The sequence below is a fragment of the Macaca mulatta genome, chromosome X, assembly GCF_049350105.2.
Source record: "Macaca mulatta isolate MMU2019108-1 chromosome X, T2T-MMU8v2.0, whole genome shotgun sequence".
Classification (NCBI taxonomy): Eukaryota; Metazoa; Chordata; class Mammalia; order Primates; family Cercopithecidae; genus Macaca; species Macaca mulatta.
The window spans coordinates 9,259,717-9,507,500 of NC_133426.1; the positions used below are offsets into that span (position 1 = coordinate 9,259,717).

The window sequence follows — 247,784 nt, forward strand, 5'->3', positions numbered from 1 at the left end:
GGCCCTGAACAAAGCTCTAGCTCAGTGGGGTTGAGTGGAGACCCATGGGCCAGCTCTGGACGTGGCCCAGGAACTTGGGCTTGCATTGCAGAGTGAGGGATCCGCTCCCAGGAAGTTATTTGTTCCTTTGCGTTGGTTTGGCTAGGGACGGCCCATGGTGAGCGGCTCCACATTCCTGGGCCCGTAGGTTTTCCTCTGAATGGCTGCAGTCAGAGCCACCCTTGCTGGCCTTGGCACACACATTTCACACTCACAGACACCTATGCGTGCGTGTACTCACACCCCTCAGCCCCCTCTCCAGCATGAGTGTGAAATTAGTTAATTGTTAGGCCGGGACAGCAGGTGTCACATAGTGGGACTGTACTGGATATATGGGGCCCGAGGGAGCCCCAAGCTGGTACGCCATGTCCCCTCACTTCTCCTGGGCAGGCTGTTCCCCAGCTGAGCCTTTGCCACAGGTGGTTCTTTTATACATGCCTGTCTCGGGAGTGTCCCTGTCTCCCTTGGCTCCCGGGTACATTCATTCACCTTTATTCTGCAGGGTTTAGTCTCGTGGTCCCCAGGTGTCCTAAGTCTGCGCTTTTTGCCACCTAGCTGTGCCGATCATGAACCCCAAGCCAGGATTTTGCCTGTGCCGTGTGCGTTTGTGCCACTCAGCACTTGCCTCTCACTGTCCTTGCACATGTGTGTGTCCGCCTGTGTGTGCATTTGGGTTGCCCATCTTCCACCTGCATCAGTCCTAACCCCGCTTGAACTCCACAATAGCTGAAGGTTCACTTCTCGTATTTACCCCTCCCTCCATCTCCACTCGCCTGCAGGAGAGAAATATCTTCTAATGGGTGTGGTCACGGGGAGGAACTGTTGCACTAAAAGTACGTAAGAGGCCTGGCGTGGTGGCTCACACCTGTAATCCCAGCACTTTGGGCGGTCGAGGTGGGAGGATCGCTTGAGCCCAAGAGTTCAAGACCAGCTTGGGCAACCCCGTCTCTATAAAAATACAATAAATACATACGTACATACATAAATGGCATGGTGGTGCCTGCTTGTAGTCCCAGCTACTTCGGGGGCTGAGGCAGGAGGATTGCTTGAGCTCAAGAGGTTCATGCTGCGAGGACCTGTGATCCTGCCACTGCACTCCAGCCTGGGAGACAGAGTGATACCCTGTCTGAAAAAGAAAAGTGCATAGGAAAGTGATTTTGAAAGGCCAATTTAAAAAGTAACTGGTTTTACTGGTTTTATTTGCTGCGTTTTATGGTACGTGAATTCTTCACTTGCCTTCCTTCCTATCAGGGAAGGTTTTTTTCTTAACGAAATATGGATGAGGGTGGCTGGTGATGTGTGGTATAGGGCTGTGGTTTTATATAAATGAAAAAGGCAAAGTGAGAAAAAGAGGAAACTAGATGGCTGGTTGGGCTGTGCTCTTTGATGTCAGGGTGAAGCCGAAGACCTTCTGCAGTGACGGTGACGCACTGCTGCCCCCTGCTGGAAGGCGGCCTCATCTGCTCACAGGCCCTGATGTCTTTTTCAGACTCTCTGCTCTCTTTCAGAACGAGGTCAACGCCATCAAATGGGATCCTTCTGGAATGTTGCTGGCCTCCTGCTCAGATGACATGACATTGAAGGTAGAGTCGGCATGGCAGGGGGTGGGCTGTTTAATCCCAGACAACTCCAGGCACTTGACGCCGGTCTCACGGTCACTCTTCCATGAGGGTTATTTATTACTGACCACCCTCCCTTCCTGTGTCATCCAGTGAACTTTGATTTCTCAGTCGTGGTTCCACTGAGAATCCCAGCCTCCCCACAGCCTTTCTCGCCACTGTGCACCCCCCAGCCTGCCATGGGCCCCATGTGCGCCCCCGGGAGGAATGATTCCACATCGTTCCTGGATGCAGGGAAGACTTTTGCTCATGTTGGGGCTGCTGTATTCTGTAGATCTGGAGCATGAAACAGGAGGTGTGCATCCACGATCTTCAGGCTCACAATAAAGAGATCTACACCATCAAGTGGAGCCCCACCGGGCCCGCCACCAGCAACCCAAACTCCAACATCATGTTGGCAAGGTAAGGGCAGGCAGCACAGCCAGCACAGCTCTGTGCTACGCAAAGACAACGGGAAATTTTGCTAAAGCGTTTCCATGCCCGTGTGTTGAAGCCCTTCAGAGGAAGCGAAGTGGTAGCTCACTTTGAAGGGGCCAGGATAGAATTATCGAGTAACACCTGCCTTTGAGGTAAGGATGGTTTTGAGTCAGGCAACAGTGGCTTATGCCTATAATCTCAGCACTCTGGGAGGCCAAGGCAGGAGGATAGCTTGAGCCCAAGAGTTCCAGATCAGCCTGGGCAACATGGTGAAACCCCATCTCTACAAAAAATTAGCCAGGTGTGGTGGCGTGTGCCACCCAGCTACTCAGGAGGCTGAGGAAGGAAGATGACTTTGAGCCCAGGAGATTGAGGCTGCAGTGCGCAGTGATCACACCACTGCACTCCAGCCTGGGTGACAGAGCAAGACCATGTCTCTAAACAAAAAAAGAAGAAGAAGAGAAAAACCCACCCAACATGAAACATGACTGCAGAGCCACAGTGGAGGGGCAGCAAGCCAGGCAGCACCAACTCTTGTTGACAGTGCTCGAATTAAGGTCATCTCTTAGAGAGGACAGGATAGAATTCCTGCATCCACTGAGAGATGAAACCAAAAAAGCAACACATAGGCCATAATTCTCATATTTCAAGTAATTGTCATAAAACCCACTTAAATAACTGTAATGTAGTACTACACACGCGAGTCATTTTGTAGTGACTCAGAAGGTGCTTTTGCGTCATGTGGTACTATTAGGAACATAAATTACCCTTTTAGTCAGCAAGTATAAAAGGGGCATGCCGGTACCTAGTGGGTCCCTGCTGAAAGAAAGCCAGATAATAGCTTTGTGATAGATATTACTGTTTTAAATTTGAAAATAACTAAAATTTGCAGCTTTCAATCATGTGATTACATATGTGGGTGTGATTATATTTTAACTCCTGTTTGATTAAATCTTTTTTTTTCTTTTTAGAGACAGGGTCTCCCTATGTTACCCAGGCTGGTCTTGAACTCCTGGCTTCAAGTGATCCTCCCACCTCGGCCTCCCAAAGCACTAGGATTACAGGCATGGTCTACTGTACCTGGCCTAAAAAGTTTTTTAAATGTTTATTCACTTAATTTGCTGTTTTTCCAAATATGGCTATCTGTATTAATTTAGTTAGTAATAACAGATGTCATGTTTTAAATTGTAGGGGCATTTTAGGAAACTTGGTAAATATTCTACAAAAATATTTACCATTTATGTCTATAGAAAACATAGAAACAGGGCTGGGCGCAGTGGCATACACCTGTAATCCCAACAGTTTGGTAGGGTGAGGCAGGAGGACCTCTTGAGCCCAGAGGTTCAAGACCAGCCGGGGCAACATAGTGAAACCCCGTCTCTATAAAAAATAAAAAAATAAAAATTAGTTGGGCGTGGACCTATGGTTGCAGCTTCTCTGCTGAGGCTGAGGCGGGAGGATCGCTTGAGCCCAGGAATTCGAGGCTGGAGTGAGTCATGATCGTGCCACTGCACTCCAGCCTGGGCAACACAGTAAGACCCCATTTCAAAAAAATAAAAGGCGGAAACAAATGTAGATATCAAATTGTTTCCCTAATACGACCATTAAAGCTTTTTTCTGTTTAATGACTATGGCTTTGTTTTTAATACTTGGAAGTTATATTTTAGAAGACAAAAAGCTCCTCAGTTGATTGTCTTTTGAAACATAAAAGCTGGGAAAAACAGCTCCCAGAGATGTGATACATGTTATGGAGAACTGTTTGAAACCACCATGCGTACGTGATTTTGCTTTCTCTCCTGCCTTGCTAGTGCTTCGTTTGATTCTACGGTGCGACTGTGGGACATAGAGCGAGGCGTCTGCACCCACACGCTCACGAAGCATCAGGAGCCCGTCTACAGCGTAGCTTTCAGCCCTGATGGGAGGTACTTGGCCAGCGGATCCTTTGACAAATGCGTCCATATCTGGAATACTCAGGTAAGCTCCTGACCCCTATGCCAAATCCTTTCAGTAAGGGATGCCTAAATAGCCACAATTCCAGTGCCTTGCTTCAGAGCAGTGCCTCGGAGGGAGTTGAGCAAGCCCAGGCTCCCCGGGCAGACCCAGTGGATGCTGTCCACCGTGCACCCCACGTGGGTTGTGAGCTCTTCCCCCACCAGACACCTCCAGCAGCTCCCCTCCCTGAGGCAGGGCGTCATGTCTGCCGTAATCAGGGCTCTTGGCCATTTGATTCCAAACCCTCACCTTGGCACATGTTCTTCCTCGAAGGAGCCACTGTCTTCTGTTCACTTTCTGAGTCCATGGCATGAAACCTTCCACCTGCCTCTTCCTCTTCTTAGCAGTTATCACTGAAACGCTGCTCTCTAGATACTGAGGCTGGAGGGTGGGAGTGGGGGACCAGCTAATGGGGTCGAGGCCAGCTCCACCTCCTCTGCCCGCACCAGCTCCTGCAGCTCCCCCACGGAGCAGACCAGGGAGTGGGAAGCAATGTGCGCTTGCTGTTGTCATGGCATTTCTATTTTTCTTTTCTGTTTTGTTTTCTTGTTGTTGTTGTTGTTGTTTGTTTTGTTTTGTTTTGAAACGGAGTCTCACTCTGTTAACCAGGCTGGAGTGCAGTAGCGCGATCTTGGCTCACTGCAACCTCTGCCTCCCAGATTCAAGCGATTCTTCTGCCTCAGCCTCCCGAGTAGCTGGAATTACAGGCACCCGCCATCATATCTGGCTAAATTTTGTATTTTTAGTAGAGACAGGGTTTCACATGTTGGCCAGGATGGTCTTGAACTCCTGGCCTCAGGTGATCCGCCCACCTTGGCCTCCCAAAGCGCTGGGATTACAGGTGTGAGCCACTGCGCTCAACCTCGATTTTTCAAATCAAAGTAGGTTCTGTTTAAGGACATAAGGTATGTCAATATTGGGTTGTCCTTTTAGCAGAGATTGAAAGGACATAGGATTTAAATAAAGGTGGCTGCTGTGGGTATCTTGGGTCACACCTGAGGATAGAAGAATTCAAGCTGTAAAGTGTAGAAATGGATGGGAAGTAGCACTGCATAGCGTAAAAGATTATAGAGGGCCATCAGCACTTGATTCTATTCTAAGGGAAGACAGACAGGTGATGATACGCTAGGAGCTGTTGAAAACAATGAAGGGGTCCCTTTTGCCTCAGGAGGGAGGAATCACACAGCCTGCCCCCGTCCCCTTTCATCTGCACTGCCTTCTTGGTTCCTTTTGGCTTGGTTGACATTCAGCTGGATTTACATCCTCAAGTTCATTCCCCCTGTGGACTCATGGGTGATGAGCCCTGTTCACTGGCAAGTGGTCCACTGAGATCACAGGCTTCCCAGGGACCTCATGTGAACCACATCCTCTCAGAGAAGGAAAGGAAATGGTGGACCCTGCGTAGAGCCAACCCGATGCCAAGCCCAGCCCCACAGCCCTAGATAGCCCTCCGGGAAGCGCACATCTCAGGACTAGTGTGCAAGAGTCTCTTGTCATGAAATCCTTGCTAGAAATAGTAATGGATGGATTTGTAAAAACAACACATCAATTATCCAAAAAAAAATGACATGATCAGTTAGGTACAGCCTGTTACCAAGAACTCACTGAATTGTTTCAACCCTTTTTTATAAATCAAAGAAATCCTTAGGATTTTTCTTTTTTTTTGGATCGGAGTTTCACTCTTGTCACCCAGGCTTTAGTACAGTGGCGCCATCTTGGCTCACTGCAACCTCCGCCTCCCAGGTTTGAGCAATTCTCCTGCCTCAGCCTCCCAAGTAGCTGGGATTACAGGCGCACACTAGCACACCCGGCTAACTTTTGTATTTTTAGTACAAACGGGGTCTCACCATGTTGGTGTTGAACTCCTGACCCCAGGTGATCCACCCACCTCGGCCTCCTAAAGTGCTGGGATTACAGGCATGAGCCACCGTGCCCAGCCAAGAAATCCTTAGGATTTTTCTTAAGAGAAATCTTAAAGCCCACTTTAATCTTTCTCCAAATATAAAAATACTTATCTATAATACTGCTGACATACACCTTTCTCAGTTCATGGAACACCACGCTTTAAGGAGCCCAGTTGAGCAGAGGATTTGCAACAGCCCTCCTGGTCTCAGTCCTCAGATTTCTCCTGCCTGTCACCATTAGTGAATCATGAGTGAAGGCTTATTCGACTCTTTCTCTCTTTTTTATTTTTTAAAATTAATTTTTGTAGAGACGAAGTCTCTCTGTGTTGCCCAGGCTGGTCTTGAACTCTTGGGCTGAATCAGTCCTCCTGCCTCGGCCTCCCAAAGTGCTGGGATTACAGGGTCAGCTACCTCGCCTGGCCTTATTCAACTCTTTCAAAGGCCTCTACTTCCCCTACCTCTTAGATTTGTCACGTTAATGCTGTTTTAAACCAGAAACCAATGGTCTGTGGTGTTTTCCATTACATGTATATTATGCATTTGTTCTTTCAAATGTCCCAAAATAGGTACATTTTAACATCTTGGCGTATTAATACATGTAATCGTGAATTATAGTCAATTTCATTGCTACTGGGGTGGGGGTATTCACTACGTTGTATTCATTGAGGTCCTCCAAGGAACAGACACCAAAACAGGATGAGATGGGCAAGAGATTTATTGAGGAGCTGTGATGGAAACAGGGAGGGAGGTAGGGGGAAGGAAGAATTCAGACCATAAGGCCAGTCTGACCCTGGGAAGGAGACGGGAAGGGTAGGAAGAGTCAGGGATGGCCCTACAGGTCAGTAGAAAGTTTTGGCCATGCTGATGGAGAGTCCATGAGCCACTTATCCACCAGATGAGTCTGAGTCTCAGCAGATGACTGCCATGGTCTCCTGCCTCCGTCAGTCCTCAGCTGGGCGCAACCTCAGAATCCACGCACATGTGGTGGCAGATTCCACAGGCATAAGTAATCAGGTTTACTCCCTGTGGTGGGAAGTCCTAGAGATAACATCTCCACAGCCCCCAGAGTCCTTACTGAAAACCCTTAAATTTTACCGTGCTTGAAAATGTTCATGACCAAACACCAGGGCAGGAGGAGCACACATTGTACAACTGCATCTGTCGCAGGCGCCCCTTGCATCATTGTAAGTGACAGCTGCTTTGCTTTGCAGAGTGGAAATCTCGTCCACAGCTACCGAGGCACTGGCGGCATCTTCGAAGTGTGCTGGAACGCCCGAGGAGACAAAGTGGGCGCCAGCGCGTCCGACGGCTCTGTAAGCAACACCTCTGGTTTGCTGGAGAGTGGGGTGTTGGGGGCGGCTGATGCCGAAGTGAGCTTCGAGGGCATATGCAGCGTTCGTGTCCTGAAGGGCCTAGCCCAGTGCCAGAGGAAGCTTCTGGGCTGGATCCCATCTGAGTTGGTACCACATCTGGGAATGGCCTTCTCCTTGTCCCTTCCAGAATGTCCTTCTAGTCAACATTTTCTCAGTCAAATTGTTGGTTCTCAACCAGGGTGATTCTGCACCTCTGAGGACATTAGACAATATCTGGAGCCATTTGAGGTTGTCACTACAGTCATGTGTCGCTTAATGATGGGAACATTTTGGGAAATGTGTCATTAGGCACTTTTATCTTGGTCTGAACATCACAGAGTGACTGACACAAACCTAGATGACAATACCTGTCACACACCTAGGCTGTATGGTAGAGCCTATTGCTCCCAGGCTACAAACCTGGACGGCAGGTGGCCATACTGAATACCGTAGGCAACTAGAACACAATGGTAAGCATTTGTGCGTCTAGATCTATCTAAACATAGAAAAGGTTCAGCAGGAATAAGAGTTACAGTCTTACAGGACCACTGCTTTCTGTGCGGTGCATTGTTGCTGGAAACGTCATTATGTGGCACATGACTGTGCTTAGATGGGGATGCCACTGGCATCTCGTGGGTGGAGCTTAGCAATGCTGCTAAACCTCCTACCGTGCATAGGGTGGCCACAATTGTCACCCATGCTGCGGCTGACGAGCCCGGGCCTCTGGTGGCCATCCTGCAGGTCTCCTGGGCTCTCCTCTCCTCCCATGGGGCATCTGGATTTCTTATTTTCCCCTGGACTTGAGGTTGCCCTGACCTCTGGGGCAAGCGGCATTCTGGCTGACTGGCCAAGTGTCAGTGTAGTCCCCAAATGTCGTCAGAGGCCGTATACTTGGGCTCGTGTTGTCATCTGCCCCACGATGGTCTCTGCCACTCTGTTAATTCCTGTCATTACCCTTAACCTGGCCTTTCTGCTCTGTGCTGTTTGCTTCAGTTTGCTCGGTCCAATGTCCAGATGCCAGTCTGCTATGAGAGCTTCTCTGACCCTTCATGACGATGTTCCAATAAACTTTACTGAGAAACATCGGTGGAGGGCTAGATTGGGCATGGGGGACCGTAGCTTGCCGACTTCTCACTCTAAAGGCATCTTTGTTTTGTCTCTCGAGATGACAGGTGCTTTGTGTTTCCTTCCAGGTTTGCGTTTTGGATCTGCGGAAGTAATCACAAAATACTATCGAGAAAAGAAAAGAATTCTGATGACCAGCCATGAATGTGTAGGGTTGCAGCTCTGTTCTCCAAAACTGTACGAATTTGACTTGCGTTAGAGTATACTCTGAAACCAACTCGTCTCTGGCCGCAGGAGTCTATATGTTTTCGTAATCTTCATCAAGAGGTTTTTTAAAGGCAAGCAAAAACAGAAGCAAATCATATCACACGGGGATAGAATGGTTTCCACTGAGGATATTCAGCCTGGGAAGCAGAAAGTCACCAGCTCGAGGCGTGTGGATTGGTTTCCACCCGGAACAGGCTCTGTGATGACTGAATAGAAAGAAATGTAAAAAGCTGTGCCAAAAAAAAAAAAGCAAAATGCTGTGATAAACCAAACAGGGAAGGGGGAAAACCTCCTCCTTGAGATTTTTTTTTGTTTTCCCTAACGATTTGGACACTACAGTTGCTCTCACAAAGGATGTTCAAAGACCAGTTTGTACCGATGACGTGTAACTTTGTAATCCCAACACTTTCTATTTTCTAGAATCTTCTTTGTTCATTGGGTGGTTTTTCTATCGGCTGGAATTCTATCTTCTGGGGGCCTTCCGTCTGAGATGAAAGCTGTCTTGGGCTTGTTGTCTCTTCCCTGTGTTGCCTCTCCCCCTACCCCTGCCTTTCCACTCTGTCTGGTCAGCTCTGCTTTTTCAGTGCAGCCTCAAGAGACGCAGCCCAGTTCACATGAAGACACAGTCTCCCATGGACAGCTTTCCCCCTTCCGCCTTCTCCCACCCTCTCCTCCCCTCGCGCTCGCGCTCACGCTCGCTTTCTCACTGGCGTGCTCGCTCTCTCTCCCCCCCTCCCTCCCTCTGTACCTTTCTCATAGTTGCTTCAGATCTTAGGTCTCAAGGGCACTTTGGCGCGTAGTAAGTGCTTTATGTAAGAAGGCAGGGCAGGGGGCTTTTTACAGGAGGAAAAAAATGACTTAGAAAGAGCCTGGAGTATTTTTGGAAAAAAAAAATATTTTTATGTTAAAACAGTTTTAAAATCTTAAAATGGCCATCAGACATAGAGAGCTTTGTGTGATTCATGTTTTCAAAAGAACTGAAGAAGCCACAGGCAGGGCCTGAGGGAGCCCCTGGCTTTCCCCTCAGCCTCAGGAAAGGTGGTCAGGAGGACTCTGGCTGGACAACGGTCAGCCTTAGGGGTCAGCAGCGAGATTGCACTGCAGCCAGTGAGGGAGGTCCCAGCCATGCCGCGTGGAAGAAGAACCTTGCATCTTTTGGTGTGTACGCACCTTGGCAGCCAGCAGGAAAGCCGTGAAGAGCCGTGCGCCCTCTGGCCTCGAGGGAGCATTGGCAGAACCATAAGGTACTGCAGAAGCCGTCACAGCTCGGCTGGATTAGGCGTGTTGGCTGCGTCTTTCCCACAGCCGTATAACGGCCGATGGTCAGTTCTCGAAGAGCAGGCTTGGCAAGTCCTTGCAGAGCTGACATAGAGGCCCCCGCATGTCACTTCGTCTAACGCTGACAGAAACGAATGCAGAAGGAAGATTTTCAGTTCCGAACATGAATTATAGAGGTAGAACGTCGCTAATAATTTCTGCAATCTTAATAATTTCTTTCTCTCACAGAAGACTAGGAGAAAGATCTTTTTAAAATAATCAATCTTTTTGCTGTTTTTGAAAAATTGAGGCTTTGTGTTCCTAGAAGAGCTTCATTTCAGTGAATCTGGTGACCCATCTGCTTGCTGTCATAACCCGACACTGACTTATTTTTTTCATTAGCAAGGGGGAAAAGGCCGAAGGACAAGGGCCTCTTTTCCCATTGGTTTTCCTGTGGGCAGAAGGGCTGAGGAAGCTGGCCCGGCCCGTGGGGGCTGCTGGGTCACCAGCAGTGGGTAGGGTGCAATCTGGTGTGTGTGCCAGCAGCGAGACGGTGTTACTGAGAAGGTGGCATCCATCTGCAGAGCCAAAACCCAGCCGTCAGGGAAGGGCCAGGGCTTCCTGTGGAACTTGGAATGTGCCAGGACCACCTGCAAAAGCCAGGGTGTGTCGATCATTCTCAGATCATTGATTGGCCTCCACTTGGGTATGTGAATTATTCATGCCCCAGAAGACCAAAAAGTGCCCTGGTTCTGAGATGAGTGTCTTATTCGGGCTGTTTCTGAAACGCTTAGCAAAGAAGGTCACAGCGATGTGGAGTCGCCGCCCCCATCTTTGAAGATAGCCGGTGTCCCCGGATGAGGTGATTTCCCATCCCAAGGACTCCGTGAAGTTTAGGGTACAGTTTGTTGGGGTCCAGAAGACGCCACTACCCCACCCAAATAAAAACGCACTCATCTTTGCAGAGCATCTGCTGTCAAAGGCCAGCCTGTCGTTAGACATGGCTTGTGCTTGACAAACCAGAAACAACTGTGGGATGGTGACGGTGGGATGTGTCGCAAGCGATTCACTAGACAATCTTCACATGAATGTCGGTAGCCAGGGTCTGTCCCAAGGGATGGGTTTAGTCTTGATGAATGTAAACCACATCAGAATTGTTAGGTAGAAACCTGGGCTGGGAGGCCTCGGACCCCAGGCTCCATCCCTGGCTTCCCCAGCCTGCAGCTGCAAGCAAAACCAAGCATGAGATGCAGCTAGCAGTCACATCCATCCCCGTTCTCAGCAGGATGACACCATGGACAGCCGTTTCCGGAGCCTCCAGCATTTGCACACCACTACCTAGCCTCTCTGCTGCTGGAATGTTGGTAGAGTCATCCCTGTAATCAAGAAATGGCCTGTGGAATGTTATTGTTCAATGTTGTTTACAGCTCTTAAAACATGGTGAGGAATGCCTAAGTCTTAGTGACCAAACTTGACCTTGAAAGCAGACATAGCATGACAGACCTTCCTGGAGTCTTTGGTTGGGTTCAAAGTGACCGAGAGTCAGGTCCAGCACACACCTGGGAAAGGGATGCTGCCCCAAGGGGGACCAAAAGGGCCGGACGTTACAGGGTGAAACCCTCTGACCCCTCGCGACACCGTAGGACTTGACTTTTGTTTAGTCTTTCTAAGAAATAGATCATAGAGCCAAGTGAAGTGCACTTTGTCAAATGTAAGGGTCTGCTTTGTTCTTGTTGCTTTTCTCTTTTTTAACCTTTTGTTCCGCCATTTAAAAAAAAAAAAAAAAAAAAAAGCTTATGTTTCTTGTCAAATGCAGAAATGTTCCTTCCGCCACTCACTAAGTTTTGCATTCTGGCTTGTGCAGTTTTTATTGTCTGTGTCAGACGTACAGCCAGGTGTGTTCTCTATCGGCAATTTTCCTATTCTGTTCAGATGACATCGACCACCGTTTCATTCCCCCCGCCGCCTGTACTCACCCTCACGCTCTTTGAAGAAAAAAAAAAAAATCACCTTGCGTGTTGTAGCTCATTTGTTTCAAGAGAGAATCAACAGATCATATTCAGTGTCTTGAATAAATTGCTCTATTTTGATATTAGAGAACTTGGTGGATGTGCTTTCTTCCTCTCGCCGTGGAACTCTCGGGCCCACATTGACTGAATGACTGAAGAACTCTATTTTCTCCAGAAGGAAGTACCTTGAGTGCCTCTGTTTAGGATTGCTGTGTGAGATAGGGAGCTGGGGTAAGAATGCAGTGACATGGCGGTCACAGCAGCCACCTGCTATTCTGAAGGGTGGTTCTGTCCAGGGAGCGTGCTTTTTAGTGTGTTTCCTTTCAGGCTGGCTGTTGGAAAAAGTCAAAGCAAATGAATATTCTCTCATCAGCGGATTGATTGACCGGGAGTTTGAGTTGCCGAATTAGCCCTGAGTAATTTGCAGAACCTATCAGGATGGGGCGACTTTGGACATGGACGTCTGCATGGTGCAAACCAACATGTGGCAAACATTGATCGACATTTGCTCTGTGCATGTCTTCATTTATGCTGCTTTAATTAATAGGTGGTTAAATAATGTAATTAGTGAATGGATATTGCTATCCGCATTCTTTGAAGGAGGCTGTAGATTCCAGGAGGCGAAGAGATGGCCTTACTGTTAGTCTAAGGTTTCACTTTGCAGATGAGCGCCAGACAAAGTCACGGTGTCATTTCCCTGAAATCCTGCTTGTTCTGCACTAGGACAAAGCAGATGGCTGGGGGTGGTGTAGAGGCCTCTGTGGTGATTCCCTGGGAAAGATCCAAGCATGCCTGTGGCCTTCACTGATGATCCAGATTTTTGCAGGGACCAAATCCCAAATTCAGGTCTTGAATTGGCAACTGAAGGCTGAATATTATATGAGCAATTGTCACCTTTAGAGAAAAACCTATCCCATCTCCCGGTGTTTTCTGGGGTTCACCTGCTCATTTTCATTTTTCTCTTAGGCCCTGCCAAGTGGAGCAAGTGTGTTGCCAGGTGGTGGATTTGGGGCACGCTGGGGGGTACTGCAGAACGCTGGGACACCTTGGGAAGAACCACATGGAAACAGTGGGCAGACCACAAAGCGTGCAGCAGAGTTCCCAGGATAAATGCGTGCGTGGCGGGTGGCTTTGGTGGCTCCCCTAAGAATGCCGTATGACTAGCTCTAAATGGGTTTCTTCGTGATATAAAGGAAACTTGATTGGGACCACGATTGCCAGAATTTATATAACTTAAATCTTCAGATGGATGGAACCCTTCCCTGCAGTGAGTCTCAAAAGGTTTCCCCCATCCATTGAAGCTCCTCCTTTATTTTAGGAATCTAAGTTTCAGCTCACTAAACAGAGATCTCGCTTTTTTTTAAAATTGCCCCATCTTGGTGCTGTTTCAAAAGGGTATCAGAGAACATTCTTTGTGTTCACAGAAAGCTCTCTGTGCACAAACTCTCTCTGGAAGCTGACTGTTGATGATGGGTGTCTGGTGGAAACCCGGAAGTCCCTTGTGAAATACAGGAAAAGGGTAGGAGGGGGTGGAGAACAGATTTGTGCCCTTAAAAAAGATGACTGAGCCAGTTTTTGTGCAATGTGGGTCCTTTGTCTCTGAAGTGTCTCATCTACAGCATGGTAAGCAAGGCAAGAAGTTCCATCTGGAGAATAATGTAGAGAAGGAACGGTGGGTATGGGGAGGGAGGATGTTATCTGTAGGACCAACCTTCAGCTAGAACGTGAAACAAATACTCTGGAGAATGGAGGCTTTGGTTAGGAACAGAGTTACTATGCAAAAGGTACTTATCTTGAGACACTGTGGGAAACAAACAGCTGGGTGTATGCGTTCTTTCATAACAACACACCTGCACATGATGATATCTTACTGTGAAATGGAGCAAATTAATAGGCTACTAAAAAGTTTTTTACCCTGAGCAACATGGTGAGACCCCTATCTCTACATAAAAATTAGCTGGGCATGGTGGCGAGTGCCTGTGGTCTCAGCTACTTGGGACGCTGAAGATCGCTTGAGCCCAGAAAATCGAGGCTGCAATGAACCACGATGGCGCCACTGCACTCCAGCCTGGGTGACACAGCAAGACTCTTTTTTTTTTTTTTTTTTTTTTGAGACAGGGTCTCGCTCTGTCACCAAGCGGGGAGTGCAGTGGTGCTGTCCTGGTTCACTGTAGCGTCTGCCTCCCAGGCTCAAGCAATTCTCATGTCTCAGCCTCCTGAGTAGCTGGGATATAGGTGTGTGCCACCACGCCCAGCTAATTTTTGTATGTTTAGTAGAGATGGTTTTTTCACATGTTGGCCAGGCTAGTCTTGAACTCCTGGCCTCAAGTGATCCATCTCAGCCTCAAAGTACTAAGATTAAAGGTGTGAGCCACCACGCCCCGCCAACCCTGTCTCTTAAAAAAAAAAAAAAAAAAATTGATGGTGGAATTGATAAACTGGCCAGGAAATTAAAATCAAGTGAAAGCTATCTGATGGGAACAGTCTCCCCTTTCCACCCAAACTATGCTCCCAGCTACACCTCTGTTGTTGCCTTCTTGTCACAGGCCAACCCAAACTCCTAGCTGTAGATCCCAGTTCCTTCTCACTTCTTCAAGAACTTTCCTTCCATCATAATCATCGCTTTCTCTCCACTGGATCATTCCTGTAGCACCCCAAGGTACTTGAGCACCTGCCATCTTTAAACAGTAACAGAACAAGCACATCCCCTGCAGTAACCAGCCTTACAGGGAAGTCACTCAACCAAGGCTGGCCATCATCTCAGTTCATCATTTGTTTGCTCTGTTGTCTCCTCATTCCCTAGGTTGCCTTAATACACATCCTGATAATTTTTCTGTCCCCAGTACCTAGGCCTGGCCCAGTGCCTCACCCTCTCACTCAGCTCACTAGGTTAAAGATGACATATGCATGAATATCAGCTGGTGATGCTTGGTGCCCCATCTGGGAGTCCTCATCTTGGCTGGATACTCAGATCTCAGGGTTCTTGTTTGAGAGCTTCAAAACCTGACTCTAGCTAACGTAAGCCCACAGGAATGAATGAGCCAGATATTGGGCAGCTTTAAGAAACCAGAGAACTGGGATCAGAGGCCAAATAGGAACCGCCAAGAGCAGTCTACAGGACTAGGCTCATGAAGATGAGAGATGGAACTGGGTGCTGCCCACACCCCGATACTGGATGCTGGACTGGCCCTGGAGGCATACCCAATGCTACCTCCCAAAGTGGGCCTGCCTGCTGCCAAGGCTTCAGAAGTGTTTCTCTGCAGCCCATTCCCTGAGGCACAAGCTTCTAACATGTAAGACATGCCTGATTGGCTCTGCCAGGTCACATGCCTTGCTCTAGCTGCAAGGGAGGCTGGAAAAGCCAGCAGCTGGCCTCTTTGCTTTTTGAATGGGGTGGTAGGACTGCTTCATCAGGTAAGAGGGGATACTGAAACAGAGGAAGGGCTTCTGACCCTGGGGGAGAGGGCAGACAGAATGGCACTACTTAGATGAAGGATGCAGATTCCCCTAGAAAATCTAAAACTTCACATCTCCTTGATACCTTTGATCAAGGTCAGCGTGGCCTAGCCCAGGCTCACCCTGGGAAGGTGAAGCAATGGTTATCCAGAGAGCTGGGACAGCCCTGGGCAGGCACTACCTCATGTTGTGTTCATAATTCATCTGCAGCCTTGTGACTCCAGAAGTGCAAATGCAGAAACTTGCTGGACTCTTCTAGAAGAAAAGGAGTCCTAATCTTGATATGAAGGGAGGTGTCACATGGCAGAGCTGTCTGCAGTGTCCTGAGAAGATAGTTCTGTCTTGCTTTTCTATATACATAGTGGTGGATTATAATCCCACTGCATGCTGCAACATTTTGGGGAGGAAAAAAAAAGAGCTTCAAAAAGTTCATGGACATACATATTATGAAAAAACTACATGGATTTCAAAAACGTTTTGCATCAACATAAACTCATACTAATTTGTTATAACCTGTCTTAACAGGATCTAGTTTGAGGCACTAAAAAGGATAAGACATCAGCCTGAAAAGAGCCTCTATCAGAGCAACATAAATTGTTAAAATTGAAATGAGAGCAAGCATCAAATTTATGAAGTTTGAGTGGACAAATGGTGAAATCATTGATGCTTTATGAATAGTTTATGGAAACAGTGCCCTAAATAAATCAGTTTACAAATGGTGGATAACTCATTTTAAGAATAGATGAGATGATGTTTAAGATGAAGCCCACCGTGGCAAACCATCCACATCAAGGTGTGATGAAAAAATTTATCTTGTTCATGCCCTAATAGAAGAGGACAAGCAATTAACAGTACAGACAATAACCAACACCATAGACATCTCAACTGGTTCATCTTACACAATTCTGACTGAAACATTAAAATTGAGCAAACTTTGCACTCTATGGGTGCCAAAACTGTTGCACCCAGGTCAGCTGCAGACAAAAGCTGAGCTTTTGATGGAAATTTTAACCAAATGGGATCAAGATCCTGTAGCATTTCTTTGAAGAATTGTAACAGGAGATGAAGCATGGATTTCCCATTACCATCCTGAAGACAAAGCACAATCAAAGCAATGACTACCAGGAGGCAAAAGTGGTTCAGTCAAAGCAAAGCAGACTGGCCAAGAGCAGAGGTCAGGGCAACAGTTTTTCAGGATGCTCAGGCATTTTACTTGTTGACTTTCTGGATGGCCAAAGAACAGTAACATCTGCTTGTTATGAGAATGTTTTGAGAAAATTAGCCAAAGCTTTAGCAGAAAAATGTCCTGGAAAGCTTTGCCAGGGAGTCCTCCACCAGAGCAATGCTTCCACTCATTCCTCTCATCAAACAAGGCCAATTCTGCAAGAGTTTCGATGAGAAATCACTAGACATCCACCTTACATTCCTGATTTGCCTCCTTCTGACTTATTTTTCTTTCCTAATCTTTAAAGGGCACCCATTTTTCTTCAGTTAATAGTGTAAAAAAGACTGCACTGACGTGGTTAAATTCCCAGGACCCTCAGTTCTTTAGGGATGGACTACATGGCTGGTGTCATCACTTACAAAGTATCTTGACCTTGATGGAGCCTATGTTGAGAAATAATGTTTCTGTTTTTCATTTTCATCTTTTCATTTTTCAGTGAAAAAAATTTTTTTTTTTTTGAGACGGAGTCTCGCTCTGTCGCCCAGGCTGGAGTGCAGTGGCCGGATCTCAGCTCACTGCAAGCTCCGCCTCCCAGGTTCACGCCATTCTCCTGCCTCAGCCTCCCAAGTAGCTGGGACTACAGGCGCCCGCCACCTCGCCCGGCTAGTTTTTTGTATTTTTTTAGTAGAGACGGGGTTTCACCGGGTTAGCCAGGATGGTCTCAATCTCCTGACCTCGTGATCCGCCCGTCTTGGCCTCCCAAAGTGCTGGGATTTCAGTGAAATTTTTGAAGTTTATTGAAAACTTTTGAAGTTCCTTCATATATCTTAATGACCATGATGGAAATATGGGCATTAGTCAGGTTCTAAGTATTCCTTAGACTATGTCATTACTCAACACAGCATGAGGCTAAATTTGTGAGCAAAGTCATGCTGTCTTCTCTGCCCCCTAGTGTGTGTTAGGAGGCCAGGCTGTGCTGCTGCTCCACGGGGCCCTGGTTCCCTATTCATTCTGCTGCATCTCTACCTTGCTGCTGTTTGGCATCATCAATAAGCTTAGTCAAGAGCATTTCCTCTAGAAATCACATCTTTACTGCAACTTTTCTATGTTTAGGTATGTTTAGATACACAAATACCACTGTGTTACAGTTGTCTACAGTATTTGGTACAGTCACATGATGTTCAGGTTTGTAGTGTAGGAGCCATAGGCTCTACCGTATAGCATAAGTGTGCTGTAGCCTGTACCATCTAGGTTTGTGTAAGTATGCTCTATGGTATTCACACAACAGTGATATCACCTAACGATATATTTCTCAGAACTCATCCTCATCATTAAGCAATGCATAACTGTACATACATTTTCTTTTGCTAGAAGTGTTAAGACAGAATCCAAGTCAGGCTGGGAGCCTAGTCATAACTATTTTATTTAACTACTTTCCCAAGGACTTGGACCTTACACTTACTTTACAGCCAGCCTCAGAAAACTTCCTAGTGGCAACTAAGAGGGTAGAGAAGCTGTAGAGTGGTCTGGAGGGGGCTCTTCCATTCCCACACGCATATGCATGAATCATTTCTCCTATCCTAAAGGCTCTTCGGGAAGAAGCTCTAACTGGTGATGAGAGCAAGGTTTGGGGGCTGCTACACTTTGGCAGTGCAGTGATGGGAAGGTGAGAACACAGTTCTAAAGAACAAGAATTACAGAGTCTGAGGAATATGGGATCTGGACCCCCAGCACATCCCCTTCATAGGTCTCCATGGGTTGGGAGAGCAGGGTCAGCCTCATTTTTGTTGCAGGATTCACTTGCAGTGTGAATTTCAATTGTACTGGCATCAGAACCTGGAGAGGAAAAGACAAAAGACTGTGACAGTGTCTGCATCCTAACAGGTTTGTCATCAGCTTCAGAAAATGCTCAGTATTCAGTGCATGGAGTTTTTCATGTACCAACTTTGGTCAAAGTCCTAGCATTCATCTCATCTGCAAAAAAAAAAAAAAAAGAAAAGGAGGTGTGGAAATCTACATCAACTTTCCATCTACATTTTACTAAATCATTACAATGGATGAAACAAGCCCTACAGAATCATCTAGGCTAGTTGATAGGTGACTGCGGCACAGATGCTGCAGGTGACACAACTGATGGTTTAGGAAGGTTTCGGAGCCCCAGGACACATGCTGTTTGATTTAGGAGCAGAGCACACTCTTGTGACCACTGGTACAGCTTCTACTGAGGACGGTAACTCACACAACAGGGACCCTATGGTTGCCTGGCTACCTACACTCAATTCCAGGAAGTGCCCAAAGGGAGGGAGACCACCACTCTGTAAAACTACGCCACCTCCCAATTGTCTTTTCATGGACGATGCCATATGGTTTTAGCAAGTAGCTCCTCCCTGTCAGCATCTAACTCTACTCATGGAAAACTCATCTCTCAATGCCCAACTAAATACACAGTAGTACATGCCTGGTAACTCTGTCAAATTGGGCTCATTTGTTCTGATTGTGACCCTAGATAAGATGATAAAGTGACGAATGATATTTTTGTAAATACCAGAATGTATTTGTCCAAATATGCTTAGCATTCCCTTCATGAGAAATTGCTGGAGACATTTTTCTCAGGCCTGGATTTCAGGGCAGTTTGCTTCCATGCACAATGTTTTCTTTTAAATCATGAAGAATCTTGTAACTGGTCACATTTTTCTCTTTACTCCCCATCTTGAAAGCCCAAAGCCAAACTACTAATCCATTTTAACTATGTGGGGCTAATTCTACCTGGCTTTCTTTGATTTCATTGTTATTTCCTTTTGTCCTGTTTTCTTTCTCTATTAATCAATTTTCCCCTTTCTCCTGTCCTCCTTCCAGAATGTGACAAGATTTACAAAAAGCAAACACACTACAGAGAGGGAGAAAAATGTAGGCAGCAATCAGCAGTATGAAAGTTAACACCACTCCCATTGAAAGAGTAATCCTGGATGTCAGTCATCATTCTGATAGTGATAGGAGGCAGCCAAATGCCTAGGCAGATCTGGTTTGGGGTTTCAACCCCACCTTCAAGCCAAAAACAGCCTGAAGGCTGAAAGACTGGACTGCTGGTCCCAGATGAAACCTGCAACCCAAAGTGAGAACTTCTGTTCCTGTCCTTTCTCAATTGATTCTTTCTGAATAATGCCTTTTAACCAATTGAACATTCCCTTTTCCAATACTACCTAAGGCCTGCCCCTCCCCAATTCCGAGCCCATAAAAGCCCTGGACTCAGCCACATTAGGGAAACCTTCCTGCCTTCTGGTAGGGGGACCACTCCTGCATCCCCTCTCTGCTGAAAGCAGTTTCATTACTCAAAACTCCCTGCCTTGCTCACTCTTCTATAGTCAGTGCATCCTCATTCTTCTTGGGCATGGGACAAGAACTTGAGAACTGGTGTGCAAGCCAGACTTGGCCCAGGCGAGCCGGGTGGGCAGGCCGTCTGCTGCGACAGGTAGCATGGCCGAGCGAGGCCTGGGCGGGGCATCACCAGCCAGAGGTCCCCAGCTTGCAAAGTGACCAAGAATAAAATCCTGCATCAATTCCAGCAACACATCTTCCTTCAGAATCTGTGAGACCCTTTGGAACCAATGTCAGAATTATTCTTTCAATCCCCAAATATCCTAGAGTACTTGCTCCAGCCGCAACACAGGTTATAGGCTTTAAGTGGGGAATACAAAGGTAGAAGACACAGCAGAGGGTGGCCTTCCTAACAACAGATGGGGCAAGTGACTGCACTCCAAAAAGCCTCCAAAGCCCTCCACCCATGGGCCTTCCTGACAATCGCAGCTTAGTCTGTGTCCCTCTCAGTTCCCTCACACCCTTAAGCACACTGCCTCTCTCCCTCTCACTCCAGGCTTGGTCCTGCCACAGGACATTTGCACCTCTCTTTTTCTGCCTGTAAAGCTCTTCTGATTTTCTCATGGCTCCTACACTTCATTAAGGTCTCAATTCTAATATTACGTCATGCTCAGGGAGACTCATGATACCCTCTCTAAAACCATGCCCCTACCTCCTCCCTGGTTTTTCTTCATGGCATGTCCCACTACCTGGCTGGAATACAATGTCATTATTTGTGTTTTCCATCCTGTCTCTGCCACTAGAGCAGAGAGTCTCAGTGGACAGGGAATGTGTCTTAGTCACCATAGTGTGCCTAATGCCCCAGACAACACCTGGCATGTAGAGGATGCCCAATAAACATGGGGAATGGGTCAGTACAGTCATGTAGGTGCCTTGACAGCAACGGGATGCAGCACTAGTACCTTGGAGCACTCATTAAGACATGAGTATAAAGAAGGGCAGGAACAAGCACAATTTTAAAAGATACATGCAGAGTTTGAGAGGACATATTAAGGAACAAAAAAAAAAAAAAAAAAAAAAAGAAACATTAGACTTATATAGAAAAGAGGAAGTGAGAACTTGAGACATCAGGAGAGATGTGCTTGGAAAGGATTAGGGAAGCCTGAGCTATAGCAAGAGATGACAATATTACCAAGAAGGCAAGTGTGGGCTGGGCGCGATGGCTCCAGCTGTAACCCTAGCACTTTGGGAGGCCGAATCAGGAGGATCACTTGAGTGTGAGACCAGTCTGAGTAACACAGACCCTATCTCTTTTTTTTTTTTTTTAAAAAGGCATGATTGCATGTGCCTGTGGTCCCAGCTACTTGGGAGGCTGAGGTGGAAGGATCTCTTAAGCCCAGGAGTTTGAAGTTGCAGTGAGCTGTGATCATGCCACTGCACTCCAGCCTGGGCAACAGAGTGAGATCCCACCTCAAAAAAAAGGCAATTGCAATATGTGTCCCCCCAACACATACACATGCACCTGCCCACACACATACAAGCACTATGGGCTGTGGGAGGACATGGCACTCAGATCTTCCTCTCAGGTCTGGATTAAGATGAGTCCTGGATAATCTTGGTCTGAGTAACTCAGATCAAGTGTGATGAGCTGCTTGAAGAGCAGGTAAAGGGATTCAAGGATGTGGGGAGGATGGATCTGGCTGTAGATCGCCCAGCCAGATCCTGAGGAGAGTCTGGGTAGCCGACAAGGATGGTGGAGAGGGTGGCTTTGTTAGTGTGGTGAACCTGCTTTTCCTGGAGCCCAGACACCAGCTGGGAAAACTTCTAAAGGAGCCTTCCAGTTCCGGAGCAACATTCTTGCTGGAAGGGGGCTGGTGGCACTTCAAAAAGACTTGATTCTAACAGGGTCACACACTGTTTATGAGGACATCTGGATTCATGGGAACTCATTTGTGATTTCTGTGGTTCTTTTCAAATAGACTCTGGGCTGGGGTGTCACATGGTGGCTTGTGATCAAGGCCTGGACTGAGGACACTCCCCCGTGACCTCACACTTTGGGACATGTTCTGGGTCCTGTGGCTTTGAAGAATTTCTAGTGCTTTCATCCTCTCCCTAGGGCTCCACAGAAGAGAATATTTACGCATGACAACTTTCTTGAAGCAAATTCTGCTGGGAGGGAGCTGCCCCAGTTCAGCCTGCCTGTGCTCAGTTCAATGAGTGCTTTCCAGCAGCCTTGAATTTCCAAGGGTTTTCTCTGCTGGTCTTAAAGGTCTCTGTGAGCAGGGAACATGCTGGCTGAGCAAGTCTCTGAGAAGATAATTCAACTAGGCTGTTGGAAGATGTTGACTAATTCCCAATTGTTGCAAAATCTGTGAAGATCTAACATCCCTGCAGGAAATGCACATCCCAGTGACCTCATGGTACCCGAGGGCCAGCCCCCTTCCTCATGGCCCCTTTAATGAGCCTTGCAAGTCCAGGCAGGTTGTTTGTATTCTCTCGGCCCCATGCAGTTCTGAGATTTGGACATACAGCCATGCACCACATAATAACCTTTTGGTCAACAACATTCCACATATATGACAGTGGTCCCATAAGATTATAATACTGCATTTGTACTGTACCTTGTCTATATTTAGCCATGTTTATATATACAAGTATTACTGTGCTACAATTGCCTACAGTATTCAGTGCAGTAACATGCTTTACAGGTTTGTAGCTTAGGAGCAAGAGGCTATACCATCTAGCCCAGGTATGTAGTTGGGTATACCCTCTAGGTTTGTTTAAGTGAACTCTGCGGTGTTCACACAGCAATGAAATTGCCTAACATGCATTTCTCAGAATGTATCTTCATCGTTAAGGGATGCATGACTGTATATTGGATGTACCTTGTGCCCTCAACTGCCTTTCTCAGATCCCCTGAAAACTTTGAAGTCCTAGAACTGAAACCCCAACCAGCGGGCACTGAGCATGAACCACAGAAAACATGACACCTGGCCCAACTCCACTTCAAGGTGTTAAATTTGATCTGGCCAGCTCAACAAAGTCCAAGGCCCTAGGGTATGTTCTCTTCCACACCTTCATAGCAACTACAGTTGATGGAGATACCAGGTGTTACTTTTAGGGAGAGGGGAAGTAACAGCAGACCACTGACGGGAAAGCTGATCTCCTAGAGCCCAAGCTGAGACTTCACGTGAGCTGGGTGGGTTTTGCAGAGGAGTGGAATAATGTCCATTTCTTGGGCAGTGTCTCAGGGTGCTACTTGGAGAATAGGCTGCTGAAAAAATTCTGTGTATGCATGGTGCTAGATAAGGGGCCTTACCATTGGGAGGGGGCTGGTCTAACAGCTTACTATAAATTTTGCAAATTATGGAGGGGAAGAGAAGTCCATGCTAACATGATGGCTTTTCAGAGGCAGTGAAAAGAAGCAGCCTTGAAAGGCAGCCCACTGAGTGCCCCAAAGGCTCCTGTTTGAAGTATGACTCCTCCTGTTCCAGAAAAGGGTCTGTCCCTCACAGGTACTTCTGCCTTTCCTACCTTCCTCCACGTGCCCACATTTATCTCTACAGCTTACTTGTGGAAACAAGCTCCAACTGGTCCAAAGCACCCCACTCTCTCCCACTCACTTGTTGCTGTCAGTATTTGAATGAATCAACAGGGCTCCGTTGAAACTATGAGAAGGTAACAGGCACGCGAAGGGGAAGGGCTGGGGCTTTGGGTGTTTGCTGTCTTGAAAGAAGTGCTTTGAAAGAACACTTATTTATATTTCAAAAGCTTTTTTATTTTTTAAATTCCATATCCCAACAGACTTCTGTTTCAGTGGGTTATTAAAATCCAGGTATACACACAGAAAAGGCTAAATAACATCCAAAGGACAACAGGGAGACAGAAATTGTGAGAAAAACAAGGGACTGTGAGAGAGATAAAAGATTATGAGGGAGGATGATTGTGGGAAATAATGAGAATTCTGGGGAAAATGAGGAATTACAGGAGACAAAGTGAATTTGGGAAAGTGAATTCGGGAAGAGATGGGAGCTATGGGGGAGAATGGAGAACTGTGGAAGAGAATGGGGAACTGTTAGCAATAAGAGGAATTTTGACAATCACAAGGAATTAGGAGACACAAGGAATTGTGTGAGACTTAACGTATTGTGGGAGACGCAAGGAGTTATGGAAAATCATAAACAGGAAATAGTGGGGGAATTGAGCGAGAACTGTGGAAAAGAAGGAATTGTGGGAGAGATAGAGAATTGTGGGACAGAACAGAAAGGAGTGGGGAAATTGGAATTCTGGGGAGAATAATTTCCTTTGTGAGACACAAAGGAAATTTGGGTAAAGAGAATTTGTAGGAGAGACAAAATGTGATAGAGAAAGGAGAATCTTAGGCTGGGCGCTGTGGCTCATGCCTGTAATCCCAGCACTTTGGGAGGCCAAGGTGGGCAGATCACTTGAGGTCAGGAGTTCAAGACTAGCCTAGCCAAAATGGTGAAACCGCATCTCTACGAAAAATACAAAAAAAGTAGCTGGAACTACTAGGGAGCCTGAGGCAGGAGAATTGCTTGAGCCTGAGAGGCAGAGGTTGCAGTGAGCTGAAATCATGCTACTGCACTCCAGCCTGGGCAACAGAGCAAGAGTCTGTCTCAAAAACAAAAAAAAAACAAAAAAAACAAAAAAAAAAAAAAAGGAAGGAGAATCTTAGAAGAGAAACCATGGAGATGTACAAGAATGATGGAGAAATATGGAGGATAATGGGAAAGTGTGGAAGGGAACAGAATTTGGAGGGAGAGGAAAGAATTATGGGAAAGGACAGAATCATGGGGGAAAAAATGGTGGAAAACCGAGACTTACAAGAGAAAAAGGATTATGGGAAAGACAGGGTATTTTGGAAGAGAAAAGAAAAATGTAGAAAAAATAAGAATTTTAGTGAGAATGAGGCACTGTGAGACAGAAAGGGAATTTGGAGAGAGCCAGGGAAGTGTGAGGAATAAAAAAATCATGGGAGAAAATGGAATAGTAGGAGAGAATAGAAATTTGTGAGAGAGAGCAGAGAACAGAGAATTGTGGGAGGGAATAGGTAATTGTGGGCAATATAAGGAATTGTGGACGAAAGGAATTGTGGAAGGCAAGATATTGCAGAAAAGAGAACTGCGCCAGGCACAAAGGATTAATGGGAAAGACTAGAAAGTTATGGGAAGGTGATGAAATTGTGAGGAAAGGTCAGGAATTGTGAAGGAGAATGTTGAATTTGGGGAGAGAAATTATGGCAGAAAATGAAAAATTATAAAAGAACTGCATGTGAGACAATAGACAGCAGAATTATAGAAAAGGAGATTTGTGAAAGATAAGAATAAAAAATTGTAGGAGAAATAGAGAATCTGTGGCAAAGACAAAGATTGTTGGATAAATGGGGACTGAATGAGAGAAACAGGGAACTGTGGGAGAGACCAGAGAACCATGAGAAAGACAGGGATTGTGAGATGAACAGGGAATTATGGGAGGAAACAGAGGATTGTAGGAATGACCAAGATTGTGGGAGAAATAAGGAATTATGGGAGAGCAGGGAATTGTGTGAAGGACAGGAATTGTGGAGAACAGAGAGTTGTGGGAGAAACAAAGAAGTATGGGAAAACAAGGCATTGTGAGAAAGACAGACTTGTAGGAAACATACAGGACTATGGGTGGGAATACAGAATTGTGGGAAAGAGCTGCAATTGTGGGAAAAGCAGGAAATGGCGGGAGAGAATACTGAATCTTGGGAGAAAAGGAATTATGGTGCAGAATTAGTTGTAGGAGAAATGGAATTACAGGGCAGAGAGAATGTGGTATAGAGAGAATACAATTATAAAAGAAAGATTTCTGAAATAGAAGAATGGAGAATTGGTCAGGCACGGTGACTCACATCTATAATCCCAGCACTTTGGGAGACCAAAGTGGGCAGATCACTTGAGGTCAGGAGTTTGAAACTAGCCTGGCCAACATGGCGAAACCCCACCTCTACTAAAAATACAAAATTAGCCAGGCATGGTGGCGTGCTCCTGTAGTCCCAGCTACTCTGGAGGCTGAGGCACAAGAATCACTTGAGCCCAAGAGGTGGAGGTTGCAGTAAGCTGAGGTCGTGCCACTGTACTCACCCTGGGCAACAGAGTGAATGAGACATCATCTCAAAAAAAAAAAAAAAAAAAAAAAGAATGGCAAATTCTGAGAGAAAGAAGAGACATGTAGGAAAGAATAAATTGTTAGAGAAATATGGTACAGTGGGAGAAACAGGAAATTGCTGGAGAAAGACAAGGATTGTGGGAGACACAAGGTATTGTGGGAAACACAAGGCATTATGGAAAATTGTGAAGCTGTATTGTGGGAGAAAAAAGCAATCATGGGAAAGATGGGGGTTGTGGGAGACTCAAGGTACCATGGGAGAAACACAGAATTGTGGGAAAGACAAGGCTTGTAGGAGATTCCAGGTATTATGGGAGATTCACGGCATTATGAAAAATTGTAAAAAGGGATTGTGGGAGAAACGAGGAATTGTGGGAAAGATTAGGATTGTGGGGGACTCAAGGTATTGTGAGAAAGAGAACTGTGGGGAAAAAAAAAGATTATTGGGAAGAATGGAGAATTATGGGAAAGAGGAGGAATTGAGGGACAGGCCGGAATTGTGGTAGAGAATGGATACTGGTGGGAGAGAACAAATTAGAGTGGAGAATGGAGAACTGCAGGAGAGACAGATTGTGGTAGAAAATAGATTATAGAAGAGGCCTGATGTGGTGGCTCACGCCTGTAATTCCAAAACTTTGGGAGGCCGAGGTGGGCAGATCACAAAGTCAGGAGTTCCAGACCAGCCTGGCTAACATGGTGAAACCCTATCTCTACTAAAAATACAAAAATTAGCTGGGCGTGATGGTAGGTGCCTGTAATCCCAGCTACTCAGGAGGCTGAGGCAGGAGAATCATTTGAACCCAGGAGGCGGAGGTTGTGGTAAGCTGAGATCACGCCATTGCACTCCAGTCTGGGCAACAAGAGCAAAACTCCGTCTCAGAAAAAAAAAAAAAAAGAACGAAAAAGAAAATAGGTTATAGAAGAAAACAGATTTTCAAGAAAAAATAGAATGGAGAATTGTGGGAGAAAACAATTGTTAGGGGAATGTTGTTGTGAGAGAAATAGGGAATTATGAGAGAAAAAAGAATTGTGAGACAGACAGGTGACTGTGGGAAAGAATGCCAAATTATGGGAGAGCCATGGAACTCTGGGAGAAATACAGAATTGGGGAAAATACAGGGAGATACACGGAATTGTGGGAGAGACAGGGAATTATGAGAGAAACAGAATTGTGGGAGAGTAGGGAGGATTGAGGGTCGAACCAAGAATGGCGGGGTGGGTGTGGTATGGAATTGGGGAGATAAAAGGCATTGTGGGAGAGACAGCTATGCTCCTTTCTGGCCATGTTCCTGGGCTCTGAATGGGCCTCGCCCCACCTGTGTGGGAACATAGCACCTGTGTTCTATCCTAACCACGACCCCTCCACTCCCAACAAGCCCTAAGCCTCAGCCTCACCGGCCTGGGCTTCTCCCCAGGATGATCCCTAAATCTTGCAAGTTTGTGTACTAGCACACTCGTCTTCCAGGAAAGATCTATACTCTTGCTCCCACCAGAAATGCCCTGCCCTTAGTAGCCACATCCCTCCTGCCAGACTCTGCCCCTTCCCTCTCACCAGGCCCCACCCCAAAACACAGTCCCAGCCAGGCCCTATAAGCTCCACCCAGGCCCCACCCCTCCTGCTAGGCCATGCCCCCCTGGCTCGCTCCCTGGAGGGAAACCAGGAGGTACCAAGGGGCTGGGTCTCCTGAGAGCCAGCGCAGGTCCAGGAGCTGGGTGCCTGCACATCTAGGGAGTCAAAAGCTGTTCAGGTGCACAATCCTCCCCTAATAATGACTCTCTTCAGGATTCTCCCAGATCCAGACACCTCGACTTGATGAGCAGAGAGTGTTCAGCAACAAGGCACAATGGTGACGGGGTGTGGAACCCAGCTCCATCCAGCAGCTCTCCGCCTTCCTAAGCGGAGACACAGATCCCCTCAATGGAAACTGCTGCCACAATCACAAAACACGATGCATTACGTGTTTTCTCCCATGCCCAGGCACTGGGCTGGTCCTACAAGCAAACTGCAGTGTCTCTCCACTTAAAAACCTTAACTGGCCTTTCACTGGCCACCGGATAAAGCCCAAATGCCTTAGCAGAATCTTTATAAACCCTTCACCACTTCTCCAGCTTCCCGCAAGACCTCCGTACCACGCTGAGCCACAGTCGTCCCCAAACAAGACGTAGACTTCCTGTGCTAACTCAACACCGCGTCTTCCTCATCTGAATTTTCTGTCTCCTCTTTGCCCATGCTGTTCTATCATGTAAGACCCGGCCCGCACATCACCTGCTCCAGGAACTCACCAGTGTTCCAAAACCAACGTAGTCCTGCATTGCCTATGTTCCTTTAACTCTTCACAGGTTTTTAAAAATAAAAAATAGTATTGTGCTTACTTACTTGTGAGTTTCACAAATTACACTTCTCAGGAACACTCACCTATCCCGGCTAAAATGGTGTTGAATATTTGCTTAAGACGAAATTCAGTTAACTTGTGTGAAGTACTTAGTAAGTTCCAGACACCATATCAGATACTTAATAAAGCTCAATGCCAGCCTACTGGTCTTGTAGTGAAACCAAAAGCAGTAGGGTCTGAAGGGTATGATGAACAAGTTGAACTTTATCTCCATGGTCTACATAGGGAGAAGCCCATGGCTAACTTTTTTCTGTATCGGCCATAGTAATGATCAGGTGTAGCCAATAGGAAAGCGGCTCTGGTAAGGGGTTTTCCTTGACTTTATGCACAGAAGTAGTATTTGATGCACACTTAACTTACCCAAATTCACCTCTACTTAGTGAGGGGCTGGGGAGGTATGGCAGGGTGAGTAGGTGAGGATTTACATAGTCCCAGGGATCCTGCTGCCTGCAAGCTGGTAAAGCTCTGGTAGGAAAATCTGAATGACACCTGCGTTTCCCCCGCCACTGGCAGAAGGGAAGCACATTCTGGGGTGACAGGTAAGTGGCCCCAGAGACATACCCACCAGGAAAGATTTAGAAGGGATCCTAAAACTGTCCCCAAACAATACAATGGTGATGAGAGCCAAAAGTCAGATGTGGAAATATTAAAAAATGTGAGGTGTCCTAGGCAGCAAATTAATTTTAATTTCTGAATAAAAGCCTTTTTAATTCTTTTTAGATTAATGTATGCAAATTCCTGCATAGGGTTACCATACAAAATGGTAATGACTGCATGTTATGGGCAATTTTAAGATATTCGAAGGGTGACTAGATGCAAACTTATGACCCTAACCACCACCTCAGTACCACCACCACTTTATACTTTTTTTTTTAAGAGATGGGGTCTCACTATGTTGCCCAGTCTGGACTCCAACTCCTGGCCTCAAATGATCCTCCTTCCTCAGCCTCCTGAGTAGCTGGGAATACAGGTTCATACTACCAGGCCAGGCCACTTTATACTTTTGCAGACGTTTGTTGTTAATTTTGAAAACTCAGTCTGTGGTTCAAGCTCTGTCCTCAAAAAGCCTGACAGATGTTACCTAACAATATGTCACTTGGAGTTCTGAATTGGCAGCTGCCATTTTTACAGGAATTCTTCCCACAATTAAAAAATACTGATTGTATTTCTCGTTTTTCTCAAAAGGCTTTCCTTTTGTTCTTTCCTTTTCCTCCAATGTTTTCTCCAATTGCTATTTTCATTGATTGTTCTATTATTAGAATAGAATGATTTTTTAAAATATTTTAATTTTCTCCAATAGACTGTGAGATCCTTGAGGGCCAGGTTGGCACATCTCCAGTATCTCCACCCCACTCAGCTCCTAGCACACAGCCTGGTAGAGTTTGGGGCAGTCATAAGTCGTTATTAACAGAATTAGAATGGGCCAGGTGCAGTGGCTGAGGCCTATAATCATAGCACTTTGGGAGGCCAAGGTGGGAGGATCATTTACAGGAGTTTAAGACCAACCTGGGCAACATAGGGAGACCCCAACTCTTCAAAATAAATTTTTAAAAAACACACACATAAAGCCAAAGAAAATTAGCAGGATATGGTGGCACCTGCCTGTGGTCCTAACTACTCAGGAGGCTGAGGTGGAAAGATTGCTTGAGCCCAGGAGATCAAGGCTGCAGTGAGCCATGTTCGTTCCACTGCACTTCAGCCTGGACAACAGAGTGAGACCCTGTCTCATAAATAAGTAAGTAAATAAATAAATCAAAGAATAGGTGTATCCATACAATGAAATATTATCAATCCATAAAAAGAATGAAGTTCTGACACCTGCTACAACATGGGTGAATCTAGAAAACAGTATCCGAAGTAAAAGAAACCAGACACAACAGGACAAATATTACACAACGCCCTTTCTATGTAAGATCCAGAACAGCAAAACCATAGAGACAGAAAGGAGATTCATGGTTGCCAGGGGCTGGGGAGAAGAGATGGGAAATGGCTCCTTGGGGACACAGGGTTTCTTTCTGCAATGATGAACATGTTCTGACTTAGATAGCGGTGACGTGTGCACAACCACTGAAATGTGCCATTTAAAGGGGTGAACTTTGTGGTATGTGAATTATATCTCAAAGTTTTTAAAAAGCCAAGGGGCCGGGTGCAGTAGCTCAAGCCTATTATCCCAGCACTTTGGGAGGCTGATGCAGGAGGACCACTTGAGACTAGTCTGGGCAACATAATGGGACCTCATGTCTCCAAAAACTAAAAAATAAAATAAACTAGGCATGGTGGTGTGCACCTGTAGTCCCAGCTACTCAGGAGGCTCGGGTGGGAGGATTGCTTAAGCCCAGGAGGTGGAGGCTGCAGTAAGCCGTGTTCCTTCCACTGTGCTCTAGCCTGGGTAACAGAGGGAGACCCTGTCTCAAAAAACAAAAACAAAAGCAGGGAGCCCTCACAGACAGCAGCCTCCAGGAATGGCTGCCCTGCTTATTTTTCTATTGGATCTTTATTTGCTTTTGCTAAAACCTCTGTGTGAAAACATCCAACCTTTGAGCGGCAGATCTAGGCAACAGCTTGCTGGAGGGAGCGGAGGTAAGGAAATGCTGATGGATTTTGTTTGGTGGTGGTGATTGGGGTGGGGTGCAGGGGACTTTTACTGTTATTTCTAGTGTTTTATTTGACTGTCAAATATCTGCTCGGCCACTTTGAAACACCAGGATGGGAATACAAAGCCAAACAATTCAAGATAACATTTTTGGCTTCATTCCCCAGATGGTATCAGTAACTCTACAGACTAACAGCAGATCCAGCTGGTGGGTTCCTCATGCTTCATGAACTATTTGTACCAGATGGAAAGTCTGTAAATACAGCCTCTCTGTGTGCCTTTTAGCTTCAGCCAGAACCATCTCTTTCTCTTCGTGACTCCCAATTTCAACCAGACAATATTGTATCATGGAATCAATTCATCAGTTAGTTCATCAGCATATTTTTTGGCCTTCAAAGTAAACCAAGTTTGTCACCTGAAAGTGAACCTTCCTTCAGTGTATTTGTTTGGTTTTGTTTTTGTTTTGTTTTTTTTAGACGAGGTTTCACTCTTGTTGCCCCAGCTTGAGTGCAATGGCACGATCTCAGCTCACTGCAACCTCCTCCTCCCAGGTTCAAGTGATTCTCCTGCCTCAGCCTCCCAAGTAGCTGTGATTACAGCGTGTGCCACCACACCGGCTAATTTTGTATTTTTAGTGGAGATGGGGTTTCACCATGTTGGTCAGGCTGGTCTCGAATTTCTGACCTGAGGTGATCCGCCCACCTTGGCCTCTCAAAGTGCTGGGATTACAGGTATGAGCCACCACACCAGGCTATTTTTGTATTTTTAGTAGAGATGGGGTTTCACCATGTTGGTCAAGCTTGTCTCTAACTCCTGACCTCAAGTGATCCACCCGCCTTGGCCTCCCTTCAATGTATTTGAATAGTAGGAATGGAAAAGAAAATGGAACTCCTTAAGCCATTTCCAGACATCTTTCTACATATTATTTTTCTTACTCCAAATTTCAACATTATTTTGGTACACCGCATGACGGGATTGTGTGGTATTTGTCTTTGGTTTTGTATTTGTGTGCATTTAGCTCAGACAACATCTGGAAAAAAATCACATTTTTAGATCCAAGCCTAATTATTCTGAGACACTGGTTGTGAACTGGGGGCCAGTGTGGTCCCCCAAGAGACATGTCAATGTCTGGAAAGAGTTTTGGTTGTCACAATTGGGCGAGTGCAACTGGCAGCTAGTGAGTCCACATGAGGGGTGCTGCTAAACACCGCACCATGCACAGGGCAGCGCCTGGGACAAAGAATCCTCTAAGGCTTTCCAAGGGGAGCCCTGGGACCCCAAAGTCTACCTGCTGTGGCAAACAGGGCATTACCTTCAGACAGCATGCTCAGGGCTTCATCAGAAGTCTGCCCACCCACTCGAGACACCTTCTTGGAAGCAGGGTTTTCCTGGGGCACCCGGGAGTCCAGCGGGGATGGGTGAGCCCCATCAGCAGCCGAGGTGGTCAGTGATTCCCACTGGATCTCCTTCCTGGGAGACTGAAAACCCAGGCTACATCCTGTCCAGCCATAGAAGGCCAAAGACAAGAGAAATCCCTGGGCTGGATTCAGGATTCCCTGGAGAGAGGACAGAAAGACACATGGCAGTCAGCGCAGTGTGGCAGGAGTCAGAGCCCTGGGCTGTCACAGAGTGACACACTCCCCTCAGGATGCCCACAGGGCTGGGCTCGCTTGGAAGTGACCATGGGTTGGCTGGTGGCTGGTTGACTGGTTGGTGGGTTGGTTTGGGGCAAGATGAAGATTGGCCACAGTAGGTGCTGTACCTTCGAGGGTGCCTGAAAGTAGAGGGGGGTGGGGAAAGGAGAGGGCGGGGAGGAGCTGGAGTAGAGAAGGGAAGAGAGGGGACAGAGGATGAGAGAGAGGAGGGAAGGCAGGAGAAGGAGAAAGTGGGAGGGGAGGGTGGGGGAGGAGAAGAGGGCAGCAGTGGGAGAAGGGGAGAGGGAGTGCTGTAGCACAGGGACTGAACAGCCAGCTCCTCCTGCAGCCTGGGGGCCTCTGTTCTCCCCAGTTTGCCACCCTGTGCTGCCAACGGAGCACTTGATGTAATAAAGGTTCCTGAGGCTCAGACGGAGTCTGGGAAACATCCCTCCACTCGTGTGTGCTGAGGACACATAAAGTTCACCAGAGGAACCCAGCCAAGCTCCAAACCACATGCAGTGATGGAAGGGCCAGTGCTGGTTCCATTTGAAAGTCTTTGTGAATGAGCCTTTCCCCATTTCAAAAACAATATAAATATGGATTCTGTGTAGCACAATATGCACCTCCCTGCCAACAACACGTGTGCATTTCTTCTTATAAAGGTGAGAGAATGACAGCACTGGGGCAGCCTGCCCATGGGACTTCTACCCCATCATTCTCTTCATGTATGTCCATCCAATACGTGTATTTTTTTCTATTTCTTTTTTTTTCATTGTTTCCTCATTGAAAAAAGATAAACATGTTTTTCTTTAGTTGTAATTGGTATAATTGTATATATTTGATTTCCCAGTTAATACCAGAGATTTCATAATCATCATTTTTAACATCTGAGTAATATTCCATCAAGATGAAAGACCATAATTTACTTAACCATTTTTCTTTCTTTCTTTCTTTCTTTCTTTCTTTCTTTCTTTCTTTCTTTCTTTCTTTCTTTCTTTCTGTCTGTCTGTCTGTCTTTTTTTTGAAATCTGGGTTGCCTATAATGCTTTACAATTATGAAGGATAATGCTACCAGGAATATATCCATCTGTGTGGCTTTTTCATGGTCTGAAACATTCCTTCAAGATCCGTGCTCTGATATTGAGAGACTGCCAGGAGCTTTGATACACTGCGCCAAACTGATTGACCAGAGTTGAAGCATTTAATAAGGATCCCAACAACAAACAAAGCAGCCAGCTAGCACACTAAGGCCAGGAGCCTATTTAACTCATTCTGTATTTGAATACAATATATTGTACTTCTGACTGCTTCTTTTTCTTCTGATTTTTTTTTTCAAACAGAAAATGTTAAATCTAGATAATTAAAAAAAGAGATGGGGTCTCCCTACATTGCCCAGGGTGGTGGCATACACCTGTAGTCCCAGTTACTCAGGAGGCTGAGACGGAGGATTGTTTGAGCCCAGGAGTTTGAGGCTGCAGTGAGCTATGGTCGTGCCACTGCTTTCCAGTCTGGGTGACAGAGTGAGACCTTGTCTCTAAAACAAATACATTAATTAAAAATTAACTAATTAAAATACAATACAGATTGACCTACCATAATAAACCATGTGGTCTTGGCTGCAGTTCTGACAGGTTTCAAAGAACCTCCATTGATATCTGTTTGCATCTCAAGATAGAATAAAAGGCTTTCATTGATGATATTCGACAACCAACTATTAGAAAGAAAATGGCAACAAGTAAAGAGAACATGCAATGAAACTCGTTTTTAAATGCTGGGGAGTCAGAGAAGAATTTCTACCAAGACCTAAAAGTACTAACTCTCGGTACAGACATGGCCACTTCTGCAGTAAGAAACTAAGAGGGCCAGGTGCAATGGCCCCCTCCTGTAATCCCAGCACGTTGGGAGGCTGAAGCAGGAGGACTGCTTGAGTCCAGGAGTCCGACACCAGCCCGGGCAACATAGTGAAACTCGTCCCTACAAAAAATAAAAAATAAAATTAAACAGGTGTGGTGGTGTACACCTGTAGTCCCAGCTACTTGGGAGGCTGGGGTGGGAGGATCACTTGAGCCCCGGGAAGATCACTTGAGCTCAGGAAATCAAGCCTGCGGTGAGTTATGAATGTGCCACTGCACTCCAGCCTGGGGGACAAAGTGAGACCCTGTCTCAAAAAGAAAAAGAAAGAAATGAAACTAAGAGGAACCGGCACACTAAGAATTTAATTTAAAAAATAAATTCGTTTTCTCAGTCTAAAGCACAGATCAGCAAATCCTTCCAAGGGTAACACTCAACACCACATCATGGTGTAAGGTTCTAGCACTGTATCAAATAACCCAGAATTCATTCTTTGAAGAACAACATACAGTTTTGATGGAGATCAAAACAATTTTTTCTTGACTTATTTTAGCATTTTTCAATGTTATTTTAGGTGGCTCAGTGAAATATGAAATGTTGAACTGAGTGTATTTTTAGTAGGAGATGATTTATATATCTCCAAGAAAGGTGTCCAAACAAAGCTCATATCAGATGAATTATTATTACTATTATTTTTTAGAGACAAGGTCTTGCTCTGTCACACAGGCTGGAGAGCAGTGGCATGATCATAGCTCACTGTAACCTCGAACTCCTAGGCTCAAGTGATCCTCTTGCCTCAGCCTCCCAAGTAGCTGGGACTATAGGCATGTGCCACCATTCCTGGCTAATTGTTGTTATTGTTGAGTGGGAGGTCTCACTAAATTGCCCACAATGGTTTTGAACTCCTGACCTCAAGGAATACTCCTGCCTCCAACTATTAAAGCGTGAGCTACCACGACCAGCACAGGTGAATTTTTAACATCACAAGTACTTGCCCTGTCCTGCAAGGTACTGATTCACCACAGTGCAGCATGTTCTGATTCCAGTTTTGTTTGTTTGTTTGTTTGTTTCTGCATTGGTTACAGGTCTATTTTCAAAGTATCCACCTGAAAGGTTTGGACAGGATACCAGTGGTGGGGAAAAATGAGGAGAGACAAACTGCTCAGGCCGTTCTCCAACCTTCTTGACCAAAGACGTGTCCTTGCCCCTCTGTCAGGTACAGGAATTCTGGTGTCAGGAGTGAGGCAAATGGGTGAGTTTATAAAGCATGACCAGCTGAGTGTGGTGGCTCACGCCTGTAATCCCAACACTTTGGGAGGCCGAGGCAAGTGGATCACTTGAGGTCAGGAGTTTGAGACCAGCCTAGCCAACGTGGTGAAACCTCAACTCTACTAAAAATACAACAATTAGCTGGGTGTGGTGGCATACACCTGTAATCCCAGCTACTCGGGAGGCTGAGGCAGGAGAATCACTTGAACCTGAGAGGTGGAGGTTGCAGTGAGCTGAGATTGTGCCATTGCACTCCAGCCTGGGTGACAGAGTGAGACTACTTGGGAGGCTGAGGTGAGAAGATCACTTGAGCCCTAAAGATCAAGGTTGCAGTGAGCTGTGATTGCGCCACTGCACTCCAGCCTGGGTGACAGAGAAAGACCTTGTCTCAAAAAAAAAAAAAAAAAAAAAAAAAAAAGCATAAACAACCCCTTTGTTTTGGTTAACCCCAGCAATGCACATGGTTGGGACATTTCAAAACTAAATTTGGGTGTTTGTTTTCTAAGGGCTTTATAAATAATTTGAGTAGATTTCAATGTTTTTCCAGAAATTCATGAATTTTGGACTTGCTCCCCTGTCCTCTGTGCCTTTCCTTAAAGGGCACCTAGCACAGTCTCAAAGATTTCCTTCCCAAAGGCTCTTCCCTTTGGAACTTCCAGTCACACATGCAACATGGCAAGTTGTTTCCACAGCCCTTCCCACTGGCAATAAAAATATACATATATAGAAGAAAAGTTACCAAATAATTAAAACCAGCATTATCTTGAAAAATCGGATCTTGATCACAGCTCCCATCCTTCTCTCGTTCTCCGTGTAAATGCCTTGTCTTCCTTTAAGTAAAGAGGCCACTGTGAAGACAGAAGGAACTATGTGTGGTGTTCATTATTCATGTTTATGGAGTGACAGAGAAGGCAATGGAAGCAGGTGTGAGCCCACAAGCAAGGCCAGAGGGGGAGGAAGCAAAGCAAGTCACTGACATTCATTCCTCACAACTTCCAGGTTGGAGTCCTCATAGACCCTAACGAATATGCATATTTTTAAACTTCTGCTTTGAAATAATTTTAGATTTGCATAAAAGTTGCAAAGATGGCACAGAGAGTCCCTGTATACCCTTTACCCAGATTCCCCTCAATGTAAGCATCTTATGCAACCATGGGGATGTTCTTCACAACTATGAAATTAACACAGATACATTACTATGAACTAAACTCCCAATTTTGGCTGGGTGCAGTGGCTCACACCTGTAATCTCAGCACTTGGGAGGCCAAGGTGGGTGGATCATTTGAGGTCAGGAGTTTGAGACCAGCCTGGCCAACATGGTGAAACTCTATCTTTACTAAAAATACAAAAATTTGCCGGGCATGGTGGTATACGTCTGTAATCCCAGCTATTCGGGAGGCTGGTGCACGAGAATTCCTTGGACTCGGGAGGCAGAGATTGCAGTGAGCCAAGATCATGCCACTGCACTCCAGCCTGGGTGACAGAGCAAGACTCCGTCTCAACAAATAAATTCCCAATTTTATTTGAATGTTCCTAGTTCAGAAACTATATTTTTAAAGGCTCATTTTCTCTGTTATAAAAATAGAGGTGCAGTGGCTCACACCTGTAATCCTAGAATTTTGGGAGGCTGAGGCAGGTGGATCACCTGAGGTCAGGAGTTTGAGGCCAGCCTGGCCAACATGCTGAAACCCCATCTCTACTAAAAATACAAAAATTAGCTGGGTGTAGTGGCAGGTGCCTATAATCCCAGCTACTCGGAGGCTGAGACAGGCGAATTGCTTGAACCTGGGAGGCAGAGGTTTCAGTGAGCCGAGATCACACCACTTCATTCCAGCCTGGGCAAAAGAGCGAAACTCCATCTCAAAAAAATAAAAATAAAAATAGTGCACACTTGTTAAAATATTGAAAAAAGATTTGATTCCTTCTTATAGACAAGTTAGAAAATATTTAAAAGTTTAGAGAAGTATGAATGACCCATGGTCCCTCCACCCAGAGATAACCACTGTTAACATCTTAGTATATTTCTTTTCAGTCTTTTTTCTATAAGTCATTTCTATTTATCAGCTAAAATCACTATTTTTGATGAGATTTTGTTTAAAAATGCTATATTTAACACACTATATTTAAATGTAGATATGCACCGGGCGTGGTGGCTCATGCCTGTAATCCCAGCACTTTGGGAGGCCAAGGTGGGTGGATCACCCAAGGCCAGGAGTTCAAGACCAGCCTGGCCAACATGGCAAAACCCCATCTCTACTAAAAATACAAAAAAAATTAGCTGGGCGTGGTGGCACGTGCCCATAGTCCCAGCTACTCGGGAGGCTGAGGCATGAGAATCACTTGAACATGGGTGGCAGAGGTTGCAGTGAGCCGAGATCACACCACTGCACTCCAGCCTGTGGTGACAGAGCAAGACTCTGTCTCAATAAAAAGAAAAAAAAAAGTGTAGATATGAAGAGAATAGCCCAAAGAATCACAATAATTTTATATTACCAATGATAGAGTACTCTCAACAATGTTTTTAAAAAGTTCAACAATCAACAGGTGATCTTCAAAGGACCTCTCAGTTAAGGCAAATTTCCTTATTCCCATTCTGTCCTTGAGAGATCTCTGGCAGCCTGAGGAGGTGGGAGGCTCACTCCAGGACACACTTCCTTGAGGGGAAAGTAGGGGCTGGACTGCAGGTCTCCAGCCCCAGCCTAGAAGTCTTTCCCAGACATGTTGTCAACGACTTCATTCCTCTTATCCTTTTCTAACCATTGACCTTGACTCATTTCCTGTGCTCCACTTCCTGTTTCCTGCCCATCTGAGAAAAAATATCAGCCAAGTGCATTATGGGACTGGAGCTGCCTCAGTACATACTCAGCCCCTTCCCCCTCCCCTCTCTTCTTCTTTTCCTCTCGCACCTCCACAGTCGTCCAAGGGCACTCCTGCAGCCAACCCAGGAGAACCCCAATACAGAAGTGAAAAGTCAACTAGTCCTGGCACTGAGCTAACAAACGATGGCACAGAACTTGTGCGGGCAGAGGCCTGCACATTTTCATTTATTGAACCTGCTTACTTTCTGAAGCTGTGATCTGCTGATGTCTCCAGAGGATGACAAATGAGATCAACTGTCCTGGAGAATTCCAGGACATGTGTCACTGTCTGAGCCCGAGGCATGGGGCCGCTCACAGTGGCCGTGTACCCAGAGAGCTTCCCTAGTATTTACCTGCAGTCACTGTCTTTTGGAACAGGATGGGGTTGGCCATGAGAACCAGCAGCAGGGGCAGGTACATGGTGACATAGTGGGGGATGGCATGGTCCAGACCCCGCTCACACCTGAGAGAGGAAAACCAAAGTCATTCTTCTCAAAAGCAAAGCTTTGGCTAAAAGACATCTACTTATCTGGAAGTCAAGATAAGAGGATGAGAATGAAAAGGGAAATGCATAAATCTGCTTCTGACTGCCCAAAGGAAATGTGAGTCATTTCTCATGTCTGGAACAAGCCGTAAATTGCAGGAGAGTAAGGGAGATCAACCATGTTTCTGTCTCAGAAATGGTAGGACCCTTAAGGCATTCCACTGGAGGAAGCTTTTAAAGGTTCCTGCTGGGAAAAGATCGGAAAGAAAAACACCCTGGGATGGGGGATTCCCTGCATTGGGTCTCAAGGAAAAAACGCAATTCAAGTAGAGACAAAGGCACTCCATTAAATAGTTAGGTTTTGAGTACTTACTACCTGGTTTTGGGCAATAACATGAATAAAATCCAGTCCCTGGGCTTGAACAACTCAAAATATGCCAGCTCCATATTTCAGAGGAAATATGTTCTCATGGTTATGGATAACAATAGTTTCAGAGGTTCTTGTCAGAGAAAAGGACAAAGATTTCTACTGAGGCGTCATAGGAGTCATTGGTCACCACGGAATGTGCTGGAGGGCCTCACAAACATATGTTACCAAGGTAACAACTCGCAGCTGTGAAATGCTTAATGTGGGAGAGAAGCAAAATGGCACAGAGGAAGAGGAAACCGAAGGCAAAGAGGAGGAAGGTCTGCTCCAGCTCAGCCAAAGAGGGAGGCGGAAAAGGGACTAACCAAACAGCCTCGTGGCCACGAAAGGGGGAATGACAAAAAATAAATTAAACACCCTTAATATTGACAGAGTTGTCAAACCAGAGGGGAAAGTGGCAGAAAATGTGAAAAAAAAAAAAATCAGGTAAGAAAAATGCAATACCCGTCTCGTCTTGCCATAGGAAGAATTACTATACCACCTCTCAACACTGCCACCTTCTTTTAGCAGGCGGTTTTATCTTTAGCTAGAGGCGAAAATTCAATCTGGAAAGGCTTGAAAGGAGAAAGAGAAACAAGAGGAGAAAGAGAAGTGACTCTGATGCAAAGACAGAAATGAAATGACAAATAAGAGAGTGAGACTGTGAGCATGAAGAATGCCGAGTGCCCTGGGTCAGGCGTTGTGAAAATGAAGAGATGATTAAGGATATGATGCTTAAAACGAGCAGCTCCTAAAGACCCTGGGAGCACCTCAGGGTTCCCTGTGCACCCTGCAGCAATGGCACCCTAAAGCTCAGATGCAACTTTGCCAGGAGTCTCTGGGGTCCCACAGGCGAGGGAGAGCCACAGAAACTCCCTTTCCAACTAAGTGCATTCCGTTATAACAGCTGCTGACACTGCATCTGTTCTTTTAAAGTTCCTCAGAAAAGCAGACTGTGTGGATGGATCTACACAGAGCTCCCTGCTTGTATTCATGGTTGACAAGGCAACACCAATTTGGAGACATCCTCACTGAGTAGCTGCAAGAAGCCAGAAAAGAGGGAGATAAATTATCTATACCAATTTTTTTTTCTGTAGATTTTTTTCTGTAAAGGAACAGATAGTAAATATTTTCAGCTTCATGGGTCACACTGTGGTCTCTGAGGCAACTACTCAACTCTGATGTTGTCGTGCAAAAGCAGTCAGACAGTACATAAAGAAATGAGTGTGACTATATTCCAATAAAACTTTATTTACAAAAACGGAAGAAGGCCGGATTTGTCCTGGGGGCTACACCGTGTTGATCCCTGGTATAAAAATCACAGACAAAGACACTGTCCACTTCTGTTTTCCAGTTTTCCATTGGAAGTTAGAGTATATATCCTTGGAAAGACCTTGGCTTTGCAACTGAGGGTTGCATGGACAGGAATGTAAACTTGAGGAAATGCCTGAGACAGTTTCAGCGGCCACATCTCGCTCTGTGTGGAGGATGGAAGAGAAGTGAGAAAGGGTAGGAAGCAAAGCTAGAGAATAAGCCCTGCCCAGGCATCCTTTTGGCCTCTTCCACATTGTCCCACACTCATTCCTAGAATGTTAAGCTCACCTGCTCATCCAGAGGAAGCTTGAAGACCAAATACTTAAAAGTGGGCATGAGAAAACTGTACCAATACAGGGGCTGGGGATACACCTTACGTGGAGGGGAATATGTGGAAAGCTTTGCGTGCATGCTTGTGTGCATGGGCGCCTATGCACACAAACGAGAAAGGCAGAGCCAGGGAGAATGACTCCAGGGTCATTCTCCAAGCTATTGTAGTCAGCCTTCTGGGGCTGGGCCGTGAGCATGGCCTCATGTGGCCCTGAGACAACGGCCTAACCTCCAAGGCACCAACTCTGTTGGTCAGGGCTCATGTATTCCCTGCCAGAGAACACACAATGAGCCAAAGATGGGGCTGTCTGGGGCACTGGAGTCCCAACTTACCTGGACACGGAAGGGTAGTAGAGCATGGCGGCTCCCTCCACACAGAGCAGGGTAGCCAGGCCCCACGCCATGATGTGATACAGCAGGATGGTGCTAGGGGACAAGCACAACAGCAGCCACAGCTCAGTGGGGCACAGAGGCCTGCCTGGAACTGCCAGGCCAGCTCCTGCGCTCTGGAAAGGTCAGGAAAATGTACACAAAGGAAAGCCCCTCGGCAGAGAGTTTCCTCGTGCTGCTGAGGTTGGTTGGTTGTTTTCCATTGAGGTGAAATTCACATCACATAAAATTAACTATTTTAAAGTGAACAATTAAGTGGCATTTAGTACATTCACAGTGCTCTGCAGCCATCACCACTGTCTCCTTCCAAAATGTTTTCATCATTCCAAAAGGAGACTCCATATCCATTAATTGGTGATATGGTTAGGCTTTGTGTCCCCACCCGAATCTCATTTTGAATTGTAATCTCCATAATCCCAAGGGATAGAACAAGTTGAACTAATCATTGTTGGATGGAAGTCAATTGGTTAGGTGATTGGAGGATGGAAATGATCAGGTGGAGGTAATTCAATCATGGGGGTGGTTTCCCCCATGCTGTTCTCGTGATAGTGAGTGAGTTCTCACGAGATCTGATGGTTTTATAAGGGGATTTCCCTCCCCTCCACCCAATCGCTCGGCTGCCTTGTGAAGAAGGTGTCCTACTTCCCTTTGGCCTTCTGCCACGATTGTAAGTTTCCTGAGACCTCCCCAGCCATGCTGAACTGTGAGTTAAACCTCTTTCCTTTATAAATTACTCAGTCTCAGGCAGTTCTTCATAGCAGTGTGAGAACAGACTAATACAAGTGATCACTCCCCTTTGCCCATCCCCCAGCCCCTAGCAACCACTAATCTAGTTTCTGTCTCTGTGGATTTGCATGTTCTGGGTATTTCATGTAAATGGAAATATATGCTATGTGGCCTTTTGCACTTGGCTTCCTTCACTCAGCATAATGCTTTCCAGGTTCACTGATGTAGCATGGATCAGTTCTTCATTCCTTTGTTTCTTTTAATATTTTGTTGAGGCAGTATCTCACTAAGTTGCCCGAGCTGGTCTTGAACTCCTGACCTCAAGCAATCCTCCCACCTTAGCCTCCCAAATTGCTGGGATTATAGGCATGAGCCACTGTGTCCCTTTCTTTCCTCCTTTTCTTGGGGTTGGGGCCGGGGTCAGGGTCTTGCTCTGTCATCCAGACTGGAGTGCAGTGGTGCAATCTCGGCTCACTGCAACTGTTCCCTGAGCTCAAGCAATCCTCCCACCTCAGCCTTCTGAGTAGCTGGGACCACAGGCACACACCATCATGCCCAGCTATTTCTTTGTATTTTTTGTGGGGATGAGGTTACGCCATGTTGCCAGGCTGCTCTTGAACTCCTCAGCTCAAGTGATCCCCCCGCCTCAGCCTCCCAAAGTGCTGGGATTACAGGCGTGAGCCACCGCGGCAGCCCTTTCTTCCTTTTTCTGACTGAATACCATTCCATTATATACATGGGCCAAGACTCACCCATCAATGGACATTTAGGTTGTTTCCACTGTGAGGAGTGCTGCTATGAACACGTGTTATGTAACAGTATTTGTTTGAGGTTCTGTTTTGTTTTGAGATAGTCTCACTCTGTGGCCCAGGCTGGAGTGCAGTGGTGCAATCATAGTTCACTGCAGCCTCCAATTCCTAGGCATAAGCAATCCTCCCACCTCAGCCTCCCAAGTAGCTGGGACCACAGGCATGCACCACCATGCCCAGCTTATTTTTGATTTTTTGTAGACATTTTTTTTTTTGGTAGCGATTAGAGATTTTTTTGTGTTGCCCAGGCTGGTCTCAAACTCCTGGCCTCAAGCGATCCTGCCACCTTGGCCTCCCAAAGTGCTGGGATTACAGGCATGAGCCACTGCACCTGACTGGGTTCCTGTTTTCAGTTCTTTGGGGTGTATACGTAGGAGTGGAATTGCTGGGTCAGATTTTTTTTTTTTTTTCAAGATGGAGTCTTGCTCTGTCACCCAGGCTGGAGTGCAGTTGTTGCAATCTCGGCTCACTGCAACCTCCACCTCCCGGGTTCAAGCAATTCTCCTGCCTTAGCCTCCCGAGTAGTTGGGATTACAGGCGCCCACCACTAACCCTGCTAATTTTTGTATTTTTAGTAGAGACAGGGTTTCACCATGTTGGCCAGGCTGGTCTTAAACTCCTGACCTCAAGTGTTTCACCTGCCTTGGCTTCCCGAAGTACTGGGATTGCAGGTGTGAGCTGCCGCACCGGCCATACATTTCTGCTGTTTATAAGCTGTCGCCAGTCTGTGGTGTTTGTTATAGCAACCTAGACAAACTAAGACTGCACCTCACGGGCACAGCACTCGCCAGGTGCTCCTCCCAGCCTCCCCACTTACTCCTCTTACAGCCTCATCCCAGGAAGATGCTCCGAGGCTTAATAGGTCTGAACCAAATGCAAACACCGGGCACATTAACTAGCTGCATCACCTCCGCCAGACCCACTTCTCAGAGCCATGAGTTGCTCCTTTCAGCTGGGTGAACATGGAAACACCCTGCGGCCTTCCTGTGCCAGTACGCTAAGGGCCAGGTGGATGTCAGGCCCGGCTGCTTTCTGCTACTTATGCTGCCCTCCAAGGCAGGCTGGCCGTCCCCGCCCGCTTCCACTTTCCCACAAGGCTGGGCCTGCCCTGGATGCCCAGCTGTCTTCACTTTGAGGACAGTCAGGAGGCCCCAGCAGTGGGATTTACCAGCATCCTGTGCTCAGGGAGGTGGAGACATGTACTGGACCATCAGCGCTGTTACTCTGGGATTTCCCTTCCGGTGCACATTCTCTACAGAAGAGGGGCCGGTGATAGGAAACACTTCCCACACCCTTAACCTACAAGATGGCTGTCAGCACGTGCAAAGGTGACATCGAGTTGAAATGAATGTACTGATGCATGCTACTCCGTGGGTGAACCTCAGAAGTAATGCTGAGTGAAAAGCCAGACACAAAGGGTGCACACATTGTGTGATTCTGCAGACATGGTGGGGGCTGCTAATGGGTGCAGGGTTTCTTTTTGGGATAGTAGAAATGTTCTGGAACTAGTAGTAGTGAGGCTAACTGATATATAACCTTGCAGATGACACTAAAAGCCACTGAACTTCACACCTTTAAAAGGCGAATATTACAGTATTTAAGTTACAATTAAAAGAATCAGAGTTGTATCAGCGCAGTATGTCTCACTCAGTGTACATTGGCTGAATGTTTATTGAGCAAAGATCATGCCCTTTCTAGGCACAGGAAACAGTCCCTGCCTGCATGGGGGTGACCATCTTGAGAGGATAACATAGAAGAATCAGTGTAATGTCCCAGCCTGTGCCCCTGCTGGGGGCCAGCCCCACAGGCCACAGCTGGATGGAGAAGATTTTACATGAAGTCAGGCTCGTAACCGTGATTAATCTAAGAGATGAGACTATGTTTGTGGTGGTCGTTGTTTTAAGAGACAGGGTTTCCCCCTGTCACCCATACTGGCATGCAATGGCACAGTGATAGCTCACAGTAACTTCAAACTCCTGAGCTCAAGCCTGCCTCAGCCTCCCAAGTAGCTAGGACTACAAGCACTCACCACCACACCCAGCTAACTTTTTTATTTTTAGTAGAGATGGAGTCTTGCTATGTTGCCAGGCTGGTCTCAAACTCCTGGGCTCAAGCAATCCTCCCATCTCAGCCTCCCAAAGTGCTAGGATTACAGGCATGAGCCAACATGCCTGGCAGAGACTATGTTTATAAGTTAAAGTGGACAAACACTTGTGATAACCCAAATACATTTCCCTGAAGATGTCCCTGTCCTAATCTCTGGAACCTGTGAAAATGTTCCCTTATATGGCAAAAGAGACTTTGCAGGTGTGATGAAGTTAAGGATGTTTGAGATAAGGAGGTCATCCTGGGTTATCTGGGTTGGGCCAGTGTAATTGCCAGAATCCAGAAAAGCAGAGACTATTAGCTGCAGAGAACCCGAGAGGAGGGAATTTGAGAAGGACATAACCCACCATTGCTGGCTTTGAAGATGGAGGAAAAGGCCACAAGTAAAAGAATGTGAGCGGCAGCCTAGCCTGGAGGTACATACCTGTAGCCCCAGCTACTCAGGAGGCTGAGGCGGGAGGATTTATTGAGCCCGGGAGTTGAAGGCTGCAGTGAGCTGTGATCATGCCACTGCCCTCCAGCCTGGATGACAGAGTGAGACATGTCTCTTAAAAAAAAAAAAAAAAAAAAGGAATACAGGCTCCTTCTAGAAGCTGGGAGCTGGGTGTGGCTGGAGCAGAGAGGGTGAGAGAGGACAGAGGGAGGGCCGTGTGTTGGGGACTGGGTCACAGAAGCCTCTGTGGGCCACACAGGACCGTGTCGGTTTAGGTGTAACTCTGATCTACTGGAGAGCTCTTTTCATTTATTCAAAAAAATTTTCCAATAAGATAAACCTTAAAACTTGAAAAAGACTGGGCGCAGTGTCTCATGCCTGTAATCCCAGCACTTTGGGAGGCCAAGGTGGGTGGATCAGGACCAGCCTGGCCAACATGGTGAAACCCCATCTCTACTAAAACTACAAAAATTAGCTGGGTGTGGTGGCAGGCACCTGTAGTCCCAGCTACTCAGGAGACTGAGGCAGGAGAATCCCTTGAACCTGGGAGGCGGAGGTTGCAGTGAGCCAAGATCGCACCACTGCACTCCAGCCTGGGCGACAGAGCAAGACTCCATCTCAAAAAATAAATAAATAAAAATAAAATGGAAAAAAACAGAATCTGAAAAAAAAGAAAGTTATAAAAGATGAGGGGATAGCTTAGAGAAGAAACCAGCCAATGTCTGTGACTGCAAAGTTTTTATGGAGATGTCAGAAGGGGGGGAGGAGCTGTGCTTGGGCTTGTCTGGTTTGCTCTTTCCTACCTCATCCTCTGGCATGGAAGTGAATCCAGGTGGATCTACAGCAAACCTTGACCTGAACCTGAGGTTTCCTAACAGAAGGACACGAACCTGGGGCTCCTTCTCAGCCATGTGAGCCCTCACAGCCCCTCAGCGAGAGAGGCCTTATGCCTCCTGAACACTCAGCTCACCCAATAAGCAAGGAGCTCCTATCCCCAAGCCCTCCCGGAGTCACCTCCACACCTAATAGCCAAGTCTGAATGCTCAGTCCCACCTGGGAAGGCTGTCTCGGCAGAACCAGCAGCTACTACTACGTGCTTCCCGAAAGGAGAGCGGGGGCTTGCCTTCTGCCTCCCAGCTCCCGTTCCCTGCACAGCTGGCATTCTTGCAGTCTCTAGCTTTCATCTTTGTACTTCCATATACCCCGCCCCATTTCCCCCAGGAGCTGAGGCTGCAGCCTTCCAGATGCCTCAGGAAGACTGAAGATGGAGGCTCTGCAGAGCCGACTGGTGCTGTCCAGTCTTGGGTTTGCCTCTCCTGTCTGATGGGACAAGGTGGGGTGGGGGGCTGGGGCTCCATGGGATGAATGGCTGTCCCTCAAAACTCTACCAGATTCCCAGCAAATATCATAACCCCCACCCCATCGGGACTTTAACTTGGAAGATCAGCTGTGTAGACAAAGGGATCTGAGTGAGAAAGGACATCCTTCTACAATGAGACAAAAGAAACAAGTCCAAAGAGCTTCAGGAGGAAAAGAAACGCTTCCAGCATGCTTTGCCTCCCACACTGTGACTGGTTCCTGGTGTGGCCCTCCCATGGCCTGGCTGGGCTGGGAGCGGGTTAGGGTTGGGGGTATGTCTTAGCAACGTGGGCCAGGAACTCGAAGCTTTGTGTGAGACTCAGATAACTAACGGAGAGCCTTTCTGCAAAGGGCTGGGTGTTGGAGAGTGCAGAATCTCTGCATTCCAGACCCTGACATCAGCCTGGGCCTCTGAAACCCACACCGGGGCAGAAGTCTGAACCCCAATCCACAGCAGATCAGGAGAAGTCTGCGCCCCCCACGGGCTGAAGACCCTTGGTCCTTTACCCACACTCTAGGCAGTTTCCGTGCCCAGGTGTGCAAAGGTCTCCCCGGACCCCGTTTCCTTTCACACTTCCATTTTCTTACAGCAAAGAAGTGACTTCCATTCAAGACCTGCTCCAGGATCCCAAGTGCCTTCTGTTACTGTTTAAAACCTGTACATCCCACACCTCGAACCAGAGCAGTGGTTTAAGTTTTAACTTTAAATCTGTCTTAATGACATTTCTTAGGATTAGGATTAAAAGAAAAAATATTCCCGTGCCAAAGAAAATAGCTAAGTCCTGAAAGGATCTAGACGGGAATGTGAAGTTTAATCCAGCCATCCCTGCAAAGCTGGGCCCTCTGTCCTGGAATTTTCAGGAGGCCCCCAGGTCTACCAGCTGCAGTCTCTTAAAGGCCACTATCAGAATCAACCCCACCCACGGCTCTGGAAACAAGCTCTCTCTTAAAAGGAGAGGTACAGAATCTTTTGAAGCCACGCTCTCAGCCCTGGCTCAAACTATCCAGCGTGTCCCCTCCGAGGCCTCACAGGCAGGCTCCAGGGGGCAGGACGTCCGCCAGGTGGTAGGTGAGGGCTTGGTCTCCTGGGCTATAGCACTGTCTTATTTCTCTGACATCGGCCTGTTCCTCTTCGATGGGAGCACCAACTTCACTCTGGACAGATGCTTGTCCCAATCCTGGAAACCCGCCCTTGCTCTGGCCTTTGGGAGGCGTCTAGATGTTCCACATCCTTGGACACTCACTTTCTGGGTGATGGCAGGTCCCCGGAAGCCACATTCTGCCCAACACCCTTTAGACTCTAACACCCCCAACATCCTGCCTTCTGATCTCTGAGCTCCAAATGAACTCCCAAACACTCTCCTTGAAGTGAGGAGGGCTTCATGATTGCCTGTCCCAGTTTCTCAGGGCCCTGTCTGTCCACTGGGTCCAGATAGTTCTCAGACTGCCCCGTGGGACTCCATCCCTTTTCCCCTACATCCCCACCATGGGTGGAGGTGAAGTAATGCATCCTCCTATGGCAGCAGGGGGCATTACTCTTCTCCCAGCTTCCTTCCAGCACCCCGAGACCCTTCTACCCATAACTAGCATCTATAAGATCTACAGTTGTGTCAGACCTCCAGCCTCTCCAACACTGAGGGATGCTCAGACAGAGACATGCCAATCACGAGAGCTTCAGGGCCATGGTTTTATCACACTGCTAATTACCTACTCAAAGCCATATTTCCTTTTTCAAAACCTCAGTAACATAATCTGGATGTCATGAGGGCAGCTGCATGCTCAGCTCACAGAGTCTATTTCCTACCTCCTTTAGCAGCTAAGTGTGGCATGAAACTAAGTTTTGGCCAGGCACGGTGGCTCACGCCTGTAATCCCAACACTTTGGGAGGCCGAGGCAGGTGGATCACCTGAGGTCAGGAGTTCGAGACCAGCTTGACCAACATGGTGAAACTCCATCTCTACTAAAAATACAAAAATCAGCTGGTTGTGGTGGCAGGCACCTGTAATCCTAGCTACTTGGGAGGCTGAAGCAGGAGAATCACTTGAACCCAGGCGGTGGAGGTTGCAGTGAGCCAAGATCATGCCATTGCACTCCAGCTTGGGCAAAAAGAGTGAAACTCTATCGGGGGGTGCGGGGGGTGGGGTGGAACCTAAGAGTGAAACTCCATCTCAAGAAAAGAAAAAAAAGAAACTAAGAGTGAAACTCCATCTCAAAAAAAAAAAAAAAAAAAAAAAAACTAACTTCTGGCCAATAATATGTAACTGGCATTGTATGAAACTCCCAGGACATTACTTAAAGCTGGCTCAGGGGAACACAGGCCTCTATTGCATTGTTCTCTTCTAGCTTCCTGATGCCCAGAATGTAGGTGTGATGACTGGAGCACCAGCAGCTATATTGGGCCATGACACTTTGAGGATGGAAGTCACACAATATAATAGTGATGCAGGAAAATCCAAGGAACCTGGATCCCTGATGTCCATCACAAGCATCCTGGATTGCCTACCTCTGGACATCTTTAGCATGAAAGAAATCTCTACCAGGTTTAAGTCATTATTATTATATATATTTTATGTAGCCAAAATGAATCTTCAGTGATATACCTAATTAGCTGGCTCTGACCTTAACTATCGTCCCTGGAGAATTTTCACAACCAGGCATATCTCAGTTTGGTTCAGCTGTGTAAGAGTTTGGGAGCTAAGGTAAAAAGATGGAAGGAACAAGCATAAAAATGAAGTAAGCACTAAACTTCAGGCCAGAGAGACCAAAGTTGATGATGTGATCTATATAAGGAATGTCAATGATTTTAGAGCAGGGATCTACTGGGATTACCCAACATATTCTATAGCCTACATATGATCTCTATTTACTGATATTGGCTTTAAAAGTAAATTTATTCAATAAGTGGTGCTGGGACAACTGGATATCCACATGCAAAATAATGAAGATGGACCCATTAGTCACCTGTGCACAAAAATTAACTCTAAGTGGACCTAAATTTAAGCATTCAAACCATAAGAAAACATAGGTCTAAATCTTTGTGACCTTGGGTTAGGCAATGATTTCTTAGATATGACAAAAGCATAAGAAATCAAAGAAAGAAATAGAAAAATTGGACTTCATCAGAATGAAAAACTTTTGTGCTTTGAAAGATACCATCAAATAGGTTTAAAGACAAACCACAGAATGGGAGCAACTATTTGTGAATCATGTATGTAATATGCTACTTGTATCTAGAATAAAGAACTACAACTCAATAATAAAAAACCAAATAGCCCAATGAAATAATGGGCAAAAGAGGTGAATAGACATTTCTCTAAGAAGATACATACATGACCAATAAGCACATGAAAAGATGTTTAGCATCATTAGTCATCAGTGAAATCAAAACCATGAAGAGTTACCAATTCACACGTGCTAGGATGGCTAAAATTAAAACAGACAGATAATAACAAGTGTTGACAAGGATGTGGATAAACTGCAACCCTCACATTACTGCTAGAATGTAAAATGGTGCACCCACCTTGGAAAGCAGTTTAACAGTTTCTTACTCTTACAAGGTTACCACATATCTCAGCAATTACATACCTAGATATATACTCAGGAATATGTGATGAAAACATATGTCCACACAAACACTTGCATACAAATGTCAATTGCAGCATTATTCCTAGTAGCCAAACAATGGAAGTAGTCAAAACAATGGAAGCACACAAAATGTCCATCAACTAATAAATGGATAAACAAAATGTAGTATAGCCTTACACTGGAATATTATTTAGCAACGAAAAGGGATTGTTTGAGTCCATTCAGGCTGCTATAACAAAACATCACACACGAGGTGGCTTATAAACAACAATTATTGCTCACAGCTCTGGAAGCTGGGAGTCCAAGATCAAGGTATGGCAGATGTGGTGTCTGGTGAGGCCCCGCTTCCTGGTTCATAGATAGCACCTTCTTGCTGTGTCCCCACATGGTAGAAGAGGTGAGGGAGCTCTCTGGGGCCCCTTTTACAAGGGCACTGATCCCACTTATGACCTAATAACCTCCCAAAGGCCCCGCCTCCTAATACTATCACCTTGGGGGTTAGAATTTCAATATAGGAATTTTTGGAGGAACAGAAACATTCAGACCATAACAGGAATGAAGCACAGATACGTGACAACACAGATAAACCGTGAAGATGTTACACTGAGTTAAAAACCCAAACACAAAAGGTCATGTAGTGTATGATTCCATTGCTATGAAATGTCCAGAACATGCAGCTCCACAGAGACACAGTAGATAAGTGGTTGCTGGGGGCTGTGGGGAGGGGGTAGTGAGGAGTGACTAATAACCAGCACAGAGATGTAGAGGGGATGATTAAAATGGTATAAAATCGATGACAGTGATGGTTATGCAATTCTGTGAATACACTAAAAACCACTGGATTTTAGGCTTTAAACAGGTGACCTTTATAAAGCTGGGTTTTTTTTTTTGTTTGCATTGTTTTTTGAGATAGGGTCACACTCTGTCGCCCAGGCTGGAGTACGGTGACACGATCATGGCTCACTGTGCTTTGACTTCCTGGGCTCAAGCCATCCTCCCACCTCAACCTCCCGAGTAGCTGGGACCACCGTTGTACCCCACCATGCCTGGCTATCTTTTTTTTATTTTTTGTAGAGATGAGGTCTCACTATGTTGCCCAGGCTGGTCTCAAAACTCCTGGGCTCAAGCAATCCTCCTGCTTCAGCCTCCCAAAGTGCTGGGATTACAGGTGTGAGCCACTGTGCCTGGCCTATAAAGCTGTATTTAAACAAAACCAAGAACAAAAAAACCGGCAAGGAAGGGCTCCCTCCAAAAGGGACCTGAATCAAGTGGACCATGAACTTGGTGGGGGCAAATGCTTCCTGGATTTGGAGCCCTGCCATGCCATGTCCAGCTTCTCTGTGTCAGTTCAGCTCTATGTGTGGATGTTTCCTCAACATGTGTGCATCCCACCTACTATAACAGCTGATAGGTATCAAGAGCCTGCAACATGCCAGGACTGTTCTTAACCATACACACGGATTATCACATTTACTCTTTGCAGTAACCTTGTGTGGTAGGTACCATTTCACAGCTGAGAAAACAGAAGTCCAGAGAAGTTAAACAACTTGCCAACAGCTACACAGCTCACAAGTGACTGGGCATCAGTTCAAACACACCAGTGCTCCAGGTACTAACCACTGAATAACTCCCTGCCAAGCAGCCACCTCCAGCCCCAGCATTCTCAGGTTCCAGATTTAGCATGAAGTGTCAATATATACATCCCTTGAACCTTTACATATAATAAAAAATTGTTTATGCGGTGGCTCATGCCTGTAATCCCAGCACTTTGGGAGGCCGAGGCAGGAGGATCACTTGAAGCCAGGAGTTTGAGACCAGCCTGGGCTGCATAGCAAGACCCTATCTCTAAAAAAATAATAAAATTAGCCAGGTTTGGTGGCACATGTCTATAGTCCCAGCAACTTGGGAGGCTGAGGTGGAAGAATCACTTGAGCCTGAGAGGTTGAGGCTGCAGTGAACCACTGCACTCCAGCCTGGGTGTCAAAGTGAGACCCTGTCTCTAAAACATAAAAAATAAACAATAAAATTGTCTATATACATGCCAATTCTGTTTTCGTATTTGTCCAGTTCCAAATATTTCATTTATTGAATTACTTGCTTTCAAGGTTTTTAAAATCCTCAAGATTTTATTTTGTTATTTTGGAGATGGACTCTCACTAAGTTTCACAGGCTGGTCTCAAACTCCTGGCCTCATGCAGTCCCTCCAAGTAGCTGGGATTACAGGCACAGGCCACTGTGCCTGGCTAATATTTTAAATGTGCCTTTGGCCTCTTATGAAAATGAGCTGCCATGGATGTTTCTAGGCGGAGGCGCCAGCTGACAGATTTTGAATGACGGTGTCTGCAACACTACAAAATACTTTTAAATGCTCAGTGCCATCTCTAATCTTCCCTCTAAAATAGAACTAGGGCAGATATCCCATTTCCTCCGTGAATACCTCAGTCCCGCCGATCTCCGGATCACCAGATAAGCATCCACCGCATAGCAAAACAGCCACCAGAAGCAGGCACTGTACAACAGCTGGATCCACATCTGCAATTGGGAAGAGCCCTGCATCAAAATGTCTGGAAACAGGTACAAGAAGCCCAGCCCATCCTTGAGACAGCAGGGCAGACACCGGCTTCCTCTGACGTCAGGAAGCCGCATGTGACAGCTCTCGGGACACAAGTGGGCACAGCCCCTGAGACCAAGGAGGGTGTGGCCTGGGATGGGTGTAGGCATTTGGATTTGACTAAGGAACTCTGCCTTCTGCACCACTTGTATGCAGGGAGGATGAAGTGCCAAGATATGTCATTTAAACTGGGGTGCAGGCTCAATAGAAGCTCGATAGAAGCTCTTGTTCTGAGGAAGAATGAGTACGGGGAGGAGGGACTCAGGCAGTCCTTCCAAAGACAAGATGGAGGAAGGGGACTCCAGTGTTAGAAACGACACAAGATCAAGATGTCTCGCTACCGTGGGCTGAGACAGAGGCTCATAGATGCAGTTAGGAAGCCACTGAGGACAGGGAAGCGAGGAAACTGGCAATTCTGCTCCAGCACAGGGCAGTCAACACAGCATCAGGGAATGCGCTTCAAATCACTCACCTGAGCACCACCGTGACGGATGGAGCATAACATACATGTGTATGTGTGTCTGTGTATATATGATATCTATTTACTTATTCAATAATTTCTTTATATATAATTATGTGGTTTTATTTTTTGTCTGAAGACGGAGTTTCACTCTGTCACCCAGGCTGGAGTGCAGTGGCGCGATCTTGGCTCACTGCAACCTCCGCCTCCTGGCGGAGGAAAAGCAATTTTCCTGCCTTAGCCTCCTGAGTAGCTAGGACCACAGGCACACGCCACCACACCCAGCTAATTTTTGTATTTTTAGCAGAGATGGGGCTTCACCCTGTTGGCCGGGCTGGTCTCGAATTCCTGGCCTCAAGTGATCCACCTGCTTCGGCCTCCCAAAGTGCTGAGATTACAAGTGTGGGCTACCGTGCCCAGCTTATATGTTTTATTTAATATATTTAAGTATATATTTAAACAAAATGCATCCAATGGATTGATAACTTTTTCTGTGGCAGCTGGTTTTGCTTGTGGCCGCATTTAAGCAGAGGATGCATTTGTGAAGGGGAGGGAGAAACAACACTGGAGTGTCTGCGGCAGCATCCCCTGGAGGGTTTTGTTAAAACACAGAGAGGGCTGGGTTCCTGATCAGCAGGATGGGGCGGGACCTGAGAACCTGCATTTCTAACAGACTCCCAGGGTTTGCTGCTGCTGCGATTTGAGGAGCATAGGTAGGGAGGAGAGGGCATGCCGAGGGACTGGACTCACCGCACTCCCCACGCAGAAAGCAGCAGGCCAAATTTCCGTGCGGTTCACATCTGAGATGCTGTCAACAAAATTTGGGAATCCTAACCACACGGTGGACCGGATCACAACACCTAAGAGAGAATTGGATAATGCTTTGTATCTGATCCTAATCAAATCTAAAGCTGATTTCTTGCTTTGGAAAAATGATAGATACATAATAGAGAAGGAAGAGAGGAAGGAAGAAGGAAGGAAAGGAAGGAAGGAAGGAAGGAAGGAGGGAGAGAGGGAGGGAAAAAGACAAGAAGGAGGGAAAAGGAAAAAAGGAAGAAAAAAACATACATATTGGTGTGTGCAGAGAGAAAAAGAAGATTGAAACTCACAAAATAACGTTTTTTATTTTTTTTTAATCTTTTTTTTTTTTTTTTTTTTGAGGCGGAGTCTGACTCTGTCACCCAGGCTGGAGTACAGTGGTACAATCTCTGCTCACTGCAACTTCCGCCTCCCGGGTTTAAGTAATTCTCCTGCCTCAGCCTCCCGAGTAGCTGGGATTACAGGCACCCGCAACCACGCCCAGCTAATTTTTGTATTTTTAGTAGACAGGGTTTCACCATGTTGGCCAGGCTGGTCTCAAACTCCTGACCTCAAGTGATCCGTCTGCCTTGGTCTCCCAAAGTGTTGGGATTACAGGCATGAGCCACCACGCTTGGCCTGAAACTCAGAAAATAACTCTCATGGTAGCAAAACAAACGCAGGCACTTTAACGTAAACCATAGCTGGCCACAGTCTCATCCCTATTTTGTCTGTTTGTTTACTTGCAGTATGTGACTAGCAATCTGTATTTCTCAGCTGCATTTTCAGTGTCTATATTAGTTATTCCTCACATAAAAAAGAATTTTAAAAAAGCTCAATTTAGAAGTTCAAATATATAGTTCCTTCATTCTTTTTTTAAACACTACATTTAAAATTTTCACAAATTAGTTCTCAATAATTTGCCTTTAACATTTATTCTTTGTGAGTTTCTCTTGCTATTAGACCCAAATGTCTAACATCCTCAAAACGGTATGCACACTCATGGTACATATGATGGTTCTTTGTTAGGTAATGCAATATCCTTTGTTTAAAAGCACACTAGGGTCTGGGCACGGTGGCTCACGCCTGTAATCCCAGCACTTCGGGAGGCCAAGGCCGGCGGATCACTTGAGCCCAGGAGATGAGACCAGCCTGGTGAAACCCCATCTCTACAAAAATACAATAATTAGCTCGGGGTGGTGGCATGAGCCTGTGGTCCCAGCTACTCAGGAGGCTGAGATGGGAGAATCGCTTGAGCCCAGAAGGCGGAGGTTGCAGTGAGTCGAGATTGCACCACTGTACTCCAGCCTGGGCAATAGAGTGAGACCCTGTGTCCAAAAAAAAAAAACAAAACAAAAAACAAAAAAGAAAGAAAAAAAAAAAAAGAACCTGGCGCGGTGGCTCACGCCTGTAATCACAGCACTTTGGGAGGCTGAGGTGGATGGATCACCTGAGGTCAGGAGTTTGAGACCAGCCTGGCCAACATGGTGAAACCATGTCTCTACTAAAAATACAAAAGTTAGCCGGGCATCGTGGTGGGCGCCTATAATTCCAGCTGCTCAGGAGGCTGAGGCACAAGAATTGCTTGAACTTGTGAGGTGGAGGTTGCAGTGAGCCAAGATTGTACCACTGTACTCCAGCCTGGACGACAGAGTGAGACTCCGTCTAAAAAAAAAAAAAAAAAAAAAAGGACACTAGGTAATATAAAGGGGAGAACTGTAAACAACACCAAGCTACATGCTATGTAGTAGTGCTCACTGGTATACATGCTATACACCACTAAACACACACTATGCAATACACTACTAAAATCACATCATATACCAAACACACACCATGTGATACACTACTAAACAAATGCTATGTAATATACTACTAAACACATACCATGTAATATACCACTAAACACACACTATGTAATACACTACTAAAGGACAACTGTGAACACTAAAAAGCTCAAGACATCTTCTCATTATCAAGCCACTGCCAACAAAAACAATGCCTTTCTTCTCTACAGTGCCTTAGAATTTTCAGCATTTATCACTCCTTTGAGCTTAATAAAAGCCCTATCCCACAGGCATTCAAATTTCTTATTTTTCAGTAAGGGGTCCCGATCACCCAGCCTTTTCCTGACTTCTGCTTATTTGCTCACAACCTCATCCACTTCCCTTCTAAAGGCTAACAGATATGCAAGTGTTATTCACTAACCCTCAAAAGATGTTTGGGTACACCTTACTTTTTTAGAGACAGGGTCTTGGCTCTGTCACCCAGGCTGGATCACGGCTCACTGCAGCCTGGAATTCATGGTTTCAAGTGGTCCTCCTGCCTTAGCCTGCTGAGTAGCTGGGACCACATGTGCATGCCACCATGACAGGCTTTTTTTTTTTTTTTTTTTTGTAGAGCCTGTGTCTTGTTATGTTGCCCAGGCTAGTCTTGAACTCCTAGGTTCAAGCAATCCGTCCACCACAGCCTCCTGAGTAGTTAGGATAGTTAGGATTACAGGCGTGAGCCACCACACCTTTAGGAAGCCGAAGTAGGAGGATCGCTTGAGCCTAGAAGTTTGACCAGCCTGGGCAAGATGGTGAGATTCCAGCTCTGAAAAAACAATACAAAAATTAGCCAGTGTGGTGATGCGTGCCTGTAGTCCCAGCTACCTGGGAGGCTGAGGTAGGAGGATCCCTTGAGCCCGGAAGTTCAAGGCTGCAGTGAGCTATGATCATGCCACCACACTCCAACCTGGGCAACAGAGTGAGACCCTGTCTCAAATAAAAATAAAGTGATAATGATATTGGGGTTGCAAATGTTTAAAATTATTATGTTTTAGAGCTCTCTCTGAGATCTGAATGGGCAGGATGATGGCGCCTGAGATTTGCTTCACATTAATCTAGTGAGGAGGGTGAAGAGGGGAGCAGATGAGCCGGGTACCTGTACCCCACAAATCCCACATATAGGGATTCACTGTAAGTGTTTCTGTTATAGACTGCATTTATGCATGGTGGAAAGGTTCCAAAATAAAAAAGCTAAACAGAATGGCCAAATCTAGCTTAGAGGCCTGTATAAAGTGTCACATAATAGTTTAAAGCAGATGTTGGCAAGCTCATTCTGTAATATTTTTGGCTTTGGGAGCCATACTTTCTCTGTCCAATATTCACACTGCCCTTGTAGGGTAAAGGCAGCCATGGATAATTCACAAATGCACATGAACAACATAGCTGCATTCCCATCAAACTTTATTTGTAGACATTAACATTTAAATTTCAGTAATAGTCACATGCCAGGAAATATTTTCTAATTTTGATTTTTAAAAACATTTTAGGGCTGGGTGAGGTGGCTCACACCTGTAATCCTAACACTTTATGATGCCAAGGGTGGTGATCTCTTAATTAAGCCCAGGAGTTGGAGACCAGCCTGGGCAACATAGTGAGACCCCATCTCTAAATATATATATATAAATATATGTATATATATATTTACCCTACCATGGTGGCCTGTGGCTGTAGTCCCAGCTACTCGGGTAGCTGAGGTGGGAGGATCGCTTGAACCCAGGAGGTCGAGGCTGCAGTGAGCTGTGATCGTGACACTGCACTCAGCCTGGGCAAGAGGGTGAGACCCTGTCTCGAAAAAATCATTAATTTAAAGAAAAATAGGATGTAAAACCATTCTTAGCTCGTGGGCCCTAGAAAACAGGCAGGATTTGGTCTGAGAGCTGCAGTTTGTGCACCTGTGGTGTAAAAATCATACCCAAAAAGCCTGGATAGGGAAGGGATTTCAGCTTACAAAATACTTGAGAGAATATATAGTGCACAATAGAAAATAATTCACACACGCACATGCACGCACACACACACAGCGAGAGAGAGTGTGTTAATTGTTAGTCTCTCCCTGGTGCAGTTGGGCAAAACCGAGGAAGTCTTTTCTGGTCTGGGTTTTGCTTAACTGCGCCATCTGAAGTTTCCCTGTAACAAACACAATAAACGGATTTTTAAAACTCATCGTCCCTTGGATGGGAATTTTACCGACCACATCTGTTTGCAAAACTAACTAGTCGGCTGGGCGCAGTGGCTTATGCCTGTAATCCCAGTACTTTGGGAGGCCGAGGCGGGCGGATTACCTGAGGTCAAGAGTTCGAGAGCAACTTGGCCAACATGGTGAAAGTCCGTCTCTACTAAAAATACAAAAATTAGTTGGGCGTGGTGGCGCGTGCCTGTAATCCCAACTACTCGGGAGGCTAAGGCAGAAGAATCGCTTGAACCCGGGAGGCGGGGGTTGCAGTGAGCAGAGATTGTGCCACTGCACTTCAGCACTTCAGTCTGGGCGAAAGAGCAAGACTCCGTCTCAAACAAACAAACAAACAAACAAACAAACAAAACCCTAGTCGTCCCGTCCGGTACCTAGGGAACCGCCTCCGCTTTCTCTTTTCTCTGTGGTTCAAGTGTTCAGACGCCCGGCACAACCCGCGAGCTGTGGGTTGGGCCATCACCCGGGCACCGATCAAGTTCCAACCCGCGGGCTGTGGGTCCTCACCCGGGCATGGATCAAGTTCCAACCTGCGGGCCACGCACCCTCACCCGGGGACTGAGCAGGTCCAACCCCAGGGCCTCACGCCCTCACCCCAGCACTGAGCAGGTCTCAACCCGCGGGCCGTGCGCCCTCACCTGGACACCGATCAGGTCCCAACCCGCGGGCCTCAAGCCCTCAGCCAGGGACCCAGCAGGTCCCAACCGGCCGGCTACGCGCCCTCAGCCCTGCACCGGGCAGGTTCCAACCCGCGGGCCTCTAGTCCTCACTCCACCACCGAACAGGTCCAAATCCACAGGCCGTGCGCCCTTATCCAGGTACTAGTCGGGTCTCAACCTGCGGGCCACGCGCCCTCACCCAGGCACAGATCGGGTTCCAACCCGCGGGCCGCGCGCGCCCTTACCCAGGCAGCCTAGAAGGTCGCAGGCAGTGGCAGCGCGCAGGATGCGGACCGAGGCCGGTGGGGACGTCGCGGGGGACCCGGGGCCCGCGGGCCGGCGGCCGGGCAGCAGCTGCAGAAGGCCCAGCGCCAAGCGGAGCGCGCCGCTGCCCAGGCAGAGCGCGTGGAAGGCCCGCGGCTGGAAGCTCAGCACGAGTTGCGTGGCCGCATCCCGTGTGGGGCAGCAGAAGGTCCCTAAGCGCGGGGAGGCCATGGGCTGTGCTCACGGACGCGGCTCGGGTGTGCCAGGACCCCGCCGGCCTGCCTGGGTCATGTGCTGGGCGGGCTGGGGGCGGCATCATGCGCCCTGGGCCTCTCCCCCACCCCAACCCCCAGCGCCTGCAGTAGAGCCAGGCTCGGTGGGGGCCGAGCGCACTGGGCTGACGCCACGAGGCCTCACGAGGTGATGCTTGGGCGGGTGGAGAAGGAGGACAGAGAGAGGGAGGGCTGAGAGGAGAGAAAGAGGGAGGAGGAGGAGGGAAGTGGAAGGAGAAGCCGAAAAGTTGGGAAGGTTACCTTTCTCCCCATTTACCAAGCCTTCCTGGTGGTTTCTCTGGCACCTAGAGTGCCAAACCTGCCATCTTTACTGGTCTTCTAGAGAAACAGGCCTCGTGGACTAGATCTTTCCTATTTGGGACTCTGACATCCTGATTTTGATGCCTTTAAGGCGCTAGAACATGTTCATAAACTGTGACTGATCCCTATAACTGCATTTCTCCTAAGCAGAGATGGTTGTCCAAATAGTGCTTTTTTTATGGCCTCTATCATTCATGGAAATAACCCCACAGAGGCAGGATTTTCATTTACAATTAATGAATGAAACAACCAGATCAATGTTAAAGAAAGAGCAGTAGCTCACACCTGTAATCCCAGCACTTTGGGAGGCTGAGGTGGGCAGATCGCTTGAGCTCAAGAGTTGGAGACCAGAGTGGGCAACATGGCAAAACCCTGCCTCTACTAAAAACACAAAAATTAGCCCAGTGTGGTGGCCCAGGCCTGTGATCCAAGCTACTCGGCAGCCTAAGGCGGAAGGATCACTTGAGCCCAGGAGGTGGAGGTTACTGTGAGCCAAGATAGTGCCAACTGCACTCCAGCCTGAGCGATAGAGCCAGACCTTGTCTCAAAAAACAAAACAAAACATAACTTAGCTGGGCGTGGTGGGGCATGCTTGTAGCCCTAGCTTCTGGGGAGGTTGAGGTGGGAGGATCACTTGAACCCGAGAAGTGGAGGTTGCAGTGAGCGGAGATTACACCACTGCACTCCACCCTGAGCAATGGAGTGAAACCCTATCACACACACACACACACACACACACACACACACAAACAATTAAATTTAAAATTTAAAAACATTTAAAAAAAGGGAAAAGTGCTCAGCATAAGTATACACAGACACATTTTGCACCTTAACTTTCAGTTCTATTTATTTGGATTTTTCTTAATTGTGTTAATTTTTCTATATGTTTTCTCATACATTGAAAACTCTTGCTTTATTCTACACATGTAAGTTTCAAAATAATATCAGTGTTAATTATTACAATAAGCATACTGTGAGATTTTTTTTTTTTAAGTTCTTCAAGGTTGAAAATAGAAGTGCTCTTTCTAGATTATGGCCTTTATTTTAAAAAAAAGAAAGAAAAAAAATCCAGCTTCATCATATGTATCATCTTCAACAAACCTCATTGGCTCTTTGTGACCACACAAGAGACGCCCTTCCTCCTCTCTCCTGGTAAAATGGGCCCCTCTCTGGGTTTTTTTCAAGTAACCAAAGCTCAGGTATCCCCATTGTGTTCATGGACTCTCCTCACTTGGCCTCCCACCCCAGCAGCCCAGCTGAATTTCCCCACCAGCTTTGCGGTTTTAAGGAAGGCATGATCTGTGTCGTCTTCCTCTAGGGACAGCAGGACTGGCTTCCCTTGGGCCCCCACAGAAGGCAGGCGGGAGGCTCTACTGCCAGACAGGAAGCGGAGCCTTATTTAACAACAATGGGCTGCAAACTCCACCACTTCAAAAGAGTCCAGATCTGGCATGTCTATAAACGCAGCCAGTTCACTCCACAGCTGCCTTCCTAGAAGTCAGAACAGACTGACGTCTTCAGAAAGCTTAACAGCTCTGCTGGATTACACATTCCATTGTAAAAACAGTCGGAAGCACCAGAGAACTACTGCCCAAGCATTAATGTTTAAAAGCTTGAATTCTAATATCTAATTTGGACAATGGCTCTCTTTCCTTCTGCCTTGGTAAGCAGAGTTGCTTCTGGAGGTTGGTGTAATGGAAAGTGCTTTAAAAGATAAAAATTAAGAGTGTACATTTGCCTGAAGGATGACGGCCAGTGGGCCAGGCAAAGGGGTCCCTGCATTTGAATCTCTATTTCATGCCCCAGAAAACACACTCCACCTCTCTGCTTCCTACGTGATAACCTGGGAGCACTCTCCAGGGGGCTCTGGCCGACTCTGGTGCCCACTACTCAAGGTCAGTAGTCAGAATCTCATCAGTGAGAAAACAGATATGAACGCAGATTCCTAGGCCCATGGCACAGATGACAATGGTAAAGATGAGCCTCAGAGTAAAGGTGTAGAAGCATGCGTGTAAGACTAAATTTAAAACCCTGCCATCAAAGTGAGAGGAAACTAGAAATTGGTATGAGAGGCTGGGCCCAGTGGCTCACACCTGTAATCTCAGCACTTAGGGAGGCTGAGGCAGGAGGATCACTTGAGCCCAGGAGTTTGAGACTATCCTTGGCAACATAGTGAGATCCCATCTCTACAAAAATCCAAATTAACAGAGCATGCTGCTGTGCACCTGTAGTTGCAGCTACTGGGGAGGATGAGGTGGGAGGATCACTTGAGCCCAGGAGTTTGAGGTTGCAGTGAGCTGTGATCGCACCACTGCACTCCAGCTTGGGTGAACTGAGATGACAAACTTTTTTTTTTTTCTTTGAGACAGAGTCTTGCTCCATTGCCCAGGCTGGAGTGCAGTGGCATGATCTCAGCTCACTGCAACCTCTGCCTCCTGGGTTCAAGTGATTCTCATGCCTCAGCCTCCTGAGTAGCTGGGACCACAGGTACATGCCATCACACCCAGCTAATTTTTTGTCCTTTTAGTAGAAATGGGGTTTCGTCATGTTGGTCAAGATGGTCTCAAACTCCTGGCCTCAAGTGATTCACCCGCTTTGACCTCTCAAAGTGCTGGGATTACAGGCATGAGCCACCATGCCCGGCCTGACAAGTCTTTTCATGAAACAGTACAACTATAAATCTGAGAAAAGTGAAGCAAATACACACGCATGCACTTGGGAGGCAGAAACATCTGGAAGTTTCGTAGATATGGGAGATCCAGGGATGGCAGTGCTGAATATGAACTTTGAGGTATGTGTGCAGAAACAATCGGTCTTTGAGTACATGAAGGTACATCTGTTTTTGCATGAACCCTTCCTCCTTTTTTCCCTCCTTCCCAGTTTAACACCTGAATTCGCTCTCCATTTTCACAGTCTGGGCTGCCTGGGGCATCTGTTCCCTGGAAATGCTCCATCATCTTGGCTTTCTCTCATTCCACAATCCACCATTTACGCACCATTCCCACTTGATCAGATGTACTTGATCAACTGCTGGAAGATGGTTCCTGGGTTTCTCTCCCAGGCAGTTTATTTTTCATGGTGAGTCCCCTGGCATCGAGATGTCTCAACCAAAAGGATGGGGTTTATGGTGAGACTCAGATATCCCTTAGAATCCAGTAGAGGAGGTGGCTGGGGGCAGATGGATGGCAGAAACGGCCTAAGTAAGGAGACTGCCATTCACAATAATTTGAATTTAAATAATAAATAAGATTTATTTATTTATTTATTTATTGAAATGGAGTCTCACTATATCGTCCAGGCTAGAGTGCAGTAGTGCGATCTCAGCTCACTGCAACCTCTGCTTCCCGGGTTCAAGCGATTCTCCTGCCACAGCCTCCCAAGTAGCTGGGATTACAGGCACCTGCCACCACACCCGGCTAATTTTTGTATTTAGAGTACAGACGGGGTTTCACCAAGTTGTCCAGGCTGGTCTCGAACTCCTGACCTCAGGTGATCTGCCCGCCTCAGCTTCCCAAAGTGTGGGGATTGCAGGCATGAGTCACTGCGCACGGCCTAATAAATAATTTTTAAATAATATAACAATTTATGGAGTGTAGGCAGGCACTGTGCTTTGAATATTACATTCATTGTCTCATTTAATATTCAGAATGAGCCTTCCAAGTGGGTTTTACTGATACTTAAATTGACATAGCTAATACATGGCCAGGTGCAGTGGCTTATGTCTGTAATCCCAGTACTTTGGGAGGCCAAGGTGGGAGCATTGTTTGAGCCCAGGAGTTCAAGACCAGCCTAGGGCAACATAGGGGAGACCCTGTCCCCACCCTCCCCCGCCCCCCAAAAAAAAGCCGGGTGCGGTGGCTCACACCTGCAATCCTAGCACTTTGGGAGGCTAAGGCAGGCAGCTCACCTGAGGTCAGGAGTTCAAGACCAGCCTGGCCAACATGGTGAAACCCCATCTCTACTGAAAATACAAAAATTAGCTAGGTGTGGTGGCAGGCGCCTGTAGTCCCTGCTACTCAGGAGGCTGAGAAAGGAGAATCGCTTGAACCCAGGAGGCAAAAGTTGCAGTGAGCTGAGATCACACCACTGCTCTCCAGCCTGGGTAACAGAGGGAGATTCCTTCTTAAAAAAAAAAAAAAATAGCTCGCTTGGTGGGGCCCACTTGTCGTCCCAGCTACTCAGAAGGCTGAGGTGAGAGGATGACTTAAACCTGAGCCCGGGAGGTTAAGACTACAGTGAGCTGTGATCGCGCCACTACACTCCAGCCCAGGCGACGGAGCAAGAACAGGAGAAAGAAAGAAAGAGCAAGAAAGAAAGAAAGAGAGAGAGAGAGAGAAAGAAAGAAAGAAAACAGACCAGACAATACATAAGTCCACGGGTATGGCTGGGTGCCAATAAAACTTTATTTACAAAACAGGCAAAGGGCCATAGGCTGCAGTTCCTGTAAGTCTACCACCTGAGGCTCTGGCTTATCTAGCAGCTGCTCAAAAGGCTGGGCAAGAACCCAGAAATGGAGGAGGATTAACACTTAATGGGGCAGACAAACTTATTCCAATGAGAGAAAGGAAGCAGGAAGTCACTGGCAGATGTATTGCTCACCTTTCCTTCCTAGGGAGGTTTCTGAGGAGTGGTTTCATATGTTCCTGTGTAACCAGCTGGGTTTCTTGGGAATCTTGTGGCCAGTTCATAAATGACACTGCTCTTAATTTGCTTTCTTCCTTCCTTGCCTCACCCTGCTTTTGTGCTCACTCCTAGAGTCCTTATAGGCACACAATGTGCCTTAAACTCTGTGCTCAGCTGCTTTTCCTCAGAAGGGATTTCAGCTGCTCCAGCCACAGCCCTCTTTTGGGTCCACCAGATGACCAACAGCATCTCTGCCTTTCATTTAAGTGCAATTCAATGGGAGTTTATGAGTAACATACACAAGTTGATTGAACAATGGTATAGATTCTGTGTCCAATAAATAAGGTAGTGTCACCAAACCTTAATGAAGAAAACAGGCCAGGTGCGGTGGCTCATGCCTGTGATCCCAGCACTTGGGGAGGCCAAAGCGGGCAGATTGCCTGAGGTCAGGGGTTCGAGACCAGCTTGGCCAACATAAAGAAATCCCGTCTCTACTGAAAATACAAAAACTAGCTGGGTGTGGTAGTGCGGTCCTCCCACCTCAGCCTCCTGAGTAGCTGGGACCATAGGCATACACCATCATGTCTTGCTAATTTAAGAAAAAAATTTATAGAAATGAGGTCTTGCTATGTTGCCCAGGCTGGTCTCGAATTCCTGGTCTCAAGCCATCCTTTCACCTTGGCCTCCCAGAGTGCTGAGATTACAGGCCTGAGTCATCTTACCCAGCCCAAATTGTACATTTTGTAAAATAGGGAGACGTGAAGTGGCAGCAGGCCTGAGCATGGTATGAGTTCCACTTTACTGTGCATTCGCCTGCAGATCTTGTGGAAAGGCAGATCCTGATTCAGGGTTTCTGGGGTGGGGCCCAAGACTGCATTTCTTACAGTCTCCAAGGAGACGTGGCTGCTGCTGGCCTATGGCTCCTACTTTGAGTGCCAAGACCCTAGAGCTTGTATCTTATCCTGAAAAGCAAAGAAAACTCCCAGGCCATATTTGAATTTGTGGAGGACTTGGTTCAAAATAGATGCAGTAAAATTGATTAGCATCCAACTAAGCCATGGAGCATTCTCTCTCCTCTCTCTCTCTTTTTTTTTTTTTTTTTTTTGATGGAGTCTCGCTCTGTTGCTCAGGCTGGAGTGTAGTGGTGTGATCTTGGCTCACTGCAACCTCCGCCTCCTGGGTTCAAGCGATTCTCCTGCCTCAGCTGGGATTACAGATACGTGCCACCACCCCCAGCTAACTTTGGTATTTTTAGTAGAGATGGGGTTTCACCATGTCAGCCAGGCTGGTCTTGAACTCCTGATCTCAGGTGATCCACCCACCTCGGCCTCCCAAAGTGCTAGGATTACAGGCATGAGCCACCGCGCCCAGCTGGAGCATTCTCAATACAGTGGATGAGTCAAGGAGGGAATCATTAGTTGGAGAATGGTGAGCAACGTCCTTCCTCTTGGATTCTGATGTGTTTGGGACTAACCTGGGACAGAAGTCAGGATGCAGGGAGGAAAAGAGAGTAAAGGGAACAGGAAGACAACAGATAAGGACTGAGAGAGGCAAACACAGATTTGTGTTGAAAAATATAATGTCCTGACAATTTTCTCCTGTTGAAACTTAAAGGAGCGTTTCCATCCTGTCTGATAAAATAGGAAGCCAGTATTGTGATAAACTCCCAGGAGAAGCTCTTGCTCAAGTGGGTAGCACATTGCCCTCCCATGGACCTATCCATGGCTAAGCTCCTAACTCATCACACTCCATTTTAAATGCTTTCTCCATGAAAGTCAACTAGTCGGTTGTTAACTGTGAGAACAAGTGAAAATGGAAGGTAAAACAGGGTTTGCTTCACAGTGATTCGATTACCAATTCACAATTAAATCTGGCGGAACACGTCTATTTCGAAAAGAACTATTGAACTGGGCTCAGTGGCTTACGCCTTTGGAAGGCTGAGGTGGGAGGATCGCTTGAGCTCAGGAGTTCAAGACCAGCCTTGGGCAACATAGTGAAACCTCATCTCTACTAAAATTCAAAAAAATTAGCCAGGTGTGGTGGCATGCACCTGTGGTCCCAGCTGCTGTTGGGGGCTGAGGTAGGAGGATTGCTTGAGCCTTGAGAGTTGAGGCTGCAGTGAGCCCTGATAGTGTCACTGCACTCCAGCCTGGGTAAAAGAGCAAGATCCTGTATCAAAAAAAAATGATATTGATAACAGTCTGATGGAGTAAATATGCCAAAAGTAACCATTTTCATATAGCTCAGAGTTGAAACTGGCATTTGTGATAGAATAAACAGCACGTAGAAAGAAAAGGAAACAAGACAGATATAAAAAGCTGATTGTGGTATGAGTAGTTGATGCTATTATTTTAAATGTTTAATGACTACCACAACAGAGCCACAAAAAATGAACGAGTACGGACTATTAAAGATAGTTCAATGTTTATTTAAATTAACATCAAGTGCGGTATTTTACATGTAAATTCACATTTCATGCTTTTTCTGATGTGCAAGAAAGCATACATAATTCTACACTCCTTCATGGTGAGAATCATGTTCACATTTGCCTTCCTAAAGACATGTGTCTACATTTCTTCATGAGAATGTCAGAGTTTCAGTTCAGTTCACCTTATCCTATATGGTGACATTTGGACTTTTCAGCTCAAAAGGAGAAACAGTTTTTCCAAAAAAGGAATGTAATGATTTTGAGACCTGATGCTTAGCTATGTACTTGAGTTCAGTTGACAAACGCCCAAGGCCCATTAAAAGCAAACACTTTTATATAAATCTGCTCTCTTTGGAGTGGCTTTGAAAGTATACACACACACGCGTGCACACACACGCACACACATATACTTTTTGTCAGATCTACAAACAAAATGGACTCTTCATTGAATTTTAGAAAAATTGCCCTGGCACGGTGGTTCACACCTATAATCTCAGCACTTTGGGAGGCTGAGGCGGGTGGGTCACTTGAGCTCCGGAGTTCAAGACCAGCCTGGGAAACATGGCAAAACCCCGTCTCTACCAAAAATACAAAAGCATGGTGGTGCGCGCCTGTGGTCCCAAATACTTGGGAGGCTAAGGTGGGAGGATCGCTGTAGCCAGGGAAGTTGAAGCTGCAGTGAGCCGAGGTCGCGCCACTTCACTCCAGCCTGGGGTGACAGAATGAGACCCAGTCTCATAATAATAATAAAGAATTTTAGAAAAATTACACACACTTCATTGACAGCCAAATTGAACTTAGAAAAAAAGTTTTATTTGTGCTTTTAAGATCATGAATGATGAAAATGGTTTGTTCAATCAAAAGCCAGCAGACCCAGCCAGATGCAATGGCTCACACATCTAATCTCAGTGACTTGGGAGGCTGAGGTGGAATGATCACTTGAGGCCAGGAGTTCGAGACCAGCCTGGGCAACATGGCGAGACCCCTTCCCACACCTCCCATTTGCATCTCTTATAGAAAAAAAAAGTCAGTAAATCCATTCCAATTTGAAATGATGTCCCAAATGTATAGATGTTCTTGAATATCCTATCTCCTACTAAAGTCAGAAGACAGAAATCCCACTAGGACGCCAGCTTCTGTGTTTCCTGGCAGGATTCAGTTCCTTGTGGGCTGTCTCCAAGGCCGTGTAGTTCCTTGTCACATGGGCCTCCCTGCAGGGCAGCTCACAACAAGGCTGGTTGGTTCCTCACAGTCAGCAAGAGAGAGTCCACCACAGCTGCTCTCAGGGCCGCTGCAGTGTTCCTGTCCCACTTCTGCCGGTCAGCCAGTCCAGGCTGCCCCTGGGGGTGGACACTTCAACTCCCAGGGTTGGCTGGCTCCTCAGGATCCCTGAGTGAGTTCCTGCCACCTGAGCATGTCTTCCTACAAAGAGGGGCAAGGGCTGGCAGCTGAGAGTGAAGAAAATCTTTAATGGATGGAAGGAGAAGTCCATCCTGGGGTGACTCCAGGTAGCGTCTGCTGCCCTCCCCATCCAGAATTAAATGTGCTTAGTTTGACCTTGTGGAAAGGCCAAAAATGCTTAGGGTTGATTACACAACTTTGAGAAAGTAAAACTTGTTGCAGTGGCTTAGAGTTTGGAATTGAACCCCTTCTTCTCCTCCCCGGGGGAATTTGGCAGCTCTGCAAATATTCCACATAAGGAATTTTTTTAATTGTTTGTTTTGTGGTTTTTTTGAGACAAGGTCTCACTCTGTTGCCCAAGTTGGAGTGCAGTGGTGTGATCAGGGCTCACTGCAGCCTTAACCTCCTGGGCTCAAGCGATCCTCCCATCTTAGCCTCCTAAGTAGCAGAGATGACAGGCGTGTGCCACCATGCCCAGCTAACTTTAAAAAAATGTAAAGACAGGGTCTTACTATGTTGCCCAGGCTAGTCTGGAACTCCTGGCCTCAACCAATCCTCCCACTTTGGCCTCCCAAAGTGCTTGGATTATAGGTGTGAAAGGAATGGGTTTTGAACACAGACTTAGAATCCAGACAGCCTGATCCGTGCTGGTTGTTTGGTATTGATCTGGCTGAATGAAACATGAGAGTGTTGGACTGTGTCCATCCTCTGGAAAACAGTAGAAATTCATGAATGGAGAAATGGTGCCTAAGGGTAGAACTTCAGCTGTACAACAGGCAGATAATGATTCTGTGAGCCAGGTAGTCTCAGCATGGGAAGAGAGGTGGGTTGTGTCCTGAGAAGAGGAAAGTTCAGTGATATTATATGATTGCCTTCCATGGACCAGGAATATCAGATACGCATCGTCTTTTGTAATTCTCACCTCCACCCCTGTGGCTCCTCTGTTTTATCCCTTCTTAATGCATGAGGCACCAGAAGAGGGGAAGGAACTCGTCTAAGGTCACACATCTGGTGGAGTTGAGAATCAAACCCAGGCGGATGATGCCATGAGTACTGCCACAAGACTGGGACTGGGGATGCCCCTTGCAGTCACCAAGAGTGTCTGCAAACTAGTCAGACAAGAAAATGCATCTTCTCACCCCACCCTCTTGAAGCTGCACTTTTCTTTTCTTTTCTTTTTTTTTTTTTTTTGAGATGGAGTCTTGCTCTGTCACCCAGGCTGGAGTACAGTGGCGCGATCTCAGCTCACTGCAACCTCCACCTCCCGGGTTCAAGCAATTCTCCTGCCTCAGCCTCCCCAGTAGCTGGGATTACAGGCGCCCACCACCATGCCTGGCTAATTTTTGTATTTTTAGTAGAGACGGGGTTTCACCATGTTGGCCAGGCTGGTCTTGAACTTCTGACCTCCTGGTCCACCCACCTTGGCCTCCCAAAGTGCTGGGATTACAGGCGTGAGCCACCATGCCCGGCCGAAGCTGCACTTTTCTTGAAGTCCACTTTTCAGAAGGCTGAGGCAGGTCGCAGGTGGCCAAATTTGATGCTAAGTGCAACTGTGGTTTCAAGGAAGTGTGTGTGTGTGTGTGTGTGTGTGTGGCAGAGTGGGCTGGGGTGACGAGAACAGACATGCCTATACACATATTACATACTTAGCACATTATACTAACACATTAAAATGAGATGACTCTGGGATGACTATGTGCTTTGGAGTCCACCTTCATACAAGACTGTGAAATCTCATGAATCTAACAAAAAGGACTTAATTCCTCCTTAACCATAGACTTTGGCTAATTTTGCAATGACTGCTTCCCAGGCACTTAAATGGTCTTGAGTAGAGAATAGGAAACACACATTAACCTCAGGGGCATGGCCTGCGGTTAAAGCTGACCTGCAGGCAGACAGCACGGCTTCCCTCAACACTGCACTGCGCCCTGCGGAGACATTGTCCGTGATGCTCACTAGAACACATGTCAGGATCAGGAGCATGCAAAGGCACTAACATACACAATGTGGTCAGTTACTCCTCAGAGCAGAGCCTGATGGTTTAAGAGCAGTGGCCCTTTACCCCTAAGTCCTCGGGGTGATTGCTTTGTCCTGGTTTGAACATCTAGTGACCTAGAGTAAACGTAACGTGTGTATAACCTGAGATTCTTAAATTTGTGACATTTCTTCTTTTTAGAGACAGAGTCTTGCTCTGTTGCCCAGGCTGGAGTACAGTGGCACCATCACAGCTCACTGCAGCTCCTGGGTTCAAGCCATCCTCCTGCCCCAGCCTCCCCAGTAGCTGCAACTATAGGCACACGACACCATGCCTAGCTTTTTTTTTTTTTTTTTTTTTTGGTAGAGATGGGGACTGGCCATGTTGCCAAGGCTGGTCTTGAACTCCTGGCCTCAACTGATCCTCCTGCCTTGTCCTACCAAAATGCTGGGATTACAGGTGTGAGCCACTGTACCTGGCCCAAACTTGTGACAGTACTTAATTTTATTTTTGAGACAGGGTCTCACTCTATCGCCCAGGCTGGAGTGCAGTGGAGTAGTTATGGCTCACTGCAGCCTCCAACTCTCAGGCTCAAGCAATCCTCCCATTTCAGCCTCCCCAGTGGCTGGGACTACAGGTACACTACCATGATCGGCTAATTGTTTTCTATTTTTTGTAGAGATGGGGTTTCACCATGTTGCCCAGACTGGACGTTTCTTTATTACAGGAGTCAGAAAACTCTAAAAGATGAGCCAGATGGTAAATCCTTCAAACTTTGTAGGCCACCTGGTCTTTGTTGCAATTACCCATCTCTGCCATAAGAACCATGAAGTGTCCACAGACAGGAGGTAAAGGAATGGGCATGGCATTGTGTCAATAAAACTTGATTTGGAGGAACAGATGGACATAATTTACCAACCCCCACTGTATTGTAGCAAACTAAGTAAAACATAACAACAATAAAATAAGAAATATGCATGGGCTTTTGAAATGTGTATTTGCTGGATTTTTAAGAGTATTTTATTCCGCTTTACAAAATAAAAGAAACTCACTCAGCCAGGCGTGGTGGCACACACATGTAGTCCCAGCTACTCAGGAGACTGAGGTGGTAGGATGGCTTCAGCCTGGATTGAGCCTACAGTGAGCTATGATTGCACCACTGCACTCCAGCCTGGGCAACACAGTGAGACCCTGCTGTTAGCTTGCTGGGCAGCCATGGTGTGAACTGCATCTCTCAGGGAGAGAATGTGACACATTTCAAAATCCCATACGTATCGTATTTTATTGTTATTTTGTTTTACTTAGTTTGCTACAATAGAGCAGGGATTGGTAAATTATCTCCATCTGCTTCTCTAAATAAAGTTTTATTGACACAATTCCATATCTATTCCTTTTAGAGACCCTGTGTCTAAAAAAAGAAAAGAAAGAAAAAGAAAGAAGTCACTTCAAATTAATTATCATCATCTCTGCCTTATCATTGTACCTGAAGCATCTGGGATGTGTACCACCTAAAATTATGTACATGGCCGTTTTGTAATTCATTCCAGTCTGAGTAACATAGTGAGACTCCATCTCTTAAAAAAAAAATAAATAAATAAAAAGAGGAAAAACAGGAGACAATATGTAATGAAGCAAGTGGCTTACGAGAAATGTTGGATGCATACATTAAGTAGAGAGTATGTGAGCCATAGATAGATAGAGAGGGACGGAAGAACCAACAAGGACCCAAATATTCCTGCGGTCTTACATTGGTTAGCATTGGTGATGTCCATTCTGGCCACCCATGTCCTCTCTCTGAGAGACACAACTCACACCATGGCTGCCCAGCAGGCTAACAGCAAGCCACACCTATGGCCAAGAACACTCGCTCCCACGTCTTTCTGACAGAGCTGCAGTGCTGACACCAAGCACCTTCCATCTGCTGATCCCCTCACTCATGCTCAGTTGGGGTCCCCCTAACTGCATGGTCAGAAGGGTGGGATGAAGTGGCAGGAAGGAGAAAAAAGAGAGAGAGAGACAGGTGTACATTGGCACTGAGTAACTCCAGATTAAGGTAGTGTGGTCCTTTCCCCAGCTGATATCTGGCCCTAAATGCATCCACCTTGAGCCTGGGAGACTGAGGCTGCAGTGAGCTGTGATTGTGCCACTTTCCTGACTGGGCAACAGAGTGAGACCCTGTCTCAACAACAACAACTACAAAAAAAAAAAAAAAAAAAAAAAAGAGAGAGAGAAAGAAAAAAAGATACATTTTTCTTGTTCTAAGCCATAATGGTAATTTGTACACACAGCCCTGGGAAACTCATACAGTATCCCAAAGGCATGTCAAACTCCACCTGCTGAAGTGGAAATCATTGCCTCCCCTCCCTGGCTCTTGCACTTCTTCCACTTCCAATCTTCCATTTATCTGTCTCTCAACTCAGTTACTTAGCTCAGAAACCCAGGAGTTAGTTTTAACACACCCCCCACCCTCCCGCACTTCATTTCGAGGTCTTTGAGCCCTCTACACCCACGCCGCCAGCCTCCACTGTCCACTGTCTTCCTGGGAGCATCTGCCCTTTATCACACCCTTGTTTTCTGCTCATGCTAGCCAAGCCAGGCAGCCAAGCCTCCAGGTACTCCCCTCCTCCACCGGAAACCCGCAATCACCAGGAATTCCCATCCTCAGCCTCCTCTCTCAGTGGCCCCTTCTGGAGGAGGCATGGAGGGACACCTCACCCTCCCTGACTGTGCCTCCTCCAGCCACGGAGCACGGGCTGCTTTCCTCCCCACACCCCTCCTGACCACCTTGCTCGGGCAGGGGGTGGTGAAGGCGGCTTCCTGGCCCCACTCACCTTTTTCCACCTGCTTTCTCCCCACTTAAATCCCCTGCCTTGAGGCTGCTGGTGTCCTGGGCTCATACCGCCCTGTTCTCTGTGCAGGTGAAGTCATTTGCTGACTCTGGAGTCACTCTCCTTCATTCCCTGGCTCACTATCACCCTTTTATTCTATTTTATTTTATTTTATTTTTATTTTTGAGATGGAGTCTCGCTCTGTTGCCCAGGCTGGAGTGCAGTGATGTGATTTCGGCTCACTGAAACCTCCGCCTTCCGGGTTCCAGCAATTCTCCTGCCTCAGCCTCCAGAGTAGCTGGGATTACAGGCGCCCACCATGATACCCAGCTAATTTTTGTATTTTTAGTACAGACGGGGTCTCACCATGTTGGCCAGGCTGGTCTCGAACTCCTGACCTCAGGTGATCCGCCTGCTTTAGCCTCCCAAAGTTCTGGGATTACAGGCATGAGCCACCACGCCTAGCCTACTGTCACCCTTTTCCACCATTCTCCAGTGATAAATCAGGATGGTTCCAATGTTTTTGTTGATGAGTCTCACAGTTCTGCAGCCTCGTGGCTCCTCCACTGGAGATCTTGTTCTCCTTGCACAGAGCCACCACGCTGAGGTCACACTGTGGTCTTTGTTACCTACCGGTGGTAGCTGAGTCTCTCCACCCTCTCCAGGCCCCCTCCAGGACACTCAGCTCCATGTGGGAATGGGTTGTGCTGGGTGACGGCAGACTTGTTGAAAGAATGAGCTCTGTGGTCACCAAGAGAAGGCACTATTGGAGGGTCGCTTTGTGCATCGAGACAGCCTTTTTGAAACTGATTTTGACATTATTCTCCTGAGAAGTTGCGTAAGAACTGGATTCACTAAGATATTTCTGCCTTCCTGTCTTTAAGCAGATCAACTTTCCATGAAGGAGCTTCCTATCAGCCTGCAGCCTGTGTTGGGGGGTGGAGGCGCCACCAGAGGAACCCTCACCCCCACTTCCTCTCAGCCACCAGGATGCAGCTTTGTCTTTAAGACTTGGATGAGCTTTGAAATATTTCAGGATAAAGAGTGGGTGAAGGATGAAACAAGAGCTCTACTTTTGTGTCCATTTGAAATTTCCACAATGAACGATGAAAACTAAAATATTTTACTTATGGCTTTATTTATTTATTTACTTTGGAGAGAGGGTCTCCCTCTGTGGCCCAGGCTGGAGTGCAGTGGTGCAATCTTGACTCACTGCAGCCTTGACCTCTGGGGCTCCAGCGATCCTCCCACTTTAGACTCCCAAAGTGTTGAGATGACAGATGCAGGCCACCACACCTGGCCCTTATGGCTTTATTATCATTTTTAACATTCTAATTTCTCTCCTGTTAAAACTTTTGTAGTTAAAAGTGGTTTAGCACTTAATTGTACTGATTTTTCATGAGATGTCATTTCCTTTTCCTCACTGCTACAGTTAATGTTTCATATTTCCTGCACCATTACATTCCCCCACCCCGTCCCCGCCCCCACCCCAAGTATTGGGCAAGTAAAAAGTGCTCAAGAAATGTATGCTTATTGGCAATTTTATTAAAATACAAAAAACAGGCTGGGTGCAATGGCTCATGCCTGGAATCCCAGCATTTGGGGAGGTCGAGGCAGGAGGATCACTTGAGGCCAGGAGTTCAAGACCAGCCTGGGTAATATAGCAAGACCTCATCTCTACAAATAATAAAAAAATTAGTTAGGCATGGTGGTACAGGTCTGTGGTCTCAGCTATTCAAGAGGGGAATCGCTTGAGTCCAGGCAGTTGAGGCTGCAGTGAGTCATGATTACACCACTGCACTCCAGCATGGGCAACAAAGTGAGACCCTTTCTCCAAAATACAAAACAAAATAAAGCAAAACATAGTCAATGGCTTTCTAAAGCAATTTTTAAATGTTTCTTTGTGACAGAGTTTTGCTCTGTCGCCTAGGATGAAGTACAGTGGCATAATCCCGGTTCACCGCAGCCTCCGCCTCCCAGGCTCAAGCGAGCCTCCCACCTCAGCCTCCGGAGTAGCTGGTACTGCAGACATACACTACCACGTTGGACTAATTTAAAAACTTTTCTTTAGAGACGGGGTCTCCTTATGTTGCCAAGCTGGTCTTGAACTCCTGGGCTCACGCGATCCTCCCACCTGGGCCTCCCAAAGTGCTGGGGTTACCAGTGTGAGTCAGTGTATCCTGCCCATAGATTTCCTTCAACTGCATCACTCTTGTGTTCTCTGATCTTGATTGATCCTGTGCCAGTCTGAATTAATAGAAACACAGTGGGTTTAGTAGGAAATGGCTAATATTGCCTTTTAAAAAAGGTTTTCTGGAAGGCTTGACCCTACGGAGCCACTATTTGAAATATGAAAGTAAAATTTTGGAACTCCATCTTCTACCACATTTTATAATGAGTATAAATCTCTTTTCTTTTTAGAACAAAAAGCTAAAATAATTTGAGCTCTATTTCATAAAGAGGATTAGCTATTAGTGAAGTCGCTGAAAGGTGGTTAATTTGCCTTTCATTCATTAATTCATTCACTGTTGACAAAGTGAAAGCAGAACTATCCTCAGTTTCATCTATCTCTTCTCTCTCATAGGAAATAAACCTCAGATTAGAAAAAGTGGCCGGTGATCGGCTGCGGTGGCTCACACCTGATCCCAGCACTTTGGGAGGCCGAGACGGATGGATCACCTGAAGTCAAGAGTTTGAGACCAGCCTGACCAACATGGCGAAATCCCATCTCTACTAAAAATACAAAAATTAGCCAGACAAGGTGGCGCATGCCTGTAATCCCAGCTACTTGGGAGGCTGAGGCAGGAGAATCACTTGAACCTGGGAGGCAGAAATTGCAGTGAGCCAAGATCTCACCATTGCACTTCAGCCTGGGTGATAAGAGCAAAACTCCATCTCAAAAAAAAAAAAAAAAAAAAAAGAAAAGAAAAAGAAAAAGTGGCCAGGTGCAGTGGCTCATGCCTGTAATCCCAGTACTTTGGGTGGCTGAGGTGGGTGGATCACTTGAGCCCAGGAGTTTGACACCAGCCTGGACAACACAGTGAGATCCCATTTCTACAAAAAATAAAAAATTAGCCAAGCGTGGTGGTGGCATATGCCTGTAGTCCCAGCTACTTAGGAGGCTGAGGTGGGAGGATCACCTGACCCTGGGGCTATCAAGCTTCAATGAGCCGTGATCGTGCCACTGCACTCCAGCCTGGGTGACACAGTGAGACTCTGTCTCAAAAAAAAACAGAAAAAAAAAAAAAAAAGAAAGAAAGAAAGAAAAGAAAAAGAAAAAGCGAAACAAACACCTAAGGCTACTGAATCCTCAGGGCAGGCGCTCATAGGGTCGTACTCCTTGCAGGTCCAGAAGAGAGTATATGCTCACCCTATTCTCTGAGCAATGAACAACCACAGTGAGAAATTACACAGAACAAACATGCCCCTCAGCTTTCCAAAAGGACGAAAGACTAACGTGGACAAATGGATTCTGCCTCTGAAAATTCCACCAGAGTTGTGAGTTCTCAGAAAAGAAAGCCATCTACTAGGGGTCCACACACCGGTTCAATGTCATACTAAACTCTCCCGATGGGGGTGCAACGCTGATCAACTGGGGTGATGCCTTTCAGCCATGAGATATATTTTCACAAGATGATTGTCAGTGTCTTGACAAACACAATATAGAAGTGCTGTCATCGGACCTAGACCATAGTAACCCCAAGAATATCATAAAAGGATTTATGACTCTGAGCAGGCACCTGTCTCATAGCAGGCCACACAAGTCTTGGTTCAGTCCTTTACAGCATAACATCATTATAGATAGCAGCCTCATCAATATTCCAACCGTCCTAAGATGGATGCTTAATGTGAAGATTAAAAAACCAAAAAACCTCAGCTAAACACAGTTTAGTAAGGATGGATGTAAATTTCCAGCTAAGTTTAAGAACAAGGGAGTCCTTTTAAACAAAAAGTATAAACCTTTCAAGTGGCAGATGGGTAATCTGACAATGATTATATACGGTGAACATAAAATGTTAAAGATGACTTTGGGGCTGTATAGAATAATGCTGGATTTATGGAGACAATGAAATCACTGTCTCTGCTTTATAGTGAGTCTAGTGGTCTGAATTTTAGCCCCAGGTAAGAGCTTAGACTGAAGTCTATACCAGCTTGGGGTGGGGAGGTAGGGAGTGGCCTATTTTGGGAGAAGGACATGTCTGAAAACTTTAATAAGCACACTGGGTATATTTAGATGGCTCTTTATCTTTTGATTTATCATATCTATCCATTTCTGAAACTTTGTGAGATAACTGGATTTACATGTAGTTGTAATGTGTCCAGATTTGGTTCCTTCTGGTGGGTTCTTGGTCTGACTTCAAGAATGAAGCCGCAGACCTTTGCTGTGAGTGTTACAGCTCTTAAAGGTGGCACAGACTCCAAGAGTGAGCAGCAGCAAGATTTATTGTGAAGAGTGAAAGAACAAAGCTTCTACAGCATGGAAGGGGATGGGAGCGGGTTGCCGCTGCTGGCTCGGGTAGCCAACTTTTATTCCCTTATTTGTCCCCACCCACATCCTGCTGATTGGTCCATTTAAAAACCTCTAGCTAACCACAGAGTGCTGATTGGTGCATTTTTACAGAGCACTGATTGGTGCATTTTACAAACCTCTAGCTAATGTCACAACCTGGATATGGACATTGATACAATCCAGCAAGCCTTTTCAGATTTCCCATTTCACGTGCATTTAGTTCTGTGCAATTCAGTTCTGTGCAAATTAATTTGGCAGACTCCTGTGACCATCACCACAGTCAAGATACACTTGACTGGATTCTGAGAGGCACATTCCTTAAGCCTTCGTTTAATCTTTGAAAAAGAAAAAATCGCCTCATTCTTCTAACTCAAGGCATTCAGAGACTGTAGTTGGAAGTTAATTATGGGGCAGTCCACGTGCCCAGCGCCATGACAGGTGCCCACTGGAGCTGGGACTCCGAATTCAATTGGCTGCATGAGACACCCCCACAGAATGCACCCCTCTCACTTGACCTCCGAAGAAACAGACCAGAGCTGAGATTTCTTGACCCAGTTTGACACTGGCAGAACCCAGACCCGGGGACCCCTGACTCTCTGTCCAGTGCTCTCCGAGCCTGTCCTGGATGGGTACTCCAGAATCGTCACCTCCGGAAACGGCTTGGATGGAGCTGCTTAGAGGAAAGGAAAGAGGTGTTCACCAGCGTTCAGCTACGTATACAAACGGCAAGGAAAACAGCTTTTTTGCAAAGCATGTAAATACCTATCCATGCAGGTATTTTAGACCAGAGTTTCATGGAAACTGAAACCGAGCAGGAAGAGGTGGCACACGTGTTTTGTCCGCAAACTTTCACCAATCCCAGACCACCACCTCCCCTTTTCGGGGATGTAAACGTGGGAGACCTGAAGACCTTGTGGCCCAATCCTAGGCGAGTGGGGCCAGCGTCTAGACAGAAAGGCTTTCCGCGCGGTGGCTGTGGGAGGAGCCGTGGGCAGGCGCTGCGGGAGGCCTCTGCGGGAAGGTGGGAAGGCCCTCGCTGAAACGGGGCACGGTCCTTCTGCGCCCGCCTTCCGAGCCTCTCCAGAGGCCGGACCCGCGCCCGGCTCAGGCTGCTGGGGGGCGCCCTTCCCCGCTCTCCAAGTCCGGAGTGTGAGTGCGCGCAGGGCCGCGCGGGACGAGCGGTCTCCCTGCCCCGGGCAGCGGGCACACCGCGGGCACCGGGGCCTCCCGCAGCACTTCCGCTCTCACCTGCGCGGCAACCCGCATCCCGCGGTGCGCGAGAACAAAGTGGGGGCGCCGGCGGGCCGCGCGCCCCGAGACGGAGGAGGCCGGGGCTCCGGACACGCCACACCGCGCCCGCCGCCTCACCTGCCGCCTCACCTGCCCGGTCCCGGCCTCCAGCCGGCGGACGGGGGCGCCCAGAGCCTCGAAGCACTGCCGAGCTCTAGCGCGGGAGGAAGGGCCCGACCTGGCGCCGGGGCCTCCGTCCCCGTCCCCGCCCGCGCGGGCTCCGCCAGCCCCGGGGCGCGCGCTCCTCGACCCCGACCCCGCCGAACGGCGCGCGCGCCTGAGCGCCCCTCCCGGCCCGCTCCCCTCCTCCGGACGAGAGAACTGGGGCGCGCCCCTCCCCAACCCTCCCCGGTACGAGCAGCCGCGTGGGACCCCGAGCGCGCACCTGAACCCCGCCCCTCACCCTGCGGGCCCCGGGCTGGACCCCTTGGCGCGCTCCCCGGGCCCGCGGCGCGAGCTCCCGAGCGCGCCTGCCCCGCCCCCGTCGGTCCCGCCCCCTCCCGCCCCCTCCCGCCCCCTCCCGCCCCCTCCCGCCCCCTCCCGCCCCCTCCCGCCCCCTCCCCGCCGGCCCTGGCCCCAGCCGGGGCCCCGGCCCCGCCTCCTCTCGGCTAGCCCTCCGGGCTCCCTCCGCTGCCGGGCCGGCACTTTCTTTCCAAGTTACGGCGCAAGTTCTGCTGTGCCCGGAGCCTCCCTCACGATCCCACGGCCGGGACTGCCCGGAGTGCATGGGTGCGGGCCAGGGACGCTGAGCGGACGCGCCATGGAGGGCGCCGAGCCCCGCGCGCGGCCCCAGCGCCTGGCCGAGGCCGAGACCGAGACGCGGGCGGCCGACGGCGGGCGCCTGGTGGAGGTGCAGCTGAGCGGCGGCGCCCCGTGGGGCTTCACCCTGAAGGGCGGCCGCGAGCACGGCGAGCCGCTGGTCATCACCAAGGTAAGGCGGCCGCCGGGCGCGGGCGGTGACAGCCCGGAGCTGGCCGCGCTGCGGGGCGCGTCGGGGTAGGGGCGCGGGAGGGGTGGTAGGCTCGCGCCCCCGGCTCTGGCGCGCGCGTCTGCTGGGGTCACCTGCGGGGACTGGGCGCCTGGACCAGCGTGGGCGTGTGGTCCTGGCGGTTCCCCGCGCCTCGCAGAGTTTAAATGGCTCCTGTTCCGAGTCCTCTTCCCCTCCCCCTCCCTCCTCCGGGCAGGGGCCTGGCCGGGTCCTCTGGCACTCCCGGGCCCGCCAGCGGCGGCCTGCACCTGCGGGGCTGCCCGGAGGCCAGGGGAGGAACGTGTCCCCTAGCCGTCCCCACCTGTGTTTGCCTCTCTGGGGTCCCTGGTTCGGCACACCTTGGACCCGTGCCTGTGATCACTACGAAACCCAGAGTAGCAGCTGTCGCCGGCGCAACTTCTCTATTCCCTTCAGCCCATCAATGTTTACTGACTTTCGGCTTCCAGTCCCAGATTCCCTGCGCACTGGATACCTGCGCAAACTTAGAGAAACCTGAAAGCCTGCTTCTTAAGAGCAGGACCCTAGTTCTAATAATAAGAAAGAAATTCCAGCTGTATCTCATCAGGAATGTTGTGTGTGTGTGGTTTGCTTTAGAACATTGAATTTTCTTGTCTCAAAACAAAATCCATCTGGAAACTTACCAGTTGAACCTGTATGAACTTGTAAAAGCAAACACATAAACAACAGTCTAGTCACCCTGTGTTCTGGTTAAAAGTGTGTAGTGGTCAGTTTCTCTGGGAAGGGTTGAGTCGGACCTTTCGTATGGACGAAGTTCCTTTTCAAATGTAAGGATTCTTGGCGACTAGAAGCGTTTGAAGATGATTTACTGGTTTTCTCGGCTTTCCTGCCTCTCCACAGCAGGAAGAAATTAAGTGATTCCTAACCCGCCCCACTGGTAATCAGTTTGGGAAGTGGGATGGCTTTGTTGTTCAAATAGCAAATGAGACACCAACGTCTTCCATTCTATATTTTCTGTCGCTTTTATGATTACAGAACTTTGTGGAGGGATTTGGGGAAGCCTTGGTTAGCTTTGCACTAAATTTTTGTTGAACTCAGGAAAGAGGTTGCCATTGTTTAAAATTGGACCAATGTGTAATCTTTTATCACATTGGCTTCTTTGGAAACATGGTGGACAGTCATAAAGTGTGTACACTCTGCCCAGCCAGAACACTTTTTCTTTTTTTTTTTCTTTTTTCTTTTTTTTTTTGAGACAGGGTCTTGTTCTGTCAGCCTCCTGAGTAGCTGGGACCACAGATGTCTGCCACCATGCCTGGTTAATTTTTTATTTTTTGTGGAAACGGGGATTTCACTATTTTGCCCAGGCTGGTCTCGAACTCCTCTGCCTCCCAAAGTCCTGGCATTACAGGCGTGAGCCACCGCGCCTGGCTCAGAATATGGATTAATCCAAGCTTTGAATCTTCCTTTCCCAAAAGCTACTGAAAAGTCACTGGGGCTCATTAAAAAATAGATCTTCTAATAGTTGGTTTTATTTGTTTTTTTTTTTTTTTTTTTTTCGCTTAAAAAACCTTGTAATTAAATAGTTACATATTAGAGACCTGGAATATTGTGCAACTCACTTGCTATTTAGCAGACTCTGATTTGGGGGTAGCTTGCGTTAAGGTAAGAGGACACCTTCTCTTTATGATAATGAGGGTATCATTTGAAAGCCTCATGGGAGTGCGTGTAGTAGAATTGGGAGGGGTGTCAAGAACAGGGCTGGTTTGGTCCTGGTCTTCAGATGGAATTTTATCAGCCCATTTTATAGATGAAACAGCTGTGGCCCAGGCAGGGCAAATGGTGTATCTTGAGGTCACAAACTGTTGAGTCCTGGGAAGGGCCCTAAGAATCAGACTCTGGCCCCAGTGTTCATGCCTGCTGCTCCCCTCCGGTCAGTGCCATGTGCTTGGGTCTGGGATCTCCTGCAATACCATATTGAATACGTTCATCACATCGGTTAGGTGAGGGTTTGCCAGCCTTGGCATTGTGGACTTTGTGAGCTGAATCTGTGTTTGCTGTGCTGTGGGGCTGCCCTGTGTTTTGGAGGATGCTCAGCAGCCTCCCCGGCCTCTACCTGCTTGATGCCACTGTCACCTCTCTCCAGGTGTAACAACAAAAACGTCTCCAGACATTGCCAAATGTCCTCTGGGGGCAAAATTAGCCTGGTTTTGAATCACTTTTGTTAGATTAACCATGTATCACCTTTGCTCTTAAAGGTTTTTTGCCTTTAAACTTGTTTCTTTTTGAAGACACTGGCCTTTAAGGTGGTGTGTTTAGAGGCCCCTGGCATTGCCAGTGTTTGCATGGAGGGCTGTTTTCCTCCCACGCGTTGGCCCTGAGAATAGGCTTTATTTACATAGTCAAACTCAAACAAATACTTGCTTCATCTGCATTTTTGTAGCTGGAGAAAGGAAATTGAAGCAGGAACTCCCAAGTGCTGTGTTTTATGGGCATCCACAGTGGCTGTTCAGGATCAGGACTGACTATTATCTGGGTTTAGTTTGAAGCTAAAGGGATACTAACTTCAGAGGAGTAGCATTCTTGGAATTTGGGGTGCATGCATGAAGCCCAGCAGAACCTCCGCTGACAGATGGCGACAGGATTCATCACTCCTCAGTATGTTTCTGCTGATTTCTGCCTTGAAATTTTGCTAGAGTTGGTGAAAAAAATGCACTCAAACCCATTTTTCCATGCGGTTGTTAGAGAGGGGACAGGAATAACGTCCATGCTGTAGGAATCTACGTAACGGAAGTAGAGATGGTGGATATATGTGATCCTGGCGGATTTTTTGCATGTTTCTGTTCCCATCCATTCAACCAGTGGAAGTCTTCAGTGGGGGGAGGGGAGGGGACTGATGTCTAAAATGTCACTAGAGTGGCTTGAATTCCACAAAGCTGTTTGGGGGACTCATTAGGAAGCGTTAAATACACCAGCTGGGTGTCAGCAACCCCCTGTGGCCTCAGGAATGTTTGTTAAGGGAGGGAAGGAATGAAGCCCCAGCCTATCCTGTTCACTAGTTCTTAGAGTCCGCTCCCTCCCCCCAAAAGAATGCCAGAAGCCTTAGCCCGAAGCGCCAAAGAAGACAGTAACTTGGGCCTGGCCTAGCCCCAAGGGCAGCTCCTTTGGGAACCCATTGATTTTCGGGTTGCCATTGGGCACCAGAGCTGTTGTGTGCGACAAGACTGCTGTGGTCTGGGATGCTTGGAGGTCCCCCGACCTGACTCACCCACCCCAGGGCTTCAGACTCTGAGAACATTTCTCTGGAGAGGAGACAGAGCTTTGAAATGTCCTTTCCAGTGTGAATGCCAAAGACTGAATCAGGGCATATTTTGGGGGCTGTGCACCCAGGTGGCAAGTGTCTTGTGTAAAGTGTTAGCCGGGTCCTTGATTGCAGAGGGCACAGGGCTGAGACTGGTGGCTGGCGATGGGCAGGAATGGAGGCCCCGTGCCTGTGATGTACCTTCCTTATTGGTTTGGAAAGGGGGCTCCACTTTATGGGCCATGCCAAGTCACTTCATGACCCGAGGACCGGGGAGATCAGAGTGACCACCCTGGTCGGGATCAGTTCTTGTTTTGTATGCCTTTATATTGGCTCCCACGAGGCAACCAAGCTCTTTGTGAAATATCAGTAAAGGTTTTGAAAAAGTGGAATCTGCTGAATTCAGCAGTGGGTCAGGAGCTGGTGACTCTCAACTTTGTGGCTGCTGGTGGATTTCTGTGCCCAGACGCAGTGTGCGGTCAACATCTGTACAAGGGAGTGCTGCTGCTTCTCCAGCTGTCTGAGAACCAGCGGGTGAGGGCTTGGACCTCCCCTGCCGCTGCCATCTCTGGGTGATGTCCGAGTTGTAAAGTCTCACTCACTTTTTGATGCCAGTTACTGTGTTTTCTTCAGGTATTAGGATGAGTGTCATTATAAAGATCCATTTGTATTTAAGAATTAATAGTAAGGTTAAAAACCAAGAGGTGAGCTTTCTTTCCTGTGCTGAAAGACCCTTTCAGTTGGTAGGCCCGCCTTGCCAACTGGCTTTCAAATCTATCTTTATTACCTTTTCCCAGACTGTGAATTAATGTGACCCTGCTGAATTCTCATCCTTGTTCTCCAGCGATGTTTTGGGCGAGAGTATGGAGTCAGGCAGTGGGCCTCAAGTCCTATTCCAGGGTCTGGGAGCTGGAGGCTTTGAGGGTCAGCTCTGGGAGGATTCTTCCTCTCTTAGACGTTAGCTCAGCTTGACTCACACCTATGAATCCAGAGCCTTCTGCGATTATGAGAAGCTATAAGCATAAGCTGTGCATCTCACTTCTGTACCAGGATGCGTTCGGTCTTCATGGCTCAGTTATGAGTATTTCTTAACATGTCCTAACATTTATCTTTTGGAAAAAAAAAAAAAGAAAGAAAAGAACACTAGTTTGCCCAAGAGCTAAAGGTAGAATAGTATGATAATGAAAGGCTCAGAACAAATAGTAGTTTTCACCTTGTCTTAATGAGCTGGGGTTTCTTAATCTACCTTTGTAATTCGTGGTCAAAGAAGCTGGCTTGCCACTTGGGAAGGGCTGGTTTTTCTCTTTGGAAAGCATTTTGGAGTTGTCTGTCCCCTTGCCAGAGTTGTTTTGTATCAGCATGCAAATAAACCTGGATTTGTGGCCAAGTTCTTAGGGGCAGCGGAGGAAAGCTGGGACTCTGGAACTTTTCTTCTTGCATACCGGGTGCAGCGGGGACATTCTACACGATAATGTTAGAGTATGAAGGCTGAATGGACTTTTTATTCAGGTCTTTTACTTTCAAGCACTGTAGTCAGGAGTGGGGTAATTCTTGAAGGATAAATTCTGCAGGTTTCTGCAAGCTGTCTTCCTACACATGCAAGCTGAAAACTTTAACCCACATGAAGGATTTTGAAAGAGTTCTGGGTTGCCTGTTGCTCTTTTAGGGCTTTTAAAAAATATCACCAGTGCCAGGCACGGTGGCTCATGGCTGTAATCCCAGCACTTTGGGAGGCCAAGGTGGGCGAATCACCTGAGGTCGGGAGTTCGAGACCAGCCTGACCAACATGGAGAAACCCTGTCTCTACTAAAAATACAAAAAATTAGCCGGGTGTGGTGGTGCATGCCTGTAATTCCAGCTACTCGGGAAGCTGAGGCCGGGTAATCACTTGAACCCGGGAGGCGAAGGTTGTGGTGAGCCGAGATCGTGCCATTGCACTCCAGCCTGGGCAACAGGAGCGAAACTCCATCTCAAATAGAATAGAATAGAATTGAATAGAATAGAATAGAATAGAAAATCACCAGTATCTGATACAGGGAGGGTGTGTTCTGGAGGAATTGTTGTCCTTTACCTTGTGTGATGCAGTATTTGGGCTGTCCTATAGTAGAGCCAGCCTGTTCCCATTATGGGTGTGAGTATTCCAGCTTCTCTTTAGGGGAACATGCCTTAGAAGGATAATACTATATCATTAAAAAGAAAAAATTGGACAAATCTCATTTGGTTGAACCTCAGAACTAGGATGTTCTGAATTGCAAAGCAAAGGTAACTTTTTTTTCCCAGATAAGGAGCCCCTGGGCTGTTTTTTTTTTTTTTTTTTTTTTAAATCCCCAGCATATTAAGTTGCAGGCAATGAGGGCTGCTTCTCTTGGATGGAAAGGCAGGAAAAACAGCATTTTGACTTGGCTAGGAAGGGCTGGGATTATCTTTTGGCAAAAGGTGACTTTCAGATCAAAGGCAAATTGTCAAGGTCAACAAGAACCCAGGCAGGGTAGACTCTGTGTCCTTGAAAGGTAACACTTACTTACTCATAGAAGGGAAGGGGCAAGCATGATAGTGTATTTTTTATTTTATTTTATTCTTTTGAGACAGAGTCTTGTTCTGTCTCCCACACTGGAGTACAGTGGCATGATCTTGGCTCACTGCAACCTCCGCCTCTGGGCTTCAAGCAATCCTCCCACCTCAGCCTGGGGTTACAGGCACGCACCACCACGCCCGGCTAATTTTTGTATTTTTAGTAGAGATGAGGTTTTACCATGGTGGCCAGGCTGGTCTGTAACTCCTGACCTCAAGTGAACCATCCGCCTTGGCCTCCCAAAGTGCTGGGATTACAGGCATAAGCCACCGCGCCTGGCCAAGAATGTTAGTGTATCTTTTATGAGGTTTTATTTTATCAAAGTGGCTCTTGCACAGTATAAATTATCAAGCAGTTCTTCAAGGGTGCTTATATGCTACTGGTCATTTGGCCTGACTACTGATCATTTCCCCCTCCCTAGAGACAACTGTCGAAACGTCTTAGCTGATTTCTTTTGGTATTTCCATCCATATCCCTAAATGATGGCTTATACTGTATATTGCTGCAACTTGTGTTTATTAGCTTGTTCTTCCCAATGTAGGATATTAGGATGTAGCCTTTTTTCCACTCTTTTTTTTTTTTTGAAAGTCTCGTCCTGCCATTCAGGCCAGAGTGCAATGGCATGATCTCGGCTCACTGCAACCTCCACCTCTGGGGTTCAAGCGATCCTCCCACCTCAGTCTCCCGAGTAGCTGGGATCACAGGCTCAAGCCACCATGCCCAGCTAATTTTTATGTTTTTAGTAGAGATAGGGTTTCACCATGATGGCCAGGCTGGTCTCAAACTCTTGGCCTCAAGTGATCTGTCCGCCTCAGCCTCCCAAAGTGCTGAGATTACAGGCATGAGCCACTGTGCCTGGCCCTTATTTCCACTCTTTTCCAATGCTCACCTACCCTCCTCCAACTACTCAGGCATAATTCTTGGCCCCTCATACCCCTAATGTAATTACATCATAATTTTTTGTTGTGGGACCATCCTGTGAATTATAGAATGTTGAGCAGCATACCTAGTCTCTTCCTTTTTTTTTGAGACAGGGTCTTGCTCTCTTGCTCAAGCTGGAGTGCAGTGTCATGATCACAGCTCACTGCAGCCTCCACCTTCTGGGCTCAAGTGATCCTCCCACCTCAGCCTCCTGAGTAGCTGTGACTACAGGTGCATGCCACTATGCCCAGCTAATTTTTGTATTTTTTGTAGACATGGGGTTTCACCATGTTGCTTGGGTTGATCCTGAACTCATGACCTCAAGTGATCCTCCCACCTTGGCCTCCCAAAATGTTGAAATTACAGGCGTGAGTGACTAAGTCTGGCCTCTTCCCCCTCTTGATGCTGGTCACACTCTTCCCTACTCTGAGGAGCACGGGGTTAACAATATTCAGTGTTTATTTTGGTTGCTATTGCTATCACTGCTGAGTCTGGGGGTACATACTGTGGAGTCCTGATAAGTTAGCATCAATGAAGAAGGGATCCCAGGGTGGGGGAGAACAATTGTTCTGAGAAACTGCTAATCACAAACAACTCTATTTCCATGGAGCTTCTCCAGCATGACCCTATAAAACTTCCCTCCAGCCCCTGCCTCTTTGCAGACAACCCCTTCCTTCTCTGCTGTGTTGCCCGTTGCTCCCTTGCAACGTACTTTTTCTCTAATAAACTAGTCTTCTCTTCTCTTTTCTTTCTTTTTTTCTGAGATGTAGTTTCGCTCTTGTTGCCCAGGCTGGACTGCAACGGCATGATCTCGGCTCCCCACAACCTCCGCCTCCCAGGTTCAAGTGATTCTCCTGCCTCAGCCTCCTGAGTAGCTGGGATTACAGGTGCCCACCACCATGCCTGGCTAATTTTGTATTTTTAGTAGAGATGGGGTTTCTCCGTGTTGGTCAGGCTGGTCTCGAACTCCCGACCTTGGGTGATCCGCCCGCCTTGGCCTCCCAAAATGCTGGGGATTACAGGCATGAGCCACCAAGCCCAGCCATAAACTAGTTTTCTTTAACTCACCACTGTCTTGGTAAATTCTTTTACTGCCCGTGACTCTGGCCCCGGCCAGTGTACCCACGACACTAGTTTCTGCAGTCACTAGGGTTCAGGATAGTTTTCTTTGCTTAATTTTCAGTGCACTTATCCTTGATTCATCCCTCAAATCCTCCCCAGTGATGAAATACCTCTTAATATATTCAGGCACACCGGGGGTCATCTTTTGAGATCTTCTCTGTCTGAAAACAGCATGATTTTTATCTTGACAGTAAATTGTTTGGGTGCAGTCCTGAATGGAGACAGTTCTCCCACAGCACTCTGAAGGTGGTGCCCACTCTGCTGGTGTGCAGTATTGCTGGAGGGAGATCAGACATTTTTGTTTCTGGATCTTTTGTACTAGGTCTGCTTTTTCCCTCTCATTTTCTTTTTCTCTTCTTTTTTTTTTTTTTCTTTTTCTTTTTTTTTAAAAGACAGGATCTTGCTGTGTTGCTCTGGCTGGAGTGCAGTGGCTATTCACAGGCACGATTATAGCCACACTACAGCCTTGAACTCCTGTGCTTAACTGATCCTCCTACCTCAGCCTCCCAAGTAGTTGGGTTTACAGGTGTGTACCACTATGCCCAGCTCTCTTATTTTGCATTTCTTTGTATTTTTGTTCTTCCTTGAAGATTTTGTTCAACATCATCTTCTAATCTTTCCATTAAGTTTTAAATGTATGTCCTCATTTTTTCCCCAGATTCTAAACTTTTAAAATTTGTTTCTCAAATGTTCCTTTTTCATACCATACTGATGTTGTTTCATGATTCTTACATATCTGTGACAGTATTAAGCTGGTCTCTAAAAATGTCCTCTTTTTGCATAGATTGTTTCTGAGCTCTGCTTTTGTTGTTTGTTTTGGCTGCTTTCTTACCTGTTAGAGGTTGTCTTCAAATGTCTAGCGCTCCTTGGCCGTCTGCTGGTATTGAAGGTTGAGTTCCCCAAAATGCTGTCGACACTCTGTACATGGGGGTGAGTGATCAGGTGAAGTTGTTTCCCTGGGTATTCCCCCAAGGCTGTATCTTTCTATTTTTTTTTTTTTTGGAGGGGCAGGGGGGCAGCCGTGTTTTTGTCAGATACTTTTTTCTACTTAATAAACTTCTGGTGTAGTGCAGGTTGAAAAGTAATGGGAAGTCTGCCAGTTGAGGGGATCTCTGCTTTGCTCAGCTGGGCGAGGGTGGTCGTCTCTGCCCCCAACTCTGGCTGTAGTGGTTCCAGTTTGGAGGGAAGGTCACCACTAGGCAGAGGAGGCAGTGCTTGCTTGCATCCGGAGCTGGAACTTGCTCTCAGTTCCTAACCGTTTCTAATTGGTAATCCTTTGTCTGTCCAACTAGAATCATTCCTATTTTATTGTGGTATCATGGGGATTACATGAGGCAACACATAAAGCTATCTCTAGTAAATTTAAATTCCCCCTCACTTCTCCTCCTTACTTTCCCTACTCAATCCTGATTCATTGAGAATTTGGAACTTTGGGAGGCCGAGGTGGGAGGATTGCTTGAGCCCAGGAAGTCAAAACAAGCATGGGCAACAAAATGAGACCCCATCTCTATAACAAATACAAAAATTAGCCAGGCAAGTTGGTATGTACCTGCAGTCCCAGCTACTTGGGAGGCTGAGGTGGGAGGATCGCTTTGAGCCCAGGAGGTTGAGGGTGCAGTGAGCCAAGATCATGCCACTGCACTCCAGCCTGGGCGACAGAGTGAGACTCTGTCTCAAAAACAAAAAATAAATAAAAAATAAAAATAAAATAAAAGATACATCTAATGCCCAGCATCGGTACATTTCCTATGTTATTTGTAGCCAACCAGAAGTGATTCTTTCCTCTCCTCTACCAAAAATTTTTTTTCTAGAATAATAGTGTTTCTTATTTTTATAATATTAATAAATGGAATAGCTCTTTCAGATCAATGTGGTATTCAGAGTAGGGTTTTTGTTTGTTTGTTTGTTTGCTTGCTTGTTTTGATATGGGGTCTCATTCTGTCATTCATGCTGGAGTGTGGTGGTGTGATCACGGTTCACTGCAACCTCAGCCACCTGGGCTCAAGCAGTCTTCCCACCTCAGCCCCCAGGTAGTTAGGACTAGAGGCACATGCCGTCACACCTGGCTAATTTTTAGTATTTTCTCTAGAGATAGGGTTTCGCCATATTGCCCAGGGTGGTCTCGAACTCCTGGGCTCAAGTGATCTACCCACCATGGCGACCCAAAGTGTTGAGATTACTGATGTGAGCCACTGTTCCTGGGCCAGAGTAGGGTTTTTAAAAAGTAGTTTTGGGAAGTGGAAATAGTGGGAAAGATGAAGGTTCAGTATCCCTGTGACAAGACTCTATTTCTTCACTCTTTCAATCTTTGGAGTAGAAAATCTGTTAAGGTTTAGAGTGGGACCCACAAGTGTGGCAGAAATGCTGCCTGCCAGAGTCCTTGTTGCCTCCTCCTTTCTCACACTGTTGGGCCACATTTCCCAGCCTCCCTTGCAGTTAGCTGTGGCCACATGACACTTCTCCCCTGGGGAGTGCAGCTGCAGCCATGCCTGCCATTTTACTTTTCCCCTTCTGGCTGCCTGGAGTGAAGATGGCCACAGGGCAGAGTTCATCAGCTTGGCTCCCTGAATGACTGCAGAGGTGGCTGCCTATGCTATGGGCACCATCCAAGCCAGTACCATTACATGAGCAAGAAATAAGCCTCTGCTGTGTTTGGGCCATTCATTGTATGTTTTTTGGATTATTTGCTGTAACTGTTAGACTATTCTCACAAATGAAATGCCGGGAGAAATCAGAAGTTTTCCCTTTAGCAAATATACCCAGCTTTAAGAGGCGGAATGTACAGTGCTTCTTTTACACCCATGCTGGAAGGAGTGAGGAAAGCATCACTGTGGGTGTCCAATTAGCATGAAGCCTATTCCCTGCACACGTATTATATAAAATGAGACCTCCACACCCATTGGCTTCTTTCCACCTTAGCCTTTTCTCTCAGCTGTTAATTTAATACTGCCCCTCCCGGCCCTCCCCCCCACCCACCCTGTCCCGCCGCCGCCTTGCTCTTGCTTCTCCTCCCCGGGGATGATTTCCTGGGAGCCCTGGAGCATTAGGGCGGGAGGTTGGGAGAATGCCCAGTCTAGATAATTAGTCCTAGGTAGGGCTGACTGGAGGCACAGGGGTTGGGGTGGGTGGCCAGCTGCTGTTGGGATGATTTCAGGGATTGGACCTTCCTCCTGGTGGCAGTGCCCTTTCTTTAACTGCCTTGGTTAAAATGCAAATGTTGCTCCGGAGGGCTACACATTGTCATCATTAACAGAACTGCCTTCATCAGATTAATTAATTATAGTCTTGTATGGCAGACTTTTTTTCCCCCTGGTAATAGCACCCAGACACATGAATTAGACCAGCAAAGAGAGGAGAGATAAAGTTGAAAGCCAGATGAAAGCCAAGTAAAACTGGCCTCGGGAGGAAGGTGGAGCTGGCAGAGTGGGAATGCTGAGGAAAGACCTTGTCTGTTCAGGTACTGGCCGCCTACAAAGAGGAGTTAGGACAGCCTGTGGAGGAAGGTGGTAGGGAGGGCAGGGACCTAAGTCCAGCTGAAAGCCCTCCCGGGACTTGCAGAAGAGGTGAAAGAGATTCTTTACCTGCGGCTTGCAGATTCTGAAGCTGACGAAATTCCATGTCTTTTGTTGTTAATCGTGCATCTGTTTGCAAATTTGTAAACAGGGTGATATTTATCTCTGCTAATTATATAATGCTTTGTATAGTGTCTTTTTTTCTTGTTGCATAATTAAAATGAAAAAAATTGAAAATAAAGGAAAAGATTGATCCATAGCCCAAAACATGTAATAATCTTATTTCTGAAAGTACAGCTGTATTGATTTTTCCCCATCTCTATGGAATTCTTTGCTTTGAACCTCGTAGATCTAATTTTTAATTGCTTGAAAACCCTTAAGAATTACATTGTCAACAATCTTTGGAATCAGATGAAAGGAAGTTTAATTTTGTGTATGCCACTTGACGTTTTAAGAAATGGTATGTTTTGTTGTGGAATATATTGAGTTTTATAATTTAGCTTTTTCTAGGCAGGCATATTTTTAAAAACCCTATTTTCTAGAAAACGGAGTGTACTTTATATTGGTCAAATATGTCAGTCTTTCAAACAACTATGTGCTTTTTTGTATGTGCAGCTTTTCTTAACATTTTCATTATGTTTAGATGCCTTGAATCTTGAATTAAAGTTTGGAAAGAAAACATCTGGACTTGAAAAGGTAGGCCTGCTGCTGCTTCCATCATATTTATTTTGTGTTTATATACCGACAGAGCTCTCACACGCTGATGCCATTAGGGTCTGGGACGGAGCCATTTCCACTCCCCCTCCTCATTTTTAGTGGCTGGTGTTTTGGGGACAAGTAATTAAAACTTGTACCACTATGCATGGTTGTGAAATCTCAACACAAAGGTAAAGTTCACATTCTCGGCTGGTTCCTGAGGATGCACCTCCTTGTACCCTGAGGCAGGAACTTGCTTTGCTTTTACCGAGAGTTTAATTCTTTTTTTTTTTTGAGATGGAGTCTGGCTCTGTCGCTCAGGCTGGAGTGCTGTGGCATGATCTTGGCTCACTGCAACCTTTGCCTCCTGGGTTCAAGCAATTTTCGTGTCTTAACCTCCTGAGTAGCTGGGATTACAGGTGCGCCACCGTGCCCGGCTAATTTTTGTATTTTTAGTGGAGATGGGGTTTCGTCATGTTGGCCAGGCTGGTCTCGAACTCCTAACCTCAGGTGATCTGCCTGCCTCAGCCTCCCAAAGTTCTGGGATTACAGGTGTAAGCCACAATGCCTGGCCTGAGAGTTTAAGTTTTAATTTTTAAATTACCCATGTTGTAATTGCTTCGCTGAAAAAAATGTTCAATTCATATGAAAACTATTTCCCCTTCTTTCTGTTTTTACAGTGACTTCCACTGGTTCTTTTCCTTTGCCATCTACTAGAAGGTTGGATTTCTTGAAGATCCTTTTATCTGTCCTCTCTCATCTAGGTGGTCTCATGCTTCCTTGAAATAACGTGCCTATAGACAATGCTCATATCTGTATGTGCAGCCTCAACTTCTCTTTTTTTTTTATTTTCAATGACCGTTTTACCAAATCAGCTTTTCGTCTGAACTCTGAAATGGCCCTTGTGTGTTGCTGAGGCCCTTTAAACTCAGCACAATCCAAATGGGAATCATTCATCTTCCTTTAACTTCTCTAATTCTGGATTTCTAATCTTGATCATCAGTTTATCCCCAAATCTAGAAGTCATCCCTGATGCCTTCCTCCCCTTAACCTCCCACAGCCAATTGATCACCAATCCTTTGGAGCCTAAATATGGGATGTGTGTTGCTTTCTTCTCATGCCCAGCGTCACTGCCTCCAGTGGTTTGCTCCAGTGACTGCCCAGGCAATCACAGGAGTCTGTAACTTGCATACTGCTGCTCACCTCTTCACATGGCAGACTCTTGAGACCTCCAGTAGTGGGTGTGCCAAAACAGTGGTCTACTTCTCATGCTGTTGCTGGAAAAGCCTCAGTAATTCCTCATGGGCCACCTTAGCTAGGTATAGAAGGCTTATTTATTTTATGTATTATTATTATTATTTTTTTGAGATGGAGTCATGCTCTGTCACCCAGGCTGGAGTGCAGTGGTGTGATCTTGGCTCACTGCAACCTCTGCTTCCTGGGTTCAAGTGATTCTCTTGCCTCAGCCTCCCAAATAGCTGGGATTATAGGCGCCTGCCACCACCATGCCTGGCAAATTTTTGTATTTTTAGTAGAGGTGGGGTTTCACCATGCTGGCCAGGCTGGTCTTGAACTCCAGACCTCAAGTGATCCACCCGCCTCAGCCTCTCAAAGTGCTGAGATTACAGGCGTGAGCCACTGCGCCTGGTCACTTTATTTTTATTTTATAGAGATGGGGTTCTCATCTCTGTCACCCCCTGTAGTGGGTGGTATGCAGTGGTGTAATGATAAATCACTGTAACCTCAAGCTCCTGAGCTCAAATGATTCTGCCCCCAACCCCTGCCTCAGCCTCCCAAATAGCTGGGACTACAGGCATGCGATACCATGCTCAGCTAATTATTTTTATTTTTTGTAGATACAGAGTCTCACTGTGTTGCCCAGGCTGGTCTTGAACTCTGGCTTCAAACAGTCCTCCCATCTTAGAAGGCTTTTTCTATTTTATCTCCTGCCTATTTTCCACCCTCATTTGCCGGTAACTCTTCGTGTAACACTGTATTAGTCTGTTCTCACGCTGCCAGACATACCCAAGACTGGGTAATTTATAAAGGAAAGAGGTTTAATGGACTCACAGTTCCACGTGGCTGGGGAGGCCTCACAATCATGGCAGAAGAACAAGGAAGAGCAGAAGGATGTCTTACATGGAGGCAGGCAAGAGAGAATGAGAGCCATGTGAAAAGGAAAACTTACAAAACCATCAGATCTCGTGAGACTTATTCACTACCATGAGAACAGTATGGGGGAAACTGCCCCCATGATTCAATTATCTCCCACTAGGTCCCTCGCATAACATATGGGAATTATGGGAGCTATAATTGAAGATGAGATTTGGGTGGGGACACGGCCAAACCATACCCAACACTTTAGCTGAGTATGAAAAGTTTTACATGCTTTAGCATCTTCCTTTTCCCTAGCCTTGTCTTCTGCTGTTACCCGCCTTGATCCTCCAGTCCTACATTGTATAATATGGTGGCCACTTGTCATATGTGACTGTTGAACAGTTGAAATGTAGCTGGTTCAAATTGAGATATACTGTAAATTAAAATATACACTGGATTTTAGACTTAGTCTGAAACAGAAAAGATGTAAAATATTTTAATAATTTTTTTATTATGTTGGAATTATAATATTTTGACTACATTGGGTCAAGTAACTAAAATATATTATTAAAATTAACCTGGCCAGGCACGGTGGCTCATGCGTGTAACCCTAGCACTTTGGGAGGCCAAGGTGGGCTGATCGCTTGAGCCCAGGAATTCGAGACCAGGCTGGGCAACATGGTGAAACCCTGTCTCTACAAAAAAATACAAAAAATTAGCCAGGCGTGGTGACTGGCACCTGTAGTCCAAGCTGCTTGAGAGGCTGAGGTGGAAGGATCACCTGAGCCCAGGAGGTTGAGGCTGTGGTGAGCTGTGATTGTGCCATTGCACTCCAGCCTGGGTGACGGAGTAAGAAAGACCCTGTCTCAAAAAATAAAAATTAAAAATAAAAATAAAATTAATTTGACATGTTCCTTTTTACTCTTTGAAATGTGGCTCCTAACCAATTTGAAGGTGGATGTGTAGTGCTCTTATTTCTGTTGGACAGCTCTGCTTTAGCCTTTTTTTTTTTTTTTTTTTAAAGAGAGATGGGGTGTTAAGCTATGTTGCCCAGGCTGGACTTAGCTACTGGGCTCAAGTGATCTTCCCACCTCAGCCTCCTGATGTGGCTGGCACTACAGTCGTGCCTCACCATGCCCAGCTTGCTTCAGACTCTTGTTAGGCGGAGTGTGGTTTTTAGGTTAGCACATCCGCATCACCTGGGAGCTTGTTACAACTGCAGAATCTCAGACCCTGCCCCATACCTGCTGAATCAGAACCCATATTTTAACAACGTGATTTAGTCACATGGTAAAAAGTTTGCTGAGTGCTGCTTTAGAGAATGATTTGCTGGTCTCCCAGCATCCTCTGTTATTTGAGGCCTTGCAGTGTTTCTGAGACATTCACAGTTTTGTGGAAGGCTTTGCTCAGATTACATCACCCAGGCGAAGTGGCCCTAACTCTCCGTCCCCAGTCATGTGGAATGCCCTCGGTGGCCCTCTATAATCATTGGTTTTGCAGCATCCTTAAGCCTACTTGACCTGGGAGATCCCTGACAGTGGGGACTGGCTCTGTTTCATTGCTGGTATCACAGGCATATTGCCTGGCATATAATAGGTCCTTAAATATTAAAGTCCTTTAAACACAGCTTACACGTAGCCTTGAGATGGGATGAATGACTGCACATTGTCACACTGTTCTGAGCACTGTTAGGTCCTTTGTCCCCTTCCTTTTTATGAGGACCATCTAAGACAAGGTAACTTGGGCTGAGAGTGATCTGCCTGGGTCATGCAGGTTGTACATGGAGTCAGGATCTGAAGTCTCCATCTGGGTGACATCACAGCTGCAGATTTCTTTTTCTTTTTCTTTTTTTATGAGACAGCATCTTGCTGTGTCACCCACGCTGGAGTGCAGTGGCGTGATCACAGTTCCCTGCAGCCTTGACCTCCTGGGCTCAAGCAGTCCTCCCGCCTCAACCCCTGAGTAGCTGGAACCACAGGCACACACCACCTCGACTCCTGGCTTGGTTATTTTTTTAGTTTTTTTTTTTTTTTTTAGAGATGGGGTCTTCCTATGTTGCCCAGGTTGGTCTTGAACTCCTGGGCTCAAGTGGTCCTCCTGCATCAGCCTCCCAAAGTGCTGGGATTACAGTTGGGAGCCACCACCCCGGTAGCATCCCAGCTCTTTCTCCCTCTTTACCTCCTTGCTAAACAAGACACTTAAGCCTATCTTACTGTGTAAGCCACATGAGCCATACAAAGATTTCTTAAAGATAATTTTTTAAAAATGTGTAGCCTCAAAAGATTTTAGATATTTTTTTCTAACACAGAAATGCACACAGCAGTCTTGCTTTACGGTAACCCTTGGTTCCGTGGGGATGGGACTGGCTCAGGTGCCAGAGGCTGGTTGGAGAGGCAGGCCTCCATGCTGTCTCTTTGGTGCTTGCCCCCAGGACTCCAGCGAAGGGTGCCCGGTGCTTTTCCCACCTGACGGTGCTCTGTGCCTCCCATCAGGAAGAAAGCAGAACTGACTGCCGCCCACTACCAGACTCAGGAGCCTCTCCTGCCTTCCTGGGAAGGTGGTTTTGATGAGGTGCTGATGAACTTGAGCCTGGTTTTTACAAAATGAGCATAGCCATCAGTTGTTCCATTGCACACAGCCAACTCTTAGGAGGGGCCGCCTTCACAGACCACCTCCGGACACAGAAGTCGGGATTTTAGGCTTTTCTCCTATGCATGCAGTATACTCCGTGGGCACACAAGGGAAAAGCAGTGCCAGTGAGAATCTGCCAGCGCTGTTTGGACAGCACGGGTTCTCGACAGGTGTTGTTTTATGTGCGTGTGGTGGATATAAGAACCGCCAACCAATCTCGATAACAAATGTAGCCGTTTAAACGTCCACAGACATTTTAACGGTCCTAACCTATGGTCACTCACGGTGTCGGGCCTTGGGAAGATGGGCTGGGTGGGCTGAAGAAGGCCCACTGAATTAACTAGATCATGCCCGGGTTGGGAGGATGGCACGTTACATTCTGTGGTATCTGATGTCTCTTTCTGTGAGCTCCCTGTCTTCCTTTGACGACTCCCCAGTGGACAAGGTCTTTGGGGAGGTGGAGGCTGAAGGAGCATGTGCTTATGGTCCAGCAGGAGGTGGTGTGTCACTTAACACTCCTTCCCAGGACTCTGAGTCTCGAGCGGGGCAAGGGCTGGGTGCAGTCAGCTCCGTGGCCTGCTGTGGGTGATGGGCTGGGGCCCAGAGAAAACAGCTTGGATGCAACGGTCTGCAAGACCAGCCTCCCCAGGTTCCTTGTCTCTGGCTCATTTCTGACCCTTTACCTAAGACGTCCAACAATCCTTATGTTCCTGGTAGCATCTTAGTAAATCACCCTTTCGCTTACAAATAGGAATTCATTTCCATTGCTCGCAACCAAGAAAGCCATGGCCTGAAACAGCCTAGTGGGAAGCCTGCAGACCTGAGATCAGGGGGGCCTTACCACTTTGTCGTTTGTGGCCCTCTGCAAACGTGCCGTCCGACGCACTGCAAGGAAGAGTCTCTGCTTCAGAAGGTCTGAGGAGTGGCATCCTGAGACTGGCTGTGGTGAGCTGGTGGGTGCAGCTGTCTCCTGCACACTGACCTTCTTCCCTGGGTGGCTGTCCCCAGACCTCTGAAATTTGGGAGGAGCCAGGGTTTCCTTTTAGTTTACCCTCACCGGCACTGTCCAATCTGGAGCCCTGGAGGGTGGAACATTGTAGGAATGACTCCTGGGCTCTGTAGAGCACCTACTGTATGCCAGCAGCTGTGCATTATGCTGTGACTTCCTGGGCTCTGGGAACTGCTGTTATTCCGTATCACCAAGTCACATTGCATCGGAGTGGTGCAGTCAGAATCCACATAGCGGCCAGGCACAGTGGCTCATGCCTGTAATCCCAGCACTTTGGGAGGCTGAGGTGGGTGGATTATTTGAGGTCAGGAGTTCAAAAAATAAAAAATAAAAAAATAAAGGAATCCAAGTAGCATCTGCCAAATTTCCACCGTGCTCCAGGCACTGTTCAACTTTATGTGAACTTCACAGTGGTTCTGCGGGGTAGGTTTATACAGTTGGTATTGGTGCTATGATCTGAATGTTTCTGTCCCCCCAAAATTCCCATGTTGAAAACCCACAAGGTGATGGTATTAGGAGGTGGGGACTGGGTGTGGTGGCTCACGCCTGTAATCCCAGCACTTTGTGGGGCTGAGGTGGGCAGATCACTTGAGGTCAGGAGTTTGAGACCAGCCTGGCCAACATGGTGAAACCCTGTCTCTACTAAAGATTCAAAAATTAGCCGGGCTTGGTGGCAGGCACCTGTAATCCCAGCTGCTTGGGAGGCTGAGGCAGGAGAATTGCTTGAACCTGGGAGGAGGAGATTGCAGTGAGCTGAGATCGCGCCATTGCACTCTAGCCTGGGTGACAGAGTGAGACTGTGTCTCAAAAAAAAAAAAAAAAAAGAGGTGGGGTCTTTTGGGAGGTGATTAGGGATGGGATCCATGCCCTTATAAAAGAGACCCAGGTAGTTCCTCGTCCCTTCTGTCCTGTGAGGACACAGTGCGAAGGCGCCTCCTGCAAACCAGGAAGTGGGTCCACAGCAGACACTGAATCTGCCGTCTCTTGACCTTGGACACCCAGCCTCCACAGCTATGAACAATACATTTCTGCTGTTTATGAGCCTCCCAGTCTGTGGTGTTTTGTTACAGCGTCTTGAACTAGACAGTTAGTGAGGAGCGTTAGGCTTAGAGAGGTTGAGAAACCTGCCTGTGGTTATGGCAGGGCCAGTCTCTTCACTCGCACCACAGGCACATTGCTGGGGCCCATGAACACGTTCTAGTTTTCAGAAGAAAATGAACTTCTAGGTTCCCAAAAATGTTTAGAGATAAATTATTTCAATATTTATTTACTGTATAATATTAATTTATATAAAATAATTGAATATATAACATCAAGTTAAATAGATTAACTGAAATACATTAATGATCTGGATGAAGTATATAACTTTAATTTGGTATATCACATTAATGTAGTCATCCTTATGCCAGCACAGTCATCACATACAACTTTAATCCTTTTTGTTTTTGTTTTTTGTTTTTTTGAGACAGAGTCTCACTCTGTTGCCCAGGCTAGAGTACAGTGGCTCGATCTCTGCTCACTGCAAGCTCCGCCTCCCGGATTTACGCCATTATCCTGCCTCAGCTTCCCAAGTAGCTGGGACTACAGGCGCCCACCACCTTGCCCCGCTAGTTTTTTTGTATTTTTTTTGTTTTTTAGTAGAGACGGGGTTTCACCGTGTTAGCCAGGATGGTCTTGATCTCCTGACCTCGTGTCAGAGCTGGGGTCATTCTGCTGCTTTGCTTCAGACGTGCGAGTTTGGGGGCATATGTCAGAGTGTCTCCAGGACCAAGCAGGTTGCACAGGGGGCTGTTTCCATGAGCCTGGGCTAAGGGGACCTGTCGGGAGGCCGGCAGCCCTGGGAGACAGGAACAGGCCTCAGGTGTTTCTAAGGATCTAGACCTTGGTGTATTGTAAAGACATCACAAAATCAGGCTTCCAGAGGCCTCATAGCGACAGGTGTGTCACATAGCGTGTGCTGTGCCATAGAAATAAAACCCGAGTTCAGGACTGCATGCTGCCTGCTGGTCTAGACTGTAAAAAACTGTCCGTGCCCCAACAAAAAAGTAAAGCAGAGAAATTAGACTCCTGAGATTAAAGCAATTTGCCTTTCTTTCTTGTCTTCTACATTGCTTGTAGCAAGGTGATGCTTTTCTGTGAAAAGGCATTTCTCACTGTCTAAAGGGAGCCCTTCTCTGATCCCCCACTGAGAGCAGCCCTTCTGAGTGTCCTTTCCCACCCCCTCTGGGCTGCCAGGCTCCTGCTGCTAACTTGACTCTTCTGAAGTCTCTTTTTAAGGTTCAGTGTCATGGGGAGGTCAGAGAGGGGCGTGGTTCAGCAGGAAAAGAGGAAGAGAGCCTGACTCGTGACCATCCTGGGTGCCAGGCACACCTGAGCACATGCAGCCCCGAGCTGTTAGCCTGGACAAGCCCAGGCCTGGCACCGCAGGGAGAACTGGTTCGTGGATTCAGTCTCCACAGCCTGATTTCCTCCCAGACTTTGCCCTGCTTGGAGCATTCCGATCTCCCGTGTTTGAGGGTTTCATCCAGTAAGTGCAGTAGTGCTGCACCCTCTCAGACTAAAGGTGTGCTGTGCACCCTGGGAGTTCCTTTACTTGGGGGTGGTAGGAGAGGCTGGAGGAAGCCTGCCTGCACTTCTTTTTTCTTGAAAAAAGAGGTTTTTTTCATTATTAAAAATGGAGGCTGTGTGCTGTGGCTCACACCTGTAATTCCAGTGCTTTGGGAGGATCCCTGGAGCCCAGGGGTTTGAGACCCTGGGAAATATAGTGAGACCATGTCTCTACAAAAAAAAAAAAAACAAAAAAAACCCAAAATTAGCCAGGTGTGGCAGTGCATGCCTGTAGTCCCACCTACTTGGGAGCCTGAGGCTGGAGGATTTTGCTTGAGCCAGAGAGTTGGAGGCTGCAGTGAGCTGTCATTATGCTACTGTACTCCAGCCTAGGTGACAGAGTGAGACCCTGTCTCAAAAAATTTTTTAAAAATAAATGGATATAATGGCCGGGCGCAGTGGCTCACACCTGTAATCCCCGCACTTTGGGAGGCCAAAGCGGGAGGATCACCTGAGGTCAGGAGTTCGAGACCAGCCTGGCCAACATGGTGAAACTCCGTCTCTACTAAAAATACAAAAAAATTAGCCAGGCATGGTGGCAGGCGCCTATAATCCCAGCTACTCGGGAAGCTGAGGCAGGAGAATCGCTTGAACCTGGGAAGCGGAGGTTGCAGTGAGCCGAGTTCGCACCATTGCACTCCAGCCTGGGGGACAAGAGTGAACTTCGTCTCAAAAAAAAAAAAAAAATAAAATAAATGGATATAATTCACATGTCACAAAATTCACCGTGTTAAAGGGTACAGTTTAGTGGTATTTTTTCTGTATATTCACTGACTTGTGTAATCGTCACTTTAATTCCAGAACAATTTTTTTTTTTTTTTTTTTGAGACGGAGTCTCGCTCTGTCGCCCAGGCTGGAGTGCAGTGGCCGGATCTCGGCTCACTGCAAGCTCCGCCTCCCGGATTTACGCCATTATCCTGCCTCAGCTTCCCGAGTAGCTGGGACTACAGGCGCCCACCACCTTGCCCCGCTAGTTTTTTTGTATTTTTTTTGTTTTTTAGTAGAGATGGGGTTTCACCGTGTTAGCCAGGATGGTCTTGATCTCCTGACCTCGTGATCCGCCCATCTCGGCCTCCCAAAGTGTTGGGATTACAGGCTTGAGCCACCGCGCCTGGCCATAATTCCAGAACATTTTTATCACCCCAAAAAAGAATCCCTACATCCATTAATACTCCCTCCCCATTTCCTCCCTTCCCCCAAATCCCACCCCCGCACTGATCTGCTTTCTTTTATTAGTCAGGGTTCTCTAGAGAGACAGAAGTAATAGGAAATACCTATGAAGAGGAGTTTATTATAAAGTATTAACTCACATGATCACAGGGTCCCACAACAGGCTATCTGCAAACTGAGGAGCAAGGAAGCCAGTCCGAGTCCCAAAACTGAAGAACTTGGAGTCTGATGTTCGAGGCCAGGAAGCATCCAGCATGGGAGAAAGATGTAGGCTGGGAGGCCAGGCCAGTCTCTCCTTTTCACGCCTTTCTGTCTGATTTAGATTAGACTGTGCCCACCAGATTAAGGGCAGATCTGCCTTCCCCAGCCCACTGACTCACATGTTAATCTCTTTTGGCAACACCCCCACAGACACACTCAGGACCCAGGATCAATATTTTGTGTTCTTCGATCCAATCAAGTTGACACACAGTATTAACCATCACAAGTCCACCCCTTGTCAATGTGAGATCATACATAATCTTCAAGTAAAGACAATAATAAGGTCATAATTACACCTAACATAATACAGCTATCCTTCATACAACCAAAAATGCACCAATCCCCAACCCAAATACTATTACATAAAGCTGATAATACTTAAATGCTGATATGAAGTCAATAAATCTTTTTTTTGAGACAGAGTCTCGCTCTGTTGCCCAGGCTGGAGTGCAGTGGCACGATCTCAGCTCACTGCAACCTCTGCCTCCTGGGTTCAAGCAATTCTCCTGCCTCAGCCTCCCGAGTAACTGGGACTACAGGCGTGTGCCACGACGCTGGCCAATTTTTTTTTGTATTTTTAGTAGAGATGGAGTTTCACCATGTTTGCCAGGCTGGTCTTGAGCTCCTGACCTCAAGTGATCCACCTGCCTCGGCCTCCCAAAGTGCTGGGATGACAGGCGTGAGCCACTGTGCCTAGCCTGAAGTCAATAAATCTTATGTCATGTGATAAAGGAAAAGAAATTAAAATAAAGATATTTTCCTAGTACAGGTGTATACATGCACAAACATGCTTTTAGCAAAAGGAGGAGGAAATACTCATGACAGTTACAGTCCCCATTTCTGCAGCTGGTCACATGGTCGTAGCTGGTACTGATGACTACCTTCTACTACCCATTCTGTATTCCCTTTGCCTTCAGCAAGCTCCTTAGCTGATTGTGTTTTTTTGCCTGGTGGAGTGACTCAAACCTTCATTCCTGAAGGGTCTGGGTCATTCGTAGTCTGGCCTGGATTGGGCTGTTGTAGTGTTCCCTTAACCTTAATCACAGGGCATGGTAATACTAAGAGATGCCCTAATGGGTCTCCTGTATTCCATGCATACTCTTCCCTAGCTCCGTTGTGGAGTAGTAGACTGATTTTATCTTGATAGTCTGGGTCAGTCACCCCAGCCAACACTGTAACTCCCTTCTTATCCTGTTGACTTAAAGGTAGGAGGAGCCCAAAGCAGCCAGGTGGCAATCTGAACTTCCAGTTTAATGGAATCATTGTTGTGTCTCCTGGTGGCAGCGTTCCTCCCTCTGGAACTAAGACCCCTAGGCCAACAGAATGTAATGTTGCAGGAACAGGAAGCAAAAATTTTGCTAGTGGATCACTAGAGGTGATGGTAAGTCGTGCCACGTCTACTTCCACCCCTTGATTCCTGGACCCATGAATTCTGGCTATGGGAGAAACAGTACCATACATTGGATGCTGATTCAGAGCATACATGGCCTTCTGAAGAACTTTGCCCCAGCCCTGCAAAGTATTGTCACCTAGTTGGCGTTATAGTTGACTTCAAAAGGCCATTCCACCATTCCATTAATCCAGCTGCTTCAGGATGAAGGGGAACGTGGTAAAACCAGTGAATTCCATGAGCATGAGCCCACTGCCACACTTCTTTAGCTATAAAGTGAGTGCCTTAGTCAGAGGCAATGCTGTGTGGAATACCATGATGGTGGATAAGGCATTCCATGAGTCCACAGATGGTAGTCTTGGCAGAAGCATTGCGTGCAGGATAGGCAAACCCATATCTGGAGTAAGTGTCTATTGCAGTGAGAACAAACCTTTGGCCTTGCCATGATGGAAGAGGTACAATATAATCAACCTGCCACCAGGTAGCTGGCTGATCACCCCAAGGAATGGTAACATATCGAGGGCTCAGTGATGGTCTCTGCTGCTGGCAAATTGGGTATCCAGCAGTGGCCATAGCCAGGTCAGCCTTGGTGAGTGGAAGTCCATGTTGCTGAGTCCATCCATAACCTCCATCCCTGCCACCATGGCCACTTTGTTCATGGGCCCATTGGGCGATGATGGGTAGCTGGGAAAAGAGGCTGAGTGGTGTCCACAGAAAGGGTCATCCTATCCAGTTGATTCTTAAAATCCTCCTCTACTGAGGTCACCTGTTGGTGAGCACTCACATGGGATGCAAGTATCTTCACAGTTTTTGAGCACTCAGAGAGGTCCATCCACAAACCTCATCCCCGAATTTCTTTGTCACCAATTTTCCAATCATACTTCTTCCCATGAATTCAGCCCATGAATCAGTATATAATCACACATCTGGCCATTTTTCCGTCCATACAAAGTACACAACCAGGGGCACTGCTCCAAGTTCTGCCCACTGGGAAGGTTTCCCTTCACCGCTGTCCTTCAGGGGTGTTGTAGAAAGGGGCTGTAGTGGTGCCACTCTCTATTTTGGGGTGGTGTCTGCATATCATACAGAACCGTCTGTGAACCAGACCCTAGTCTTCTCTTCCTCTGACAACTGATCATAGGGAACTCTCCATGAGGCTATTACTGCAGGCTCGGGGAGAGAAGGCAGGGTGGCAGGAGTGGAGACCATTGGCATTTGAGTCACTTCTTCATGTAACTTACTTGTGCCTTCAGGACCTGCTTGAGCCCGATCACGTATATACCACTTCCATTTGATGATAGAGTGCTGCTGTGCACACCCAGCTTTATGGATAGATGGGCCAGAAAGCACCCAGTTCATGATAGGTAGTTCAGATTGCATGGTGGCTTGATGAGCCATAGTCAAATATTCAGTTTCTACCAAAGCCCAGTAACGGGCCAAGAGCTGTATCTCAAAAGGAGAGTAGTTGTCTGCAGAAGATGGCAGGGCCTTGCTCCAAAATCCTAGAGGCCTCCGCTGTGATTCACCTATGGGGGCCTGCCAGAGGCTCCAAACAGCATCCCTATCTGCCACTGACACCTCAGGCACCATTGGATCATATGGCCCAAGTGGCAGGGCAGCTTGCACAGCAGCCTGGACCTGTTGCAGAGCCTTGTCCTGTTCTGGACCCCACTCAAAACTGGCAGCCTTTCGGGTCACTTGATAAATGGGTCAGAGTAACACACCCAAATGAGGAATGTGTTGCCTCCAAAATCCAGATAGGCCCACTAGGCGTTGTGCCTCTTTCCTGCTTGTAGGAGAGGCCAAATGCAGCAACTTATTCTTCACCTTGGAATATCTCGACAGGCCCCATACCGTTGGACCCCTAGAAATTTTACTGAGGTAGAAGGTCCCTGAATTTTAGTCGGATTTATTTCCCATCCTCTGGCACACAAATGTCTCACCAATAAGTCCAGTGTGTTTGCTACTTCTTGTTCACTGGATCCAATCAGCATAATATCATCAGTGCAGTGGACCAGTGTGATGTCTTGGGGAAGCGAAAAGCAATCAAGGTCTCTCCGAATAAGATTATGACACAAAGCTGGAGAGCTGATACACCCCTGAGGTAGGACAGTAAAGGTATATTGCTGCTGAAGGCAAATTGCTTCTGGTAGGCCTTGTGGACAGTAATGGAGAAAAAGGCATTTGCCAAGTCAATGGCTGCATACCAGGTACCAGGAGATGTGTTAGTTTGCTCAAGCAATGAAACCACATCTGGTACAGCAGCTGCAGTTGGAGTCACCACTTAGTTAAGCTGATGATAATCCACTGTCATTCTCCAAGATCCATCTGTCTTCTGCACAGGCCAAATGGGAGAGTTGAACAGGGATGTGATGGGAATCACCACCCATGTGTCTTTCAAGTCCTTGATGGTGGCACTAATCTCTGCAATCCCTGCAGGGATGTGACATTGTTTTTGATTTACTGTTTTTCTAGGTAGAGGCAACTCTAATGGCTTCCATTGAGCCTTTCCCACTATAATAGCCCTCACCCTACCAGTCAGGGAACCAATGTGGGGGTTCTGCCAGCTGCTAAGTATGTCTATGCCAATCATGCATTCTGGCACTGGGGAAATGACCACAGGATGAGTCTGGGGACCCACTGTAAGTCGGACCTGAGCTAAAATTCCATTAATTACCATACCTCCATAAGCCCGTACTTTAACTGGAGGACCACAATGACGTTTTTGCTCCCTTGAAATCAACATCAGCTCAGAGCCAGTGTCCAGTAGTCCCCAAAATGTCTGATCATTTCCCTTTCCCCAATGCACAGTTACCCTGGTTAAAGTCCAGAGGTCTCATTGGGGAAGGATGGGAGAAAGATTCACCACATTAATTGTTGGTAATGTAGTGGGGTCCTTCCTCAAGGGAACCTGGCCTCCTCTTCATTCAAGGGGTTCTGGGTCTGTAAACTGGCTCAAGTCTGGAAATTGATTGAGGGGCTGTGATTCTGTTTTTATAATTCAAATTAGTCTTTTGTCCATTCAACCCAGAAGTTTTCTGCTTGTATAAATTCAGTAGGAAGGCAATAGGCTTCCTATCAACTTCACTTCTAGGAGCACCGTGATTAATTAATTAGCCAATGCCAGAGCTCACACGAGTCAGACTATTCTGATTGCCGCTTTGCCTCTGCTGTCCATTACGGTAGCTACACACACCTTGCCTTTGACAGTTGAGTGTCATCACTTGGCTTCTGCCACCTCAGAATCCAATTATTCCTATTGTATTTAAACTTTGTAGTTGCGTGACTGCAGTTCCCACCATTAGATCTGACATACAGGGAAGAACAATCACAGGGCTCTTCAAAGATGCAGGTGCTGCCCTCACAAATCTGTTTTGCAAGGCATTGGTCAAGGGTATATCTTCTGGACCCTCTCAGCTGGGATGAGTAGGTCTAAGGTGACTAATCCACTCCACCATCCCGATCTCCCTAAGCCTTTGGATCCCTTCCTCTACATTAAACCAAGGGAGGTCAGGCATTTCTAGCTCATTCATGTGGGCCATCTTTTAATCCATATTTCAGCTAACCAAGCAAATAAAACTATTAGAACATTTTTAAACTCCCCAGCTGCAACATTAAAAGCAGAGTCCCTACTTAGTGGGCCCAAATCAATAAATTCAGCCTGATCCAACTCTGTGTTCCTTCCATCATTATCCCATACCCTTAATATCCATTCCCATGCCTGTTCTCCAGATTGCTGTTTATATGAATTAGAGAACTCAAATGGTTCTTTTCGAGTGTAGCACACCTCCTCATGAGTCACATTCTCAACCTCACCTCTAGGGGCCCGCTGGGACTTTAGTTATAGGTCTAGAAGTAAACAGGGGTTTTGGGGGTGGCTCCTGAGAAGAATCAACATTATCTTGCCTGGCAACTGTCTTGTGGGAGGCCATCACTGTTGCCTCCGGCAGCACAGGTTTATCTCCTCAGACAAAGGTGGAAAGGCTGATGGCAGCATGGGAAGGGATGTTGCCACCACAGGGGATGGGGAAGCTGTTCCTTCTGGCAAAAAAGGTTCATCAGAGTTTACAAACTCAGTGTCCCCAGCTTCATCAGGGTCCTCCCACACGTCCCCATTCCAAGCTGCAGGGTCCCATTCTTTTCCAATCAATGCCCTCACTTTAACAGTAGACACCTGGCGAGGCTGTGCACGTGTCTTGCATTGCAGGTCAGCCACTCGCATGATAAGAACTTGTGTCTGTTTTTCCACAATTTCAGCTCTTTCTCTACAGGAGGTAAGAATTTCACTTGGGGCAATCTTAGCAGATTTGAGGCTCAGTATCTGCTTCTGAAGCTGAGAGACGGAATCCCTGAGTTCATCATTTTCTTTTGTCACTTTGCCCGCTGAACTTAGGAACAACCAACCAGCTTCATTATGTTCCTTGGTTCTCCACATATGGTCAAAGGTATTATGTATAGAGTCACTAAACTCCTTGCCTCTCATGAGCAGTGAATCAGGAGTGTCAAATGCATTTATTTTGCATAACTCTCTAAACAGTTTATGCCAAGGACTATCAGTGTTTTCCATACTATGTGAAGTAGAGTCCTTAGCATTTTGGAGTCTAATCATATTAAGCAGCTAACTCCAGAAACCCCAAAACCGACAAAAGAACTCCATCCTTAATATTCTGTTCCTCTAGAACCAGTCCTGGTACCAAAATCTGTATTAGGGTTCTCTTAGAGGGACAGAACTAATAGGCTAGATATACATATTTTTTTATATACATATATCTCCTACATATAGCTCAGATATATATCCTCTATATAGAAAGATCTGTTCTCTGTATATATCCTGTATATATCTATATATAATTATATATATGTCTACATCATATATATATGTATATACATATAAAGGGGATGTTATTAAGTATTAACTCCCACGATCACAAGGTCCCACAACAGACTGTCTGCAAGCTGAGGAGCAAGGAGAGCCAGTCCGAGTCCCAAAACTGAAGAACTTGGAGTCTGATGTTCGAGGGCAGGAAGCATCCAGCACGGGAGAAAGATGTAGGCTGGGAGGCCAGGCCAGTCTCTCCTTTTCACGTCTTTCTGTCTGCTTAATATCCGTTTCAGCTGATTAGATGGTGCCCACCAGATTAAGGGTGGATCTGCCTTCCCCAGCCCACTAACTCAAATTTAATCTCTTTTGGCAACACCCTCACAGACACACCCAGGATCAGTACTTTGTATCCTTCGATCCAATCAAGCTGACACTCAGTATTAACCATCACAGTTACTATGTATGGATTTGTCTGTTCTGGACATTTCATGTCACTGGGATCATAGAATATGTGGTCATTTGTGTCTGGCTTATCTCATTATAATGTTTGGAGATTAATCCATGTTGTAGTGTGTATCAGTCATTCCTTTTCACGGCTGAATGCTATTGTCCTATGGGAATGGACCGCGTTTTGTTCATATCCTTTGATGGACATGTGGGTGGTTCTCCTTTGTGACTCTTGTGAATAATGCTGCTGTGTGGACAAGTTTTCAAGTCTCCTGAGTATTTTCCTTGTGTTTCGAGCTTTTAACCTCACTGCCCCAGGCATAGCATTTGTGATTTCCTGAGCACAGGGGTGGCACATCTCTTATGAATCAAAAGAATAGGATTGGTCATTTTGTCTTCACAGCTGTTGAAGCAAAATTAAAACTCACAATTTTCAAAGGTCATAGGATTTTTGTCCTGACCCTGGTGGGTGTGGGGCCCTGAAGGGCTCCAACAGAGGTGGTCAGCATGTCTGCTGAGCCTTCAGGAAGACATGCATGGTCGCCGGCATCCTGGTGGTCCTTGTGGTGGCAGTTTGTGATTAGCTCAGCCTCATCCCCTGCTGCTGCTGCTGCTTTCTGAGCAGGAGCATGGGAGTCTTTCAGCCTCCCTGTGAAGTGGACACAGGGTTGATTCTGGGGTTCAGGCACTGAGCGGAGTCCCTGTAACCCAAGGGTGATAGCGCTCGGGAAGGTGTCCCCCCTTAGACATGAGCTGCTCTCTTGTCATTTTCCACTCTTTCACTTCCCAGCAACAACATAGCTTCAGACCAAAATCAAAACCTTCACCTCTTCATCATTTCTGGTTATATTTCAGAAACCCCTGCTATAGGGGGATCCCTCAATAAACTTAAATTTTCCAGATTTGGGGGACATTGTATCTTCATCATAGCATTGTAGGATTTATAAAGTTTTGTGTTGAATATTTTTATTTATTTATTTATTTAAGAGACATTGTCCTGCTCTGTTACCCAAGCTAGAGTGCAGTGGTGTGACCTTGCCTCCCTGCAGCCTTCAATTCCTGGGCTCAAGTGATCCTCCTGCCTCTGCCTCCTGAGTAGGTGGGACTACAGGCACCCGTCACCCATGCCCAGCTAATTTCTGTATTTTTTGTAGAGACGGGATTTCACCATGTTGGCTAGGCTGGTCTCAAACCCCTGACCTCAAGTGATCCACCCACCTTGGCCTCCCAAAGTGCTGGAATTACAGGTGTGAGCCACCACACCCGACCTCCCTCTACCTTTTTTTTTCTTTCTTTCAGTATGTCTAAATATTTTGGAATTGTAATTTAAACCATAAGGGCAAAAGCTGAAAATTAATGCTTAGGTTTGCTAGTAAGTGCACCCTTCCCTGTTTCCCCCAAATAAAATCAGTTTATTGTTTAATTGCACCCCAAAGCGAGTTCTCTCAGTATGAAGCAACTACTACATACACACAAAATGGTTGTTAATGTAATAACTTCCCTGGCTCATCCAACGTGCAATGCACACGACTTCAAAGACTACAATTTAGGGCAAGTGTACATGAAATGAGAAAGCAACTCTCCAAGTTTCAAAACCTGCTGTTAAATTATTTCTAGGACACTCAGGTCATATTTACTTCTCAGTAGGATGTTGCACTGTCATGTGATTATCAGTCTACCTCACAGTGTACATTACCAGATGCCAATTGGAGGGACTAGAGATAAAACTTAAGTAGTATTATTTCTTAATGGGCTGAATAAGGTAATTACAAATAAGTTTGCTTTACATCCTGTTGAAGACCTCTTTACAGCCTCAGCACCTAACAATATCTAGCAGGCTCCAAGAATGCTTGTCAGGTGAAATGATGATGTAACATTTGAAAATGGAGCCAGTTGCTTCAGGTTAAGTCATTCAGAACCAAGTATCTGAAGAATGACCAAAATCAAATCTTTATTTTTATAACTGTATAAATGTGATCCAAATGTGTTCACCACCAGTTTTTCAAAAAGAAACATGCTATAAATAAGCAAACTGCATCTGCTCACTAATGTGTGTATGGACTCCCTAGATGTCTCATTGGGCTTAATTACAGAGCACTCACAGTAATAGATTTTTAGTGTATAGTGTAGCTTGATGTTAAGCCATTTTAGCTTTTGCACATACATGTTGTGCTTCTGGCTGATAATGGAGAAGAATTTGCAGCATTACACTGTTAAGCTAGGTTGCATCCATCCCATTAAATGGCATCAATATCAATGTCATCATCCTTGTTTTTGGACTTTACAGTTTCAACTTTAGGTACACTGACAGTCTTCTAATATACCACCTCAATGCTCTCATCTTCATCTTCTTTACCACCAGAAGATTCTTCCTCTGCCTCCTTCATTTTATAAATGGTTCTGCTTTGACACAAATCTCTTTGGCTAGTTCTTTTGAGACATATTTCTTAAAGGCCTTTTTCCGACCAGCTGATGATGACCTCTTTTTCTAAAAAATCTACATCATACGTCTCCTTCAAGATATGTGGAATCTTGGAGATGAGGTGAGCTTGGTGCATTGCTACCCCACACGTCAAACCACGAAGAAGGTACCATTGAGCTTTGTTGTTGTTGTGACAAAATCATAGGAAATGGTGCCTGTATTTCTTATGTGTTCTCTAATCTCCTCTTTAAAAAGAACTCCAGTCAGAACAAGAGGGCCCATGGCTTTTACATCCAGTCCTTCTGCTTCAGCAACAGTTTCTTTGTCACATAAATCAATGATACCCTCTTCTTTATTTTTCTTCACAAAATCAAACAGGATGTTGGCCCACTCCTCAACTGTTCTTTCCAAATCATCACGGAGTATCAGAACTTTTGCATAATCACTGATTTCATCCATTCTGAGACTTTGAGCTTCCTCACTTGTATCTTCCCCCCAATCATCCTCCTCTTCTTCCACTGTATATGGAGGACGGCTAATTTCTTTGGTGGTGGTGGTAATGTTGTCTCACTGCTGGATACGGAGCCATTTTCCTTGTCTTTGCCCTTTCTATTTTTCTTTTCCTTTTCTTTCTTTCCTGTACCACTGTCACTATTCTCAGGTGGGTTTTTGAGAATGAATGTGCAGAGTTTATGGTGTGTGTCAAGCATGCCTTGATAGCCACAGGCTTTATAAGAATTACCTAGTGTTTGCTGCTTTGGCTTGACATGCATATCTGTTTCAGGACTCTCACATTCAGGACAGACAACAATTTTTTAATGAATCCATCCAACATGTCTTGCACCTTATTGGCCTCATGAGATTCATTCACAATGTAACAATGTATCCCACCAAAATATTTGGTAGGATACCTTGGAGGCCGATTAATCGCCTTTGCGGTGTCAATCATGTTTTTTTTTTTTTTTTTTTTTTTTTTTTTTTTTGAGACGGAGTCTCGCTGTGTCGCCCAGGCTGGAGTGCAGTGGCCGGATCTCAGCTCACTGCAAGCTCTGCCTCCCGGGTTTTTACGCCATTCTCCTGCCTCAGCCTCCCGAGTAGCCAGGACTACAGGCGCCCGCCACCTCGCCCGGCTAGTTTTTTGTATTTTTTTTTAGTAGAGACGGGGTTTCACCGTGTTAGCCAGGATGGTCTCGAACTCCTGACCTCGTGATCCGCCCGTCTCGGCCTCCCAAAGTGCTGGGATTACAGGCTTGAGCCACCGCGCCCGGCCCAATCATGTTGACTATAACTGTCTTGATTCCATTTTCTTTGCCCTCAACCTTGGCAATCATACAGGGCATCTTGTGATAGAACTGGTCTGACACGCTGTGGTTGACATTGACAGACATTTTGGCTTTATTAGTGGCTTTATCAATAAGATGGAGATATCTTTGATTGCAGCTTTTTGGTATCTTCTGTCTGGAGAAGAAGGGATGACATAAACGACTGCAAAAGTTCTCGGTCTCTGATGTGAAAACATTTTCGCTACCAAGGCTGTAAGCTGTCTTGCTTGTATGCTATGTTTCCCCAATACAGGTACCAATGGCTGCACAACAGCTCTTCTGGTGAAGGCCTCCCTGTTCTCCCAGGCTTGAAAAGCGCTGTCCTTCATGCTTCCCTGTCACCTTGCTCCTAGCAGGCATCACATCAAGTCCACCCTGCCAGTTTATCTTTTTTTTGAGATGGAGTCTCACTCTGTTGCCCAGGCTGGAGTGCAGTGGTGCGATCTCAGCTCACTGAAACCTCTGTCTCCTGGGTTCAAGTGATTCTCCTGCCCCAGCCTCCCGAGTAGCTGGGACTACAGGCACCTGTCACCACACCCAGCTAATGCTTTTTTTTTTTTTTTTTTTGAGACGGAGTCTCGCTCTGTCGCCCAGGCTGGAGTGCAGTGGCCAGATCTCAGCTCACTGCAAGCTCCGCCTCCCGGGTTCCCGCCATTCTCCTGCCTCAGCCTTCCGAGTAGCTGGGACCACAGGCGCCCACCACCTCGCCCGGCTAATTTTTTGTGTTTTTAGTAGAGACGGGGTTTCGCCGTGTTAGCCAGGATGGTCTCGATCTCCTGACCTTGTGATCCGCCCGTCTCGGCCTCCCAAAGTGCTGGGATTACAGGCTTGAGCCACCGCGCCCGGCCCCAGCTAATTTTTTTTTTTTTTTTTTGGTAGAGACGGAGTTTCACTATGTTGTCCGGGCTGGTCTTGAACTCCTGACCTAAAGTGATCTGCCTGCCTAGGCCCGAAGTGCTGGGATTACAAGCATGAGCCACCGCACCTGGCTCCCTCCACCTTTTTAACTTTTTTTTCTTTTTCAGATTATGTTTTTCAAGCTTCAAGATTTATTTTATTGCAGTATTTTTTTGAAAATATGAAGAGTTATCCAGTAGAGTCTCATCACACATGGACTGAAGCTGACACCATCCTATGGCCCACAGAGTCTTCTGTAACTGGGTCTTCAACACGTGGCCTTCCCTCCATCCTTTCCCACCCTCTTTGCTCCAGCCACACCCAGCTTCCAGCTTCTAGAAGCAGCCTGCATTCCTCCCCTACCCTTTTTAAAATAGACAGAGTCTTGCTCTGTCACCCAGGCTGGAGTGCAGTGGTGCAATCACAGTTTACTGCAGTCTCGAATTCCTGGGCTTAAGCAATCATCCCACCTCAGCCCTCCCAAGTAGCTGGGACTACAGATGCACCACCGTGCCCTGCTAATTCTAAAGTTTTTTTTAGAGATGAGTTCTCACCATGTTGCCCAGGCTGGTCTCAAACTCCTGGGCTCAAGTGATCCTCCTGCCTTGGTCTCCCAAATTGCTAGGATTTACTTGTGTGTGCCACTGTACCCGGCCTTCCTTTTTCTTTTGAAAAAATCCTTAGGTTTTAATAAAATTCCATGTCCTCCATTCTCTGAAATCTGTATGAAGTACCAGAAGTCTCAATTTGACAATAGACATGGTCAGGATATTTCTAATGTTTAGATGATCCTCTGCAAACTAGAGGCCCGCAGACTTCTGTAAAGGGCCAGAGAGTAAATATTTTTGGCTCTGTGGGCCAAATTACTCCTCTGTACTGTACAGCATGATCGCTGCTGTAGACAGTGTGTAAATGAAAGGATTGTGTGCCAATAAATCTTTATTTACAAAAGCAGGCAATGGGCAGTAATTGGTATACTGGCTGGGGCTTGCTGCCCTTAGTAAGCAGTGGTTTTCAAAGTGTGGTTCCCGGACCAGCAGCATCAGTATCCCCTGGGAACTTGGCAGGGTTGAAAATTCTTGGACCCCACTCTAGACCTACTGAACCCCAAACCGGAAGTTAGTCAGGAATCATCTGGGTGATGCTGATGCTGGCTCCACACAGCAGAGCAGTTCTCTGTACAACTGCTCTACAGAGATGTGGCCTGTCTGCCATTTGCATTCTAATTAGCATGTGCAAAACCTCCAAATCACAGTTGCTGGGACCCAGGGACCTGAATTTTAACAACTGGCTCAGATGGTTTTATACACACTGAAATCAGAACCAGTTTCTAAAGCAGCACTTATCTGAACCAGTAGAGGACATGGGGGAGGCATCAGGGAAGTTTTTCAAACTACAGCCTGGGCTTGCGTGGGGTGCTTTGCAAGAAGGAGGGGGTAATGTGGAAAGTGGGAGTGGGTGTGGCTTTTTGTTAGCTTATTGTGAACTCTGCCCATGATAACTGGTCTGGGAAGGTGGGTTTATTTCTTTTCTCCTACATGTAATGTGTGTTTTGAAACCCAGGAATTTCTGAAATTTTAAAGCCTGTTGGTTGTAATAAATATTGCACCCCATCACATTTGCTACCACATTTGCTAACTTGTATTTAGTATTTGAAGTGAAAACGGGTGGAGAAATACTGTATGATCCATTGGTATCAAATATCTTTAATATGCAAAAGCTTCAAATGCTTGAATATACAAAGACAGCAGAATGGTGGTTACCAGGGACGGAGTGCAGAGGGGAGGGTCTGGCAGCGGGCATGGGGTTTCTGTTGGGGTAATGAAAATGTTCTGGACTTAGAGAGTGGTGGTTGCACAACTCTGTGAATATACCAAAAACTCCTTGATTGTATACTTTAAAAAGGTGAATTTTATTGTATGTAAGTTATACTCAAGAAAGCAGTTACTTAAAAAAAGGAAATGGGTCAAGGTGTGTGTTCAGCCTTATTCTTGAATTGTAGAGACATCACTGAGAGGAGGCTGACCCTGAAGGCCCCTGTTAGAGCCTATCCTGGGGCAGTTCTTCAGTGGACCTGAATTCGTGTCATAGGGATCATCACTAAGCTGTGATTTTTCCTGGATCTGACCCAGGGGCAGACAGGCCTGGGAAAGAGTGTGTGTTGTTTATGGAGCCTCACTCCTGAGTGAGTGATCTCCGATTGAGGGAGAAACTCACACGGTGTTCCTCCAGGGCATGTAGCTGGAAGGCCCTCTGGGCTGGGGAGCTGGTGGCAGCCTGCAGGTTAGGGGAAGGGGGGAGGAGGCTGCAGTGGGTGAGGTAGGCAGGAGCCAGGGCCTTGCTCCAGGGCAGTGGGAGCCATGGAAGACTTTTAAGCAGGGTGTGGTGACAGAGACCACTTGTAGTAGAAGGGCAAATGGGTACAGGAGTTACATGGAGGAGTTAGGAAGCCTTGTGCTACCAACAGTGATAGAGAAAAGTCAAGGGATGAGAGTGGTACCACCAAGGCACAGTATGCGCATCTGGTGCAGGGATGGAGGATCCTGGTGCCTGAACGCATGTGTGCATCTGTGCATGACTACTTGCCTCTCCCTCCCTCCATCCCATCTGCCTGGGGGAGGCCAGGGCTGAGCAGGGATCAGTCCCCAGAGTCCTGGCTCCTGGATCCGTGCTCAGTGCCAGGCAGGTGGCAGCTTCAGAAAGCTCTGTGGAGGGAATGGCCAAATCTGGTGCAGACCGGCTCCCCTCTGCCCAGGTGCGGCTGGGGCTGCTTCAACATGCTTGCTCAGGGCCAGGAGGAGGAGGGGGTGTGCTCAGTGCCTCTGGGCAGGAGTGGGCCTCCCTGGGGCTCTGTCCCTTCTCTAAGGACTCCCAGCAAACACTGGCAGCAGGGGTCTTCAATGCCCTGTCCTAACTGCTTGTGCAGGAAATGAAGCAATTTGTTGGAAAAACTCAATTTTGAGAATATGAATTCTTCTTCTTCTTTATATTTTTAGAGACAGGATCTCTCTCTGTTGCCCAGACTGGAGTGCAGTGGCATGATCATTGCTCACTGCAGCCTTAAACTCCCAGGCTTAAGCTATCCTCCTGACTCAGCCTCTCAAGTAGCTGGGACTACAGGCTTGTGCCACCATGCCTGGCTAATTTTTCTAATTTTTAGTAGAGACAAGGTCTTGCTATGTTGCCCAGGCTGGTGTGGAACTCCTGGCCTCAAGTGATCTTCTTGTCTCTGCCAATTTCATGTTATTCTTAAACATAAGATTGTGTTTGAATTGTCACCATAAATAATAAGGTCTTATTTTTGTAGTTATGTCTTCACTGCATGTAAAATTGCATAGCGTGCTAGGAAAAGAGAATCAGGTAGTAGTTAATTCTCCTAGGAAGAGGCAGGATCTATACAAAGTCATTTTTGTTTTTTGTTTTGTTTTGTTTTTGGTAATAATCATGGAATTATGCTCCAGATTTACATGGAGAAACAACATTTTTTTCTTTTCTTTTTTTTTTTTTTTTTTTGAGATAGGGTCTTGCTCGTTTGCCTAGGCTGGAATGCAGTGGCGCAATCACAGCTCACTGCAACCTCCACCTCCCAAACTCAAGTGATCCTCCCACCTCAGCTTGCTGAGTAGCTGGGACTATAGGCATGTACTACCACGCCCGGCTAATTTTAAAATTTTTGGTAGAGATGAGGTTTTGCCATATTGCCCAGGCTGGTCTCCTGGGCTCAAAGTATCCTCCTGCCTTGGCCTTCCAAAGTGCTGGGATTACAGACGTGAGCCACTGCAGCAGCCCAAGAAATAACATTTGGGTATTAAGTGAATGAGGCTCCTTTACATTCCAGGTTTTTCCTCAAATCTTTTTAATTTAAACAACAGCTTAATAATTAAGGTCGGCCGGGTGCTGTGGCTCACGCCTGTAATCCTAGCACTTTGGGAGGCCAAGGCAGGTGGATCACCTGAGGTCAGGAGTTCGAGATCAGCCTGGCCAACATGGAGAAACCCAGTCTCTACTAAAAAAAAAAAAAAAAAAAAAAAAAAAAAAAAAAAAAAACTGGGCGTGGTGGCACTTGCCTATGATCCCAGCTGCTCAGGAGGCTGAGGCAGGAGAAACTCTTGAACCTGGGAGGCAGAGGTTGCAGTGAGCCAAGATCGCACCATTGCACTCCAGCCTGGGAAACAAGAGCTGAAACTCCATCTCAAAAATAAATAAATAAATAAAATAAAAGGTCATGGATTTCTAGTAAGAGAAGAGAGTATGTAAGTTGGAATGCATAAACCTAGAAATCTCCCATTCCATAGATTTTGCCCCTCTCTTCCTCCCCTCCCCACAAAGAAATAAGTCATTTGGACCAAAGCAATTGCATAAACCTTTCTTAGCTGGTTTCCGGAGCTCCCTGGGAATAATGAGGGTGGAAAGCTGGAGGGGCACTCTGGGTATTGGAATGCAAGCCAGTGGATCTGTAGCCCGCTGTGCTTCTGGGAGCCTGACACGACACACGACACACAACCAGCACACAACCGTTGTGCCTTTTTGAACTGTGCAGGGTCTTAGCTGGGCTGGGCAGTTTCACACGGCTGTTTTCCCCATCGGGATGTTCACTTATGGTTGAGTGCCTGACAAGGGTAGGGAGAGAGGAATGTTCCCAGCCATCTACTGCAGGACACTTGGGACCCCCATCTTGAGATAGTCTCAGGATTGTGGAGGGGGTGGCAGGGGTGCTGGGTTTGCTTTCATGAAAGAGAGAAGCAGTTTCCCTTCTACTTATCTTGTTTTCAGATGTAGTGGAATAAGCCAGGAAATATTTCTCCGGATGAAAGGTCACTCTTCTTACATTGGAAGCTTTGGAAAAATCTCCCTAAATATCAAAACACAAAGGTTATGGAATAATATGTGCTTGGAATAGCTTAAGTGGTTAAAAAATTCTCTTTGCAGCTCAATATTAAAGGAAAAATAATAGACTGTTCTTGTACAAAAATGAAAGGGATCACGAAGAACGTGTTTCCAGCCAGCTTCCTGCACTGGGGTTATTGGCCCAGGACTGTGTCTCCATAGTAGAGACCCTGTTTACTGTGTTGCTTAGTCCTTAGTCAAGAAAGCAATATTTGAACCGGTAATCCCATGACAGCATGACATTTTAACTTGTGAGACTTTTTGGGTTCTCACAACGTGGTGGGAGTCTGTTTTGGTATTTTGTTCCTATAAATTCAGTTGGGGCTGACAAAATTAATGAACTGGCATTTTAGAGAAAGTGACATTGTAACTTCCCCTCCTCTTCCCATGTTTACATCCACACTGATAAAGATGCAACCTTGTCTGTAGCTCATTCTCCAGGAACTTGAGTGTCAAGGACAGTCTGCACCGCCCTTGGGAAATGGGCATTCCCTGACATTGAGGTGTTAATTGGACTCTGAGTGCTCGAGCTGCATTTATGGTTCCATATGTGGGTGTGTGTTTGTGTTTCAGTGAGGAAGATAGTAGCTGCTTCCCTCCCACAGCCTTGTGGACCCTGGCTGCACATTTCAGTTGCCTGTTTGAGGCTGTATGACCCTTTCTTAGCCAGTTTCTGGAGCTCCCTGGGAAGAACGAGGGTGGAAAGCTAGAGGGGTGTCCTGGGTATTGGAATGCAAGCCAGTGGATCTGTAGCCTGCTGTGCTTCTGGACACTCAACATGACACACAACTGTGTGTGTTCCAACGGAACCTCTGGGTGTGTCTGAAGCCCTCTGGGTGACTCCACCTGTGGCCACAGTTGGGAGCAAGCCTGCCTGGGCCTCAGCCTCCTGCAACTGTGATAGCCCCCACCCAGGGTGGGTGCATGTGCCTCTCACGGTAGCAACTCCATGGCTTGCCTGAGGTGGGCCAGGTTCTTCAGGGGCTAATGTCTCACCTCCCTGCCCAGTTCTGGTTCTCAGTGACTGTGATAGGCCATCATGACCTTTGTCAAATTCACCGGGTACCTTTCTTCCCCTTGCCTTGTTTTTGCACATTGGAATTTGCAAGCCAGTCTGTGGTCATCCGAAGTTGCGCTCTTCATGCATAACCCCACCTCCATGCCTCACTGCTGGGCTCGGATGATGCAGGTGGGAGACTTCTGAATATTAGAAGTTTATTGGGACATCTAAATTGTATTCTAAATAACATTTTTTGTTTGTTTGTTTGTTTTGGACAGGTATCATTTTCCTTTTTTTTTTTTTTTTTAAAAAATCTCTATTTCTAAGAATAACTTTATCTTCAGCTCTTATCCATCATTTAAAAACAATAACAAAAGAGGCTGGGTGTGGTGGCTCACGCCTGTAATCCCAGCGTTTTGGGAGGCTGAGGTGAGAGGATTGCTTGACCTCAGGGGTTCAAGAGCAGTCTGGGCAATATGGCGAGACCCTATCTCTACAAAAAATACAGAAGATGTAGTTGGGTATGGTGGTGCACGCCTGTAGTCCTAGGTACTCGGGAAGCTGAGGTGGGAGGATCACTTGAGCCTGGGGAAGTCAAGGCTGCAGTGAGCCGTGATTGTGCCTCTGCACTCCGTCCAGGGCGACAGAGAGATACCCTGTCTAAATAAAAAAGAAAAATAAAAACAGCAAAAGAAAATATTACTATGTACATTCTTATCTTTCAAAGAATGAACAAGATTTGGGAAAATGCACTGAGGCTCAAATGCTTTTGAAAGGTGGACCGTGGTAGAGAATGTTGAGTCTTTGGGCCTCTGGTCGGCTTTTAAGACCAGGGTGAAAACAGACCCCTGGAAATGTTACTGTGTGTTCAGTTAAATAAAAGAAGGGGGATGACGCCATTCCTCCAGTGCAATGGTGAAACCTTGGCTGTGCATTCAGATCACCTGGGGGAGCCGCGAAGCGCTGTTGACGGCCAGGCTGCACCCCAGGCCAGTTAGTCAGGAGACTGAGGGCAGGGGCAGGTATCGGTGATTCTAAAGAACACCAGGAGAGTCCAGTGTAGCCCGGATGGAGGGTTATGGTCTTACATGTTAGCCTTGACATTTTTCTTTTTCTTTTCTTTTTTGTTTTTTGTTTTGTTTTGTTTTGTTTTGTTTTTCTTATTGTCTCACTAAGGCTGCAGTGCAGTGATGTGATCTGGGCTCACTGCAGCCTCAACCACCCAAGTTCAAGTGATCTTCCCATCTCAGCCTCCCAGAGTGCTGGGATTACAGGCATGAGCCACCACACCCAGCTAGCCTTGAGTCTTGTTGGCAGGTTAACAGACAGGCACCAAGCATTGTCTGCAAAGTTCACGGTGAACATTGAGTCCCCCTGGCCCGGAGCTTGCCTGAGTTTCATGAATGGGTGTGTTTTCTGAGCTGGAGGGGGTCACATTGGTTCTCTTTGGTTTGGGGCAAGGGAGCAAGTCAACCTTTGGTCAGGCTCTGGTGGTCAAGGTGTCACAGGAAGGGAAAAGGTGTAGTCTGTGTTGAGGCTGGGGCCGAGGGATTTTCAAGCAGAAGGAACTCCACAGAGTATGGAATGCACTCTTCTGCCTTGGGGAGCAGGGAGACCAATAGACCCAAGCAGTTCTGGGAAAGTAAATGGTGCTGCTATGTGGGGAGGTGGAGCAAGGAGGAGGGAGGAGGCCTTCCTCCACTGAGAGAATAGGGTCCTTCCGGGTCGGGGTGGTTGAGCTGCATTGTGTGGGATACTAGCTAGGGACCTAGCAGGTGCCAGGCTAAATGCTTTCTGGCAGGGCTTCTCTAAGAGTGTTCTTCCCATCAACAGCATCATCTTCCTCTGCGAGCTTGTCCAAAATGCAGAGGCTCAGGCCCTGCCCCAAGTCCTGCCCTTTAAGGGCTATATTAGTCCGATTTCACACTGCTATAAAGAATTACCTAAGACTGGGTAATTTATAAAGAGGCTTAATTGACTCACAGTTTCACATGGCTAGGAAGGCATCAGGAAACTTATGATCATGGTGGAAGAGGAAGAGGCACATCTTACATGGCGGCAGGCGAGAGAGAGTAGGCAAGAGCAGGGAAAACTGCTTTATAAAACCATCAGATCTTGTGAGAACTCACTATCACAAGAACCGCATGGAGGGGAATGCCCCCATTATCCAATCACCTTCTACCTGGTCTCTCCCTTGACACATGGGGATTATGAGAATTACGATTCAAGATGAGATCTGGGCGGGGACACAGAACCAAACCATATCAAGGGCCATCTGGAGGTTTCTGATTATAGGCTGGTGCTTGGGAACCTCAGCCTGATAGACTTTCTCTTATCCATTTCTCATATGTGTTCCAGGGAAGAAGTTGTTGTTGTTGTTCTTCTTCTTATTATTGTTGCTTTAGTGACAGAGTATTGCTCTGTCAGAGTAAGCCTCACCCAGGCTGGAGAGCAGTGGCATGATGTTAACTCACTGCAACCTCCAACTGTGCCATCTGAGCCTCCTGGGTAGCTGGGACTATAGGTGCATGCTACCATGCCCAGTTAATGTTATTTTTTTTTGTAGAGATGGGGTCTCGCTATGTTGCCCAGGCTGGTCTTGAACTCCTGGGCTCAAGTGATCCTCCAGCCTTGCCTCCCGAAGTGCTGGGATCACAGGTGTGAGCCACTATGCCCAGCTTGCCTGTCTATGTCTATATCTGTCTATCTGTCTCTTCATCCATACGTACAGTTTTACAAGTGGCAAAGCAACGGTTATTTCTATTTTGAACAGGCAAATGACACCTCAGCAGGGTGTAGCATAAGGACCATAGCACTATCTATGAGTTAGTAAACCAGACACTAATCCTTTGTGTTGATTGACTTTGAATTTAAAACCTTTGAGCACAGTTTTCACATATCTAAAGTTGGGAAGGTGATGCTTCCTGGGGTTGTTTTTTGTTTTTGTGTTTTAAACAGATTCTCTCTCTGTCGCCCAGGCTGGACTGTAGTGGCTCAATCTCGGCTCACTGCAACCTTCACCTCCCAGGTTCAAGTGATTCTCCTGCCACAGCCTCCTGAGTAGCTGGGACTACAGGCATGTGCCACCACACCCGGCTAACTTTTGTGTTTTTAGTAGAGGCGGGGTTTCACCATGTTAGCCAGGCTAGTCTCAAACTCCTGACCTCAGGTGATCTACCCACCTCAGCCTCACAAAGTGCTGAGATTACAGGCATGAGCCACCGCGCCTGGCCCCTAGGGCTGAGCAGCTGTCGCCACAGTCTACAAATGCTAGCTGTTAATAGCAGCACTGGTCAGAGACTCCACTTTTCCAGTGCCCTTGCAGTAGGTGTGATTGCTTTGTTGGTTAAGAACTGACCCCAGAGGTTTGTGGTGACAAGGACCAGAGCCATCCTTTGGAGATGGAGTTCCAGTGATGCCCAATCATGATGGGGGCTGCTGTTGATCTGTACACTCTTTGATTCCTTTTCAGCCCTTAGGGTGGCAGGGACACATTGAGATTCTAGGGCCAAGAGACTGGGAGCCAGTCCTAGTACAAGGCATTTTTTAAAATATATGAAAACAAGGATGGTGAATCTGGAAGTTGATAAATTGCAGTTGGCTGAAGGTGACTCACAAGCGAAGGTATTTCTAAGCCAGAAGAAAATATGATTCAGATTGGAAACAGAACACACACCTGCTGGTTGCAGCAGAGTGATCTGAACGTGCTCATTACGACAGTCTAGTAGGGGTAGGTACAAAGATTATTCATCATGCATGCTTTCAGAATGAGAAAACCAAGGGCTCAGATATAATACAATATTATTCAGGTTTCAGGTTCAGTTGATGCTTTTAGGAGAGCATTTTGGCCCAGGTTTTTTTAATTATAATTTTTTTTTTAAGAATCATTAGCTAATGGTTTCAGAAAATACATGAGATTATTTCAGATTCACAGTGGCATGTCTTGGGCTCTGCAAGTCTCTCTCTCTCACACACAGTAAGAAGGTGGCCTTCTGCAGTCCAGGAAGAGACCCCTCACCAGAACCTAATTATGTTGCCATATCATGGACTTCCCAGCTCCAGGCTGTGAGAAATACATTTCTTTCTTTTTGTGTGTGTGCTGGGATTACAGGCATGAGCCACCACACCCGGCAGAAATACGTATTGTTGCCATTCCCTGCTCCCCTCTGCCCCTGGTAGCCTCCATTCTATTTTCTGGTTCTATGAGTTTAACTGCTTGAATCTCTTTTTGCCATGTACACGGAGCAGGGGGAGCGCTGGCTCCTGGATGATTGCCCGAATTTTCTTGCTGCCTAGAGTCACTGATCTGCCACAGCCATCTGTCTGGAAAGTGGGGTCAGCTGAATTGGAAGTGGCAACCTGATGAATTTCCAACATAGAGCATGATAATTCTTGTCCTTCACCCAAAGATTAACCTGGAAGAAAGCATGTTGTAGCTAAGAAAATTGATCGGTTTAGCTGTTACAGGGTCTCAAGTGAACCCCTGGTTTCTTTTTTTGAGACAGAGTTTCGCTCTTGTTGCCCAGGCTGGAGTGCAATGGCACGATCTTGGCTCACCACAGCCTCTACCTCTTGGGTTCAAGCGATTCTCCTGCCTCAGCCTCCCGAGTAGCTGGGATTACAGGCGTGCGCCACCATGCCAGGCTAATATTTTTGTATTTTTAGTAGAGACAGGGTTTCTCCATGTTGGTCAGGCTGGTCACGAACTCCTGACCTCAGGTGATCCGCCCATCTCGGCCTCCCAAAATGCTGGGATTACAACCCCTAGTTTCTTAGATAACTATCCAGCCTATTGGCAAAGGCCAGACATTAACACCATGTGTTGAATGCGTGGGTCTCACGAGAGGCGTCTATGAGTTCTGAGTTTAGGCAGAAGGCGAGAGAAGTCAGGTTCTGTTGTGTGTTAGAGGAAAGCTTAAGGTTGAACCCACAGAACCACACACAGGAGAGGGGGAGGGGAGGGAAACTGAGGAAAACACTGACCTTTGTCAGAAAAGACTATTACAGAGGGGAAACCGAAATAGCTGGTTAGTGCCGTAGATGTGGTTTGTCAACATGACACTATTGACATTTGGGGCTTGATGATTCTTTGCTGTGGGGGCTTTTCTGTGGATTGTAGGATATTTAGCAACATCTTGGCATCTGTCTCCAGATGAGGACAACCAAAACTGTTTCTAGACATTGCCAAGTGTCTAGGGGATGGGGACCACAGTCACCGTGTCTTAGTCTGTTCAGGTTTCTGTAACAAAAGACCATAGACCAGTTGACGGTGGCTCATGCCTGTAATCCCAGCACTTTGGGAAGCTAAGGTGGGCTGATCACCTGAGGTCAGGAGTTCAAGACTAGCCTGACCAACATGGAGAAACCCTGTCTCTACTAAAAATACAAAATTAGCCGGGTGTGGTGGCGCATGCCTGTAATCCCAGCTACTTGGGAGGCTGAGACAGGAGAATCGCTTGAACCTGGGAGGCGGAGGTTATGGTGAGCTGAGATCACGCCATTGCACTCCAGCCTGGGCAACAAGAACAGAACTCCATCTCAAAAACAAACAAGGAAACAAAAACAATGGACATTTGTTGCTCATAGTTCTGGGGGCTGGAAATCCAAGATCGAGGCGTGGCAGATTCAGTGTCTGGTGAGGGCTTCCTGGTTCACACAGTGCCTTCTTGCTGTATCCATGCATGGTGGAAGGGGCAACAGAGCTCTCTGGGGTCCCCTTAATAAGGGCACTAATCCCATTCGTGAGGCTCCACCCTCATGATGTAATCACTTCCCAAAGGCCCCACCTTCTAACACCATCACCATGAGGATCAGGAGTTCAACATATGGATTTTGTGGGTTGGGGGACACACATTCAGTCTGCAGCACATACCAGTTAGGAGCCACTTCTATCCACTGTCAGATTCTCCCTAATGTGTCATTCTTCCCTTGGCCTTAGGGCTGGGAGCCCTAGGGAACCTTAGTTAAGGTCTTCACACCTTCTTCTTTCCTGTGTTCTCTTTGCGCTGAAGTTTGCTTCAGGTGTTTAACAGAGTCTGGTCCTTGAAGAGGCAGGATGACCTTGGCAAGACCTGGAGGAGCCAGGGAGCTCCTTAGGCCCGCACAGTGGGGCTTGGCCAGGGATCCATCCTCAGGACTTGGTTCTGGTGTGGGAGGTAACACCCAGCGCCTGTGTCTCCCTAGCCCTGCCGAGCCCCTCCCTCTGCAACACACCCCTCCTTGCTTGTCTTGCACTTTGTGTTTGTCAGGGAGCATGACCAGGTTGGTGGGGAGTGGAAGGGAAATCTCCAATCCTGAGGGATTTGGGGTGCTGTCCCGTGGCCATCTCTTGGCTGAGTCTTTTGGAATCGTGTGCTGACTCCCTCGAAGTAGGATGCATGTGACCATGTGGCGCAGGCAGGTTTAGTAGTTAGGAAACCATTTACCCAGTAGGCATATGGGATAGGGAGTGGGCACAGCTAGAGCTGGGAGTGCCCCAGCACACTAGAAGAACCAGCAGGAGCCTGCGTATGAACTGGCTGAGCTCCCCAGCTTACCGTTGAGCTCACTTGCAGGTCAGCGTGTCCTGGGGCTTGCTTGTTGAGTACTAACGTGTGTGCAGCTTGCAGGGGTAAGGGTGGGGGACGGGTGCACCTCACTCTGAGCCAGCTTCTCTGATGGCCCCTGGCTTGCTTGTCTACCAGGTGTTCCTCTGGCCAAGGTCAAAACTCCAGATATTTGATATTTCTTGTTTTGTGTATAGGGAGTAGTAGAAATCTACTTTGAAATGGGTCAGAGGAAGGGGGAGGACTTATTTGTGTTGGTTTCTGAAGCAGGAAGTGGCCACATGCAAAGGTTTTCCTGTGGCCGGGCAGTCACAGAGGGGAGATGAGATGGGAGGAGGAGTTGCCGGCACAATGGAAAGTGCTTTACTTCTAGTTAACAAATGTCTTCTCACATCCTTGTGGAGAAGGAAAACTGCAGGTGGCCCTGAGACTCTGTTGACTAGGAAATGACACATGGAACAAAACCGCAGCCTCAGAGCAAGCATCCCTGAGTCCCTTCACTGTCTGCGTGTGGGAACACATTGGTCCTCATTCCGTAACAGGAATCTGCCACGTTGCAGAGCGGACATTGTATTACCTGTGACCGCCCCATGTTGAATTGAATACACTTCTTTCCAGTTTTCTCTGGCTCTTGTGTTAGTGTAGTGACCTGCAGCCTCTCCTCTCCAAGGCAGACGTCCACATTTTCCCAAAGTTTTGGAAATTCCCTTCTCCTAGGTCATCATGAAGAAAATGAATCAAAATACTGGGTGATGTTTGCTCTGCAGGTTGCTTTTGTTTAAAACTATATTGTGAATCACTGTATACATTTTCAGCTACCCCACCCCTGCATCGGACCTCCTAATTAGGGACCTCATAACTAAGCACTTAGTTACTAGGACTTTGAGCACTGAAGGACTCCATTGACAATGAAGAGACACACAAGTAGATTCTGTGTGTGTGTGTGTGTGTGCATGCGTGCACACGTGCACACATGACAACAGAATTCCAGCCAACTCCAGACAGCCAGAACTACTTTGTTTGCAAGTGACAGAAATACAGCCTAGACCATTAGCTTCCATGGGAGAGGGACTGCATTAACTCCCCAGCTAGAAAGTCTCAAGGGGCTTCAGGCGTGCTGGAGGACCCACTGTGTCTCCCTGTCCCACCCCACTGAGATCCGATGGCCTCCTTCCTGCTGGCCTAGTTCTCCAGCAGATTTCTCACAGTGACCACACATGTCCCTGGGCTTGTGTTCTACAGACCTGCAGCCTCAAAGGAAGGACAACGTTCCTCCCTGACAAGCCTCGCCGAGGTTCCCATCTACACTAGTGATTCACAGTTGGGAGTGACTTTGCTCCCCAGACATTTGGCAATGTCCAGAGGTGTTTTTGGTTGTCTTAAGATGGGGGGATGCTACTGGCCTTTGTGGGTGGAGAGTAGGGATGCTGCTTAACATCTGCCAGTGCGCACGACGCCCCCCTCACAGCAAACAGTCCATTCCTCCCTGGCCCTCTTTCTCCACTTTATTTATTTATTTATTTATTTATTTATTTATTTATTTATTTTCTTTGAGACAGCATCTCACGAAAAGTAAAAAAAAAAATAATAAAAAAATAAAAAAGAAATAAAAAGAGCATCTCACTGTCGCCCAGGCTGTAGTGCAGTGGCACAATCACAGTTCACCTTTCACCTTGATCTCCCGGGTTCAAGAGATTCTCCCCCCTTGGGTTTTCCTTGTCAGGGAGCTGAGCCAGGTGGAGAGGGGTGTTTGCAAGGTGCACTGCCCGTGCCTGCAGGATCTGATTACTGGTGCAGAGCCCATGGTTTAGCTTCGCACTGGCTTTGTTCTCAAACTTCACCTAGCATCTGCCACTCTGCAGAAACAGGTGGCGCCTCATCAGGAGGTGGTGCTGTCATGCCCTACCCAAGGTGCCAGTCAGGGAAGTCTCTGTTCATCCTCATTGATTCTGATGTCCAGAATCTTACAGAGAATTTTTTTCTTTATATAAAGTAGGTTTTATTGTGTTCACCTTGAAAACAACTCACTGATGGGAAAAAACACACTGACAGTGTTGACTGCAAATAGAGTGACCTCATATTTTCATTTCAAACTGGGAGTCAGGAAACTGGACCTGCAGGGCAGAGAACCTATGCTTTGCGGTTGCCTGGAGGACCAGAAGTCCACAGGAAGAAAGGGCCAGTTGAGTATATGCACGGACAGATGTGTGTGGGGCAGATAATTCCTGGGGCTCTGTCTCCCTCTCTTCCCGCCCCCCACTCCCTGTCCAGCAGTTTTAATGTTTCGAGCCTTGCTGTTCCAAGGAAGGAGGCAAGAGCAGCAGCAGCAGCATCCCCTTGGAAGCACATTAGAATGCAGGGCAATGGAGAGAAACCGTTCAGCTGCACTAGGGTTTAGGACAACGTTAATTCTTCTGCCATCTTACAGGTCCTGGCTGCAAAAAGCAAAAAGAAGAAAAGCAGCCTTAGCATACACCATTGTATACCCCAAAGAAGGGTTGTGCTTTCGGCACCAGCGCGGGCCAGGAGGATTCTGATTTTAGAAAACCAAACTTTTAAGCTTTGGGAGAGCACCCGCCCTGCCCTAGGGGGGTACTGGGTGCAGAAGCCCAGCACTGCTTTTGCCCATCCTTACTGGCTCTCCATGTTTTTGTTTTGTTTTGTTTTGTTTTTTGTTTTTTTGGTTGTTTTGAGTCAGGCTCTAGCTCTGTTGCCCAGGCTGGATGGAGTCCAGTGGAACCATCATAGGTCACTGCAGCCTCCAACTGCTGGGCTCAAGTAATCCTCTCATCTCTGGAGTAGTTGTGTGCCACCACACCGAGCTCAGTTTTCTCTTGTTTTTGTTTGGAGGCTGAACACAGAGGCTCCCTGAAGAAAGTTGGTTGGAGTTAGAGTTGTTCTAGAACCTCTCACTGTCAAGTAAAGAACCCTGCTGAGCAGCTGAGCCCGGAAGCTTCTTCGCACCCCTGAGCACCTTTCCTGAGCCACGTACAGCCCACCTGAAGGCATCTGCACACCTAGAGAGTGGGGAGGAGAGGGGCAGCAGGCCCAGGCCCAAGGCAGCCGGCTTTGCATGGTGCAGTGGGGAGTGGAAAGGCCCACGTCCCCTCTCCCAGCTCCTCTTTTTAGTGGACAGCTGACCTTGGGTAAAAGTGGACCATGCTCAGCCTCAGTTGTCTCCTCTCTAAAAGGAGGGGAACCCCTGGCAGCATTGTGTCTGGAGTCTGCAGGACCTCAGAGATTGCTGGACACATAGACGGCGCTCAACAGATTGGAACTGGAGGTCTCTAAGAACATTTCTGGGCCTGGTTTAGCATCTTTGCAATGTCTGTGTGCCCTCGCTTCTCTCCCTCTCTAGCTGTCTTTCAGTCTCAGCCTCAGTCTACCCCTCAGCTTCTCTCTCTCTCTTTTCTCCCCCCCCTTCTCCCTTCTCTCTCTCCCTTTCCCTCCCACTGTTTTTCTTTTACAGCTTTATCAAGGTATGAGATTTTCTTTCTTTCTTTCTTTTTTGTTAAGAGACAGGGTCTCACTATATTGACCACACTGGTCTTGAACTCCTGGCCTGAAGCAATCCTCCTATCTCAGCCTCCCAAAGTGCTGGGATTATAGGCGTGAGCCACTGTTGCCGGCCAATTTCTACACTATAAAATTGACCAATTTTAAGTATACAATTCAGGGATTTATACTGAGTTCAAAGGTGTGTATTCTTCATTATGATCCAATTCTAGACCCTTTCCATCACCCCCAAAAGATCCTTTTTATTCCTTAAGCCATCCCTTCTGGTTTCCACCACAGCCCCAGGCAACCATGAATCTCCTTTCTGTCTCTGGATTTGCTTCATTTGGACACTCCCTGTACGTGGAATCCTGCAGTATGTGGTGTTCTGTGACTGGCTTTTTGACTCCGCATCATATTTTCGGAATTGATCCACATTGCAGGTGGTATCGGTACTCCATTCCCTTCCGGTGCCAAGTGCTGGTCCTTGGTGTGGATCGACTGCATGGTGCTGACCAGTGTGTCAGCTGATGCACGGTCTCATTGCTTTCCCATGCCACCCTGACAAGAATGGTTCCCACCTTTGTGGGCACACGGGAGGAGGTCCCGGCTCTGGGAGTGACCGGCTCTGTGGTTTGTGGGGAGGCTGGTCTCATAAGTCCTTAGAACATCAACTGTCACTTGTGAGCAGGGATTGTTAGCATAGGATTGTTCAAAAAATCTAATAAGCCAAATAGTTTAAAAACGTGTTTCACGTTGCCTCTCTCTGACCTCAGGAAGTCACTGTCAATTCTTGTCGGGTGGGCAAAAATCTCCAACTTCCTTCAACTGACAGCTCAAGGGACAGGCTTCTAGAAGCATGTTCTCCATGTGGTTCTTCTGAAGATGAAACGTGTGGTGTGCACATGTCCCATCCTGCCCTCCCGACAGGGCGGCATGTGGAAGGAACGTAGGGGACCAGCCCTGTTTCAGTAGTGGGGAGGCTCACAGGAGATTGGGCACTGGGCTGCGCTCTGAGACCGTTCCTTCTCTTGCTTGGCTTTTTCTTTGGCCAAGTGGAGACGGCACCAGGTGGCCAGACTGTGTTGGGCCTGGTCATGTGCTTGATCTGCTGTATTGGGGATGTCGCCTCGTACCCCTCTGCCCAGCTCCTTGTGGCTGGGTGGGTCTCCTTCACCCTCCTGTCCTTACTGGCTCAGTGTCTGTGTGCCTGGCCAGTATAATGTGTGGCAGGTTCCCCACATCCTTCTTGGGCCAGGCGGGGTGCCTTCTCTAGGGCACTGCAGCCTCAGATGGTGGTGACACCTGCCCCCATGTATGGATCAGGCCACTGGGGCATCGGGGTCACCATTAGAAGAACAGCTGGAATTGGGTGGTCCTGGACACTTTCTTGGCGAACAAGAGCACTGAGTAAGCTCAAGACTTAAATCAGGAGTTTTAAGGTCACGAGCTGGCTGGGATTGGGTTGTTGCCAACACCCACGACAGCTGAAAACTGCTTAAGAAGTGCCTGCGTGTGGGACTTGCAGGGAGCCTGGGAATTCACAATCCCTACCATATAGTAGATCAAGCCTTGACTACTAAGGAAGGAGGGGCTATGGTAATCTGCAGGAAAGTAGCTCAGTAGTGACGAATTCATCATAGTATGTGGTGTAGCCTTTGTTTCTTCTCAAAACTTTTACAGCAAGTTCAGGATGGCTTCATCCAGACATCCGAGCTAAGCAAGCAAGCAAAAAACAAAAAGCTTTAAATAACAGAAGTGGAAGACAGTGCCCCTTCGTGCCTGAATTTGGCTAGGAAAACATTGGCATGGGAGAAGGTGGCACATTCTCTGGGCCACCTTCAGAGGTTTCACTTCTGTGTGAGAGAAACCATCCACTGGGATGCAGCTTTTACGCCACATACTCCAGGATTCCATGTACAGGGAGTGTCCAAAAGGGGCAAATCCAGAGACGAGAAGGAGATTCGTGGTTGCCTGGGGCTGTGGTGGGAACCGGAAGGGATGGCTTAAGGAACACAAAGGATTTTTTGGGGGTGATGGAAAGGGTCTAAAATTGGACCCTTTCCTTCCCTGTCACACAGGGAAGGAAATCAGAAACCAAGCAAGAGAGCTGGGTGTATGAAAAGAACTGTGTCATTTTCTTGACTGAAATTTCACCAGGTGGCACTGGGTGTTGAGATACATATCACTGAGCAATATCAGGTCACACAATACAGGAGTATTGTTTCTGTCACCTCCGAATTGGTGTGCTTGACCCCAACAGCTATTTTGTATGTGTTATGTGGGCAAACCCAAGTGGGTATTGTTGGGTTTCCATAGCAATGAGGCTGCGGGGCAGGGATGCGTTTTTTTACCATCACCCTCTGTGGTTTGGGTGCATTATGTCTGAGCCATTGGTCATCTTCTCTTGTCACCCACATCTCCCCGGGTCTGGAATATGACCAGAAAGGAAGCCGCATTTGCTCATCTGACAGGTCCCAAGGTCAGAGAGCTCCCGCCCCCATGAAACCATCACTGTGGGGCAGGTGATGAGCAAACCACACTCCCGAAACATCACGCATGTGCCCCCTTGCCATCTTCTCCCTCCTGCCTGTGTCCCCAGCCCAAGCATGGAGCTGCTTTCTGTCCCTGTAGGTCACTGTACACTTTCTGGACTTGTATGTAGATGGAGTCCTGCAGCTGGTGCACCCTTCCACCTGGCTCCTATCTCTTGGAATAACCATTCTGAGATGTGCCCGTGTTGTCGGATGGCTCAAGAGCTCATTTCTTTGCTTGCTGAGTAGTAGTGCAGTGTTGGGTGGTAAGTTACATGCTGGTGGCATTTTGTGTTAATATTAGAGGCTAGCTTTTAGAAAACAGTTGCGGCCGGGCGCGGTGGCTCACGCCTGTAATCCCAGCACTTTGGGAGGCCGAGGCAGGCGGATCACAAGGTCAGGAGATCGAGACCATCCTGGCTAACACAGTGAAACCCCGTCTCTACTAAAAAATACAAAAAAATTAGCCGGGCGTAGTGGCGGGCGCCTGTAGTCCCAGCTACTCGGGAGACTGAGGCAGGAGAATGGCGTGAACCCGGGAGGCAGAGCTTGCAGTGAGCCGAGATCGCGCCAGTGCACTCCAGCCTGGACGGCGGATAGAGACTCCGTCTCCAAAAAAAAAAAAAAAAAAAAAAAAAAAAGAAAACAGTTGCAAGGAGAGCCCACAGGGAGAACAAAGAGAGTGTCCTGTGAAAGATATCTCTTGACACCAACAGAGAGAAGGGCGCTCATGCCAGTGCCGATGTCTGTTTCCAGTGCCATCGAGCTCTAACTTCAACCTGGACTCTGTTTTCCGAGTTTGGATAAGACTTGTTTCCTACTATATTTGAGGTCGTCGGAGACCATCACTTTATTATGGATGGGAAAAGTTTTCAGGTGATGAAGGGCTGTGCTGTTGATTTGGAAAGAGGATGCCGGACTGGACACTTCCTTTCAGAGTACCATTTCTAGGCCCTCTTGATATTTTAATATGTTTTAAAAATTAAGAGAATGTCTGCATATGTATTAGAGGAAGTCCTGTTACACAGAAAATACTCTAAATTCAACTCACATACAGCTGGTTCCCATTTTCAATTCTTGGGAATATGTTGGAAAACGAAAATTTTAACCTTGGAGTTAAAATCTGTTGCTGTTTTCTTTTCTTTTTCTTTTTCTTTTTCTTTTTGGAGACAGGGTCTCTGTCACCAGGCTGGAGTACAGTGGCATGATCATGGCTCACCTCCTGGGATCAAGCAATTCTCCCACCTCAGCTCCCCAAGTAGCTGGGACTACAGGTGTGCGCCACCACACTGGCTAATTTTTTGTATTTTTTTGTCGAGACGGAATTTCACCATGTTGCCCAGGCTGGTCTTGAACTCTTGGAATCAAGCAATCTATCTGCCTCAGCCTCCCAAAGTGCTGGGATTACAGGCATGAGCTACCTTGCCTGGCCTGCTATTTTTCACAGATGCTAAATGAGAACACTCAGAATTCTATGAAATCATTCAGACTATAAAATATTCTTTAGCAATTCAAGCTGCTGTTTATGAGGCGGGCTGTTCATAGTAGGGTAGATGCTTCTAATCTAATGTAGAATTGCAGCTGCAGCATAGAAAGGGAAGAAGAATTGAGAGTATACCAAAATGTTAAATGTTTGTCTTTTGGTTTTGGAATATGGGTGAGTTCCCCCCTCACTTCTTTATACTTTTATATAATATAGAACTCTTGGTTCTTCTGTAGTGAATATTTATTTTTAAGAAAGCAGATAAATGTTGCACATAACTTGCTTTGGAAAACTTTTCCCATTATGGTTACTTGAAGACTGAAAGATTTTTTTTTTTTTTTTGTGAGAAGGAGTCTTGCTCTTGTCACCCAGGCTGGGAGTGCAATGGCGCGATCTTGGCTCACTGCAACCTCTGCCTCCTGGGTTCAAGCGATTCTCCTGCCTCAGCCTCCCAAGTAACTGGGATTACAGGCATCCGCCACCACACCTGGTTAATTTTTGTATTTTTGGTAGAGATGGAGTTTCACTATTTTGGCCAGGCTAGTCTCGAACTCCTGACCTCAGGTGATCCTCCCGCCTCGGCCTCCCAAAGTGCTGGGATTATAGGCATGAGCCACTGCAGCTGGCCATTTTTTTTCTGTTTTAAAAATCCTTCATATCTTCCATGGCAGTAAATATGGTAAAATAATATGAGTGTGAGGATTTTTATAATACATAAAATATTCTAGAAGATGAGTTCTTGTACATGCTTTTGAATCGTTTCATTTGCCTTCTCCGTTTGACTTACATAATAAATAATGAAAACTGTAGTTTCTGTCTTGGGCCGTCTAACATTCCTAGGAAGGGAAGGAGGAGACAGGAGGGGAGACACTGGAAGAGGTGGTGGAATCACAGTAGCTTTTGTTTTTCCTGCATGCCAGACACAAAATACGCACTCACATTATCCAGGCTGATAAGGCCTGCAGGTCAGACCCCACAGCATAGACAGGCAGTTACAGTTGGAGTCCTTCCCTCATTGCAGGGCGTTCCTTAGCAGACCAATTCGGAATGAGTTATGTGCAAAAATAAGCATAGAATGCTTAATGCAGTGGGCCACGGAATCACATCTGATGTTCAAACTTTCTAATGAGGCTAGATGTGGTGGCTCATGCCTGGAATCCCAGCACCTTGGGAGGCCGAGGTGGGAGGATCGCTTGAACCCAGGAGTTCAAGACCAGCCTGGGCAACACAGGGAAACTGTCTCTACCAAAAAATTTAAAAAGAAGCAAACAAAAAAATAATTAGCTGGGTGTGGTAGTACATACTTGTAGTCCCAGCTACTGGGAGGCTGAGGTGGGAGGATCACTTGAGCCTGGGAGTTCCAGGCTGTAGTGAACTGTGATGGCGCCACCACACTCCAGCCTGGGTGACAGAGTGAGACTTTGTTTCTGAAATAAAATAAAATAAAATAAAATAAAACATCCTAATGATGTGTGGTGATGCTGTGTCGTATAGTGTCTGCATGCTGTAGTCATTGGGTAACCTAATTAAGATTCTGGGTTGTAAATTTTTCATTTATAACCTCCTGAGATTCATTTCTTTTAATATTCATTAAGGCAACATAAATTTAGAGAGTTGGGATCATTTCCCTCTTAACCTATTGTTTTACTTCATGATTGCTGCATTTAGAAAACTTTTAAAATTTTGTTTAAAAAAATAGATAATCCCAAGGTGTTGATGTTACAGGTGTGAGCCACTGTGTCTGGCCAGATTCATTTCACTTAAATCCCTGAAGATCCATGTGGGATTCTGAGAGATCTCTCTGAGACATTCTCCTGTTGTTTCCTTTTCACCACTGCAGGTCTCCACCTGCCCTGAGGTCCTTGGGAGGAAGCCCACCATAGTAGGGCACACAGCGGCTGACTTGTCCTGGTAAATCATAAGCGTGGTGGGCCCTGCAGGTGCCTCCCTCCCTTCTGTCCTTGAGTCTGAAGCCAGCACCTTCTTTGATGGCACAAATGTCTGTGGTTTAGGGTTTTCAAAGGAATCCCCCCTCTTCTTCTCCCAGCATAAGAAAGGCTGCTGTGGGGAGCCGGTAGCTTGCACACTGCGTTGTTTGGTTGTTTGAATTCCACGAGAAAGCCAACCTAGCTGTCCTGGCTTGGGGCGAGGCAGGAGGGCAGGAGTTCTGGATCTGCCTGTGTCTGTCTGTCCCTGGCTGTCTGCCCCTCCCTCCCCCTTCCCTCCCCTCTTGCTTGGGATTGGGCGGGGTCTGTCTTGGGGAAAGAAGAAGGGCAGGGAGGGAGAGAGCTGGAATTTGACCCCAGAGCTGTCTGCAGCTTCCCAGGAGCCCTTTTCATACAGGGTCTGGCTCCTTAGAAAGGCTGGGTGGCTCCTGCGTGGCAGGGCTACCTCGTTAAAAACACTGGCTTAGGGGAGAGTGCTGGTCGCTCTTGGGGCCAACCAAGATGTTTGCATTTGTCCTATGCAAACAGTACAAAGTTGTTTTTTAAATACCGTTTTTAGAGGAGTTTGAGTTCTACAGAGGAGTGCAGAGATAGGAAGAACTCTCACCTCCCCCACACTGGGCTTCCCCCTATTGTTTTTTTTTCTTCCAATGGCCGTATATCCCTGCCATCCCCTATTGTTAACATCTCATATCACCATGGTATATTTGTCCAAGCAATGAACCAATATTGCTCCATTATTTATTGTTAACTAAAGCCCAAACTTTGTTCCTATTTCCTTAGTTTCCCATTAATGTCCTTTTCTGTCCTGGGATTAACCACATGCCTTTTTTTTTTTTTTTTTTTTTTAAACTGAGACAAGGCCTCTCTCTATTTCCCAGGCTGGAGTGCAGTGGCGTGATCACAGCTCACTGTGGCCTCTGCCTCCCGGGTTTAAGGGATCCTCCAGCCACTACCCCCAGCTAATTGTTTTGTGTTTTTAGTGGAGTTGGGGTTTTACCTTGTTGACCAGGCTGGTCTCGAAATACTGACCTCAAGTGATCCACCTGCCTCAGCCTCCCAAAGTGCTGGAATTACAGGCGTCAGCCACTGCGCCCGGCACACATGACATTTAGTCTTCCTGTCACCTTAGGTTCTTCTTGGCTGTGACAGTTTTTCAGACCTTCCTTGTTATTGATGACTCTGACCTTTTTGAGGAGTACTGATCAGGAATTTTGTAGACTGTATCCCTCTTGGGATTCATCTGATGATTTTCGCATGGTAGAATGAGGTTATCGTTTTTTGCAAAGAAGACCACAGACCATTCTCATTACACATGATATGTTTTGTTTTTTAGTTTTGATTTTCTAACTTTTCTTAACTGTAGGAATTAATTAAGATTTTCCCCAATTCCTATGCTTTGGAAAATTTCCTTTGATGATGAAATTTCTTTAGGGAAAAACATTTTTCTTCTGAAAGTGTTTTGGCAGAGAAACGTTGTTACTGAAGTATTAGTGATCAGAGCTACTGAGTTATAGCAAATTTGTAGAGGTTATTGTCCCAGACAGGAGGGTCTGCTAAGTATGTCCTGTGGATATGTTATTTATCTTATTCTGTGCTGTTGTGCACCCTAAAAATAAATATTTTAGGCTGGGCATGGTGGCTCATGCCTGTAATCCCAACACATTGAGAGGCCAAAGCTGGAGGATCTCTTGAGCCCTGGAATTCAAGACCAGCCCAGGCAACATAGTGAGACGGCATCTCTCCAAGAAATTTAAAAATTAGCTGGTCATGGTGGTGTGCATCTGTGATCCCAACTACTTGGGAGGCTGAGGCAGGAGGATCACTTGAGAGCTTGGGAGGTTGGGGCTGCAGTGAGCCATGATCACACCACTGCACTCCAGCCTGGCCCACAGAGCAAGACCCTGTCTCAAAAAAATAAAAAAAATTAAGGCCAGGTGCAGTGACTCATGCCTATAATCCCAGCACTTTGGGAGGCCAAGGTTGGCGGATCACCTGAGGTCAGGAGTTCAAGACCAGCCTGGCCAACATGGTGAAACCCTGTCTCTACTAAAAATACAAAAAAATTAGCTGGGCATGATGGCGGGCACCTGTAATCCCAGCTACTTAGGAGGCTGAGGAACGAGAATGGCTTGAACCCGGGATGCAGAGGTTGTGGCAAGCTGAGATTGTGCCATTGCACTCCAGCATGGGCGACAAGAGCGAAACTCCATCTCAAAATTAATTAATTAATTAATTAAAAAATTGTAGATTTCAAAATAGTGTTTGAAAGTTCTTGGTGAATTGGTGTGCTCCTGCATTCCTCTCAACTCCCACTGTTGCTCAGTTGTCTACCATCACCTCCAATCTCCTGATGTTGGATTTGCAAGTTAAAGTATTTCTCTAACGTGGGAGTTGGCAAGTGTCTTCTGTTAGAAGCCAGTAAATGTTTTCTGTTTGGGCCGCTTGTTCTCTGTGGGACTCCTCAGGGTTGTTGCAGTAGCAGGAAGCAGCCACAGCCGGTGTGTACATGAAGGTTGTGGCTGTGTTCCACTAAACCTTTATTCACCAAGCAGGTGGCAGGCCAGGTTTGGCGCAAAGGCTGTAGTTGGCTGATCCTTACCTTATTGCAGAAGTGTATACTGCCAGGACTTTTTTCTTGTTTTTGTTTTGCTTTGTTAGGGAGTCTGGCTCATTTGGCCCATGTTTATGGGGCACTTACTCTGTTGGAAGGCAGCTTACTAAGCGCTGTGTTGCTATGGAATGTTTTGGAGAGATTTAGACCTACCTAGTAAACCTGAACAAGAAGCCAGCCTGAGCAGTTAGCCGGGGCCACAGTTCTCCATAACTTCTCCCCCTGCTTCCTGCTGGAACAGCTCACTTTTGAAATGGCAGGGGAGTCATTCCAAGCTAGCATCCCTCATCCCACCTTGTCACCCATCCCCACCCACCTTTTTGTTTTTTCTGGAAAACAAATAAAAGCTTTTATTGTATCTACTTGGGAAGGACTGGGGGTGGTAGTTCCAGAGTCCAAGGATTCAGAGCCAGGACCTGGCCCTCACCTCTGCGCACAGCAGCCCACGCTGGCTCCTGTCACCCTCCTTTCTGTCCGTCTCTGCTCCTCTCTGGTCTTACCTCGTCTGCTGCAGACAGTCCCTCTTCATGAGTTGAGAAACAGAATTCCTGGCAGCTGCTGTGTCGCAACCCCTTCCTCTACATTTTGTGGAATGAACACAACTATGTAACTTGCTACCCAGATCAAGAGATGGAACATTCCTATTTATGTTTTAGGAATGTTCTAGCTCCCCAGGGGTGCCCTTGAGCCTCCCCCAACCCCCCAAATATAGGGCTGTCTTGAATGTCCACACTATAGATGAGGGTAGCCTCTATTTGGCCTTTATGTAAATGGCATCATCCAGTATGGATTCTTTTGTGTCTAGCTTTTTCAGTCAACATTACTTTTGTGAGATTCATTCATATTGTTTCTGGTGGCAGTTGTAGTTTATTCATTTTTATTGCAGTGAACCTCAGTTTGTTTGGTTTTCGTTTTTGTTTTTGAGACAGGATCTCACTCTGTTGCCCAGGCTGAAGTACAGTGGCGCCGTCAGGGCTCACTGTAGCCTCAAACTCCTGGGCTCAAGCCATCCTCCTGCCTCAGCCTCCTGAGTAGCTGGGACCACAGGTGCATGCCATCATGCACAGCTAATTCTTTTATTTATTATTATTATTATTTTTGAGATGGAGTCTCGTTCTGTCACCCAGGCTGGAGTGCAGTGGTGTGATCTCAGCTCACTGCAACTTCCGCCACCCGGGTTCAAGTGATTCTGCTGCCTCAGCCTCCTGAGTAGCTAGGACTACAGGCACGTGCCACCACACCTGGCTAATTTTCTTGTATTTTTAGTAGAGACGGTGTTCCACCGTGTTAGCCAGGATGATCTAGATCTCCTGACCTCGTGATCCATCTGCCTCAGTGTCCCAAACTGCCGGGATTACAGATGTGAGCCACCGCACCTGGCCATTTTATTTTTTATAGACACGGTGTCTTGATATGTTGCCCAGGCTGCTCTCGAACTCCTGACCTCAGGCATGAGCCACTGCCTCCAGTCTGTGTGTTTATCTAAAGAATTCTTAGTGGCTAAGGAAGGTTAAGACCTTCCTGTAGGCCGGGCGCGGTGGCTCAAGCCTGTAATCCCAGCACTTTGGGAGGCCGAGACGGGCGGATCACGAGGTCAGGAGATCGAGACCATCCTGGCTAACCCCGTGAAACCCCGTCTCTACTAAAAAATACAAAAAACTAGCCGGGCGAGGTGGCGGGCGCCTGCAGTCCCAGCTACTCGGGAGGCTGAGGCAGGAGAATGGCGTAAACCCGGGAGGCGGAGCTTGCAGTGAGCTGAGATCCGGCCACTGCACTCCAGCCTGGGCCACAGAGCGAGACTCTGTCTCAAAAAAACAAACAAACAAACAAAAAAAAACAAAACCTTCCTGTAGTCCCTTTCATCTTTCCCCAGAGATGAGCCATTTTGAACATGGATTTGGCAGCTGTGCTGCCTCTGAGCCCATGCTTGGCTGATCTGTGGTTGGCGTCTGCCTTCCAGAGAATTCCTTGTTTTCCCACAGTCCCTTTGCAGCTGTTTCATGGAGCGCGGGGATGCACGCTGGCTGCTGCCACCAGCTCTGATGGCTATGAAGGTTTGAGACAAGTCTCATAGGTGAAATCTGGGCTCTAAGACAGCCCACCTTTTGAAAGGACAGTTCAGCCACCAGAATGTTATCTTCGATCTGTTGGTTTTTCTCATTTTGGTTTCCAAAAGCCTTTAACCATTGTTATTGTTCTGTGCTTATCTTGGTGTCAGCTCAGTATCCATGAAACCTGACAAACCTCTTTCTAGAATGAGGCTGGCAAACCAGTCTCATAATGTTCAACCCCAGTGAAGAGGAACTAAACCTCAAAATTGTTGTACCGCAAGCTCTATTAGCCTTTTATTGGTGGGGGTTTTGTTTTTATTACAAGAGGGGTGACTGCTGCAGTGTTGGCGGGGCATTCACTTTAGGCCCTTTCCAGCAGCAGGCCGGGCCTGACAGATAAGAATGCTGTGTCATAAACAGTCTTTTGCAATGACTAACCTTGCTGGGTTGGAATGCAGTGCACACCAAAGGAAGATAGGACTTTTAGTGGTTGTCGCAATAGCTGTGTGAATCCAAATGTGGCTAGAAAATGTCAACATACTCTCCAGAGAATCAGCTCTGACAAATGTAAGAGACATAGTGTTAGGGGAATGTCTGGATAAGTTGAACTCCAATCAGAGGGAAAAGGGGGTTGGAGGAATAATGAATGAGGGAAACACTTTTATTGGGAGAATAGCTTGCAAAACGGCCAGTTGCGTAAAGTGTTCTGTCCTAAGAAGTTCTAGTGTAAGCCTCGGCGAGTCCTAATATATGAATGATACCTAGGACTTATTTTATGTATTTCTGTTATCCTTACTAGCAGTTTTGGAGTCTGCATTCTGGTAATGCCTAAATGCTTGTGCTAAGTTACATGTAGAAACAGCTCTACACAACATTCCCTAGTCTCTTGGACACTTACAGTGTTGGCCAGTCCTTTTCTCGTGATTTTTTCCATTTAATTTACTCATGTCCTAACAAAGTTATCATTTTTTGATTGTTTCTCTTTGCTTTCGTCCTTTGCATCTGTGGCTGCTCACTTGCTATGCCCAGGGGAGGGGAAGATGGAGAAATAGATTATGGATATGGCACTCCAGGGCCTGTTTACCAACAACCTGAAAGGCTTATATTCTCAGCGGGTCAATACCCCCCATGTCTGAGGGCGAATGTTGTGTGGATTAATAGGCGAAACATGTTGCATAGATTTGCAGATCCACATTGACAGATTCCCCGCTGTATAGCGAGGCCATAGAGGAGCCTGAATTTGTGTATCCCTTGTGGCTATTGATATGTTGCTGAAGTCAAGTCAGGTATCTATTGAAAAGCATGTTCTAAGTATCTAAGTATTTAAGTGGTACATGTCTAGGAGATAAAACTCTCTTTATACAGGGATGTGAGGAGAGGAACTAGGAGGAGGCTTTATCATGTGCTGATTTATGCTGTGCCAGTAATGAGCCGTGCAACCCTAAGCAAGTTACCTCACTCATTTGGCCAGTTTTTTAGCTTCCTCAATCAGTTTATCGACAAGATGGGGACATTCAGGTGTATCTGCCAGGGTTAGGGGAAGCTTTGAATGGTAATGTATGCTGAGAACCAGCTGGTGCCCTGCATGAGTGCAGCGCTCCATGAAGGACATTGTGTTATTAACTCCTGGGATGCCTGGATTCCCTTCCATTCATCCACTTTGTTCACCTGAAGGGCCAGAGCAAACAACCGTCCACTCAGGTAAACGTCCCCATCCCAGAGTGACCGTTTGCATCCTCCAGGACTTAACAGTACAGCTGGACTCACCGTGAGTCTCCTGGAAGGCATTGTGTCAGAAACGGAGCATGGGAGCGCTGGGCAGCGTCTCTCCTGCTTCGCTTGGTGTGGCCTATCTGGGAATCTATAGTCTGGAGCGTCCCAGGCTGGCCTCCTTTGGCAGGTGGTGCAGGAGTGCTGCAAGCCCTCCTGGCTGCACCCAAGGACCCAGGAAGATGAGAGCGTGGATCTCTGTGCCTGGGCACAGAGGCTGGGAGGAGACACAGCAGGCACCGGCTGGCAGGAGCGGTCCCTGTGGGAGCTTCTGTGTACTCCCACCTCCGCTTCACCTCCTGTTGATCTCGCCTCCCTCTGCAGCATGTTCTGCCCTCCTTCCCCAGAGTCCTCCCCACGGTTCGCCTTGAAACACACCTTTCCATGGGATTCATTTCAGAGGCTGCCCATGTGGGACCAGTGCTGCAGCTTCCCCGTGGGGGTGCTGGTGGCCTTGTGGCACTTGCTAAGCTGGGCTGGCAAGGCTGGGAGTTTGGGCACTCACCGAAGTTTCCTCTCTGCTGAGTGCTCCTGGGGTCCATCCCTCTGGGGTGAAGGCAGGCAGCTTTACACATCGCCTTAGAGCATGTCTTTGTTTGCTCCTGGATCAAGAACCTTTTACCATCAATGTAGGGCTGAGTACCGCCCCCCCACCACCACACACGCCCTGCCCAGATATCTCACTCTGGGGTGGAAGGAAGCACTCGTGGGAAGAAGCCTCCTCATCACATTAGCTCCAGGTAATTTCAGAGAACTTTGCCAATCTCTTCCCTAGCTTGTAGGTACAATGAAGATAACACTGGCAGACGAGATAGGATACTCTTTCTTGAGTTTAAAAGGCATCAGAATAGTTGCATGCAATTTAGCAAGGAATGGACAGATTAGATTGTATTTAAGAGAGTGCATGTTACTGTACAGTTTTTAAAAACAGGTTGAAGCAGAGCAGGTGCCTCTCAGACACTGTTTTGGTGGGGAGGATGGGGGACAGTTGTTTCCTGCTATCACGCTGGGGAGAACTGAAGGGGAGAACACTGCTGCGCCTGAGTGGAGCCTGACAGTCTTGAGGTGAGCACCCTGAACCTCGGGTGTGTATTGTCTCTCTCATACCTGGTGGGCATCTTGGGGCCAGGCTGGGCTGCGTGGTAGCTCTGTGGGATCATTCCCATCTGCGGCACCTGGGGGTGCTGCTCATTGTGTAGACCGAAGCCCAGCCAGCGGAGGCGCCCACTTGCTGACCTTGCACGCCTGCCTTTCTGCTACTAGCTGTCATTTTCTTTTATTGATTGGTTGGCTGTCATTTTCTTTTATTGATTAATTGGTTGGTTGGCTGACAGGCCACATCACTGCAGCTTTGGTATGGTCACTTCTCTAATCTTTCCAAAAAGTCGCTTCAGGTTACAAAGTGAGTTAGCGGCCTACTCCCTGGTTGCTCCGTGAGAGTTCGCCCTCTCCTCACAGTTGTACAGTGGGCCAGCATTGTTGTTTGGCTTCCTGGTTCATATGCCTCTTCTCTGTGGCACCCCATGTCCTTATGAAAATGACCTAAGCCAGGTGTGGTGGCACATGCCTGTAATCCCAGCACTTTGGGAGGCCAAGGTGGGTGGATCACTTGAGCTTAGGGAGTTCATGACCACCCTGGGCAACATAGCGAGATCTCGTCTCTACAAAAAATACGAAAATTAGCCAGGTGCGGTGGGACACAGCTGTAGTCCCAGCTACTCAGGAGGCTGAGGTGGGAGGATCACTTGAGCCCAGGAGGTCAAGGCTGCAGTGAGCCGAGATTGTGCCACTGCACTCCAGCCTAGGCTAGCGGATAAGACCCTGTGTCAAAAAAACAAGAGAAAACAAACAAACAGAAAAACCTGTACCCTGGTATTGATAAGTCTTAACGGGAGGGCCCCTGCCTCTTACCACAGCCTTCCAGAAGTCAGCTAGATCCCTTTGTTTCCAGCCCCTGGTAGACCAGGGTGGCCTTACGATCCCCTCTTTGTCAGTCTCATCTCTTCCTCTCTTTTTTTAGAGACAGAGTGTCACTGTGTCACCCAGACTGGAGTGCAGTGGCAGAAACACAGCTCACTGCAGCCTCCATCTCCTGGGCTCAAGTGGTCCTCCCACCTCAGACTTCTGTGTAGCTGGGACTACAGGCACACTACACCAAGCCTGGCTAACGTTTTTAGTTTTTGTAGAGATCGGGTCTTGCTATATGGCCCAGGCTGGCCTTTTTTTTTTTTTTTTTTTTTTTCAGACGAAGTCTTGCTCTGTCACCCAGGCTGGAGTGCAGTGGTGCGATCTCGGCTCACTGCAAGCTCTGCCTCCCGGGTTCACGCCATTCTCCTGCCTCAGCCTCCCGAGTAGCTGGGACTACAGGTGCCTACCACCACACCCAGCTAATTTTTTGTATTTTTAGTAGAGACGGGGTTTTACCATATTAGCCAGGGTGGTCTCGATCTCCTGACCTCGTGATCCATCCGCCTCAGCCTCCCAAAATGCTGGAATTACAGGCGTGAGCCACCGCGCCTGGCCCCAGGCTGGTCTTGAACTCATGGTGTCAAGCAATCCTCCTGCCTTGGCCTCCCAAAATATTGGGATTATAGGTGTGAGCCACCATGCCTGGCCTCCTCTTTTTATTTTATTTTGAGCTAATTATAGCTTCATGTGGCAATACAGAGAGATGCCATGGGTCCTGTACTCAGGTTCCCCACGTGGCGACAATACCTTCTTTGTAATATGATGGTAACAGTGTTTCAACCAGGATATTGCCTTTTTTTGGTTTTTGGATAGAGTCTCATTCTGTCATCTAGGCTGGAATGCAGTGGCGTGATCATGGCTGACTACAGCCTCAACTTCAGCCTCCTGGGCCCAAAAAATCCTCCCACCTCAGGCTCATGTGTAGCTGGGACCACAGGTGTGCACCACCACACCTGACAAATTTTTGTATTTTTTTTTTTTTTTTTTAGAGATGGGGTGTTGCTGCGTTGCCCAGGCTGGTCTCAAACTCCTGGTCTTCACTGGTCCTTCTGCCTTGGCCTCCCAAAGTGCTGGGATTTTACAGGTGTGATATTGACATAGAGACCATCAAAACACAAGACATTTCCATCCCAAGAGGTTCCCTCACATTACCCCTTTTAACTCCTTTCTTGCTTTATAAAGATATCAAGTTCAAAACTTTATTATATAGTAGAACTCTGTTAATCAATTGTTGACCGTTTAAACTGGAATTTAACTGAGAGCCAAGGATCTTCCCCAGGTGACTGAAGTCTGTTGTATCCCTTCGACTTCTGGTTTTGAATTAACAGGAGTTCAGTGTATTTGGAGAGAGGCCTGTCACTCCCTTGTTCTGTTCCTTTAAAGAGTTATGGTCCAGTAGAGAGGGCACGCTCGTTAAAAGCAGTCTCTCGTGAAGTGGATCAAGATGTGTTGGAATGTAAGGCATGACTGCTAGCTGCTGAGCAATTCACATACTTTGGAGGAGGTTAGTGCCCATGAAAAGGTTGATGTGGTAATCAGAAAAAACTCCCGACTCCCTCCGGGCAACATATTCGGCTAACGCTTTGATTAATTGAAACATGTAATTAACTAGATTTTCCCCCCATGCTTTGCTTTTAAGAAGGATCCTTCACTTTCTGTCTTGGCAGGGGAGTGGGGACCAAAGATATTACCCTCTGATTCCCAGACCACCTGCAGGCATTTTCTAGCTGGGATTAGTCTAGCTCCTTGCTGGCTTTTCGTGGCATCTGAAGCTTAATTCTTATTGCCACCACCTTGAAGGTCTGCTCTGAGCTGGGTCTACCAAAGGCTTTCTCTTTCTGTTATGCCCACTTTCCCCCTGGGATACGCAGCACACCTTATTCGTGCAAAAATTTGTATGAATTGCAATTTTAAAGACTGTCGAATTTGACCTGCAATAAAAATGGTGATTGTAATTTGTTGTGGCAGAATTGTAAAGCTAGAAAAGGTCTTTAGGATTGAACTGATCATTTTATGGATAAGGAAACTGAGGCCCAGAAAGGGTCATTGGTTTGCCTCTAATGTGTGTTTCTATCTCCGGGAAGTGCTGGAAATGTACCCTCTTTCTTTAGCCGGTGCCCAGCCCACGCAAGTTGTTAACAGTGGATGGATGTAGACCTACTATATGCCTCATTCTGCATTCTCCGCTATGCAGTGGAACCAGTCTAGAAAAGCCGGCATCTTTATAGCCTTGAGAGTGTGCTTCTCAGTGGGATTGTGGGTGGTTTCCTCTTTAATAAGAAAGCCTGTTTTTATATAGATGTGTTTCTTGGGTGCTGACAGACCCAGCACCACCAGCTCCTAAGCAAGCCCCAGTGTTTTCTGCTGGGGACAGGATCCAGAAGCATCCCGTGGAGGGGTCGGGTACCCCAGATCCACCTGCCAGGACTCTGGGAGAGTCGTGCGTGAGCAGCTGATGAGCCCCCAGCTGTGGAGGACTGAGGCTTGGGGCACCCTGATCTCATTCTGGAACATTCAGTGGCCACACCAGCAGTTCTTTGTGGTCACTTAGGAGCCCATTTCTTGCAGCAAATGGGGGCTACATCAGTTTCGTAGGGCTGTCATAACAAAGTACCTAGCACAAAGCTTAAAGCAACAGGAATGTGTTGTCTCATAGTAAAGAGGCCTGGAGGCCAGAAGTCTGCAGTCATGGTGTCTGCAGAGCCTCTTTCTGAAAGCTCTGGGGGAAGATCCCTCCTTGCTTTTCCTGCTTCTGTGACTCCAGGCATTCCCTGATTGCAGATGCATCATGCCAGTCTCTGCCTCCATCTCCACATAGTTCTCCCGTTTATATGTGTCCAAATTTCCCTCGTCTTTTGTGGGCACCGTCATTGGATTAGGGCCCTCCCTAATTCAGGACGACATCATCATCACCAGTTACACCTGCAATGATCCTGTTTCCAAATAAGGCCACGTGTACAGGTTCCGGAGGTGAGGCTTCAACATATCTTTTTGGGAGACATAATTCAGCCCCATAACAAAGGGTAATACAATGTTTTGAGAGAGGATCTATGTACAGAAAAGCACTCACGTCGTAGCGTAGACATTGATGAATTTTCACTTAGCAAGTCATACTTGTGACCCCCACCCAGATGAAGGAATAGAAGAGATAGTCGTAGAAAACAGATACCAAATTCCATGCCTAATGGAGAAAGCCAAGGCTCATTAGTCTGGTTTGTGCTTTTAGGGTTAAATCAGGTACGTTGTTGACACTTCAGACCAGGTACACCTAAGGATGTGGGTATTATGCTGCAAATCACAAAGGGCAGTTTCGGTTTTTTACCCGAGTGGCTTCCTGAGAACTCTATTGTAAAGCATACTGTTATAAACTGAATTGCATTTTGAATAGGAATAATTAGATTTAAGTTAGAGATTCTGCCAAAAATTGCTTTATCAGATAAATGTCGGATGTGAGCAGTTACATCATAAAAGAAGAAATGCCACTCAAACCTGTGATTGCCAGTTTAGGAGAGGTTTTGGGTCTTGGGCCATTGCTCCGTGTTTCCATTTTGGGTGCCTTGTCTATAAAGGGGAAGGGGTGTCTGGATGGCTCTCTGGGTTGGATAGTGGGAGGAGACTGCAGCCCACATCTAGTTCCAGCCTCTTGTCACACAGTTGAGGGAGTGGAGCCCAGCTGAGATTGACCTGCTGAAGGCACCTGGATGGGGGTCATAGTCGCCATCCCTTTGTTTTGCATTTTCTCGTGTTTTAAAGCTTTGGTGCCCACTAATTCCAGCCCTGCTGTTCTTGTGAAAGTCACATACACAGAGTGACTGTCACAGCAACTCATTGATCTTCACAGTCCTGAGTTTGCTTTTCTGTAAAATTGAGAAAGAAATACTTGCCTGACCTCTCATCCCACGAATGTTTTTAAGAGTGGGAATCACAGCCCGGGGGGGGGGCAGGGAGTTGAGATCTTCCACTGTAGTGGTGTGAGCAACACAGGATGGCCATATTTAAATTGGGGTTGTACTGTGGAGAGTTATATTAAATTCATAAGGTCAGGACACGGGAGTTGGGCCTTATTGCAGATTCCTCCTTGGTGATTTTACTTGGAGTAAATGGCACACGTAATCATAGCATGTCTCATGTCAAAATCATGTCAAAGAATGCCACGGGTAAGTCTGCGGCAGATGATCAGGGCATCTTTTTAAAGGAGAACCAAAAAACTAAAATTTATCTTTTCCTTTTTAATTGTGGCTATTTTAAACTTTGTTACTTTAAAAATTACATATGTGTAAGTGGTCCACTCTTTAAAAAAAAAAAGGCATCCTCATTGTTCAACTCCTGGACACAGGGAGGGGAACATCACACACCAGGGCCTGTCGGTGGGTGGGGGAGTAGGGGAGGGGTAACATTAGGAGAAATACCTAATGTAGGTGATGGGTGGATGGGTGCAGCAAAGCACCATGGCACGTGTATACCTATGTAACAAACCTGCATGTTCTGCACATGGATCCCAGAACTTAAAGTATAGTCAAAAAGGCATCCTATCGTATCTTGGCACCCTCGATGTCAAAATGTGGTGAAAAGGACCTTTGCCCATTGTGTTAGGCATTTTAGCTCTGTTCAGAATCTGTCACTGTTACCTACACTTATTTTGATTTTAGAATTTGGGGGCAGAAATTTTTTTATCTGTCATGGAAAATAGCTGATGCCCCAATTTTTGAACTCAATAAAAATCCCAAACATTCCCATATTGATCCAGATAGATAGATAGATAGATAGATAGATAGATAGATAGATAGATAGATAGATGGGTATTTATTGCATCAGATTTTGTCCCTAAAAGGATTGAATCCAGTACAGGATGTGGAGTGAAACAAGGCTGCTACGGTTTCAGAAACAGCTTTGAAGCTGAGACTTTGCCAAGGAAAGTGGGAACTGCCCTGCCCCAGGAAGAAGTGATGAACCCATCCTTGACTTGCACGACCATGGGATGTGTCAGTTGCCTCGTTGCCTTGCTCTACAAACTCTTGCCCACCACGAGCTAGGCACACGCTTAACTCAGTGTTGTGGCAGATGGATGACTAATTCGGGTTTTAACTTGGAGAAGCAGAGGTGGCAGATTCCACCATCCTGGCAGAAGGTTGCACACCCGCCGAAGCGCACTCAAAAGCTTCCTAAGTCGCTCAGCTTTAGCTGAGGCTGAGTGCTGCTGTCTCAGAAGAATTAATTACTTTGAATGGGAGTCATTTTTTAAAGACTTAAGAATGTTTCCTTTTTTTTTTTTTTTTTTTTTAGCAAAACTGAATGAACTTGGGAGAAATAAATGCTTTGCCTTTGAGAGTTTTCTGCTGGAAAAAGTCAACAAAGGGCTTCTGGGTTTTGTTCAGTGGTGTCTTGATTAGAGTGGCATAAATCTTAAGTACTTTCAGAGGAGGCTTACAAATTAGAGAATAGTTTGGCTGTTTTGGTTTGATTCTAACAAGAGTTCAGCGTGGAGAAATAATACCACTGATGGGATGAGGAATGTGTTTAGCATAATAAAAAACTACCTCCGTGTAGCCCCATTTTTAGGGCAGATGCAATTTGTGTCTTAAACATGAAAACAGTCAGACATTATCATTTTTCTTTGCTTGTTCCTCAGACACCTTAATAGATTATACCCCTCAATCGTTTTATATTTTAATTACACAAGTGAACAAAGTTTTGCTGTTTAGAACTATTCTGTTGGGTGTTGGTTTTTAAGTTATAAACATTAAAGGAAAAATCATTTGGACTTATATAATGATGAGTCTTGAGAAATGTCAGTGTTTTCTGGGAAGAGTTATTCCATTTTTCTTTTCTTTTTTTCTTTTTTGTTTTTTTTTTTAGACGGAGTCTTGCTCTGTCTCCCAGGCTGGAGTGCAGTGGCGTGATCGTGGCTCACTGCAAGCTCTGCCTCCTGGGTTCACGTCATTCTCCTGCCTCAGCCTCCCGAGTAGCTGGGACTACAGGTGCCTGCCACCATGCCCCGCTAATTTTGTTTTTGTATTTTTAGTAGAGACGGGGTTTCACATGTTAGCCAGGATGGTCTCGATCTCTTGACCTCGTGATCCCTCCGCCTCGGCCTCCCAAAGTGCTGGGATTACAGGCGTCAGCTATCGTGCCCGGCCTGAATTGTTCCATTTTTCTAACTGCCTCACTGGGGATCCTGGACTGGAGCGTTTGCCCCTGGGATGCAGCGCCGGGCACCTCTGCTTCCGGGCAAGTGGCTGTGCTGTTCCTGGCCTCCGTGACTTTTCAGGCCTTTCTCTCCCAGTTGCATGATAGCTGCTGCATCCGCAGGCATCCGGTCTTTGTTTAAGACCAGAAGAAAAGGGAAAGGGCTGTACCAGACATTTCTGCCCCTTTGATTGCAGAGACAAAGGCTCTCCTCAAGCCTGCAGCTAACTTCTGCCTTTCCCCCATCCGCTGGGACTGCACATGCCACATGGGGCACGAGGCTGCTCCAGTCTCCATGGTGGATTCAGATATTAAGGAGGGCAGGGCTGATGGCCGCCAGGGATCCTTTGATATTAGTAATGGGGGAGAGAAGAGGACATCAGTTCCAAAGAGTGCAGTCTTCCTATAGAACATGGGACTTGAATGAAGCCCTAATAGAGAAGTCAACTTTGAAGAGGCAGAAAGAGGACACAAAGGTGACGTGCTAGTGAAGTCTAGGATGAAGAGAAACAGTGAGGGAACGTTGAGAACACCACCTTGGTGTGTAGGGATCCTGCATGACGCCATGGATTCTAACACAAAAATACTGCAGAAGAAATTGATGTTTATGTCAGAATAGGGTATGAGTTACCCACACCAACGCATGCCGGTTGGTGGTTACACATTTGACCCTTGGACATGATTTTGGGGGGAGTGGGGGCGGTCTCATCTAGTTTTTTTAATTAAGAATTTTTTTTTTTTCCAGAGACATGGAATCCTGCTCTATCGCCCTGGCTGGAGTGCAGTGGTGCAGTCACGGCTCACTACAGCCTCAAACTCCTGGTCTTAAGTGATCCTCCTGCCTCAGCCTCCAGAGTAGCTGGGACTACAGGCACACACCACCACACCCTGCTAATGTTTAAGATTTTTTTGTAGAGATAGGGCCTCACCATGTTGCCCAGGCTGGCCTTGAACTCCTGGCCTCAAGTGATCCTCCTGCTTTGGCCTCCCAAAGTGCTGGGATTATAGGCGTGGGTCACTGTGCCCAGCCTGCTGTCACTTAGTTTGAAAAGCAAATAGATTGTGAACATTTACAGACACAGGGAGATTACCCACCCTGCCCCCAAAATTCTAGATTTTTAGTTGCATTAAACACATCGTAAAATTCGTGCATCCTGGATGCTCACTTCCCCATGCCTGACACTGGGTAGTGGCTGCTCCTTCAGAAGGGCGGACCCTGCCCCTTCGCCATGAGGCCCAGTGCTCAAGGCTGTAGACCCCATCCTGAGGGTGTGTGTTCTGTACGTGCGGCCCCTCCACTTGTAGCGGCCCCTCCCAGCCCCTGCGAGCGCTGGCGTGTGTACTCCAGGGCTTCATGTTTTCCCCGTGTTGCCTTCTTAGGCTCTGCTACCTAGGCTATGACAAAGGCATCTCTGAAAAGAATTGTTCAAAAAAGAAAGATAGCCCTTGTGACGGGTGAGATTATCCATGTGTTACCCAATAAAAAGTCAAAGGTTTGAGGGGCCCTTTGAGTTCACTCCAGAGAAAGGTGCAGCAGCCTCGGCTTGGTGCCCACTAGGCCTCCCTGACATTGCATGGTGGCAGCATTAGGTTATCTCACTGAACAAGCCCCATCTCTTTGAAATAGCAGTAGGATGGGAATGTCCATTAAAGTAAACAGCTGTGTGTTCTGAGAAGCGGGGACGCTTTGTTCTAATGGCCAGCAGTTCCTTTTCCTGTTTCTTGATTCCCTATCAGTTCTTTCAGATTGCCTTTTCACTTTGAAAACTGCAAAATTAAGTAATCCCAGTTATCTCTGTTTAAGCGGGTGCTTCAGTGATGTGATGACTTGCTTTCAAAAGCTCAGTGAGGCCAAGCACGGTGGCTCATGTCTGTAATCCCAGCACTTTGGGAGGCCAAGGCAAATGGAACACCTGAGGTCAAGAGTTCGAGACCAGCTTGGCCAACATGGTGAAACCCCGTCTCTACTAAAAATACAAAAACAATTAGCTGGGCGTGGTGGTGGGCACCTGTAATCCAAGCTACCTGGGAGGCTGAGGCAGAAGAATCGCTTGAAGTCAGGAGGCGGAGGTTGCAGTGAGCCGGGACTGCGCCACTGCACTCTAACCTGGGTGACGAGAGCAAAACTCTGTCTCAAAAAATGATTAAAAAGCTCAGTGAGAAGGGGTGAGGATCTGGGCAGGTCTGCGTTCTGTGTTGGCTGGAAGCCTGCTAGGGGTGCTTTGACCAGACAATTTTTGATACTTCTAAGATGGACTTGAGGCCGGGCGTGGTGGCTCACGCCTGTAATCCCAGCATTTTGGGAGGCTGAGGTGGGTGGATCACCTGAGGTCAGGAGTTCAAGACCATCCTGGCCAACATGGTGAAACCTCGTCTCTACTGAAAATACAAAGATTAGCTGGGCATGGTGGCAAGCACCTGTAATCTCAGCTACTCGGGAGGCTGAAGCAGGGAGAATTGCTTGAACCTGGGAGATGGAGGTTGCAGTGAGCCAAGATTGCACCACTGTACTCTAGCCTGACCGACAGAGCGAGACTCCATCTCAAAAAAAAAAAAAAAGAAAGATGGACTTGAAAGACCAGGAATATGGTACAGGTTTTGTTTTTCCCCTCCCATAGTAATAAGATGAAAGCAGGGCTTTGGACAGGACGTCGCTTATCTTCGATGATTCTTTTTCTCTCCATTCATCCTCCCCAGAAACATTGCCTATTGTGTTGCGACCAGCTTTTGTATAGGAAGGGAAGAAACAGATATCATTTGGATTTTGTCATCAGGGAGATGCTAGTCTTGTTGTGGGATGAGAAGCATAAGCTGGTAACTGTCAGCAGGGTTAGGAGCAGATAGTGGCCATGTGCCCCAGGCACCAGGGAGGCTGGGAGATGTACAGAGTCCCTCGGCGGAGACGGTGGGGTTCAGGATGGCGTCCTGAGGGCTGAGTGTGGGTGAGCTGGGCAGAGTGTGTGCACAGCAGCGATGGGGGTGCATGGTGTTTCCAGAGGGGACCCAGTAAACAAAGCTCTGCAGGCAAGAAAGACCACTTTCTCTAGGGAGGAAGGACAAAGGGCCTGTTGTTGCGGGTGTGTGATGTTTGGGCAGGGTGGGGATGGTGTCCAGAACAGCAAGGCTTGTTTTGCATGGTGGTGATTAATTGCAGTGCCCACCTCCCGCCCCCCGCCTGATCAAACTGCTCTTTTGCATTGCTGCTGGAGGCGAGAGAGAAGATGATTTGCGTGAGGCAGACGGCTGCCTGTTTCCTGTCGTGGTAAATGGGTTTTACAGGGCAGGAGGTTAAAACGTGACTTTAGAGGTGCCTTGGTTTTGTTTTTCTGTTCCACACGAGCCATGGGTGACCATTTCTAACACATCATCCTTTCTCTGGAATATGGTTCTCCCTTGGGGGCAAGTTTGTCCTCCAGGAGACATGTGGTAACATCTGGAGACATTTGAATTTGTCACAACTTGGGGCAGGAGGGTGCCACTGGCTTCTAGTGGGTAGAGGCCAGGGATGCTGCCGAGTCCCCTGCAATACCCAGGGCAGCCCTCACGGCAAAGAATGATCCGGCCCCAAATGTCAATAGTGCCGAGGTGGAGGAGCGTGGTTTGGAGTGTCCTATTGTTTATCCATGTTTTATCTATTGGACATTTGGGTAAAATAGCCTGTTTTTAGCTCTTACAGATGGTCCTGGTATGCACATTCTTCTGTGGGTCTTTTGGTTAACATACATGCACATCACTGAGTTGTAGGTCACTCGGTCTGTTTTCCCAGTCATATCTTTTTTTTTTTTTTTTTTTTGAGACAGGGTCTCACTCTGTCACCCAGGCTGCAGTGCAGTGGCGTGATTTTGGCTCACTGCAATCTCCTCTTCCTGGGTTCAAGCAATTCTCTTGCCTCAGCTTCCTGAGTAGCTGGGATTATAGGCATGTGCCACCATGCCTGGCTAATTTTTGTATTTTTAGTAGAGATGGGGTTTCACCATGTTGCCCAGGCTGGTCTTGAACTCCTGACCTCAAGTGATCTGCCACCTTGGCCTCCCAAAGCGCTGGGATTACAGGCGTGAGCCACCGTGTCTGGCCAGTCATATCAGTTTTGGTATTCATCCCGTATTCAGGAGTTGAAGGTGTAGGGAGCAGCGCAAATGACCATTGACAGACGAGTGGATAAAGAGAATGGATAGCGTACATACAGTGGAATATTGCTCAGCCTCAAAATGGAAGGAAATCCTGTTGTTACCACCTGAATGAACTTTGAGTCCATGATGTTAGCTGAAATAAGCCAGTCCTACAAGGGCAGGTACTGTATGGTTCTACCTATGTGACATATCTGGAATAGTCAAATTCACAGAGGCAGGAATAAAATGCAGGTTGCCAGAGGCAATGGGGGATTGTTCACTGTTTTGGTTTTGCAAGTTCTAGAGATCTGTTACACAACAGTGCAATTATAGTTAATGCTACTGAACTGCATGCAATTAAAATGGTTAAGAGGATACATTTTATATTATGTTTTTGTTGATGCTGTTGTTGTTAAGAGGTAGGGTCTCTCTCTGTCCCCCAGGCTGGAGTGCAGTTGTACAATTCAAGCTCACAGTAGCCTTGAATTCCTGGGCTCAAGTGGTCCTCCTGACTCAGCCTCCCAGGTAGCTGAGATTACAGGCATGTGCCACTGTGCCTGACTAACTTTAAAAACAAAATTATAGAAACTTGGTTTCGTTATGTTGCCCAGGCTGGTCTCAAAACTGCTAGCCTTAAGTGATCCTCCTACATTGGCCTCCCAAAGCCCTGGGATTACAGATGTGAGCCACTATGCCCGGCCTATATAATGTGTTTTTTAAAAATCACAGTTTAAAATTAAAAAGCATTGAAGATGCACTTGTCCTTGGGGCATCTTGTTCCTCGCAGCCATTCTGGAGTGTGTGGGTGGCACCATCTACTCTCTCCTCCATCTCCCCGGCTACACAGGCAGGCTCTGGGTAGCTAAGCATACGCACACAGACCCCTCCTTCTGTCAGTGTTCCATCAGGGAGCAGAGGCGCTGTGAATGTTGTAGGGCAAGGAGTTTATTAAAGGAATCAGAACTTACGTGATTGTGGGCAGAAGTTCGCAGGGAGAGTTGGGGGGTCCTGCACAGTTGGAGTCACACCCCCAGTGCCTCTGAGAACCCATCCGTCCAGCTTGGGGAGGGGATGTACTCTGGGATCCCCAGGGGAGGCTGGTCCTCCCGGGTTTGAGCCAAGCAGTGAGCTGAGGCCACTGTTGGGGGGTCATAGGACCCTCAGTTGGGAAGAAGAAGGGGGTGTGAAGCATTGGAGTATGAAGTCAGGCTGGAGCCTGCCAGACACCTCTGCAGCTGTTCCTTGTCCCCATGTGACTGTGATGTGGCCTTATGGTATATTGGCTGCAGTGTCACCTCTACTTTCAAACCTTTGGCAGCTTCCTCTTTTGATCCAGTCTAACAAAGAACCATATAGGAACGGAGACTGTGGAAAATATAGTTCCCATTTTAGCCAAGATGGCTGGTACTATACTTGAAGTTAAACCTGACGTGTGGCATATTCCCTGCATCCAAAGGGCCAGCTGGGGAAATGTATGTGGTTCCTTCATTATTCCTTGCTTGATTGTAAATACACAGTATTTAAACCGTGACACATTTTACAGAGGTATTTTTATCTTAGCCTGAGAGTTTAGCTATCATTTAAATCATGACTTTTCTTGGGGGGAATGTGGCCTGGTTTCCACATAATCTACTTAGGCTAAAACTTTTGTAAAACAACTCATTTATAAACTGCAACTTTCTGTGTTTATGAAGTTCTCCGTAATGCTTTAGTAGCTAAACACCGGGAAAAGGAAATTTTAAGTTAGGTTTAAAGTAAACAATGAGAATATCTAGGACAATTAAGCTTTTGGGTTATTTCAGACAATCTTATATAAAAGGGCTTAGAAACCACTCTACCTAAATAGCTCTAAGTATTGTAAGTGGTTTCCCTTTACCTCTTAAGCTCTGGTTTCCTCGTGTTATGATTAAAACGGATACTTTGTCACCGTCCCTGAGAGTGGAGCAGCATAGCCTAGGTTCCACTGGCAGTTTGGACATGAACAAATTATAACAGCAGAATAAGTTGTAACTGTACTTGTAGCATACTTTAGAGTTTGCAACATATTTTCATAATTGTTTCACTGTTATCCTCCTGGTCGTCCTACGATGTAAGACAACCAGCTCTTACCATCATTTTTGGGGTGATAAAACCAAGAGTAGGAAGCATTTCTCCAAATCGTGTACTTAAGTGGGGGAGGCAGGTCTTCAGTACTAGATCATTCCTCATCTTTTGAAATGCTCCCTGCCCCCACCCTCTGATGTGATTATTCCCTCCTGTCTGCCACCAGGGGATCCTGTGCATGTCTGTCACTCTGTCACTGCACTTGCCTCATGGGATTTGTATCAGCCAGGATCCAGTTAGGAGACAGAAACCACGTGGTAGTTGGAACAGGAGTGCTTCATAGGAAGCGGGATTTGGTGGATTGACCACATCCCACCATGCCCCCGTGCTTACGGCTTTTCTGTTTACAGAAGCAAGGTTGAACAGTTGCCACAGAGATTGTGTACATGCAAAGCTCAAAATATTTACACTACGGCTCTTTGTGAAAAAGTTTGCTCACCCCTAACGTAAAGAACTATTAACTTGTGGCAGGTTATTATGTATTATCGAGGAATTATTAACTAGTAGCTACTACAGGTAAGGAGAACTCTAAAGAATACGAGAATAGTAGATAGAGGGAGCAGTCACTCCTTCCAGGGCTGGGTCACAGAGTACCTGAGGAAGGAAGAAATTTGGAACTCTTCTCCCCACCCCCTCCAAATCTGAGATTCAAATCTCAATGGAGGATGGTCCATTAGGTAGTGGAGAAAGTCGCTGAGGGCTACCGCTGGCTGGAGAGCAGGGAGCCACCCCCGGCATGCCAGTGAAGCTCACTAGGAAGCTGGCTGGGGTGTCTGTGGGACTCGGTGGAAAGCCATCAAGGAATTGTCTCTAAAAGTCGCTGGGAAGCTGCCTGCCAGAGCACCAGTGGAACTTGCTAGGAAGCTGCCCTTGGAGCTAGTGACACTGTGTGTGCCACATGACTGCCAGGTCCCACTGGAGCAGGCAGGGAGGAAAGCACACCGGAATGATGAAGGCAAGCCCTTTCCACTGCCCGCGTGCCTCCACTGCCCTCTGCTGACGGTGCTCAGGTGCCAGCGCTGGAGAAACACCCACAGGGTCCTGCTCCAGGATCACCATGTGGGTAGTGAAGGTGCATTTGGGATGCAGAGGCAATGCATTACTAACTGGCATTGTTGCAACAGGTTGTCTTCAGATCTGCATTGTAAATTCCTCTGACACACGATGGTGTTCCAGAAATCCTCCCTGAACGTTGCTCTCCGTTAACCATCTCTTAGGTGGATCTTGGCCTGTGCTCTGTGAAATTCAGGGCTGACACGTCCTGGTCAGGATCTGGCCACGTCCTGAGGCCCCAGGACCTTTGCCACATGTGGAGAGGAGGCACACACCTTTGGGCTCTCTGCTACCCTCCCTCCAGGAAGACTGTCACCCCTTGCCACAGAATGCACACTCCTCCTCTGGTCCCATCCAGTTGGCCTGCATTCTGAGGCTGCAGCTCCCACCTGCCTGGGGCACATTCCACCCCTGCCCGTTTCTCCCAGTCACTCCTGGGACAGTCAGCTCACCTTCTGTTGCTCTGTAGAAATGTTGTCTGCCAACTCAGTCTCCACCACCTCCAGATCTTCACCTCATCTCCCGATGGCTACATCCTGATGGACTCCTCCCTCCACATTTTTGAGAGCCACATGCCCCCTTTTCACCTAGCCAATCACCCAGCTGTAGGCTTTCTGTCATGACACTCCCTTGGCCTGTGTGTCCGTTAGCATGGCTTTGTCACCTGGTGCAGCCACGTCCTCGTCCTCTCCTCGTGCCTCATCCTCGCGCCTCTCCTTGCCATGGGGCCTCGTGCGATGCAGCCCTCATTTTAGAGAGAGATGAAACAAGGGTTAGACCTTTGTGGACTAAATACCTCCTTGAACATCTAGTTCCAAAATACATGAGGAGGGGTTTGATTTATTTTGTTAGTGTTATTATTATTATTATGGTATATATTAAGAGATGGGTGCCTCACTATGTTACCTAGACAGGAGTGCAGTAGCTCTTCACAGGCGTGGTCATAGCACACACTGCAGCCTCCAACTCCTGGGCTCAGGTGATCCCGCCTCAGCCTCCTGAAGAGCTTTTTTGTATTGTTTTGTCATTTTCCTTGCTTTCTTACTAATTTTGTCAACTATGAGGAAAGAAATTTTTTCTTTCCTAATAGAGATTTTATGGATACTTTGGAAGATGAATACAGAGCTGTTTCAATTTGTATCCCGTTCTTAATGTCCTTACAGAAAATCTAAGAGCTGTGTCTTGGGATTCTTTTCTAGGAATTCCAGAGATTTCTAGCTGAAAACTTGGAGGCAAATTTTCCTTAAAAGGCCAGGAATTATGATGTTTTGAAGTCTCAGCACCTTTGGGTGGTGGTTTCCATCTTTAAGAGCACAAATCTGTCTCAGGGCGAAACTTCTGTGTAGATGACGTGTTCTCAGGATGTTTCACAACTTGCCTTGCTGGATGGGCCACATTTCCTTCCCCAAGTGCCGGTACCTTCAGATGTTGATGAGCTGTCACATCAGAAGTCACAGTCACTCACCATTATCAGCAACACTGCATACTCAAGTTTTCAGCCTTTCATAGCACATTAACAGAGCGATTAGGAAAACCGACTGCCATGACCGGAAGACTTCCTGGGTGCATGCCTTTCTGACAGGGAGAGTCAGGATCAAGGAGTCCCTTTCCTTCCAAAACAGTTCTACTAAAAAACAACCCATGGGCTCACACCTATAACACCAGCACTTTGGGCGACCAAACAGGAGGTCAAGGTAGGAGGATCACTTGGAGGCCTGGAGATTGAAACCAGCCTGAGCAACATGCTGAGACCTCGTCTCTACAAAAAATAAAAATAAAAATAAACTAGCCAAGTGTGCTGACATGTGCCTGTAGTCCCACCTTCTTGGGAGGCTGAGGCAGGAGGATCGCTTGAGCCCGGGAGTTCAAGGCTGCAGGGAGCTGTGATTGCACCACTGCACTCCAGCCTGTGCAACAGAGTGAGACCCTGTCTCAAAAACAGAAAACAAACCTATGAGTATAAGTAATTTAAGCTGCTCAAGACATGTTAAATGCATGACCATGACTGCAAATTGCCAGTCAGTATGCTTTGTGTTGTAGGATATGAAAACTGTCCGCCCAGCCTGGCACTCAAGACAGTCAAAGCCTCTCTAAATATATACCAAAAAAACAACCAGCAAATGATTTCACCTCTTTTTAAAAAAAGGCATTTATGCTTAAAAAATGTAATCAGGTGGGATTCTCTCCTCAAAAAATGTTTACAGAACTACTAAAAAACTTGCATTTACAAAACAGTTGCTGACAGTATTCCCCTGGCATATATGGGAAGGGAGACGGGGGCCGCTGAGCAGCATATGATAGTAATCAGGTTTCTTTCCCTCCTGCTTCCTGGGAGCCTGGACTCTACTTGCATTTAGACTCTGCTTCCTGCGGGTCAGTCTTCAGGTTCCTGCTGAGCCACTTCAGCCCATTTGCCCTTTGCTCCCCCTTTTCTCTTTTGTGTTTTTTTCCCCTGAGGATTTTATCCTTTCCTGCTGCCTTTTTGGGCTTCATTTCCACTTCTGCTGAAGCAGGTTGAGCCGACAGCCTGGCAGACCTCTGGACTCTGCCTTGGCCACCCCGGGGCTGACCTGACCTTCCCCTTGGGCATCTTGGCGGCGCATGGTGCCTGCTGCCCAAAAGCCTTATGAATCTGGATGTGCCGCACCTCCCTTCCCCGCCCCTCAGGCCTCTGGGATCGCAGCAGGGGCCAGGAATTTTTTTTTTTTTTAAGTCTCAACACATTTGGGTGGGGATTTCCATCTTCTAGGGGCTTCCCTGTTATCGGAGCACAAGTCTGTCTCACAGAGAACTTTCAGTGTGGACAAGGTGTTCTCATCTATTTCCCAACGTGCCTGTTTCTTGGATGAGTCAGGTTTTCTTTCTGAATACGCTGAGCTCAATAAATTAAGCAGACGGAGAGGTGACTTCATTGCTTGTCCTTGTCATGCAGATACTTTATCTCTGGAAAGTGAAGCATTGTTGAGGTGGTCAGAATTGATCAATTGCAGGTGTGACTCATAGCCCTTGAAATATGATACTGGACTTAAAAAAAAAAAACAAAAAACCAGCTCCTTTTTCTCTTCTCATTTTGATTTCTGGTCACTGTGATTTTCCAAATCCCTCAAGCTGCAAACCCTACGGCAGGTGGCGTGGCCAGGTCTTCCCTCCCAGCCTCTGGAGTTGGTGCATTACTCCCGTGATTTTCTCTGCCTCTTTCCCCAAGAGTTCTGCAGAGATGTAGTGGTGGTGCCCATCAGGGTCGTTGTCCTTGTCGTTTTATTCTTATTGCCAAAGAAATTCATTTGTGTGTGACTATAAGAGTCTTCCAGAAGCAGCTGCTGTAGTGATGAGTTCACTCCCCCACTGCCATGGCTGCCTTCGCTGGGCCCCCACTGCCTGCAGGACAGCGTCCAGATTCCCATTCCAGGGCGGGGTCCTCATCTTCCCCCACATCTGCCCTAGCTTCAGACACGCACCCGCACACACACTCATGCCTCAGGCCTCCTGCCTCCACGCCCTTCTTCGTGGGGAAGCCTCTGCGGAAGGCCTTCCCAGCCTTTTCTAGTTGCCGTTTCTATTTGGAGGCCTTCTTATCTCCACCCGAGACAGAGGATCACATCCCCCTCATGCTGCCACTGCAGGGACCCCATTCTTTCCAGCGTGAGCCTGCTTCCCCGCTGCACTCAGGATGCCTTCACCCTCATGGGACTTCATTGGGATTGTCTCTTCAACGAAGTATCAACAACTTTGTTCCATAAAAGACTTTGATTAACTGTTTTTTTCCTGCTCTTCCTAGAGAAAACATTTCCATGAGAACAATGAGGCATTCTGCACGTTAGGAGACATTGAACTCTAATCAGGGCCGTAAGAGTGAGTTTCCATACAGAATATCAGTTAAAAACTTAAGACAACAGTATTTGCCTGGGTGTGTGGACTTGGTGCTTTGGGTCTGTGAGTGCCTATAGCACGGCACCTGGGCTGGCATCGTCGTGGGTCGGGGGTGATTGACTTCCTAGCTTTTGGTAGAGGGACTTTTTGAGGTTAGAGCAAGCGAGAGCAAAGATTTTTCCTAAGTACTACAGGACAGAACTGCCTCATTTGTGGCTCTGGCACTCCACAGACATTAGGCGGCTGTCACTAATCGGTGCAGTGCCAAGTGCTTCCTTAGCTTGTAGACCTGGGACTATGACAAAATGAGCATCATCGTGATGCTATCATGCATGCGGCACTAGGGATGCCACAGGCCCAGTCCTTAATTAAGCCTAATTAATTCTACTGAACTTGAGAAGTTCAGTGGGGCAAAGAGAATAGAATGGAGGTTTTCAAAGCTGCTGCTGCTTTCCTGACTACTTTCCCCATAGCACCATAAACATGTAGAGGTACTTTCTCTGGACAAGGAAGCCAGGGGAAAAAATGAAGACTTTATCTCCCAAACCAAAACACATTTTTCCTGGGAAATGTAGGTGGAGTGTGGCGGGGGAAGGCAGATGGATGTTGTGGAATGCGGCCTTCGTATCTAGAGGGGAAGCTTTAGGAATCTTTGCAGATGAGAAGAAACAGCATCATGTTATCCTTTGCAGTGAAGTCAGAGCAACTGACAGCCCTTTCTGAGAGTCTTGCAGGACTTGTTACACATGCGCTTGTGGGAATGAGACACATTCCCACCGAAAACCCCACCCAGTCACCACTGAGTCAGACACAGAACTGTCACCCTGAAGAAGTGCTGCTCCAAAAGCTGTCCCAAGACCCTACAAGCCATTAGTCTTCATGGTTTTGCCTAAAGATTTTCCTGTGATACTTAAATTCAAACATGTCATTGTGGAGAGGACACAACTTCATTTATTTTTGTTTTTATTTTAATTTTATTTATTTATTTATTTTTGAGATGAAGTCTCACTCTGTCGCCCAGGCTGGAGTACAGTGGCGTGATCTCGACCCCCTGCAACCTCCATCTTCCGGGTTCAAGCGACTCTCATGACTCAGTCTCCTGAGTAGCTGGGATTATAGGCATGCGCCACCAAGCCTGGCCAATTTTTTGTATTTTTAGCAGAGATGAGGTTTCACCATCTAGGTCAGGTTGGTCTCGAACTCCTGACCTCGTGATCCACCTACCTTGGCCTCCCAAAGTGCTAGGATTACAAGCGTGAGCCCCCATGCCTGGCCTTTTTATTTTTTTGAGACAGGGTCTCGCTCTGTCACCCAGGCTAGAGTAGGGTGGCATGATAACAGCTCACTGCAGCCTCAACCTTCTAGGCTCAAGTGATCCTCCTGCCTTAGCCTCCCAAGTACCTGGGTGCCTCCCGAGTAGCTAGGTGCCTCCTGAGTAGCTGGGTGCCACCATATCTGGCTAATTTTTTTACCTTTTTTTTTTTTATATTACCCAGGCTAGTCTCGAGCTCCTGGACTCAAGCAATCCTTCCACGTTGGCCTCCCAAAGTGGTGGGATTCTAGGCATGAGCCACTGCTCTCAGCCCTAGACACAGTTTTAAAGCTCACCATATATCACTTTTATAGTGGGTCAAAATAGTTTCCTTGATTTTATTTTACTTTTTTTTAATTTTAATTTTTTGAGACAGAGTCTGACTCTGTCGCCCAGGCTGGAGTGCAGTGGCATGATATCAGCTCACTGTAGCCTCCACCTCTCAGGAGCAAGCAATTCTCATGCCTCAGCCTCTCGAGTAGCTGGGATTACAGGCATGTGCCACCATGCCCAGCTAATTTTTGTTTGTATTTTTAGTAGAGACAGGGTTTCACCGTGTTGGCCAGGCTGGTCTTGAACTCCTGACCTCAGGTAATCCGCCTGCCTTGACCTCCCAAAGTGCTGGGATTACAGGCCTGAGCCATCGCACTCAGCCCCTTGTTTTTAGATACTGAGGAATGCATAACTTTTTATTGTGGTAATGAGGAAAAAGAGACCAGAAGTCTTAGGGTCTGGAGTTGGCAGCCATGGATAACACGTGGATAGAAAAAAACTTCTGCGGTCTTTCAACTAGGTGGAATTCCTGACAGGCAAGAAAAGTCACTAAGACCTGAAGTCTCCAAAACAAAAGACCAGCTCCAGGATGCCAAGAGCTTCCTTGGAATCCCTGGACCCCCAGATGTCTGTAACTTGCCTCCTTATACGCACCTCATTTTTACTGCCTTTCCCACCCTGCCTGGATACTCTTATTTGGTTCAGGGGGAATAGAAATGAGCAAAGTCAGCCACGTCAACATGTAGGCTTTCTAGCATTGAAATACAGATGAGAGTAGGTCATTCCAGCCACAGCACTTAGCAGTGACCTAGAGAAACAGCGCCCTTCATCTCTGATCCATCCTCCTGAGGCACAGCCTGGAAGGAGCCTTTCCTCTGTGCAGAAACCTTGGGGGAGGGTTGCTGCAGATCCCCAGCCTCCTGGCCGGCCCCTTGGTCTCCCTCTTGGGGCATGTCGAAACCCAGTCTCCACCAGGTATTGCCTGCCTTTTGCTATTCCTTGGCTGTGTGTGCAACCTTGGCGGGTGGAAGCTTATTTACAGTCTATAAAGACATCGGGATAAAATCCTCTAGAACTTTTGGAACCAGTTGGTGACTGAAAAAATTGCTGCATATTTTTGTCAGGAGTGGTTTTAAAATTTTGTTTATGGTATTGACTAGCAGTGAATAATTGCTTTATTCACAAGAGTTCAGTTGTCCTCAGATGTAGGTGGAGATTTCAGGAAAATATGCAGCTTCAGAATTGAGGCATTGTAAGTTACTTAGCACCTAGCTTCTTCTGGCCCCCCACCCCAAAAAGTAAGCTTGAATCCAAAGCACCTAGCTTTTCAACTGCCAGAAGAATGGACGGCATTAGCTTCAGGCTCACTCTTGGAAGTTATTCTCGGGTTAGCCATGCAGCTGGGTAGCAGTGAACTCAAAGCTGTATGCTGATATGCTTGTAACCAGTGATTTCTTCTTACTGGTTTCCTAGCAGTTTTAAAGCTTTTTGGTGTAAAACAGAGTTGGCAAACCATTTTTGGAACAAGCCCAGTAGTAAGTATTTTTGGCTTTGTGGGCCAAGCGACTCAATTCTGCCCTGTAGCAATATGTAAACCAATGGGTGTGGCTGTATTCCAGTAAAACTTTGGGGGGTGGGAGGGGGAAAGAAAGCAGCTGGCTCATTGGCTCACTGGCCAGTGTGCCAGAAAATGGGCAGATTAGCTGGAACGAATTGCTGTTGAGTTCCATTTTACTGTATAGGAAAATCTAGGTTAATAAAAGTTACAGAATATAGGCCGGTCACGGTGGCTCATGCCTCTAATCTCAGCACTCTGGGAGGCCCAGGCGGATGGATCACAAGGTCAAAGGAGTTCGAGACCAGCCTGGCCAATGGGGTGAAACCCTGTCTCTACTAAAAATACAAAAATTAGCTGGGTGTGGTGGCAGGCGCCTGTAATCCCAGCTACTCAGGAGGCTGAGGCAGGAGAATTGCTTGAACTGGGAGGCAGAGATTGCAGTAAGCCGAGATCACACCACTGCACTCCAGCCTGGGTGACAGAGTAAGACTCTGTCTCAAAAAAAAGAAAAAAGGGAAAAAAAGCTATAGAATGGATGGCATTCAGGCTGTTAGGGAGTCAGTCAGTACACATTGGGAGGATACTGTGTTTAGCACTGAGTAGTGAATATCTTAACATACACAGCATGGTATAGTAATCAGATTAGGGCTATGACAAAAAACAGATACGTGTTAGCAAGGATATGGAGGCATTGGAACCTTCATACACTGATGGTGGGAATGTAAAAACGGTACAGCTACTGTAGAAAACAGCCTGGAAGCTCTTCAGGTTGTTAAATGTAGTTATAGGGCCCAGCAATTCCACTTTGTAATAGCCAAAAGTAGACACTGATGAATAGATAAAATGTGGTCTCTCCATACAAGTGAATGTTATTCAGCCATAAAAAGAAATGAAGTACTGCTACGTGCTACAATGTAGGTGAACTTGGAAAGCATCGTGCTAAGTGAGAGAAGCCAGACCCAAGAAGCCACATATTGTATGACTCCATTTATATGAACTGTCTAGGACACGCAAATTCATGGACACAGAAAGTACATTTGTGGTTGCCAGAGGCTGGAGGGATTAGAAGCTGAGTAGTAATGAGCACAAGGTTTCTTTTGGGGTTAGGGGAAATGCCCTAATATTGATGGTCGTGATGGTTGTACAACTCTGAAAATACTAAAAGCCATGCTTTATTTGAGTGAATATATGGTATTTGAATTATATTTCTATAAAGTTGTTACAAAAACAGTCTAGTTCCAGGATTAATGTATGAGAAATAATTAATAAATAATTTAAAATGGTCCAAAATTATTGTCTGGTTAAAGGAAATCTAGAAAATGAATCAGTATCTTCAGGTCCCCTGTTTTCCATTGTGTGTGTTTCCGAGCTTTCCCATTCCCTGGATAAACAGGAGCGTGTCCAGGGAAGGCAGGCCAGGGTGAGGGGTATAGTACATCCCTGATCCCCTGAGTGGTAATAAGGTCAGCCCCCTGGGCCCCATTCCCGCCAAGCTTGAGGTATGTCTGTTGCTTTCCAAGGACCTGCTCTGCCTCAGGAATTGCTGCTCGTGGAAGGCTCATGGAATATGCTTCTCTGTTACAGATTGAAGAGGGCAGTAAAGCCGCGGCGGTCGACAAGTTACTGGCTGGAGATGAGATCGTCGGCATCAATGACATTGGTCTCTCAGGGTTTAGACAGGAAGCGATTTGCCTGGTGAAGGGGTCCCATAAGACCCTGAAACTGGTCGTCAAAAGGTAAGACCTGAGCTTCCTCCCACATTTACCACGACACACAGGAGTGAGTGGAACATCAAAGTGGGAGTCCAGTTGTCCCACCCACATCACTGCAGAGATCTCGATTGGGACATGCACTTAGAGTTATATGTCTCGGCCAAGCATGGGCCCAGCATCAAGTGTCCGAACAGTTCCTAATTTTATTACAACTGATTTTTATAAATGTTAATGTATTAAGTGGATTTGAATACTCGTATCTTTCCTTTGGCAATATGTAGATTATTTTCTTGGCAGGCAGAAAACTCTGCTTATGCTCCCAGTGAGGTGACATGTTGTTGCCTGTCTTGTACACAAGGTGGCAGGCCACTGCGCTTTCTGTTTTCGTGCTAGAAAGAGAGTGACTGTCACGAAGATGCCAGCCGCCAAGGGTTTAGAGCGCTGTGCTGAGGTCTGGAGGGAGCGTCTGGAGGGAGCTGGCCGTCTATTCCTGTACATTACATGTCACTTGGAGCTTGGATGGTTTTAAGAGGTTAGAAAGTGAACTTGGGGACATGATGCTTTTATATACGGGAACTAAAGCAATACTCCTGTGTACCACAAGAATGTTGGTGATATGTCGCTTTCAAAGAGAAATAACTCTCCACCTTGGTTTTATAGTTGGCTTATTAATAGGAAAGTGCTTACACATCCTTTTTGGCAAAATTAGCATGTTCTTTTGAAGGCTGGCTGTAAATTTTAATTAATTGACTCACATTTATTTCCATTTTTAGTACAGACATGAAGATATCTTCCTTTTTTATGAAAAAAAAATTTTTTTCAAGTCTGGCCAAGTGAAGTAGTGTGCGTGGAGAGGAACAAAGAAATCTGTAACTGGTTGTGACTAATTATTTGTAAACACCGCTGCATTCAAACCAGCCAAGACAAATACCTAAAGGCTTTTTTGAAGTGGGGGTGATTGGAGGTACCAAAACAGTATCCAAAGAAAAGGTTCAGAAATGAGGAAGGGCCAGACGTGGTGGCTTATACCTGTAATCCCAGCACTTTGGGAGGCCGAGGCCGGAGGATCACTTGAGCCCAGGAGTTCGATCGAGATCAACCTGGGCAACATAGTGAGACCCCATCTCTCTAAAAAAATTTTTTTTAAATTAGCTGGGCATGATGATGCGTGCCTGTGGTCCCAGTTACTCGAGAGGTTGATATGGGAGGATTCTTTGAGCCTGGGAGGTCGAGGTTACAATGAGCCGTGAGGGTGCCACTGTACTCCATCCTGGGTGACAGAGCGAGACCCTGTCTCAAAAAAAAAAAAAAAAGGAAGGAAAAACATTTTTTGCCTCATGAATTTAGCAAAGTCATTTGTAAGTAGTACATGCCATTCCTGAGCACCCTTTTAACAACTCTTTGTAGATCAGAAAGTAAAATCTCAGAATGGTGGTTTCTGAGCCATTGGGGAGGGTGGGGCATGAGAGGCACCGTGACACTGTGTTATGGTTCCTCTGTGATCACCGTCGTAACCCTCCTATAGCAGCACGTTTGTTCTTAAACGATTCAGTTAACTTAGTGGAATGCTGGTGGTGGTGAGGGAAGCTTGTTCTGCAGAGGTAAGGCGAGGAGTTATAAATTGGCTCCGGGGGCCATCATCCCGCTGCCTGTACTGTCTCGTTCTGGGCTCCCAGAGCCCCCAAAACACTGGGCTGTGCTTGTGGTCTTACTGTCTGTCTTCTCTTCTTCGATGGAGACACCAGCTTAGTTAGTCAGCATAGCTGGCCAACTTTGTATCACCAGGGCATAGCTACGCATAGAAATTCCTAGCATCGGAGTTCTTAAGTCAGAAGGTGTGTGCGTTGTGAATGTTCAGAGACATTTCTGAGTTTCTCAGACCCCTTTTACATCATCTCTAGCATAGGATATTTGTAGTTTGTTTGTTTGTATTCTCTGTGAATGTGATAGGTGAAATATGGTTTTATATTTACATTTGCATTTCCGTAGTTACGAGAGTGAAGTCAGGTATCGTTCCATGTGTTTAGAAGAATGGTAGATGTGATTCTTTTTTTGAGCTAGAAGTACATATTTAGTGATAAAGATGGACAGTCTAATATCTGTTCAAAGGAAAGCCATGCCACAGGAGAACTGGTTGATGGAAGGAGAGAGAGAAGCCTCAGGGCATCTGCTGGTTGGTTTCACTGAGTAGGTACTTAAAAGACTCTTGGGAAAAGGGATTAAACTTTTGCCCTGAAGGATCTCCGGGAGCCACTGTGTAGAATCCCCATTTTGTGTTCTGCAGACCCACTTTCCTTTAAATGAGAGATGTGGACAAAATGATAATGTGGTTTAGATGGAATTTTATTTAAGTAATATGTGTAACGAGATATAAAGCAGCAGAGTTTATTTACAAATTTTTATTTCCAAACACACTTTCAATAACTGTGTTAGGAAAAAAACCCACAAGCTGTTTTTCCTCTGCTCTCACACAACACACAACACGGAAGACTTCTGTGACCAAATGTGCATAGAACTTCTAAGACTCCAGCCACCTTTATGTGGTTTTCCTCATTACAAAAGCACCAATGGGTGCTTTCAAAATTGTTCTTCTTAAAGCCAGAACACATATTCTTCTCTATCTAAATTTAAATCTCTATTTAAATCTCCCCGCCCTCCTCTTTCTCCATTCCTAGGCAACCACTAATCTGCCTTCTGTCTCTATGGATTAGGTAGCATTTTCTAGCATTTTATGTAGAGCTCCAGGATGGAGCGTGTACCCTTACAAGTGGCTAGTTCATGAAAAGAACTCTGCAGGTAGTTCATAGATTGAGACACCAACATATTCATATTCTATATTGCTCTGCTTAAAAGCATGATCAAATGGTAAACTAGCTCGCCCAAGCCTTGTTTGACTTGTTGCAGTTATCTGCCCCCATCTGCAAAAGTGTAATGAGGGAAAGAGGTACATCCATCTCAGTGTAAAGCGCAGGAATCCATGGTTTTTTGAGACAGGTTCCTGCTCTTTTGCCTAGGCTGGAGTGCAGTTGTGCAATCATAGCTCACTGTAGCCTCGAACTCTTGGGCTCAAGCGATCTTCCCAAAGTGCTGGGATTACAGGCATGAGCCATCGCACCTGGCCTCTCCGTGGTTTTTAAAACATCATTTGAATAGTGGTTCATAAACTCCCCTCCCTGTAGTGACAGCTGCTACACGTCTTATTTTGTAGGCTCGTTTTATCTTTGTGTGTGTGGGGACCAGGGGACCAGGTGGCCAGGATAGGATTGCGATGGGCCACTTTCACAAAGTGGTCGCATCTTGTTTCACAGGCATGGGCAACGCGGACCTTGTCGTTGAGAAGCTGGTGCTGGGAAAGCGATGCAGGAGGAGACAGGCGGATCACTATCTCCACAGACAAATGAGGGCCAGAGCTTCCTCTTGCCCAGCGTGGGGGGAGCTGGAGACAAAGAGCATGTAACAGTCAGCCCTACCAAGTGCACGTATGTTCTTCTTTGTGAGGCCCAGGTGGCATCCACGGCCCGAGATGTCAGGGGAGGGGTGCTGACCGATACTCAGATCTATCGGTTAGGTCAGGAGGAGAGGATGAGGCTGGCAGTTTTGTTTTTCTCTTTCTTCCCAGGTGGTTTGTTGTTCCGTCTCTACTTGGCTGGGGAAGTGCTCCTTGTAGGAAAGTTCAGGGCAGACGTGTAGCCTTTTTGTGTGTGTGTGTGTGTGTGCGTGCGCGCGTGCGCACGTGTGCGTGTGTTTCCAGTTTTTTTCTTCTGCACTGTTTTCCTGGGCGCCCAGGCCCACCCCTGGAGAGTCCTGAGCAGGTCTTGAATAGATCTGGGCTGTGGAATTTTCACACAGAGCCACAGGCCATTTCACTGGGCATTTGCAGCAGGTCTACCACTTGCTGGCCTTATGCACAAGTTCTTGGGAAGGTTAAGGCCAGAAACTGGGTGGCCCTTTGGCATTTTCCTCATTAACTTAACCCAGTTGGGTTAGCACAAAAAGGAGGTCTGCCTGACGCCCTCAGGCTGCTCCGGAGGAGAGGGAGCAGAGTTGGGAGGGTGGGGAAGGACTGAGAAGGGGACAGCGGCTCCTCGCTTAGCTGGGCTCATCCTGTCCACTCGGTGCCAGGGACCGTGGCTGTTGCCTGTTGCTGTCTTCTCTCTGAAATCTGCATTAACAGCTCTGGGGAGAGAGTCGTCCATTTTTCTCCTTTCAGAGGCAAATGGCTGTTAAGTTCAGCTTCTAAAAAGTACCTATAATTTCAAACACCCTAGGGAAAATTTCTTTTAAATATCACATCATAAATTATTTTCTAAAGCTTTCAATTACCCTTTTGGCTTTTCCCCCAAATATGCATTATAATGTTAGTTTTGTTTACAGCAAAATCCGCCTGCCACCTTGTCATGGAACCCACTCTGGGCAGTTTCTCTTGAACGGTCATGTGTTGCGAGTCATTTTGTAGGGGCCAAATCGTGGATAGAGTTGATTCATGTCACTTCCTGCCTCTTCGCTGGCAGCCCTAAACCCTCTTGTGAATCTAATTACATCCACTAAGCTTGCATTCAGGAGCCGCTTAGCCGCAGAGGGGAGGTTTTTTCCAGCAGGCTGTAAGGGTTTGCGAGACCATGTGGTGTGGTCCTGCATTTGAAGAGAAGGGGCTGGATGTCGAGGGACAGCACTCTTGTTTGCTAGGAGCTAATTTCTTACAACATGTGTCCCCTCTTCGGCGTTGCTAAGGTGCCCTGACTGCTGCTCCAAGCCCATGTTGTGCTGTGTCCCCCTCTGCTGCTGGCTCCTTGGAGCTGTCCTGGAGCAGGTGGCCCTGCAGCCCCAAGGTTGATTAGCACAGATGTTCCGGGAGCTGCTACTCACAACGTGGCAGCAGTAAGGGGCCGCCTAAGACGTCAGCAGGTTTACATCCCCACCCCACTCCCCCAGCACCCCACCCCCTCCAGAGCTACTCCTGAGGCAGAAATGGTGTGTGGTCAGACGGAGGGCATGCTCCTTAGTGGGGACACTGGAGGACGTCAGGTGAAACCCATGCCTTCGAGGCTGTCTGATGTCTTTGTCTGTGATTCAGGAGTGGGTATTTCTATCCTGTGAACATTTGGGGGCTAATGGCTGTTTGCTACTCTGCTTATTTTCTTGTTAAAACAAAGGAGACCCTGACTTGTTTAGGCTATTTTCCATTATGGTTTTTATTTCATTTATTTTGAGTGAAGGAAAGAAGGGAGAGAGGGAGGGAGGGAGGATGGGAGGAAGGAAGGATGACATCTCACTCTGTTGCCCGTGCTGGAGTGCAGTGACTACTGACAGGCATAGTCATAGCTCGCTGCAGCCTCAAACTTCTGGGCGCAAGTGATCCTCTTGCCTCAGCCTACTGAGTAGCTGGGACTACAGGTGCATGTCACCATGCCCAGCTTACTGTTTTTGTTTTTTTAATTTAATTTTATTTTTTCTATCGTTTTGTGACAGAGTCTCATTCTTTTGCCCAGGCTGGAGTGCAGTGGCACGATCTCGGCTCACTGCAACCTTTGCCTCCCGGGTTCAAATGATTCTCGTGCTTCAGCCTCCCCAGTAGCTGGTACTACAGGCGTGTGCCACCACACCTGGCTAATTTTTGTATTTTTAGTAGGGATGGGGTTTCGCCATGTTGGCCAGGCTGGTCTTGAACTCCTGGCCTCAAGGGATCTGCCCCACTTGGCCTGCCAAAGTGCTGGGATTACAGGCGTCAGCCACCGCACCTGGCCAGCTTATTGTTTTTATTAAGTAAAATCAGGAGAAGAAAAACCACATAGATCAAATTGTTTTATTTTGGGGAAAGTTACTTCTATTGGGGTTTTGCCTTAGTGTGTGGTTTAGGTAATTTAATCAGATGAATCAATGTTTGCAAATAGTGATGGTTGTTAATATAGTAAGACTTACAGAGAATGTTTAGCTTACTTTTGTGTTTATTTGGGGTCTCTGGAGGACCTGTATGTGCTGTGCAGTGGGATCCACACTACAGGTTAAGGTTATTTTGAGGTTCAAGGAATTGAGAAGTTAGCATCAGCATTAGCAATGAAGTTTAAATGACTTTTTTTTTTTTTTTATGGGTTCTGCAAATGGCGTAGGCTTTTATTTTTAAAAATGGAGCAGCTCTAATGAGATCCACCAAATTGAAAGCCCTGAGCTTTAGGAGAAAAGGTTGATGTACACTGGTTGAATTCCCAGTTTGCTATTGGCTTGGAAAGAAGAGTGTTCTGGTGAAATTTTGAGAGCAGACCCTGGGAATGTCCTCCCTTGAGACTTGAGGGCGCAGGGATCTGGGAACAGGTCTTCGTGTCTGTCGTCTGGGAGGTAGTGTCCTGCGAGAGGCAGCAGCCCAGCAGACACCAAGGGCCCCTGGGCTCACATGCTGACCTCTTAGTGGGCTTGGCAGGGCAGGAGGCCCACATGTAGCTTCTGTCCAGTGTGCCACTTGCCCTTGCAGTCACCCCTGAAGGACAGGTAGATGAAGCCTTTGCAGGTTGAGATGCCCCCAGAGGCTCTGTCCGTCCCACACTGAGCACACTGAGCGGGTCCCCTCTCTGTCCATCCCATCCTTGGCTGTGGCAGCACTGGCACGCTGTGGCATGCTCTGCTCTGCACTGGCCGCTTTGTCCAGATGGAGACAAACACCGCTTTCAGTGTGTTGCCAAGGGGCAAGGAGAGGTGATATTGGCAGAGCCATGAGCGATGGTTGCCCGGCAGGTCATAAAGGTGGAGTAAATGTCGCCTCTTCTTAGAACTGTCGCCTCAAGCCCGGTTACCACTCATACCCCTTGTTTCCAAGGTGGGAGAGTCTGGGGGAAGAAATGAAGTACCTGACACAGCCTTGGCCCTTTCTACAAAGTGAGGGGCATACTTTGTCTGTAACAATAGCCTTTTGTTTGTTTGTTTGTTTTTTATACTTTAAGTTCTAGGGTACATGTGCCCAACATGCAGGTTTGTTACATATGTATACATGTGCCATGTTGGTGTGCTGCAGCCATTAACTTGCCATTTACATTCGGTATATCTCCTAATGCTGTCCCTCCCCCGTCCCCTCACCCCACAACAGGCCCCGGTGTGTGATGTTCCCCCTTCCTGTGTCCAAGTGTTCTCATTGTTCAATTCCCACCTATGAGTGAGAACATGTGGTGTTTGGTTTTCTGTTCTTGTGATAGTTTGCTGAGAATGATGGTTTCCAGCTGCATCCATGTCCCTACAAAGGACATAAACTCTTCCTTTTTTATGGCCGCATAGTATTCCATGGTGTATATGTGCCACATTTTCTTAATCCAGTCTGTCATGGATGGACATTTGGGTTGGTTCCAAGTCTTTGCTATTGTGAATAATGCCACAATAAACATACATGTGCATGTGTCTTTATAGCAGCATGACTTATAATCCTTTGGGTATATCCCCAGTAATGGGATTGCTGGGTCAAATGGTATTTCCAGTTCTAGATCCTTGAGGAATCGCCACACTGTCTTCCACAATGGTTGAACTAGTTTACAGTCCCACCAACAGTATAAAAGTGTTCCTATTTCTCCACAACCTCTCCAGCACCTGTTGTTTCCTGACTTTTTAATGATTGCCATTCTAACTGGTGTGAGATGGTATCTCATTGTGGTTTTGATTTGCATTTCTTTGATGGCGAGTGATGATGAGCATTTTTTCATGTGTCTGTTGGCTGCATAAATGTCTTCTTTTGAGAAGTGTCTGTTCATATCCTTTGCCCACGTTTTGATGGGGTTGTTTGTTTTTTTCTTGTAAATTTGTTTGAGTTCTTTGTAGGTTCTGGATATTAGCCCTTTGTCAGATGAGTAGATTGCAAAAATGTTCTCCTATTCTGTAGGTTGCCTGTTCACTCTGATGGTAGTTTCTTTTGCTGTGCAGAAGCTCTTTAGTTTAATTAGATCCCATTTGTCAATTTTGGCTTTTGTTGCCATTGCTTTTGGTGTTTTAGACATGAAGTCCTTGCCCATGCCTATGTCCTGAATGGTATTGCCTAGGTTTTCTTCTAGGGTTTTTATGGTTTTAGGTCTAACGTTTAAGTCTCTCAATGTTTCTGCTTTCTACTTATGGCTAGCCAGTTTTCCCAGCACCATTTATTAAATAGGGAATCCTTTCCCCATTTCTTGTTTTTGTCAGGTTTGTCAAGGATCAGATGGTTGTAGATGTATGGTATTATTTCTGAGGGCTCTGTTCTGTTCCATTGGTCTATATCTCTGTTTTGGTACCAGTACCATGCTGTTTTGGTTACTGTAGCCTTGTAGTATAGTTTGAAGTCAGGTAGCGTGATGCCTCCAGCTTTGTTCTTTTGGCTTAGGATTGTCTTGGCAATGCAGGCTCTTTTTTGGTTCCATATGAACTTTAAAGTAGTTTTTTCCAATTCTGTGAAGAAAGTCATTGATAGCTTAATGGGGATGACATTGAATCTATAAATTACCTTGGGCAGTATGGCCATTTTCACAATATTGATTCTTCCTATCCATGAGCATAGAATGTTCTTCCATTTGTTTGTGTCCTCTCTTATTTCCTTGAGCAGTTGCTGGTAGTTCTCCTTGAAGAGGTCCTTCACATCCCTTGTAAGTTGGATTCCTAGGTATTTTATTCTCTTTGAAGCAATTGTGAATGGGAGTTCACTCATGATTTGGCTCTCTGTTTGTCTGTTATTGGTGTATAAGAATGCTTGTGATTTTTGCACATTGATTTTGTATCCTGAGACTTTGCTGAAGTTGCTTATCAGCTTAAGGAGATTTTGGAAAAGGTGTTTTTTTTGTTGTTGTTGTTGTTAAAAGCCTGGTTTTTTTTTTGTTGTTGTTGTTTGTTTGTTTTAACGTCACTTGCTAATTTGTTCACACAAAGAAAATGCTCCATAATGAAAACAACTTCATCCCATGTCTCCCTCCCACCCAGACAGACACATTCATATCCCTCCTGTCCCCAACTGCAAGATGCATTCCTACGTCTTGGCTATCTTTTAGAACCAAACCCTCATAAAAACCATTTAGAATAGTTGCCTGATAACTTGGTTTTATTGCTAAAGAAAGCCTGTTTGTGGCAGTTAAGAGTCCAAAGGCGTTTTGAATGGAATGTAGTGGCGTGTTTAAGGAGAGGGCTCAGAAGGATTTGCTGAATGGTAGTCATGACAGCATTGGTGGGGTTGTGAAATGGGCTGATTAAATAACTCAAGTAGTTCCGGTGTCCAGACCATGTTTTAGTAAGGTAGCCAGTGTCATGGACAGGGCAGGTGGCAACAGTTCTTTGCACCACGGAGGGTGGTTGTACCATTTACTCTGCTGGTTGTGGGTGTGCTTGCCTTTAATAATAGGGAAAGCAAGGTCATTGGTCTGCAGCTGTAGTAAATGACAAAAAAGAGGAAGGAATCAGATCTTTCTTCCGTGATTTCACTACTTTGATTTGCCAACTATGACGTGGTTTATTAGATGTAAAGACACAGAGGAAAGTTCTCTGGCTCAATGCCCTTGCAAAGAAAAGGATGCCTCCCACCCTCTTGGTGAGATGATAAGTGATCAAATAAGAGAAGATTTTTTTCAGCCACTTGGCACATGTCAATCACATGCGAGTGGACGTCTGGCTTACCATAGTGACCACACATGCAGTGGTATTTAATAGTTCTCTGAATGTGTGTAGGATCTGTAAAAGGTTTGGAATAAAAGCACACGCTTCCTTTGGAGAAATGTTATTTAGTTGTAATAGCATTTCACTACTGCCACATTCAGTTCACCTATGGTGGTAGTGCCTGTAACTTTTTATTCGGAGGAATTCGTGGACCTTCCTCTCCCTGCGTCTTCGATTTTGCCACTGAGTTTCATCTCTTTTCATGGTCCAGGCTCAACGTTTCTTTGCTGCACTGCGACTCAAGTCTCTTTTATTGGTTACTTTCCCTAAACTTCATCTCTCTTCTCTATACCTTGGTTTTTGTTTTTCTGTGAAGAATATCTTCTTAACTCTTCTAGTACCGTGGGTAACCATGGGCTCTGGGAAGGGAATTTGAGGATGAATTGAGTAAAAATACAGTAAATTATTATGGGCTTTATGTAATGAGCAGAACTCCAGAAAGGGCGAGGTGGGGATATTGTTTGCTGAGATCTTCTAGTGGGCAGAATTCCAGAAAGGGCTAGGGGAGATTATTTCCTGAAATCTCTTTCCTTTGCATCTATTTACGTGGCTAGAACGCTTTATACATAGGATAGCATTTAGAGGACAGCAGTCTTGCAATCTCTTGTTGCTTTTTTTTTTTTTTGGTAAGGCTTTTGCCATGTGTATACTGATATGTTGACTCAACAGGTTAAACATTTTGTGTCTTTATTCTTATATCCGTGGTGTTCATCCTTAAGGCTGTATAAAATGAGTCATATTAATGACTGCACACTTGAATATGCTGAGTTTCTTTGCCAACAGATTCACTCTGTTGAAACATGGCCAGGAAATTGTGTGGGTGCCCTTTTTAAAACATCAAGCTGAATGAAATGATGATTTGACACTTGGGGCATATATGGTTAAACACAAGTGGTTTGGATAGTGGGACAGAGATCGTCTTTTTTTTTTTTTTCCCCCTGTCTTTCCAACAGTAATGGGTTTGTAGAAATGAAGATTACAAAGGTTAATGGGAAAAACAAGTCATTCGGGTCTGCTCCACTCCTCTGTTCTGTGCTGCTCGGTTCTGCCTGTGGCTTCTGTGGCATTCCTCCGCAGTCTTTTCTGCCATAGGACTCAGGTTGAACACCAGAGGTTGAGGCCAGAGGTGGGGCACGCTCTTGCTAGGGGTGAGGCAGGCAGGCTGGCTGGGTGGAGAGCAATTCTGGGGCTCTCACCCCACGTGAATGCTGCTGCTGGGCCCTGACGTTTGCTTACAATGCAGCTCTGATGTCTCAGTTTCAGCTACTTAGGTCATTTGGGAATTTTTATCTTGCCTCAGTTCTCTTCATGTTTAAAAGCAGGAACTACTTGCCTCTTATCTCCTAGGACCATAGACTTTATCAGGCATGATGTCACCATTCACGCAGGCATTGCCGGCACCACTGCCCGGGAAAAGACACTGCATATAAATCTTCCCACAGTGCCTTTGGGAGGTGACTTTTCTTACAGAAAATACATGCAGAGTTAACCATTTCTAGAATGCTCTGGTGTATTTGTATACATTCATGTGATGTATGTGAGAAGCACTCCCACCACGTGGTTGAAATCATTCCTTTAGGTCCCGCTTTCCAGGAGCTTGCAGCGGAGTGGGCTGAACGGCTCTCACAAGTGCAGACTCAGAGAGGAAGGAAGGGTGGAAGTCGATCCAGGAAAGTCTTTGCTGAGGACAGGCCAGTGGAGCCATCCTTTGCAGCTGAGGCAGTTTTGAGAGGCAGATATAAACGTCTGCCAGGTGCTCCAAAGCTGGAAGCCATAGCTGGAAGTTCTAGTGAGAACAGTAGAGGGGGAGGCTTGGGAGAAGGAGGTGGAAACACAGAATGGGGCCAGCACACAGCAGCTCACACAGAGCTGCTCAGGTGGTGCAGACACTCCTGGCCCACTGCAGCCCAGACTTCCTAGGTCTTGGGGAACTGAGAATTTGCTTTATCTGCCAAGACCCCAGATACTATAGACGCTGCCAGCCCAGGGAGCATGCTCTGAGAACCCCTGGACTAGACCACAGAGAACCTAGGAGCATGGACTTCCTTCTGTGGAAACTGGGAGCAGCTGATGGTTCTAGAGTGAGGGCAAGACCTGGCCAGAGCTGTGTTGCATGCAGGGAGACTGGGAGAGGAAGAAGCCTTCCAGAGGATTGGCAGGAAAAGGAAGGAAGCAGAGTCAGAACTGGGTTTCATTTGATGTTTGCAGAGAGGTGGTTTTTGTTTAAAGGATTAGCAGAGTGTGGGCAACTGCCAGGTAAATTCCCCTCTCCCCAGACCCTGGGGTCTGACATCAGGAAGCTTGTCACAGTCCCTGAGGCCCCCAGAGTGTTTCCAGGGCTTCCCTTCCTGGCCCGGTATCTGCAAGGCCTTTCCAACTACGGACTCTTCTTTCAAACCCTGCTCTTCCTTATCTCCAAGAAGCCCTTAGAAACCATTATTTATCTGTTTTCCCACAAAACCTTTGTCAGCTCCCAGTGTAGGACAGAAGCCCCCCACCTATGCAATACCACCACCACCACCCCTGTTCCCCCATCGCAATTTGCAGGCAGGGAGACCAGGTGGGCCTATATTTCAGACCATAGGCTCCCAGCAGGCCAAGGCGCCTCCCTTCCCAGACCCTGCCTTGGCCTCCAGCCAGTGTTCTCACTGTGCGCTTAGTTAGCTGGGGGCACGAAACACAAACTATTTGTCTTGGGAGGTGGTGCTTCTTTGCTTTCTTCTAAAAGGTTAGGAAAATAACCCAACACTCGTGATCTTTCTTTCTTTCTTTCTTTCTTTCTTTCTTTCTTTCTTTCTTTCTTTCTTTCTTTCTTTCTTTCTTTCTTTCTTTTTCTTTCTTTCTTTCTTTCTTTCTTTCTTTCTTTCTTTCTTTCTTTCTTTCTTTCTTTCGTGTGAGGGAAGGGAAGGAATTCTGCTCTTTGTGAATAATAAAGATTTCCTTGAAACAGTTCTTGGAATAATTCCTTTTAAAAATAAAACAGGATATTTGATATCTAATCTGTTGTTCTTTCTTTTTTTAGAGATGGAGTCTTGCTCTGTCACCCAGGCAGAAGAACAGTGGTGCAATAATAGCTCACTGCAGCCTTGAACTCCTGGGCTCAAGCATACAGCTGTTGTTCTTAATGTTCAATGACATCCTAGCATTTTTTTATATTTGTGATCTAAACCCTGTCCTTAAAAAAAAAAAGAAAAGAAAAGAAAACACCACCCAAAACACTACCTAGCATATAAAATTACTCTAAAAAATTGAAGTAAGTTTCAATTAAGTTTGGTATACAATCTGTGGGAAGGGATTTCAGGGCAACCCACCATTAGAATGAATAGTTCCATCTGGAGTACCAGAAAACTTGGTATTGTCAATACCATGGTGTTTTGTTATATGAAAGGAATAGTATGCATTGACTGAAGATTATGTTTTGGAAGAATGATAATGGCCTGGGCCAGGTGTGGTGGCTCATGCCTGTAATCCCAGCACTTTGGGAGTCCGAGGTGGGAGGATTGCTTGAGCACAGGAGTTCAAGACCAGCCTGGGTGACATGATGAGACCTCATCTCTTTAAAAAATTTTTAAATTAAATAAATAAAATTTTAAATGATAATGGCTTGGGAGAATGATCACAAAACCAGGCAGACTGGGGAAAGAAAGGCACTCTTCAAGTCTGCAGGATGAAAGGGAATGCACAGAAACATGTGTGTCCTGGTCCTGCACATGAGACCCACAGTTCTAGGGACAAGGTGATTTAAAACGTTTAAAGAGTGTGTGGCTTGTGCAGGAGGAAACACCACAGCCTTCCATCTACTCAAGTCCTTCTGGGAGCCCTTGAAACTCAGCCAGAGGGACCGTGAGTGTAGGCGGGCTCTAGGTGGCGCCAGAGCTCTCTATCCCCAACTCCACGGGTCTGTGGTTGAGCGACCAGCATGTAGGGGCTGAAGGTCCCCCCCCATCATCTCCTTATCAACACCAATCCAGCCGTTTCAGAGGTGCCAACAAACAGAAACCAGTCTGACCCTGGCTTGATCCCCAAATACTTTCATTATGCATCAGGAAATTCAGAGGACTTGGGGAAAAAAGCATATATATTTTAGTAAATTTTCACTGTCCACAGTAACCAAGATATCTTCAGTTAAAGCAGAAAGAGTATAACTCTTTTCACTGTGTGTCTTCATTTGTTTATTAAAAAAAAAAAAATCCCTAGGCCAGGTACAGGGGCTCATGCCTGTAATCCCAGCACTTTGAAAGGCTGAGGCAGGCAGATTTCTTGAGCTCAGGAGTGTGAGGCCAGCCTGGGCAACATAACGAGACCCCATCTCTCATTGTACAAAAAGTTAGCTGGGTGTGGTGGTGTGTGTCTGTGGTCCCAGCTGCTCAAGAGGCTGAGGTGGGAGGATCACTTGAGCCCAGGAGGTCGAGACTGCAGTAAGCCATGATTGCGTCACTGTACTCCAGCCTGGGTGGCAGAGGGAGAGCCTGTCAAAACAAAACAAACGAACAAAAAACAAAACAAAAAAAGCCACAATTCGTATAAGAACTGCTGACTGTGTCATATATGAGAACACATATATCTGTATATTATCTTTTTAAAAAGGAGCTTCTGGGTTTGTTTTCATTTTTTCACTGCCTCATACAGCATTGCTCATTCTCTTCAGACAGTTTGAAAGGTGTAAACCAGGTAAGATGCATTTTATGAAGGCATGGAAGTCTCACTTCCATGCCAGGTTCCCTGCCTGCCTCCGACAACTCCCACCCAAGCTGCCTTCTGCACATGCATTGCCGTCCATGGGAAGCCCTCTTCCGTGCCATCAGCCTCCCTGGCTGTGATGCCCCTGTTCGGACTCTCCTATCTTCCTCTTTCCCTGGCCTGCATTTTGACCTCAACCCTGTGTCTTTTTGTCCCCGCCGATGGACACATCCACAGGGATGTCCCATAGCTATGGGAGATGCACAATATACACTTTGGGTTTTTGTTGTTGTTGATAATTAGGGTGAAATGCACACAAAATTTACCATCCTAACCATTGTGATGTTCAGTAGTGTTAAGTGTATTCACGTCATACAACCAATCTCCAGAAACTCGTTTCATCTTGCAAAACAGGCTCTATATGCATTAAACAGCAACTTCTCAGTCTCCCCTCCCCCACCCCTGGCAACCACCATTCTACTTTCTGCATTCATAATTTTGACAAATCAGGTACCTCATATAAGTTGAATCATGCAGTATTTGTCCTTTTGTAACTGGCTACTGTCACGTAGCATACCGTCCCCAAGGTTCTTCCATGTTGTAGCATATGTCAAAATTTCCATTTTATTGCCAAGTAATGTTCCATTTTATGGATAGACCACATTTTGTTTGTGCATTATTCCACCCATGGAACAGTATACGTTTTGACTAAATGTCCAGCTGTTAAAGTCTGTATTAGATACAAGCTGAATATCATCATTACAGAATAAACTTCTAAGGTAAAAGAGTAAATCTGGAATGATATTATTATTACAATTTTGTTTTAAAACATAACATTCAGATTTCAACAGAATGACATTTTGGTCCAGGAACGGGATTGTTCAGCCTTCTCAGCTGCTAGAAGGCTTCTGTGGTCACTGCCTTATTCATTTGCAACACTAAATTAATTTTTATTTTAGCCTGAGGCCAGTGGAAGGTTGAGATGTGTTTTGGGTTTTTTGGCTAACTGCTGGTTTAGGTTAATGTTACCACCAAGCTGCTGTCTCCTGAATGTAACTGACCAAGCTAAAGGGCTAATTTCTCTTCATACTTGGATTTAAGGAATCGGTGCATGGGGATGATTCATTTTCTTTGAAACAGTTCTGCAAACTGAAGCTTTGTGTACATGGGGAGGAAGATACCTCCTGGATATTTTCAGAAGCAGATTTAAGGCTGAGCATAGTGGTGCATGCCTGTAATCTCAGTGCTTTCGGAGGCTGAGGCAGGAGAGTTGCTTGAGGCCAGGAGTTTGAGACCAGCCTGGGCAACATAGCAAGACCCCATCTCTATAAAAAATTAAAAATAAAAATTATTATATTTTTAAAAGCAGATTTAAGATGATTACTCTCCATTTTGATCTTCTTTGCTGCCTGAAAAGTTGCCCCAAAATTAGTGGTGTCAAATAGAATTTCTAGTCATAAAATTGAGCACAAAGCAATTGACCTATACGGAGGTACTCAGAAGCATGCTATGTGTTAGGGCTGGCTATTTCAAGATTTAAAAATATGCTCTAGAAAATCTCCAAAAGGTAGTTATCTGCACATTATGAAAGTGTTGGGGAGGGAGGCGGTGTAAACAGTCACTGTGCTAGGGTCACGGGCAGCAGACAGTCGCAGGCGGGTAGCAGCGTCCCTGCCATGCAGATGAGATGGGGTTACTATATCTCTAAGGCAGTGCTCCAGCTGCAGGGCTGCAGATGTTCCGTATCTGTGCTGCCCATGCAGTAGCCACTACCCACATGTGGTCATTGAGCACTCGCAATGTGGCCAGAATGACCAAGGAGCTGAACTTTGGATTTTGTCACTTTGAATAAATTAACCACTTGTGAATAAGGATAAGTGACTTCCCTCTTCCCTCATGACTCGTCAGTGGCTACACCCGGGATTGATGTGCGTCTGTCCAGGGCCAAAGCTAGGAATAGAGGCAGGGCACAGCTGGGACTCACTCTCTCCCTTACCCCATGACAGGGGCCTTCCGCGGGGTTGGCTTGGCCTTGGTTCTGGCTGCCAACTGGGTTCCTCAGTCTTTTTCCATGTCGCCTCTGCAGGGGCCATATGTGCAAATGACTTCCTTCTCTCCTGTGTCTGGTGCGTAGGCCAGGAGGTTGGGCGACAGCTGGGGCTGCCTGGTGTTGCTTTCCACACGGCCTTTCCGCGTGGCTCACTTGGGCTTCCTCATGCCACGGCATCACAAGGTCACTGGATTTCTCATAATCTATCGTGTGTGTGTGTGTGTGTGTGTGTGTGTGTGTGTGTGTATTTTTTTTTTTTTTTACTTATTATTTTTTAAGACAGAGTCTCGCTCTGTTGCCCAGGCTGGAGTGCAGTGGCATGATCTTGGCTCACTGCAACCTCTGCCTCCCGAGTTCATGCCATTCTCCTGCCTCAGCCTCCCAAGTAGCTGGGACTACAGGCGCCCGCCACCACACCCGGCTAATTTTTTGTATTTTTATTAGAGATGGGGTTTCACTGTGTTAGCCAGGATGGTCTCGATCTCCGACCTCGTGATCCACCTGCCTCAGCCTCCCAAAGTGCTGGGATTACAGGCGTGAGACACCACGCCTGGCCTACACATATATATATTTTTAAGAGACAGGGTCTTATTCTGTCACCTAGGCTGGAATGCAGTAGTGCAAACACGGCTCACTACAGCCTCAACCTCCTGGGCTCCGTGGTAGCTGCAACCACAGGCATGTGCCACCACGCCTGGCTGATGTTTTTATTTTTGTGCAGAGATGGGGTCTTGCTATGCTGCCCAGGCTGATCTCAAACTCCTGCCCGAAAGCAGTCCTCCCACAGCAGCCTCTCAAAGTCCTGGGATTACAGGTGTGAGCCACAGCACCCAGTCATTTGCATGTATACTTTGTGAGAACAAAATCTGCTGCTAATATTCTTATATGTGCTTTCTAATGATAGTTTATCTGGGAGAACTTTTATTGTACCCATGGAGAACTGCTGACCCTCTAAACCAGCTAGTAGCCCAGTTATTCCCATAGCAGGGTTGAACTAGTGTCATCTTGAGTGTCAGACGTTTTCTTTTCCTAGCCTTCTCTTTTTCTCCCCTTTCCTCCAGTTTCAGTCAGTCTAGTTTATTTTCTTCATTAATTAACTATAAAGGAAGATGAAAGAAGTTATGGATGTCATAGCACAGAGAAAGCCAGCTGAAAATGAAATTCACATGGCCAGAACCTTCCTTACGAGGATTTTGAGAAATTCCATGAGGTACAGTCTGGGTTTTACAATTGCTTTCCTTCCATGGGGTGCTGAATTTGTCTTTTATACTTTCTCTTTGGTTCCTGGGAAACTATCATAAAGTCAGCATGTTCCACATTTTGCCACCCATATACTTTTCCTCGTTAAAATGATCTGAGTCATCGAAAGGTTTGTGTTATACATGCTTTTCAGTTTTATTTTGTAAGATGTTCTTTATTGCATAATATTCTTTAATGTTTTTGCCTGCTGGGAAAAACGTCTGATCTCCACAAAGTATTTAAAGAGGCCCACTTGAGCTTGTTCTCCATTCTTGATTGGGCTATCAGCTGTCAGTTCTGTCCCAAATTAGAGAAAAGTAAAGCTGGCTTCCTACCATGAGGCTGGAGAAGTGAGTGCGGAAGGATCTCCTGCCCGGCAGTGTTCCCCTGGAGGCCCTATTGCATTACCGACATCCATCGGGATTTCTAACCAGACACACCTCATCACATCTGGGCAGATGTGGCCAAGACACTAAGAAGACACACATGGGATGGTGGGGACTGTGGCGGGGGAGCCCAGGAAAGCCCCTCTGTGTTCAGGAGCCCTGGCTGAAGGGACTCTAGCCTTTTGGTGCGGGTTGTCATGACTCCCTGGGGGGATCTTTGGTTGGCTAAGAGAGTCAGGGTAAGATGCAGCTACTAGTCTTAGTCAACCAGAAGGTGGCTGTCTTTACTTTGTTACCTAGGTAAACAGACACAGATAAGCTGTCTGAACTCTGTGTGACCCGACTGCCTAGGGGACTCATTTACCTTTTCTCCAGCGAAAGACAGGGGGTTCTCTGTGTGTTCATGTTGGGGCGGGCAGAGGGCAAAATTTGTGTACTCGTTTATTTAGAATAAATGTTCTTTATTTTTACATTTCTGAGATTTTAAATTGGCAAGTTAACCATATTTATGGAGGAACACATTTTAGAGATAAGGGCCGGCCGGGTCTACAGTGGCCCACACCTGTAATCCCAGTACCTTGGGAGGCCAAGATGAGTGGATCACTTGAGGTCAGGAGTTCAAGACCAGCCTGGCCAACATGGTGAAACCTGGTCTCTACTAAAAATACAGAAATTAGCTGGGCGTGGTGGTGAGCGCCTGTAATCCCAGCTACTTGGGAGGCTAAGGCAGGAGAAACACTTGAACCTGGGAGGCCCAGGTTGCAGTGATCCATTGCACTCCAGCCTGGGCGACAAAGTGAGACTCCATCTCAAAAATAAAGATAAGGGCTGCTGCACATCTGGAGCCTGTGATTCCCACTCTGGTTAGGGCAAATGGGTAGTGAGCAAAAATCTAAAAAGAAGGTGTGGGTTTGGATTAAGTGTGCAACCCCTGAACATGGTGCCATGCGCCTGCCTGAGTTGCTGTGACCAGTGTCAGTCTCTGCACTGTTTGGCACAAGCGTGCGCGCTGTGCACATTCCCTGAACCCCCTGCACTGTTTGACTTGAGCACACACACGCTGCGTGCAGTCCCCGAGCCCCCTGCACTGTTTGGCATGAGTACACGTGCGCTGTGTGCGGTCCTCGAGCCCCTTGCACTGTTTGGCACGAGAGCGCATGCGCTGTGTGCGGTCCTCAACCCCCTGCACTGTTCGTTTGGCACAAGCGCACGTGCTGTGTGCGGTCCTGAGCCCCCTGCACTGTTTGGCACAAGCACACGTGCGCTGTGTGCAGTCCTCAAGCCCCCTGCACTGTTTGGCATGAGCGTGTGCCCTGTGTGCGGTCCCTGAGCCCCCTGCACTGTTTGGCACGAGGGTAAGCGCTGTGTGCAGTCCCTGACCCCCGCCTCCCCTGCGTTCTTTTCTAGGAGGAGCGAGCTGGGCTGGAGGCCTCACTCCTGGCATGCCACCAAGTTCTCTGACAGCCACCCTGAGCTAGCGGCCTCCCCGTTCCCCTCCGCCAGCAGCTGTCCTTCCTGGTCTGGCCGACACCATGCGAGGTAGGCACCCATTCCCGTCCAGGACGCCAGGTTTGTTCAGCCTTCTACAGGGAGCACACTCCTGACTGCAGAATTATTTTGATGTTTCTGATGAGACTGGGCCACTGACACATAATCACAGTTGGAGTGCTCTGAATTTTTGACTGAACCGGCAAGCATGTGACACAAAATGAAATGGCAAGACAAGGCGTGAGCAAGAAGGGGAGCATAGGACTTGGGTTTCGGCCAAGCTCCTTTGGGATTGACCAGGTGGGATGCCAGGCGGTAGGGTTCTGAGCCGGTGGGATGGCGTTGACGGCACCCCTCTCCTTTCCAGGGTTTTACACACGGACTGGAAGGCAGGAGATCTATATGGGGCGGCAGGTGTATCTTGTAAAAGCTCCCAAGAGGTTCTGTTAAGCTTTGGTAGCCTCTCCTCAACCCTCTTGGCGTTAGTGGCAGTATCCTCACTAGTCTCCTGTTAAGAGGATGGCGGTAACAGCAGATAGTCTGGTTTTGGTGTGCGTGTGTGGATGTCTCCCTGCTTATGTGAGTGTGTGTGTGTGTATCTGTGTGTGTTTATGGGTGTGAGTGTGTGTGTGGGGTGTGAGTGTGCATGTGTATTTCTACATGTTTGTGTGTCCTTGTATGTGTATGAGTGTTCATGTGTCCATCTGTATGTGTTCATGTGTGCCTGTATGTGTGCGTGTGCATCTATTTGCTTGTATGTGCATGTGTGTGCACGTGTATATGTATATGTGAGTGTGTGAGTATGAGTGAGCATGTCTGGTGTGTGTGTGTGTGTGTGTGTGTTCAGGTATGTGCGTATGTCTGGAGCTAATGTAACCACCCAGTTTTTGGCTATTAATAAATACTGGTCTTGGCTGGGCGCAATGGTTCATGCTGGTAATCCCAACACTTTGGAAAGCTAAGGTGGGAAGATTGCTTGAGTTCAAGACCACCCGGGACAACACAGCAAGACCCCATCAAAAGGCATCCGTTTGGTAAAAAGGCATGTCACGGGGAGGACACAGTCTTTTCAGCCTGTGCTCAGTTTCTCCCTGTCTCTGCTAAAATCCAGATGTACTGAGCTGCAACCTCAGCCTCAGCAACTTCACCCTGGGAAGTTGCTGTTTGGCGTTTTGGTATTTCCACGGAGGGCCAGCTGCATCCACCGCCTTGCTCTTTGCCATTGCTGATGCTAAAGCACACCCTGCCTTGTCCTTCTTCTCATTCTTGCAGTTCTTCCTCCCACGACCTGTCCAGTTCCTGGGAGCAGACGAACCTACAGCGCACCTTAGACCACTTCAGCTCCCTGGGGAGTGTTGGCAGCCTGGACCACCCCTCCAGTCGCCTCTCGGTGGCCAAGTCCAACAGCAGCATCGACCACCTGGGCAGCCACAGCAAGCGTGACTCAGCCTACGGCTCCTTCTCCACCAGCTCTAGCACTCCTGACCACACCTTGTCCAAAGCCGACACGTCCTCCGCAGAGAACATCCTCTACAGTGTAGGCCTCTGGGAGGCTCCCAGACAGGGTGGCCGGCAGGCCCAGGCCGCAGGTGACCCTCAGGGCTTGGAGGAGAAGCTAAGGTGTTTCCCGCCCAGGGTCCCCAGTGACAGCGACAAAGGCCCCAGGCCAGAGTACAATGCCGAGCCCAAGCTGGCTGTCCCTGGGAGGTCCAATTTTGGGCCAGTCTGGTATGTTCCTGATAAGAAGAAAGCACCAGCATCCCCACCCCCTCCCCCTCCCCCTCTCCGCAGTGACAGCTTTGCTGCCACCAAGAGCCACGAGAAGGCCCAGGGCCCTGTGTTCTCAGAGGTGGCTGTGGCACAGCACTTTACGGCCCCGGCCCAGGCTCAGCCCCGTGGTGACTGGAGACCAGAGCCCACTGATCGGCCTTGGAGGTCAGCACACCCAGGGAGCCTCGGGAAGGGATCGGGAGGCCCGGGCTGCCCACAGGAGGCCCGCGCAGATGGCAGCTGGCCACCCTCCAAGGATGGAGCTTCCAGTAGGCTGCAGGCCTCTCTGTCCAGCTCAGATGTGCGCCTTCCTCAGTCTCCTCGTAGCGGCCGCCACCCTCCCCTGTACAGTGACCACAGCCCACTCTGTGCTGACAGCCTTGGGCAGGAGCCAGCGGCTGCCAGCTCCCAGAACGACAGCCTTCCTCAGGTGAGGGGGCTCAGCAGCTGTGACCAGAAGCTGGGGAGCGGCTGGCAGGGCCCCCGGCCCTGTGTGCAGGGAGGCCCGCAAGTGGCCCAGCTCTGGGCAGGATGCTGGCCTTCTGACACGGCCCCTGGAGCCCTCAAGAGTCTTCCCCCACCCACGGTGGGCCAGAGCCCACACCGTCACCTACCTCAGCCTGAGGGTCCTCCAGATGCCTGCGAGACAGGACGGTGTTACCCACTGGACACAGGGGCCGAGGGCTGCTCCGCAGGAGCCCAGGAGCCTCCCAGGGCCAGCCGTGTAGAAAAAGCCAGCATCACATGGGCAGATGGGGAGAGCAGCAGGATCTGCCCGCAGGAGACACCCCTGTTGCACTCCCTGACCCAGGAGGGGAAACACCGGCCTGAGAGCAGCCCAGAGGACAGCGCCACCAGACCGCCACCGTTCGACACCCATGTGGGCAAGCCCACCCGGAGAAGCGACCGCTTTGCGACCACCCTGCGGAATGAGATCCAGATGCGTCGAGCCAAGCTGCAGAAGAGCCGGAGCACGGTGGCTCTGACTGCGGCAGGCGAGGCGGGGGATGCCACCGGCCGCTGGAGGGTCAAGTTGGGAGGTGGCGCCCAGGAAGGACCCTTCGCTGGCACCTATAAAGACCACCTGAAGGAGGCCCAAGCCCGAGTCCTGAGGGCCACGTCCTTCAAGCGCCGCGACTTGGACCCCAACCCAGCAGATCTATACCCGGAGTCACTGGAACACCGGATGGGTGATCCAGACACTGTCCGCCACTTCTGGGAGGCAGGCCTGGCCCAGCCACCCTCATCTACAGGTGGCGGGCCCCACCCGCCCCGCATCGGAGGCCGGAGACGGTTCACAGCTGAGCAGAAACTAAAGTCCTACTCGGAACCCGAGAAGATGAATGAGGTGGGCCTCACGAGGGGCTACAGTCCTCACCAGCACCCCAGGACATCTGAGGATACTGTGGGCACATTTGCTGACAGGTGGAAGTTTTTTGAGGAAACGAGCAAACCTGTTCCCCAGAGGCCTGCCCAGAGGCAAGTGCTTCATGGAATCCTGAGAGACAAGCCAGAGAGGCCGTGGACAGTGGGCCGCACGTGTGAGGGCGCGGAGCCCTGGTCGCGCACCACCTCCCTTGGGGACAGCCTCAACGCTCACAGCACAGCGGAGAAGACAGGGACGTCAGACCCGCCGCAGAGGCTCGGCACCTTTGCAGAGTATCAGGCCTCCTGGAAGGAACAGAGGAAGCCTCTGGAGGCCAGGAGCTCCGGGCGCTGCCACTCAGCGGATGACATCCTGGATGTGGGCCTGGACCCGCACGAGAGGCCGCAGCACGTTCATGGGAGGTCCCGGTCTTCGCCATCCACAGACCACTACAAGCAGGTAAGCATGGAGCCACAGCAGGGGCATGGCCCCTGCTGACCATCATCTTAACCTGAGGACAGGACACACCCAGAATGCAGTGGCTGACGCCAGGACTACTCATCTCCAGCTGTGTGAGCATTTACCTTTTCCAGATCTCCTAGTGTCCTCTGTGTCAGAGGTATTTGGGGACAAAATTGACACATTCTAGGCAATTTAAAGTGCCATATTCCCGAAAACCCACATTTTTTTCATTCCCGTTCTCGTTGCCATAATCTCTGGCTTTAAATGTGTTTCCCCTTAAGTAGCTTGCTCCTGCCTTCATACTCAGCAAAGAACTTGGAGGGAGAAACTATGGGAAATGATAACTAACACCTCTGACATGGAAATGTGTGGTTTATGTAAAAGCTTAACGTGACATACAATAGCCACTTTTCAAACACTGATGGATGACATTTAATATTTATAGTATTTGGGTTTTTTTAGTATTCTGTTTTTTATTTGCAAGTATTTTCAAGGATTGCTCTGGGGCAAAATGTATTTAAAACACATTAAGTGTTTGCACTTTTTTAAGGTGAGAGTTTTGATGGTGAGAGTTAATGTCCAGCTTTCTAGAAAACTGCATATTTCTTAGCCCTGCTTCAAAGTTGACAGCCTCTTTCTCTCTCGCCCCTGCCCTCTTTGAAAGCTTTTTCTCCCTATTACATCTGCACTTGCACATCTCAAAGAAAAAAAAAGTTCTGCAGTGATAGATGCAGTTTCTTTTTAAAAGAATCCAGGGTGGGTGTGGTGGTGCATTTGCAATTCTAGCACTTTGGAAGACTGAGGAAGGATGATCACTTGAGGCTAGGAGTTCCAGACCAGTCTGGGCAACAAAACAAGACCTTACCTCTACAAAAAAAGAAAAAACACTTAGCCAGGTGTGGCGGTGCCCAGGAGGTTCAGGTTGCAGTGAACTGTGTTCTCACCACTATACTCCAGCTTGGGCAAAAGAGCAAGACTCTGTCTCAAAAAAAAAAAAAAAAAAAAAAAAAAGAACCACTAGTATATTTAATACAAGATACCTAATATGTGCATGGAAAGAAGGCTGCTGGTTTGCTCTGTGGTGTCCCAGCCCTGAAAATCCATACAGATGCTGTGAGTGTTTTTTTCCACCGTTGGATACCCTGGCTTGTGGCTGTTCAGCATGACCTCTGAGAATTCCATGCTTGCTCTGTCAGGAGCAAAGAATCCCGGGCTCTGGCGAGTACTAGAGCTTGAGGCTTCACCGCTGTAATTTGTGACCGGCTGTATTTTATTTTATTTCTTTTGGCCAATTGTGCCACACGGTTTTACAGGCTTCACGTAGGAGTTGTTTCCTGCCCAGAACAGAAGTGGACGCGGGGTCTTAGTTCAGTCGTCTCAATGAAATGCTTTGTAGAGCTGCCCTGGCAAGGCAAACCCACAAATGAGGGCTTTCATAATCACAGATGTCCTGAGGAAGGCAGCTTGAGGACTTGGTGTCTTACTGTGTTGCCCTTTGCAGGAAGCTTCTGTCGAACTGCGAAGGCAGGCAGGGGACCCTGGCGAGCACAGAGAAGAGCTTCCCTTCGCAGTCCGGGCCAAGGAGGGACAGTCCACGCTGAGGTGGGTGAAATTTGGATTCAGAGTTACTGAAGAGGTGTCTGGGGGTGGGCTTCTGTATGGATGGGTGCTTGGTTAACCTGGCTAGACGTCTGGCTTTTGCCAAACCCAAAGCGGCTGAAATCCAGCATAATTTCCAGCATCCCTGATGCACTGGAGGTCTGGGCAGAGCCTGTGCACCCTGCGGCCCTGCCCAGAGACACATCCCAGGGCAGGGAGGCCTTCTTACACGGCGGTGACATTTTTTTGGTTCTTAAAATGGCTACTGTGTTTTCCACACGGTAAAACTGCTTATGGAGACATAATGAGAAGTCCAGTTTAACATACTGGAGCTGCACGTCTTTGCACAGAGCGCCTTATGGAAGGGCAGCTTTAGCTATCTAGCACACAGCTGTGTGCCTAGCTGCGGCCTGGAAATCGGAGTTGCCTCTAAGGATTATTAGTAGGAAAGGAACGGGCAGGCTTTCCTAAATTGGACCTAGTTAATGAGTTAATTTTGAGCTTTAAAATAGAAATCGAGTTAGTCGACTCCCAAAGAGAGGCTGCAAGCATCTGCAGAAACTGTGGCAGCAGCAGGAGATTAGAGCGTTTTGTGCCGTAATTCCAGAATGTGCACTAGGCCGCTTAGTTGTGGCGAGGACAGGGTTAGATTAAATACATAGTATAATCTGGGCCAGGCGTAGTGGTTCACACCTGTATTCCCAGCACTTTGGGAGGCTGAGGCAGGTGAATTGCTTGAGCCCAGGAGTTCAAGACCAGCCTGGGCAACATGGTGAGATTCCGTCTCACTAAAAATAGAAAAAAACGAAAAAATTAGCCGGGTGTGGTGGCAGGTTCCTGTAGTCCCAGCTACTCTGGAGGCTGAGCTACTCATTCAAGCACAAGAATCGCTTGAACCCAGGAAGTGGACGTTGCAGTGAATGGGGATTGCACCACTGCACTCCAGCCTGGGCAACAGAGCGAGACCCTGTCTCAAAAAAAAAAAAATAGTATAATCTTCCCCTTCATCACATGAGGAGGGCAGGAGGAGAGTGCGTCTCTGCAGAAGATGTGGTGCAATCTTGTTTTTAAAAGGCGGTTGGAGGGATGGGAGTAAATGCAAATGCACGACAGGGTTCCTGGGTGTGGATTGTTCTGTCGCCTTGAGAATCTTGTGTGATTGCTGTGACATTCACGTTAAACACCGACCTCAAAACTCAAGGTTCTGTTGCAGAAATTACCAATTTAAAAGTTTGCTTTCAAGAGCCTCATGTAATGGGGTTTTATTTCATTTGGCCTTAAACAGAGCTGTTAGCCTTCTACAAGGGGATCAAATATTTATGTGACTCTGCAGCGACAGGATTGATATTGTGTGTCTGCTTGGGGAGGAAGTCTCTGCAGTTACTTAACAGACTCTGAGGCTGAAACCAAGAATGCGTGGGTCAGAAAGGCCGACGAATAATCCACCTACAGAATTTAGCTGTGTCTGAGAAGCACAATTAGAGCTTTATGACTGTGGATTCCAAGTGGGTCACGTGCCGAGCACCAGCTGCAGTCTGTTTTCCAAGCCAGCTCCCAGGCCGTTGAGGCCGGCCGTGCGGTATATCACGGGCAGTGCTCGATGGGCTCTGCACATGCGGGCCTTGCTTTGCCCCTGCGCTGTGCTTGATGCCACAAGCGTATCATCTGTGCAGAGGGCACCCGTGCTGGTGAGAATGTATAGCTCTGCTGTGCATGGAGGGGGTCGCCCTGAACAGCTGTCACGTGCAGGCTGTGTGAGAGTGAGTGAATGGCACTGTCGATACTGAAAGGATCGAGAGGAAGCAGGGGCCCCATGCCTCATTCATCAAGGCCGTGTCTTCCAGCAGACTGCATAGCCACTCCAAAGAAATTAGTTCCAGAAACTCTCTGCTTTTGAGCTACTAACCCAGCAATTTTCAGAATTGTTGGGTGCGTTTTTTTTGTTTTGTTTTTTTTTTGAGTGGTGAGGCGTGATGAAATTTGGGAATATGTGGGTTGAAAAGTTGTTTTCAACTTTTTTCAGAGACTCTTTAATTTCTGAAGGACCAGCAAGAAAGAATACACTTGAAAAATTTAAATGGAAAATAATAGAAGTCAAAGTTCAGGCAAGGGATTGTCCTTTGCCCACCAAAAAGAAAATCTAGAATACAAAGGTTTGAAGATACCCAATGTTTTGCATAAGTTTAAAATAACATAGACATGTCTGTGTAAATCATATGAAGTGCTGCTGTGATAACCGATGCATAACAAAAAGTATGTATTGTTGTATTCTGTTTGGATAACAAAAGAATGTTGAGATCAGAATTTTTGTTGTTGTTGTTGTTGCTCAGGTGAACCAAATAGAGATAACATTTTTTGTGAAGTTCAAGATCCTATGTTAATATAAAGACAAGTAGGGCAAATTGAATTGATGATACTTTTTTTTTAAGTTATGTGATGCTTCAGAAGCTCAGAGGAGAGAGAGCAAAGTGACTTCTGGCTGGGTTTTGGGAGAAACAGGTGGTGTTTGAGCTAAAATAGAACTAAACCTGAGGGAGCAGACCCAGCACGTTTGCTTCCCTCCAGCTCTTCTGTCCTGAACAGCCCACCGCCCGCCACCCTCACTGCCATCAGAGGCTTCACCCCAGACCTGCAAGGTCAGGCATCATAGCCAGCAGGAGCCTGCTTTGGGGAAATGCTCTCTCCTGCTGACTTGGGGCCCCTTGAATACTGGGTCTGTTTCCTAGTGTGGCCATAACAAACTCCCCAAGACTGGGGGGGCTCAAACAACAGAAGTGGATTCTCCCACAATCCTAGAGGCTGGAAGTTCCAGATCAAAGTGTGACAGGGCTGATTCCTCCTGGGGCCTCTCTCCTAGGCTTGTAGATGCTGTCTTCTCCCTGTGTCCTCACAGGGTCGTCCCTCTGTGCATTTTTGTATCATTTCTTCTTATAAGGACCCCAGTCCTATTGGATCAGAGCCCTCCCCAATGGAACCCAATTACCTAATTTTGCCTTAATTACTTCTTCTAAGGTCCTGTCTTCCAATGCAGTCACATTCTGAGATACTAAGGGTTAGGGCTTCAGCACATGGATTTTGTGGGGCACAGTTCAGTCCCTAACACTGGGAGAAATGTCCCTGCTTCTCCATTCTACCTTTATAGTAACCACTTCTGTCAGCTCTCTCAGGAGGTGTCATCCTACCCTTGAGCTGATCAGGCTTTATGTTCATGACAGATGTGAAAGCCTTTAAGATGAAGGGAAGAGGGAGCTGTCACCTTGTGGGTGGCACAGAAGAGGGGCATTTGGCAAAACCTGACTGGAGGGCTTTTTGAGGAACCTGTCTGGAGGGTTCCTTGACACCATGCAACTGAAGGTTGACAGTCGTACACACCTTCTGGTTCAATCATTCCATCTTTTAAGAGTTTACTTTGAAAGTGGACATCTACTGCCCCGTGAATGTGCTAACCTCTTCAGACTGGGATGGTTTGGCAGGGGGACAGTGACTCTTAAACTCACTTCACGAATGTATTTGCACACTTTCACTATTCCTTGCTGTCTGCTGGGCTGGACTGTTGGCTCCCAGAAGACTGGATTTTTCTTTTTCATTTCTCAGTACCCTGTACCTGACATATATCCTGCGCAGATTACGTGCTCAATAAATGGTTGGATGAATGGAAGGAGTGGTGGATGGACAGATGGGTGGATGAGTAGACGGATGGACCAGTCCTCAGGTAGATAGTTGGAGGATGGGGAGGGTGGGTGGATGAATAGTTGGATGGATGGAAGGGTAAGTGGATAGATGGATGCATGGATGGATACATGGATGAGATGTAGGGGTACATGGATGGATAGATGGATGAATGGAAGAGTAAGTGGATGGATGGATGGATAGATGGGTATGTGGATGGATACAGAGGTGTATGGATGGATGGATGGGAGGGTAAGTGGATGGATGGACGAATGGAAAAATAAGTGGGTGGATGGATGGATGGATGAAAGGGAGGGTGAGTGGGTGGATGGATGGGAGGGTAGGTGAATGGATGGAAGGGTAAGGGCATGGATGGATACATGGGTGCATGGATGGATGGAGGCATGGGAAGGTGGATGGGTGAGTGAATGGGAAGATAGAAGGATGGGTAGGTGGATATATAAGCAGGTGGATTGGTGGCTGAATGGATAAATATCAGCCTGACCTTCCTTGAGTCAGTCTTTCTTGATTGTGGTGAATAATCTTTCCATATTGGTACATTCTGTGTCCTAAAATTTTATTTAGAATTTTAGTTTACACACTAGTAAGTGAAATCGCCTCTACTTATCCTTCTGCACTAGTATGGCATTTGGAATCAAGAAGACATAAACATCTCAAAATAAATTTGGTAGCACAGATCTGTTTTTGGTATGAGATTTTAGACCTCGTAGGAAAGTTTAGAGGTACCACATTTGTTCGTTGCTCCTCAATTTCGAGAGGCCTTGGGTGAGGACTGTGTTCTGGGTGGCTCCAGAGACTGGCACTGAAATGAGATCCGGGGGCGGCCTCTGGAGCTGTGGGTGCTGGCAGTGTCTTCCTTCTCTGCCTTCTTGCAGCCACTTCCGCCCCCGCCTGCAGGAGCCACTGCCAAGCACTGATGAGCTGGCACTGACCTCAGGCTTGTATTTTGTTGGGACAGATGGGAGGGGAGGCGAAGAATGAGAGTATATCCTAAATCCTAATACCAGCTGAACATTGAATGCATATGAAATAGAGCTCTTTAGGGAACAGTTTGCTTTCATATAATATTTGTAAACAAGCTAAATGAACCTGAGGGTCATCTTCCTGGATGTTTTCCCTGAGAGGTGACTTAGTGTACAGAGGTTCGTGTGAAGACCAATTTTTCATTTACAAAACAAGCTCCTTCATGTAGATTTCAGAACAAGTAACAGATTTATCATCCAAGCTCTCCCCCTCATTTGTCGCTTTAGGGCAGACGTTTGCTTTCCCTGGCCTTCAATTAGCTCAGGGCAATTGAAGCTTTCCATTCTGAGCTGCTGTGCTAGGTAATTAGGAAGACTGTGCTGGATTGGGTCAGGATAAAAAGGTGAAACTTGATCTTGGAATTTTGTCGGGGCAGAGCCCAGCATTGTGCATAGCTTTGTACAGTGTAGTACTGCATGCTGAACAGAAAAGTTCTTCTTGTGCAGGATGTAACAGCCTCACCCCGGAAGGGATAAACGGTAGCTGTAGGAGAGAGACTGTAGTATGGGTCTAGTGGGCTTGTCTTTATGTCTTTTTTTTTTATGTAGTTTTTTGAGACAGGGTCTCGCCATGTCGCCCAGGCTGGAGTGTAGTGGTGCAACCTCTGCTCACCGCAGCCTCCACCTCCTGGGCTCAAGTGATCCTCCCACCTCAGCCTCTGGAGTAGCTGGGACTACAGGTACACACCACCATGCCAGCTAATTTTTGTATTTTTTTGTAAAGATGAGGTCTCACCATGTTGCCCAAGCTGGTCTTGAACTCCTGAGCTCCAGCGATCCACCCATCTCAGCCTCCCAAAGTGCTGGGATTACAGGTGTGAGCCACCACACCTGGCCTTGTTTTTATACCTTACTTTGCAACTACAATTTCCCCTTACATTTATACCCATGGGAACTTAAACCCAGAATCGAGACAGGCGGCCACCTGTTTGTTTACTTTTTGGTTTGGTCTCGTGATTCCACATTATTTAGAAGGAGTAGCTTTCAGGTGATAGTTTACGGTTACAGGATTTCAGCTAAGGAGGAAAAGCGAGAGCAGGGAGGCAGATCCACAAAGCCCTCGTGTGGAGGGAGAAGAGTGCAAAAGGAGGCTGAAAGTGACCAACGTCCCGAGATGCCAGAGCTGAGGGAAGCCAGAGGGAAATGCAGAGGAAAATTTAACTCAAGCATCTCAGTTCTAGAAGGGGCAGGTAAGCAGTCTTCTACAAACAGAATCTGTGTCATTGAGCAGGGCACAGTGGCATGTGTCTCTAATCCCAGCACTTTGGGAGGCTGAGGCAGGTGGATCACTTGAGTCCAGGAGTTCGAGACCAGCTGAGGCCACCTAGCAATGCCCCATCTCTACAAAAAATACAACAGTTGCTGCCCCGTGGTTGGGTGCCAACATACACAGCTGTACTTGCACAGGCTCCTTGATCCCTCATGTGACTCCCAGGCTGTGGCCTGAGACTTGCTTTTCCAGAAGAATCCAGCCCTGTGGAAAGCTGCCCCTTTGTTTCCCAGCAGCCCCATCCCTGGTGCCTACCCAAGAGCTCCCGCTAGCCAGGTGAGCCACTGGCGGCCTCTCTTGGGGGAGAGACTCCCGTAGCACGTGCTGAGGTGGCAGCCCCGCTCCGCTCTGCCTCTCCTCTGGCCTCCTTTCTTGTCAGCTGGCTGCGTTCTTCAAAGCTCTCAGCCTCTGGGCTGACCTTGGCTGAGTTCGCACGTTACGGGATCCTTTGGGGCTTTCACCTTTCTCCAGAGAGCTACCTGGAAATGTAGATGTCCATTCTCCCCTTTAGCTTCTTCTAGCCTCCATTCCTCTTGGCTGTGTCCTGGTCCAGTCCCCCACCCAGGTTGGGCCGAGGTGACACACCCACCCAGAAGGCTGTACAGATTGATCAATCGATTGATTCATTGACAGGGTCTCGCTCTGTCGCCCAGGCTGATGTGCAGTAGCACAATCATGGCTCACTGCAGCCTCGACCTCCAAGCTCAAGCGATCCTCCCAAGTAGCTGGGATCACAGGCATGCGCCAGCACACCTAGCTCATTAAAAAAACAAAAAAAGTTTTTGTAGACAAGGCCTCACAGTGTTGCTCAGGCTGGCCTCAAACTCCTGGCCTCAAGTGATCCTCTTGCCTCGGCCTCTCAGAGTGCTGGGATTACAAGGGTGAGTCACCGCACCACACCCAGCCAATGTGTTCATTTTTAAAGTTTGACTTAAGAGTCCCAGAGATTCAGTGTCTTATGTGGCTGTTAGGTCCTTGCAGTTAGTCTCAGAAATCGATTTAGCTCATCTGTTTTCTGAAGGCCCACACATTTGAAATAAAAAAAGAAATCGTTCTGAGTCACCTCCTTCTCAATATAAATAGAAAATGCATTCAAATATTCCCACAAGTTTTGTGTCTTTTAAATCTGCACAAACCCAAAGAATTCCTAGAGGAGGCCACCAGAGCTAGCAGTATGTGTCAGGTCTGCATCCCCCCGGGCCAGCTGAACAGCCCGCTTCAGGCCTCTTCATACCACACAGCTCACCACCACCTCCACCGCCAGGAGAATCCAGAAGGCTGGAGGGCGAAGGAGGGACTGACGCATGGGCGGTGATGATGCGGGAGCCAGTGATGTATTTCTGCTTTGGGCTTTCTCACACGTGGCACTTGGAGCACATCCTTGGCAACATGTCTGTCCTCTTTGCCAGTTTAAATTTTTGTGTTTTCGTTTCCATGCTAGCTCTTAGAATCTAAATCAAGTGTTGTGGATGGTGTGCAAGACCATGGCTGTGTGTGTGAGTCTCATTGACCACAGTGCTGACCCAATTTCCTTTGGTGGGAGTAAAGAGTAAGTTCAGGACTCCCCTGTAAATGATGTGCTCTCCCGTGGATGAGGGACAAGAAGGACATCAGGGTACTATGCCAGCAGAACTCTGTGCCCTGTTAGTCGAAACAAAAGTGATGGCTGAGATTAGTCCTTCTGTGGCACCCAGGAAACTTTGATAGCTGGGCCAAGAAGCAGCGGCGCTGCAGTGCCCCGGGCCGTGAGCATCATGGTTCATGCTCAGCAAAGCCACATCACCTGTCATATAGACCCGACATCAGCTTTACAGTTTTGCTTGCATATAACTTGCAACTTTGTTTTGTGTTTTATAGCCTAAGAACTATTAAAATAAGGAAACAGATTTTATATATAGACATTAAACAGTCTAATAAAAAAATCAAAACCACATATTGTATGATGCCATTTATATAAAATGTCCAGAATAGGCACATCTGTAGATAGAAAGTAGATTAGTGGCTGCCAGGGGTTAAGGGGGCAGAAGTGAGGGAGAGACTGTTCATGAGCATGGCGTTTCTTTCTGGAGTAATGAAAATCCTCTGGAATTAGATAGTGGTGATGGTGACTGTTGTGACTATACTAAAAACTACTGAACTGTGCTGTTTCAAAGGGCAAATTTTATGACATATTAATTTTATCTCAGTCTTTAAAAAAAAATCTCAGCACTGGGAATCCATAAGAAAACTTCTTTTTAGTTTAAAATGGGTCTGTCAGGCCGGGCGTGGTGGCTCATGCTGTAATCCCAGCACTCTGGGAGGCCAAGGCGGGTGGATCACCTGAGGTCAGGAATTCGAGACCAGCCTGGCCAACATGGTGAAACCCCGTCTCTACTAAAAAATTAGCCAGGTGTGGTGGCAGGCACCTGTAATCCCAGCTACTGGGGAGGCTGAGGCAGGAGAATCGCTTGAACCTGGGAGGCGGAGGTTGCCGTGAGCCGAGATGGTGCCACTGCACTCCAGCCTGAGCAACAAGAGTGAAACTGTCTCAAAAATAAATAAATAAATAAATAAAATGGGTCTGTGCATTAAGTGGCTGTAGTTCAGAGATTGACAAAGGTTGGGGAAAATGAGATGATAAATATTTTTGGCTCAGAGGGAATTAGTGTCCCTGCTGCGACCACTCAGCTCTGCCGTGATGGCGCAAAAGCAGCCACACGGTGACCAGGTTGCCCTCCCTGCAGGCCTGCTAAGAGGACTCTGGCTAGATTCCAGCCCTTGCTGGTCCCCCTGGTGGGGAGTGGCAGGGGAGGTGGGCAGCATCCCTATTGTCCCACCGAACCCAGCAGCCACAGGGGCCTTTCCCTTCTTCACATTCCTTCCTGCCCTGCCCTAAAGCAGGAAGCAAGACAAGGAAACCTCTGAGTCAGGTATGTGGATGTCCCCTGCAGAACTCACCTGGTCCCTTCTTTCAAGTCATTTGTTTCTTTCTGTGAGTCAGCCCTGCCTCCTGTTTACCAGGCACAGGTGGTTTTACCTGTGGCTCCCTGAGCATGACTGGAGTCGGTGTGACACAGGCTGTGTCTCTGAATAGAAAGTCTCCACACTGCCGTGCTGCTCTCCACTCTGTGTTAGCCCACTGTATGCACCAGAGCTCCCTCCCGGCTCCCCATCTCCTAAGCAAATCCCACACACCTGCATCCCATCCTTCCTCAGATCACTTCCGGAATTGTCTGCAGAGCTTGAGTCTCATGATTTGTGAGACACTCTCAAGCAGCTCACCCAAATCGGGTGGTGTCAGATGGTGAAAGTCTGAGGGGTCTAGGTCAGGGTCACTTGGAAACAAGTTCCTGGGGGAGCAGAGCAACTTTCTTCTCTACTTCGAAGAATATGATAAAGCACCCCTAGACTCACTGGTTTCGAGTTCTAGGGAAGCAGATATTGATGACTCAACAGAGGAAAGAATTGTGTAATCATTGCTTTAGTCAGGGGTTAGCAAACTATGGTCAACAGGCCAACTCTGGCCCCCTGTCTGTTTTTTTAAATAAAGTTTTATTGGCATGCAGCCACATCCATTTGCTCACAGACCGCCTGTGGCTGCTTCCTCTCTATAATGGCAGAGAGTTGAGTCATTGCAACAGATCAGATGGCTCCTAGAGCTGAAAATATCTGCCATCTGGTCCTTTACACAAAGGTTTGCTTGCTGACCATGTTGGGCTTAGTGGAGGGATGAAAGGGATGGTCTTACATGAGCGTGCTTCCAGCACAGGGAGCATGGAACCCAGTGGCAGTCTGTCTGGATGTTTTCAAAGAGGCTTCTTTGTGATAGTTCATGATTATCTTGCAACATGATATCTGCCTCCCCATCCCTAGTGTGGTTAACTTGGGGAAGTTTGCTTTGTCCAAGTAGAGGGGGCTGTGGCTTGTTCACAGCCCAAGAATGCAGGAGCACGCAGGATGCTGTAGCACCAGCTTTTCTGACTTGTTAGTGATAGCCTGGGTTAGGGAAGGTTGCCTTTGGACCACATGGGCTGGGCATGCCGCTCAATTCATGGAAAGTGACTCAGAAAAGTTTGAGGTTTCACCAAGACTGTCTAAGAGGTGAGGAGGAAGTTCTTTCAGAACATAAGGGTACTGGGGTGGTGATTTCATTCTGTTCTTTTTTTATTTGTGGAATTTTTCAAGGGCACAAATGTTTTGTGTCTATTAAAAGCAGATTTGTATGCATTTTATTACAATGATTAAGATTTTAAAGTCTTAATAGTATTAATACTATACAATCTACAAAAAGATTTGAGCATCTTATAAGCCCTGATAATTATGCCTCGCTCTAAGAAACATGGCTATCTGGAAAGCCACATTATAAACTTTAATATTATAAATGTACTTTCTGTTTAGAAGTAATTCTTGGAGAGTCTCCTTTAAGAATGGATTCCTAGGCCAGGCACAGGGGTTCATGCCTATAATCCCAGCACTTTGGGAGGCTGGGAAGATTGCTTCAGCCCTGGAGTTCAGTACCAGCCTGGGCAACATAGTGAGACCCCATCTGTACAAAAAACATATAGCTGGGCATGGTGATGCAACCTGTAGTTGCAGTTATTTGGGAGGCTGGGTTGGGAGGATCACTTGAGCCCAGGAGGTCAAGGCTGCAGTGAGCTATGATGGTGCCACTGCACTCCAGCCTGGGTGACAGTGAGACCCTCTCTCATAAATACATAAATAAATAAATAATAAACAAAAATGAAAAAAACAGGATTCCTAGAGCACAGCCAGCATGCAGATCTTGTTTTCTAAGGCTTTTCTCCAATAAAAGGAACCAGGGCTCCTCAGAGGAATGGCTGAGTCTAGGGTTGGGGCAGGAACTGTACAAGATGAGCCTGGAGTATCTTATAGTGCCAGAAAATAAGTGCTCAAATACACCCATAAGTAAACCCAGCAGTGACAACAGTGTGGATATGTCATAGGGACACAGGAGCCAACAGTGACCAAAGGCAGAACAAGTTAAGCAGCAAAATTAATTAGTAGTGGATTATAATCCAATATATAAAATGAATCCACAGCCCAGACTGATAACATGGAATGGTTGAATAAATTAACAAATGAAGAATAGAGAAATCTGCTGTGCAGAAAATTGCAAATACTTTATGTAGCTACTCTGCCCTTCAGGAGGTGGAGCATAGCTCCCCACACTCAGTATGGGCTGCCAACAGTAAGCTCCCTCCAAAGAGTACAGTGTGGCAAGGGGGGCCGAGGAGAGGAACGTCACAGTGGAGAAACCGGTGTCTACCGACTTCACCAAGTGATCAGGGTCAACGTTGACAGGTAAGTTATGTTGACAGCATGCCCCTTGATATCATAGAATGACAGTGGCACTTCACTTCCGTGGTCTCTCTCCCAGAAGTCCCAGGCTAATCATAAAAACACATCAGACAGTTCCCAATTGAGAGACATGCTGCAAAATGCCGGAACAGACCTCTTCAAAACTATTAAGGTCATCAAAAACAAGGAAAGCCTGAGAAACTATCATAGCCTATTCAGGCTGCTATAATAAAATACCTAAGATTATATGACTTATAAACAGCAGAAATATATTTGTCACAGTTCTGGAGGCTGGGAAGTCTAAGATCGAGGCACTGGTAGATTCGGTGTCTGGTGAAGGTGCTTTCTGCCTCACAAATGGCTGTCTCTCTGCTGCGTCCTCACATGGTGGAAGGGGAGAGGGAGCTCTGAGGGGTCCCTTTTATAAGGGCACTAATCCCATTCACAAGAGCTCCATCCTCATGACCTCATCACCTCCCAGAGGCCCCACCTCCTAACACCATCACCTGGGGGTTGGATTTCAACATAGGAATTTGAGAGTGGGGGGCACAAATGTTCAGTCTAAAGCTATAGCACCCTCACAGCAAAAGGAGTCTGAGGAAGCAGGCTTGAGTATGATGCAGTACCTGGATGAGGTTCAAGGACAGAAGGAGAACATTGAGTAAAAAGAAAATTGGAATAAAGTGTGACCTTTAGTTAATATTAATGTACCAATATTGATTCATTAACTATGACAAACACACCCCATAGTAAGTCAGATGTTAATAATAGGGGGAAGCGGGTAGAGGGCATATGGGAGCTCTCTCCCGCCCGTTGCAATTTTTTAGTAATCTAAACCCATTCTAAAATGAGATGCTGGCCAGGCGCAATGGGTCATGCTTGTAATCCAAGCACTTTGGGAGGTTGAGGCAGGAGGATTGCTTGAAGCCAGGAGTTTGAGACCAGCTTGGGCCACACAGCAAGACCCTGGCCAGGTGCAGTGGCTCACGCCTGTAATCCCAGCACTTTGGGAGGCTGAGGTGGGCGTATCACCTGAGGTCAGGAGTTTGAGACCAGCCTGGCCAACATGGTGAAACCCCGTCTCTAATAAAAATACAAAAATTAGCTGGGCATGGTGGCATGCACCTGTAATCTCAGCTACTCGGGAGGCTGAGGCAGGTGAATTCCTTGAACCCGGGAGGTGGAGGTTGCAGTGAGCTGAGATCACGCCACTGCATTTCAGCCTGGGTGACAGAGTGAGACTCCATCTCAAAAAAAAAAAAAAAGTGTAATGAAATATTTATTTTTTACAAATTTTTATGTAGAGGTGGTGTCTTGCCATGTTACTCAGGCTGGTCTCCAATTCCTGGGCTCAAGCAATCCTCCTGCCTCAGCCTCCCAAAAGTGCTGTGGTTATAGGTGTGAGCCACCACACCCATCCCTGTAATAAAATATTTAATCAGCCATCAACTGATTGCTGTTCCGTACGTGGCCTGGCAGTATGTGTTGAGCATTTGAGAAAAGGAGATGGCCCAGGGTGAATGGCACCCTCTCTTAGAGACAGGAACATGTACTTGGTAAAGTAGTACATGAAGATGAAAAGTACTGGAAAGAACGTGGGCTTTGGAGTCGAAGACACAGGCTCGAATCCTCATTCTGCTTCTCAGTGTAAGTGTGTCAGGTCCCCCCCAAGCTTGCTGAGCTCACAGCCCTGGATCATGGGGATGTGCAGAGCAACCTTGCTTGCAGACTTACTTACTTGCTTAAGGGATATAACATTAATGAATCAGCACAGTGCCTAAGGTCAAGTGTCGACATGCAAAAATAAAAAATCTAAAATAGCAGTGGTACAGTATATGCTGCAAAGCAGCATATGTTATTTGGAGAAATGAGCAAGAGTTGGAAGTAACTGCTATGAATGTAGAAGAGGTTGACAGGAGCAGGTTGGAAAGAGAAACTCTGTCCTGGTGGCTAAGCCCAGGATGAGGGAGGGTGGGATAGGGCTGTGAGGCGCAGCACCTGGCAACGCTGCTTCCTGGAGGGGCTGTGGTGCTGAGGTCTGGGGCTGCATTAAGAGGGAGGTGGGGCGCAGGGACTTTAAATACAGATCATTGTGAAATGGTGAATTGGGAAAGTCAGGTCCAGCCTGCCTTTGTCTTCTTCCCTGAGTGCCTTGCACACACTCAAACTTCCGGAAACACTTGTTAGTTGCTTGATGGGTTACATTCCTAATGAGTGTGTAACCAACCCAAGAATATATGGACATAGAATAGGCTGTTGAATGTTTTCTTTTGCCTCCTTATGGTGGTGGAGTTGAACTGTGTGTCACATGTGTTATAGGATTACCTAACATCACTAAATAGAGAAAGCTGTAACGTCAGTGCAGTAGGCTTTCTATATTTCCCCGTTAAAATATAATAAGTGCTGGGCACAGTGGCTCACACCTGTAATCCCAACACTTTGGGAGGCTGAGGCAGGAAGATCTCTTGAGCCCAGGAGTTGGAGGCTACAGTGAGCCGTGATCATTCCACTGCACTCCAGCCTGGGAGACAGAGCAAGATCCTGTCTCCGAACACACATACACACACACAAAGGAAGACTGCCCCCCAAACCTTTTGGGGTTTTAAAGTACAAGACTTTTGGGGTTTAAGCACTGAAGTGTTGGAAATGTTCCCCACTGAGGCGAGGAGTTGCTGATGAAGTGATGGGAAATGCAAGCGGAGCCTTGAGCCGTGGAGGTGAAGGTTGACGGAGCCTGCGTGAGCTTGCCCATCAACAAGACAGCAGGCACAGACAGGCCAGCTGTTGTGAGCTTGGCTTTAGGACTCCATTCAGTAGGCAGGAGGAGAGCTGCAGCAGAGGCGGGCTGTAGGTCCCTGAAGCACATCGCTGCCTTCACAGCTGGACAAGCTCCCATCCAGTGCGGTAAGCAGAGCCGGGTAAGGGACCCTTGCGTTTGCTCTCGGGGCAGTTCGTCCCAGATGGGACTGGTTTCAGGACGCCTGCGCCGTTTGTTAGGGGTTTGTAGTTCCCAGTGGCTCTTTTGTTCTGCTATCTTGAAAAGCAGGTTGCTTGTCAGCTCACAATGCTGTGGGTAAGGTCTGGCGAGGTCGGCGAATGTGTTCTCATTGTTTATTCTTCTGCCTGAAGATGAGAAATAATGCAAATCAGAGTGCAGATTCCGGCTCGAGCTCTGCAGGCATACACGGATGTGCGAGGGTATGCTCGCCGGTGCTGCATGTGTGCTTGTGGATGCATGCAATTGTTGCAGCTTGGGATTCACAGTTAGCTGAAAGCACATTGGAACTGGAAGGCAGTGCTCTTAACACCGTGTTCTAGGCTGGAAGCCGTAGAGCCAGCATCTGCACTGATGGGACTGCAGCCCTTGGTATGTGGGACCCTTGCTCCGTGTGAGTTCTGCAGATGGGTTCCCTGAGGGAGCTGGCTGCAGGACGCCAGCATCGCATGAAGACTTGTCTGCCTTGTTTGCCTTTTCTTTTTCAGTAGCAGTAAGAAACAGGCATTCCCACTACTCAGGCATTGAATGCGGACAGTGAGAAAAAATGGTGAGTCAGCTACATCCAAATGAAAAAAAAAGCGGCGAAATCAGGTGTGCATGTTTAGTCATGAGAAATATTCCCTGAGTGTTTTGCACATAGCCTGCTAATTGCAGTGAGATAATTTAAATAGAGAAAATGGAATCACCATGGTTCTTAGCATTTTCCAATTCTTTTATTTTCCTCTTTGGTGTGCTTGTGACAGTTTAAGGGTTTTACTATACGTGCGCTTTTCCCTCCCTTTTATGTTGTGATAAAAGAAAGAGATGATTAGTTTTGGCTATATTTCTAAATGGTTGGAATGCTTTTGCTTTACTAAAGGAAGCTTTTGTGTGTGCAGAGGGTCGATGCCATTTTTACAGGGAAATTGATGCATAAGTACGTGTGCACACACAGACTCTTTGGTCTGCATTTACTGACTCACATGAGTAGGTGTCATTTTGAAATACATGTTTTTAGCGGTTGTGCTAGTTGAAAGGTAAAAAGGCAAAGGAGTTTGAAGAAAGGCTTTTGGAAATCTACCTGGTAATGCTTACAACTAAACAGCCTACTGCCTTGTAGATGGTCTTAAGATTTATAATATGAATGGAAAATAATATTTTAATGTAGCATATAAAAAAACTGAAGATTTGGTACCAAGTTGATGAATGGTTGGCATATTTCTTTTCATTACAGAATAGAACCTTTGAGGTCATACTCTACAAGTATTTATTATTATTTTATTGCAGAAAAGTATTGCATGGGTGGTAGAGGCACATTTCTTTCTTTTGTCGCACATAGTAGCAAAAGCATTTTATACTTTGTCCCTTTCTGTTTCTGTCTCTGCCTCCCCCCGCGCCCCACGCCCCCCACCACCCAAACCAACACCATACCTCTTAAGGAAAAAAATTGCAGGGGAATTCTCATCTACAGAGGCATGAACAACACACACAGAAGTGGTTTTTCACAGAGTGCTAGGAATAACCATACATGTTGGTGTCAAGCATATAGGCTGCAGAAGGCTCTGTTGCCCAGCCGGGGGGACTAATGACCCTGGTGAGTGCACGCTGGCTGCTGCTTTTTTTGCATGGGCTGGCTGCTCTTCCAGAGTCTGCCTTTGGATTTTGGAGGTTGAGGAAGGAAGGGAATATTTTATATGGCCTTTGGAATACATTTACTTTACACTACGTTTAATTTTTTACCTATTATGTGCATTACATTTTTAAGAAGACCAGGGTGGGGGAGCAGTGGGAAGAAGCTGTCTTGTATCCACCCATCTTTCCCCTGTCCTCGGGCACTGATTTCCAGCTGGCTTTTCCGAGAGCAAGTAAGATAGTTGGGTCATTTCTGGAAGGCTTGTAGACATCCCTGGATGTCTGAAGAGGTCCTAGAGTTATTTACTTGTTTACCTTTAAAACATAGTTGCAGACTCCTTATTTAAAATTCCTGAAAGTTCACAGTGCCTCTTCACATGTATACCTTGGGTCCTACTATGCGGGTACTGTCTTGATTTTATAATGAAGCAAACTGGGGGTGGGGTGACCGGATTCTCACAGCCAGTTAGTGAAGAGCCCTCGTGGGGCAGCATGGCTGATTTTCAGTCTGGTGGGCTCCTGCGGACTAACGGGCCAAGGTCCTCCAGGTAAGGCTGAATGTAGAACTGGCCCCAGAATTCCCAGTTATTCTCTTTGTAACTTTCACATCCCTTATCTAGTGTGCTGCCAGTGCAGTGAGAAGGAATTTCAGTTTGGACTTCTGGGGGTGAAGTACAGAAACCTGTCAACCAGGCGGAGACAGCATGTGTGCTCCTCAGCCTGCATTGTTGTGGCTTGCGAAGCCACCTAACCATTCTGACCTTCCATTTCTTCGTCAATAAAACAAGGGGCACAGATTAAATTATTTCTTATTTAAAAATTGTTTATTTTTTATTTTTACCATTACCTTGATCTTGAAGATTAAATTATTTCCAAGGTACCTTCCAGCTATAGTCATTTTTGGTTCTTAGGGAGAGAAGCCAGGGACTCAAATTTCCCTTCAGTCATATTTCCAGCTATGTGGGGTGATTTGTGGCTGCACTGTTTTGCTCATTTGCCATCATTGTTTCCAGGAACAAAAGCATATGAATATATATGAGATACATGCACAGGTGTAATAGCTTTGATATCCATTTACAAATAAAATCAGCTCTGTCAGCAAACTCCATTTTCTGCCAACAGGGCTTTGTTGACGGAAATGCGCTTGACAGCTAAACCTACTTCGGTCTTCTTGTGGTAATGCCTCATAAAGCCACTCACTGACAAGGTGCTCTTGGGTATAACTTGCATGAAATTTGTTATAAAATTATTCTGTTAAAAAAAATCTGGCCCGTTGGACCCTTAAATGTACTTGGAGGCCATTAAGGGTGGAAAAAAAAAAAAACAACCTAGAAATTCTAGAGAAATTTTCAACGTTTATAGACGTGTGTGTGTGTGTACACATATGTACATACCCATACACATATATGTACTACACACGTTTTCTATAGTAATTATGCATATAAAGTTACGTCGTGTACAACAAATATCTGAAGCCTATTGGATAAACAGTCCATTTCTGATTCTAATTCAGCTGAGTTAGATGATAGGCAGGCAATAATCTGAGATGGGAGGTTTCCACAATTTGGGGTCACATGCAATTGTGATAAAAGGAAGGTTGAGATTTTCTCTTAATTTATGAAGCTGATATGCTCTTCTAACTAGTTTTTATTATATCTTACCACAGGGCCACCCAAAATTCAAAATTACTCCTGATTTTGTAAGCTTCACATATGTTTTTGAGAATGAGGTTTTATACTAATCTGAGATCATAGCTTTCAAGGCTGTGATACATAGTTTTTATTAACATTTCCTATTTTAAAAATCAATTTTGCTAATTAAAACCTTTTTATTAAGAATATGTAGAAGTTCTGGGAAGCAGAGTGAAGATATTACAAATCACCCTCAATCCTATCACCCAGAGTCTCCACTGTGGAACATGGAAGTGTATCTGCTTTGAAGTCCTTGCAAATATATGTTTTTACACATGCAATTATATTACACATACTGTATGTAAGCTGCCTTTTTCTGTAACTTGTATGTGTATAGTGCATGACATTCTAAAATCTAACAACCCTGTAGCCATACTGTGGACATTTAGGGCTGCTGTTGGTGTTTGACAGTTGTAAATAATACTGCAGCAGATATCTGCAGTGAAATGCTTGTGCTCTTCTGTGTTGATTTCCTTGGGATACAATTCTAGACATGGAGTTGCTAGGCAGGCATTAGAAAATATCACCATGTTGCCCTCAAAAAGTGTGTGCTTACTATTTACACTCTAGGCACCGATCGTCCAGGGCAGTCCTACTTCTCCCAAAACTTTGTCAATATTAGACATATTTAAAATTCTGTGGTTTGATAGGCAAAAAAGTTATTTCATTTTTAACTTGCATTTCTTCAGGGACTAGCAAAGTCAGACTTTTCTGGTGTACTGAGTGGCCATTTGTGGTTTTTTTTTGTACATTACTCTTCAGGCCATGTTCATTTTCCTACTGAAGATGAGCCCTTTCTTTATTATTGTGGTTTAGGTTGCAGATACATCCCTGCCGTGTGCTGTGTGCCTTCCAGATGTTAGTGGGTGGTTAGAGTTCGACTTTTTGGACACACAAGTGTGTTGAATTTTAGTGTTGTCACCCTTGCACCTGGAGCCTCTGTGTGGCCAGTTCTGCCTTTTGGTGGCTACTGGCTTCTGGTAGTTGTGCATTGCCATTACTGGTCTCTTGTTACCATATGTGCTGCAGAAGGTGTAACCACCAGGAGCTCTGTCAGCATGAATTCCCTAGGAGGTGTAGACATCCATCTCGGAAGGCTGGTAGGAAAATTGTCTCTGTGGAAAAATTAAGAAATGGCCGGCTTTCCGACAACGCTAACTCATCATAGTTCACTTCTTTTGCTCTGGTTGACGGGAAACTCGTGGTCCTATTGGAAGCACAACCGTAGGACCTCTGTACGTTCTAGGGTCCGGTCTGCTCTTTGCATAAGGGTGCTTGCCCCTGCTTGTGCCTTTCTGCTTTTTGTTTACATTTGCTCTCACTGTGATGTTTTTATGTTCCTTTTGATACTCAAGTTGTGTGTTTGTTTTCCTGCGTGAGACACTTCTAAACATTTCATCATTTAAGGTATACATAGATCAAAGTAAATAGGGACCACATAAACATATGTAGAAACACGTTCGGAACACCAAAGAGCTTCTCAGTCACCAGTTAATATTGTGGTTCTTTTCTGTTGTTGTTGTTGTTGTTGTTTTTGAGATGGAGTCTCGCTCTGTCACCCAGGCTGGAGTGCAGTGGCGCAATCTCAGCTCACTGTAACCTCCACCTCCCAGGTTCAACCAGTTCTTCTGCCTCAGCCTCCCGAGTAGCTGGGATTACAGGCATGCGCCATCAAGCCCAGCTAATGTTTTTTTGTATTTTTAGTAGAGACAGGGTTTCACCATATTGGCCAGGCTGGTCTCGAACTCCTGACCTTGTGATCCGCCCGCCTCGGCCTCCCAAAGTGCTGGGATTATAGGCATGAGCCACCACGCCCAGCCAATATTGTTATTACAGTCATTGTTTTATAGAAAAACTTAGTGACCTCATATTGTTCTTACTGGGCAAGTGAGCCTACCAGAATCTGTTTCTGTAGTAATTGTGGAAATGTGACGTTACAGTGGAAGAGGAGAGTTGGGACATGGCTCTGGAGTGGAGCTGGGGCTGTCCACCTCTCACTTAGGATGGAATCCTCTCCTAGGCCCTTCAGCTCCAGCACACTGGAAGTCTAAGGGATTTTGTTTGTCTGTTTGTTTGCCCCTATGTTTTAATCACCGCTAGGATCAGAAGAACTGCAGTCTCTGTGGACAGGTCTTCAGGTGACATCAGTATGTTATCTCCCTGGTTAACAATTAGCATCCCCGAGGTCGGGTGCTGTGCTGCATGCAAAGTTGAAGCAGGCACAGACAGAACCTTCCTTGAAGGAGTTTGTCCTGTATTAATAGTGAAGATAATATATAAATTGTTCAACAAATGACCATAGACTGGGAGGCTTAAACAACAGACATTTATTGCTCACGGTTCTTCTGAGTGGCTGGTAGTCCAATGTCAAGGTGCTGGCCTGTGGATTCCTGGTTCATAGATGGCACTTTCTACCTGTGTCCTCACATGATGGAGAGCAGAGAGAGGAAGCAAGCTCTCTCGCCTATCTTTTCTTTTTTTGAGACAGGTTCTGTCACTCCAGGCTGGAGTGCAGTGGTGCAATCACAGCTCACTGCACCCTCAAACTCCCAAACTCCTAGGTCCAAGCAATCTTCCCACCTCAGCCTCCTGAGTAGCTGGGACTTTAAGCATGTACCACCATGCCTGGCTAATTTTGTTTGTTTTTGTAGAGATGGAGTCTCATTATGTTGGCCAGGAGGGTCTCAAGCTCCCGGCCTCAAGCAGTCCTCCCACTATGGCCTCCCAAAGTGCTGGGATTACAGGCATGAGCCACAATGCCATCCTTGAGTACTTCTTATGAGGGTACTAATCCATTCATGAGGGCTTCACCCTCCTGACTGCATCACCTTCCAAAGGCTCCACCTGTTAATCCCATCCCATTGGAGTTAGGATTTCAACTTACGGATTTGGGAGACAGGGCACAGGCATTCAGACCACAACATAAATGTGAATGGCTGAGGAGCATGGGAGTCAGAAGGCCCGAGCACATCAGGTTGCCTGCTTTGCTTTCTGCTCCTTTCCTCTCTCTTCCCTCCTCCCTTCCTTTGTTTCTTCATTCCTTCTTTCCTGTTGACTCAGTGAGCTTTTGCTGCAACCTGCTTTGTGCCAGGCATTGTGTTGGACCTGGAATACAGAGGTAGATTAGGCAGGAGTGAGCACAGTCATTTCAGCCAGGAGGAGAGATACTAAATGAAAATACCACAGAATGGTGAAGTACTGTCTAGGAATCAACAGGTAGGGATTCAGTACTGTGCAAGTTCAGAGAAGAAAGGCATATCTGTGTCAACGGGTCCAGGAAATGTTTCATGGAGGAGGTTGCTTTTTTTTTTTTTTTTGAGACGGAGTCTCACTCTGTTGCCAGTCTAGAGTGCGGTGGCGCGATATTGGCTCACTGTAGCCTCCGCCTCCCCGGTTCAAGTGATTCTCCTGTCTTAGCCTCCCGAGTAGCTGGAACTACAGGCGCCCGCCACCATGCCCAGCTAATTTTTCTATTGTTAGTAGAGACAGGGTTTCACTATGTTGGGCAGGATGGTCTTGATCTCCTGACCTCGTGATCTGCCCCCCCTCGGCCTCCCGAAGTGCTGGGATTACAGGCATGAGCCACCATGCCCGGCCCCGCATTTCACTGGATCTTCAGAACAGGAATGGCTTCCTTGGGGAGGGTCCCAAAGAGTGCGAATCAAAACAGAGATTTGGGAGCCACCAGGCATGCATAGGTAGGGCAGGGCATCTCAACTCACTGCAGCTCATCAGACAGTACATCTTAACTCTCTATAACTCATCAGACAGACATCTCAGATCACTACAGCTCATCAGACAGACATCTCAAATCACTACAGCCCATCAGACAGACATCTCAACTCACTACAGCTCATCAGACAGACAACTCACTACAGCTCATCAGACAGACATCTCAACTCACTACAGCTCATCAGACAGACAAATCACTACAACTCGTCAGACAACTCACTACAACTCATCAAACAGACATCTCAAATCACTACAGCTCATCAGACAGACAAATCACTACAACTCGTCAGACAACTCACTACAACTCATCAAACAGACATCTCAACTCACTACAGCTCATCAGACAGACATCTCAGATCACTACAGCTCATCGGACAGACATCTCAACTCACTACAACTCATCAGACAGACATCTCAGATCACTACAGCTCATCAGACAGACATCTCAGATCACTACAGCTCATCAGACAGACATCTCAGATCACTACAGCTCGTCGGACAGACATCTCAGATCACTACAGCTCATCAGACAGATATCTCAGATCACTACAGCTCGTCGGACAGACATCTCAAATCACTACAGCTCATCAGACAGTATATCTCAACTCACCACAATTCATCAGACAGACATCTTAGCTCACTACAACTCATCAGACAGTACCTCTCAAGTCATTGGGTTTTATGGTCTGTGACTGATACCCCGATAGAGTTGTGGAGGTGAAAAGAGTACAGGTGAAAGTGTTCGGTAATATGAACACCTCCTAGATCCATCCTAGATGTCTAGAAATTCACACACACAATTCACACACACATTTGTGGCTCAGAAGAGCATGTGGGTGTAGGGAACAAGGTGTAAGGTGAACCCAGATTCATACATTGCTTGTTACCTCTGCCCAGACCTTAGTAGCTTTAAGCTTTTGTCAATAATAGATCATACCTTATAAATATTACACAACCCAGATGCTTCTAAAACTATTATTGAGGTAAATGAAAATGTCTGCCACAGTAAGATAGTATTTATCACAGAGATTCAGATATGATTTTTTTTCTCTTTTAATCTAAAGAAATATAGTAATGAAAAAAAAAGTCAGCTAATGTGCTATAAGCAATTGTTGGGAATCTTGGCATGAAATTCAGGGTACCGATTATATCCATATCCAATTTTTAGAAGTGGATACTCTGATGTGTTTATGAGTTTTATTTCTGGTCTGCTTCCTACTCCTCAAAATTCCCTGTGTATACATTGAAAACAAAAAGCCAGCCACAGATCACTTGATCATTACAGCATAAAGAGTAGAATAATTGTGTTAGTTACCTTGCTGCATAACAAATCATCCACCAATTTGGTGGCTTCAGCACCACTAAACATTTATTATCTCATACACTTTCTAAGGGTTAGGGAGGAGGTTAACTGGGTTATTGTGGCTCAGCATCTCCTGAGATTGCAGTCAACACGTGGGCCGGGACAGCCGTCTTCCAAAGGCTTGCTTGGAGCTAGAGGATCCGCTTCCAAGAGGGCACCCATATGTCTGTTGGCAGGAGGCCTCAGTTCCTCCCCACATGGATCTCCCTATAGGGCTGCTTGAGTGTCCTCACAACATGGTAGTTGGCTTCCCCACTGTGAGTTATCCTCAGGAGAGAGGAAGGAGGAAGTTGCAATGCCTGTGTGGTCTGGTCTCAGAAGTCACACACTTCTGCCGTACATTTTTAAACCAATTTATTGAGGTATGATTGACATACAAAAGGCTGTACATATTTAATGTATACAACTTGATGAATTTGGAGATAAGTATCTATATGCCTGTGAAATCATCACCACAATCAGTGCCTTAAATGGATCCATCACCTCTAAAAGTTTTCTCCCACCCTGTCAACCCTCTTTTTTGTTGTTGTCATTGATAAGATCTACCCTCTTATCAAATTTGTAAATGTACAATACATAATTATTAACTACAGATGCTATGCTGTGCTGTGCAGTAGGTCTCTGGGACTGATTCATCTCGTGTAATTGAAACTTTGTGCCCTCTCACCAATATCTCCCTGTTTCCCCTTCCCCCATCCCCTGACAACCACCATTCATTCTATTTGAATGTTTAAAATTCTTCACGTATGTGGGACCATGTGGTACTTGTCTTTCTGTGCCTGGCTTGTCCCACTTAGCATAATGTCCTGTAGCTCATCCATGTTGTCACAAATGGCAAGATTTCCCTCCTTTTTAAGTCTTTTCCATTCCTCTATATGCACACATCACATTTTCTTTATTCACTCATCTGTCAATGTCTGCTTAGGTGGCTTCCATGCCTTGGCATTCACAGTATACGTAGTTCACACAAGTGAACTATTCAGAATAGTTCATGTTGTAGTGAACATGTGAGTTCTGCCATATTTTGCTTGTTCAAAAGGAGTCAGAGTCCGGCCTACTTCTAACAAGCTCCACTTGTTTGAAGGAAGGGGTTTCAAAGGAATTGTTGGGACTTCTTTGTTTGTTTTTTAGAAATGAGGTCTCTCTCTGTTGTCCAGGCTGGCATGCAGTGACACAGTCATGACTCAGTGCATTGTTGAACTCCTGGATTCAAGTGATCCTCCCGCCTCAGCTTTCCGAGTAGCTGGGACTATAGGTGCATGCCACCATACTTGGTTAATTTTTTAAAAAACTTTTCTTTCGGTACCAAATCTTGCTATGTTGCCCAGGCTGGTCTCGAACTCCTGGCCTCAACTGATCCTCCTGCCTAGGCATCCCAAGTTGCTGGGACTCTAGGCATGAGCCACTGTGCCTGGCTGGTTTTGATAACTTTATACACCTCATAGTCAAAACAGTAAGTTCCAGAAAGCTCCTTTGTATTCTTCCCAATGAAACCCTGCCCCACAACCATCCCTCCCTGATGTGTGACCCTAGTGAGTGTTGCCTTTTCTTGAGCTTCATGTAAACTGGACCCTGCTTGTGCATTCTTTGGCAGCTGACCCTTCATTCAGGGTCATGCCCCTGGGACCCATTCTCATTGCTGTGTCTCGGTAGTTTTTCTAAATTACTGGCTAGTGTTCCCTTCTGTGAATACAGCACCACTGGTTGATCCACTCACCAGTAGGTGGGCAGTGTTTGGCCAGCATGAATGAGGGCTTGTGTGGTTTCTCTTGGATGAGAGTTGTTTCTCTGAGAGTGGCGGACTGGCTGGGTCGCAGGGCAGGTGTGTGAGAGTCTCCTTCCTCACACAGTTTCACTAGGACTCAGAGGCCATGATCTTTTCTCTCCTGTGAAGGGCTTGAGACTTTCCGGAGTTGAGTTCATGTAGGTGTCCTCAGCTGTTAATGAGGGACGTGTGTGTGTTCCAATAACACTTCGTTTACAAAACCAGGAGGCAGTAGAGAGTTGGGCCTTCATTTCTAGTTTGCAAACTCCAGGTCTAGAAGGTAAGACAAATACTAATTTTTAAAACCCACATGTCTTTAATTGCTCATTTTGAAAGCACTGTGAAGATAACACTAAGGGAGAGGGGATGGGGAGACTTTTTACATGTGTGTGGGGAGTCTGATGAATTTGTAAAACCTATGATTTTATAACTTTTCTGGCCTCTTTTTAGTTGCTACTGGAAGCAGTGGTACATATGTGAACCAGAGTGGACCTCCACAAGCTGTCTTTTGAAGTTGTTACAGTTAGCAGAGATGAACTGGCCCAGGGTTCAAGAAGCCTTTCTGGCTGGAGGAACGTGGATCAGTCCCTCCAGGCCTGGAAGAGGGTGGGGGTGGGGGGGTGCACTCAATCTTACCATTTTCACAGATGAGAGTAATTTCATTTGAGAGGGGTATGCCAAGCCAGCGACGAAAACTTCAGGAATAGCTTTGAATATCTAAAGGAAGTGGGTAGGAAAGTGGGAGGTTGGGAGTTCTGGAGGGAGAGTTCCTGTAAAGCAGAGATTCCCAGGGCTGGCTCAACATCCACATTGCTTGGAGGGCTTTCCTGAAACACAGGTTTGCAGGCATGCCAGCCCTTGCTGTTTCCCACCTCTGCCCAGGCCTGGCCCTCTCATCAAGGCAGGAGAGCCCAGCTCCCAGGGCTGACTTTCTGGAACCAAGAATGAGGCTCTCCAGGCACAGAGACAATAGAAGCCTGGAACAGATCCTCAAAATGTGTGTGCTGAAGACATACTCAGGGTCCGATACTTGAGGGGCCATCCCACGTTATAATCTCCAAATCTAGGCAGGTTCTGTTATTGGGCATTAACCCCTCGAGAAATCAGTGCCTGTAACTATGATTTGGATCATCTGTGCTTTGGATTTCTCTTTTAATCTCTGTCTCCTCCCCTTCCTAACCACAAGTGATTTATCAGCCTCTAATTCAACTTTGTTACTCTTTGCCATCCAAGTCCCTGCAAGCACAAATAAAACCCAAAGGAAGCAGCAGACCTTTTTATCCATCTGTGAAGACACTAAAGAAACACTAATTCATCTGACTTTCTAGAGTAATTGCTTTCCCCACACGGCACTAGAATCCTGGCATACAGGGAGCAGCTTCAGCAGAGATGTGGCAGTAGAGAAATGACTGACTTAAGGATGGTTCAGGGCTGTTGTCCTCCCTGAAGGTGGTTCCACAGGACACAAAAGTTGTAGCAGAGCCTGTGAGAACAACTGTGTCCTTTGTCATCACTAGCTCTATCTGTTCATTGGGCAAATGTTGTTTTTATGACTGCAAGCTGGGCTTGCAAAGGACAACCAAACAGCCTCTAGCTTGCTGGTGCTCACAGTCTGGGAAGTCCTACGGTAAATTAGTATTTCTTTTTTGTGTTTTAGAGACAGAAATCTCACTCTGTTACCCAGGCTGGGGTGCAGTGGCATGATCATAGCTCACTGCAGCCTCCAACTCCTGGGCTCAAGCAATCCTCCTGCTTCAGCCTCCTGAGTAGCTGGGACTAAAGGTGCACACTACCATGCCTGGATGGTTTTTCAATTTTTTGTAGAGACAGGGTCTTGCTATGTTGCCCAGGCTGGTCTCAAACTCCTTGCCTCAGGCAATCCTCCTGCCTTGGCCTCCCTAAGTGTTGGGATTGCAGGCACGAGGCACCACACCCAGGCTTTTTTCATCTGTTTTTAGAGACAGGGTCTCCGTCTGTCACCCTGGCTGGAGTGCAGTGGTGTGATCATGGTTCACTGCAACCTTGAACTCCCAGGGTCAAGCGATTCTCTCACCTCAGCCTCCTGAGTAGTTGGGACTGCAGGCATGCATCACCATACCTGGCTTTTGTTTGTTTGTTTGTAGAGACTGGGTCTTGCTATGTTGTTCAGAGTGGTCTTGAATTCCTCCCACCTTGGCCTCCCAAAGCACTGGGATTATAGGTGTGAGCCACTGCGCTCAGCCTGGTAAACTGGTATGGCTAAGGAAAGAGTTTTTGGTGCCATTGTTCCCAGGTATTCACACTGTTTAAAATGTTTCTAATACATCTCTGCATTGATTGGTTGGTCGCTTGGTTGGTTTCTTGCCTCTGTTGGGCTCCATCACCTTCCCCACTGTCTCCTTTTTCTACCTCATCTGGCCTTTATGGGGTGCTGTGTTGACAAAAGAGCTTTCCACCTGCGCCTCCCCAAGGGTGAGTGTCTGTAAGAGCTGCCCAGGGCCTGGGAAGGACAGTGGAGACACCAGGAACTCGTTCAGGAAACTTGTGCTCAGAATGGCACGGGTGTGCCGGCTCTCAGCTGCCTGACCCGCATTCTGAGGCCTGGTGGCGCCGTTGTTCTTCAGTGTGCGAACACCTGCTTGGCAGCGTCTGATACACCTCACCAGGCTGAAGGGCAGACCAGCTACCTGTGATTCCTGATAAAAATTCTATGCTTTACAGAATCCCTTCTATTTATGCCCACAACCAATGGAGGAGTGCTTTCTAAATGATAACCTCAAACTGTCAGTGTTGAGCTTGAGTTGGTGTCTGAGTTACTGAGCGTTCCACGTTCCATGCTCGTGGAAACCTGGCTCTGTTTGGAAGCAGCAATGCTGGGCCCTACCCCAGTTGTCCCATGAGATAATTGTGCTCTGTGCACACAGCTCCGGTCCCAGATCCTGGCTTTGTAGCATACATTTTCAAGGAGGACTCTTGGGCCACCACAGATACTGCCCTATCCATTGCTATTCTTGACGATATGCTTGTGTGTAATATGTTTGTATATGGCATAAGTTAGCCTTTTGCAGAATATGTAAATGAAAGGAGGAAACACCTCAATGTCATTATCCACGGGAAGTGTGTTCACTCTGTCTCTTCATTGTAAAAATGAGGCAGTGCCATTGCCCAGAGCTCTCTTGGCACCTTTTATACCCCTCACCGGCTGGCTTGGTGGCTGCAGGGGTGCCCTTCCCATCTCATTGGTTGGGTGTGTTGCATGGTGTTATGCTTTGGGAAGAAGGTTGTATGGTGCTGGTGTCACGGAGGCCTGTGTCAAGGTCTGCCCCATCACAGACTGATGCTTTGGTCTTAGGTGCTCAGCAGGTGCCTCGCTCGTAGGAAGCCTACGCAACTCCCTCTCCCACACCAGGGCCTTTATCTGCTGCTAGCTCACCGCCATCCTATGCGATGTGGCCTGTGATCACCTGGAACAGGAGAGGCAGCTTCCTGGGGTGTAGTTGCCTGCCCGACGTCACATAGCTGGCACGTGATGGATCCCGATCGGATGTGTATGCCCAGGGAAACCTCAAGTCACAGGCAGCTACCACAGCTCGAGCATCCCTAATCAGAAGGTCTGAAATCCTAAATGCTCCAAAGTTCAAAAGTTTTTGAGCACCAACATGATGCCACAAATGAAAAATTCCACAGCTGATCTCGTGGGACGGGTTGCAGTAAGAAAGCAGGTAGAGACCAGGCAAGCTGCTACTGTTTGCCGTTGCTGGCGCCTGACAGCTGAAGCGGGTGTTCCGGTGCCATTGCTGTGCTGCTTACTTACCCTGGACACATTCCTCTCTCACTATATTGATGGCATGTCGTGCTTTTCACTGTTGAGTGCTTATATATCAGTAAGTGTAGGAAAATTACGGCTTGTTGGCAGCATATAAATTCAGAGTCCGGAATGACGGAGATGCCAGACAACCACAGATTGTGCACATGGGTGGCCGAGAGACTGACACTTTTGCTTTATGATGGTTCGGTGGATACAAACTTTGTTTCATGCACAAAATTATTAAGCATATTGTATAAAGTTACCTTCACGCTATATGTATATATAAAGTGTATAGGAAACAAAATGAATTTCAGGTTTAGACTTGAGTCCCACCCCCGAGATGTCTCATTATGTATGTGTAAGTATTCCAAAATCCAAAAACGTTGGAAATCCAAAACACTTCCGGTCCCAAGCATTTCGGAAGAGAGATGTTTAACCTGTACTTTAGAAAGCACTCAGACACTGGAGTTCATCGAGGGCAGCATTTCAGCAGCACCTGTGTTGTGTGTCTGCAAATCAGAATGCATCCCTATCCCATCATTGACACCAAAAGTAGTTATGATGCCTGTGGCAATGACTCATACCTATACTCCCAGCGCTTTGGGAGGCCAAGGCAAAAGGATCACTTGAGCCCAGGAGTTTGAGGCCAGCGTAGGCAACATGGTGAACCCCATCTCTACAAAATAATTTAAAAACTAGCCAGGCCATAGTGGCATACACCTGTGGTCCCAGCTACTCAGGAGACTAAGGCAGGAGGGTCACTTGAGCCTGGGAGGTCAAGGCTACAGTGACCCATGATCACGCCACTGCACTCCAGCCTGGGCAATAGAGCAAGACCCTATCTCTGTCTCAAAAAAAAAAAAAAAGAAAAAAAAATAGGTGAGGAGGACCCTGCGGTGTGTGTTCCTTAAGTCATCTGCAAGATTCGGAAATTTTCCCGTCCTCCTTGCTAAAGATAATTGTTAATCCTATTCAGAAAACAGTGGTGAATTATTGATTACAGAGCCGTTCAAAACTGTTTAGTTGTGTTGGGAACACTCATACACAAGGTCCTTTTATGGAGAACTTAACCATGGTGTCTTGAAAAAAATGCGGCTTCTCCCCTTTTACAATTCTGCACAAAAAGCGAAAGTGATTGAAAGCAACAAGTGCATTTACATTGTGTTCAAGTGAAGGCATAACAATGCATGTAATAAATATTTGCCTACCAGGCCCTGAAGGAAATAGCCCAGCTCCCTGCCCTCTGTAGAGATGCTTTCAGCCCAGGGAGGAGCGTGGAGGCAGGTGAGCAATGGGATGATTTGAGAGAGTCCCCTTGCTGGGGCGTGACCTAGGAGGTGGGGTGATGTCAGGGCAGGACTGGGAGAACTGAGGGCTATGTGAGAAGGAACCAGCCATCCTGAGGGCTGTGTGGAGGCAGGAGCAGCGCACAAGGAGACTCAGAAAAATGGGCCCAGTGTCCTCAGGGAGCTTATCACGGACAGATGGAGCGTGGAGATAAAACTGCCACCTCTCATAGGTGGAAACCTTGCATTCAGACACGGGGCTGGCTGTCTCAGTGGAAGCAAAAATGGAGTAATGCCAACAGCATCTCTAGAGTGTTTGTTTTTTTCCTAACAGTGGTTTCAGTCCTGTCATAGCACGTTGGGTGACTGAGTACATTGATGGTGGCCCTTCCTGCAGGTTTGTGCCCTTCAGATTAGTTCTGTTTGGCTTTGAGGTGCTGTTTTAGAGCCTCGTGCTCCAGCTCCTTCAGTGGCGGCCAACCCAGGGAGAATGGCAGGGCCACGGGCTCCATGTTGCAGATCTCTGAAGCCTCTGCTGCTTGGAGCCTGCTGGCCCTCTCCCCTCTGGGAACTGTGCAAGCAGCTGTCTCCTTGGGAACGTGGCATTAGCATGTTTTGCATGAGAATGAACACCAACCAAGGCTGAATATCAATTGGATCCTAGAGTGCAGCTGCCTTTGAAATGTTCCTTTGTGTGGCCCAACTTCCTGCTGCAGTGGATTCCTGGAGCTTGTGTGAAGACACCAAGTCCTTAAGTCATCTTAGTGCCTTGCTTGCTCTATCGCTGGATCTTGCTGTCACCATTTATTTTATCCTTAGAAGTATGGCAAAGAGAAATACATACATATATACAGAGACAAATGTATATACATACATATATACACATACACAACAGAGACACACGTACCTACACGTGCATACAACATATACAACCTGGCACACACCCACAACATACATCTCCGCACAGACACAACACAGGCACACGTACCCACACATACATACAACACAACACAGACACACACAACATACATGGACACAGAGACATGCATCTACACACATATACAACCCAGATGTACACATACAACATACATCTACACACAGACATGTACATTCAGACACAACCCAGACTCATACATCTACACGTGCAAACAACCAGACATACACATACAACATACATCTACACAGAGATATACATCTACACACATACACAGCCCAGGCACACACACAGTGTACGTACAGACAGACATTTATACACATACAACATGCATCTACACACATACAACATAGACACAGACAACATCCACACATAGATCTGTGTACATACCCACCAGATGCATACAACATATAGACATGCATAAACACATAGACATGCATCTGTGCACAAGCACAACATAGACCAGTCACACAACCTACAGAGCTGCCGCTTGGAACCAATTAGAAACAAAAGTTGGAATATGACCCCAGCAGAGGCCCAAATCCCCATTTTTGGTCCTTTTCTTCGTTTGTGTTGGTGACCCTGATTTCCCAGATTCTTATCATCTATGACAATAAAAACCAATTAGTGATTTTATAGTTTGACTTTACAAGGTGGGGGTGGGGGGTGAACTTGGTCCAGACATTGCTGTGCTACTGCAGGTCTGAATGAAGTGCAGTGTTGGGATGGAGCGCCCTGTGCCTCTCTTCTGGCATGGGAAGTGACAGTGCAGCACACGCCACTCCCCTGAGAACAGAGCACCCAGCTCCTGTAGTTTGGCCCTCTAGGAAGATGGGAAGGAGCCTGTGGGCAGTTTCTGATTAGGAGAGAAGCCAGGAGCCAGCCTGCCATCCAGTTTCTCAGTGGGTCTCTTGCTCCATGTCATTGTTCACTTCTCACAGGGGCTTTGCTCCCTGCAGGTGAGTTCTCTTTCGTTTATGGGTGGATCTCGGAGCACTTCTGCAGAAGGCACTGTGCAAGTAGAGTTCCTTTTTAATCAATGGGTGACCAAAGGCACTTGGATTACTTGGATTTTAGCAATAAATTGTAGTACATTTAATTATCTGTTTCTGGCTGGGCGTGGTGGCTCACACCTGTAATCCCAGCACTTTGGGAGGCTGAGGCAGGTGGATCACGAGGTCGGGAGATTGAGACCATTCTGGCTAACACAGTGAAACCTGTACTAAAAATACAAAACAATTAGCTGGGCATGCTGGCGGGCACCTGTAGTCCCAGCTACTCGGGAGGCTGAGGCAGGAGAATGATGTGAACCCGGGAGGCAGAGCTTGCAGTGAGCCAAGATCACACCACTGCACTCCAGCCTGGGTGACACAGCGAGACTCCGTCTCAAAAAAAAAAAAAAAAAAAAAAAGATATCTGTTTGATCTGTTTCTATGATGTGGTGATGTGATAGGGTTTGGCTGTGTCCCCACCCAAATCTCATCTTGAATTGTATCTCTGAGAATTCCCACGTGTTGTGGGAGGGACCCAGGGGAAGTAATTGAATCATGGTGGTTGGTCGGGCTGGTCTTTCCCCTGCTATTCTCATGATAGCGAATAAGTCTCACAAGACCTGATGGGTTTTTCAGGGGTTTCCGCTTTTGCTTCCTCCGTTTTCTCTCGCCACTGCCATGTAAGAAGTGCCTTTCACCTCCCGCCTTGATTCTGAGGCCTCCCCAGCCATGTGGAACTCTAAGTCCAATTAAACCTCACTTTGTTCCCAGTTTCGGGTATATCTTTATCAGCAGCGTGAAAACGAACGAATACATGGCACTTTTAAAGAACAGGTACCGGTACTTTCAAGTGGGTCTATGGGTGCTATATTTCAGGAGTTTTTAAAGGGAAAAAAAGTTCAAGTGTACCTCAACTCTTTGGAATGAAATGAATTATTGAATGCTGAAATATTGAGGCTGGGCACAGTGACTCACACCTGTAATCCCAGTACTTAGGAGGCCCGGAGGCCAAGGCAGATGGATCCGTGAGTCCAAGAGTTTGAGACCAGTCTGGGCAACATGGTGAAACCCCATCTCTACAAAAATACAAAACTTAGCTGGGTGTTGCGGTGGGAGGATCACCTGCCAAGGAGGTGGAGGCTGCAGCGAGCCCAGATTGTGCATTCCAGCCTGGACAACAGAGTAAGACCCTGTCTCACACACACACACACACACACACACACACACACACACAAAAAAAAAAAAAAAAAAGGAAGGAAGGGAAATGGAATATTGAATACTAAACCATTGAATATTGAAATGCAATGTGGGGGAGACATCTGACCTGTGAGAGCACTTCTCAGAATGCAGGTCAATTTGGCAGTATTTTAATGCCATTCTGTGTTTTGTAACCAGACAGATGTATTGTTCTGTAACCCATGCATAGCTGTGTTCAAATTTTGTTTTGTTTTGTTTTGAGATGGAGTCTTGCTTTGTCACCCAGGCTGGAGTGCGGTGGTATGATCTCAGCTCACTGCAATCTCCACCTCCCAGGTTCAAGTAATTCTCATGCCTCAGCCTCCCAAGTAGCTGGGATTACAGGTACACGCCACCATGCCTGGCTAATTTTGTATTTTTAGTAGAGGCAGGGCTTCACCATGTTGGCCAGGCTGGTCTCGAACTCCTGACCTCAAGTGATCCGCCCGCCTCGGCCTCCCAAAGTGCTGGGATTACAGATGTGAGCCACTGCGCCCAGCCGTTCAAGTTATTTTGATAACACTTCAAGCTAGGAGTTTCTGTTAGTGTCTGCCTGGTGCACATGAGAAATCCGACTTCCTTGAGTGGGGTTGCTGTTGTCTGAAGCTCTGAGGTTGAGCTATTTGGTTACAGCTTGTTTTCTAAGCCTGTGCTGTGTCTTCGGCCTCCTCTAAGCTGAGAGCAGACCTGCCCTCCCAACACTTTGGGACCAGACCTCCCAATACTTTGGGAGGCTGAGGCAGGTGGATCGCTTGAGGACAGGAGCTCAAGACCAGCCTGGCCAACATGGCGAAACCCCATCTCTACTAAAAATACAAAAATTAGCCGGGCATGGTGGTGCATGCCTGTGGTTCCAGCTACTCGGGAGACAGGCAAGAGGATCACTTGAACCCAGGAGTTTGAGACTACCCCGGGCAACACAGACCCCATCTCTACAAAAATTTTAAAAGTTAACCAAGCGTGGTGATGGGCACCTATAGTCTTAGCTACTTGTAAAGCTGAAGTGGTAGGATTGCTTGAGTCCAGGAGTTCAAGGCTGCAGCATGCTATGATCACGCCACTGTACTCCAGCCTGGGCAACAGAGCGAGACCCCAACTCTTATTTGTTGGTCTTAATTTTCATAATGCAGTACTGATTTTCAAGGTTTTATTAAATAAGTGGTTTGCAGCTCATCTTAGAAAGGTTTACCCCTTTGTATATGGCAATTTTCCATGAGCCACATAAAAATACTGTGACTTGAAGTAAATATTTCTGAATCTAGCCCTATGTGAGCATTTCCACAAACATTCATGTTGTTTCTGAAATTTTTGTTCATTTGTTCCTGCAAAAACAAATGCAATTTGTGTGTGCATGTGTGTCTGTGTGTGATGTGTGCACCTGTGTCTTGAATGCTTCATGTTCCCTTGTGGGACATGCTAGTCGACAGCCTCCTGTTGTCCGAGGTGTGTCACGACTCCCCACCTTGCCTGAGGAGTGCGGTGGCGACAGGTGTGGGAAAGTGCATGTGGATTTAACTGCTGAAAGTGGCTTCAGGGGATTGTGAAGATCCAGGTCCAGTCCTTTGTGGCGGGAAGGTGTTATTGGAATTGTTGATTAATTTGTACTTGTTCTTCCTCTAGACAAGCAGATGTCCAGTGTTGGGAAGGCAGCCCAGGATCACAGCAGCACCCACCGAGTCAGAACGCACCGAACCCACCCACATTCTCTGAACCATCTCACTCCCAGGGAGCCCCAGAGCTGCCCCAGGAGGGCCGGGGCCGAGCAGGAACCCTACCTCGAGATTATAGATACTCGGAGGAGAGCATCCCAGCAGACTTGGGACCCCGAGCCCACAGCCCTGGCTCACCGCTGCATGCTCGAGGACAAGACTCGTGGCCAGTGAGCTCAGCCCTGCTCGCCAAGAGGCCAGCCCCACAGAGGCCACCGCCACCCAAGCGCGAGCCCAGGAGATACAGGGCCACAGACAGCGCACCTGCCGACGCACCGCTGGCCGTCCTTGGCAGGCCCTTCCCAACACCGTCCCCTGCATCCCTGGATGTGTGTGTGGCCCGTCTGTCCCTCTCCCACAGCCCCTCTGTGTTCAGCAGTGCCCAGCCCCAGGACATCCCGAAGGCCGCTGCCTGTGAGCGTGGAAGCCAGCATGTGAGTGGGGACACATCCCTTCCTCTGCCAGAAGCACCGCTCCCTCCCAAGCAGCAGCACCTGCGCCTGCAGACGGCCACCATGGAGACCTCGCGCTCCCCCTCGCCCCAGTTCGCTCCCCAGAAGCTGACGGACAAACCTCCCCTGCTCATCCAGGATGAGGATTCAACCAGGTACTGTCCTGCCACAGTGTTCCCTCCCCACGAGGCTCCTTCCGTGAGACACAGGTTCTCAGTGGGTCTTTCTGGGGAGACACCTGGGCACCTTGCTTTAGCTCAAGGCGTTGGACTCAAAGTCAGTCCTGGGGAATAACTGCGTGGACAGAAAGTGCAGCTTCAGTGGTGGTTGGATTTTTATCTCACTGAGGGGCTGCTCTTTCCTACAGGGAACAGGGGTAGATGTGAATAGGTGGTTCATCTTCCCCTTTTTCCAAGCCAGATGCATTTATAGCTGCATTACCCACAGGCATCTGCAGGGTAGAGGTCTGTTTTGTTGTTGCTGTTGTTGTTGTTGTTGTTGTTGTTTTAATGCAGTCAATATTTGTGATTGGAATTGATTTGAACGTAAGCATGCCACCGTTAGGTGAAATTGGTAACATTGTAAGGTTCTGAAAGGAAAGTATCTTACTCCTTTCACGCTGCTCTAGTAAAGATCTCATAGCCTGCACGGCTGGTTAACAGTGTTTTTCATGGTGTCTAGTATTTTCTTACTCCTTTTTTTCCAGATTTTTTTTAAATGTTAGAAAGCTAAGCTGGTATACACCTTTTGTTAAAGCAGAAGAATACTCATTCATGTTTCATGGTGCTATCAGGATTTCAGGCATGGAATTATTGCGTCCATTGAGATGTTGGTAAATGTCAGGCAGGGACTTGACCTTTCAAGAGCGCTAGGCCCAGCATGGTAGCTCACACCTGTAATCCCAGCACCTCGAGGGGTCAAGGCAGGTGGACTGCTTGAGCTCAAGGAGTTCGAGGCTAGCCCAGGCAACATGGCAAAACCCTGTCTCTACTAAAACTACAAAAAATTAGCCAGGCATGGTGGTGCATGCCTATAGTCCCAGCTTCCCAGGGAGGAGGCTGAAGTGGGAGGATCACCTGGGCCTGGAGGTCAAGGCTGCAGTAAGCCAGGAGGGCACCACTGCACTCCAGCCTGGGTGACAGAGTGAGACCTTGTGCAAAAAAGAGCACTGGCTGTTTAGCTTTTTTCACACACAAACACCACCTCCTTGAGTGCCTTGAAGGACTGAGAAATGAAAGAAGGGGAGAATTTCTGTCTCATCCTCTAGAGCAGTGGCTTTCAACCTAGGAGGTAGAGGGCGATTTTAGCCCCTAGGGGACATTGGGCAATGTCTGGAGATAGTTTTTGTTGTCCTAAGTGGGATGGGAGTGGGGGGTGCTCTCTGCATCCAGTGCTGGAGCCCAGGGAGGCCGCTCAGGGTCTGCAGTGCATGGACAGCCCCCACAGAGCATTGTCTGACTGCAGATGCCAGCTGCTGTTAGGCTGGGAACCCTGCTGTAGAGCTGCACGCCCAGTACAGGACCCACCGTCACCTGTGCTGTGTAAATGTGGAGCAAAGAAAACCAAGTCGATGAATGCGGGTCCTCGGTCACACCAGGTGTGGAGGGTGGCTGCCGTCCTGGACAGGACAGATAACAGGTATTCCCATCACCGCAGAAAACTCTGTGGGACCTCACTGCTCTAGAGTCTCAAGTCATTTTTTTTCTTAGCTTCTAAGTAACTCAGCAGAGAAAGGATATGACTGATACTGATCCTGTATCTCCAGCGGAGGCGTTGTAACCACAGCTTTCTCTGTGGGCCAAAACTGGGCTTTGCATCATTTAAAATGTATCTAAAGATCACTCAGATATCCTTTCAATTGGTAACATTGTAAGGTTCTGAAAGGAAAGTGTCTTACGCCTTTCAGGCTGCTCTAGTAAAGATCTCATAGACTGCACGGCTCATTAACAGGAAAAATTTGTGAGTTGATGAGGGCTGGTTGCTGGAAGGTCCGATCCACTGTGTTCTGTCCTTATTTTGAAGTCAAGGCTTGTGAAACTGTTCTCATGTGGAAGTCAAGAGCGTTTTTAAGAAGAGAGACCATTTCTATTAAAAAATGATCAGGAATAGATGCTTTGTTGGAAAGTGTATGTGAACCTGTGGGAGACAGGAGATTTGGTTTTTTCTTTCCCAGTATTTTATTTTATATTATTATTATTATTACTATTATTATTATTATTATTATTATTCCCTGTCGCCCAGGCTGGAGTTCAGTGGTGCGATCTTGACTCCTGGGTTCAAGTGATTCTCCTGCCTCAGCCTCCCGAGTAGCTGGGATTACAGGCGCACGCCACCAAGGCAGGCTAATTTTTGTATTTTTGGTAGAGACGGGGTTTCACCATGTTGGCCAGGCTGGTCTCAAACTCCTGACCTCAGGTGATCTGCCTGCCTCGGCCTCCCAAAGTGCTGGGATTACAGGGGCGAGCCACTGTGCCCAGCCTCTTTCCCAATACTTTAAAACCTGTGAAGGGAGATTTGTTTGTGTTGTTTAATTTTTTCTATTGTGCACATCAAATTTCTGCACAAAAGGGGGAGGATACCAACACAGGCTGATGTGAAAGTCAGTAATAGGCAAGCAGAGCTTCTATGGGGGGATGAAGGGAGTGCAGAGGTTCTGCGTTTGCTGCTGCTTGGATAAGGTGGCCGGGTTTTCCTCCTCCTTTTATTATTATTTCTTAACAGAGAGGTGGGGGGTGGTCTCACTGTGTTACCCAGGCTGGTCTCAAACTCCTGGGCTCAAGCAGTCCTCCCACCTCAGCCTCCCACAGTGCTGGGATTCCAGGTATGAGCCACTGTGCCTAGCCAGGGTTTTCCTTTATAAGTCTGACCTATCTAAACGGTATTTTCCACAGTTAGACTTTGTAAATTTTCTTCATGAGGAAGCAGTTGTGAGGTGTCTGTCAGTCCCTAGATAAAACACATCAGATGTTAATGGACCCTACTGGAGAGAGGGAGGAAAATACACAGTTAGTTCATCTCAGCCTGAGCACCACTCCCTTGATAGGGAACGAGCCCTCCTGCATTCCCAGTCACCAGTGAAAGAGGGAAAAACAGCATGAAATTTAGAGATCGTGCCTGCCCTCGTGCTGTGGAAAATTTGATTCATTTGCGTAACGTCGTAGGGGCAGTTTTGGGTTGACTTCATTAGAAACACATCCTAATTTGGGGTTGTGGAGTTTGGCCTGTTTCTTTTTGCTTCCCTCCTGACCACTAGCATATGGGGCTGCTTCTCCAGTGCTTTGAAAAGCTCTTGGCTGAGTTGGCCCTGGTCAGCGTGGTCCAGCACGGTGCTGCTGAGAGCAGCAGGTGCAGGTCTGCCCCAGACAAGGGACTGTAGCATTGCCGGGCCTGTTCCTCCCGTGCTCTCTCCCCCAGTCTCCCAGGGGTGCTTTAGGTGCCTCTCTAGTCCCTTTCATCCAGAAACTTTTTTTTTTTTTTTTTGAGATAGAGTCTTGCTCTGTTGCCCAGGCTAGAGTGCAGTGGTGCGATCTCAGCTCACTGCAACTTCTGCCTCCCAGGTTCAAGTGATTCTTGTGCTTCAGCCTCCTGAATAGGTGGGATTACAGGTACGCACCACCACACCCAGCTAATTTTTGTATTTTTAGTAGAGACAGGGTTTCGCCATGTTAGCCAGGCCGGTCTCGAACTCCTGACCACAAGTGATCTGCCCGCCATGGCCTCCCAAAGTGCTGGGATTACAGGCATGACCCACCACACCTGGCTGAAACTTTTTTTAAAAAAAGCACATCTGTGCCCTTTGGGAGTAATACAGAACCGATGACTCCCTGCTTACTGTGAGATCATATCTCACTGGTGTGCAAATCTGTGCAACACTAGCTTGAAGCACAGGGGGACGGGGGTACAAGAATAGTGTGGAGTGGGCTGCCCTGCACATGGCACAGGAACTTCTCCTGAGTGGGATGGTGGGGGGCTCTGGCCTGACTCCAAGCACAGCCACTCCAGAGAGGAGCTCTCCCCAGGCCCTGAGAAGTACGCAGGAACCCGCGGAACTGCAGCAACCTAAGGACAGATGGGAATCCTGGAAAATGCCCATCCACTGCAGGCTTCACCTACGAAAGAACGTTTAACCAAACAGGGCTTGTTAAAGTTTGCATTATCATCGGCGGAATGACAAATGGTATTAAACAGTCCTCACAGCCCCCCACAAACCCCTGGAGGACACCTCGGGATGCCTCAGGGGTGACATTGGCAGTTTGAGCATGGAAAGGATGCTGGGGTTGGAAGGCAGAGGCAGGAGTCAGAGGGAGCTTCTTGAGGCCTCTGTCTCATCCAGGATGTGCGATCATGGAGGCTCCTTCAAGTCGGATGGCTGGCTAGTGCCTTCGAGTCAGGTTCCCATCCGAAGGGGAGGGCAGGGGATGCGTCAATCGGGGTCTGTGGCTGGAGCATGCTTTGCGATTTCAGCAGACTGTTTTTCTTCCAGAATTGAGCGGGTGATGGACAACAACACCACGGTGAAGATGGTGCCCATCAAGATCGTGCACTCGGAGAGCCAGCCAGAGAAGGAGAGCCGCCAGAGCCTGGCGCGCCCTGCTGAGCCACCCGCCCTGCCCCGCGGGCTAGAGAAAGACCAGATCAAGACGCTGAGCACGTCGGAGCAGTTCTACTCCCGCTTCTGCCTGTACACGCGTCAGGGTGCTGAGCCCGAGGCCCCACATAGGGCCCAGCCAGCTGAGCCCCAGCCCCTGGGCACCCAGGCGCCCCCCGAGAAGGACCGCTGCGCCTCCCCTCCGGGGCTCAGCTACATGAAGGCCAAAGAGAAGACTGTGGAAGACCTGAAGTCGGAGGAGCTGGCCAGGGAGATTGTGGGGAAGGATAAGTCCCTGGCCGACATCCTGGATCCCAGTGTGAAGATCAAAACCACCATGGACTTGATGGAAGGTATCTTCCCCAAAGACGAGCACCTCCTGGAAGAAGCCCAGCAGCGGAGGAAGCTGCTCCCCAAAATCCCCTCTCCTAGAAGCACAGAGGAGAGGTGAGTAGACGTGGCCTCCCAGCTTCGGCGTGACTCTGCCTGGCATCTCTTAAACTTGTAAAGGGAAAGGGGGCATGCCTCTCTGTTTTCATGTGTGCTTTTGGGGAAGACAGATTTTCGTAAGGGCTCCTCAATACTTAGCACTTTTTGACTTTTTTGTGAGCCTCCTGAAAGAGGAATGGAGGGTTCACGGCCCCATCCCAGGGAATGATGACTTTGGCCCTGACATGAAAATCCACACTACAGGCCACCACGCCTTGGCCTGAGGCCAGCAAGATTTCTGATGATGGCCACAAGTCTCCTTTCTCGTAAGACAGCTGTTCTCAATGGGGCCGTTGTCTACCCTGGGGGACAGTTGGCAATATCACTGTGGGGAGGGGTGCTCCGAGCATCTGGTGGGTGGAGCCTGGGGACGCTGCTCAACATCTACAGTACACAAGAGGGCCCCCACCACAGAGAGTCATCCAGCCCCCACATGTTCCTAGTGCCAACATGAGAATGAAGGCTTAGATTGAATATATATGTGGTTCTTTATGAAATGGATTTTTAAAACTTTATTTGAAATTTTTTTACATCTGCATTAAAAAAAAAGTATTATAATTTGGCCATGCATAGTGGTGCACACCTGTAATCCCAGCACTTTGGGAGACCAAGGTAGGCGGATCATTTGAGCCCATGAATTCAATACCAGCCTGGGCAACATGGCAAAACCCTGTCTCTACAAAAAGTACAAAAATTAGCCAGGCATGGTGGTAGATACCTGTAGTCCCAGCTACTCGAGAGGCTGAGGTGGGAGGATCACTTGAGCCCAGCAGTTGGAGGCTACAGTGAGCTATGATGGTGCCACTGCACTCCAGTGTGGGCGACAGAGCAAGACCCCATCTCTTGAAATAGAAAGGAAAAAAAAATTATGACAATTTACACCTGCCTGAACGAATGTATTTTAATTGGTTTTGTAAGTAGCACTTTCAGCATATCTCCTTCAGCCGCTTGACCACAAAGGCATGCGTGGTGGCATCTTCCCTGCTGCTGACATACATTCTGCCAGCACAGCATCATTCATGGGTGGGAAGGTGGAGTGGGTGTGACACACAGCCAAGGAGGAGCAGCTGGACCAAGTGAACCCAGGCAGGAGGGCGCCAACAGGGCTGCTGGGAGGAAGGGAGAAGGGTTGGTGTTTGTAGATAGCATCACACGTGCCCTTGTCCTCATCAACCCAGGCTCCTGGTAGAGGTGATCTGTGCTCTCACCTCTATGGCAGAGATTTTTAGACATTCCTGCTTATTTGAGTTTTTGCCGTTTTTAAAAACTACATTTCCTACACTTACGAGTATCCATTTGGCAGGGTTGATGGTTTTTAGTTTTAACCTTGTTACCTACTTATTTTTCCCCGTTTGGCTGTCTCATCTCCCTGGCTGGTGTCCTTTTGTGAGCACCAGCGTTGATTTGTCACAACCCAGGGAGTGGGGCGGAGGGGCTGTTTGCATGCACAGTCCCAGCTCATTGACGTTCCCACGCCTTTACCCAGGAAAGAGGAGCCCAGCGTGCCTGCGGCCGTATCCCTGGCCACCAATTCTACCTACTACAGCACGTCGGCCCCCAAGGCGGAGCTGCTGATCAAAATGAAGGACATGCAGGAGCAGCAGGAGCGTGAAGAAGATTCGGGGAGCGACTTGGACTATGACCTGTCGGTAAAGAAGGTAGGAGAGCCCATTTCAAATGACAGTGTGCGCGTGTCCAGGCAGGGGCAGGCATCCGGACCACACCATCCTACCCCAGCGCAGACCCTGTACCACGTGTCCCAGGGCGTTTGTGTTCAGCTTTCACTCAGGACAGTGGAATTTGAGGTGATATTAATGAAGCCCTCTGTGGTTAGTTCTGTGTTCTAATCTTGACCCATTCCACTAACATCTCTTTGCTGTTTCAGTAGGATCCAGTGTCAAATTAGTTTAGTCACCATTCTTTTTCATTTTATCTTATTTATTTTTGAGACAGGGTCTTGCTCTGTCGTGCAGGCTGGAGTGCAATGGTGTGATCATGGCGCACCGCAGCCTTGACCTCCTGGCCTCAAGCGATCCCCCTGCCTCAGATAAAGGAAAATTATTTTCAAATTAGAAAGTGGTAACTTTTTTTTTGGACAGAGTCTCCCTCTGTGGCCCAGGCTGGAGCGCAGTGGCACAATCTCGGCTCACCGCAACCTCTGCCTCCCAGGTTCAAGCAATTCTCCTACCTCAGCCCGTCGAGTAGCTGGGATTACAGGCACCTGCCACCAAGCCTTGCTAATTTTTGTATTTTTAGTAGAGACAGGGTTTCACCATGTTGGCCAGGCTGGTCTCAAACCTCAAGTGATCCACCCACCTCAGCCTCCCAAAGTGCTGGGATTACAGGCGTGAGCCTCTGCTTCCGGTCTAGAAGGTGATAACTTTTTGGTTCAAGGTATTAAAAAGGAAATGAAAATTAAGGGTTTGGGTCTTGGGGCTTTTACGGGCCCTCCGTCTGGCACAGGGTACCATTCGCTTCATTCTGGCTGCACATTCCTCTTTTGAAAAATAAAGAATCCAAAACATGTTCAGTTTTTCCACCCAGAACCAGGAAAATCATACCGTCTGGACCATTTGAATTTGGGCCACACCCTGCCTGGATGTAGAGAACTGCATTCTTTGCTCGCATGCCTTTGTTTTTCATGATATAATGAATTTCAGAAGCTGCATGCCTTGATTCTGCCGCCCTCATCTGTGGGGCACTCTGTCCACCTGCTTTGGGAGGCTGGAGATGCTGGGAAGCCGCCTCACCAGAAGTGTGGCTCTGGAACTGAGTGAGTCACTGTGGACTGGAAGTTGGCCTCACTTTAGTTCAGCAAGCGTGAGTTGGGCACCTGCACCAGAAGCACGTGCTATACATCCCAGCTCTCTATGGTGCTGGTGACTCAGCGGTCCTGTTTTCCTGCTTGATTTGACAAAGTGGCCACTGCTGTATTACATTTTCTCCCTGCTTTCCCGCAGCCACACACTTATGATGTCGCACGTTCCTGCAACACGTGCACAGGCGGAGGCATGTTCAGGGAGGAAGCGAGTACAGCACAGGTGGGGACTTAGCAGGCCACCTGCTCTGTAGCTGCTTCAGGGGAACACATGAGACCCGAATTCCGCAGGCTTCCAACATTCCCATGGGGACCACAGTTGTCCCAGTCACCGCATTGCTAGGTGGTCATAGAGCTGAGAGCCAAATCAGGGGACCCTCTATTTTAGGAGAAGACTAAGGACAGAGGTGAGAGAGTGGAAGTCCCAGGCAGGGATACAGCAGGGGTCTCTGGTGGCTGGTAGAGAAGCAGCATGCAGAGACGACAAAATATGGTTTTATACTAGGGTAGCTCAGAAGGACTCTGCCTAGAAAAGAGAGCACCATGTTGAGTTGTGGGGCTTCTTCAGGAGAAGCAGATGGCTGATTGCTTTAAGTTTGGAATCTTTGAGAATTATGGCTTTTCCCTGGAAGCAGGAGGTGAGTGCAGGGCCCAGACAGAAAAGACCTTGTTTTCCCCATAGAAGGGAATAAAAGGTGGAGGAAGGGAATGGCCCAGGGCTCAATCGCCCTGAGTCTCGGCCCATCTTAGTGAAGGGGTGAGAGTGGCTGTGTGCCTGGTCTCTACTGTTGCAGGCTCTTACCTGAGCCTCCCGGAAAGCCACATGCTGCAAGAAATAGCAGATGGGCCTCCCATACAGTACGGACCACAGTGGTGAGCCCTTCAGCACCCTGGGTGGTGTGGACAGCCACAGATCTGTGCGCTGTCCCAGGCCAGGTCTTGTCTCAGAAATCTTTGAAAGCCAACGGTTGCTCTTTATACAATGGCCCTTTAACAAAGGGGAAATGGTTTCAATAAAAATGTGCATGTGACACGTAAAAGAACCAATAAAGAAATCTGGACTCCTTCCAGAGAGCCCAGTTTCAAATTAGCTCAACTGAGGTAGATTTTGAGGGCACGTGTTCACGCACCGTATAAAATCTACATTTCCGTAATTGCTGAAGAAGAATGGCACTGAAAAATTCCTGAACAGCCCTGACAGGCGTCTTTCCATATCCACAGTTACCTGCATTGCTTACAGTCTTTCTTCAGGCTAGCATTGGTATCAGATAGGAATTTGGGAAGTTCTTCATGCCTATTTCCTGTTTTGTGCTTTTCCCTCAAGTGATGAGTATCTAAAATTTGGCCACATTCTCAGCTGTGAGATTCTCGATTTAAACAGTCTCTCCAGATAGGTAGTGAGTAGGAAAAGGTACAAACTGCTTTTCCTCTGCTCTCACGCCACAGCAACCAACACAGAAGACTTCGGTGACCACATGTGTGAGGGGGGTTTTCCCACACACCCAGCAAGCAGTCACTTCTGCAGCGGACACCAACTGGGTGGCCTCTGATTCAGTTCAGTTGTGACACTGTCAAACTGGAGGTAGCGTCATATCCCACAGGTTGAGGGCTCAGTCCCCAAGACTGCACCCCCCACACACACCAGTTGCAAGTCTGAGTCTCAGGGACTTCTGACCAACCACCTACAAGTTGGGGTTCCCATGACCCCTGTTTAGTTTCCATTACTTTGCTGGAGTGGCTCACAGAACTCAGGGAAACATTTACGTCTATGATAAGGAGTGTTACAGAGGATACAGATGAAGACATGTGTAGGGCGAGGCATTGGGAAAGGGGTGTAGAGGAGCTTTCATGCCCTCCCTGGGTGCTCCACCCTCCAGGAACCTTCCTGTCTTCACCCGTCAGGAAGGCCCAGCCCTGTCCTCTTGGGCCTTTAACGGAGTCTTCATTGGATAGGCCTGGTAGACATCTGTGTAGAAATGTGATTGAACAAAAAGACTACAATCCAGTCCTAACAGACTGTGGAGAAAGCCACAAGGTCTGCCTATTGAGATTCTTGTTGGCCTCTCTATGTAGCGTTCCTTCCCCCTAGGTGTGCCGCAGGACCCTTCGAGAATATGGGGATCTTAAGACCTGCAGTCATTCAAGGGGCCAGAGGATTTCTTTACAGAAAGGTTGGGGAAGATTAGATCCTGCTTTGGGCAGGTCAAAGAGGGCAGGAGAAGGTCAGGGAGCGAGAGTCTGTTTTCTGAGGCATAAAGCACCCCAACATTATAACGAGGGCTGTGGGAATGATGAGCCAGGAACTGTGGACAAACCCCAATATAGATAGATAGGTAGATCAATATCTATACGTATATTGCATCACAGGTAGGTGAACAGAAACACAGATATATAGACACAGACAGAGGAAATAAAGGGAAAAGAAATCTAGACACATATGTGTTTAAAATGGTAAGGGAAGAAAATGTCTTGGCATCCTGAGCAGCTGTAACCTGACCTGGAGAAGCCAAAGCAACGTCTCCATTCCATGTGGGCTTTCCGGGAGAAAGCGGTGCTGGTGACTCAGCAGCCAGGGTGGATGCATCCTGCGAAACTGCTTTCCGCTTTCACCTGTAGGAGAGGCAGACTGGAAAACCCAAGGCGGACTGAACCAAGAGGAGGCAGTCCCCCGATAAGAGCTCATACCTACCTTCACATTTCTTCACATTTTGGGGGGATATATAAATGCTAGGTGGAGATTCTCTTTAAAAGCATCTGTGTGTGTCTGGGCACAATGACTCACACCTGTAATCCTAGCACTTTGGGAGGCTGAGGCAGGAGGATCACTTGAGCCCAGGAGTTTAAGACCAGCCTGGGCAACATGGGGAGACCCTGTCTCTACAAAAGTAAAAAAAAATTATCTAGGTGTGGTGGTGCATGCCTGTGGTCCCAGCTACTTGGGAGGCTGAGGTGGGAGGATCGGTTGAGCGCAGGAGGTCACTGCTGCAGTGAGTGGTGATCGTGCCAGTGCACTCCAGCCTGGGCAACAGAGTGAGACCCTGTCTCAAAAAATAAAATAATAAAATAAAATAAAATAGAAGTATCTATGTGAGGGAAAGACCTCACGCAATCAGGAAATAGGCTGCCTCGTATCTAGCACGTGTCTCTCCTGCTGTGGGGTTGACTTTTCCTGCCTAATACTCATCCGCCTGGTCATTTTACCTGTAGATTATGGAATCGGGGCAGTTGCTCCTCATCCCAGATCCCATTGTTGATGAGAACTGATATCTCCTGGGGACTTACTGGATCTGAGCATTGGGCTAAGCGCTTTACACACCGCCATCCCATTCACCTTCATGCCAGTCCCAGAGGTAGGGCTGCGACCCCTGTGCTGCTCTTGGACACTTCTATCCCTCAGAGTTCAAGCGAGACTTCAGTCTCTCATCCATCCAGGCCCAAGCATGAGCCACTCTGCTGAGCTCTGCAGGCCCACTGGGGTCAGAGTCTGTCAGCTTCCCCAGGGAAGGGATGATGGCACTGACAATTGCTGAGGATCCACTTTGCATGCCATAGTGTTGCTTGTTATGACAAAGTGAGCTTTCCTGTTCACATTGACTGTTGAGTTCATTTTGATCGGTGCACCTGAGCACTCTTCAGTGTCCGTCCTCCTGCCGTGCGCTCCCCGGAGAGTGTGCTGGCATCACAGTCCCGAGTGAACCACAGCGGTGGTGGATGTGAGGCTGGTGGAGTCAACAGCATCTTGGGCAGGGCTGGTGGCAGGGAGAGTTCTTGAAAGGCAGCACATGACCTTTGTCCTAAACATTGCTTCCCTACAATTCACCCTGCTCAGGCAAACTCCCATGACATGTGTCGTGGACGGATTCAAAGGCAGAAAGACAGCCATGGCCATGAGACAGGGCTCTTCCAGGCAAGACTTACCTGTCGGACTCCTTAAAGCCACCTCTGTAATCTCTCTCAAATATGGCGTTGGAGGAGGAGGATCTGTTTATTTGTCTGTCACTCAGATCAGACCGTATGTTGCCACCTCACTTCAGGATGGCAGCTGATTTAAAGGGTTCATACTTTTCACTTTTATTTTTGCTCCTTAAAAGTTAATCATTTATAGGCCGGGCGCGGTGGCTCAAGCCTGTAATCCCAGCACTTTGGGAGGCCGAGACGGGCGAATCACGAGGTCAGGAGATCGAGACCATCCTGGTTAACACGGTGAAACCCCTTCTCTACTAAAAATACAAAAAACTAGCCGGGCGAGGTGGCGGGCGCCTGTAGTCCCAGCTACTCGGGAGACTGAGGCAGGAGAATGGCGTAAACCTGGGAGGCGGAGCTCGCAGTGAGCTGAGATCCGGCCACTGTACTCCAACCTGGGCGGCAGAGCGAGACTCCGTCTCAAAAAAAAAAAAAAAAAAAAAAGTTAATCATTTATAAACAGGGTGTGGTGATACACGCCTATAGTCCCAGCTACTCAGGAGGCTGATGCGGGAGGATGACTTGAAGCCAGGAGTTCGAGGCTGTAGTGCACTATGATCATGTCTGTGAGTAGCCACTGCACTGCAACTTGGGCAACATAGCAAGACCGCTTCTCTAAACAAGTCAAAAAAAAATCATCATTTAGAAGGCTGGTGGGAAAGAGCATAGAGTGTTAGTGTCTAATAGTTACGCAGTTTCAGTTGGGGAAGATGAAAGAGTTCTAGAGACAGATGGCAGCATGAAGGTACCACACACCACAGAACTATGCTCTGAAAAGTGGTCAAGATGGCAAGCTTTATGTCACATATATTTCACTACAATTAAAAACAGTCATCTGTTTGCATTTTGGTCAAGTTGAAATCAGTAGGTTATAGTAAAAGACTGTTCAGTTCATTCGTATCGTTTTGTTGGTCTTAATTTTTATATGCTAGTATTAGCAATTAAATTTTTTTTTCTTTTTTCTTTTCTTTTTTTTTTTGTGTGTGTGTCTTTAGCAATTAAAATTTTAATTGCTAAGCCAGGCCTGGTGGCTCACACCTGTAATCCCCAGCACTTTGGGAGGCCAAGGTGGGTGGATCCCTGAGGTCAGGAGTTCAAGACCAGCCTGGCCAACATAGCGAAACCCTGTCTCTACTAAAAATACAAAAATTAGCCAGGCGTGGTGGTGCATGCCTGTAATCCTGTCTACTCAGGAGGCTGAGGCACGAGAATCGCTTGAACCCGGGAGGCCATTGCACTCCAGCCTGGGTGACAGAGCAAGACCCTGTCTCAAAAAACAAAAATAAAAATAATTGGTAGTGACAATAATTATATGTACAGGACACTTACTAATCATGGAATTCGGTGCTGGACATAAGACTCAATACTTTCTCTCTATGTGAGTCTTTACATTAGAAAATTCCAAAGGACAGAATACATAGGTCTGTGACTCCTTCCAAAGATATGGGTTAAAACTGCATCTACCATGATGAGCATCAGGGCCACAACTCCAATGTTCTCTAATAGGGCATGAACAGAATGAGAACAGGTTTATTTTGTTTTATTTTTAAATGCCAATAGTATCATTAGGAGTCATTCTTCTTTCCCTTAGTCATATAAATCCCCTATTATTTGATGATGCAAAAGTGAGCTTTCACGCAGGTCAGCTCACCTTTCAAGTAGGTGCACCAAGGTGGCAGTGAGCAGTGTGGCCGGGGTGGGGGCCGGCCTAACTAGTGTCTCCGTGTTCCCTTGCCATCCCATGTCCAACAGCAGGAGCTCATCGAGAGCATCAGCCGCAAGCTGCAGGTGCTTCGGGAAGCCCGCGAGAGCCTGCTGGAGGACGTGCAGGCCAACACTGTGCTGGGGGCCGAGGTGGAGGCCATCGTGAAAGGCGTCTGCAAGCCCAGCGAGTTTGACAAGTTCCGGATGTTCATTGGAGACCTGGACAAAGTGGTGAACCTCCTGCTGTCACTGTCAGGCCGCTTGGCCCGGGTGGAGAATGCCCTCAATAATTTGGACGACAACGCTTCTCCTGGTGATCGGGTAAATACGGATGCGTCTGACTTGGAAATGGGGGATGGTCTCGTGGGAAGGCTGTTTTTCAAGTGTTGTGAAAGTCAGCTCCTTGGAGCCTAGCATAGCTTCCACATGACCTGTCCACCTCCTCCTGCAGACCTTGTCAAGACAGTGCACACACTATACCCTCTCCTTCCTTTTATATTTCTTTAGTTGTTTGTTTGTTTGTGACAGGGTCTCATTCTGTCACCCAGGCCAGAGTGCAGTGGTGTGATCTCGGCTCACTGCAGCCTCTGCCTCCCGAGGTTCAAGAGATTCTCCCACCTCAGATTCCCAGGTAGCTGAGATCACAGGTGCATGCCACCATGCCCAGCTAATTTTGTATTTTTTTGGTAGAAATGTGATTTCACCGTGTTTGCCAGGCTGGTCTGGAACTCCTGAGCTCAAGTGATTTGCCTACTCAGTCTCCCAAAGTGCTGGGATTACAGGTGTGCGCAACCGTGCCCGGCCTCCTTCCTTTTAATTGAGGGGAAAAGGTGCTCATCAGATGCAAGGAGTTGAACTGTCATTGGACTGCAGGGCTGTGGGATCTTCCCAAAGAACTGTTACCTCTTTTTGACATATTTTCAGATATTCCTATTGACTCTTACTGATAATCGTCTCTTCTTAGAAAAATCATGTTGTTGTTTTTAACTTTTCTTTTACCATGTATAAGTCCGTAACAGACATACCTGCCTGCTGACGATCGTAAGTACTCAGTGATAGCTATTTTCTTGTGGTTGTTGTAGCTGTGATTTAACAAGAGGGCATATATCAGTCTAGAAGGAACCAGACCGTGCACCTGACTTCTCTCCTGTTCCTGAGGCGTGCAGCTCTCAAGGCGTTTCTCAGTGGGTCTGTCTTTTCGTGCTTTCACATGTGAACCAAGGGAAATAATAGCTGCCTTGTTGGCTTCTACCTCATAGGCCAAATATCAATAAAACAGCTAGTTTTGTTTGCACAGAACAGGCCTTCAGAATGTTCATCTGTATCATGAATAAAACATCTTAGCCTCTCTCAGAAGGGGAACAGAAGAAGCGCCTCTCCCTTTTCTCCAGGTGAGGGTGATTTGGGCCACGCAGAACGCTGTCCTGGAGCTGGGCTTGGAGACGGTGCCCTTCTGCACTCAGCCGAGTGCTTAGTTACTGTGTCGTGGAACTAGCTAGGTCAGGGTGGCACCGTGCCCGAGGTGGCTGCTGGCCGACACCTGTGCACAGCACTGCGTCTTCACCCTCGGGCTTCCTTGTGTGCAGACATGCTCTGCAGGCTCGAGAGCTTCTCCTCCTTCTGCCAGGAGCGTTTAGCAAGCCTACCCTGAATTCCTGTCGAGTCCTCCCATGTGGCCAGCTGTCCCACGGTGTTCCCATGGAGCGGACCTTGATACCAGGAGGGCCCCGCAGTCCTTTGCCCTTTGCAGCATCTCAGAATTCTGTCGTTGTGAGTCCCTTGGTGACTCTTCTGCTCACCATTCAAGGCAGGTGGGAGAGAGGCAGGCTCAGACAGCAAGAGGAAACCCAGAGAGGCCTGTGGGCGGCTTCTGGGGGCCTCAGGCTGATGAGACACGTGCCCCCGGGCCTTGGGCCCTGGGTTTGTCTCTGTGGACCCCATCGGATCTCTGGTGGCATCAGGGTTTCCATCAATAAGTTGTGGGACCAGCCCACAAGTTGCCAGTGTCTTCAAGGGTTGGCCAGTACCCCGGCTTTCATCCTGGTCCTCAACAGGCTTGTTTGTCTGTCAACAGCAATCACTGCTTGAGAAGCAGAGAGTCCTGATCCAGCAGCACGAGGACGCCAAGGAGCTCAAGGAGAACCTGGACCGCCGCGAGCGCATCGTCTTTGACATTTTGGCCAACTATCTGAGCGAGGAGAGCCTCGCGGACTATGAGCACTTCGTGAAAATGAAGTCGGCCCTCATCATCGAGCAGCGGGAGCTGGAAGATAAAATCCACCTTGGTGAAGAGCAGCTGAAGTGCTTATTCGACAGCCTTCAGCCTGAAAGGGGCAAATAAGAGACCGGTCCCCCGTGGAGGAGAGGGGCACGGGGCTTCCGAGCTCCAGCTCCGTTCCCAAGGATACTCGCGAAGACCCCGCCCGTGTTCATGCCCTGGAGACTTCTCTTATAGCAAAGAGGCTGTTAGAAAAGCAATAACTTTTGTGTTTGTGTGGGATGATTTATTTAATTTTTTAGTTTCCCTTTTGATTGCTGAGAGCCATTTTCCTTTACACATAACTACATCTGACACTAGGCTCTGCCGGATGTGAGTTTCCACTGCATGGGCTGTGGGCTGGGCCTGTGGTGCATGCCGAGTGGTCACTGTCAGTGGGAAACCCGTTGTTCCTCCCGTCTTCAGATGCTGAGCCAACTGCTTGGACAGCGGCCAGCACGTCATGACGTGCATGAGAGGGGGACCCTGGTGCGCATCTTCTCTTGTGATTCATCCAGGCATGGGCTGCCAGGTTTTGTCCCTGCTCGTTCAACAGTGTGAGCATTTGTCTCTGTTATCTAATGATGTTCTCTGACCCAGCAGAAGTCGTCATCATGATGATGATAATTTATTAACTTTTTGGAAAGGTGAATAGTTTCCTAATGGTTAAAAACCAACTGTGAAAGGAACAACCTGTGTGGTTAGGTTCACTCATTCTAAGATTAAATTGCCACTTAAAGAAATAACGTGCATGCTTTAAAAAACACAGTCACGCATCAAACAGGCGAATAGCTTTAGTCCTTCTCACCTAACATCACAGTTTTTCTGCAAAGTAAAATTTTTTGGTTAAGAGTGTGTCCAGTAGTAATGTGCTTGTTAGCTCTTCCTCAAGACTAACAGAATATTTTTTCAGTTGCTTTCCCCCCATGTATTTTGTATGCATATGGTTGTCCATCATAATTGGCTACTTTTCCATTGTTTCCTCCTTAAGTCATTTAGCGTGGCATGAGGGCCACATTCCATGTACGGGAAGACCCCTTCCTCTGGCTCTTCAGAGGTCCCGTGGACTACACAACTCCTGGGCTTGATCTTTTTCTGCCATGAAGTTTAAAGATTCTATATCCATTTCCTTGATTGAAATGGCAGGATTCTAAAGAGAGCCTGGTTTATTAAAACACTGTCATGCTGTCAGTTTCCAATTGACAAGTCACAGACTGGGAGAAAATATTTGCAAATCATGTATCTGACAAAAGGTTTGTGTCCAGGATGTACAAAGAACTCTCAAACTGGATAGTAAGAAAACAGCCCAAGTGAAAAGCAGGCAAAAGACTTGAATAGACACTTCACCAAAGAGCATACACGCGTGGCAAACAAGCACATGAAAAGACGTTCAGCCGCCGACAGCTTGGTTATAATTTATAACTTACTTATTTTTATCTAATAATTGTAGATTCAGTGTATTTCTTCAAAAAATGTTTAATTAAATGCATGTTAATGGTGAGTGAATCCTTTGGGTGACTTCGTGTTTAGGCCGTATTAGGGCATTTGTTGGATCAACAGATCATTTTAATCCTGACTTCCCCTTATTCCCATAAAAGATGTTTTCCAGTGAAATGGAGATTTCATTTTGTCAGCAACAGTGACCACCGCCTTACCAAAGCAGACACGTGCGCGTGCACAGACGCACACACACAGATGTCTTAAAAGACTGGAATCCACACTGCCTGAGCCAGAGGGGCTGTGTTGGCGGTAATGCCTTCTATAGAGCCAAGTCCAAACTGGCAAGCTCAATGATGCAGGCAATAAACAGCCTTTCTGGCAGCCTACCAATGCCAGAAGGATAAATGTCTTTCCAAAAGTGTGTATTCCTGTTCAATTAAGCTCTTGCTAACTTGAAAACTCTCTGTTCTGCCAGCGAAGCTCCCTCCTCCTCTCCAGCTGGTGGTCACTCGCTGTGAATGGTGGTCAGTCTGAAAAGGTGAGGCTAGCTGTGCACTTAGCCCCATCTTTCTCCCTCAGGGAGAGGACCCAAGGAATTTCAGAGAATTTTGTTTGACAGAGCTTTTACCTGTTATTCTTTGCCCTCAAATACAGTATTGTGGTCATTTTGATATGTGTGTAAAATGTGAATAATCCAATTTGTGTGTCTGTACTCAGCCTTTTGATGTCTTTTTAGGACTTCCTCTTCTACATAGCAATACATAGTGCTCGAGTATCCTTGTAGCAAAGCACATAGAGTCAGCTGTCCCGTCAGTTCCCCTGTTTGCCTCTGAAATGTCTGGTTAGTGGGGACCCAAAGATTCTAGTGAGTCAACATCCATAACTCTGTATCTAGTTGTATTATTCATAGAAAAGCAATCTGGTGCTAATGGTTGGCCCTGGTGTTCTTGGGTGGCAGCTGCTCCTTCCCCTTCTTGTAGCGTGGCTGTGGAGGGCTCTGCCTATGGGAGGTGGCCTGTGGCTTGTATCCTTCAGTCCACTGCAGCAAATGTGTGTAGATTTCATGCTCGACACTTACCACTCACCTATCAACAGATCATCCTGCTTGACTGTAACAAAATAAAGTGTCTCTTCAAGTGAATGGAGCATGTCTTTGATTTACCTACCTTACAGCTTTTGTAAAAAAAGAATATCCTCACCATATGTCAGATTCTTAAGCCATCTGAGTAAACTGTGGGATTGATTATATATGTGTAATTTATTTACACTAGTCGGTTTGTAGTAAAGAAACAGGGACCAGGTCGCATCAGTTAGCTGGTGCCCCAGTAATGCTGTGTAACAAACTATAAAATGTCAGCAATAATCTGTGCAACAAAGTATTGACTTAGCTCATGAATTTGTAGATGAGCTAATTCAGCCTAGACTCTGTGCTGTGTGCCTCTCCTCTTCCTTGTGGGACCAGCAGTATGGCTGAATGTGTTCATGGCAGGGGCACAAGACAACACACCCTGTCACAAAGGGGCTTCTCCTGGCTTTGTCCTGTCATACCTGCTAACCTTCTGGCAAAGTACATCTCCTGGCCAACCCGGCATCAAAGGGGTGGAACAGGCTCCACCTCTTTAGTGGAGGAACCACAAATTCACGTGGCAGACTGTGGACACAGGGAGGGATGAAGAATTGAGGCTTTCCATGGGCTCCGTCTTGCCCGCCCCCTAATGTCTACTGATATGGGGTGGCACCAAAGCGGCTGGGACCACGGAGTCAAGTTGCCTGGAGCAAAGCCACCTCTGTCACTTCTTAGTTGTGTGGCCACAGCAAGTAACCCAGCCTCTGTAATTGGAGATGGGCTGCTGTGAGGTCAGATGAGTTGATAAATGTTCGTGTGCTTAGATGCCATGCTTGGTTCACAGCACGGCTGCATAAGCTATGAATACAGCTCTCATCCTGTTGTGCACCTGGAGGAAACACTGTCTCTGCAGTCAGAATAGATCCGCCTGCCAGAACCACCCGAGAGATAGATACGGTTGATTTCTTTTAATTGGTAGGATTAGAAATGTTTCTGCTAGGAAGCAGATTTGTGAGACCTGTAGGTTAGGTATCAGGGTTATGGGAAAACATTTAGGAAAAAAGACACAGTCTTGCTCTGTCTGTAGCCCAGACTGGAGTGCCGTGGTGCGACCATGACTCACTGCAGCCTCTAACTCCAGGGCTCAAGTGATCCTCCCACCTCAGCCTCCCAAGTAGCTGGGACTAGAGGCACACTCTCTACCACACCTGGCTAATTTTTTATTTTTGCAGAGACAACATCTTGCTATGTTCCCCAGTCTGGCCTCAAACCCCTGGCCTCAAACCGTGCTCCTGTCTTGGCCTCCCAAAGTGCTGGGATTGCAAATATAAGTCACTGCACTCAGCCCAGTGTTGGGTTCATATGTGTTTTCTTGTGTTTGTTTAAACTCCCTTTCTATGACTGTCAGATTTTTTTCTTTTTCTTTTTCTTTTTCTTTTTTTTTTTTGAGATGGAGTCTCGCTCTGTCACCCAGGCTGGAGTGCAGTGGCGTGATCTCAGCTCACTGCAACATTCACCTCCCGGGTTCAAGTGATTCTCGTGCCTCAGTCTCCCAAGTAGCTGGGATTACAGGTGTCCACCACTATGCTCAGCTAATTTTTGTATTTTTGGTAGAGATGGGATTTCACCATGTTGGCCAGGCTGGTCTTGAACTCCTGACCTCAAGTGATCCACCCAGTTTGACCTCCCAAAGTGCTGGGATTACAGGCATGAACCACCGCGCCTGGCCTTATGATGGTCATATCTTAATTTATATGTTTAACCTCTTGTTAAAATTTGGGCTATAAAGTAGAGCAGGTTCTAATGTTTTCTAATAGTCAAAAAGTGGAAACAGCTCCGATGTTTATCAGTAGGAGAATAAATAATGATAGTCTACTATGTACAATAGAATACTGCTCAGAAATACAAAGGCATAAATTACTGAAACACACAAAATATAAGAATGCATCTAAGAAACACCGTGCCAAGTGGGAGACAGCTGAGGTAAGAAGAGTGCCTGCGGCAGGACTTTGTTTATGTGAGGTTCTAGAATTGGCCAAATTGTCTGTGGTAGAAAATATCAAAGTCATAGTTGCCTCCAGAGGGGGAGGTGGGCACAGGGTACTTGGGGTGAAGTTCATGTTCTGCAAATGGATAGGGGCATGAGTTACTCAGGTGTTGGCTTTTGTCAAAATCCAGCCATCATACACTTAAGATTTGTGCATTTTATGAAAAAAAGAAAAAAATAAATATTGAACTGCACTTCATGCTGTGCAGGCTGATGTGTTTAGGGAAGAATATACTGATGTCTGCAATTTGCTTTGAAATGCATAAAAAATAAGATGGGTGAATGGGTGGGGAGAGATGAATAGGTGTATTGATATGTGATAGGCACAGTAAAACACTAATGGCAGAAAGTTCGTGGTGAGTATATAGGTGTTTACTGTAAAATCCTTTCAACTTTGCTGTTTGAAAATGTTCATAATCAAATACTGGGAGAAAATATACATCTCACCCTTCCTAAGAGCCTTCCAGATGATCTGTCTGCTCTTAGGTATTCACAGAAAAGATGCAAAAGCCATTTCCTGGGCATATAGTTCACTTATTCTCTTGTTGGTGTATTCATATATAGTTATTAATATTCTTTCTTTCTCTGTTTACCAGAAAATTATAATATGGTATATTTATTTGTTCTCGCATTGCTATAAAGAACTACCTGAGACTGGGTAATCCATAAAGAAAAGAGGTTTAATTGGCTCACAGTTCCACAGGCTGTACAGGAAGCATGGCTGGGGAAGCCTCAGGAAACTTACAGTTATAGCAGAAGGTGAAGAAGAAGGAGTCACATCTCACTAGGTTGGAGCAGGAGGGAGAGAGAGAAGGGGGAGGTGCTACACACATTTAAACAACCAGATCTCATGAGAACTATCATGACAACAGCAAGAGGGGAATCCATTCCCATGATCGAGTCACCTCCCACCAGGCTCCTCCTCCAACATTGGGGGTTACAATTCAACATGAGAATTGGGCAGTGACACAAATCCAAACCATATCATTCTGCCCCTGGCCCCTCCCAAATCATGTCCTTCTCACATTGCAAAGTACAATCATCCCTTCTCAACAGTTCCCCAGTGTTAACTCATTCCAGAATTAATTCTAAAGTCCACAGTCCAGTGTCTCATCTGAGAGAAGGCAAGTCCCTTCCACCAAAGAGCCTGTAAAATGAAAAACAAGTTACCTCCAACATTCAGTAGGGGTACAGGTATTGGATAAATAATCCCAATCCAAAGTGAAGAAACTTGCCAAAACAAAGGGGCTACAGGCCCCACGCAAGTCCAAAACCCAACACGGCAGTCATTAAATCTTAAAGCTCCAAAATAATCTCCTTTGACTCCATGTCTCACATCTAGGCCATAGTGATGCAAGAGGTGGGTTCCCAAGGCCTTGGGTAGCTCTGCCCCTGTGGCTCTGCAGGGCTCAACTCCCATGGCTGCTCTCAAGGGCTGGCGTTGAGTGCCTGTGGCATTTGTAGGTGCATGGTGCAAGTTGTCAGTGGATCTACCATTCTGGTGTCTGGAGAACAATGGCCCTCTTCACAGCTCCACTAGGCCATGCCCCATTGGGGACTCTGTGTGGGGGCTCCAACCCTACATTTTCCCTCTGCACTACTCTAGCAGAGGTTCTCCATGAGGGCTCTGCCCCTGCAGCAGACTTCTGCCTGGACTTCCAGGCCTTTCCATACATTCCCTGAAATCTAGGCAGCAGCTCCCAAGCCTCAACTGTTGCCCACTGCACACCTGCAGGCTTAACACCACGTGGAAACTGTCAAGGCTTATGGCTACCACCCTCTGGAGCAGTGGCCTGAGACATATCTGGGGCCCTTTTAGCCAAGACTGGAGCTAGAGCAGCTGGGACACAGGGAGCAGTGTCCTGAGAATATGCAGGGCAGTGGGAGCCCTGGGCCTGGCCCACAAAACCATTTTTCCCTCCTAGGCCTCTGGGCCAATAATGGGAGTGGCTGCCGTGAAAGTCTCTGAAATGCCTTGGATGGATTTTCCCCCATTGTCATGGCTATTAACATTCAGCTCCTCTTATGCGAATTTCTGCAGCTAGCTTGAATTCTCCCCGGAAAATGAGTTTTTCTTTTTTACCACATGGTCAGGATGCAAATTTTCTAAACTTTTATGCTCTGCTTCCCTTTTAAATACAAGTTCCAGTTTCAGATCATCTCTTTGCCCACGCATATGACCATGCTGTTAGAAGCAGCCAGGTTACATCTTGAACACTTTGCTGCTTAGAAATTTATTCTGCCAGATACCCTAAATCATTTCTCTCAAG

At 47.1% G+C, this 247,784-nt stretch overlaps 3 protein-coding genes and 1 pseudogene across 11 annotated transcripts in view; 2 read left to right on the forward strand and 2 right to left on the reverse strand.

Moving 5' to 3' along the window:
- TBL1X (transducin beta like 1 X-linked) overlaps nucleotides 1-12,007 on the forward strand; it is a 255,616-nt gene extending 243,609 nt beyond the window's left edge. For all 6 annotated transcript variants that reach the window (XM_077988391.1, XM_015126920.3, XM_077988392.1 and 3 more), the window contains 5 exons: nucleotides 1,548-1,622; nucleotides 1,933-2,060; nucleotides 3,884-4,049; nucleotides 7,183-7,284; nucleotides 8,517-12,007. In XM_077988391.1, the coding sequence (XP_077844517.1) occupies nucleotides 1,548-1,622; nucleotides 1,933-2,060; nucleotides 3,884-4,049; nucleotides 7,183-7,284; nucleotides 8,517-8,543 (498 nt within the window). In that variant the 3' untranslated portion in view covers nucleotides 8,544-12,007. The remainder of the gene's footprint in view (nucleotides 1-1,547; nucleotides 1,623-1,932; nucleotides 2,061-3,883; nucleotides 4,050-7,182; nucleotides 7,285-8,516) is intronic.
- Nucleotides 12,008-17,946: 5,939 nt separating this feature from the next.
- Nucleotides 17,947-59,623, reverse strand: GPR143 (G protein-coupled receptor 143). Its single transcript, XM_001090139.5, has 9 exons — nucleotides 59,344-59,623; nucleotides 54,375-54,484; nucleotides 52,991-53,085; nucleotides 41,479-41,571; nucleotides 38,965-39,074; nucleotides 36,493-36,601; nucleotides 34,227-34,344; nucleotides 32,309-32,552; nucleotides 17,947-18,378 (listed from the first exon to the last, which is right to left on the reverse strand). Exons 1-9 carry the CDS (start codon nucleotides 59,591-59,593, stop codon nucleotides 18,284-18,286), a joined length of 1,224 nt encoding a protein of 407 aa, XP_001090139.2. The 5' UTR covers nucleotides 59,594-59,623; the 3' UTR covers nucleotides 17,947-18,283.
- A 19,882-nt stretch (nucleotides 59,624-79,505) lies between these two features.
- SHROOM2 (shroom family member 2) lies at nucleotides 79,506-243,542 on the forward strand. 4 transcript variants are annotated; one of them, XM_015126922.3, is made up of 10 exons: nucleotides 79,506-79,941; nucleotides 165,494-165,645; nucleotides 185,029-185,160; nucleotides 186,382-188,704; nucleotides 190,209-190,309; nucleotides 224,602-225,297; nucleotides 229,626-230,177; nucleotides 231,706-231,877; nucleotides 238,753-239,025; nucleotides 240,779-243,542. In XM_015126922.3, exons 1-10 carry the CDS (start codon nucleotides 79,771-79,773, stop codon nucleotides 241,043-241,045), a joined length of 4,839 nt encoding a protein of 1,612 aa, XP_014982408.3. In that variant the 5' UTR covers nucleotides 79,506-79,770; the 3' UTR covers nucleotides 241,046-243,542. The 4 variants fall into 4 exon arrangements, with proteins under 4 accessions (XP_014982408.3, XP_014982409.3, XP_028698226.1 ...); XM_015126923.3 differs by having other exon boundaries at nucleotides 79,510-79,941; nucleotides 238,756-239,025; XM_028842393.2 differs by lacking the exons at nucleotides 79,506-79,941; nucleotides 165,494-165,645; nucleotides 185,029-185,160; nucleotides 186,382-188,704; nucleotides 190,209-190,309 and adding an exon at nucleotides 204,395-205,131.
- Nucleotides 110,696-112,475, reverse strand: LOC144338504 (eukaryotic translation initiation factor 5-like; annotated as a pseudogene).
- Nucleotides 243,543-247,784: the final 4,242 nt, after the last annotated feature.

Coding starts and splice junctions, on each gene's coding strand:
- GPR143 (XM_001090139.5), bottom strand. CDS start 59,593: ATGGCCTCCCCGCGCTTAGGGACCTTCTGCTGCCCCACACGGGATGCG. Junction 54,485..59,343: donor CGACCTTCTAGGCTGCCTGG/GTAAGGGCGCGC, acceptor ATTCTCTCTTAG/GTGTTGTGATCCGGTCCACC. Junction 41,572..52,990: donor CGGAGATCGGCGGGACTGAG/GTATTCACGGAG, acceptor CTTGTCCCCTAG/CACCATCCTGCTGTATCACA.
- SHROOM2 (XM_015126922.3), top strand. CDS start 79,771: ATGGAGGGCGCCGAGCCCCGCGCGCGGCCCCAGCGCCTGGCCGAGGCC. Junction 185,161..186,381: donor TCTGGCCGACACCATGCGAG/GTAGGCACCCAT, acceptor TCATTCTTGCAG/TTCTTCCTCCCACGACCTGT. Junction 239,026..240,778: donor ACGCTTCTCCTGGTGATCGG/GTAAATACGGAT, acceptor GTCTGTCAACAG/CAATCACTGCTTGAGAAGCA.